At 31.8% G+C, this 249,526-nt stretch overlaps 4 protein-coding genes across 20 annotated transcripts in view; 1 reads left to right on the top strand and 3 right to left on the bottom strand.

The window, feature by feature from the left end:
- Positions 1-2,558, bottom strand: part of LOC127723317 (calmodulin-like) — a 5,852-nt gene extending 3,294 nt beyond the window's left edge. Inside the window, exons 1-2 of the mRNA XM_052229884.1 lie at positions 2,071-2,558; positions 1,200-1,343 (exon numbers count right to left, since the gene is read on the bottom strand). Coding sequence (XP_052085844.1) covers positions 1,200-1,343; positions 2,071-2,311 — 385 coding nt within the window. The 5' untranslated portion in view covers positions 2,312-2,558. The remainder of the gene's footprint in view (positions 1-1,199; positions 1,344-2,070) is intronic.
- Positions 2,559-9,107: 6,549 nt separating this feature from the next.
- Positions 9,108-25,653, bottom strand: LOC127723306 (NAD(P) transhydrogenase, mitochondrial-like). Its single transcript, XM_052229859.1, has 16 exons — positions 25,556-25,653; positions 23,213-23,850; positions 22,533-22,720; positions 21,307-21,471; positions 19,332-19,536; positions 18,363-18,430; positions 17,389-17,614; positions 16,414-16,644; positions 15,958-16,137; positions 15,316-15,423; positions 14,024-14,269; positions 13,336-13,524; positions 12,477-12,628; positions 11,729-11,993; positions 10,753-10,964; positions 9,108-10,023 (listed from the first exon to the last, which is right to left on the bottom strand). Exons 2-16 carry the CDS (start codon positions 23,829-23,831, stop codon positions 9,871-9,873), a joined length of 3,207 nt encoding a protein of 1,068 aa, XP_052085819.1. The 5' UTR covers positions 23,832-23,850; positions 25,556-25,653; the 3' UTR covers positions 9,108-9,870.
- A 272-nt stretch (positions 25,654-25,925) lies between these two features.
- Positions 25,926-44,406, top strand: LOC127723310 (isocitrate dehydrogenase [NADP], mitochondrial-like). Its single transcript, XM_052229879.1, has 10 exons — positions 25,926-26,065; positions 29,873-29,967; positions 30,554-30,719; positions 33,193-33,353; positions 34,548-34,691; positions 36,967-37,103; positions 37,579-37,730; positions 41,038-41,248; positions 41,842-41,934; positions 42,689-44,406. Exons 1-10 carry the CDS (start codon positions 25,960-25,962, stop codon positions 42,765-42,767), a joined length of 1,344 nt encoding a protein of 447 aa, XP_052085839.1. The 5' UTR covers positions 25,926-25,959; the 3' UTR covers positions 42,768-44,406.
- Positions 44,407-51,125: 6,719 nt separating this feature from the next.
- Positions 51,126-181,364, bottom strand: LOC127723307 (doublecortin domain-containing protein 2-like). Of its 17 annotated transcripts, XM_052229870.1 has the most exons (17): positions 180,556-181,359; positions 128,095-128,158; positions 111,940-112,022; positions 105,102-105,236; positions 103,153-103,311; positions 102,171-102,197; positions 99,269-99,307; positions 90,686-90,757; positions 89,475-89,557; positions 87,561-87,685; positions 84,469-84,558; positions 83,277-83,309; positions 76,901-77,410; positions 72,581-73,192; positions 61,784-61,828; positions 57,489-57,507; positions 51,126-53,858 (listed from the first exon to the last, which is right to left on the bottom strand). In XM_052229870.1, exons 1-16 carry the CDS (start codon positions 180,879-180,881, stop codon positions 57,499-57,501), a joined length of 2,412 nt encoding a protein of 803 aa, XP_052085830.1. In that variant the 5' UTR covers positions 180,882-181,359; the 3' UTR covers positions 51,126-53,858; positions 57,489-57,498. The 17 variants fall into 17 exon arrangements, with proteins under 17 accessions (XP_052085830.1, XP_052085822.1, XP_052085820.1 ...); XM_052229862.1 differs by lacking the exons at positions 57,489-57,507; positions 61,784-61,828; positions 105,102-105,236 and adding exons at positions 67,421-67,663; positions 105,287-105,421 and having other exon boundaries at positions 180,556-181,360; XM_052229860.1 differs by lacking the exons at positions 57,489-57,507; positions 61,784-61,828 and adding an exon at positions 67,421-67,663.
- Positions 181,365-249,526: the final 68,162 nt, after the last annotated feature.

Below are 249,526 nucleotides of genomic sequence, written 5' to 3'. Positions count from 1 at the left end.
CTACATCGGTTTCTCTTAACCATCCCGTAACTTTAATACCTACCGTCTACATCGGTTTCTCCAAACCACTCCACTACTTAACACCTACCATCTACATCAGTTTCTCCAAGCCATCCTCTAACTTAACACCTACCATCTACATTGGTTTCTTCTACCCATCCCCTTAATTAACACCTACCGTCTGCTTCTGTTTCTCCCAGACATCCCCATACTTAACAACTACCGTTTACATCGGCATCGGTTTCTTCTAACCATCCCCTTAATTAACAACTACCGTCTGCATCGGTTTCCTCTAGACCTCCCCTAACTTAACACCTACCGTGTACATCGGTTTCTTCTAGACATCCCCTAACTCAACAACTACCGTCTGCATCCGTTTCTCCCAGTCATCCCCTTACGTAACACCTACCGTCTATATCGGTTGTTTCTTCTAGCCAACCCCTAACTTAACAACTACCGTCTGCATCGGTTTCACCCAGTAATCCCCTAATTTAACATCTACCGTCGACATCGGTTTCTCCCAGCCATCCTCTTAACTTAACACCTACCGTCTACATCGGTTTCTCGAGCCATCCCCTACTATCTTCACTGTTGGATAGAGTCCAACCGTCGACATCGGATTCTCCCAGCCATCCCCTAACTTCCTCCACTGTTAAACTGAGACCTGTCGTCTATATTGGTTTCTCCCGGTCATCCCCTTACTTCTTCCACAATTGGATTCAGACCTGCCTTCTACGTCGATTTCTCCCAGCCATCCCTTAACTTAACACATACCGTCTACATCGGTTTCCCAGCCATCCCCTTACATATTCCACTGTTGGATTGGGACCTACCGTCTACATCGGTTTCTCCTAGCCACCCCCTAACTTCCTCCACTGTTGGATTAAGACCTACCGTCTACATCGGTTTCTCCTAGCCACCCCCTAACATCTTCCACTGTTGGATTGAGACCTACCGTCTACATCGGTTTCTCCTAGCCACCCCCTATCAACTTCCACTGTTGGATTGAGACCTACCGTCTACATCGGTTTCTCCTAGCCACCCCCTAACATCTTCCACTGTTGGATTGAGACCTACCGTCTACATCGGTTTCTCCTAGCCACCCCCTAACATCTTCCACTGTTGGATTGAGACCTACCGTCTACATCGGTTTCTCCTAGCCACCCCCTAACATCGTTCACTGTTGGATTGAGACCTACCGTCTACATCGGTTTCTCCTAGCCACCCCCTAACATCTTCCACTGTTGGATTGAGACCTATCAATTGAGCACCACGTAGTATTTCCTCCTCAGTTATTCTACCGTCTTCATCCTCGTCTAAAATTTGCCATGATTTTTTAATTTCTGTAATAAAGATCAAAACAAATTATCAAAATGTCGGTCTTTCGTGGGTGTTTAATGTCCCACACAGTAACGGAATGCTCCAGGTCGGACGGTTAAAATCCAGCGCTAGGAGAAGAAGAAGAAGAAGAAGAAGAAGAAGAAGAAGAAGAAGAAGAAGAAGAAGAAGAAGAAGGCAGCTGACGCCAGGGGGTGATACCTTATGGACCATAGGCATGTAAAATATGTGTAAATGTCTCGTTCGTACCTGTTTCAAAAGCAAACAAGTTAGCATCATAGGTAACTTGAATGCAGTGGATACCAGGGTACGATGCATTAAGGATATAAGAGGTATATATAGTAGTAAGCCGAGAACCAGCTTAATTGAAGAGCATCCACAAGCAAAATGGAGTAGTCACTGTAGTGTGGTTTTGAAAAAAAAAAACATAACAAAGATACTTTTTGAATTATATATTTGGAATGGCATCTTTTTAAGACAAGTGCTTAAAATATGCCAAAATCCATCTTAAATAGCTCTGTTCCATTTTTAAACATTGGATATCTAGAATTTTATGTTACCATAGCCCAAAAAGGAATGCACGAATCTATATTGTGAATCAAATAGCCATTTCAACAGCAGCAACAAAAAACACTACTGAATAAGTGAAAATTAAAACTTAACCACAGTGAAATAAAAAAAAGACATATGTGTTTAAGATATGTATATATAAAGGAATTGTCTTCAACTTACGGTCAAGTTGTTCCTCTGTTATTTCTATGCCACCAAAATCTACTTCCGAGTCTTCTGTGTCCAGACCATTAAACACTGTCGTTTTATGTGTAGATTTTTGTTTCGATTCTTTTTTATCATTCGAAGAATTTTTCATTATTGCTTTACATTCTGTGCTCGTTGTTTTATCTCTATCTTCCGGCTTTGGTGTTGATGTTGAATCAAGCTTTTCTTGGTCAACTTTTGCCAATTTGGAAGCCATTATTATCTATCATTGGGTATGTTCTTTCAGTGACTTTATAAAAATACACATTTATAAAATACAAATCAGTGTTAGATTTTATCAAATATGGTTTGTTAGCAGTGGATTTAAGACCACAATGGTCAAAAGAGTATTTTTAAATGTTAACTTGAATGTCCTGTAAAGATCACACTGGTTTATGATACTGTGATAAAGTATGACTATGTGAGGGTCTGGAGGGGGGGTCCTACATATCTTCATTCTTTATTTTTTCAGCCCACTATTGAGGGGCCTGATTGGGGGGGGGGGGGGGGTCTCATCACGATTCACGAGTTGATTTTTTTGTCAATCACGATTCACAGAAAATAAATTTCCATGATCACGGATCACGAAAATATAAAAAAAAATAAATCTGTAGAAAAACGGATCACGATAGCGAAAATGCGCCGATCACGAAGAACGAAAATAACCCATCAGGCCCCTCATTATTCTCTATTCTTTATAATTTAACACCCCATTGTTATCCATTTCCTTATCTTTTTTTTTTTACTATTTTTCTCTTTTCTTAACATTTCTACCATTTATCCTGCACTTTTTGTCCATACTTCTCTATTCTGTAAACCCCATTCAGACCCTCATACGTTACATTGTGTGATGGTCGTGAATACACTCCCCTAGAACCGTATCAAAAACAATGATATGAATTTTTAAAATAGTCTTTTTATTGGATATCAAATTTTAAATCTCACACCTATATATCAAAGATCTTTGTTATACATTATTTATATCCCGATTTGTTACATTGGTTAATTAGCTGAGAGATCAAATACCATTCTGTAATTTTAATCGTCTTTTACAAAATTATTCACGTGAACTGTTAATTCCAGTTTTTTACTCGATTCTGTTGAAGGCAACCATTTCTTTCAGGCACTAAATGTTTGACCAACGTGACTCACTCCTGGTATTTTTAAGTGAACATATTATGAAATACCATGATCTGATATTATCATCATTCTGTAAAACGATATAAACAAAGAACAGGTGTAGCAGTGTTGATTCTCGATGAAACTGGTGTAGCAGTGCTAATTTTAAATCAAACCGGTATAGCAGTACTTATTTTCTACAAAACCTTTAAAACGGGCTCATTTTCTATAAAACTGGTATTACGGACTCATTTTCTATAAAATCGGTATATTCAAGAATTCTCTAAATATACTGCTAAAATTTACCCAAAAGAGTTCTTTAAATAAATCAAATAGTAACAGCAATAACTACATGTCCTTTCCTAGATTTAGATATTTCAGTATTACACCAGAAACTCTACACACAAATTTACGACAAAAGGAATTATTTTTCTTTCCCTATTGTTAATTTTCCTTTTTTGGACGGTGATGTTCCTTTGGAACCGTCTTACTGTGTTTATATATCCAAATTCGTTCGCTATGCTCGTGTCTGTAGTGACGTTTTGGATTTCAATGGGCGTAATCTATGTATTACTAGTAAATTATTGAGTCAGGGATTTCGTTACCACAAATTACTTAAAACCGTTACTAAATTCTTCCATAGATACAAAGATTTGGTTTGTAAGTTTGGCTGTACCTGTAGAAAACTTATTTCAAACGGAATTGCATATCCTAAATTTTACGGTGATGTTGTTAACCGAGCCCGGAAATTTAGATAGTACGATCCGGGTAAACTTATAAATCCTTTAAATAAACTTATTCTAAAAGGTTACCTATTCAACACTGTAATTAAATCTTTGAATATTGTTTTAAATTGGTATAGATATTGATTGTGTTATCGGTAATTTAAAATCATACAAAATATTACACATATGTACTTTCACGGTACTACAATCTGTCAATACCTATATTTTGGCATTGCACAAGGTCATGTTTTTCTGTTAATGACGTCTTTACACTAAATCCATTGGATGTTGGATGTGTACTGATTGATATTTTAGTCTTAGATAAATGTTTTTCTTTATTAGTTGTTATTGGTTTTGAACTAGCTGTCAGTTACTCAGTGTACTCTCAGATCTGTACTTAGTGTCATTTTTGTTGTTAGGGATGAGGGATGGATATATACCTTGCCACGTCCTGTCTGTGTTTTTGTTTGATGTTTTTCTTTGTTTCGATCTGATGAATTAAGCCTTTTTCAACTGATTTTTATAGTTTGTTCTTATGTTGTGCTGTTACACCACTGTCCAGGTCAGGGGAGGGTTGAGCGCTCACAAACATGTTTAGCCCGCCATATTCTTTATGTGCCTGTCCCAAGTCAGGAGCCTGTAGTTCAGTGGTTGTCGTTGGTTCATGTGTCATATTTGTTTTTCGTAAATTGTTTTGTTATAAATTAGGCCGTTAGTTTTCTCAATTGAATTGTTTCATATTTTGCATGACGGGGCCTTTTATAGCCGACTATACAGTATGGGTTTTTCTCATTGAAAACCGATATAGCAGTGCTGATTTACTATAAAACCAATATAGCAGTCCTAGTTTTCTATAAAGCATGTATAGCTGTTCTAATTTTCTATAAAACAGTATATAATATGTTTAACCCCGCCCCATTCTTTATGTGCCTACTCCAAGCCAGGATCCTGCAGTTCAGTGGTTGTCGTTGGTTTATGTCATTAGCTTCGAGTCACAAAATTCTGTTTTTTAACCCTTTTTGAACCATGACCTTTAAAGAAATAATAATATTGTTTTCTGTACAGCATCAAATATTTAATTTCTGAATCATTTTTCAAAATTCGCAAAAAAGCGATAAATTCAATTTTTTATTCAAAAGAACAATTAATACTAGAAAGTATATTTGAAAATTGTCCTTTCATTTCGGAAAGAATGTGTTGAATTCTTTTCAAAATGACTTTCTTTATATTATTTTCTTCATTTTTCATATCCCTAGATGTGCCTATGTCCAAATTAACACTTGCCCACTGAGTAGATATGAGTGCCAATGAGACAACTTTCCATCCAAGTCACAACGGTCTAATCTATAAAAAAAACGAGAAACACTTATGAACCACATCAACAAACGACAACCACTGAACATCAGGTTCCTGACTTAGGACAGGTGCAAACAAATGCAGCGGGTTTAAACCTTTTAATAGGTGCCAACCTTCACCCTACCTGAAACACTAGTGTAACATCACACCATAGAAAGACACACAATAAAATATCAATTGAAATGGCTTAACTCAATCAAAAGACATAATAACAAAAACAAGTGAACATACACTGAACGAATAAATTTGATCTATGACACAATGTAAATACAATCACTGAGGGCTACATATATGGGTAGCCAATTGAACTTCTCTGTATAGTTCATAGAGGAGCTCTATGAGATATTCGGTATTGTCCAATTTCCAGTCTTTAACTGCATTTTCTTCGGTAGTATTTAGTCGACCTTCGTAGGTGTGGCGCATAACTCTGCAACGTGTATCTACTTTTTTCTTCTTTCCCTTTCTCTATACATCAATGCTTGTAATCTTCATTGCCGCACATACTTTTCCTTACTTCATTGCCTCACATACTTTTCCTTGCTTCATTGCCGCACATACTTTTCCTTGCTTCATTGCCAATAGAATCGTTATGTACGATATATTGAAATGTTTGTCTTTAATGCTTTGTCTGGTGTTAATTTGCACAGTGGAACCTACAATTCCATTATCTTTTACTGTGTTGAAAATGAACTTCCACTCTACCATTTCGTTTATGTTGTTCACAACATTTCGACTGTTCATTTCTTCTTCCATTTTTAGACGTTGTTAACAGAAGTGACACAACTTCATAGTTTGTTGACAGGAACTGCCACTTCTGAAACTTGTAACGCCATGTGAACTAATTTATGCACTGACCATTTTATTATGAAAGTAAATACACTTGTTCTCTTGTCAATTTTGTATTAAGTAGTGGTCAATAATTATATAAAATGTGAACAACAACCGTAAGTAGTGGTCAATAATTATATAAAATATGTTGAACAACCGTATTTCATAGGTACTTGACGACAGGACAATATTTGTTTAGCCCTCCCCCTTTTTTTCCAAAATCTGTTATTTTTTTGTTTTCTTATCAATTTCAATTATTTATATAAGGTACGAATGTGAGTTACCTTCTCTCTATATAATATATCAGTGAGCGCTGTGGATAGTAAACTTGGAATTGATAGTAAATAGCAAATACCAGTTATTTGAAGTATATTTATGTTCGTGTCATATAGAAAAACGCGAAAATTATTGAAATTTATAAGAAAACAAAAAATAACGGATTTTGGAAAAAAAGGGGGGGGGGGGGAGGGCTAAACAAAAATTGTCCTGTCCCCATGAACCTATGCCTGGTGTCATTTTTGAATGTTGATATTCTTTTCTTTTTTATGAATGAACATGCTGACCACAATCGCAACCCACCTCCACTTAAGTTAAATGACAGGTTGCATGAATTTGGATTCAAATGAGTTGAATTATTGACTTGCAAACCAATTTTTTTTTAACCTACTTTGACGAAATTATACCAAATAAATACATGGCTGCATGGAATAGCCAATACTGCTGAAAGTGGCATTAAAATGCAATAAATTGCTTCGCCAAGCGCAGCTGGATACGACCGCAGAAGGCCAACCCTGAACAGTTGGGGCAAAAATGGACGCAATATTCGTGCTTGATACAGGTCTAAATTTGGATTGTAATTAAATATTTGACACATAAAAGGTTTCTGACACAGAATAACTGTAGTCAAAGAACTTAGAATTGGTTATATGATTTGAATTTATATTCAATTTTTTGCTTTTGTGCAATACACTTTGCTGTTGCGAATTGACCCCCCCTCCTTCCCCCCACAAAAAAAAAAAATTAACCCCCCCTTTTTTTTTTTTGCATTTGTGCAATACACTATGCTGTTGCATATTAACCTGCCACCCCTCCCCCCCTCCAACTTTATTTTTGCCAAAAAAATAATATTTGAAGAATTTTTCTTTTTAATTTCTGAAATCTAAAATGAGAAAAAATTGATCCCCCACAATTTCTTTTTACCCCCCCCCCCCTTTTTCCCCAAAAAAAATTCTTCCCCTCAAGATATGGTCATAATCTCAATTCAAATTTCCAATGGAGTTTGCAACCATAATTACCCATTTAAATTTACCATAGTGCTAACTGAATCTATTTTATAATGGAATTTAAAATATGGTGTCAAATATTTCATATGGATTTTTTTGTAAAAAAAAAAGATGCAACATTTGCAGATATTTTTACTGGTCTTCCTTTATAAATATGCATTTCTTTAAACATAATTTAGAAGCAGTGTAAGGGAGGTAATCAAAACGTTGTATTTGGATTACCTCCCTTACACTGCTTTAAATTATGTTTTGTACTAAAGTATTTGTCCATTAATCAGGACACCCTTGTTTTTCCCCCTTTTTTGCCCCTAATTCCTAAACAGTTTGAGCCATAACCCCCCAAAGCAAATCCTAACCATCCCTTTGTGGTATGGAAACTTGTGGTATAATTTCAGAGAGATCCATACACCGTTCCACAAGTTATTGTCTGGAAACTAGAAAAATGCTTATTTTTGGCCCCTAATTCCTTAACTGTTGGTACCATAACCCCCAAAATCAATCCCAACCTTCCTTTTGTGGTATTGAACCTTATGGTAAAATTTCATAGAGATCCATTCACTCTAACTAAAGTTATTGTGCAAAAACCAATGTGCCTTTGGACGACGACGCCAACGTCATACCAATATACGATTTTTTGCGGTCGTATAAAAATCAATCAGACCTGCCAAATACAAATAACAACCTCATTGAATGAGAATTTGCACCTCACAGGAGAGATGAAATGAATTTAGACTAATTTCAAAGAGAAACAAGTTTAAAAGTCATTTCGAGTTTCTAGTTTCATCACTTTGGCTGAAGATTCAAATAAATGTAATAATTTCAGTGACAAAAGATGCAAAAAAAAGTATTCAGCTTTTGATCACTTTCTTTTTGGTAACAGTTAACCAGAACATACAAGATGGCTTGTGATGAGGGTGTAGATGGGGTCTTCCATTTCTGCATTTAAAATTTTTGGCCCATTATTCTCTATTCTTTATATTTTAGCACCCCATTATCCTCTATTCTGTATTTTTGGTCCATTTTTCTCTAATCTTTAGTTTTCACCCCCTTTATTCTGCATTATTCTCTTTTCTGTAAACCCCATCCAGACCCTCTGTAATGACAGGTAAAAACATGGAACATGAGTGTTCCCTGTGTGAAACAAAATAATTGGGAAAACAGTTTTACAAGCCTGCATATACATGTATGAACCATGCGAATTGGCAAATATGGTAGTAATAATTTATGTATGTAGAAATAAATGAATACAACATGCTGGATATCTAACACACCTGGTGTAACACAAATCAAACATATTCAACGTCAGACAAAAGTTGCAAGTCTGATTCCATAATCAGTCTTGATGTAAATATTGCACTTTTTCAGTCCAAGTCTTGAAGAGGGATGATAATTATACTTTTTTAGTATCAGCATTATCTTATTCTATTGTTTTTGGTTGTGTTTTAATTAACATTCACTCAATCTTGTTCATTCCAAATCTAATAATTTTTCGAAAGGCCAATAGGACTATTCCATAAAACTTGAAGTTGGAGGGTAAGAAATTAAGTTTTATTTAGGTTTAAGGGTCATTTTTGTTTAAAACATATTATATTAGCAAAATAACTTAAAAGAAAGCAAAAAAGGTTGTGGGGGTATTTTCCCTCCCTCAACCACTCAAATGAATTAGTCAATGACAAAATTTCACAAAAAGCATAACAAAGAATAAAAATTTCACTCAGTTTATTTAGCACTATACAAACATGTCAAAAATCCATGTTCTTCATCAGCACATCTCAAATATTCATCACAAAATATTTCTTAAATCTCGAAATATTTTTTTATCAGAAACTTGTTCAAATTTCTGCTCCAAGATATTTTTCCAAATTGATACATGATTAATGATGGCACATATCTCCAAATTATACAAATTAGAATCAAACGAATATATATACCTTCGAAAAAATTTCTTGGTCAGAAATCTGAACATTTTTCAATATAAATATGTGGCACAGCCATAATTTTCTAAATTTTAGGAGCATTATTTCCTTTATAAATACAACCAATCAAATTAAAAACAAAACTCTTAACAAAGTTTCCACATAACTTATAGAAACATTTCACCAACATTATCATGATTATTCATTATAAAAAATTTCAGATCTGTTTTTCTTGCTATAGTTGCCGTCTAAGTAAAATTTGACTATTTCAAATTCTGATCTAAATGAGTTGCCAATGGGAACAAATTTTACCCCCACCCCAACCTGTTTCAAACTGGAAATACTGTGCAAAATGAATAAAAATTTGGCACATTGCTCTTCTTTCATACATATTTGTTATTCTACCAATTTTCTTTTTCTAATGCCTTATTTCTTCCATAAATCCATCTTATACAAAATAAATGCTTTAAAAATTTTGTTAAATTCACAAAATGTCAAATGGTCAAATTGTCAAAAATAATATCTAAAGTTTTCTAAGACAAACTGTCATTATTCATCGCCATAATGTGCTTTGACTTTGTGTAATAACTGATCACATGTTTTCTTAGCATCTCCTAACAACATACTGGTGTTCTGTTTAAAGAAGATTGGATTATCTACAGCTGCATAACCAACACCTAAAGTTCTCTTCATCACTATCACCTGTAATCATATTAAAAATAAAAGATCAGAGGTGCAAAAAGTTAATTTTCCAAAATTGATTGATTGTTGGTGGTGTTTAAAGCCACTATTAGCACACTTGGTTATATCCCATGGCAAGTTTTTTATTGGATGATGATGATGATGATGTGATGGATGGCTGTTTAATGTCCAGCTGCAAATTAAATGCATATTCAGGACGAGATCATGTTAATGAAATATAAATATTAGCCCTGCTTTTGTACTAGACCGACATGCTGAGTCAGATTTTTAACATACTAGTTCAGAAGGTAACAGTCCGCAGGAAGACATCTCACTCTATCCAGACACATTATTTTGATTTTTGTTTAGTGGAAAAGAGGCAAACTCTGAAGCCTTTGGATTGAACGAGATGGGGTTTCAAACCCACCCATGATGCCTTGCAATGGAGGCTAACAGACTACAAAATTGTTGATCAGCACGGTTTTTCGAACTTGTCTGAGACATTGCTGATATTAACCTATTATAAGTTTTATACAAATCTGGCAAGAATTGCACATGTGAGAGCGTTAACAAGCCCAGACGGGCAGGCACACGGCTGGTATTTCCATTTCCACGGCGACGTGTAACACTGCGGAAAAAAAGTAATCTGTGTTTTCTGTTTTCGATCTCATAAAAATGTTTTTAGAAAGAAAGTTTGTGTAATCTCTCCTTTTGAGCAATAAGTTTTTTGATAACAATTTGAACACTTACATGTTTACTGCCCCAGACCCTTAATACAGGCATGCCAGCAATGATAGAGTTGGGATCTTCTTCTGCTGCAGAGTTAACAGTGTCATTGGCTCCAATAACAAGGACTAGATCTGTATCTGGGAAGTCATCGTTAATCTCATCCATTTCTAACACAATGTCATAGGGTACACCAGCTTCAGCTAACAGTACGTTTAACTGACCAGGCATACGTCCTGAAATAAGAAAAAAAACATATTTGCTGAACATTTTATATTTAAGCTTTTGAATGTCTATGTGTTATTGTGCATTAGATTGATTGATTGATTGTTGATGAATTGATGTTTGAAATGTCCAGTGGAATATCAGGACAAGAACATGTTATTAATGTGATAGAAATATATACTAAATCGACTATTTAGTTTTTCCTTTATTGTTATGTCATAAATCAGGCCGTTGGTTTTCACGTTTGAATGGTTTCACATTTTGACATGTTGTGGCCTTTTATGTCTGACTATACAGTTTGGGTTTTGCTCATTGTTGAAGGCAGTACAGTCACCTATAGTTGTTTACTTTCACGTCATTTGGACTCTGGTGGATAGTTGTCTCATTGGCAATCATACCACATCTCCTTATTTTACATGACCTACAGAAATACTTTTAAGTGGACTAATGTTTATTAAACAAGTACCGTATAGCGGGTTATTTTCGCGGGGTGTAAATTTTCGCTTATTTTCGCGGATAGAACAAAATCGCCAAACTAAATTCCGCCAAATTAAAAGTGTACATGCAACGGTATTGATAAAAGTTTTGAATCCGCCAAAATAATAACCACCAAAATATTTCGTATACTAAATTCAGTAAAAATCGCGAAATTTTACACCAGCGAAAATAACCCGCTATACGGTATTTTATGTTATTTTGAAATCAACTACTATATTTTATACAGACATTGAAAATTGTCTATTTTTAACTGATGTATATAGACTATATATTATACCTGCAACTGGATGAATTCCAAAACGACAGTTGACACCCTTCTTTTTCAGATAATCTACCATCTCAGCTATAGGGTATTGAGCCTTGGCAACACAAAGTCCATATCCTGGTGTAATAATGACATTTTTGGCTTCTGTGATCATCTCAACTGCTTCATCAGATGTCATTTCTGTGTGTGTTCCTGTGATTTCCATTGGTTTTCCACCGGCTGTTGATTTTGTTCCATATCCTCCAAAGATGACATTGGAAAGGGAACGGTTCATGGCCTAGAAAAAACATGTTGGCAAATTAAAGTACGGGAAGACAACAATTCAATAGCAGTACATTTCTGAAGATTTGGATAAAATAAAGGAAATTCATTTAAAAGAAAGACTTTGCACATTTTCAATAGTAAACATAAGCCATATACGTATATAAAACATATCCATCTTTTTTGTTAAATTTGAAGGATCATACGACTTTAAATCATTAGCTAATGGAATTTAATAAACTGCATTTAAAAAATCATTTTTAGATTGAAAGGGACACAAAGTTCTACTTAAATTAAAATCAATGTAGAATTAAAACTATCAGATGTGGAAACAGAAATGTCAATGTAAGTAATGTTATCAACTGCAAACTTCTATAGATGTAATATATTCTCTTGTAGATTAGTGAAATAGATGATGTTCCTTCATAGTTATCATGAATATGCATAAACTTGAAAACTCAAAATCCCACTGATATCAAAACTATTTAACTATACTCACTACACACATAATGTATGACAGAATGGCTCCAGATGATCCAATCAAGGACCCAATGATGGTCATCAAGTTATTGTTCAACATAAAACCTTCAGCACACAATGCCCAGCCAGAGTAACTGTTCAGGACGGTAATAACAACAGGCATGTCAGCTCCTACAATTATAAATTACAATTTAGTCCCAAAATATCTACTTCATGACTTTATTTAGCAGGGGAGTTGGAAAGTGCAGTGCAATTCCCCCTTTTGGGTGTGGCCTTGAAATATTACATTTGAAGAATTTTTGTACTTATATATCCAAATATATACAAACAATATGTAGTAGAATTGTGAGTTGAGTGTCCTCCTTGCCGCACAATACTTTTTACTTTTTGTATATCAAAGTAAGTAATTTCAATTATCTCCCCTTTTACATGTTGGACAGGGATTAAATTTCTTAAAGCTCACCCTAAGATAGAGTTCTACAACTAACTCAAGTTTCATCAATATTTATCTATCTTTTCAGGAGTTGTGTTGCCTGAAGAACAAGGGGATTCTAAACCCATCCCCCACCAACCCATAAAAAAAATACCAAAAAAATATCACATTGTTGGTGTATGAGATATATTAAAGTATGTACACAATTTGATTTTATAGTTTCAATTTTTCAAAAAAAGGATCTGAAAGTCCTCTCTCCTTATTACTTAGTTAAATTTATAGATCTGGGGATAGACTAAAAAATATCTTATATGTTACAACCAGTTACAAAGTGCAACAAGGATCAGTTGTAACACTTACTTAGTCTATTAAAACAGGAAATGCATGGCAAAATCCTACAATAGAGACTAAATCAGATTTTCCAAAGACAACATTTCTATATTACCTCCAATAGCAGCTGTGAGTGTAACGCCCATTACACTGGACAGAGCTGCTGTGGTTCCAAGACAGGTCATCTGGACAGTAGGATTATCACTGACCATGAAGGTTCCCATAGCTCCGACATTGGTAGCCATCATACCGGCATTGAGGAGATTCCTAGCAGGAAGCATCAAAGGTTCAGAACTCAACACACCTGTAAATAGACAGTGTGACACATTATTGTACAACACTTGATACTGATCAGCTGCAACTCAAACATCTACAATACAAAACATTTCAATTTTGATTTTATCTATGAACTGCTCCAGTTGACCTGGGTTCATTTGGGGGAAAATGTGTCATAGGGCATTGTGACGTAAAGATATTTGATTTGGGCCGTCAAATTTTTCTGGGAAAAAGCACTAATTGGATGATCATGTAAACAGCACATGAAGATATGGTCATTTCAACCTAACCACCATGCTGATAGTTATAAGGGTTAAGTGCATGGACAAATGAGAAATAGAATTGCCATTTACGATGAAAAAAAAAAAGTTTGCATGTTGCTTTTTCATCAATTTGCACAAAACAGAGAATAACGAATGAACTTCAAGCATGAAAACCTGTGAAATAAAAATTGTAAACATGTTGCACCAAAATAACCCTTTACCATGCTCCACTATACTTGCACTATATTTTAATATTTAAATTACCCTGAAGTTTTCCGAAAGCAACAAGTGATCCTGTGAAAGTAACGCCACCAATGAAAGTTCCAAAGTACAAGAAGGTCTTGATAACATTAGCTGCTGGGTCAGTAGCAAAATGAGGCTGCTCCAACATATAATTGGCAAAGCAAGTAAGAACAGCTGCAGCTCCTACTAAACTATGGAACAAAGCTACCATCTGTGGCAAGTCAGTCACCTCAACCTTCTTTCCACCAATGACACCAATTGCCCCTCCTGTAAAATAAAACAATACAAAATAATACAAAATATCTTTCTTACAAGTTCAGGGAAAAGTGAGTGAAAATATTGACTTCAGAAAAATTGTTGGACATATAATTCCTCACTGCCAACATTTCATCAAATTCAATATTTTAACTTTTCGTACAGGTCTGATAGCTGGTAAACATGGTTTTCTATTTCCAGCCAAATGAAGTGAAGAAGTCCAAGTTATTGTCCTTGTAAATTAACCAAATAAAAAAGGAAATGAAGAAAGAATTTGAAGCCATTGTAGTGTATGAACCATACATGTATGTAAATTTTTTTTCTATGAAAATGGATGATTTTTAAGTAATGATAGGGTTCGAAAGACATAATTTGAGTTTGACAACAAAAGGGAAGTAACTCTTGTTCAAATTGTGTCAATCAAAACTTGTATGTTGTGGATTTTTTTAAATTTTATTTTTAGATTATCAACTTACAAGCAACATCTCCTCAAAAATCACAAAGTGCAGGGCCACCAAATGTATTTGAAATTATTCTGTTCAGTAAGACTGAAGAAATGTTTGATGAAAATTTTACGTCCAGGGAGTATAGCGACAGACAAAATTAACAAGGTGATTGCAATTAAGCCCACTCAAAAGAGTTGGTGTTTAATAATTTCAAGTTGAGTGACACAGGTCATATCATTTTGGAATTTTCTAATAAACAGTTTATGTCACTGAAAATGTGTGGTTCTGTGTCATAAACTTATTTTAATACTACTGTATTTCATAAACTGATTTTTATTTTTTTGCCTGCTCGATGTAAAACCTGTGAAATATCAAATAAAATCTAAATTTTATAAAAAACAAAAGGGAGCTCACGTCAATAGATATAAACAATTCACCAAAGTTTTATGCAAATTGGTTAAAGCATTTATGAGTTAATGTCCGACATGTTGACGACGGACAGACAACGGTATACCATAATACGTCCCGTAAACGGGCGTATAAAAATACATTAGTATTAGAATGCTTAGAAATGCCACAGTTTTGCACCAACATTTACTGATGACTATTTACCTGCTCCCATCAAGGCTGCCATCTGTACAAAGTTTTCTAGGGAAGGTTGCAAAATACCAAGTGTAGCAGTAATTCCTCCTGACACACCAATCATACCAAGAGCATTTCCTGTAAAAATAATAACAAACACTAACCAGTGTAAAATTTCTATCTCAACTAAAATATACTTCTGAAGAATATGCCATTTTTTATAATAAACAATGACTACTTATTCTTCAATATATTTTGAAACAGTTATTAAACGTTTAAATACAGTTATGTCTTTCCTTCTTGTAATGTTGTAATGTCTTACCTTTTTGTAAATGTTGTAATATTTCACCTTTTTGTAATGTCATAATGTTTCACCTTCTTGTAAATGTTGTAATATCTCGCCTTTTTGTAATGTCGTAATGTATCACCTTCTTTTAATGTCGTAATATCTCGCCTTTTTGTAATGTTGTAGTATCTCGCCTATTTGTAGTGTTGTGATGTCTCTCCTTCTTGTAATGTTGCAAGTAGAATGCAAATTCAAATCAACACTTTTAACATGTGAACTATGCAAAAGTTACAAAATCAATTGACCAAGACTGAAGAGAGAGGTAAAATAAATCTCCAGTAAAAAAAAAGTATGCCTTAATTCAATGGATATTGCAAAATACATACCAACTCTAGCTGATTTCTGTGAGGACAGTCCAGTCAATGCTCCAACACAGCAAATACCAGAGGCTAGGTATGTCATGTGATGAATCTCTGGGAATGAATTCTGCATTGCTCCATAGCCATAGGCACCAAGGAACAAGACTCCTGGGATACCATACATTTTGTTGTATTCTGGTGGATCAGCTACAAGCACACAAATGTCATACTTACATACATAATCATTCAAAAAGTTTCATGAAATAACACCATAACAATTTTTTTTTCAGGATTCAAGACAATTACTTGTATCTTATCTGTTATGTTCTATTTTCTGCAATGTGGCCATACTGGTTGGCGATTGGATCCATTTATTTAAACTAAATACTCTATGAATGTCGTAGGCTTTGTACTTTCAGAGAACTCAAATCAAATATGTTCTAACAGTCTTGATAGTAGCTAAAGCAGTGGCTGAGTACTTACTTGGTCTTTTGAACATATCCAACATTCTTTGTGTGACTACAAAACCACCTCCGATGTTGATAGATGAAATGAAGGCAGCTGCCGCTGACAGAGCCTGAATGGTGTTTGATGGGAAATAACCACCACCCATCAGTAACAAACCTCCGACAGCAGTGGTCCCAGAGATAGCATTGGTGACAGACATCAGTGGGGAATGTAGGGCTGGTGTCACTCCCCATACAGTGTGGTATCCTGCAATAAATTACAATGACATTTCATACAGATGTTTAACTCAAAATGTGCTAATTTCAAAAGCATCTTTTTTTGTCTACCAAATCGCTTATATTGCTCTGACTTTTGACAGCCTTCTATGTTATTAAACCTATAATTTTCTGTTAACCATAATATAAAGGAGAAATCTAATATTCTAATAAGTTTTCTCTATTTCAATTAAAAGATATTTCAGCATTATTAAACAATGCTTTTATATAGTGTAAATTCAGAAATTATTGCGTGCATTTATTATTGGGATTTTGTTACTTTAGACTAAAATGCGTTTTTTTTTTTTGCGATATTGAGAAAAATCCTGTTTAATTCATATAAAAAATGTCAAAATGCGAGTTTAAATAATTGCGATTATTACCCTGTCGCATTTTTCGCAATAATAAAAACATCGCAATAATTTCTGAATTTACAGTACTGTAAATTCGATTAACTTTGTGTGCATTTAATAATGCAATTGTTGATTATGCACAAAAATGCAGGATTAATTTTTGCTATTTCAGAAAATGCTGCAAACAAATAGTGAAGTAAATGCAATCAAATTAAACCTATCCCATTTATAATTGAGCAACAATTAAAACATTGGAAAATTTTTAATTTATAGTAATTTTTGTGTTTGGTATTTTTTCACAAAGGAATGTTTGGATCATTTAAGTACATTGTGTTAAAATCGTGATTTGAAATTTGATCATGCTTATAAAATCTAACTCTTACCCACAATACATGACAGACCAAATGTCGTAACCATGGTAGCAAAAGCAGGACTAGGTGAGATACAGCCAAGACCTACCATACCAGTAAGACCTACAGAGTACTGGATACTTTCATTCAGCTGGATCTTGAATTTGTTTGGTGGAATAACTTCCTTCACTACAACTTTTGGTGGTGGAGGTGCCACAGCATCTAATTTTGGTGGAGGTGCAGGTGGCACCACTGATCCCTATCAAAAAAATAAAATGTTGATAAAATTCTGGCCTTTTTAAAAATGTGAAGGGCATTTTATTCGAGGGTAACCTATACCCACCAACTAAAATTGGATCCCGTATATGATAATTAATAGATAGTAACTTAAATTTGTTCATTCATATTGCATTTCTATTCAATTTCTGGATATCTTACTATCAATGTAAAATGTTGATAAAATTTTAGCCTTTTTTAAAATGTGTAGGGCATTTTATTTTGACTTTTTCTGACAGATTTAATTCAATTGCCAATCTTTTTTTTAAGATATTGATTTTTCGATGGTGTATTCATATTTTCTTTTTTGAACATTGTATTTCAAATTACCTCATAAGAAGTAATTCTTACGACTTTCAAATATCAAATTTAATAGGCTCTTTTTAGTTTTGTTTTATTCAAAGATTGGTTTTATATGCTTGTTCTTTTTCATGTCGTTAATTTGAACTTTTATATAAAATGACTTTCAGCAAATCAACATAACTCTCATAGTGCTTTTTATTTCATTACTCTCTGATTCTGTTATAAAATGCACTGAAAAACATGAAAAAGACATGTTTTAAATCAATGATTCCAGTGAACTTATTCAATGGTGATTTTACAAGGTAAACTGATAAAGCTCAATCTGACACAAATTACATTATTTGAAGTGTACAGTTATGTATGTACATATATAAACAGATCAACTAAAATTGCTATGTGCTTCCATCAAATAATGTAAACATACTTACATTTTGTGTAACAATTGACCCTCGTACTACTTCATCTTCAAGATTTATATTAAAGTGTTCTTTCTCTCCTAGAAAACGACATAAATTTAAAATATATTATCAGTTATCTACCTTTCTTTAAGTTCTGACTTTTAAAATAAAGTTACTATTTCTCTTTTGATTTAAATCCTTCGCTAAATTAACTAGAACAAGCATTGTCTGAGTCAATGATTAAAACGTTATTTACAAGTATATTACAAATACCGCTACATTGACAACAACACTTAAGTAAACTGCATTTACTTAAGTGTTGTTGTCAATGTAGCGGTATTTGATTTTTTTATTTGACAACCCTGCATACCATCTGGTATCCACTTAAGGGAACTCTACCAGCACAAAACATAGGAGGCGTTGGTTCAGCAGCTCTTTATTTAAGTATATTACAAGTAATACCAAAATTTTGGGATTTATGATCTTTTTAATGACATATTCCAGAAAAAATATATGGGGGAGGGGAAGGCACTTGAACTATTTTCGTATGGGTGGAGGCAGGTCACGAAAAATCAAATTGTGTGGTTATGTATGCAAAGTCAAATGCAATTATTTGGCTGAAAGTGACTTCCATATGATCTTTGCCCATGTTTCAACATTACATGTATGTAAGCAATTTCTATATGCAAACATTTATGCAGTTTAAATGCAGAAGAGCTCTCATTGTACAAGTAGTGAAAGTAAAATGGCTTTGAGCTTGTGCTCATGACTATCTTGTGATATATAAAAAAAAAAAAGTACATGTATTTCTTTAGTATATGCTTTCAATGAAACTCAGAAAAAGTACATGTATACAGATGCTGCATCTTTTTAAAAGGGACAGGGACCATACCATACAAAAATGAAGAGGATTACATTCTAGAAAGTAAGTTACTTCTAAACAAAGTACTCCATTTGAAAGAAATCTTTAATATTTGTTATACCATATGGATAACATACCTATTGACAGTAAGAACTTTGTAATATTGTTGGCGTATAATGTACTGGACTGTGTTGGTAATCGGCTAGGTAAGTCGGTGTATCCTACATGTGTTACATCATTGTATCTGTATAATTCTCCTGGTTTAATGGTCTCTACGTTGCCACCAGCCTCCGCTGCCAAATCTACTATAACAGATCCAGGCTTCATTGCATCAACCATAGCCTAGAAAATATTTGATTTCCTATCCTATATCAAATCATTACATACACAGCTTACACACTTGCAAAAGATTTTATTTAAGTTGTTTTGTGGTTGTTCTATTAAAAAATTATGAAATCTGCAATCTTTTTTCAGGATATTAAAATATACTCAGACCTGTACTTATGTTCTTCAGTGTTTTTGTACTTTGTATCAATCTGATGAGTTGAGCCTTTTTCAATGGTTGTTGTTGGAGTTTTCTCGTTTGAATTGTTTAACATCATGTTATGTCAGTGCCTTATATCATTTTATTGGCATGACCTTTTAATAATAGCATTGCTTTTTGAATACAGTTTGGACAAATACTGTAAATTCAGAAATTATTGTGAGGTTTTTATTAATGCGAATAATGCAACAGAGTGAGTATCCCAATAACAATAACTCGCATTCTGATATCTGATACATATATCTGTATGCAGATTTCCTGAAATAGCAATAATTAATCTCCCATTTTTGTCCATTTAAAAAAAATCGCAATAATAAATGCATGCAATAATTTCTGAATTTACAGTAAGCAACAGAACTTTGTGAGTTTTCATCCATTCCAGCATTATGTTCAGCACATTGACAGTAGATATCTAGTTGAAAATTATTTGGGTATACTTAAATAAACTGCTTCGCTGAGCGCAGCTAGATACGCCCGCAGAGGTCCAACCCTGAACAGTTGGGGCAAAAATGGACACAATATTCAAGCTTGATTCAGGTCTGAATTTGGATTGTAATTAAATATTTGACATATTATAGGTGTCTGAATAAATGTATTCAAAGAACTTGAAATTGGTTATATGAATTGAATTTATGTTCAATTAAAGATTTCTTGCTGTTGTGCAATACTTAGTAAATCTGTTGTCAGACAATAAACAAATAAAGTATAATTAATTCTCAATGTCATATTAGAAATTTATGAAAATAAAAAGGGAGCTTACATCAATAGATATAAACAATTCACCACAGTTTCATGAGAATTGGTGACAGCATTTTTGAGTTATTGTCAGAAAACTGGAAAATCACCCCTTTTTAATGAATAAAACCCCATAACTCAGAAATGTAAAATGTAAAATTTATAAAATTCTAAAGGGAGCTTACATCAATACATACAAACAATTCACCAAAGTTTCATAAGAATTGCTGAAAGCATTTGTGAGTTTTTGTCTGATAACTGGAAAGTCCCCCCTTTTTTTATGAATAAAACCCCGTAACTCGGAAACGTAAAATCTAAAATTTATAAAAATCAAAAGGGAGCTCATGTCAATAGATATAAACAATTCACCACAATTTCTTGCAAGTTGGTGAAAGCATTCTTGACTTATTGTCCGAAAACTGGAAAATCCCCCTTTTTTTAATGAATAAAACCCCATAACTCGGAAACGTAAAATCTAAATTTTATAAAAAACGAAAGGGAGCTCACGTCAATAGATATAAACAATTCACCAAAGTTTTATGCAAATTGGTTTAAGCAATTTTGAGTTAATGTCCGACATGTTGACGACGGACGGACAGAGGTATACCATAATACGTCCCGTAAACGGGCGTATAAAAACTATGAAATTAAAGGGTGATTGATTGCAGACTTTGTGTATTGTGTATTGTTTTCTCCTTCATCCAATCTTCAATTATGTCAGAGCGACCTACTTATGTTTGTGTGTACCTTATACATTTTTTAAAATGTCATGTAACATTGTCACTCTTTTGTTTGATATAGGATAAATGTTGCTTATTTACTTTGTTACCTACCTGTGTTATGAGAATAGGTGCCTTTTTACCAGGCACTAATGCTGTTGTGATGACTATGTCTACTTCTTTACACTGTTTGGCATACAGAGCCATTTGAGCATCTCTGAACTCCTGTGACATCTGACTTATATCCTTTGCATAACCTCCTTCTCCTGCACCAGATTCCTGAAACAATTTCAAATGTACTGATAAAGTTCTGTGTTCTCTCAAGGACCATTAAAAATGTGGTGTTATCTGAAATGATTTCTTTATAGATTGTATTACGTTTGTGATTCTATCATTTCTAGAGACAAAATATAAGGATGCTATCTGAAATGATTTTCCAATAGATTGTATTATTGACCTGATGCTATAATTTCCAGAGCCAAAATTTCAAAAAATCCATGTTTATTAGGATACTATTTGAAAATTGTAAGGAGAATATTACCAATATAATTAATTGTGATTTTGTGACAACTGAACCAATGTTATAAGCATCCTTTCATCACTTTCTACATATTTTAAATATTAGATTATCTATGTAACAAACAACTGAAACAGGATCATACTTGTACAGTCTTCACAATGAACTGCTAAATCTACAGGCCCGGAGCTCAATTTTTTGAAAATTTTTAGTTAGATTCTGTTGGCTTGTAGATATGATTTTTACAGGCCCGAGAGCACTATTACAAGCCTGGGCTGCCTGGGCTGCTACTCAGCGTGAAGACTGCTTGTATCTTGATGTATAGTAAAACTTCCTAGATGGTCGTGAATAAAATCTTAAAACCAATAATATTTTTTTGGATTCTTTGAAACATTCATTACACATTGTGTAAAGAATTTGCCTTGAAAAAAATAACTGAAAATCATTTTTTTGTAGAAAATATCCAATTTTATATTAGCAAAGTACCATACATGTAACTCTGGATGAGTTATTAAATTAGAAAATGTCAATATCAAAAGGAAGCTTTTTTCTATCAATCCCATTAAATTTTATGAAAATTGGTTTTAAAAAGCAAATCTAATTATCATACATGTATAAAGTTGACATGCAGCCAGTTAGGTCAACAGACAGCAGATTAACATAATTCGTCCATAAAATGGGCTTGTATAGAAAAATATAAAAAGTATCTGACCAAACAACCTAAACCTTTTTTAGGGTCATAATTCTGAAAACCATATTTTTTTATCCCTTATAATCTTGATCAGAAAGGTTTTAACTTACAAATTTTTCTACTTTTGCCTACCTGTATTCCAACTTCAAGGAATTCACCACCGAGAGATTCAACTTGTTCTTTGACTGCTGGTCGTACATCATAAGCTCGTACAATTGCTCCCATGTTCCTGGCTGTGCCAACTGCAGATAACCCAGCTACACCACCACCAATGATGAAAACTTTTGCAGGTGGAACTTTTCCAGCAGCAGTTATTTGTCCTGGAAACAGGAAGCAAATTTACTAAATAGCTTCAAACACCAGGCAGAAAATATACCAGTTTTTCCGCTAACTCTACCCATATTCTTTCGACTTTTATGGAATTTTTTTAGCAAGCATTTTCAAATTCAAGACTGTTTCCCCTGTTACTGTTAGAAGTAAATGATTTAAAAACTAATTAAGATTTACCAATCTTCTGACCCTAACTATTTAAGACCTTATTAGTAGCCTATATATAACATGGTAACAAACATTGGTATGCATTTTCTTTGAACTGATCAGATTAAATCCATGGTCTTTGATAAAAGCTTTTTAGAAGTGGAATGCTCAAAAAATAGAAACTGCAAATAAAACTCAAGTTATCTCCGTTACCAATATAGTTGACAGAGTTTGGGTGTTTTGTATGTTTTTTTTTTTTTTACTTTGTAGGTTTTTACAGCACTTCTTTAAATATTCATTTACCGATCTTAAAACCAGACCTATATATTCCATACCTGTAAAAAATCTTCCAAAGTTATTTGCAGCTTCCACCACAGACTTGTAACCTGCGATATTAGCCATTGAACTAAGGGCATCAAACACTTGGGCTCGACTGATTCTGGGGATCATATCCATAGCAAAAGAATTCAGTTTGTGTTGTGCTAACTGCTCTACTAACTCTGGATTTTGCTTTGGATACAAAAAGCTGATCAAAGTGGCATTATCTTTAAACAGAGGCAACTCTGATACTTCTGGAGCCCTTACTTTCAGTACAATATCTGCCTGGAAAACATCATTTTTGGGCATAATTTTGGCACCTGCCTTTTCAAGTTCAGCATTGGTAAATTTGGCCTCAACACCAGCATCCTTCTCGATGTTCACAGTAAAACCCTTCTTTACAAGGTTGACAACTGCTGTTGGAGAAATAGCAACTCTCTTCTCATTGGGAAAAATTTCTTTTGGAACGCCAACAGTCAGATTTTTATATGGTATGCCAGGGACAGCATCTTTCTCAACTTTGTTACAATAGTTCCTTGGCGCATGTTTAAAACCACGACTACAAGAGATAGATAGTTTTTCTACACTATTTCCTAGATTGACTAGCAGTGAGGCTGTCTTCACTCTGAACAACATGGTTGCAAATTTAGGTCACCTAAAAAATATTTAAAACATTATTATTTTTGATAAAAATGATTTTCAAGAATTCTCAATCAGATTACCAAGGATAGATTTTCACTATCATGACTACTGTGACTCCACAGATCTGGGGGAAAAAAAATTAAAGCCTTTTCAGCTCAAATAATCAGTATTAAAATCATTTGGAAAACCAAATTAGGGAAAATTAAGATTTATATCAGTGGATTCAGTCCCCTTTGTATTTCCCCAATGTGCAAAAGGTATTTAACCATTCATGTCAAATGGAATACATCGTACATTTTCAATTATTCTTTTGTTTATTCTAGACTAATTAGGCATGATTGCATGTGATAATCGATCAGTTATGATAAACAATTATTTGCACACTTAATGATGCTTGTATTTTAAATTATTTTCAATAAAAATATGTGCAAAACAATAAGTGATATGCACTGTATAAGGTTGTTGCGGCCCCATGTCGATCCCGCCCCATAATAAAATAATGAATAATTTATATATAAATTATATTAACGTCGTCGGGAGGATTCGGTGACCTATTTGAATCAGGATGAATGGAATTTGTAAAAATTATCGATGCTTAATGACTACAGGTAAGTGAAGTATGCCTAATATTTGAGTAACATTCAGATGAATTATTTTAAATCGATACAAAAATGAGTAGGATTCATTGGTTCTGTGTGTAAAGCAGCATCAGCATATACATATAAGGTTATTTTCCATGATAACTTGGAATATCACGGTGAAAAAGTTTTTATTTAATTCACATATACAATGTAGAAGAGATAAATAGATATTTACAATCCAATGGAACATATAATTATGTAATCATCATATTGACTTATTTAAATCAAATCATTAGTCTATACATGTAATTGGTTTGTTTATTCAACAAATGTCTTATGAATGTATCCATATTCATTTAAGGTGATTCAAATATTTTATTTAAAAAAAAAAATATTCAAATAAATATCTCATCTTATGAAAATTTAATTTTCAAATATTTGTCAAAGGCCAACTTTTTTTATCTACCACCATTTATATTTACATTATAAAATTCATAAATATTTATAAATGACACTGAATTCATATACATCTATTTTATTCCTTAAAAATATTTTTATATTGGGGACGGATCGACTTTGCATATGGGGCCGTATCGACATGAAAGCATAAGCACGCCATGATAAGTGATTCACACTGTTTAAAATTGTAAAAAAAATATGTAATTATTCACTGATGCTATTATATTTGTATATGTAAATTCTATAAGCTGTACTGCTTTTGAATAAAAGACAATTGTTGGACAAAAGGAGAGGGCTTTAAAGTTACAGGATTAACTCATATGGTGTGGTAAAATGATAAATTTTCCAGTTGGTTGCAATTCTAAAACCTGCACTGCAAGAATTATACAGACTCGGGTAATCAATTTGTATATATTTTTATTTTGCAAACCTTTTCTTAAAAGAACTTAATTACTGTTAATTAACAAAGCGCCAAAGGTGCTTCAACATGAAAGGATTAAGCTGTCAATTAATCCCTATGTTTTCCACCTTGAAAGGTCACACTATTTTGTTAATTTCACAAGATGTTTGAGAACAATTTGTGTTTACGTGCAAAGAAAAGATTGATGCATGATAAAAACAAGATATTTGTACAGACGATTGATTAGTGCAGTGTTAGAAACACACGTATTAACTTACTTTAGACCAGTTAAGCCATTATTTGGTAAAACTTTCCGAACACTGTGCTGTGCAGTGCCGGTGTTCAAAGCAACGATGGCTGCCGACGAAGAGGCAAATCTTCGTTGACCAATTAAATTATTCGATTACCCACATGACTTTTCCGGAGGACTATCTTATTTTAAAGACATGTAACCTTATTTTAGTGTTGTTAAACGTATCTTCTTTAAATGTATACGAATAGATTACAAATATTAACATTGAAGTATAATAATGTTTCTAATTTATTTAAGTTTATATTTCATTGCTTTTAATCATAGTAATTCACAAGTAAATAAAATAATAAATTTTGATTCCCCCCTTCAATTTTCTGAAGATATTCCACTTTACTTCCGGTGCCGGTCTTTTCAGCAAGTGCGTGAAAAATGGCAAGTCCTGTTACAGCTTTGGGAAGAGTTTTGTGCCGCGCTGGCGGACTAGCTCACAACTTTGTTGCACCAGCTTCAATAGCTAGTACCCCAAACAGAAACTGTAAGTCTCTGCATAAGATGAGGATGTTGTCATTGTGTTTTTCTCCAAATTTACGTTGTCCTTGATTGACCGCAACTTCAAAAATTGAAAAACGATGAATCTGAGTTTGTTCTTATAATACTAATAGTTGCATATTTTCCACATTTATTTCAACATTTTTACACGCGATTGCTACATTCAAAAATATTCATCTTGCCTCTGGAACAAATAAAGATTGAATATGGAGCAATCTCCATAGTAACTAGTTGCAGAACTGTAGCTCGTATACATGTTCAGGTGTCCGTCCTTTTATGAATTTTCGGACAGCGCAAATCGGAAAACGTTCTAAGGACTATTCGAATTTAGGTTCGGCAGCTGCATAGTTACTTCCTATTTAACTTTAAATGAAACAGTTTGGGCAAGAAATGTTATAAATGCATCAACACTACTGACAACAGTGAAAAATTTATAATTTTTGAAATTACCTAAAATGTTTTAAAGTGTAGTTATTCTGATTAATAGTAGCAACTTTTCAAGAAAATAAATAAGGTACTAGAATGAAGATGGAACACTCTTTTTAAAGTTCAAAATTGTCACATTTAGGGATTAGGGAAAAATTGATCTGCAGTTCTTAATATAACAAATTTTCAGTGTAAATTCTTCGAAAATTATAATTAAAGAAGGCCAGTAATTGTAAACTTTCATGGGGTTATTCATGCCATGTCTTGAGAAAATGTCTACATTTTTATCACTGACTTCTATCTCAAATTTATCAATTTTATGTTTTTCCTTATGAAGTAATACTTTTTTTTCTTTACACATTATCATATTTATCCTTGAACATATTCCTACCACTTTGATTGGTTCTTACCATTCATATTACCTGTAAAAAAAATTAACCTTTATACAGTCATCAAATTTTAACACCTGTCATGCCTTTAAGGATAATTTCAATGATAGTTATGAAATTTTAACACCTTTAATGATTACCAATAATGAAAGTTTAATTGATTGATTGTTAAAACATGAGTAATCATGGTAATAAAGACTTCATTTCATGATTTGCATCTATCAAATCTTGATGCAAACCCTTAGGGTTCATCATAACAAATGGACAAAAATGGCTGTATTTCCACCTCAAAAACTACTCCAAGTGCAGACTAACCAGCTGTCAAGTTATAAAAGTTTTAAGGCCTGGCATCCACTAGATATATAAAAGTTAAATATATTTTGTGTTTCAGAAAGATAAAATCTTTTTTGGATTTTGATGGGCATTTTTTTTTTTCGTTCCTTCAGGAGGTGTAAAAATAAACTAAGTTTGGATAAATCTTTGAGATGCTCCCTCTCAGGTAACAACCGTTTTGTATTGTATTGATTGTCCTTGATTGGCATGGACAATAGACAGACAATAGATATCTACACAACTATAGGTGAGTTAAAGGGTGTAACTGAGTGGACAGTATCAAATATAATTTAGGTGTTTGTTTATTTTAACACCAACAGCTGTAACGAAAAAAGTGCCCATCAAAATCCAAAAAAGATTTTGTATTTCTGAAACACAAAATGCATTTAACTTTTATATATCTAGTGGATGCAAGGCATTAAATCTTTTCCAACTGCACAGGTTAGTCTGTACTCAGAGTAGTTTTTGAGGTAGAAATATAGCCATTTTTATCCATTTGTTATGTTGAACCTTAACCTTAACTTTTGTGGGCATTTCAATTATATCTGGAAAACACCATGTTTTATATTTCATTTCAATATTTTATTTAAGTCTCATCTCTCAATAATAAATAATACAACATTAAATTTAGTGTAAAAATATATAGATATAAAAGAGAGCCATTCTGTACAGAATTATAAGAGACTATAACATTAAAAACATTATAGAGAATTCGTCTATTATAAAACATATTTATAAGAACATTATTTACAGTATAAAACATTTCTACATCTATTTAGAATAAGATAACAGGCTTTGGCACAGCTACGAATCATATTATATCATGTAATATATGTTGTTAATTTTGCCATAGCATGTCTATGCTTTTGCAATAAAGATTCATTCATTCATTCATTCATGGGCACAATCAATTACATTTAAATTGGCAATAGGTCACTGACTAGTTTATATCCTGAAATTAGTACTATTTTTTTATACTAACGCGCGGTTGTATATTGGTATGACGTTGGTGTCGTCGTCGTCCATAGTTGAAGTGAATGGATCTCTATGAAATTTTACCACAAGGTTCAATTCCACAAAAGGAAGGTTGGGATTGATTTTGGGTGTTATGGTACCAACAGTTAAGGAATTAGGGGCCAAAAATAAGCATTTTTGTAACTTCCAGACAATAACTTTCCATACCACAAAGGGATGGTTAGGATTGGCTTTGGGGGTTATGGCTCAAACCGTTTAGGAATTAGGGGAAAAAACAAGGGTTTCCTGGTTAATGGACAATTGAAAAGCAGTGTAAGGGAGGTAATCCAAAAACACAATTGTACAATGTTGGATTACCTCCCTTACACTGCTTTTAAATTATCTATTTTAAGACTTTTATGATGTATTTAAATTGGTAATTATGGTTGCAAACTCCATTGGAAATTAAAAAGAAAATTTCTTCAAATATTTTTTTTTTTGCCAAAAAAAGGGGGGAGGGGTCAATATGCAACAGCATAGTGTATTTTTCAAAAGCAAAAAAAAGGGGGGGGGGGTAAATTTATTTTTTGTTGTTGGGGGGGGGGGGGGGGGGTCAATTCGCAACAGCATAGTGTATTGCACAAAAGCAAATAATTGAATATGAATTCAAATCATATAACCAATTCTAAGTTCTTTGACTACAGTTATTTGGTGTCGGAAACCTATTATGTGTCAAATATTTAATTACAATCCAAATTCAGACATGTATCTAGCGCGATTATTGTGTCCATTTTCTCCCCAACTGTTCAAGGTTGGACCTCTGCGGTCGTATCCAGCTGCGCTCAGCGAAGCATTTTATTACAAAATGTTATAAAATATTTTTTATGTAGACATAATATATATGGACTAAACAAAAAAGAAATATGTTTATTTAAATTACACAAATGAATATTTTTGTAGTGCAAAAGTTGTCTTTGTTGGCAATAAAGTCTTTCGGGTAAACAGAATAGGGTTCTTTAATCACTATTGAATGTCAAGTCCAAAACATACATCCAGATGATTTTATTGTATGAATTCTAAGTAACTGGTGTTTGATGTGTAACTAAGGAATGTATTTATAAATTTTCTTCTCAAAATTATCATGGAATCAGAACATTGCCATTTACTCTAACTAAAGATGAAAATATTAAAAATTGACAAATAATCTAATAATCTGGTCCCATTTTCCTTGGTGTGACTGTTTAACCATAAACAATGTAATACTTATTTTTTTCCCCTAAAAATTGAAATTGTACATGAATACACTTGAAAATGGAAATGGGGACTGTGTCAAAGAGACAACCTGACCAAAGAGCAGAAAATAGATCAAGGCTAGCAATGGATCTTCAACACATGTTGTCTAAAATGTGTACTACATGTACTGTATTAAGAAAAATGTTCATGCATCTAAAATGTCAGTGCTCTCCTCCAGTGCCTTATAGCATCAACTTCAAGGTGCTATCTGAAAGATTTTGTAAAAGACTATTTAAACCATGCATGCTTCAAATTTAAAATTTTAATCTCCCATAAAATGCTCGGGAGAACACTTGCATATTTTTGTCAGGTTTCTTGGTGACTGTTGTAATAATATTAATTATCTTGCATATGTGTAATATTATCTGAAGAATAATGGTTTGTTTTACAAACTTCAGATGCTACTGGTAAAAGAATCAAGGTTGATAACCCAGTTGTTGAGCTGGACGGAGATGAGATGACCAGGATTATCTGGGAGAAAATCAAGGAAACTGTAAGTATGACATTTCATAACTACAGTCTGCACCGTTGTCCACTAGTCTGATGCCCCAGAATAGTAAAATTTTATTCGCACTAGTAAGTTTTTGCAAATCTTTGTTTAGACACATAAGAAAAATGGTGGAATCTTGGTTTTCGGACTAGTAGTTGGAAAAGATTTTGGTGCAGACTGTAACTAGGCAAAGTTACAGCAGGATATGTTTTGCAACTTTACTGGCATAGCCTATTGATCCAAAACCAATTATACATGAATGTTAATAAATGTCAAACTGGCTTCAGACCTTGTATATTTTTCAGAGAATATTCCTTTATACATGTAAATGTGTTATCCTTAGCGGTGGCCAATCAGTCAAAAAAAAAATGTGGCATGAAATGATTTGTGGTATATGAACAATACAATAAACATTTGTGATATATTTTCAATACAACGGTATATTTAAAAAGCCTTATTCCTCATGGATGTGTGAAGTGCAGAAATTTGACGCTTTACTTTTTGTATTAAAAAAAAAACACTATAAGAGCCAATATTTAACATCGCATCACAATTACTTGTCTGATGTTTCATTTACTCGTATTTTCAGTTGATTCTGCCCTACCTTGATGTTGACCTAAAGTACTATGATTTGGGCTTGCCATACCGTGACCAGACAGATGACCAGGTCACCATTGATTCAGCATTGGCCATTAAGAAGTACAACGTAGGAGTCAAATGTGCCACCATTACTCCTGATGAAGAGCGAGTGGAAGGTATATGTTATACCAATCTGGATTGATGTACCAGGGGTTAAAATTTTTTGTTACAGCTCACTAGCCTAGGACTTATTGGAAGCAGGATTTACTAGTCCTTTTGATAGAACTGCTAGCCCAGCAAATCAAACCTGATAGCCCAAACTTCCAACAAATGTTTGAGTCCGCTCAATATTTTCTTCTGATTCAAATTTCAATCCTGAAATCTCTGATAGTTACAAAGGCAATCATTGTTAAAATTTTGGCATCATCACAATGCCTGAATAATTGACATTAAAACGATACTCTCTAGGGGTGCTCCGAGTAACGGAGGAATCTACCAGTACATACATACTAAACTTCAGAAGACTTTTGATATGATTTTGATGTTCTAACGTAAACTGTTAAATTGACAGTCCACATACGAAATGTTAAAAATTAGTGAACTAAAATCTGCCTGAAACTCTTTATTAATGCAATATCACACTGTCAGAACTGTGATTTCTTTTTTCAAAAAAACATTTTTCCTATTACCAGATGTTGACTTGTCAATGGTAAAACACGGACCAAAGATGGACACAAAACTCCATGTACGCTGTCAAAGTTGTCTATTCAGTTTATGTAGTTCTTTCCACATAATTTCTTCTTGAAAATACTTGAAATGAACGATTAGATAAAGGTATCTATGATAATGTTCGCATTTTTGAAGAATTCAGATGCAAAATTAAATCTTGCACCTGTGCACATGCCCACACGTGTATCAGTTTCAACATCATGATTCTGACAAATTTTCATTTAACTTTTTTTTTTTTAATTTTTAATTGATCATTAATTTAGAATTTTATGTTAATATGTATTTCTGAAAGGCTAATTCATTCTTACTAAGTAACAGTTCACATTTATCAATGCATCATACCCCCAGTACTGTTAATTTAAAGTCTCGGCTTGAGCATTGTACAATACGCTAAGTACTGAGAAATCGATAATGATAGTACAGGAATTGCAATCAATACATGATACCGATCAGTTCAAATTCTTGGAATCCCAGATGACATAATTGAATTTGATTGGCTAACATAGAATAGAGATGATGGGATTTTCCACTTTGTGTTTTGGAAACGCAAAGAATTTTTTGTTACTAGTCCGTCTGGCATATTTGGTTACAAGTTTTGATTGCCCTATGTGTAAATGCTCTAGTCCTGGTTGTCGGGCTAGTGGATTTCTTAACCCCTGTGTACTTAATAACTGTATAATTAACATCATAAAAAATATAGTCTTGTAAGAAAGGGGTTGAAATAAGGCCCAGATCCCAAGAACCTGTCACTTTTTACCCTCTTTGGTTCTCGATTCCTATTCTTTTGCTTAAAAAGGGTTAAAATTTTTATCACTGTTAGGCCACCCTTATAAAATTCATTTTTTGATTTTACCTACCCATGTCTTGTAAAGTTGAGTAGGTAGGTAGGGATTTTATTTATTTTTGGCCAACAAAATAAGTTACCCAGTTAAGACAAGAAAATGACATTAGAGAAGAAAAAATCTTTAAAAAAAGATAAATTTGAACCTATTTGTGTCATATATTTTTTCGGGTAGTCTACTTTTAGGTGGGTAGTAAGCAACTTCAAACAATCTAAATTTTATTTTTGGACTTACTCTTATGGTTGATAAAATTTAGTAAAAAATAAAAAAAAAAGAAAAATATGATTCTGGTTACTCTGGGAACTGACCCCAACTTACTTTTTTATGCTCAACCTAGGGGCATTATGTGTTTCGGTCTGTGGGTCCGTCCGTCTGTCCAGCTTCAGTTAAAGTTTTTGGTCAAGGTAGTTTTGAATGAAGTTGAAGTCCAATCAACTTGAAACTTAGTACACATGTTCCCTATGATATGATCTTTCTAATTTTAATGCCAAATTAGAGTTTTGACCCCAATTTCACGTTCCACTGAAAATAGAAAATGTTAGTGCGAGTGGGGCATCCATGTTCTTTGGACACATTCTTGTTCAGTGTATTTCTAATGATGACAAAAGAATTTTGTTTTCTGTTTCTGACCTACCAACAATGAATCTGTTTCTGACTGTTACAATTTCTAGCATTAAATATTTAAACTTCTGATAAGAATTGTGATAATGAAATATTGTTGTCAATACTTTATTGTGCATCATTTATCTATAGTTTATCCATATTTACACCAAGATGTCGTTAAATGAAATTGGATACCTTGCATTTATAATGCTTTTCAATAATTATGATCAATTCACTGAATGACACCCCCACCTAAATTACTGAAAACTATCATTCTTCATGGACAATAATATCTCGGTGTAAATTAGATACACCCATTTGAACTAACGCCCTCAAGGTGTATCTAATACGAAACTGACTGAATGTTGGTCTTGTATCTTATATTTTCCAGACAACAGAAAATAAAAAATAACAGTATTGGTAATTATATAGAAACACCATAATATTTTGTATTTGATTTGATTTCTTGTTGTAGAATTCAAACTGAAAAAGATGTGGCTCAGTCCTAATGGAACAATAAGAAATATTTTGAATGGCACAGTGTTCCGTGAACCAATTCTCTGTGAGAAAGTTCCACGTCTGGTACCAGGATGGACTAGGCCTATCGTTATTGGCCGTCATGCCTTTGGAGATCAGGTATCTTAATCAACTGGTATTAAGTTTTAGCATGAAAGCTTTTAACAGGGCAAAATAAAAGAAATTGTTTATACAGTACAAGTTAAAGTTTATTGCCAAAACTGAAGATTTTTCATTGTATTTAATGAACAAGTAGTGTCTTAGAAAACAGCGAAGATTGCAAAACTTGCTATTTTAATCAAGGATTAAAAATATTTAGGTCAAGTTCATATACCTTTTCGTGTTCTTAGACTTTATGAGGACAGTTTGAAAGACTATTCAAAACATTTTTACTTGCATGAACTATAGAAAATAAAACATGTTTGTGAGTAATAATATAATGTTTTCCCCTGCTTCATACATGTCATGTGCTTGTATATGTCAGACAGGTGATTAATGATTATAATTGAAAAAGGTGTCAGAAACTAGCCTAGAAATTCAGTCAGACTAACAATAGTTATTTTTACAGAAATCACAACCTATTTTATAATATAATATTTATTGATTTAACATTTCAAATACAAAAGTGTTGGTCTCATGCTTATAGGCTAAAATTGATTTCGAACGTTGCCATAAAACTAAAAACGTGAAGGAAGAAAAATGTTCAAACAATCCAAAAAAAGTTTGAGATGTTATGTCCGGCATTATATTATTTAATTTTTTTTCCAGTACAGAGCCCTAGACTTTGTTGCCCCAGGTAATGGCAAGTTTGAGCTAGTAAGATGTTATGTCCGGCATTATATTTGAATTTTTTTTCCAGTACAGAGCCCTAGACTTTGTTGCCCCAGGTAATGGCAAGTTTGAGCTTGTAAGATGTTATGTCCGGCATTATATTTGAATTTTTTTTCCAGTACAGAGCCCTAGACTTTGTTGCCCCAGGTAATGGCAAGTTTGAGCTAGTAAGATGTTATGTCCGGCATTATATTTGAATTTTTTTTCCAGTACAGAGCCCTAGACTTTGTTGCCCCAGGTAATGGCAAGTTTGAGCTTGTAAGATGTTATGTCCGGCATTATATTTGAATTTTTTTTCCAGTACAGAGCCCTAGACTTTGTTGCCCCAGGTAATGGCAAGTTTGAGCTAGTAAGATGTTATGTCCGGCATTATATTTGAATTTTTTTTCCAGTACAGAGCCCTAGACTTTGTTGCCCCAGGTAATGGCAAGTTTGAGCTTGTAAGATGTTATGTCCGGCATTATATTTGAATTTTTTTTCCAGTACAGAGCCCTAGACTTTGTTGCCCCAGGTAATGGCAAGTTTGAGCTTGTGTTTACACCTGAAGGAGGCAAAGAACAAAGAATGGATGTGTTTAATTTCACAAATGGCGGAGGTCCACTGATGGGAATGTACAATACAGATGAGGTAAACAAATTTAAACAATGAGAATAGAATAAAACTATAAAAAGACAACAGCATCCTGGATTACTGCAAGGAAATGCTTTATTCTTGTCTACATGTTTCGCCACTTACGGTGGCATCTTCAGGACAATTTAATGATAGGAAACAAGTGCTGTAGTACATAAAATGCGGTTCATATAGGGTTACAAAAAGGTTAAGACATATATCACAATTATTGGTTTGAGCTGCAAATGTTTGCACCTGTCCTAAGTCAGGAATCTGATTACAGTAGTTGTCGTCTGTTTATGTAGTTCATACGTGTTTCTCGTTTCTCGTTTTTATATAGATTAGACCGTTGGTTTTTCCATTTGAATGGTTTTACACTAGTAATTTTTTGGGGCCCTTTATAGCTTGCTGTTCGGTGTGAGCCAATGCTCTGTGTTGAAGGCCGTACCTTAACCTATAATGGTTTACTTTTATAAATTGTAACTTGGATGGAGAGTTGTCTCATTGGCACTCATACCACATCTTCCTATATCTATTGACAATGTTAAAATGAAAGTGAAAGTAAAAGTTAATAATGTATTGTCAGTATCTTTTCCCAAAACCTATAGTACAAGGTGATTGTGATTGAAAATAATTATTTTTTGGGAAGGGACCAGACATGTTTTAAAGTACCTATGGTACACACAAGATGATTGTGATAGAAATAAAAAAAAAAGGGTTTATTTCTCATAATCATCAGATAATGTTCAAATCTTGTGTCGGATGCAATTATGGATTTAAAAGTGGATTATTTAAAGGCTTAAACCTGCTGTGTGTTTCCACATATAAGAATTAGGGTGGGACCAGATACCCCTCTTTTAGCCTTTAAAAAATATCATGAAGTTTGTGCTACTGTTTCTTTTACAAAAAATAAGATAATATTCAGTTTGTTACATAATGGTTATTTTCCCAAACAACTTAATTTTGATGTATAAGATTAGAGACCTGGTAACAGCTGGTTAAACTTTAACATGTATTTTAGCTACAATTGTTATTTACTAGGACATGATGAATTTTATATCATTTCAAGACGGGAATGAGTAGTGATTATAAAAACATTCTGATCCTGGAACTTTCCTTGTTTAATTTGAAATAAGCATATAATTATAATGTCAACCAGGAATTTTAGAGTTTATTGTTTTTACATACTGAGGTTTTAGTGTTTTTAAAAATAGAAAAAGAGTCGACAGAAAAATTAAAATGGATGTACAATTTTAAATGTATAATATTGTGTTAACTTTATCCTGTTACAATGAACAACATATTATATCTATTTTGTTTCAAAAGTTGAGGTGTTAATGGCTTTTAAAACTGCTACTTGTTGAAAACAAAGTGACCCAATCTTCCCAATAAAGCTTTCCCAACTTAGCAATTTTCATGTTAGCATTTAACAGAATTTAGACTTTATCCTCTGACAACCTGACTAGATTTGGTAAGTTGCCAGAAAAAAATATATGAATGAATTTGAATTAACCATTCACCTTTTGTATTTTGCAATTTACAAAATGACTAAAAAAACTGGCTGAAAGACAATCTGCCAAACTGATTGTACAGTTTTTGGAGATTTTTTTTATGATTACTGTCAAACATTTGGTCAGACCAATACTGAAAGCCTGCGATAACCATCCAAAGTTTAACTGACTTGTTAGTCAGATTTCTGGTAACATCTGGTGAAACATATTAACATATATTTTAGCTTTTTAAGTAGCTTACTAGGACATGATGAATTTTATATCATTTCAAGACGGGAATGAATAGTGATTATAAAAACATTCTGATCCTGGTAACTTTCCCGAAACCAGAGAAAACTTGCTTTCAGATACAAGAAATGCCAACCAAATATAAAAATATATATATGGATGTTTAATAATAATGTATTATATTCTGTGTAAATGTAAGCTGTTACAATGAACACCATATGTTAAGTCAGTTTCCTTAAAAAAAACAGATATGAATAAGGTTGAAGGTTGGGTATACATGTACATCAATAAACATGATAAATTGACAACCCAATAATACTAGATTCTAGACATGTAGAGGTCATAATACTGTTTTCAACATGTGTCCATACAAATGTTAAGCTCTACCTTGCCATGAATCTAAAACAAGTGTTGGCTAAATTTTATCAGAGACCAATTATAAAGATTTGAAATCAAGTTTCGAAGGGTGATCTTTATGGTAAAAGGACAGATTGTTGTCGCATAGTTTTTTTCTTGTTACTTCCATTTAATTAATATAATTTTTCTGTTTACAGAGTATCCAAGGATTTGCCCATGCCTGTTTCCAGTATGCTATCATGAAGAAATGGCCTCTCTACATGAGCACAAAAAATACAATCCTCAAGAGATATGACGGCAGATTTAAAGATATTTTCCAAGAAATCTATGAAAAGTAAGTTTTAAAAGTCTTTGTACACAGACCAAGGTACTAGAAGCTCAACTATAATATATGCTGGTATGATTGCCAATGAGTCAATTGCCCACCAGAGACCAAATAACATGGATTATAACGCAGAAGAGCCTTCAACAATTAGGAAAACCCATACCATATAAAACCTATACAAGGCATGATACAAAATAAAACAATATAAACATAGGCCCAATTAATGCTAAAACAATTTTGACAGATAGGAACCAACCACAACTACTAAATTACAGACTCATGACTTGGGACAAACAAAGAATGTGGTGGGTTTTTTTTGTTTTTGTTTTTAAGTTAAGGATTTGCTCACATGTATTTTATTAAACCCATTTAAACCTTTGCTGAAAACCATCCCCAAGTTTTTCTTAATTACAAAGTAGCTCTTAATTGTTATCTAATTAGAGTTTATTTCAATTTAGCAAGTCTATTAGCATTAATCTTTCAGAGATTACAAGGGAGACTTTGACAAAAATAAAATCTGGTATGAACACCGACTTATTGATGATATGGTAGCCCAGGCCCTGAAGTCTGATGGAGGTTTTGTGTGGGCCTGTAAGAACTATGATGGGGATGTACAGTCTGATATTGTTGCACAAGGTAAGAGTAATGTCCCATGCTGGGAAAAAATGATTTTGAAATTTATAATCTTGTGAGTCGTGAAAATTGTAGAAAGTCTTTTGATTGACTTTGAGTATTAAAGAGACATTGGAAATCAAAATAAAGACTATCTGCAAGTTCCTAGTTTTGCATTTGTGTGCTGTTTAAATTGGTTTGCTTGCTTTTAGTATATAAGTCAGGAACAAGTTGTCTGTAATAAGTAGAGTTGTTTTGCTTGCTTTTTATGTCTCCGCTGTAGGGGAGGGGGCATTAAGTTTTACCCTTGTTCGAACGTACGTCCCAAAATTGGTTTCCATTCTCTAACTTTAGTTTGCCTCAACTAAATGTTATGAAACTTATACACAATGCTTATTATCACAAAACACAGATCACATTTGAATTTTGGTGGCGTCAATTTTACCATTCTAGAGTTATGCCCCTTTACAAATGGAAAAATTGCTTAATTTTTCGTGTCCTTCTCGAACTTAAGTTTGCCTTAAACAAATGTTATGAAACTTGTGTGCAATGCTTATTACCACAAAACACAGATCAAGTTTGAATTTTGGTGGCCTCATTTTTACTTTTCTAGAGTTATGCCCCTTTACAATTTCGATTTTGTTCTCTTAAGTTTGCCTCAACCAAATGATATGAAACCTATACACAATGCTTATTACCACAAAACTCAGATCAAGTACAAATTTGTGTAATATCACTTTTACTGTTCTTGAGTTATGTCCCTTTATAACGTTATATGCAAGCAGGGGCAGCATTTGTGTCCCATGGACACATCCCCATTTATTAGTCTCCTACCGACGAAGTCGAAGGAGACTTTAGGTTTGCACTCTGTCCGTCTGTCTGTCTGTCCATCCGTCAGTCCAGCAAATCGGTTTTCCACACTTTTTTTCATCGTGCTTAAAGATATTGATTTGATATTTGGTATATAGTTTGAACTTCTATCATGACCAGTTACAGATCAGTTTTGAATTTTGTTCCGGTCTGTTGATTTTGTGCGGAGTTATGGTCCTTGGACTTAGAAAATTCACGCAAGTAATCATTTTTCTGCACTTTTTTTTGTTTTGCTTAAGGATATTGATTTGATATTTGGTATATAGCTTTATCATGACTAGTTACAGATCAAATTCAAATTTTGTTCTGGCCTGGCCTGATAATTTTATACCGAGTTATGGTCCTTGGACTTAAAAAAATTCAAGAAAGTAACCAGTTTTCTGCTTTTTTTCATCATGCTTGAAGATATTGATTTGATATTTGGTATATAGTTTAAAACCATTACAAGTTGCAGATCAAGAACAAATTTAGTTCGGTTTGGATGATTTTTTTTTTGCAAAGTTATGGTCCTTGGACTTAGAAAATCCACTCAAATAATCAGTTTTCCACACTTTTTTTTTGTTATGCTTGAACATGTTGAAGATATTGATTTGATATTTGTTATATTATGAACTTATCTGATCCTTATAGATTATCGTTGATCATCTCAACGAGAATGATTTTCTCGCTTGAGCCGGTACGGCGAAAGCGAGAAAAGCAATCGAGTTGAGATGACCAATGATAATCTATTTATCGCTATTTTACCTATGAGGACGTTGTCAATTTCATTAGCAACGGCACGTGCCCCCTTAGTTTCTAGCGATAATTTTCATATCACTCGACTCCGCTGAGAAAGGAAATTATCAGTCAGTAAGATCAAAGGAAATTTCGTAAAATAGCGATAATAGATCTTACGGCTAAAATTCTGTTCAAGATTTTGTTCAGTTCAATTTAGTTTATATTGATATTTGATTAATAAATACTAAAATTCAACTGAAAAAAGCTTATACACATTATGATCTGACTTTTTCTTCCTCAATGCAGGCCGGCCTGCATTTTCATTTTCAGAGGTTGACAGGTATGGATTAAATGTCTTTCAATTGACTTCTTGGAGTAAGAGACTTTGAATATCAAACCAAAGACTATCTGGAGGTTCCTGAGTGCTGTTTAAATTGGGTTACTTGCTTTTAGTATACAAGTAAGAATCAAGGTTGTCTAAAATAAGTTTTCCTGGCTTTATCTTTAATAATAAATCTGAAAATGTTCAAGATAGGAGTGTATTAAACAGTTCATTTTATATATTATTTTTAAAGTGTAGGTATATGTGTAAAAAAAATTGTTTCAGTTTGACCAAGATGGTTTAAATAAATAGTGAATAAAAAAAAACTTTGAGGAAATGATGATATTCATAATTTCAAGACGGATCTGATACAACATGATTATGAACTTATCTGATCCTAGATCTTACTGCCCAAATTCTGTTAAAAGAATTTTGTCAGTTGAAATTAGTTTATATTGATATTTGATTAATAATAAATATTTGACAATTACAAAGTTTAAATGAAAACATAAATTTTAAATAATGTTGAACAAATACTTCACAATTGTGAATATTTGTAGGTAACTTGTATATGTTATAGAATTATAGAATATTAAAAAAAATCCTCTAAATACACAAATTCAACTGAAAAAAGCTTGTATGCATCATGACCTGACCTTTTCTTCCTCAATTCAGGTCACGACCTGCATTTTCATTGTCAGAGGTCAACAGCTATGGATTTAATGTCTTATCGATTGACTTCTTGGAGTAAGAACTGTTATCCCCCCCCCCTATTTTAGTGGAGAACATGTTACTCAGTCTTTAGTTTTCTATGTTGTGTTTTGTGTACTGTTGTCATGGCGTTGTCAGTTTATTTTTGACTTACGAGTTTGAATGTCCCTTTAGTATCTTTCGCTTCTCTTTTGATTTGAATAGTATATAGATAAAATGTATTTTTCATGTGGGAAAAAAAAATTCAGTTTGACCAAGCAGGTTGAAAGAAATAGCAAAAAAAAAAAATCGAGGAAATGATGATCGTCATAATTTCAAGACGGATATGATACAACATGATTATGAACTTATCTGATCCTAGATCTTATGGCTTAAATTCTATTAAAGATTTTTGACAGTTGTATTTAGTTTTTTTAGTTTTTTTGCTCATCCACAGTAGCTGTTGGCAATAGTTAAAAATGGTCCCTTGTGATTAGGATTACCATGCCTTTTCGTTCAGTGTAATAATTGAAGATCAATTAACTTTGGAAAATGCGTTTTGTATGCAATATTGTAACCAATCTGAGGTTCAACTTGAGTTGGAAGGAATGGACTGCCAATGGTGGGCAGGTTGAAATGGCTAAATCCACACAAGCTACAGTGTATTTTCAAAGGCAATCGAAGTTACACCATTTATTTCAACATGAAATTATTAAAAACATTTTCTTGCAGGTTACGGCTCACTTGGTTTGATGACCAGTGTACTAGTGTGTCCCGACGGCAAAACCATCGAGTCTGAGGCTGCCCACGGTACAGTAACCCGTCACTACAGGGAACACCAGAAAGGCAATCCTACCAGCACAAACCCTGTAGCTAGTATCTATGCTTGGACTAGAGGTCTGGAACATAGAGGAAAATTGGACGGAAATGCTGAACTACAAAGGTACAATTTGGTGTTTGAAAAACTAGAATAGTAATAGAACGTTTTATTTTTTGTCTATATAGAAGTTGCGTTTTGGTCGAGATAAATTATTAAAAAGTAATTTCAAACCAAATTTATTGACATTTTTTATTTTTTTACACAAATGTTCACTTGATCCAGGAAATGATGATCAACATTCATTTCAAGACGGATATGATACAACATGATTATGAACTTATCTGATCTTGGATCTGACTATTAAATACCTGGTTTAGATTTTTTCGATGTAATATCATGAATATTAAATCTAAAGCTTGGAAAGATTTTATTTATATATACTTTATATAGAATCCTAAGCCTTGAAAACTTAGGGATACAGGTCCAGATTATGATTTTTGTGCCCTCCTTACATATCTTGTAATTAGTATATATTAGTGCTCACATGGTTGGTTTATTATTTTGGGGTTTCTTTCTTTACACTGGAAATTCAAATTTTTTATTGGAATTTAACCCAAATGGTTCCTGCTTCAGCGGTCTTGCTTAAATAGATACAACAAGGCATTATGTTTTGATGTTGGATAAATGTATTGTATTATAATGTTTCATGTTTACAGATTTGCCACAACATTAGAAAAGGCATGTGTAGCTACAGTTGATTCTGGTAAAATGACAAAAGATTTGGCTGGATGTATATATGGCTTAAAGAAGTAAGTTATTGAAATACTGTTTTCCCTATTTTTTATAACCCACAAACATCATTATGTTGGGACTATCAAAGTATGATAAAAGTGAAGGTAACTGTGTGTTCTAACATATGTATAGAAATATACAATTAATGTAGCTGATTATCTTGCCAGACATTTGCACAACTGTATAGTTTCTTTTCAAGAATAACTGCATAGGTATTCATAGTAAATCCTGGATTTCTTCTTGTTTGATGATCCATATTGTTTACAAAAAATTACAACATTTTGTACAAGTATAGTCCCTAAAGTATGAAAACTAAACTATTACATATGAAATGTAGATGGCACATCATGGTTTTACAATTGTAGTTTAATTGCAGTTCATGAATTTAAAAAGAAAAAAATAGCAATAATTAGATTTAAGTACAAACCATGGAGAAAGTTTTTACAAACTCTTTTAACTTTAAATGCTATTATTCTATATATCTAAATTATCTCCCTTTGCAAAATAGTTTTTTTTTGGGGGCTGAATTTTAGTTTAATCTGTGGAGACAGGAAACCAAAATTTATGGCAAAACTGAACTGAACATTCTGATAATAGTATACACATTCTCAACTCATGTATATTTTGTGCTTACTTTACATAAATGCAGTACCAATGAGGCTTATCAAAAAAGAAATTTGAATAAGAACTGTCAGTTTATGTCATCTTTCAGTCTTGAACATTCAAACTTGACTGAACAACAAAGTAACTGATGTTTTTTCTCTCTTTCAGTGTAAAACCAGAGCATTACTTGTACACAATGGACTTCTTGGAAGCAATTTCAGAGGAACTGAATCGTCAACTGAAATAATGACACTGTTGTTTAGGAATTATTTATCAAGTTTAGGTCTGAATAAGGGGCAGCAACTCTTTGTAACTTAACCAGAGTTTTATCAATGTGATTTTTTTTTGGATTTGTGACGTTAATACACAAATTTGTCCTAATTAAGGTTTTAAATAATTTTCATAAAAAGGAAATTTGAAAATGTTAAAAGAGGGGAAGGGAAGGTGAAAACATAAAAAATTACTATAAAATTGTTTGTATTTTATTATAAATGTCTACATATTTGTTAGAAGACTCAAAGATGAAAATGGAATAAGATCTGCAAGAGTTTTTTACAATTGTTTTTCACTCAAAAATTCCATAATAAGATTTTGATCTTTGTTACCAAATTTTGTAAGTTAAGACCTGATGTTCATTAATTTATTATGGATTTTTTGTTTAAGTAGATCTTAATGCTGGCCATTTACATACCTTGTAAATTAAAAGTCTCATTTGTACAAAATACTTGAGAAGTCAGTTTGAACTTTAAAAAAATGGGAATAATATTGGACATGTACATTATTTGTGTCTTATTCATTAGTATATATTAAAACAAGTGCCAGTATTACCAAATATATTGCCCTTTTTCTATTGTATTTACTAAAATGTAGCTGTTTTGTAATGAATTTATTAAAAAAATACTAAAAAATGGATTAACAAGCAGTAAACGCATATCAATCAATTGTAAAAACCCTAGTCTTAGATTATAGAGTGCCAACAAAATTGCAATGCATTTAAGAAATTTAATTAGAGGTATGATTCTTCTTTTCACTATATACAATCTATAGTGAGAAAATCCTTTAGTTGCCATAGAAGCCAATCAAAAGTGCTACTTTTTTACATGTGATGTCATATTAGATGTTTTTCTTTTTGTTGCCATGGTAACCTGGCGAAAGTGCTATTGTTATATATTATAAAGAGCATCATGTAAGATTGTCTTTGAAGAAAATTTATATTTTTAATGGTTGAGTGTTAAAATTTGATTGCACTGGTGAGATTGTATACAGTGTATACGGTACAGTTGTAAATTATTATCTTTCAGGCAGAAAGTAAATTTCAAATATTTAGTGTCCTTGACATAATGAATATTTATATGTCCTTTGAACTTTAAAGGGAAGTGCACCTTTATGATGCTATATGATTTTTTTAATTTGCTTTCAACTTGTAATTAAGTTTAATATTTAAATACAGAAGACAATTTACAATAATGTGACTATCATAGCATATTTAATACATGTATATACTTGCTTGAGCAACTAAGTTTTACCATAGCATTTTGTCAATAGTACTATGCATTATATTATTCAGAGATTGAAAATAACTGTGATATAGGTTGTATAAGAGTTGGCCAAAATGATATTTTTGTCAAGTTTATCATTATTACAATTTACCAAGCTGCATTCCTGAGTTTGCTTACAATGGCTGTGTTTGGAATCATCTTCTGGCACATAATGAATGTTTTGTTATTAACATATAAGGCAGCTAGATATAAACAAGTAGCCTTAAGTTTTTTTTCTGTAACAAATTCACCATAGGTCATCGATGACAAGATACAGATTTGTTGATCAACTGTTGTTGTATGGCTAGATTTGTCTGAGTGAGTGTGAAATAAATCATGACCAAATTATTGCTGTTATTATATTTTTGCTGTGTAGGAGGATTAAGTCCACTACCTCAGGTGTCCAGTGTCAAAAGCAACTCTTTGTCATTATTGAATAAAATTCATCAAACACCAAGAACTGCATGACTGGTCTCTAGATACCATGCTTGCCTTGAGTGTATGAGTTTGTGTGTTGGTCCTTTGCTTTGTCAAATCAAAGACATCAAAATTGGTATTTGATGCTCTTGGCAAAGCATGCAGCATTCAGGAGTAATAGCAACGACTTGTTGCTCGGAGTCAAAATTATAGGGCCAAGAAGGGTGTTATATGCCTTTCTGAAACTTAAATTGTAAAATAGTGTTAAAAATCAGGCTAAGAATGTTTGTCTAGTACAAAGCAGGGTTCATAATCCCAAGTCAGGAACCTCTGGCCTTTGTTGGGCCTGTATGTTTTTGTCTCGCCTTGACAGAGTCAAAAAGCGAGACAAAGGTATGCTGTTACGGCATGGGAGGCGGCGGTGTGTTTGTGATTAGGTCTGATTTATGGTGAACCACTAGTGGTAGGTCAATGATATTAGGTATGCAGTTGTATTACCATTGGCACATCTCATATCCATTGAGTCAGTCATGGTCTATTGACTGAAACTTTTGCTTAGTTTACATGTATTAGTTTGTGATTAGGTCAGTTCAAGGGGAACTATTAGTGATAGGCCAATGTTAATTGGTATGCAGTTATATAAGCATTAGCACATCTCATTTCTATTGAGAATATTTGGCCCCGCCCCCTCAGTCATGGTCTATTGACTTTGAAACTTTTGCTTAGTTTACAAATGTATTAGTTTTTGATTAGATCAGTTTAAGATGAACCGCTAATGTTATGTCAATGATATTTGGTATGCAAATTTATTGGCATTTGCAAGTCTCGTTTCAGTGGAGATTATATAGCCCCACTCCTACATCATGGTTCATTGACTTTGAAACTTTTACATAATACAAGTTAATGTTTGTGTTTAGGTACGTTTAAAGGGAATGACTTATGATAAGTCAATGGTATTTGGTATGCAGTTGTATAAGCACTGGCACATCTCATTTCCATGGAGATTGTTTAGCCGTGTACCTTCAGTCGAGGTTAATTGACTTGGAATATATTTGCATAACTTGCATGTTAAAGTATTGCTATTTTGATTTCAACATTTGCATTATCAAAATTACTAAAAGGTGAGACATATCTCTTTGTTAACAGTTTATTTTAATTTTGGTTCATTTATATGTATCGGAGTACAGTTTAGTGTGACGTCCATTTTCACTGAACTAGTATACATTATTGTTTAGTGGCCAGCTGAAACCTGCATCCGGGTGTGGGATTATCTCGCTGTGAAGACCCTTTGGTGGCATTGGGCTGTTTTCTGCTCTTTGGTTGGGTTGTTGTCTCTTCGATGTATTCCCCGTTTTCATTCTCAATTTTATGTTCTCATCATGAATATGAATTTTATCTTATATTGGATGTTAAGCCATCCACCATCATCAAACATCCATGCAAGATGAATAACTGTGAACACCATTCAATCAGAACTAATCCTTTCTGCATTTTTTCAGTATTTCATGGGATAATTGAAGTTTTGTCATTTTTTCAGGCAAAAATGATTATAAGGATAAGATTTACAAATAAGTCAACATGGCGAAACTTGTCAACCACTACTATGACAGTTTTACCGTTTTTTCCAGGAAACTATAAATGATAGAAACAACTATACATAACAAAAATGATAGCTAACATCTACAAATAAGTCAACAAGACTTTAATCATTAGTTGGCTCTTTAGAAGAGTTATAGCCCTTGAACAAATTCTTGCCTTGAAAAATAATATTTACCCATTTTTGTGGGAAACTATTGGAAATATTCTTATTGCATTGTATCAAATTTATGAAAAAAGATCATGTGAGCTAAACAAGCTTCTTGGATGCTTGATTTGGCAATAATCGTAAAAAAATTTGAATAGATAAAAAGAAAAAATAGGTCATTAAATAAGTTTGCATGACCGAATTTGTCAGTCGATTCCTGAAAGGTATTCTTTCCTTGAATTACAAGTTATGTCCATTTTTTTTTACATATTTGGCCATTTTTCTTAAAAACTAAAATAAAGAGAATCCGTAGACAGCAATATAAGATCTGCAAATATGTCAATCCACTCATAGTAGGAGTTATTGTCCTTAAGTGATGACGTTTAAATCCCTCCCCCCGTTTGGTTTTTACCTCCAAATTTATGATACAGAGAAACTGAGCATCAAGATATTATCAAGGAGTTTATATGAGAACCTTCATTTGCTGTACAAAATTTATGCTCGAAGCACCATATCTAGCATTTCGATTTGTTGATTTCTGAGTCCGAGTACGATAATCGTACTCTGAAGTTTTATGACTGCAAGGCCTGAGCTGCAATGTATTTTCGAAACGCTGTCAAAACCGATGACACGATAACAATAGAAAAGTAACTCTTGTGAAAAAAAGTCAACAAAATCAAAAGTAAAGCAAATGCAGGTGACGATACTTATTAAAAGTTATCTCTAAACAACAAACGTATATTTTAAAGAAAGTATTTAATAAACTGTGTTATGAAAAATATACATGCAAATACATGATGATTTTCGTTATTTATCGAGATAATTGCATTAGAAGGTTGTGAAACTGGAATTTAAAAAAATGTTAAACTTGCTGCAAATTGAGGGGAAAAAAATGGAAAACATAATGTACATGTACATACAAAATCTAAAGCTCTTTCAAGTCACCGATTATCGAAGTGTTCCACATAGTCCTTAGCTACATGTTACCATGTTACATATAGACCTATTTTCTACATCCTATTTTTCGAGTACGCCGGTCTGCTCTTCTCACTTAAACTTTCAATATAGAAACAGTCTTTTTGTGAATACAACGATTTAAAAGTTTAAAAGTGTCTGTGCAGGTTAAAAATTTAAAGATAAATGTTTGATTTTTATTTTTTTTTAATGATATCGTCTCAATTTGTACATGTATTTGCGGTCTTCTCGATGTATTAGCATTCAATGTTAACATCGGTGCAAGGTCCGTTTGAATTTAAGTTACTTAATTTCATAAGTGTTTTGCTGCAATCGATTCTTTTCCCTTGAAATTCTCTGATCTATCTTCATATACATACGGCGTGTTCCAGAAAGGTATACAGCCAATGGATGAACAATTGAAGTTCAACTCGGTACTTCAGGAATTTATTTACATAGCAACATTTTAAACCAATTTTACAAAAAGTTCCTATAGCCTGATGTACTCGTCGTTTTCTATTTGAGGAGGGAAATGATAACATTATGTTGAAATTTTGTTCTAATTTCAATTTATTTTTATTGTTACTATTTACAAGGACGTTTTTGCTAATTTACGACTAGATTTTCCTACTGGGACTTAGCACGCGCGAGGCAGAATAATGTTTCCGGGTAAGGTGACATGTTTTCGAACTGGTACTGTAAATATCGGACTTTGTGTGTCGGTTGGGTACAAAGAAGGGTTCATATTCACATCACGATAATATGCTCTCTTCCTGATATGCATGTTATATTTCCCACAAGACATTATACACAAATCATCATCATCATTGTCATCATCATCGTCATCATCTTCGTCGTTCAAATATCAATCACCATATCAAATAATCAATCAACGGACTCTTCTCTGATGTAACTTCATAAAGACGCAAAGCAATGGACTGAGTCGCCGTCGATAAAAAAAATGACGCTTTTTGGATACGCAATTACGAAATTTTTAGTTGGTGAAATATTTAAAATACGTAAGCAACCCATTTACAAGTAAAATACGGGAAAAAAAACAGGAATTTTATTTTTACAAAATTTACTTCTGTGTCCAAGTTTGGTAGCAATCCAGGATAGAGATATACAGAATTTGGCGGGAATACACATGTTTGTGAGCGCTCAACTTTCTCCTGGTGAAATAGCACAACATAGAAAAACTATAAAAAATCAGTTGGGAAAAGGCTTGACTCATTAAATCAGCTTATGCACTTAAAACCTAACAAAGAGATAAAAAAAACACAAAAGGTACCGATCTCAGAGTAGTCCTATACAGTAACATGCTATCTACGCAATGTAGTAGTAGTAAAACTGAATTTTAAACAGCTATCAAATTTTATTCAACTCTCGGTTTTTATCACACAAAAAAGGAGAAGATTAAAGTCCGACAATCTACAAATTGAAAACTAAAGAATGAGCAATACAAACCCCACAAAAATAGTTCTAAACTAAGGTACTCTGGAAGGGAAGCTAGTTCCTTCTCCACTACTCACTATTATAATTAACGTACCTTTAAAGTGAGCAAGCGCAAATACCAACGCCCCCATATAAATTAGGCTTTTAGACATTATTATTGTCTTACACAAGTGTATTTTTAGTAACTATGACCTTGATTCTTAGACAGAATGACTTCAAAATCAATAGGGATTTTTCTCTTAATGTTCATATTACATTTGACCATATGTAGTATTTGATTTAGCATTCGGAAACCAGTTTTGCATTAAATGTGATATTTTCAGTACCATTGACCACCGGTAACATAGTAACTATGACCTTGACCTAAATAAATAATAGAGATCTTCTACTCATTATAATTCACAATATACCCAGGTGAGGTTGCATCGATTTCCCAATAAAAGTATTTGGTTTAGCATCCTGAAAACACTTTTTTGCACAAATTTCGGTCTTACCTTGACCTTTGACATGGTGGCCTCAAAATCAAAACAGTCATATTCCACTCATTTATGTGACCGTATATCAAAGTAAATGTGCAATCTCATATGTATTATTTGATTTTAAGCATACGAAAATCCACTTTTCTGCACAAATTATGGTCACTTTGTAACTATGACATAGACCTTAAAAGTATTGACCTAAAATTGAAAGATATTATATATGTTACTATATATTCAGTTGCAATCCCATATTTTATTTAGAATCCGGGAACCTCTTTTCCCACAAATTTCAGTCTATTCTTAGTAACTATGAACTTGACCTTTGACCTCATAACCAGAAGGGATCTTCCTCTCATTATATGTCACCATATATCCAAGTAAGATTGAAAAAATTCTATAGAAATTATTCGAGTAAGCATCCAGAAACGAAAATGACTGACAGACTGTCTGAAAGACAGTTAAAAACTATATACCTACCTGCTAAAATGTATCCTGAGGTACATGATACATGAAGCAGTATGTGTTTGTAAGTTGTCCTCAAGAAGAAAATAAATATGAAAGAACTATTAGTGAGCAAGCTCACATACCCCCTTTCTTCAATATAAACATGAAAAGTGCTTATAATAACCTAAGGGCTGTTTTTTGTTTGTTAACTCTAAGGTATGATTCTTTACTGTTATGATTTAAGATAATAATATTGTCTAACCTAAATGTATTTTTAGACCAAGGGACTTCAATCTAAACATGGATTTTCCTTTCATTAAATGTTACTGTATATCCAAGTGCGGTTGCAATGACATGTGGAATACTTGAATAAGCATCCTGAAACACTTTTTCTGAACCAATTTTTCGTCTATTTTTGCAACTTTAACCTTGACCTAAGCCATAGTGATCCAAGAAAGGTTGCAATCACATATGTAGTATATGATATAGCATCTGGAAACCAATTTTCTGCACAAGCTTCAGTCTATAAATACATGTGGTAACTTTGACCTTTGACCTTTTACCTGATGAACTCAAAATTAATGTGTTTTTTTCTTTCAATATTTATGTGAGGTATTTGAGTTAGCATCTAGAAAAGAAAATGACTGACAGACAGTTCGACTAAATATACCCCTGCTACTTTGTAGAGTGGGGTTTACTATATAAAAGTAACATTTTTGCAACATCATTTTTATATTCAACAATTTTCCTTAAAAAAAATGTCACACAGACATGTTCACCTTACAATTATTCCATACACCAAATAAAGTTGACCTATTGCTTATGGTAATTAAAAAAAAGACCAAACCACAAAAACTTAACATTGGCCAATGAACCATGAAAATGAGGTCAATGTCAGATGATACCTGCCAGACAGAAATTTACCCCTTACAATTATTCCATACACAAAACATAGTTTACCTATTGCTTATAGTACTTGAAAAACAGACCAAAACACACAAAAAATAACATTGACCAATGAACCATGAAAATAAGGTCAAGGTCAGACAAAACCTGCCAGACTGACAAGCACCCCTTACAATCATTCCATACACTACATATAGTTGATCTCTGCTTATAGTATCTGAGAAACGGACATAATCATGTAACTTTAACCTTGATCACTGATCCATGAACGTCAGGTGAACCCTGTCTGACTGTCATGTAGACCTTGCAAGGAACCCATATACCAAATATAGTTATCCTATAACTCATAATAAGTGAGAAATTCGCATGACAAAAACTATAATTTTTTTTCAAGCAGTCACTGAACCATGAAAATGAGGTAAAAAACAATGGACATATGACAGACGGAAACTTGGTAACATAAGGTATCTGTATACAAGGTATGAAGCATCCAGGTCTTCTTCCTTCTGAAATATAAACCTTTATACAAATAGTTTACACTGCCATTGATAGTAATCCCTATGTATCCCATACTGCCACTTTCATCGCAGGCGAGACAAAAAGAGGAAAATACTATAATGTTGTTGAGTTTGATCCAATATACTAAATCTAGAATAAGAAACACAAAATTTCTTGCATACCAATTTATTCGTTTCCAGAATTTCTGAACAGACAATACTACAAAAGAATACTGAACAAAAAGAAATGTTTGTAAAAATATCTGGGATAAGAGTTTATTAACATTTTGCAGATAAAAGTAACTAAACATACATTTTTATTTAAAATTACAAATAAAGATATATAAAAAAAACAACAAAGAATAAAAGGCAGATATAAACCTTTTCTACAAGGAAAAAAATGTGAATATTAAAATTTTGGATACTGAGGCCAACTAGTATAGAAGTTAATTAAGATTTTTGGCTGAAAAAAATAATGCTGTACTAATCAGTACATGGATTAGAGAAAATATTGTATAATTTCTACATTTAATCTAAACTTGAGATTGAGATTTTAAAACTTGTCTTCTAATCATAATGAGAAATGCGAAAGGCAAGAGTTTAAACTGTATCACTGATCAAGATGTTTTCCGAATAAATTTTTCAAATATTTTTTTTTTCAATGACAAAATGAGGTCAATCGTTGGGAGGAAATTAATTCAAATAACCTGATTAAGGTCGTCTGCTGCTTGATGGTGATAATCTAGAAGCTTTAAAATTCCTTAAGCAACATCAACATTAAAAGCTGTTTAGATATAAATATCCACATCTATATCTCCTTTTATTCATATACATATAACACATTTACAAAATTTGAATTCAAAAATATATTTTTCCCATAATTTAATATCACTGTTAAAAAGTTGGGGTTTCTGGAATGTATCCTCCTTAATTCTAACAAAAACAATGTACGGAAATAAAACAATATAAACAAACAAATCTAATCACAGATTTTCACAGATTGTCCTGGTTTTCTTAAGGCTTTGATGATTTATAAAAGCCTATATGCTTCTTTCTGAGACCTTTATGTACGCCAACCCCCTTTTATCATTTTTTTTTAATTTGTACAAAAATATCACAAATATGGAAAGATATAAACTTTGTGTTTAGAAAGGGGCTGTTTATTTGAAAAGTTTGAACAAATTCAATGAATACTGAATTAATACTTCATACGCTGACACTTTACCATAAATATTTTTATTTTGTAACATTTACGAATCCAAAACTCCCCATTTTGTATTAAACTTGTACAATACCATAAACATTAATCATATCATACCATCTAGTAGTAACGCCATTTAGTCTATTTCATAAAAAAATCCACTCGAAAATAACCTGATATAGACATAGGGCATGGCATCACTTTTTATTCAATTTGAGCAAAAATGATTTTCCTATAAAATGTTAAGCAATGTTACTTCATTCTAAGCAAAAGCTAATCTTAGGAATTAATTTCCATGCTTCAAAGCAAGCTATTAATAGATTAAATATATCTCTTTACTGGTTACGATGGTTACTGCATTAATTATCATAATCATGCTCCCTAAACAGAAAAAAATCTTCAGTATATAAAAAAATTTGGTAAAATATCACATTTAAAGCATAAATTGATATTAGGTAAGGTTTTGTACATCAATAATATGTTTACGTATTTAAATTGCACAGAATAAAGTTAAGTCATTTGAAACAAAATAAAAATTACTAAAAAAAAAGGACGGATTACTTCTAAATATGTTCTATATCACATTTAATAAAAATCACTTGTATACTATCCCCTAACATTATTATTTTTTCTACTTTTAATTTCTATAGGTTATACCTAGTACTTATTAATAAGAAACAGGACGGACATTCTGTATACTCTTATAGGTAAAGTGGGTATGAGAAAAATAAAAATAAAACAGAAAAAAACTATATATCTATATACATATCACAGATAACAGGGGAAATGTGTATTCAATATATTTTTTATATATATGTAAATATAATATTTATAATATGAAAACATTTATATATAAACAATGGCCGATTCACATCAAGGAAATTAATCTCATTGAAATTTTGTTTCTATGACAACTGTGTGTGGGTTACACCACAATGCGGTTACATGTATATATTAAAATTTAAACTTCTAAAATGTTGGCTTTAAACAACCAATGTTGTATCTCCAAAAACATGAATTTCAAAATAAAATCCACAAGAATGTTTACTTGATTCAGATCATTTCAATCCAGATTAATTTACCTCTAATGTGAAGAAGTCAAAAAGGGGAATGTATTAAATAACAGAAAAATATAACAATGATTGTTTAGTGCTCTGTGTCCTAACTACAATAAAAACACTAATGGCCATGGAATACCTAATGATTAAGGCGATTTTAAATAAAACAGAATCTTTAAGGCAGCTTATATACATTTATGCATTTTTTACACAATGCTGTTTTATAGTCATACAATTTGAAATTCCTCACCAAAAAAAACGGATATCACAGTAGACTACTTCAATTTTTAAATATTCGACAAAAAGTCAACCTTTTTGGTAATTAGTCAAAACTTAAATGTAAATCTTTTTTTCATAATGGGATCAAAACTTTAATTTATTTCAAATTTGCAATTTTTTTAGTTTAAATTTTTCCAATTAAAGATATGTGTGTCTGGCCTATTTTTATCTAACTGAGCACATACATGACAGAGTTCCGACAAAGTAACAAAATTTATTGTCCATGTACATATAAATTATATGATATGATAGCTATATACAAAATAATAGTCTGGGATTAGTACCTCCTTCTTCAACACACAGTGATGAGTGAAATGTGGAGTCCTGTTCCAAAGCCCAATTGCGCTGTCCTTCTCAATTCGCTTCCTAGAGAAAAACAGAAAATAAAAATGCGTCAACACACACCAACACAGCAAACACAAGCAGTAGCCATAGTAACAGGTCAGTGCTTCACTTCAAACATACCCTTTACCCTGACTGTTAACATATCAACTGTTACCATGGCGATAGCTATTTATAAATAAGTTAGACATTTGTACAGCAGCATATAATTTAACATTAGCAGCCATGTATTCTTTGCATACACATTATGGTTAATTTCAAAACATTTTTTTATAAGTTGTGTTAAGTGTTAGCGTTATTATCAGGTCCAGAATCTGGGCCAGCTGTGGGCTTATTATCAGTTGGCTGTTGGTTAGGGTCAGCAGAGGGCTTGTTATCCCCAGCAGGGGGTTTGTTATCCCCAGCAGGGGGTTTGTTATCTCCAGCAGGGGGTTTGTTGTCACCAGCAGAGGGTTTGTTATCACCAGCAGGGGGCTTGTTATCACCAGCAGGGGGCTTGCTATCCCCAGGAGGTGGCTTTTTATCTCCAGCTGGGGGTTTATTATCCCCTGTCGCTGGATTACTGTCACCAACAGGAGGCTTTTTACTATCCCCAGCAGGAGGTTTACTGTCTGGACCAGAAGGCTTGGCATCTGGACCCGCTAATGGTTTAGCATTAGGGTCTGCTGGTTTGGTGTCTGGTCCAGAAGTTTTCACATCGTCCCCTGTATTAACATCAGTCTTTTTATTTGGATCAGATCCTTTAGTGTCTTTTACATTTGGTGTATTTTTGGCATCAGTGCCTGGGGTGGGTTTGGTGTCAGGTTTAGAATCTGTTGACCCTGGCTTTGCTCCATTAGGTGCAGGACGTGCATTGTGCATAGGTGGGGGAACAGTTCCAGAATTGTTCTGTCCACTGGCGTCTGATTCCTGTGATTATAAAAAGGTGTAAAATTACTGTATTTAAATAAATATAATGAAAGAATAGCACTTCACTGAACTAAGTAATATAGGGAAGATAACTTATAAATTATCTACCTTTGGTTCTTAGATATTTATTCTCTAAAATTTAAAAAAAAAAACAGAATTTCCCAACTATCAGCTGATACAAACACAATGTTATCCAGAGTAAATGTAAATGTTCATGTGTTTGAATGGGCTGATAATTGGATAAATTAGTTTTTTGAAATTTCAAGAGAAAACTAATGATAAAGAACCAAGGGGAGTTGATTTATGGATTATCTCCCCTATGTTACTTGGTTATAAATGAATGTCTTTTTTGAATGTGTGAATACATCTAAACAAATGACTGCTGATGGAATTATTCTGCTGTGTACGGAAAAGAAAATTGCTTTTCATTAAACTTTTAAAATTATTTGAATTAAATATTTTTTTCTCCAGAATTTCTAATACTGATATACATTGTATCTATAGAAACTTAAAACCTTAGTATTTTCCTCCATATATCACATTTTATCATTTTAAACCTTTTAATTATTTTTTTTATCTCTCTGATAATCTGATTGAGATTTTATTACTTCATCAAATACTGAAAACCGAATTTCTGAAATAGAAAAAATGCATGAGAAACAAGACAACATCCACATTTTGACTAAACACATGTGAACATAAAAACTTCCATTAAAAACTGCCATTCTTGACTCTTGTTTTATTTTAATTCAGCACAGAATGCATTCTAGCTAGTTCACATATATTTAATAATCAAAATGCAGATAAATGTGCAACATGCAATGTAAACAAGTAAACAAAAACATGAATACAACAATCATTCCAATGTGTGACCAGTAACAGTTATTGTTGACTAACAAACACCTTTTGAAAGGGAAACAGGTATACAATTCCCATTCTAATAGATGGACATTAAGACATACTTATCCAAATTTTCTTAAAAATGATATTACCCTTTCTTTTTTATGTTCTAGGCTACAGTAGTATTTATATCTACGGTAAATGAAAATAACACATTATTAATTTTTTGAATTGGAAGCACTTTCCTGGATGTCCCTTCCCTTCAGAGACTGGCTTAAACTTAAACATTTGAAAGCGAGGGATGTAAAAATATGTAGAAACATTAGGAGTATATGGCTGACAGGGATCTTAAAAGAATGACCATATTCATCTACAGTCAATTTTGCCTAAGGATTTGGAACCTTAAGTTCCGTAATAATTTTTTCGTGGGGAATTTAAGAAATGAATCTGATAAATCATTACAGAACCAGCGCAATGATTATGGAGCTGATGATTAAAATGCACCATACAGAAAGAGGAAATATTTTTTTCAATGAAACTGCTCTTATTTCTTATTCTTAAATTGTTGATACTTAGTTTCTATGTGTCAAACAAGAATGCCAGTATATACATGCAAACATATTTGTTTTGTCACTTGTGTGACAAATTTTTGGCAATGTTAACAAAAAATCCCATCTAAAAATATCCTTAATCAGATGCAGATCCAGGATTTTGAAAAAGGGGGGTTTGGGGGGCCCCAAACTAAGCAATGTTTGGAGTGGAACATGGAAAAAGTCTGCTATAACCATAAATGTAGCTCCATAAGGGGGGCTATGTTTTTTAAGGTGCATTCCCTATAAATAATTTATAAAATGCTATGGTCAATATGGGAACCAAAGTGTGACTTATTGTAAATGCAAATGTCCAAAACCTCTACACAGCCTGGTATAACCTGTTTCCCATTTGTGCACATTGTTAGTATAAAAACCACATCCTACCAATATTTTCTATCAAATCATTTTATTTTGGTTTCTGGGGAAGGGAAATAACTCTGTCATCAATTTGAATTTTAAGTCAGGAAAATTATATATTTCTAAAAATATTTCAAACTTATTAAATATCATGACAAAAAAAATTGCATATATATAAAAAAATAAAATTTTAGACATATTAGCTGAAATGAAAATATATAATGAAACAGATTATGTGTTTTTAAAGTATTTTACCTATCTAGATTTTTATTAATGAAATAAATATAAAACTTTAATTTCTTTCAATAAAACTTCAATTTCTTTCAACAACAATTTTTACAGAACATTATATGCAAAGAGAGAAAGATTTCTTCATAATATTAAACAGTATGATCAAATAAAGGCAAATATATAATACATAATATATACATATAAACATATATATATAATTTGGCACAATATATAACAAATATTACTATTTTTTTCTATAATATGCATAATAATTCTAACAAATCCAACAATATATAAAATATTTGATTAAAAATACGCCAAGCAAAAATAAATTTCTCTGCCTATAATATCGGCAATACACTGAGTTTAAAATTCACCATATATTTATACAAGAAAATCTACCAATATTACCAAACAAAATATCATAGTTCACTATACAAGTAACGGATTTGCAAGCAATATTGATTGGTTTTCCACAGTGAATTTCACCCCAGTGTAAAACAAGCCTTCTATGCATCGAGCAAATTAGAGTTATCTCCCTCTAATTTTAAACTAATCTCTAATGTAGCCATTCTAAATAATTCTCTTTGTTCAACTATTAGCTATTGAAATGTTAAGAGTGATACATAAGAAAATGGCACTCTAAGTGATCCCTTTCACGTCTAGAAAAAGCCTGGCCTTGTGCAAAAACTACCATCTGTATAAATATATATACAAATATTACCTTATACAGATCACGAATTCTGTAAAATTGAATTAAAACCGCATTTTTTAATATGGAACAATAGAATATGATAAAATTAACATTTTAAACTTTTAACTTTACACGAGTGCCAGAAAAGAAAGATATTTCATTTTTAATTTCAACTTAATAAAATTTGTAGACAACTTTGCAACTTGAGAGCAATTCAAATTTTCATAAATAAAACTACGATGCAAATTATTTATAGATCTGATAAAATTCAACAAATATCAATAGATAAATATTTCTATAATTTCCGTTCATTTTCAAGTAAGGGTAAATAATCAAAATGAGATCAACGAAGCATGTACTTACCCTAATAATAAATAAAAATAAATAAATAGGCCAAAGAAAACAAAATATGTATTTCCTGTTGCCTTAATTCTACCCCCTCCTCCCCCCTTTTTTTTATGGCAACCTAAAACACTTTTAGCAAATGTCAGACATGTATTAATTTTTGTGAACATCATTTCCTACATATGACTTTATAAAAATAATCATTGAAAAATTTGACCCAACTTTTTATTCTCCTGCAACAGGAAACACACATATTTATATCTATTGGCCATAATATTGTACAAAATGGCTAATTTACATAACGAATAAGGATACTTTTAAATCATATATAAGTATCCCTTTAGTAATTCTCAACTACATTATAATAACAAATTCTCACTAAATAGTACAGTTTACAATGATATAACCATGCTATTTTCCTATTAATTCAATAATAATATAAAAAATCACAATAAATATACATATATTTACATGCATACATAAGAAAAACAATCATGATGAAGTTTTAATATGTATAAACGGACATCAAAAAAGATCTGTAAGCTTTTAGCAATCTCTTGAACAAAAAAATACAAAAAGTAATAAATTTCTTGACTCAACGATATATTTTTTTTTGTAGCAGTGAGGACTGAAATACATCATTTAATGCACATAAAATGTTTCTTCCAGGAAATTGTACTTACATTACATTTTAATATACCATTGGAATTGCATCATCTACTTACAGTTGTGTTTTGAGACACATGTTCCCTTTTGGGGGTTTGAAAAAGTATCTATTGTTCATAATTATTTGACAAGTTTTTTCAAGTTGATTTCTCATACATGTAGTTTGTCAATTAAAAAGGAACAATAGAATATTTAAGCCTGATGCTGAGATCATCTGCTCAAAGGTACAACCTAGTCCAGATGAACTTAGATCAGATGAGGTTTTAATGGTTTATTTTGATGCAGTGTAATAGTAGTAAGGGAATAATGAAACATAAAATGAAAATGCATAAATGTATGAACAACAAGAAATGATTGTAACAGGATGCTGTTACGAAGTCTCCCAAACGAAGCTCCCATAATTCGAAATTCCCAGTGTCGCCTGACATTGGACAAAATCCAGTGAAAATTGGTTTGGTCCAGTAAAGTATATGCATTAGTGATGCCTGGGGACTAACCCTGTATATCATTCAAATCATCTTGACATGACAAACCAGAATATATATGGTTTAGGGGTGGGGATCTCGATCATTTACAAGATACTAGAACATTGGGGGTGGGGGGAACCCCTGGGGACTGACCCTATACATCATTCAAATGTTCGAGACACGACGAACAGGAATATATATGGTTAAGGGGTGGGGATCCTGACCATTTACAAGATATTAGAACATTGGGGGTGGGGGGAACCCCTGGGGACTGACCGTATACGTCATTCAAATGTTCCAGACATGATGAACAGGAATATATATGGTTTAGGGGTTGGGATCTCGACCATTTACAAGATATATGAACTTTCTCAAATGGCAGGGGGTCGGGATGACCCCTGGGGACTAACCCTGTATATCATTCAAACCATCTTGGTATGACAAACCAGAATATATATGGTTTAGGGGTGGGGATCTTGACCACTTACAAGATATTAGAACTTTCTTAAATAGCAGGGGATGGGGGTGACCCCTGGGGACTAGCCCTCTATATCATTAAAACCATCTTCGCATGACAAACCAGAATATATATGGTTTAGGGGTGGGGATCTTGACCACTTACAAGATATTAGAACTTTCTTAAATGGCAGGGGGTGGGGATGACCCCTGGGGACTAACCCTGTATTTCATTTGATGTGCTTTATCATGACAAACCAGAATATATATGGTTTAGGGGTGGGGATCTGGACCATTTACAAGATATTAGAACTTTCTCAAATGGCAGGGGGTCGGGATGACCCCTGGGGACTAACCTTGTATATCATTCAAACCATCATAGCATGACAAACCAGAATATATATGGTTAAGGGGTGGGGATCTTGACCACTTACAAGATATTAGAACTTTCCTTAAATGGCAGGGGGTGGGGGTGACCCCTGGGGACTAACCCTGTATTTCATTTGATGTGCTTTATCATGACAAACCAGAATATATATGGTTTAGGGGTGGGGATCTGGACCATTTACAAGATATTAGAACTTTCTCAAATGGCAGGGGGTCGGGATGACCCCTGGGGACTAACCCTGTATATCATTCAAACCATCTAAGCATGACAAACCAGAATATATATGGTTTAGGGGTGGGGATCTCGACCATTTACAAGATATTAGAACTTTCTCAAATAGCAGGGGGTCAGGATGACCCCTGGGGACTAACCCTGTATATCATTCAAACCATCATAGCATGACAAACCAGAATATATATGGTTTAGGGGTGGGGATCTTGACCACTTACAAGATATTAGAACTTTCTCAAATGGCAGGGGGTGGGGGTGACCCCTGGGGACTAACCCTGTATTTCATTTGATGTGCTTTATCATGACAAACCAGAATATATATGGTTTAGGGGTGGGGATCTGGACCATTTACAAGATATTAGAACTTTCTCAAATGGCAGGGGGTCGGGATGACCCCTGGGGACTAACCCTGTATATCATTCAAACCATCTTAGTATGATAAACCAGAATATATATGGTTTAGGGGTGGGGATCTCGACCATTTACAAGATATTAGAACTTTCTCAAATGGCAGGGGGTCGGGATGACCCCTGGGGACTAACCCTGTATATCATTCAAACCATCTTGGTATGACAAACCAGAATATATATGGTTTAGGGGTGGGGATCTTGACCACTTACAAGATATTAGAACTTTCTTAAATAGCAGGGGATGGGGGTGACCCCTGGGGACTAGCCCTCTATATCATTAAAACCATCTTCGCATGACAAACCAGAATATATATGGTTTAGGGGTAGCGATCTTGACCACTTACAAGATATTAGAACTTTCTCAAATGGCAGGGGGTGGGGGTGACCCCTGGGGACTAACCCTGTATTTCATTTGATGTGCTTTATCATGACAAACCAGAATATATATGGTTTAGGGGTGGGGATCTCAACCATTTAAAAGATATTAGAACTTTCTTAAATGGCAGGGGGTGGGGGTGACCCCTGGGGACTAACCCCGTATTTCATTTAATGTGCTTTATCATTTAGAACATTTTCAATTAAAAAGATTGTGTCTATCACAAACGGTTTTCAATTTATAATCATTTGAAAATTTAAAAAAATAAAATCCCATAGGGTTCTATAGTAAAACCCTCCTTTCTTTTTGCCCCTCAAAGTACCCCTTTAAAAACCCCAATGCACAAACAAAACCCTGATTGCACCACTAGACATGTTAGTCTAGCATATTGTGAAACCCTAAGTTAATCTGACAAGCGGTTTTGGAGAACGGGTGCGGACAAGTTCAAATTTAAAAGTGGCGGAAGAGGAAGAGGAAGAAGAATAATAATAATAATAAGAACTGAGCAAAAACAATAAGTCTTCCCAAACTTCGTTTGGGAGACTTAATAAATTCGATTGGAAAATTAAAATATTTACATTGAGCTGAATTTTTGTGAATCAATACTGTATGACAATTGTTTGGTGATTATACATCTAAATACTGAATGGTATATAACTGCAGGCTACTTTGTATTCATCAATTCTGAAAACAATAAGTTCATGCATTTTAGTAGATTTCAAATATTAAGGATGATGACTTTTTGACCCCAATTGAAGACCAAATCATTTCTAAAATTGGAGAAAAAAGAACCATCAGTGGTTATCAATAATCTTCATCATTTAACCTGGCCAAATATGTTCTTATTACTATCAGTATTCAGAATTGATGCATCTGAGAGCCTATGTCTAACTTTGACACAACATAAAAAATCTGTATATTTAGATGCTAACATAGAGTGTACACGTTTACATAGACGTGTGTTATTGACATGCTCTTTTACTTACTATATGAGCAACCCCGTTAGGTTTTCCGTTTGCTATCACTGATGACTAAAAAGCATAATAAAAATGAATTATAACCATTTTCCAGTATAATTTTATATATATATTAATATAAATACTGCCATTATCTCAAAGGTGACTGCAGTCTATCACAATGAGGTAATCTTAAGGATAAGCAGAGACATGTTACTACATGTACTAGAACTTTTTGCTCCGACGGGGGGTCCTACTAAAAAGAAAAAAAATCATTGCCCGATAGCCTTTAAAGTGTTGTTCAAATGTTTTAAACAATTCTTTGATAACTTTAAATAAAAGTTTTACCCAGACCCTTATGTTGGCCTAAAAGATAGTACATTTAGTCATTGTTGTGATAATGGCAATCATTTCTGCAAGCTTTTGTAAACGTTTTTGCTCCAATGTACAATTCAAAAATCTTTAAAGCTAAATACATGCAATTCAAAACTATGGCACAATCCATGCAATGATTCTATTTACATTGTATAAGGTAAAGGATGTTCTCCTATAAAGGCATGAGGTACATGCTATGATTCTATGCTGCCGCAGTGGTTCAGTGGTGGAGACTCAAGAATTTAAAATTTCTGTTCATATATCTCAAGTTTTATAGTGCCAAAAAGATCTAATAAGTACAATCAATGACAAAGTCATACATCTCATTTAGAATTTCTTTGCATATATCTCAAGTTTTATAGTGCCAGAAAGATAAAACATATACAATGACAAAGTCATGAATCTCAACCACTGAATGCGGCCATTTTGCAACGCAATAAAATGAACAAGTTCGTCTAACTAATATACACAAATAATATACACATTCATGTTCCTATGGCACATATATATAAACAATATTTCAAGATATTACAAAATTGATATTCTTGGGTATGATTAAAACACATCTATGTTTTTTAATATAGCAAACATACATTGTGAATATTGTGAGGTAAATTGGTAATAAATAATTAGTGTGCCACAGAATTGTATTGTGAAACTGGTTCAATTATACTTTACATAAAAATTTTTGTATGACCTTGAAAAATGTAATGGTATATTTACATTAAAATGGATTATGGAACGTGATAAAAAGTAGTAATTTGTCATGAAAAGTTGAAGTGTAAAACTACGAGATTACTACACCTATACAATTTTTTCTTAAAGAAATAGCTTTGGTTAGAAACCGTTTGTCAACAACTGTTTTCTTAAAAAAAAAGTCATTAGGTAAATATAATGCTGACTTATCTCCCCTTACAAGTAAAATTTCTTACTTTCTTTTGTTTGCCAAGGCTAAGAAAAGTTTATCATTTTTTGTATTCAAAAGTTTTTTTTTACTTTTAATGTTTTTTTTTCCTTTGCAAATTCTAAACAAAACATTAAATATGTTCAAAGTTTTATATTTCTCCATCTTTCTAAAAGAAGAAAATGTTAAGGAATGATGCATTTAAATGACATAATAAAATCATTGAACCAGTTTTCACTTCTGAACAGAAATATGTACAACATGTGTCTAAAATGATTAGCAATATTAGCAGTGATAGCGTGATCTTGCTGGAAACCCTGAGATACAACGAACTTCCTCTTCATAAAGTCCAATACCCATTACAGTGTTAGTCTATGAACAAGCTTTAAAGATTTAACTTTTTCATTTTAGATATTTATTTCTTCTGTGTCACTATCTTGTACTTTTTACAAAAAAAAAAATTTTCAATGAAAAAAGCATATCGATAATGGCTGAATGAAATAATTCAAACTAACTTTAGTTGTGCTTACAAGAGTACAGGAGTTACTTTTTAGAAAATTATTATTTACTCTGTGGAGACACAAATTAAATGAAATTTAAGTTTAATTAATGTTCAGATAAATTAAAATATTAATTGGACCTAATTTGTTTTGTCTTTTTAAAGTTCCTCTGTGATAAGTTCTCTAATACACAATTCAATTTTAAATTGTGAATTACTTCCCTTTGCTACCAACTTTGATTTGTCAAGAAAAACAAACTTCGTACCCGGTAATTGGACATTTTCTTCTGCACTCCACAAACTGACTTTCTAAAGATGACTATTGAAGTATATACCAATACTGTTGTTTGAAAATGGAATTTTTGGTCGAAATGACTACATGAAAGAATTACAGATATTTCATTGAGACAAATAAGGGGTTTAGATGTATTTGGATTATCCTTGTACCTCAACTGCAATGGAATATCTATTTCATTACTCTCAAGATCTGACACAATATTAATGTCTTATCAAAAATAAATATTTCTAATAATTTTAACTCATTTCATGTTTAAATAATAAACCAAAATAGAGTGATAAATTTATTCCCAAACTAAGTAAATTTCATATTTGTTTAGGTAATACAAGCTGCATATATCAACTCAATCAATATTTGACTGGACCAATAACGGAAAAAAGATATAACAGAAATCTTCAAATTTTTTTAATTTGTTTTATTTTATTCAACTGAAAATAAATTACAACTGTTTTTTTTTCCCCAAAATTATTTTGATTTAATCGAAAACTAATTTTCAATTAATTGACTTAAATTGCTTGTTCATATCAGAAGTTGAAGTGAAACCACCATGCACAAAACCTTTCCATTATTTCCAATAATGAAATGTTCCAACCACCACTAGTGAAAAATATATAGAGTAAGCAAGACTTTCATTTCATAATAACAAAGATGCAGATTATGATATGTATAGAATGCATTCAAAGAATCCAACAGCCACAAGATATAAATGATTATTATAAATAGGCAAACGCAATATGACAATTTAATGCCAATATTATATGTAATGAGAGAAGAACTGGATATATACAAGATCTTATGAATGTGCCAGCAGGACATTTAGCTACTAAACACGCCAATGGTTACGCTTCTAAACTGTACAATATCAAAAGCAATGGGTTGAGTTCTAACTCAAAGACAAATTTTTACTTTGATTTAAGGGTTCTGGATAGTTTCCATGGAATGATTTTTTGAAAAGAAAGAAATGTTTAATCTTTCCCCCATAAATACTTTTTAGAGTGAAACAAAATTTTACATTTCCGGAGGGCTTTGTACATTTCGATTCTGGGTGAGGTATCCCTTAAAACCAGCTTGTAAAAAGGGTAGAGCAGTTTCATCAAAAATAGTTTTGTCACCTGTATCCATTTTCGAAAGTTTTTTGAGACGACGAGAGTGTGACATGTTACGTAAGATGAATCCTTTGAATGCTGCTTGTAAAATGAGCACAGCCTCGTCTTTTAGTAAAGCACTAGACTGAATTTCATTGACTAGTTTACGAGAAAATGTTTCTATTGATAATTCACTTTCATTAGAATTGTGCGTGATTCTTGATGGATTTCGGAATTTATCTACACTTGGCAGGTCATGAAGTGTGTCCCTCGGGCTGGTGGGGAACTCGATGTCTGGATTTACAGTGTCGCTTGGAGATGGATCTTCAAATCTGCTACGGTGTGTGATAATATCATTAGGATTCTCATAGTCTTCTGAAGTGTGAACGTCAAATTTACCAGAACTTCCAATTTCAGAGACAGGAACTTGGTTATTTTCCAGAATTGGAGACGGCTCCTCATATCTTCTATTCTGACTTGCTCCATCATTTATAACTTTGTCATCTTGAGTAAATGGTGATGGTTCTTCGTACCTGTGCATATTTACATTATTGTTCATAGGAGAAGGTTCTTCATACCTGTGCGTATTTGTATTATCATTCACCGGAGAAATCTCATCATACCTCTTTTTACTTAAAACTGGGCTAAAAGTGCTTTGAATGGGAGAGGGTTCCTCAAATCTTCTCCTTTCTGAAACTACAGGGTTAACCACTTCCTCATTATGTGACTGAACTGGGGATGGTTCTTCGTACCGATTTCTACCTGTACTTTTTCTGTATGTGGAATGAGGAGTCTGATGTTGTGTCGATTCACGACTGCGATAAAGATACTGTACTGGTTTGTCGTCTTGCTTCACTGTGGAACGATGTGTGTCACTTGTGCTTACTTTTGACCTACTTCTCATGACATATTGCACCGGTATGTTGTCCTTACTAACATCAACTGCTTCCTGTCCTGCTCCATCATCACTGTACTGGCGATGGTAAGAGGACTCGACAGGTGTATTATCTTCCACAAAATTTATCATTTCTCCATTAAAATCGTAAGGCATTATGGGACTTTGTACTTCCTGTTTTGGGTGTTCAAAGGAACCACTAACCCTTATTTCATCAGGATTTTTTAACATGGGAACAGGTGAGGGATGTTTTGGAGAGCTAGTGACTGGGCTTTGCTCTCTGTCATACTGGCACATTCTAGATATTAACCTTCGAGTGAGAAAACCTTTAAAGCAAGCTTGCAACTGTGATAATGCTTTTAACTGTGTTCTTTCATGAAAAAGTTGCTGAGATGGTTTTGAGGATTTTCTACGTCTAGATAATAAACTACGAAAACTTTCTTGTAAGTGTGAAAAGGAATCTACATGTGCAGTGGTGGATCGTGCCATAGATCTAAACTCATAATCATCGTTAGGGGGAATAAATGGTTCATTTTTAATATCAAAAGTATGTTCACGGTTTATATTTGACAATGATGCTTGCAGTCTGCCAGTTCGAGGCCTGGCAGAACTTATACTACCAGTTGTTTGTACATCAAACCTAACTGCATTTCCCTCTACAAACAGAGGAGAATTGTCATCATTTTTGCTTCTGTGTGAATAAGAGGAATATAGCCTTGGTTTTATGTGTGCATTTTTACGAGTCAGATACCCACGGAAATGAGCCTGAATTTCGGTAGCAGCATTTATCCTACGATTTTCATTAACATGATTTCTTTTCATCATATCATATTTGTGTCTTTCAGAATATCCACGGAACTTTGACTGAATTTTAACAGCAGCTTTTTGCATTTCCTCTGCTTTCATCTGCTGGATTCTATTTTGAGCATCTCTACGAAGCAAGTAACCATGGAAACTAGCTTGAAGTTGCTCCACAGCCAAATTTCTCGTTTTCAATTTAATATCTTTTCTTACTTTGTGACCTCTGAAATTTGACTGAATCACAGCAGCAGCAGAACTTCTGCTTTCTCTTATCAGGCTATCATATTGTTGTCTTGCTCTGTAACCACGGTAACCAGACTGAATTCTTGTAACAGCCTGTTTCTGTTGTAAATACCCTTTTCTATCAAAATAGCCTTTAACACTAGCTTGGATTTTTGAAGCTGAGCTGTTTCTGCGACTCATGTTTGCAGAAATGCTTCTTCTTGTCAAATAGCTTGAGAAATTTATTTGAAGCTCAGAAGCTGCTTTATGGTACCTAGCAAGGGCAGCAACCCTTCTTCGCCTTATATGCCACCTTTCAACATATGCTTTAAAGGCTGCCTGCACATCAGTTGCTGCATCATCTCTTTTCAGTATTTGATGAAGTTTAGGAAAAGCTACTTTTCTTAATAGAAATCCATGGAAACTAGCCTGCACCTTATCAACAGAATCAGAGTAACCTTGCCTATTTGCAGGAGTATCTACTTTTCGCATTTCCATTAGTAAACGTTTATTAATGTCTTTACGCGCTAAAAAAGCACGGAAATTTGCTTGAAGGAATGTCAGAGAATCCTCTTTCTTTTCATTTACCTTTATACGCTTATATTCTTTGCGGTCCCTGTAACCACGATATCGGGATTGTATTGTGGTGGCTGCTTTGTCTCGTTCATGAATGAGTCCCAAAATGTCCATTACTTCCTCTTGAGCAACAGATCTAAGTGTAAGTAACTGTCTAGTGTTTTCACGTTTCTCTATTCGTCTACGAACTAAGAAACCCCGTGCTGCAGCCTGTATGGCAGTGATAGCTTCTGTTTTTCCGTCCAAACGTTTTGTCTGAAATTCATTGAAGTATTTGTTATTTCTATCCCTATCCCTAACCTTATGAATTCTACCACCACCATTTTGAATTGAGTTAAGTTTGGAAACATACCATATAGTTTCTTTTTGCTTAGACTTTGCAGAAGGCAGACAAGATAATATCCCATAATTTACAAGACCTTCCCTACTTAAATATCCTCGAACAGTTGCTTGTAAATGACTGTGTATGTAATACTCAATTGAATCTACACCATGAGCTAAATTTTTATTTGGCTGATTTTTCAAATGAATATTGGGATTTTCTAATTTTTCCCTTTTTACATTTGCCCTATGAGCTTTATATGCAGCTTGTATGACAATTGCAGCTTCATCTGCATTTATACTTGGTTTAACTTCACTCAGACTTACTTCCTTTTTATTTTGTTGATTTAGAACTGTATCAACTGTATCTCTATAAGTAATAACATCGTGTTCAATTTTAAGATGCTCCAAATCTATATTTGTAGATAATTCAGTTTCCTTTTCAAGGTCATTTAGTCTACTCTTACACTCTAGTACTCTTTTTGGAGGGGGGTTTTCTTCTTTAATTACTGTTAACCTATCAGTACTCCTAGTAAAAGACTTAGCCATTTTATAAACAGGTTTGCTGGACATGTGATTGGACCTATCATTACTTTTAGGACTTTTTAACTTTGATTTGGTTTCAGAACTGAAGGTCACACTTGCTGAATCAGATATTTGGGATTTAGCAGACAACTGTTTGGGATCTGGATTATCATGTAGACTACCAACCTCAACATTGTCCTCAAAAGGATATGGCACAATTTTTAAATCTGACAAACCCTCAGCCTCTTTAGATTCGACACTACGACCAGTCACAAAACCAGATTCTAATGAACTTGATACACTCTCTGAATTTTCACAACATTCCCCCTTTTTTTCCTCTAAATCAATTGAAATCTTATATGTATCATTCTGTTGTGTCAAAATACCTTCAAGTGCTGAAATTAAGTAACGAGCACTGTCTGGATTGATCTCTCTGAACTGTTTTTTGTATTGTACACGAGTCTGATGTGCTGTGTATGCAGCCTGAAGTGTTGTTATTGCTGCATTTAACCTTTTTTCAGTAATTTGTGGTTTATTTTTTGACTTTGTAAAATTACCCTTGACTGCAGAATGATGCTCGACTTTAGAGACTTTACATGCTTTTGCTATAAATTTTTCATCCTTACTTATTTGTTCTCTACATAACTTTCCTCTAAATGCAGCCTGGAGGACTGTAACAGAAATTTCAAGCTTCATTTTTGTGAACTTGACCCTTGACCTGAACCCTCTGAATTGGGACTGAATTACAATTGCAGCCTTCTGCTTGGTTTTACATTCAACCTTTGACTGAATTAAGATGGCAGCAGTTTCACTTTTATAATTCACCCTTGACCTATGACCTCTATACTGTGACTGAATAACAATAGCAGCAGCTTCTCTTTTTATATGTTGATATTTGATCCTTGACGTATAACCTTTGAAATGGGACTGAATTACCACAGCAGCAGAATCCCTGACCTCAATTTCATGTTCAACCTGCTGTTCATAACAACTGTATGAAGAATTGATAATCAAATCAACAACATCAATAGCCTCTTCATTTAAATCATGTTTCATATCTTCTAAGTTGGACCTATATTTTCTAAATGCTGTTTGAATGACTTTAGCTGCCTTTTGCTCACCCATTTTTGCCTTGAGATTTAAACGTGAAATTTTACCTCTTACACTTGCAGAAATAACAGTAACAGCTTCAGTCTTTTTCACATGTTTCTTAAATACTAACCAAGCTTTCAAAGATTTTTTAATCAAAAGTTTTGCTTTTTCTTTCTTTTCTCTTTGTTTTCTGTATTGATTTCTTGCTATAAAACCCTTATATTTTGATTGGATCACAGTTGCTGCTTTCTCTTTCCTTTCTTTTTCTTTTTTAAGAAGCAACTGTTTGAATGCTTTCTGAATTATCCTTGAAGCCCCATCCATCTTTTCCCTATGTTTAACATACACCTTCCTGGCATGATAGCCCCTGAAGTGTTTCTGAATAATAACTGCTTCTTTGGTTTTGTGTAATGTCTGATCTTCTGTTTTTAGTTGCTTGCTGTCAATATCTTCTTTTGCTATATTATCACTTTCTTGTTTAAAAAGATGTTTTGATTTTAAGCTTTTCCTAATAATTGCTAACGTATCATCTGATTTTTCATTTTGTTTAAGCCAATCAAATCCCTTCTTTCTACTTAAGTAGGCATGGCAAGACGCTTGTAAAATAGTACCAGCTACAAACTTTTGTTCAGTTTTGTCCTGTTTATGCTTATTGTATGCAATTTGAATTTTTGTTGCTGCTGCACTTTCAATTGAACTAAGTTTTTGTTCTGTTTTGTTCCGCTTATGCTTTTTGTATGCAATTTGAATTTTTGTTGCTGCTGTATTTTCAATTGAACTAAGTTTTTGTTCTGTTTTGTTCCGTTTATGCTTTTTGTATGCATTCTGAATTTTTGTTGCTGCTGCATTTTGAATTAAACTAAGTTTTTGTTCTGTTTGGTTATGCTTATGCTTTTTGTATGCAATTTGAATTTTTGTTGCTGCTGTATTTTCAATTAAACTTGGTTTTTGTTTTTCTGTATCATTTGGGATTGTTTTAGTGCCTACAAAGTCTTCATTAATTTTGTTTATCACAGAATTCGAATCTTCATCTTCTATTTCTTTCCCTATAACTGTCAGATCTCTTTTACACTCCCCATTTATTATTTCAATTCTAGAAACAGAACCAAAAGTAACCTGTTTTTTCACATGGAGCTTTTTGTCCTGAATTTTGACCTTATCCATTTTTCTTACCCTATAACCTCTGAACACAGCTTGAATTTTGACTGCAGCATCATTCTGACAAATGGCCTCAACCTCTGTGTCATCGTCAAAAGTATGAAATTCAAGATGCTTACGAAGAATCATACCCCTAACTGCAGCTTGGAGAAGAGTCACCTCTTCAGAATTATTCTGAAATTTCATTTTCTGAACAGCATAAGACCTAGACAAATGACCTTTTACCCCTGCCTGAAGATATGTAGTGGCCGAGTGCTTTATTTTAATCAATTCTAACTCAATGCTTTCATCTTCAATTTCTCTCAATAAACTAGTATCTTTCTTTTTCCAATCAATTTCAACACTTTCATCAAAAGTACCAGTTCTGCTTGTTTTCAAGATAGATTCAGTATCTAGAGTATCAGAGTCTCCAAAACTACCTAAGTGGCCCAAGTTTGATAATTTTCCACATCGACTATCAACCTCCGTCCTACCACTATTATCACATTCAAAATTCACAGTCAGGCTTTCCCCATCCCCTGGGGACCGTGTATGTAAGTCAGTATCAATAAAGTCCCCATCAATTGGATCACTAGCCTGGCTGTCAGTGGCCGATCGTAGGCCTTCCATGTTTGAATTGTCAGATTTTCTAACTTCAAAATATGGAAAACTTTTATGACGTTTAGACCTAGCAACGAAAATGGGAAACATCTTTTCCATATCTGATTCCAACATTTCAGGAAAAGTATGATGCTTGATCATAGATCCAAGGAATGCTGGAATTGCCTCTGCACTTTTACAACGACTTGAGTCTAAGTTATCATTTTCTATACTCTCAATTGTACCAAGCTTGTCACATTTAAAACTATCCTCAGTAAAAGACTGAGACTTGGGTAAAATAACTATTGGCAATTTTGAATGATTCAAAGCTTCTAAATTCTGTATTCTTAAGTCGCTCATTTTACCAAAAGTTTTCGATCGTCTAAGAGCAACTTTTATATCATCTATACTTGCTGGCATTACAGGTTCTAAACTGAATGAAGACCTTTTAATGTGCATCTTTTTTTCATCAACAAATGTGACAGCTTTACATGACAGCAGTTTGGGTAGTTTTAAGTCTCGATTGTTTCCCTTAAGTGATATCAAAATTTGACTATTTTGCTTGGGTAAACTCAAATGTTCACTCTCTTCCTTAGACCTTGTTAAATTTTTGCTAATTTCTTTAAACAATGTTAAGGTTTGACTATTTTCCTTGGACAATGTTATATTTTGACTCTTTTCCTTTGACATTGTTAAATTTTTGCTATTTTCTTTTGACAATGTTGAAGTTTGACTATTTTCCTTGGAAAATGTTAAATTCTGACTTTTTCCTACAGACAATGTTGAATGTTGACTAATTTCTTTGGAAGTTTTCAAATTTTGACTATTTTGCTTGGGCAATGTTACATTTTGACTATTTTCCTCTGGTAATGTTAAATTTTGACTATTTTCCCTGGGCAATGTTAAACATGGACTCTTTTCCTCTGGCAATGTTAAATTTACCATTGAATTCTTACCATCAAGTTTAACTTCATCACATTGGGAATCCACTGATCTTTCAGATAATTGTTTACTACATTCTATAGTATTGCTACCTTGACTTCTTTCTCTTTTTAGTGTCTTGTCAAAACTCTTATTTTGAGAGTCATTTTGATTTTCCATGAGGTTTATATCATCACTAATTTTGGTCTCCTCTTTGTTTACAGTTTCCCTATCAGACTGTGACCCCTTTAGACTTAAGGAATCTACACTGGTCCCGATCCCTTCACTCTCCCTTAAATCAACATGAGTTCCCCCTCTACTACGTTTGCTTTTCTGAGATATGTTAGATACAGTTTTGGACATACTAGAATCTAAAGGAACTATGTGATCATTATCATTATGACTTGAAAGATTGCTTTTTGATAAATTGAAAGGAGATTTTGTACTTTCTCTTTTTGATAAACTTGAGGGAGATTTTGTACTTTCATTTTGTTCATTAATATCCCTGTTTTCAGCAAGATCACCTACATTAAATAAACTGTTAGACAACTGTTTATCATGATTATCACAAAATACCTTTTTCTTTTTCACTTCTTTTCTTGCTTGATGTCCTCTGAACCCAGCTTGTATTTTCGTTGCAGCTTTTTCTTCTTCCTCATTTTGAGCTTTTTCTTTCTTTTTTTGATCCACTTCCTTCCTTGCTTGATTTCCACGGAATCCTGCTTGTATTTTAGTCGCTGCTTTCTCCTCTTCATTTTTCGTTTCTTCCCTTTGCTGTTTCTTTTGATTTATTTCTTGTCGAGCTTTGTGTCCGCGAAATCCTGCTTGAATTTTCGTAGCGGCAGCTTCTTCTTCTGTATTCTTCTCTGTTCTTTTTACCTTTTTATCTGCAATTTCTTTTCGAGCTTTGTGACCTCGATAGCTCGATTGAATTTTAATTGCAGCTGCGTCCTCTTTAGAATTTTTCACATCACGTACCTGTTTTTTCTGGTTGATTTCCTTGCGAGCTTGATGGCCCCGGAAACCTGCCTGAATCTTTGTTGCGGCTTGATTTTCTTCCTTGGCTTGTTTGGCTCTCTGCTCATCTTCTTTCTTCTTTTTTTCATCTGTTTCCTTCTTCGTCTTTAAGTCGTTCACCTCTTTTCTGGCCTGGTGACCTCTGTAATTGGCCTGTATTTTTGTTGCAGCCTTTGGAAAAAGAATTTTAATGATAAACAGCAATGCCAAATATAGTCTTAATCCTATATATCAAAACTAAATGATAACAAAATAGCTTTAAAAGACCACTAGCCATAAGCAGTGCATGCCAAAGTGATGTTTAAATGTGTTTCGCAATTTTATTCAAACATGCAATCCCACATCCAAAAGCACATCTACTAAATATTGTATATCAAGAATTTTCCATGAGCTTTTTTTGTATTATCACTTGAACAGCATATTCTAACTTTAATATTTTTAGGCCAAGGAAAATTTATAAGAACTTTGGATAATTTGAAATAAAAGCAGAGCTGGTCACCTGCTTGTTTTATGCCAAATAGGGAAACAGATGCCCAAGTAAATGACCTGATATACACTATTTGTCTTCAGTGAATAACCAGTTTTAACAAGTTTCATTGAATAATTTGTATAGAATTACATATTATCCATTGGTTTGTGTGTTGTTTGCTTTTAATTGAAACAGTGCTTTTATACATTTAGCTTCTTTGTGAATTCTGTTAAATTACTTCCAAACTAAATAATTTCAGTGGTTATTTTGATTTGATATCAGTATATGATATCCGAGTGTTTCTGTATTTTTTAGTTGGGGTGTGCGTTGCTCAATCTTTAGTTTTTCAATGTGGATTATACTGTTTGTCCTTTCAAGTTCTTTTCTTTTGGTCATGGAATTGTATGCCTTTTTTTACTAGGAATTTTTAATATCGTATTCTAACTTTAATTTTATAATTATAAATCATGGTGATAAGGATAATTGAGATGTTTTCTTGTTAATGATAAGTCTACTTACCCTTGTTGTAAATGTATAATAACTGAATGACAATTCACCTTTTCAGAATCTAAAGGATTATGGGTAATTTCATTTTTCGTATCACAAAATGAAAATAAAGTCATGTCATTGGTTGAATTTCCATTGTTTGAGATTTTTTTGACCAATCACAATGTTTTGGTGTACACTTTTGAATATATTACCCAGAATGAATTAGATTCTGAAATGGTGAATTCCAGCAGAAGTCAGCATTTGTGAAGATGTCATAAAAAGATGATGAAAGCAGAAACTGGACAAATAGTCATGGCATGCTTACAGGAACAAAGATAATAATAGAAAGCAGCCATATTTGAGGAAGAAAGACAAAAAAAAAAAATTTATTTGCTAAATTTAGAAATGAGGTGATAGCTTAGGATGCTACAAATAAATGAACAACATGTGAAAAGCTTAGCAAAAATTCAAAACTGAAATTGACCAAGAACATACGAAACTGATCAAGAACATACAATTTCCCAAATGAACAAAATAATGTGTAATCCAAGAGTAATGAAATACAGAGAAAGATCATTTATGGAAGCAGATGATTGATTGATTGATTGATTGACTGTTGGTGTTTAACACCACTTTCAGCACTCTTTTGACTATATAGTGGCAGTCAGATTTTATCAGTGGAGGAGTGCCTAGAGAGAACCACCAACCTACCGCAGGGAAACTGGCAATTCTAGTCAATAAAGATCAAAGTCTAGCTGTAGATAACTCCTTAGACCACTCAGCCACAGGGGCCCTATGGAAGCTGTGACAAAGGACAGAATCCTAAATTCATGTTATTTCATGCTATCCTCAAAAGAAGCTGTTCGAAAGATGTATTCTGTACAATGTTCATTGATATTGTTTATCCTTTTGTTATTTTCTTTTTTTGCCATGGTATTGTTGGTTTTCTACGACTCATGATTTTTGGTTATGTGGTCTATTATTTTTTCATATAATTCTTATGCTTCCTGACATATTTTTTATGTATCACATATTTGGCTACTCAAACTTGTGGTCTACAAATGACCTAATGAAGTTTATTCCAGAAACACACATTAAGTGTAATGAAATGGATGTCAGGTTTAACTTTAGAAGATGTGTTGTGTCACTAGATTGGGTGAAGTATTTTTAGAAGAGTCACTGAATGGGGTGAAGTATTTTTAGAAGAGTCACTGAATTGGGTGAAGTATATTTATAAGAGTCACTGAATTGGGTGAAGTATTCTTTAGAAGAGTCACTGAAACAGGTGAAGTATATTTAAAAGAGTCACTGAATTGGGTGAAGTATTTTTAGAAGAGTCACTGAATTGGGTGAAGTATTTTTAGAAGAGTCACTGAATTGGGTGAAGTATATTTAGAAGAGTCACTGAATTGGGTGATCAAAGTATTTTTAGAAGAGTCACTGAATTAGGTAAAGTATATTTTGAAGAGTCACTGAATTGGGTGAAGTATTTTTAGAAGAGTGACTGAATTGGGTGAAGTATTTTTAGAAGAGTCACTGAATTAAGTGCAGTATTTTTAGAAGAGTGACTGAATTGGGTGAAGTATTTTTAGAAGAGTCATTGAAGAAAGAATCCAATCAGCATGACCTATGCATAGTTGTGTCAACTTCTACAAAAGAAGCTAAGAAAGACAGAAGAGAACATGAAGAGAACATGAAATGATTTATTAGATGAAATGCATTAATATAAGAATGAAAGTGAAAGGTAAAAAACAAAAACAATGAAGAAATGATAAAACAAGAAAATTACATGTGTAAATTTTTTTTTCCTACTTGAAAGGACTCTGGGTAATATAAAACATAACTTATACACCAAATAGTGAATTATAGAGTTATTGGCTGAATTTCAATAGTTTTGGATTTGAAACTCATTAATGATTACAAATAGACACAGAGTGAACCCATTGATATTTTAGAAAAAAAAGGCATAAATTATTTACACTTCCAAAAAGAACAACTTTTTCATCCAGTCCCCCTTAAAAAAGACCAAAAGGGTTGGTGGAGGTATGAAGGATGAATAAGAATATTCTTATTACATTTACTTGGCCTAACCCAATTTTACAATTAATCAAGTTATTTTAACATATTTTCTTTTTCAATGCCATACATATTTTAAAGCCATTGAGGGTTTTTATCCATTAATCATAATAGAAATAAAATATTTTGATAGAATTGGAAGATAGATATGGAACATAACATCAATGAAAAGAAATACACACAAAGATAATGACATATTGTTAACTTGACCTCTGACATTTTCCATTTTCCTTTTTAATCATAAAAAATTACTACATTTCAAAGCCTTAATTTCCAATTCTTGTTTTTTTTTTTCTTTCAGTCAGAAACTAAAACTAACTTCTTTCAACGTTACAAAAACAAATTTCACGTCAGTTTTTTTCAGTACCTTATAACTATATATATACTTTAATTTTTTGTTTTTACCTTTTTCAAATAAAAATATGTCTTAAGTTGTACAACACCTATCTTTCTTTTCTACAAACTCACAATAAACTTAAAGAGTGCTCATTGATATTTTTCCATGAGAAAAGATACACCAATAAATTAAAAGTTCAAACAATCTAATTGGCTAAAGGTCAAGTTAAACAATACAGAACAATGACAATGTATTGATGAAGTAAGAACAAAGTACACAAAGTTGGATGTTAGCAACAAACTTTTTTCAAAATTTGACTACACAAGGTTGGATGTTAGCAACAAAGTTTTAAAATTTAGAAAATTAACACAAAGTAAGATGTTAGCAACAAAATATTTCAAATTTTGACAATTACACAAAGTTTGGTGTTAGCAACAAAATTTTTCAAATTTCGACAATTACACAAAGTTGGATGTTAGCAACAAAGTTTGTCCTTAGTAATGTCTACCTGGTGTTCCTCATGAGGTGTTGGATCCTTCTTGTCCTTCGTTGGTGACGGTGATCTGGCTGGGGAGGCAGCCTTGTTGTTTACTGGTGACTTGGCTGGAGTAATAGACCTTTTGTCTGCTGGCGACTTAGACGGAGGGGCAGCTTTGTTATCTTTTGGTGTTGAAGAACGCACAGAATCATGATTTTTATAATTTTTATTATCCTTAGGGGGTTCCTGTTTTTTTACATCATTATCCTTAAGGGGTTCCTGTTTTTTTACATCATTCTTTGTGGTATTAGGTGGGGGTGCTTTACTGTTTGACTTGTAGGTGCTTTGTTTGGTATTTTGCACAGTTTTGTTTTGAGAATTGTTGACGACTGGTTTACTCTGATCCCCTTTTGCCTGTGACCTATCACCGTTTTGAATCGTCCTGCTGTGCGAATGATCTGCCTGCGACCTGTCACCATTTTGCATCGTCTTGCTGTGCGAGTGATCTGCCTGCTTTGTGGGTGGCTTGTTGTTTATATCCTATCAGTGTATCATAGCAACAGTTAGAACACACACAACAAACATGTGAGCAAATCAAAATATATGTGAGACACAAAATCATGTGCAATGCTTTCTTTCACTTCAACACCAAGCATGTATTTAGTTAGTATGGTCGATAGGGAGAATGAAGGGTAAGCAAGGAAACTACTATTTGCAACATTCAAACGGTTTTCTTGGGAGTAAATAATACAAGGCTACAATTTTTGTAAATTCAGAAATTTTTGTGTGTATTTATAATTGAGATTTCAGTAAATGCTGCATACAAATAATTCTATCAAAATTTAAATTCCCAATACCTTTTCCATCACAATTTTTGGAATAATATAAACATTGCAAAAATTCCTGAATTTACAGTACATTTAATGTTTAAAGCTATTTCTCTTTGCTTTTTCCATCTATTGCTTTCACTATTTAGAGTTGGTCTTCCCCATTTCAGCACTGATTGTAAAAATTATGTTTTTCATGTTTTCATTAAAAATTTGGAAATAAATTATGCTTTGTTTGAAGATTTTTTCATATTCATAATAGGTAAACACCTTACACATTTTACACTAAAAAAAATACTTTCAACTGTCACAATTGAATGCCTGAAACAAGGGAAAATCAACTGTAAGAATTGGTAAACATTCTATCAAAATGTAAGCAAGAGGGAATAAGCAATTTTAAATTATCTGGATTTTTTTCTACTTGTGCAAACTGGAAAAGGAATTCTTAGCACAAATACTGTCAGAAATCACATGCTAGGAAGTTCTGTGGATACATAATTATTGATGGGATACTCATTGTAATGCATTTTCATGGATTTCATAGGGACAGGTTTCACTGTGTTATATCATGGTTCCTGAACTTTTTTTTGTTGTTGTTATTCTGTGTTAGGTGTTGTAAATGGGACACAGTAACTTCAAACCATGTGATTCCACACACTAATATGAGCTAATGTCTAATTTTACTCATTTTAAATATCTAAATTTAAACCATTTGAATGCTGCATGTAAGTAATGAAAAGAATGATATAATAACATTAGAAACAAATATGTCAGATTAACAAAGACATAGTTTCACATTACAACACTCAATTTTGCCTTTCGGTTTTCATTTATATTTTTTTTTTTCTTCATTTTTTGATGATTTCAGTTATTATAGGTAATAAGCAAAGCTAAAGATATTTTTTTTTCTTTCGAAATATAGCAGGAAAACTAGCCTGAAAGAAGTGTTCGTCCAAAAAAAATTACCATGAAATTACTGCAATTGCTTTTCTAAGATCCATTTTATATTTCAAATTCATTATAAATCTCTATGTGTGAAACATCTGAAAATGTTTATCTACAAGTAATACAGCAAAAGGCAAAATAGTTTTAAATTTATAAAAAATCTAGCAAAGATCATTAACATGTATAAAATACACAAAAACATGCTTCAAAAAAAAGCCTGAATGAAAAGCATAAAAATGAGACATATCATTGAGTTGCTTCCCTTTAACATGTCTTACAAAGGAAGGTAAGTATCTTTAAGCAGCCATGAAAATATAATTTCAAAATACTGAAGTTAAAATCATTTAAGCATAGAAAATGGGACACCATAGATTTCAATATTTAGAGTTGTGATTATCACAATGGTTCCCCCAAAATCAGATTAAGTGTGAAAGTATTTTTGATTGATGAAGAAATACAGAAAATGTAACTATCTATCTGAAATGTGCATATTGACCTATAAGAATTGGGCTGTTTCACTTGAGCAATTATTTTCAACAAAAACTATGTACAATAAAAATGTTGTTTTTGCTTTTAACAAAAATGGCTTTTGATAAAATCTAAATTGAAATTACAATTTGTAACGGATCAGCTAAACATTATTTTTCTAACCTTTTCATGAAAAAGGAAGCTTGTGCAATGATATGTGTCATAATAATTAAGCACAGTCAAATCTCCTTTATGACAAACTGGCTTCAGTTTCCATAAAAAATGATTCTTCTAAGTTCTTTGTTCAAGCTGATATACTCCTCAACAAGTGAAATTTTGACACTGACGTACAAGTAGGAGGTTTAGTTAGCTATAAAACCAATTTTACTTATGAAAAATACCCTGTACCAAGTCAGGAATATGACAGTTGTTTTCCATTCATTTTTGTAAATTGATGTAGTCCAGCGTTTGGTTTTGTCAGGTTTACGGTATATTCCTTAATACTTTTTTTGATGTGAACTCTTACACAGTGATGTCGTAAAGGAGATTTAATTATAGGCAACCTCTTCATTCAATCTTGGCAATTTTTAAAAACACAATATGCCTAGCAGCAGTATAGAAATAAACAAGAGTTATCCCCCTTCTTATATGCTGACTTAACAAAATCATCAAAAAGTACCATACTGTGGATTCATAATCATTCGTTGGATACCAATTTTCTTGGATTTCGTGGGTACAGGCGAACCATGAATTTGATTGTTCAATGTATTGCAAATGTTCTATAGGCTTGTATGCAGACTTTGGCAAAACAACGAAATCAAATATCCACGAAAATGCAGGTTTTTCTCAATCCACGAAAATAAATTTATCCACAGTATACCATGTTCACCCTCAAAATTCAGAATTATTTCATTAAAATTTTTAAGTGAACTCTTTTTATGCAGTAATTCAGGCATAACGTTGACATTCAAGTCATTTCAATTTTGATATATAAATAAAGAGCAAAATTCAGAGAATAAATGAATCAATTAATCAATTAACTAGTTAATCAATCATTCATTTAATGAATAAATAAATAAATAAATTATTTATCAAAACAGAACCTTAAAAAAAATATTTTTTCACCAAAAAAAAAAGTCTTGGATGCAAAGATACAAAGCTCAAGTAAATAAACACACAAGAAAAAACACAAAAGCACACACAAAGATATATGGGTAAAAGTGATCAGTATTAGAATGCAGTTAGTAGCAAGCTTTACATAACAGTTCAGGAAAATAATGCAAATCAGACTAAAAACAGCAAGTTTTATTTGAAGTCAATAATTGTTACCGGTAATTATTTTGCATGAATGCAGTTGATTGATAAGAAATATTAATCTTTTTCAAAAACTTGTCCGTCCCCAAACACACAACAATTAAGAACATGTACTACATATATATGGAAGTTACAAAGGCACATGAGAAGAGAGCAGCATAAAGTTAAAACTCACAAAGAAAAACAATGCTTCTATACATGTATGAAATTATATTTTTCTGGAGCCACAAAGTGTAACTTCTATCATTGATATGCTTGGTGCTTACTTATAATTACCAAAAAAGTACTTTTTCCTACTTTGTAAGGTCCATAATATGTCTTTAAGTTAGATTAATCAGGGTATGATTCCCATTTTTCAAATTATTTTGGTAAAAACTATATTTGTATTGTTGATAAAAAAAACCCAAAAAACCTTATCATTGCTGTGTTGCTCTACTAGGATGACATATGGAATTCCGTTGAATTAGTAATTTCAAAAGAACACTTGAAATGCATAAAAAAAAAAGACGTCGATAATTCATTCTGCATGATGTCACACAGTGGAGTAAAAGAGGTGGTGACTCAGGGTAACAACGTGCACGGTGCCGGACAAAACACTTCAAAATGGCCGACTTTATAAACACATGCTACGGTTCCTTCTTCTCGCCTCAAATTTCTGTTGATAACAACGCAGTATTCTTTAGTGTGAAGCATTTATTGAAGATTTTATCATGCATGCTTGTACAATAGCTTTATATACACCTCTTTAAACAAGGATGACAGACTTATGAGCCACTCCAAATCACAATGAAGGAACCAAAAAATATTAGTCAATTAGTTATCTCCCAAAGGTTAATTTGGTTATCGTAGAAAGTTAGCCAATATTCTTTTTCATTTACATCAATTTTTTTATCAAATTCTGAAATCTTCATCCATTCTGTCTCAGCACTGTGTGCATCAAGCTACACGAATTTTGAACTTCAGTTTTTTTTTAATCGTAATCATTTAAAAAAAATACAAATGAAGAAGTATTTGAAAGATGAAACTCTTTAGTTATTATTTCTATATATAGCTTGCGATTGCATCAACCAAAAAGCTTTTAAAAAACTTTACTTCTGATTATATATTTTTTGGTTTTGAAGTAAATTTTAAAATCCTTAAATCTCCCATTTTTAGCAAATCTGCCATCTTTGTTTCAAGATAACAATCTGAATAATGCTACCATGCAAAATATTCAATATAAGCATAAAACCCACATAGTAGAAATATAATCACATTCAGCTCAATGTACTTAGTCAAATATTCAAATATTTGATAAACAAGAATATCAATAAACAATTTCAACTATTTAAGCATTAAAAATACTATAAAATAGAAACAAATTTAATATATAATACATGCATGAAATAAATAAATAAAACGTTTTGCCTAAAAAATCAAGACATCCCAAAATGAAACATTAGCTGAATGCACCAAGTATTTACAATATTTAAAAAAGAAGAAATATACAGTTAGTAACGATATAAAGTGTATACAATATCAAAATAAATTTACTGATTTTCTCAGGAAAAACATACAGTAAAAAGTGAGAAAATGTTATCAAAAATAATTCACAGTCTTCAATATTTGCATAATTTTCCTGACTAAAGGGTAAAGGGTAAGAGAACTAACTAAAGGTTGGAGGTATTAGTGGAATCTTCAGTGCTTGGTGTTGAAGACTGAATCTTTATAATGATTGTCTCCCTTTCCCCCATTTCCTGTGTACAAATTTTATAATTCAAAACTCAAGACATAGGTGCAAATACAATGGTGCAAGTTATTATTTTACTACTCTAATAAATAAAATTGAAAGTTAAAAAGGAACTAATCACTTGCCAAAATCTTTTTAGAATTATATTTACCCCTAAATTCAAAACATTTAAAGGCAGTTTTATATCCCATTATTTTTCAATAGGATTAAAAACCTGTTTTTAAGAGTTCCTATATTTTGAATATTGTATTATCATACGTTCTTAAATATTTCTAAATTATGGAAGTAAAACTTTGATACTTAAAGGACTACTTTTCAGAGTTTTAAGTTAAAGCAATAACATTCTCAAATAAAGACAAATATATTGATTTTTTTTAAAGTTGTGACAATATCTGATAATGTCATCAAAAATATCTGCTGATGTCATCACAATATCTGATGATGTCCATCAATATCTGATGATGTCATCACACTATCTGATGAGGTCATCACAATTTGTACAATCCATTTTATTTTAGATACTTAGCAAACAAAGATCGTCTAGTTATTAACAGCACAAAGGTATGATGGCATCTAGCATCATTCAGGCAAAACTTACAAACCAGCATTATCCCCTTAATAGATGGCCACAAGAAACTTGATCTTTCAAATATTTACAGTCAAATTTGTAAGTTATAATTAAGGTTGTGTGCCCTTAACCCAAGATCCTTAATTACATTAAACTTTTGCCCTTTTCCCTTACTAAATACTATCTTGTTGAGCATTCATTCCACTCTTCTCTTGTTAAAAGTTCTTTATAAAGTTTTCTTTTCCTCTTTCATTATCTTTTAAAGCTTATATACAACTGTTGTGTTCAAAACTTGTATTTACAAATTTAAGAATTTTTTAAATTTTGTATGACTAGGTTATTATGGCCAAGCCTAACTCTCTTTATGCAGTAATGATTTTGGCAAGTCAAATCCAAACATGTCATTATTTTCCACTAAGCCTAACTCTCTTTATGCGGTAATGATTTTGGCAAGTCAAATCCAAACAGGTCATTATTTTCCACTAAGCCTAACTCTCTTTATGCAGTAATGATTTTGGCAAGTCAAATCCAAACATGTCATTATTTTCCACTTACCTTTCCTTGTCTCTCTTTCTTTATCCTTTCATCCTGTAATATTAAAACAGACAAAAAATGAAAAATCATTATTTTGCATAAATTTCTTTTCTACAATTATTTTTTCAACACTGTTGCTTTTTAATTAAAAAGAAAAGATTCAAAAAATTGAAAGTTAAACAACTTTCTTAACAACATTTCATCAAACAGACTAAAATCATACTAAGAGGAAGGATGCAGTTAAAAATTTACATTATAAAATGAATTTCTGTGAAGAGTTTTAATATAGTACTCGTATAAATGAGATTAGAGCTTTCGTGAATTATAGCCCATTTTTAATAACTGAATGAAACTATGATATTGATAATCAATGAATAAAAAATATAAATTAGATATGACAGATATATTTTATATTATATTGTGTTAGTGGTGTAAAATGCTGGTTAAAATGACAATGGATACTGCCAAGCATTAGTATGTGTAACATATGATAAAGGGAAATAACTCATTTTGTTTAAATGATAAAGGGAAAAAACTCATTTTGGATAAATGATAAAGGGAAATAACTCATTTAGCATTAATGATAATTTCCCTTGATATCAAATATTCTTGTATTCATAAATTGCATGGTGCATTGTTAAATTGTTAAAGTATGGGTAAAAGTATGAATTCATGAAATAAAAAGAGAGAAAAAATAGAAAAAAAATCTCTCATGTATGTGCATTCTTTCAAGTGTACTTTAACCTTTAATATTTTCTGCTTGCATTACAACTCAGCCGTCAATCAATTTTGCAGAGCCAAATGTTTAGCTCATTGTTTCAAAATCTTTTTCTAGCAGGTTTCATTAAAGCTATAGATAGGCAGTTAGCAGACTGATACTTTTCTACATCTAGAAGCAAAATCCATACTAGCAGAACTACCGTGGTAAATATATTGCTCTCTAAATTAACACAAGTAATATCAAACTGCTTTTTATTCCCTATCAACTTCGTGATATTTTCTTTTTCTCCAAAATGAGCCATTCAATTTTACCCTCTAAGGATCAAGCTAAAGATATTCCAGATATATATAAAAACTCCTATATTTCTATTCAAAGTAAAACTTTCAATTTTCAATTTTTATACATTTTAAATCTGAACTGACTAGCATATATAACATTCATTTAGATATAGGTCAAGGGTCATCTACATGGCATCCCATCATGCAATCTAACCTGTTGCTCTGAAGACTCAGATGGCTGACGACTTAGTTCCACGCCACTTGGAACTTTAGCTTCAGTTTCATCGATTAAGTTCTCCTCTTCCTGACAAAGTTTTAGATAAGAAGAAAAGTGTGAATGATAATAATGTGTGCATAAAATAAAAATGCTTGAAGTTTGGAAATTTTTTATTGCTTAAAATGTTTTTTTCCCATTTATTTCGTACTAAATTTGAAACTTAAAAAGGTTCTTGTTTTCAAATCTATCTTCTGCAGGTTAAAGGAAATGTTTTTTATTTAGTTGCACATATCAATCATAAATATAACATTCATTTTTTTCTTCAAAATTTTAAAATTGTTCAATCAAATTGACTTTAAAAACAACACTCAATTAGACTTATTCATGACTCCAAACTTCAAACAGACTATCTGATAATGATAAGTGACTTATGAAATGTTTGTTATTTTTTAAATAAATCTCCCTTTAACAAATTTGAAAGGTAAGACAACTTTAATTTGACCAAATTATCTCCCCTATATCATTTGATTCAGGACGATAAGTACTAATTGGTTGCATGAATTTTTTTCAGATTCAGATGTTAACCCTTCGAAAAAAAATCTTCTCCCTCAACTTAGTTATGATTACTGTGTTTTACTGTGCCAAGCAGTTTTGCAAGATTTCTAGATGTTTCAGCATGTTTGAGTAAAATAAAAATATAACAAAATATTACAGACTACAGTGCATGATATATTTTTTGTGTTGATTAATCAATGAAGGATGAGAAATGGTAAAAATGTTATCTTTTACCTCTGTCAAACTATGCAAATTTGATAATAACGTGAAATTACAATTTTCATTTTATTATTTTAAATGTTCGTTGTTAGATTTATGTTATTTCCCTGAACAATTTACACCAAAGTCGTAAAATATTTTGAATTTCTATAATAAAGAAAAAAAATTGCATAATTTACTGGTCAAATATGACAAAGAACCAAAACATATATTTTCCCTCTTAAGAATACCACATTAAAAACTACAGTTCCATTTTTAGAGCTGTTCAAAAATAAAATTCACATGATTTAATAAATTGTATAGTCTGACAAAAGTAAAAGGATACAAAATTCAAAAGAAATACATTTGACGTATCATCATAATGTGAGCTGACACACAGGAAAATTTCATTTAGAACAGTTACGGTGCAAGAAAGTTATAATTTTCAAAAACACTGTGCTTGCCATTCCTCATGACAACAACCAAGAGATCTTTCAATCAACTTCCTTTTTCAAAAAATTTCCCATTTCTAATTTTCCTGCATGTGTATTATACTACTAATAAATTAGTAAATTCTGCTATAACAGTTAAAAGATAAACTGAAATTATTGAAATTATCATAAAGTAAGCAAAATAGTATTGTATAAATGGTTTTAAAAGGGTGGCAAATTGCAGAAAGCTATCAACCATTGGAAGAAATTTACTATTTTCTAGCTAATTCACACTTCTAGTCAAGTTCTGTTTTTATAAGCATTCTGTTCAGAAACACTTCATCTTCCAAATGACAGTTACCTTCTGATTCAACAAGCAGAATTATAAATTCATCTTTTTGCGATATTTCATAATAAGTTCAACAATCACTCTGATTTGCTAGATCTTCCAAATTTAAAAGGGTCAGTGTGTACAACGAGAGAGAATTAGACTTTAATTAGTGATGATTAGAAGGTAAAATCTCATCTTCATCTTTAAGGTGTAGATATTTCTAAAATAAGATCTGATTCAAAATTCAATACCTAAGTATTACAATGTTTGATTGGACAATTATTCTTATCACAAATCAAGGGCGGATCCAGCCATTTTTTAAAAGGGGGGTTCCCAACCCAGGTTAAAGGGGGTGTTCCAACTATATGTCCCCATTAAAATGCATTGATCGTCCAAAAAAAAGGGGGGGTTCCAACCCCCTAAAACCGCCATTGCAAATATAATTAAAGTTTTGATTGGACAACCATCCAATAGGATATAAGAGCACATGAATAGTCTTCTATAAAAAAAACAAAAATTAGAATGTTTCATTATCACTGAACTAGTATATATATTTGTTTAGGGGCCAGCTGAAGAACGCCTCCGGGTGCGGGAATTTCTCGCTGCATTGAAGACCCATTGGTGACCTTCTGCTGTTGTCTGTTCTATGGTCGGGTTGTTGTCTCTTTGACACATTCCCCATTTCCATTCTCAATTTTATTGATTTAAGAACTACATAATGGGATGACTATCAGTAAAAAAAAAAAGATTATCTGTAGTTTAAAAATGAATCCCAGAAAAATTTAAGGGCATGAGACCTATGTCCAGACACATGTAACAGATGTAAAAAATATGTCATGAAGAAATGGTTGATATCAGAGAAATCTTATGCCCACATATATCCCATCCCTCATGTGACTACAGCAGTTTGTAATTTAATTACTGCACTTCCTAGAAAATAAAAGTGAAGAAATTTCTATTGACAGAAACCTTAAAAATATGAAATAAAATTTAAAAATTATACAAACTGTTTACTAATCCATTATGATTCTATCTATTAATTTGCATTACCATAGTCATTAGACAGAATAAATACTATTGAACAGATAGTTATCTTTAATCAAGTATGTCTAAGCATGTCAGATACATCATACTTGGTACAATGCTGTACACCATTTAAATTTTTCGGCTACTGTTTATCTTGTGAAATGTTCATGATTCATTTGAGATATTGTTAGGATGATGGAAACTACAATCAATTGGTACTTGACAGACCCATAGTGCATTAATGTCTAGTGGACATATCACAACCTCTAAATAAAAATCCATGAACAAAAAATATTTTCCTTATTAACAATGCTGTTTAGTTAAAATATCCTCACAAAGAATGCTCTGACCAATCAGAAAATCTAACCCAATTGGTGTTCCCATAATGCAACATTATCTAAATAAGATCTGACAAAACAGAATGAGCTGTTGAATAATTAATTTTAGAGAAAAGTTTTTCTTTTTCCACAAAATGGTTGTAATTTTCATGCCAAACTGACATTTTTCATGTCAGATGATGCCACCCGAATTAAGTCAGGTTGATTTACTTTAACTTCCTCTGCTCGAACTTGGTCAATTGGAAGATCTACTTTCGTGTCGCCATTATCACGCACCTCTTTTGCGCCCCTTGTGTCTCTGCTTTGACCTTTGGCCTTAAATACACCACCATCATCTGCAATAAAACAGGTGCAAATTTCACCAATAAGTGCATGACACAAGTATATCTAGTTCACCAGTTTCCATGGAAACAATTCTATTTGTGATGATTTCTAATTCAAATATTCTATTTATTTTTGTTTTCAGGATTAATAAGGTCATGTTTTAAGATTCTACATATAACTAATGAATTCATTGTTTTATTATCCACAATACCCTCCCCCCCCTAAAAAAAAATAAATTTTAAGATTTTAAAAATATTTCTTTCAATTGGTTTACTCTATTTTCCCTCAGATAAGAAACATATCGACTGTATCCACAACAGTACACTTTTTGATGTAATTTGTATCTTCAAAATAATTTGTATGACGGTTTTGTTGAAAATCTATGCAATAAAATATATAAGATTCTCAATTCTATGGTTCATACCTTACAAAATAGGACAAAAAAAGTTTAAGTTATCAAAATTTTTGTATGCACTTTTTTGCACAATTTCTACATAAGCCCACGCAAGTAATAGGGTACAGATTTGAAGATGCATTATATCAGGCATTTCAAGCGGCAAAACACTATTCATAAATTTGCCAGTCATTGAAATAATGACAATATATATGGTACATAACATTATACTTCTGTATTTAAATCATTCTTGTTGAGATCAATTCACCAATAAAACCTTATCATAGGATTATTGGGTTGTTTACAATTGAATTTAAAATAAATTCAATTTGAAATCAATAGAATTTATTTCTCAATGCCATCGAGACAGTTCACCATCACTTAATAACCAGGTGTCAATTTCGTGCACACTGACATGTCAAACTACAAACATTACATGAAATTGTGCAACAAGAGATTATCTCCCCTGGACCAATGAGTTTTTTTTTAAATTATCTCCAATGTACTTACCTTTTCTATGTTATGAAATAATATTATAAATTTTTATTTTTTAAATACAAACTTTGAAAGAAATTGTATAAAAAAATATACATTGAAGAAATAGTAACCCAACCACAAATATTTTAAAGAATGCTAAAAGTAAAGTACTTTGCAATAAAATATTTAGGGCTATTCCATTAAAATGTATGTGACAGGGTAGGAAGGGACTTTCAAAATATCCCTACAACCAAGAACCATTTTTTAGATAATTTTGCATAATGGTAATAGACGCATATTGAAAAAAGACCCATGACCCACATTCAATAATTAAACTTCCCTTCCTACCCTCCCACATACATTTTAATGGAATAGCCCTCAGATAAATCTACCAAAAAGTCATCTTAATTGGTTGTTGGTATAAATTTTTTTTTTTTTTTTCCTTTTGATGTTTGGATGGTTGGGATAATATCTCATGTTTATAAAGTACTATCTTCCATCATGTATTGCACAATATATGTATGAAACAAACATGTTGAAGGCCTTATGATAACCTATAGTTGTTAACTTCTATATCCTTTGGTCTCTGGTGGAGAGTTGTCTCATTGGCAATTATACCACATCTTCTTTTGATAAAGCCAACCTTTATCACCATGCTTGTTTTGTTTTTTTGTGTGTGTGTTTTTTTTTATTTGTATGGGACTAAATATATAGCCTACAGTCCACTTGTTCTTGTGTTTGTGTGTTTGTGTGTTTTATTATGAGTACAGTTATGTAGCCTACATTTATCTAATCTGCTTGTTTTGGAGTTTGTTTCCTGTGTTTTGGTATTGGAACAGTTATGTTATAAAATTGAGAATGGAAATGGGGAATGTGTCAAAGAGACAACAACCCGACCATAGAGCAGACAACAGCCGAAGGCCACCTACCTTTATCGTAATCTGCCTGTTTTGGAGTTCGTTTCGTGTGTTTTGCTGCTTTCACTGGAACACCATTCACCTGATTTCTTTTTCTACAAAAAATTAAAATCACTAAATCATCTTGATACAAAGTAGATAAAACTAAATTTCTTTTCTAAGTTACAGAATTGGGTTTTAGTTCTGTTTGAAATACGATTTATATTTTGTCTTCAATTGTTTTTGCAATATTATAGTTTCAGTATCCACCCACATCATTTTGTTCAACCAGTATTCTATTGTAACAGTCCAAAACAATGAAAAGGCTGTCTCTACTGAACAAGCATAAAAAATGGTTTGTTAAACAAATTAACACTAAAATGTGTTGCTTTTTTCTTCTCTGATAGAATCAATATCTAATAAATGTTTTTTTTTTAATTTCCTAATGTCTGACTTGGTCAAAGATATAATGGATCTCAAACATAAACAAGAGAACAATAACCCAACAAAAAAAACATTTGTTGTGGATTCATAAATAATAGTTGGGATTTTCTCTGATTTCTTGGGTAGGAGGAAACAAAAATTCAAGTACTCAACAAGTTTTAATTACTTTGATGGGAAAAAATGATGAAACCTGGAAATTCTGTACCCTTGATAGAGAAAATATATCTGCAGTCAAGAAAATTGATACCAATGAAAATAAATGAATCCTTTGTAATATTTAAAGTATCTGCTTAATTTTGTATTTACATTGTGTCATAGATCAAATTTATTCGTTTAGTGTATGTTCACTTGTTTTTGTTAATATGTCTTTTTGATTGAGTTAAGCCATTTCAATTGATATTTTATAGTGTGTCTTTCTATGTTGTGATGTTACACTATTGTTTCAGGTAGGGTGAAGGTTGGCGCCTATTAAAACGTTTAAACCTGCTGCATTTGTTTGCACCTGTCCTAAGTCAGGAACCTGATGTTCAGTGGTTGTCGTTTGTTGATGTGGTTCATGAGTGTTTCTCGTTTTTTATATAGATTAGACCGTTGGTTTTCCTGTTTGAATGATTTTACACTAGTCATTTTTGGGGCCCTTTATAGCTTGCTGTTCTGTGTGAGCCAAGGCTCTGTGTTGAAGGCCGTACTTTGACCTATAATGGTTTACCTTGACAAATTGTGACTTGGATGGAGAGTTATCTCATTGGCACTCATACCAAATCTTCTTATATCTATGAAGAGAATGTGAGCATACTGACCTAGTTTCTGGATATGAACTAACAGAATGGTCTGGTGAGTGTTTCTTTTGACTGTTTATTGGTGGCAGCGTTCTGGAATTACAAAAATAACAAGATAATTTATATCGATCAAATTATTTAGTTCTTCTAACATGCTGTGGGATAATTCAGCTGTGAACTGAAGTGATCTCTCGGAATTCTACCAATGTCTTGCTTTTCAAAATAAAAATAGCAGCTGTTGTTTCTTTGTTGTAACAGAGAGATGGATGGTAAGGACTGAGGTTGAGGTTTGTTGTAAAAGGGAGATTGATGGCAAGGACTGAGGTTGAGGTTTGTTGTAAAAGGGAGATGGATGGTAAGGACTGAGGTTGAGGTTTGTTGTAAAAGGGAGATGGATGGTAAGGACTGAGGTTTCTTTGTTGTAAAAGGGAGATGGATGGTAAGGACTGAGGTTGAGGTTTGTTGTAAAAGGGAGATGGATGGTAAGGACTGAGGTTGAGGTTTGTTTTAAAAGGGAGATGGATGGTAAGGACTGAGGTTGTGGTTTGTTGTAACAGGGAGATGGATGGTAAGGACTGAGGTTGAGGGTTTTATATCTTATGTAAGAAATCCTTATGAAGTGTTATACCTAAACCTTTATAACTTAACCTTGGTCCCTTCAAGTACAAATTCCTCTATGGCTTGAAAAAAAAACATGTTTCTTTGTCATTTTTTTTAAGCACGTATTGTTAAATTCAGACTGTTTCTCCAGTTTAAACAAGCTAAAAATGGTTTAAAAAATTATTTGCCTATCTTGCAATCCTAATATTTTTTAGCATGTTAGCTGAAATTTGGGTATTATCTTATTTTTTTTTGCTTTAATAATAAGGTTCCATTATAAGAAAAAAGTTCATTACTACTAATATACTCCTTTTTTTCAAATATCAAATTGCTATTTCAGGTTATTTCATTTAAGACAGCAAATAACTTTGGGAAGTAATCAATAAATCACATTATTATACCTTACATATATTTCAAACAATTCTATTGGGTAAAACGTTATCACGTGACATGGAATAATTCAGTTAATTTTCATTCATTTGCAAGGAAGAACGAATAACCCTAAAAATTTACACCAGCATTGAATAACCCTATTATTCACCGGCGAATAACCTTTTTAGTTTGTTGATTTGTACTCATGAAAATGACATCACAGACGTAAATAAACAAAATGGCAACGTTCAAGTTACAGGAAGCCCATTGATCGAGAGAAGAGGAAATAAGGCTTTTGACATGCAGCTTGTGCTGATGATATCTCTAAAAACGGTCCTTTTCAGGGCCATCAATATTTTACAAAAAGAATCTACCTTTGTTGTACATACGAGAATTCTAAGACACAAATTACATGTATTTTTGAACGTCAACTTGTGTTTGTTACTGACTCAAGTAAGGGTAAGTGCTTTTACAATGATTCAAAATGCCCTTCCACTGTTAGTTCGGTATAATAAAACAATTGTGGCCCCTTAGAAGCGATGAATATCCAAAATTGTCAACCCTTAAAAATTATTTCACTTCGGGCTGCGCCCTCAGTGAAATAACCTTCTCGTGTTGACAATTTTGGATATTCACCTTTTCAACGGGCCATAATTGTATTCATTAACTGGTGAAACCTTCTTAAAATTACTGTCATTCATTGCCAGACAATATTGACATTACTATCATAATGACTATGAACCTATGGATAATCATACATCCCTATAAATATAGTTTTAGAAAATCGTAACAAGGAAAATTATGATGAAACTTGACAATGAAAGTTATAATTACCAGAGGGCTAGGCTATAAAATTGGGTGCCACATATGTGATTACGATAAACAGGGCTATGCCATAAAATTGAGTGGACCGTATAAAGGTAATGTTTACATACGTTACAATGGTATCTAACTTCAGACAAACTGACACCTTATACCATATTCTTACAAACTCATACCAAGGTTTTTACAATGAGAACCACTCGTCTCAATGTAATTTACGATCATTTACCATTCATGTTTCTGAATTAATCAATTTTTAACTTAAGTGATTCTACAACAATGCATATGACCAATTTACGGGTCCCATGCATTGATATACTACATACAAAGATTTAAAGTTACATCTTTTGTTAGGAACATGATATACCATATACGAAGATTTAAAGTTACATTCTTTGTAAGGAACATTACAAAAATAATATGTTAGATACTTTGACATTTCAATTCTTTAAATAATTTATAATGATCACTCGTGACAATTGAGACCAAATATTGATACAAAGATTTTCTCTTTCTTATTGTACTTATATTATTGTCAGGTTAATAGAACTGTCTTTTGAAATAAATTGAAAAAAAAACGAAATGTATACATGTTGATTTTTGAGGTACACTGAGGAGAAAATAGTCGTTGACGATTTAATAACAAATATACTCATCATAGATACCAGGACAAAAATTTTGTAGGCAGACGTGTGTTTCCTCAACAAAAGACTCATCAGTGACATTACACCATCACCAATTCATTTTTTGTTTATGTACTATAACAATTGAATCAAAAGTCTGAAGCAATGCTTTCAGCATTGGGGTACCATCGACAATTCTTTTTTTGTTTATGTACTAAAACAATTGAATCAAAAGTCTGAAGCAATGCTTTCAGCATTGGGGTACCATTGACAATTCTTTTTTTGTTTATGTACTAAAACAATTGAATCAAAAGTCTGAAGCAATGATTTCAGCATTGAGGTATTGAAAAGCTGACAGGATAGGGTAAGATCTAAGATTGAAGTGGTGATCACTATGTTCTTTGCAACATGTATTTTCTAACCAGTATAACCTTTAACTTACAAATAGAAAAATAAGAAAATGTGGTATGATTGCCAATGAGACAACTCTCCACTATAGGCCAAATGATGTTGTAGTTAGCAACAAAAGGTCACTGTACGGCCTTCAACAATGAGAAAAACTCATACCGCACAACCAGCTATAAAAGGCCCCAAAATGACAAATGTAAAATAATTCAAACGAGAAAACTAATGGCCTGATTTATGTACAAGACAATAAACGAAAAACAAATATGATATACAGCAACAAATGACATCCACTGAATCACAGGCTACTGACTTTGGACAGGCACATACAGAATGTGGTGGGGTTGAACATGTTTGTGGGCGCCCAAACCTCCCTCTAACCTGGGACAGTGGTGGAACAAGTTCAGTTGCAAATTTTCTTGTAACTATGCATGCAAAATAAATTTTTTAAAGTGAAAGATAATATTTTACTCACAAATAATTATCCTTACAGTGCCTCAACATATATATTTATAACCCATTGTTTTTATACCATTAATTATTTTTAAATGTCTTTTGTTTTATGGTGACAATAAACCACTGGGATGGAAGAAATAAACAAATGAAATTCTTTTGAAAAAGAAAAAAAGCTAAAGATTTTATTTCTCTTTTGATAGAAAAGTTGTGTCAAATAGTGTCATCAAATAGTAAAATAAGAACAATTGTTTTCCATTTGAATTATTTCCAAAGACGAAACTGAAAACAAAATACTTCACAATTACATTAAAGAATTAAAAGTGACATTTTAATTTCAGTTTTTGTAATTCTTTGAAAAAAAGCTTAGACTTTATTTCTTTTTACCAGAAGCTGTGTAATAAAGTAAAATAAAAACAATTGTTTTCCATTTAGATTTATTCCAAAGACAAAACTAAGAAAAGTATTTAGCAATTACGTAAAAGGATTAAAAGTGACATTTTCAATTGCAGTTTTTACGATTTGTATCAACTGGTCCTTAGCACAAGTGGTACATTTGTTATTTCAAATCAATACATTTTCCTGTAAATATGTTTTTAAAGTTGAGATTTGTGAAAAAATAACATCCTTTTTAGGACTGCGACAGTCCAATTAACCATGTACAGACTGAATTCCTTGGTAATTTGCGACATTATTTATTTTGTAGTTTAATGGCTTGTAATAAAACAATGGCCTGTGATCAAAAAGTTAATTCATTTCATCAAGGTGTGGGAAAATCTTGAAAGCAGGGAAATTTTAAAAAATCTAGTAATTATATAATTAAATAACAATAAAGTTAGGTCCTTTCATATATTGAAATTGAACTTCAAGGAAAAACCCCCTATTGTACAGATGGAACTACATTTTACAATCTGACAACTTTAAAGTATTAATCATTGAAACAACATCTCAATTGTTAAAAGAACTTGTCAATTATGATTTTCATATTCCTCTTTTTAGATTTTAGATTTAGTCAGGTTCAAATGATTTAATTTAAAAAAAACATTATCTTGAAATTCAACATTTCCTCTCATTGCAGACAAAACACAAAAAGATTTTTATCTTCTTATAATTATCTTTACCAAGTATTTTACATAAACAATTGTGTCAATAGAAATTTCTATTTGTTATTTTTTCTTATAGTTACAGTTTCCAACTTCTTTGAGCTGCCAATGTAACTTAATTTCTATTTATTGCAAAGCCTATAATTTGGGTGTGACGGGAACGGCTCACTTATTAAAAAGTCTGAAAAGGGGAGATAATTATGACTTCATATTCCCAGCACCGTCCTTAGTAACAAGTCGGTTACTTAAACAAGGGAAGTAATTAAATTGAATTGACAATATTATATTTGAGTGTCATAAACCATTTTATATGGTCCTTTAAATGCAACACAAGTATTGAAATCAAAAGTTATCATATTCCTTAAACAGCACGGTTAGCGACGCTATAAAAAATCTAACGATTCATAACATCACAGCTTTTTTCAATCAATAGATGAACAAATTCTTTTAAGTCATTTACAATCAAATCTTTAATTTCATAATTAATTTCATTTCTCACTCAATCGATAATGAAAGCATGCAAGCAGAAACCATAGAAATGCAATGACGAAAGACCGAAACATTATTCCTTGGAATGTACGGGTTTTTATGCATCCTCAATTTGTTAACAAAGAGAAAATCATCATAGCAACCATCATTCCCATTATTTCCTTCATAAAAAGTTATAAGGATCAATGTCAAAGTTATAAACCATAGAAAACAAAAATGTATTTGCTTAAGAATTAAAACGGCCTTGTTAGGAGAAAACATACGAAAAGTTTATTTATCACTCTTTAATTTTGCTGTCAAACTTTACAAAAGTAGGTGTAATATTTTTCACTTTCAATGGAGTTATGTTTGTACAGTAAAATGACTATATAGTAGTCCTAAAAACTGTTTTTAGTCTTTTATGTAAATAAATTAATAATTAACATTTATCTTTTCAAGGTAATTTAAACCTGTTGTATTTTTACTACAAAAAGCACAGAAATCATAATTCTAAAAAGCAAATTCATATTTCATTTAACGACATGTCAATTGAATGAAAAGTATTTGGTATGCTAGTTAACTTGCAAAGGACCCTTTAACAAAATAAACTTTATATAAGAGTTGATCTTGTCTAGTATTTTACTGTAATTTAAATTCAATGAGATAAAACTTGCATCTAACAAGTTGAAAAGATCAAAACTCAATTTTGTGAAAGTCTATCAGATAAAAATACATATGAACTTTGGTAACTATTAGTAAAAGCTTTCTCATATTACTGCACAGTACTGATTACTGTATACAGGTATAGCTTTTAATGATACATATCAGAGTTTCCATTAAAGTTGACACCCAAACTGGCCTTGCTGTAAGATTTGAGTTTTTGAGTTCATTTTTTAGGACTTCCAGCTTCTGACAAGATGTACAACAGGAATAAAATTATTCTTTTGAATTTTTGGTTGTGTTCTTGTATTTTATTGGGGGACAGGGCCCTTGGTGACAGAGTGGTCTAAGTAGTTCTTCAACAGTGATCATTAGCCTGTCAACTCTTTAAGTTGTGAGTTCCAACCATGCTGGACTCAGATGTTAATTGACAACGGTTGGTTGTTCTCTCTGGGTACTCCAGCTGCCTCCACCAATAAAAACTTTGGCTGCCACAATATAGCCAAGGTAACTGAAAGTGGATAGAAACATCAACAAAATGTTTTTTATGAGATTTTTGTCTGTGCACATCTATCCAATATCTTTTTTTTCTTAATATATTGGTATAGATTAGTTGAGAGTTTGGTTTATCTTAGAAAATAATGTCCGTCTCATTGAGACTACCCAACTGCCTCCCTTCATGCATTAAAACTTAATTTCAAACTTTTTCTTGGTTTTAAGTTTCTAAATGAAAAGTTGAACAAGTTATAGACCTGGGTATATTATGATAATTATGCATATTATAATGCTAAAAAAAATATTAACATGTTATTTACAAGAAAAACTCAAAAGTCATGCAAAAGTAACTTTAGTCTCCTTATTTTCCATTAAATCACAAACGAGATTATTACACTAGTAGTGATACATGCTTCAATGTGCGGATTATTTAATTGTACATGTATATTCCTTTTTAGTCATGCATAAATTACCTCCCTTTAAAAGATTAGCCCAATAATTTATAACAGAACAACTATAGAGGCCAAAAATGTCAGAAACTTTACATATTGCAACATTTCGATTTATAAATGTAAACTCTACCACACATGCATATAAATTTAAAACAGATCTCTTATAAGAGTTATTTAGTCCACCAAAGGAAGGTCAATTATAGTTACAAAAAGTTTTTGAAATTAACCAAGACATGAATACCCGTATGTGAAATGATATGGAATGATAAATTAACCAATACATGAATACCGGTATGTGAAATGATATGGAATGATAAATTAACCAATACATGAATACCCGTATGTGAAATGATATGGAATGATAAATTAACCAATACATGAATACCCGTATGTGAAATGATATGGAATGATAAATTTACCAATACACGAATACCCGTATGTGAAATGATATGGAATGATAAATTTACCAATACAGGAATACCCGTATGTGAAATGATATGGAATGATAAATTAACCAATACAGGAATACCCGTATGTGAAATGATATGGAATGATAAATTAACCAATACAGGAATACCCGTATGTGAAGTGATATGGAATGATAAATTAACCAATACAGGAATACCCGTATGTGAAATGATATGGAATGATAAATTAACCAATACAGGAATACCCGTATGTGAAATGATATGGAATGATAAATTAACCAATACAGGAATACCCGTATGTGAAATGATATGGAATGATAAATTAACCAATACAGGAATACCCGTATGTGAAATGATATGGAATGATAAATTAACCAATACAGGAATACCCGTATGTGAAATGATATGGAATGATAAATTAACCAATACAGGAATACCCGTATGTGAAATGATATGGAATGATAAATTAACCAATACAGGAATACCCGTATGTGAAATGATATGGAATGATAAATTAACCAATACATGAATACCGGTATGTGAAATGATATGGAATGATAAATTAACCAATACATGAATACCCGTATGTGAAATGATATGGAATGATACATGTACCAATTATGTGTAATGTGAATTAGAACCAAATAATGAATTTTCCAAACCCTGGATTAACAAACATTAAGAAAATCATAAAAACCTTTTTTCTGCATGCCTAATTATGCAAAAGCCACGCACAAAGAGAGACCAAAATTTGGTTTATACCAAAAATAGTCCCTGAATTTATAAAGACATTATTCTTAGTTTTTGGGGAGGTAAGCAATATCCTTATGTGAGAAAATAGATACCATAATGATGAATGTGTGTCATTCAAGCATGATAGCCATGTGCAAAATTCTAGTAAAAATAAGTCAATGCTAGTCAAAATTCATGTTACAGACATGCCAAAATCTAGTAAAAGTTAGTCAATGCTAGTCAAAATTCCCATTACAGAATTTTTTTTCCCATTTGATGCTTGAAGTTTGTCAAAACCTACTATATGTTTGATGGGGTTGTGAAGAACCCATTGCCTAAAACCATAAGTCCAGCAACGCCTGATGTCCACTAATATTTTTTTTTTGAAACTTTGCCAAATAATTTAATTAAACTATAGCCTACCCATAAAGATAAAGTTGAAAAAGTGCATAAACCAATCCATTATAAAATGTAAAAAATATAAAACATGACTAGTTTATTAACTTTAGCTTTAGCTTTAATGATTGTGAAGTTTTGCTTAAGTGAATTGTGAACTATAGCTTTAATGAATTGTGAACTTTAGCTTTGATGATTTGTGAACTTTAGCTTTAATAAATTTTGAACTTAAAAGCTTCAAATAATTATAGAACAGAAAAGAAGATGGGTTTTGAATTTGCAAGGTTCTAGGAAGGGATGTGACGTATCATACCTGCCTGCTGCTCTACACGACAAAATAATGCCAGTTTGAATCTTATGCTAGTTGCCATGGTTATAAACCAACACAAACAACAAAATGTGCACCATTAAAAATTTGAAATTATCTGCAACAGCCACAACAGTTATAAAATATGCACTTTTGTTGAAATCCTTTCATATGAAATTATAACATACAAAGTTTACAGAAAGTGTTTTGTTTTAGCAGACATTTTTTATCATAATGGAAATGTTACCATGGCAACTGTTGCAAATAAGAAAGACATGCATGAATTACCTAGGTCTTCTGTAGTCCCCTGGTCCGCCAAAAGTAGATCTGTATCACAGAAGAAATAGACGATAGAATGTGAATGAAAACTACTGATGTATGTACAGTATACCATTTTATTGTCTTAAAAATGACTCAGAATTTTCAGAGAATTATATTCTTTAGACAAAACTAAGAATTGCCTACTTTTTCATTGAAGATCATTAATCTATCGATCTGTGGCTTTGAAAAAAAATATTACAATTTAATTTTAATATTGTAATCACTTTATATTATAAAAAGTAAGATTTTTTTTAAAACAACCACAGCTTTTAATATTCATATCAATGGATTTACTTCTGTTTAATGTGTATATCCAGAAGACAATTCTGTAGCTGCCAATAAATAAACTCCCGTTTTCATCCTAAGGGGAGATAATTATTAAGGTAAATGTAAGAACAGCCAACAATATGGTATACAAAAATTAGGCAATAGCTTTATTACAAAAAAATCTTAGACAAATAGACTATTCTGTTCTGTTCTGGAATTTATATTACAAGAAATTCGATAAAATATTTCAAAATAAGAATTGACACATTATACACATGAAGGAAATATTTGTGACATTTCAATTATCCCAACATTTGCAATACACAAGAATAAAATGATCAGAAAAAAATCCTGTGATTGCTATTTCAATAGGAAATTAAAAAAAAATTAATTATAAAATTGCTAAATATTTCATTAGGAAATTTAAAAAATCAATCAGATCTTTGTTAAATATCAAAAATAAAGCATTAAAATTTCAAGGTTTATCTTAGTTAATCAATCTACAATTTTCTATTTGCAGAATGTATTTTTTTCTGACTTTCATGGTATATGATATATCAAAGACTAATTAATTAATAAATTGCAGAACAGAATCTTTATCAATTGTAATTGCACTATGTTATCAAGTTACAAATGTTATATATTTGTTACTGCATGTATAAAATTTCAAAACATTTGACCATTTTTATATCATTTGAAGAAAATGATTATTTGTAACAAGATAGCAACACAGTACTAACGATGCATCTAAAGTCAATAATACCAGCTTCTTATTTTAGATAAAAACATCTTTTAAAAGTACAAATCCCCATCATTTAAAAGTACACTGAATGCATGTCCTTGATAATGAGTTTGCAAAATTCTGTTGCAATCTTTTGTGAAGTATGTCATATAAAATGTCTGAAGATCTAGCCTGCAGTAATGCAATTACAACAGAATGAAAAAAAAAACCTGGTAACCATGAATTCAGATGCATGTATAGTTAAAATAAAAGTTCTAGTAATTTTAGCTATTAAAAGTCAATTTTACTAACAGAATTAGCTTTCCTAATTTTAAAACTACAAAACAAGTGTAACTATTGCCAACAAAACATTTGAATCTCATTAGAACAAACACAGACACATACAAATTTGGACAGTTTGGCATTTTAACTCAATAACACAAACCTTGGATAAATCAAAATACAGTCTGTATCCATAAGTGGTGGAAAATAGGGGCTTTTTTATAATTTAAAAAAAAAGGCTGGCTCAAAGAAGTTTGCCTGTATTAATTTTAATAATGATTTATCAAAGTAAAATGTTAGTTCTTAAACAGTAGTCGAATTTATCAAAGTAAAATGTTTAGTTCTTAAACAGTAGTCGATTGCAGCCAAATACCACCATTAAGTTAAAATTTAAGATGACATTGGTTTGTCTGTCTGTGTTTGACAAAAATAAGACAATGCTTTATATTTTAAAAGTATGCTACTAATGAAAAACATAAGAATACAAACATATATACACAGTAAAATTATTACAGTGCAACACAAATTTCGAACTACAATTTGGTATTTCAAAATGATACATGTATAATAATGTCATTTGAGGAAAATTGCAAGAAAAGAGTAATTTTGAATCAGGCGTGTTTGGCAATATTGCAAGAAAAGAAAATTGGCCCAGTTTGGCAATCAGCAGACTAGTTGAACTGTATGAAGGTTTGACTGTATACATGTACAAATGTATATGAATATGACAGCTTATTTTCTTTCATTTTTGTTTTTTTTGGCGGAAGCCGGATTTTCGTTTGCTGTGATTTAGGTTGATCAGGTTCTGTATTTTCAGAAATTTTACCAATGCTATACATGTATTATTGAAGAGAATGCAAACAGACATCATGCAATAAATTAAAACTCATATTTCAAGTTTATAAACCATTTTCTGGTATACAGCATTTTACCATTTCTTCATCTGACATTACAATTAGATTGATAAATGAATATTATATTTCTGAATTTTCAGCAATTGAGAAGAAGATGATTTCTAATCTCTTACTAACATGCAATGATGAAATTTAAGGTTAATTCACAACTTTTAACTAAATTAGTAATACAGAGCTAATGTTTAAAACCATGCAAATGACTGTACAGTTTAAAACTGACTATATAGTTTTAAAAATGTAAGCAAACAGGAAAATTTATAATTTTTTGTCGTGCTATATGCTATATAAAAATAAGATGTGGTATGATTGCCAATGAGACAACTCTCCACAAGAGACCAAGTGACACAGAAATTAACAACTATAGGTCACTACGTATGATTCAAACTCTATGACTATTTTAATGGTATATTACATAGCAGAATTAGTTAGCTATGCTTATTATAACAACAACAACTCTGAAAATGCCATTCCAAATAAAAAAGATAATTTGGCTTAAAAAAGCAGATTGGAGCTGCACTATGACAGTATCACTGAAATCAAGTAAGTTGTTTAGCTGTTTAAGATAAGTTCGGACTGACACACAGTCATAACAATATTCCCCTGCTTCAGTTTTCCAGGCTACAACAGAAAATAACTAATTCTAATTTTCAAAAAAAAGAGAGAGAGAAGATTAAATGTATCTTACCTTTCTTTCCATAAGTATTTTGTTTGTCTGAAAAAAAAGATATGATTTAATCTTTAATATCATATAATAATTGTATACTTTTACTTTTTAGTCAACACTGTATTTCCTTAAACTGTTAATTTTCATCACAATATATAGGCCAATTCTATTTATCCTGCAATCAGCCAACTATTGTACAAATAACAGGTACACAAATAAATATTTGCTTTATTTGTACTTGTACAAATAAAGTCGCCTGTTACCCCTCTTCCATGTTGAGCAAGCGGTAATGTGGATATTTCTTTTTGCGTACCAGTTCATCTTGGGGTCCTCTTCGCGGTCCGCATTTAAACTATGTCGTTCTCTTTGAAAAATTAGAGACAATGATTAGATTTTAACAACTAAACTAAACTAAACTAAATTTCAGGATAAAAACAATATATGTACTTTGTCGGAAAATATAAAATTTATTTGTACTCGCTGCGAAACAGGAGAAAAGCTCGGCGAGCCTCGCTTTTCGTCCTGTTTCTAAAGCTCATACAAATAAATTGTATACTTTCCGACAATGTACATATATTGTATATTTATATTGCTAGACAAAATATACAAAAATTGAAAGTTTGACTCAGGTAACTTCAACTTTAAAGGAATAAAATTAATTTTTACACCATCAAATCACAAATAGATAGAGGCTTATCTTCACAGTGCTGTTATTCCTATTTTTAATGCAATACTTGTAAAATTTTAAACAAATCGAATACATGATTTGTACCAGGAACCGTTTGAAAGGTTGAAATGTTGATGAAGTCAAACTGCCCGATTGTAAATGTAGATTCAAGCTATATTACCAATAAGGTTGGTTTCAAAACATTTAATCTCAGCAGCTCCCCCCTAATCCCCCCCCCCTCACACACACACACACGAAAAAAATATTCTGTAAATTATTTACCAGTTGCAAGAAAATTGATAACTATAATAATGGTTCTTTAAAAACTTGACTTACTGTTTGTCTCTAGGTGATAATGGAACAATAATATTTTTACGCCCATGAGGTTCGTATCTACCCGGCTTGAATGTGTGATAAGAATTTTTGGCTACATAGAGTCCTCCAGTTTCTAATTGGTTTACATCTGTTACAACATGGCCCTCTAAATCACAAATCCTAAAAAGAAATAAGATAAAAATGAACCATGTCCTGATCTTATTTTCTCATTCCATGTATGGTAAACCACGAAATCTTGATCAGAACCCGAATGAGGCATATGTTTTAAAAAAGTTCGCATCATAATGAAACATGTGCAGGGTTTTCAATTAGGATTTTTGTAAGAAATGTTATTGCTATATTGTTCATTATTGAAGTCTCCATTAAAAAATAGAACAAGGAAATGACATCAAATTAAGATATAATTTTTAAACTTTTGCTATAAAATGATATCTTGGCTGAGTTGACACAGCATTTTACAACTTGTTGCATCTTTAGCCTCCTCAGTTTTGATAACGATGAATCCAAGACTCATGAATTTGCCTTAGTGAGACCACTGATGTGAAGTTGATGTGACCAAAATTAAATGATTAATTTCCTTACAACAAAACTTTAACCTGATATGGGACAGTAGGACTGATCTCCCCACTTCTTGCTTGGTTGTCATTTGGTTGCCCTCTCATTGACATATACCTTGCATCTCTAAGAACTCAAGTGTTTCAGAATGGTAAGCTAAGTAGTTCGTGTTCCACAAGAGGCACCCATAGTGCTCCTCAACATTTGGTTACAATACGAGAAAAAGTGAAAGTTAAGCCAAAAATATAAAGGTATTTGGAACCAGTAGGTAAACAAAACATAACATTTATGAATATTCAGTATCTCCCCCAAAGAGGCGTGGCTAGTGAATCAGCTTTATTCATAAAGTGCAACCTGAAAAATCAATGATACAAATTGCTTGCTATAAAATCTGATGTGCATTATATGATATATAATAGTGAATATTTTATGCAACTTTGTGGATGTAGCAAAGAAAGTATGATCCCTACATGGGCTGATTACATACATGTATATTTTACCCTTAAATTCTTTTCAGAGCTAACATCTAGCACTCTCTGATATAACAACTCCCATCTAAGTCAGCACTGAAATGACCCTTTGACATTAATTCTTTGAGTCCCCTGTTTCCTCCTTAAACAAACTAATATTTCAGACACAAGATTCTATAAATCAGAAACTATAAAAGTAAGAAACAAACAATGTAAGAAATACATCGAATAAAAAATAACTCAATAACTTAATTTGGGTAATTCCATAACCTAAAGACCTTAATTTGGGTAATTCCATAACAGAAACTAACATTTAAAAATTACAAAAAATGTTCACAAATCAAAAATAATTGTAGATTTGTGCTTACTTTTGTTTTGCCTAAGATAAACAGATAGAAATGGGAAGAAAAAAACAAGATCTACATCATTTTAATTTCAAAAAACCAAAATGAATGAATTTCTATTCGACATTCTAACATGCCTGTCAAATTTTCACTTAGCTGATAATAATATCGAGGAGAAATTTGACCCAAAATACCTTTAATTTTGAAAGATCTCAGGAGGAAAGCTCTAAAACTGTAAAGAGTCACACCTCATAATTTAACCAGACAGAAATACAGTAACTGACCACAGTACAAGTTTTTACAACATGTTTTCTGTTCAACAATATCAAATTATCCTGTGAACCTTCCAGATATTGATCAAAGCATGTGTACAAAAGAAAAAGCTCAGCAGAAAATTGAAAGTCACATCTAGATATATAAACTGTTTTCTCACAAAAAATTTGATACTTTTTTTTTAGAAAAAAAAGCATAAATACAAATTTTGAAAACAGAATCAATTTTGGTACTGAAAACAGTTTATAAAGCCCACAAACCTATGGTAATATTACAACACGGAAAGCTCCAACTTTTCTGTACTTACTGGTCTACCCGATACTGATGTTTCTCTCTAATGGCTTCATGAACAACCTTTATTGCCTCAGTCATATTTTCCAACTGTCTATAAGACAAACCAACAGTTGTTGGCTTATCAATATCCTGCCCATTTACAAAAACTCTGAAATTAACAAGTTTATGAATGATAATGTCTGCCCCATTGATACTCACTCGTCACACCGGTAGTTTAAACTATCTGCAACTTTTTCTGCTATGGCTTTAGCTGTCTCGTGAAACGAATGCTGCTGGTGTGGCAAAAGGCAAACCTTAATTGCACTTTCTGTAAAGCGCCCATTTACTACGATACTGAAAGAAAAGAAATTAATCACATTTGTTAGTGGGTGAACTCAAGGACAATTAGAGAGAATGTTTCACAAAGGTTTTAAAAATTCAGACCCAACCAAAGGAATATTATCCTGTTTGTGGGACTAGACACAGGCCAAAATCCAGATATTTTATAGAAAGGAGAGTTCTGGTGGGTTTCACATGGTAAAAGAAATTTTTGTAGATTTATATGACATTGTGATGTTTAAAACATTTCATAATAAAGTAATAGGTAAAACTTTATGGACAGGACCCCTCCCTTTCAACCTGAGTAACATATTCTTTACATTTCTTTTTTAAATTATATTAAGTTAAAACAATTATGTCTATTATCAAACAGTTAATGAAGATCTAATATCAACTGTCAAAATTACACTAAAAAATTAAAGAAACTTAAGTTAAAAGTGTATTGTCTTTTAGTTTCCCCCCTTTTTTTTAGGGAATTTTGTTGTTGTTGGGAAAAATGAAAATAAATCAAAGCGATAGAAGCTATCTGTATTCCATAACAAAATTTTATAACTTTTGTTTGTATAATATCTTCATCTTTATCTCCATAAATATATCGTTATTTGTAAAGCCAATTGCTAGATAAACTGACTATTTTTTTAGTTTCAAAAATTTTTTTACCAAAATTTCTAAATAGTTTCACTCTATATTTCTGTAATAAAACATGCAAATAACATGCAATAATGTTTAATAACATGCAATGAATGGCATATGTAACTATCCAAAGTAATGTTTTCATGCAACATGCAAAATGCCAAATAAAATAGATCTGAATGTTCTAGGTTTGAATGTTATGCAGAACTATGCATCATACCATATATTCTTATTTTTATATGATTAGTTAATTAAAATATTAATCTATAAGCTTTTAATTTCTACAGATCTTAAATTTCTACAGAAAGTCATTTCCGAGAGAACAAACTTTGCTCTAAAATCATAAATTGACATAGTTATTCCCCTTTATGGAAAGTAGTACTGGTTACCTGCAATGAGCAATGGTAAAAAGCAGATATCCCTGTTTATTTTCATTTAATAGGCGAATTATACAAATTTCTTAACTAATTAACTTCTCTTTAATACAGTATACTTTTAAATGAATTTGATTATAAACTTGAAAATATTTGTATATTCTTTTCATTTATATAATTCTTGGCATTGCTCTTTATTGCAGGGAACCAGCATTACTTGCCATGAAGGGGAATAACACCTATCAAGCTATACATCAAAAGTCAAATTCCAGATTTCTGAAACCACTTTCTGTAAATTAATTCCTACTATTACAATTTATTCTATTTCCTATAGCAATGATAAACACATGATATTTAGCTGAATTAATGAATGAGTCCTTGCACACCCAAGCTTTTGTAAAGTTTGTTATATATGTTATTTTTTCTGACCAAAAAATGTTAATAGTGAAAATTTTTATTTTTCTTGTTATCTCATGATCATTTTAATCAATTGAGTTTTTACCCAAAATTTATTTATTATTAAATCTTTTACACTCCCATCTTAGTTCCTTTTATCTCATATCTTTTTTGGTGATTCTTAGGAAGTAAAAAAAAGACAATAAGATTCCTAATTGAACATCCCTTATACATCTTCTATTTTGTCTAAAATAAATAAGTGCCATTACATGTTAAAATCATATGATTTGCAAACTAATTGCTTTAAAAATGTGAACTGATGAAAAAAGTTTTTTTTTTAATTTGGGGCTGTTTTCAACAGATAATGTATAAATAAATTGAAAATCTGAAAACACATTGCTTGTTTCTTTATCAAACTTATGGATAGAAAGTAATGTCTATGAATTTTTCATAAGGAATGTATGGGAAAAACCGAATGTTTGAAAAATATACTAAATAAAACATTAATCTTCTATTCTGAGCATTTTACTGTTCTGGGCCATTTCCCCATTTGAAAGGTGGCTTCTTGTTATAAACCTGATAAAAAGGGGGTTTCAATCTTATTATAAAAATTTCAGTTATAAAGAAATTTCCTTGTATTTGCATGACAGACAGCAAAGGTTTTGAGAACCCTCGGGCCTCCCCCATGAAAACAGGAAACACCATTAAAAGTGAGATTCAGATTGGAGTTTGACAATTAATCAGAACATTACCCCCCTCCCTCAGAGAAAAATTCCTTGCTACAGGCCTGATGCCACTGCATCAATTTTTGCCACTGGGCATTTTGTCACACCAACAATCCATTTAAGTCTGTCCCCTTTCCTCCATCTATATAAAGTTAGATAATATAACTTCTTGGACAGTCCAGTAGGATTTCAGGAACAGGAGTTTGTGGTTTTTGTGGATACTTGCCTCAGAAATGAAAACTTTAAGGATCTTAACTGACTAACAGCAACAATATTTGACACTAAAAAGTCAAACTTATGAACAAACTCATTACATGTAAAGATAGTTTTAAATGAAGAAGATATTAGTAAACATATATTCCTGGCCTTGAAACAATATGGTAGTAAAATTATTATTTAAATTCTAATTAAATTTTTTGCTTTTTATATTAAAATCCTTTGGCTTTTTAATAATGAAAGATCTAAAATGATTTAAATAAATAACTTATTAATAATACTATAACCATATGTTTTGCTGGGCATTGAACATCTATTATTAAATATTTCAAAGAACATTTCACACTGAATATTTGTTCTACATAACCCAAACGTGACTCTTTCTTTAAATCTGTGCCAATTTTATATAAAAATATTTAATAGAGGTCAATCTTTAATTATATTTCCAACTCTAGTAAATAGTTAAATGATTGAGCTTCTTTTAATGATTTGCACTTTATTATAAATCCTTAAATTAGGTAATGCTTCGAAATTCTCTACCATTATAAATATGGCTTTAGATCTATTTAAGTGTATGGGTAGGTCAAAAGGGGAAATGGCTTTGGAATACCACTTTTAATTTCCAAACGTTGCATACAATTCTAAATGAATAAGTCCTTTACTCATTCTTTGGCAGACTTTGGAAAACAATCTCAACCCATGAACTTTATCTTAACTCATATTTTGGAAGATTTTTTATAACAACCACCACCCATTCAGTTTATCTTGACTTGTACTTTGGCAGTTCTTCCATAACCACCACCATTCATGAAATTGTTCTTTGCCCATTCTTTGACAGATTTTGACCACCCATTTACTTTTCACAACCAATCATACAAAATTTTTTCATAAACTCATGCATCATAAATCAGGGGTGAAACTAACAACATTCTAATGACTTAAAGACCTAGACTAAGTGAGTGAGGTCAAAGGGGAATCTACATAGTGTAAAGGTCAAACAGACATTTACATAGGGTAAGTAATATATTTGGTAGTTCATGTTTAAAAAAAATCAATGGAAGAATGAGGACTCAAAAAGATGAATAAAAATCCCATTTTCTTAATTTTTGATTACTTTGATAAACACAAATGATTCCGGACTTTATATTAAAAGCTTAAAACATGCATGTACTTTATTCATGTTCATGTTCATGGTATTCAATTAGCAGACTTTTTTCCCAAATTTATTTTATGATTTAACCAATATGTGTGAAATATTCTTTTTGAACAAATGTTATAATGGTCCAATGCAGCCTCTGAAAATCTGTAATGATTCTAGCTAGCTTCTAAAATGAAAACAAATCTAAATAAATGATAAGTTAGATAAAATAAAGCATATATGTATGATAGACTAGGCACATAACCTTATAAATATATATATAAAGCTGAAAAATGATGTTAAGCATTACAAAAACAACTAAAAATAGCTTTAAAACATAAAATTTGCTACAAATTAATTATATTTTAGAACATAAAATTTGCTTGAATATGAATTATATAAATTTAAAAGCTCAATCAATATGCATCACAGTTTATTAAACTTCCTAGAAACACAAATCTGCTATGAAATGGAGACACTTAAAATGAAATGAAAGGAAAATTTTATAACAACTAACGAGCCAGATTGCATGGAATTGCAATAGCAAATATATGGGGAATATGTCCATGGGACACATATAATGCCCCCCGCTTGCATATAATGTTATAAAGGGACATAACTGAAGAACGGTAAAAGAGACGCTACCCAAACTTGTACATGTACTTGATCTGAGTTTTTGGTAATAAGCATTGTGTATAAGTTTCATAACATTTGGTTGAGGCAAATTTAAGTAAGAGAACCGAAACGAAAAATTCAGCATTTTTTTCATTTGTAAAGGAGCATAACTCTAGAACGGTAGAAGTGATGCCATCAAAATTTAAACTTGATCTGCATTTTGTGGTAATAAGCATTGTGTATAAGTTTCATAACATTTGGTTGAGGCAAACTAAAGTTAGAGAACGGAAACCAATTCTTGGACGTACATACGTACGTACAGACGAACAAGGGTAAAACTTAATGCCCCCTCCGCTACGACGGGGGCATACAAAAATATGCAGTGAAAAATTTGAGATGACAAAATTGCCTATTTTGTAAGGTTACCAAGGTAACAGAATAATGATATATCATCATATATTATTAACATGATTAAGATTGGTTGCATTTTGCATTATTCAGTCTTATACTAATGATATAACTTAACCACATGTATTGAATCATGGATTTAAGGCATTTCTAAAACCCAAAAAATGAACTCTTTTCAGTCCTTATGTCATGATTAACAATTGAACTGTTTATGTCTTTACATAAGATTATACACAAATAATTTATATTATTGGTTCACACTAACTATAAGGAGACTAATTCTAAAAGAGAAAAGTCGTTAGTGAGATAAATCTCTAGGGTGACTAAAATATGAAAAACATTACTTTCATAAACACTGATAAATCATTTTGTAGAGGGACAATTTCATTGAACTTTTGAGAGAGCAAACATTCCCATGGCAAAATACTAATAAAGAACAGCGAACTTTAAATATATAGATGACAGGTCTTCAGAAGATGGAATTCAAAATTTAATGAAAAACAAATGTGAAAACTTGAAATTTCCAAATACGTGTATATCTATCAATGAATAGTTCGAAAACACTTCAAAATTCTTTTAAAAAACATAGATAAGATCACTAGAAATTTAAGTTTAATATGTTTTATGTCAACTACCCTCTTAGCTTGTAAAAGTGTATTAAAATATAAAATGTTTTAGGAATTGAAAAAATTTTGAACTTTTTGTTCTGTTTTTGAAAAGGATATTTTAGTTAGTAACTGAAATTTTTCTAATTATTGAAAACTTTAAAATCGACTACCATGGTTTATTTTCAAAAATAGAAATTTAATCATCTAAGAGACTAAGATAAACCAAATTGTTACAATACTAACATATCTTTGAGTCATATAAGTGTTCAGTTTAGACAAATATCATTGCATTAACACATTTAATGACTTCAAAGTGGCACTAAATACAAATATTTTGATCTATCTTAAAGTTTAATAAACTTTTGCCTTATCATATTTTAAAATTCTAAACATCCACTTTTGATCCTTAATCTCTCCGTCATATAATTTTAAGAACCTGTCATAATTGTTTTGGACCTTGAGTCGCTCTGATTTTTGAAATGCCAAACTGATTCATTAAATAATATATTTTAATGATATAAAAATGTCATATTCTTTTGAACAAATATGATTGTATTGTTTACAAACTCAGTTGTCAAGACGACAACGTAAATTACATGTTGTAATGCAATCATTATACCATCAGAAACAAGAGGCATAATCTAAAAATCCATATAAGTATGTATGCTTAAAGATTTCTTGAGAATCTTATGTGGGACTTAAGGAATTTGTTTTTGATAAAATTTGAACCCTACTGTGTAAATCATTAGAAAAGAATATTTGGTTAGGACAATAAACTTAGTCCTGAACAGGAAAGGTTTGTAACCTGCAAATAACCGAAATTAAAGATCAGGAATAGAATTTTGTTTTAAATTCAGAAATACTTCTTCTAAGTTTCTTAAAGTTACTTAATAACTCATTGAAAAAAAAAAAAAAAAAAAAATTCTTTATTGAATTTTATAGGCAAAGTATTAAACAAATAATTTAAATACTAATGAACCAATAGGTTGACACCTCCCCCCCCCCCCCCCCCACCCCCAAAAAAAAAAAAAAACAACAAAAAAATAAAAACAAAAAAGACCGATCTTGCCAGTGTTGGCTTAAGATTATTCAATTGTTGTGTTTAGATGTATTAAAAACAAAAAATGACATGACACAATTTCTAACTGTATAATTATTAATGGACTACATGTACTAATTATTCAATGAAGTACAAACATTACTCTGAAGAAGTTCTGTAGCTGACATTAAACATTCATGGATTAATTAATTAAGAAAATGTTTAATTAAAGAACATGCAAGTACTTTTAAAATAATAATAACATTGTAACCAAAAACAATAACTCCTAGCCAACTATGCATGCTTTGAAATAGAACTGAAAACTAACCATCTACCGTTCATCATACAGTCAATGATTTATCCCAATTTAAATATACATACTCAATTGCTTTACCCTGAGTTGGAATTTGGGATATTTTGCCGGTAACATTCTCTAAATGTTTATTGTGGTGTGCTGGTATAAGCTGAAAAAGAAAAAAAAATTAAGCAATACAAAGAAAAATATTGTGTGCTTTCTCATTTCAGGTCTTTCATATATTGCTATGCAGTATGGGTTTTTCTCATTGTTGAAAGATGTATGGTGACCTATAGTTGCTAACTTCTACATCATCTGATCTCTGGTGAAGAGTTTTCTCAATGGCAATCATACCACATCTTCTAATTTTATATTTTACATGATCTTATGTCAAAAGGAATAATATAAATTATGTAAGTTTGTCCCAACACCTGATATATACAGGTGACTTTTTAATTCACAGTAAATTGTTTCATTTTCGGTCAGTACCAGTTGCAAAACTCACAAAAGTGTATCGAGAAAAAATTCTACCATAAGATCAGAACAATTTAGCCTAACTTATAATAAAAGCAGCTAGGGGGCACCACAAACTCATCTTGACTTTTTCCTTTGAGGAGGAGGTGCAAATCTTTAACGATAAGATGTTTTTGGCAAAGAGTTACATTCTTGACAACAGTTTCTGTTTCTCTAGAGACAGTAAGTTTGGTTCATGAATATTTTACTAATTATATAAAAATAATACAAAATATTGAATACAAATTGGGTCTACTTCTGCCTGGTTAAATCTGTGCCTATGAGCTTGTAATATATATGTTCCTGTTAACATGCTGCTTTTTGTAATTGCTTTTCTGATGTCTGAGACAGATAAAGAAACTGTAAAAACTACAAGCGCTTTCAAATGGGAAAGTTGAATGCATATTGTTATTTCAAAAACATTATTATAATTGCCCCCTTTTCACAACAAGTAATCATACTTGTAAATGTTTTATAACATCAGATTGTTGTAAAATTTTCATCAAAGAAACCTTACATTTCTAAAAAAACAGTTAAACATGTACGGTTTTACAATTTAATACAAAGTTAAAATGGACTTTAATGAGGTGTATTACATTAACGACAAATTTGTAATAGTTAATCTGATTATATTATTCTTTGAACGTGTGCCAATGTAGGAGGTATTCTGTGACAACATAGATGGATTAATATAAACATGTTATACAGTTTTGACAAACCAGTTATTGCTAGTATGGAATAAATAGTTTAAATTTTCTACATTGTGTAATCTTTTCTTCCAAACAAATTTAATAAAAATCTTACATACATGTACTAGTATATCGGTTTAGCCCAAAACATGAGCACATCTATGCATAAAAGAACTGCGTTTTGTGTTAATAAGCATTGTGTATAAGTTTCATAACATTTGGTTGAGGTAAAACTTAAGTTAGAGAACGGAAACTAAAAATTTAGCAATTTTTCCATTTATAAAGGGGCATAACTCTAGAACGGTTAAAGTGACGCCACCAAAATTCAAACTTGATCTGTGTTTTGTGGTAATAAGCATTGTGTATAAGTTTCATAACATTTGGTTGAGGCAAACTCAAGATAAAAAACGGAAACCAATTTTGGGATGTACCGACGGACGGACAAGGGTAAAACTTAATGCCCCTCCGCTATGGGGGGGGGGGGGGGGGCATAAAAAGTCTGTGGATACCAGTTTATCCATTTGTAGCATGTTATTTAGTTTTCCAAAAACCTTTTAAAATACATGATAGTACGAGTCCTTTGTCATTTGGTGAAGATTGACCTCTACATTTCTTTTTTGTTTTATTTTGTTACTGGGTTGCTGTCTAACTGACTATATATATATAGATCCTATACTTGTATTTCTATTTTTATAAATGTTCTTATCATTTTATACTCAAAGCTGTACATGTTCTTGGTGTATATTTTTCATGTTAGCCAGGAATCATGGCTCACATGAAAAATAAAGAAATACCCAGTATATTTTTTTATTATTTAAAAAAATTATTTTCAAGCTAGTTAGTTGGTTGCAGTAACCTACTTTTTTGTACTATCTACTAGATATACTGAATGCTATACTGTGAAGCATAAAATAATCACCTTCTTCATTTATTCTTGCACAAAAGACGTTTACATCAGATTTTTCAGATTTTTCAATATTGTATATTCAAGGTTGTATATACACATGTTATCCAGTACGTTTTTATCGTTTTTTATCGTTATAAGGAAATAGATTTTCACACAATGCAAATTGACCTATTCAATATACCTGTATGATTATACATAGATGTCAACATTGCAGTCAAAGATTTAAGTGTATTAAGAAGATTGATCATCAAGTCGGAATTATAAAATGATCAATTCCTATATAAATGTCATAACAAATTCTAATCTGAACATACACGCTGTTCTGATAATGGAAACATATACAGGATCAATGTAAAAAAGTTCTCTTCAAGGATTAAAATTCCAATTCAAAAAAAATATATAGATTTCCACTCACACTGAATATGTCTTGTCTGTCTTATAGCCAAGTATTGCATGAATAGTATGATATCTGGGTTTCAGTTAAAATACCTAACAAACTATTCAGTAACTCGACTTCCAAGAAACAACTTAAGTTGACATTAGAATTTTATGAGTTACATAATTGTAGTCAGAGAAAAACAAAGAATACTATGACCACAAAGATAAAAGAAAAACAAGGAAAAAGAATTAAGTGTATTAAGAAGATTGATCGACAAGTCTGAGTAATAAAATGATCAATTTCTATGTCATAACAATTCTAATCTGAACATACACACTCTTTTGATAGTAGAGACATATACAGGATCAATGTAAAAAAGTTTTCTTCAAGGGTTTAAATTCCAATTAAAAAAAAATATATAGATTTCCACTCACACTGAATATGTTTTGTCTGTCTTATAGCCAAGTATTGCATGAATAGTATGATATCTGGGTTACAGTTAAAATACCTAACAAACTATTCAGTAGCTCGACTTCCAAGAAACAACTTAAGTTGAAATCAGAACTTTACAAGTTTTAACTTTTTAAGTTATGAGTTACATAATTGTAGTCAGAGAAAAACAAAGATACCATGACCATAAAGATAAAAGAAAAACAAGGAAAAAGTCATTCAATTGTTGTTACAAAGATAACTCAAGGCTGAGCAAAGCAGCGAAGCATTACCAAAGTTATGGCAACATATGAAAGAAAGAGATATGGGATATAATTCACCTATGAGACTGAACAAAAACATTTAGAGGTTAACACAAAATTCATATAACAGACAATTAAGTTTCTATACAATATGCCCAGCTCTAAACAACCAGAACCTGACCTCAGTGTAGTACAGTTAAATTTCTTAGATCACAACCCTAAACGACTAGAACCTGACCTCAGTGTTGTACAGTTAAATTTCTTAGATCACAACCCTAAACAACTAGAACCTGACCTCAGTGTTGTACAATTTCTTAGATCACAACCCTAAACGACTAGAACCTGACCTCAGTGTTGTAGAGTTTCTTAGATCACAACCCTAAACAACTAGCTAGAACCTGACCTCAAGTGTTGTACAATTTCTTAGATCACAACCCTAAACAACTAGCTAGAACCTGACCTCAAGTGTTGTACAATTTCTTAGATCACAACCCTAAACGACTAGAACCTGACCTCAGTGTTGTACAGTTTCTTAGATCACATTCCTAAACGACTAGAACCTGACCTCTGTACAGTTAGGTTTCTTAGATCACAATCCTAAACAACTAGAACCTGACCTCAGTGTTGTACAGTTTCTTAGATCACAACCCTAAACGACTAGAACCTGACTTCAGTGTTGTACAGTTTCTTAGATCACAACCCTAAACGACTAGAACCTGACCTCAGTGTTGTACAGTTTCTTAGATCACAACCTTGAACGACTAGAACCTGACCTGAGTGCTGTACAGTTAAATTTCTTAGATCACAACCCTAAACGACTAGAACCTGACCTCAGTGTTGTACAGTTAAATTTCTTAGATCACAACCCTAAACAACTAGAACCTGACCTCAGTGTTGTACAGTTTCTTAGATCACAACCTTGAACGACTAGAACCTGACCTGAGTGCTGTACAGTTAAGTTTCTTAGATCACAACCCTAAACGACTAGAACCTGACCTCAGTGTTGTACAGTTAAATTTCTTAGATCACAACCCTAAACAACTAGAACCTGACCTCAGTGTTGTACAGTTAAATTTCTAAAATCACAACCCTAAACGACTAGAACCTGACCTCAGTGTTGTACAGTTTCTTAGATCACAACCCTAAACGACTAGAACCTGACCTCAGTGTTGTACAGTTTCTTAGATCACAACCCTTCCTCTTTTGATCGTCATCTATGAATGTTTATGATCTTTATCAAATAAAACCAAATCACTGCTGTCTCCTGTCAACACTCATTAAAAAAACAATGCAGTGTTTTTTTTTCCTTTAAAGTTGAGATGTTACATTTTTATATCACTTTTCATCAATGAAAACTCTTAATAACCAGAATCGAATAAAATTCCAAGAATTTTATAACTGTGTAAAAAACTCTTACGCCTTTATAACTTAACAAAATCATAAAACTCTTCTGCACCCAGGACAAATATAATAAAATGTTTAATGAAGTTTTGGAAAACAAACAGGAAGCTTAGCCAACCATTAACCGAGAAACAATACGGTATCATGAGGTTTTAACCGTGTCTTTGAAAAAAAATCAATAAAAACCCAGGTAACTTTACACAACCTATTAACATCGTCTGCAGGATCCAATTAATCTTGGAAGAAAATTGGCTTCAATTAACAGTCGGCTTTCGCTTAACACGTTCTGCGGTAATTTGACGTACATGACAAATATTCTATAATTCACTGATGCCCATTGATAGCAATAAACAATTAGAGTTACATATAATCAATACACATTAATCTGGACACTAATTAAATGTAATCCTAATATGTCTGGATACTAATTAAATAAAGATGTGAACATTGATTAGATATATTACTGAAGAGAAAATGGACGAAACTCATGAGAGATTTTTTTATTCTGTCCACTCAGAATTCATTTGCTCATTCATAAAAGACAATGCATCCACAGGCATTAAGTATGTTATTTTTTTACCTATATACCTTTATCAATGCCAGTAAATGTATCTGTTAAATTGTCTTACATCCACAGGCATTATTGAGTCTGTGATTTTTTTTTACCTATATACCATTATCAATGCCAGTAAATGAATCTGTTTAAATTGCCTTACAAATGTTTTTTTAATGGCCGATTTTAGGATTTTAAACTTTGGTGTCGAGCATTCCTGATATATATTTTTGAAGAACCTTGTGTGCAAAATATCATACATTAAATTATTCTTATGCCCCACTTATGAAAGTAATAAATTATGTTTTTTGGTCTGTGCATCATATGGAATTGACAAACAGACAAAAATTGACCATTGCTGCAATGTTCCATTCGTCCGTTTGTCAATCCAATATTAAGTTAAAGCTTTCGTCTTCCTATATAAATCCTTTTAATGGCTACCATATCCAACCAGAATAATTTTTTTATCTTTGAGACCCAGGGTGGTCTTTCTTTTATATTTAGGACCAAAAGATAAACAACAATATTACCGATTCCACTTCTAATCTTAAAAAACATTTTAGCAACAGACATGACACAACATTAATTTAAAAATATGTATTATGTCCAACGGTATCTATAAACTTGTATTAGCAATTCTTTAATAAATACTTCAAATCAACATGATCAAAAGTAACAGCTAAGTCAACATTCTTTACTTTTGAAAATTAAAATCTTTAAAATCTTTGCGTGTAAATTTCATACTTATAAGGTCCTTAATGTATGTCCAGGGTCAGATTTAATTGAAAAATGCAATTATTTGACATGTCAATTAGAAATAGTCCATGCCTTTTGAAAACGATTTACTTTAACAACATTCGACTTGAATTACTTAAAGTCTTGTAAGGTGAAGTTGTATTTCTCGTCAAACAATTTAATTTAATAAACAACTAGACTTTCACAAATTTTAAAACTTTATTGAATACTATAAAGGTGTTAAATGATCAGAGACCCAGTTTTTATTATCTTAAATTATTTGCAAGTGACAGTTGCCAGATTTAAATGAAGTTATAAACATCAACTTTTATGTGAAATTTTTCTTAATTTCTTTTTAAATCTCATATATATTATAGAATAAATTTTTGGTTAAAACTAAAATTTGTAACATTTACAAATTGCATAACCTTTAAAGCTATATATAATTATAGTTAAACCTGCCAGAGGAACAACATCAAAATTACTAAAAAGAGGTGTGTCATTTGTGCTTCCTTTAGTTTATTAATACTTAAACATTTTTCCTTTGATCTCAATCAATATTTTCTCAGCATCCCTCTTACTTACACCATATTCTAAAGATCCAAAGTTCTACTAAATAAACCAAGGTTCATGAAGCCTATCATTTTCATATCCTTACTGATAGCAATTAACTGTTGGTTGCATTGCAATGCAGGTACATTTAGGGCAATAAGTGCAAAAAATTTAAGAAACACCTATAATTTCATTTCATGTATGATCATTAGAATCCCTAATTTTGATTGGCAGATAATAATCGAGAGGCATTCCAAATTATATTTTATTTCCCAATCGAACTGAAATATTGATGACTGCACTTGCTTCCCATGACAATGTGACAACAATGCACAGAAAAACAAACATTAAGCTTGATGTACATTTGTAACTCATGGTTGTAGCGTAATATGTAAGTTTAAGAATTGAATGCTCTAATAAAAATAGTTTTACAGAATTGAAAAAGAGTGATCAGTGTTCTACTCAGAAATTTCTTATAACATCCTGGTAAACAGGAAATAATGATATACCATCTTGTTTCTAGAAACTATAGCATCACATTCATAACATGGTAAGATGGTATGATACTAAACCCCTAACGGGAGGGATTGTGCTTGATTCTCATACAATGAAGACATAATCTTTCAATCAGTTTGATTGAGGTCTTGAGCTGGCATGTCAGTAACTGCTAGTAGTCCTTTGTTAATTTATGTATCATTGTCATTTTGCTTAGTTTCTTTCGTTATCTATTCTGACATCGGACTCAGACATCTTTTAAACTGAATTTTACTGTGTGTATTGCTGTGTGTTTGTTTATTCTACCTTGGCTAGAGGTATAGGGGGTCAGGGTTGAGATCTCACAAAACATGTTTAACCCCGAGTTTAGTGTGACGTCCATTTTCATTGAACTAGTACACATTTTTGTTTAGAAGCCAGCTGAAGCCTACCTCCTGGAGCGGGATTTTCTCGCTGTGTTGAAGACCCATTGGTGGCCATGGGCTATTTTCTGCTCTTTGGTCGGGTTGTTGTCTCTTTGACACATTCCCCATTTCCATTCTCAATTTTACTATTTATATGAAAATAATTTCAGATAGTATCACATTCTAGCAATATAGCATCACATTACCATGATGCTAAAAGGCCCTGGGGAGAAATCTGGTGATCATGTGCAAATTTTGAATACTAAGCGCTCCCACATACATGTATACATGTATATACATGTACATACATTTATGTCCTTGTCAGATATTGAAAATTGGAAGTATAAAAAGTTGAAGAGGTACTGTATTTTTGTGAAAATTGCAACAGATTTGCATTGAATTTTGTTCATTTATTAACAATTGTAATAATAAATGCACACATAAATTTCGAAATTAACACCAAACTCATTGTATTAATTAATTCAAGACTTGCTTTAAACCTAGAAAAGAAAACATCTAGATTTTTTTATGTTAAAAGTCCTGATGTAAAAATGGGTTAAATTTTTCCAAATCAAATAGGAAAATAAAAATATCTTGCTTATAGTTGGAAGACTGTATAATGCTGAAAGCTTGATGTCTTCAGTGTGATATATATGGTTGCTGTGTGTCATAGATGTAAATATTTTTACAACACCTTTGCTTTTATTTAAATCTAGATTCTGACCCTTTGAGGATCAAGATGTAACATTCTTAAATTTTCTCTGGAAACATCTAGATTTTTTTTCCAGATCAAAAGGGTTAATTAAGTTATGATATCCCTCTTTTAATTTTTTTGCCATTTGTTTGTCTTTTATGGTTGTTAAGACTCCAAAGCCCCTCAAGTTTGTTTGCTTTAAACATGGAATGTCAAATTTACCCCGCTTTTCCCAATGTAAATATACCTAACACTTCAGTATGGCACACCAAGCTAGAATTGTAAGATAATTTATTATCTATCCTGATATATACAGTAATAACTTAATTCGTAAGTAAAGCACTTCAATTACAATAAAGAAAATTGCAAGTACATGTCGACAACTGTGTACACTGTACGATTGGACTTCAACAACCTGAGACAGCGGGGGTTACAATAGCGACAAAAATAATTGAGGTCGTGCCCTTGTTCATTTTGCTAAGGAGTTTTCAACGGTAAAGCGATACCTATGATTATCCAACTGGCAACATACTGAAAACTGAACTCTCGTATGAGAACATACAGTGAAATTTCACTACTAATTTTAAACTGCTAAAATTGAACCAATCAAAATATGTTATCAAAAGTGGACTGGTGTAAGCAGGCTTCACTGTATGTTAAGTGAAAGTTTGACCAACTTTTGTCAATATGTGTTGAGCCAAGGTTTCAAGTTGTAATAAAAGTTAGATTTAAAAGCTTAGTCTCAAGACTTTCATGAATCCAAGAGGATTTTCATGTTAAGGTGTGATAAGTGAATCAAATAAATAGAATTTATAAAATTTCTGTGTTCTCAAGCTAGGATCTAGTCAAAATCTTATTACGGGGTAAAACAACCAAGTGTAAATTTTTAAAACTCTGATACTGTACATGTATTCAAAACTTTTTTTAAACAGCCTGAAGAATAAAAAATGTTAAGTAGCCCACCACAAAATTAAGGAACAGAGAGGTATATGTTCTGTACCATGCTTACTTCCACTATGGATCAACTAACCATCTTATTATAATTCATTCATCACCTAAATCTAACGTGATTGTAGTGATTACATATACTTCAAAAGAAAGAAATATTGGATATACAAAAAAGTCAAAGTACAAATTACACTGTGGCCAAAAGAAAAAAGACAGGCAATATTCCACACAAAACTATAAAGAAAACATCAAAAAATTAAATGACTATTCAAATACCATTGCATGATTTAGAAAAGTTTCCATTTCCACTTATGGCCAAAAATTGAACATAAAATGAATTGTACTTTGAAGGATCACTATTCACAATAATGTGCAATCTATAGAGTTATGAGTATTCATTTTGGAATCTCTATGGCATTGTTTGAGATTAATATTCAGACCAAGAATTTTTACTTAAGCAAATCTCATTGTTTTGCTGTTTGTCAAACAAGCGATTGTCAAACATGTCTATTATATAAAATGGAAATTCTAGATGCCAAAACCTACTGACAAAATAAATGGCAGACGAGTATTACCTCCGGTGGCTAATACAGAATTACACATTGCAAATATAATTCATGTTACTATATAATTTACACTGTTATACACTCTAAGGTTGTCAAGGTCTACGTAGAAACACTGCCACCCGGTGTGGGTCACCTTAATAGCACACGCTTTGTAGATATATAAATTTGTTTTTATTAAAAATGTGATCAAAATGATAAATTACTCTTGTATTACTTTTAAAATGTCAACTGTATGCAAGGAAAATTGTCTTAACTGTCACCTTTAGGCTCTTATTACATTTAAAGTTCGGTTATTTGAAAGGGATATCCAACCATGAACGTGATGAAATGGGTTTGAACAGTATATAAATATAAAAAAAGATTAGTTTTTATTGTGATGGAATGTCTTCTTCGCTAATGGGTACATTTTTGTGTTTCAATTATGAAAGGAAATGGAATGACATATTTCTGTATAAAGGATATGCACTTACACTTAAGCTTATCTTTACAATATACCAAGCTCTAATACGTCCCAAGTCTATAAAAATCGTGATTAAATTTAATAGAAATGATCAAAGATCTACAATCAGCACCTAGTACTACTCCAACTAATAAATACAAAATTCGATTTTTCTAAAAGATTGGATATGAGTAGGCATTCATATTTTCCCGCAAAAACAATCTTCCATGCAGAGTTACCGGTCCTTGCCGGGATTGTCGCAAAATGTTCTTGAGATATTCTTCCGCATGCTTTACCATATCAATGATTTTTTACTTATATATATATATATCTAATGACAAAACATTTTCATATTATTAATTTATGTTCTAAACAAAAATATTGTTATAAGTATTCTTTGAAGAGATGTATTTATAACAAACGATAACGAATGTTATTTTGCACTCGTTAATATCTAAGTATTTATCATGTTTATAGATCGATTACAAACCCAAAACGAAAGTTACGTAATGGAAATCTAGGCGATAGCAATACATCGGAATGCCCTCACGATCATCGCGATGTAAAAACACTAAGATACCACTGACAAGGTTCCTAAATTGGGACAGGGATTTTCTTTACATTTGTCTTGTACATGTGTAACCTCTAATTCACTTTCCAATTAATCTGTCCAACAATAGTTACATATACTATCCCTTTTTCAACAGGCAGTCTATATTTCCAGCCTTTGAATCCACTGACACTTCACAGGATTTTTTGTTAAATGATGTTAAATTTGTTCACTGTCTGACAAGTATGAAATATTTGCCACAGGACATTTAGCAAACATGGTATGCTTAAATTTATATTTTTCCTGATTTTAGGGGGGCTGCTTAATGGGCACTATCCAACCTGAACCCACCCCTGGTTTAAGTCTTAGTTTATATAAACTTAATATGAAACGAACGTTTTCATATAAATCTGTGATTTTTTTTGGCTTGTATAGAGCATAAGCTAAATGTACTCAAGGTACTATTTTTTGGGGTACATTTGAATATATATGCAGCAATTAGTTGAACAGCATACGCCTGAATAACTTTTGAAGCAAATATGTGGAATGCTTTTTTTTTTTTCATTCTCTCATTTCAAAAATGATAAGTTTTTGCTTAATCATGTTAGTTATATGAGACCAAAGTCTGACTTTCTATTATTAATTATCTTTATCTTTACATCATCCTGATCATAATTTTTAGTTTAATAACTACAAAAAAAACTTAACTGACTTTTAATAAAAATATGAATTTAAAAATTACAATTATCTTTTTTTTTAATCTTGCACTGAAGTACAACCCAATTTTTGACATTGTATCCAAAAGGTTTTGAACCCACGTTGCTATTAAAATGTCTAAGTAACGTCAAATATTATATTTTCTTTAGAAAAAAAAGTATACATTTCAATCACTGGACAAAAGTTTATAATGACAAAATAATTACTTATCATTTTATCAAATATATACTTTAAAGTTCTTGTAGTTATAATAAAAATTGATCTGCACAATGCGGTCGTAATACACACCATTGAAATATTGAGAACATGACAACGAGATTTCATTTAAACTTTAACACTTGAACAGCCAGGTGAAAGAAAACATATATTAATATTACATTAGAACCCCTCCGAATAAACTTGAATTTCTATCAATTTCTAATTGAAACGGACACAATATCAATACTTATTGTACGTCAATGTCAACTGGTTTTAGAAGTTATATATGATTAAAACTACATGATATATCTCAGTTTTTAATAACTGTATAAATATAATTTTCATACTTTGTTTAGTAATGAACTATAAATACATCTTTGCCATCAACGAAAATTTTCTGGAATAGTGGTTGATGTGTTGCCCAGGGTAATTTAAGACAATGAGACAGCAATCCAATGCAAAAATTAATTACAATATTGACCAGTGTCGAAACCACATTGCAAAATAAAAAGTAGGCTGTATTATTGCACATTTAAGTGCCTACATGTGTCAAGTTCTACATGAATCTGTCCTTATTTAAGACAAAATTAAGAGAAAAGTACATTAAAATAACCTAACGACAAGAACTGATGAGTTACATGTATCTTGATCACTGAGGGCAGGCAGTGAACATGTGGCAAGGTTAAATCAGTTTTCTGAACACTCAATTTCCTTCCCCCTTTTTCATCTGGATAAGAGGAATAACAAAGTCAAGGCATTTAGAAAACCTACTGAAAAAAAATCAAAGAAGAACCACATAACTCTTAAATATTGGTTTCAAAAAGCATTAACAAAAATACTGAACTTCAAGGTAAATTCAAAAAGGGGCAAGTCCATTAAACCTGACAAAATCAAAGGTTAGACTATATATCAACCAATGGAATACAACTTTACAAATAACTGACACCAAAAATAACATTTCTTGATATAAATCCATATTACAGAATGTTTACAGTTACTGAGTGATGAGACAGATTCTTTTACTGCTAAACATTCATTTTTAGAATGTAATTGAATAGGTTGAATATTTTTCATGCATATATATATATATGGTTTAAGAACATCCGTTGTTCGACCTGCTAGTCAAATGCGTTTTGTTAAAATATACTTTTTCACTTTTTTGGTCTTTTGGAAAATGTTGTTTGTGCTGTATTTAGACCCCTCTACCAAGAAATTTGTTTTGCATGCACACGTATAAAAATTGCGGTTTTTATCCAACGCAATCATAGGTTTGAACGTTGTTTTCAATTTAGACTTGTATATATATATATATATATATATATATATATATATTATACTGGGTGCATCCTCAGACATTTTTCATTCAGTATTAAACAGGGAAGTAGAATAAACTGTACAGTCATAAGTGTTTACTTACACTAAAATTGAAAATTATTTTAAATACAATTTTAGATTTTTTACAACCTTAGAAATCTATTCAACCTTGAACAATAAATATCTTACAAACTAATATAATCCAAAACTCAATTACATAATTTTATAGAGTGTTAAGAGTAAATTCCGCCTTGCATTCTTAATATTACAATCCACAATATTCAAACATTTAAAAATATTAAATAAGCTTAGACCATCATTACGGATGAGTAATCTTTAATACTGTATAATGAATAAAAAATATAATCAAACGATTTTTTATTATACAACTGGGTTACCTATCCAAGCGAATCAGAAATGATAGAAAAGCTGGTCTAGCGACAAGGCATTGGAATCTATTGATAATGGTATTAAAAGGCTTGTTGACAAGGTTCCTATCGATAAGATCATTCTGAACTTCCGCTGGCTTTAATCAACTATTGATGTCTAAATATCTTGCTTCTAGAAAATTCCAACTGTTAAAATTTATGGTACATAGAGTTATAAATTAAATCTTCTTAATTATATGTTGTCAAAACTGGCTGGAAATAATAGTTTGAAACACTTTTCTTTTTGTTACATAAGAAATAACCTTTAAATTACAATTATTGGTGATAAGTATATAATGACGCTCAGATAAAATGTATTAACAAAAATACCAAACTCCAAGGTAAATTCAAAAAGTCAAAAGCTTGACTACTAGTATATTTAACAACAGAATGAATGGAAAAAAAACTTTAATATTCCTTATGTGGTACAGGCATTCTTCGAAGAAAATGGTCGGTTAAACAAAAATTTCTTTTAACCTTCAACATTTCTGGATGGACATTTTGTACATTAAAAAAAAAAAAATAATAGCATCTAGCAAAACATGCACTGAACTATATATATAACCATAAATGTGTCAATTTTTTGTTTATTTTGATGTGATAAACAATTAACTATCTAATATAGATCAGTGGTTTCTCTTGAGGAAGACAAATAGATTGGTTCATACTTCTCAATAAAAATGTTATTGGTTTATTTTTTCTAAAGTTAACATAACTGATTCTTAATTATCTTTTATAAATAGATACAATCAATTTATGACCCAATTTCAAAGTAAAAATCAATCTACACACCGATGCTTGAATGAATTTGTCAGTCTTCCGAGAGTCAGGGTTACTAATATGTTCTATCTATAACACTATGGTGCAGTTGTTGAACACAGAAGCAAACATTTTTGTTGAGTCTAAAACAAATATGTCATAGTTGTCCTTAACAACATGATTAACAGGACCCCACAAGTAGTTTGGTGTAGAAACTAACATTTTTGTAATTCTTGTAATTATATCTTATAAAAACAGTAAAATCCAAAATCAATTTCTAAACTAAATAGTCAACACAGACACATAAATTATATCGACTTCAAGGATAAACAATTATTTGATGATAACTTCACCATGTGACAATCTTTTCCAAGAACTGTGGATTTGTAATTTGTGGGTTTTTTTGTCGGTTATGTCAGTAGACCAGGGGAGCCACCAATTACAGCATAAACATTAGAAGAAAGGGTATGATTACCAATGAGACAATCAACCATTACAGACCAAAGAACTGGAGCAAAATAAAAAATTTCTATAGGTTTGTCAAAACCACAAAATCATTATCCAAGATAATCATGATAATACAATTTTCTCTTTGACGCCATTATCAAATGAAGACATTGATCATGATGAATAAAAGATGATATAACCTTAATGTCAATAAGACAGCAATCAAACAAGAAATTTTCATTTATATGACACATTCTATGTTGCAAAATTTTGCAGTATAGCTCGATATCAGCAGGATTTTATTTTGTTTCCTTTTACAGTTGAGAGTAGCCACATGGTGGGGCAGAACCATTGAAATTTTCCAACTTGTTAATCACGACATCAAATCTAGAGTAGAATTTGTTTTGTTCTCATTTTATTTGACCAGTTACAAGAGAAATCCATTAAAAAAATTAAATGCTGATTCTAAAAGAGATAAAATCTTGAGTTGACATAGTAGTCTGTGATTGAGGACACACAGAAAAAGAAATATCTACACAAACTGCAGTGTACTTCCCCTTACCTAGGTCTTTCCCCATTTCTGTATGAGATAAAAGCTTGCATGGGAATAGATCAAGAAGATAGGTAGGACTTAGGTTGCTTACTGTAGGCCTGTGAAAAGGCAAAACTCAACACAAGTTTACTGCTCCTTTCCCTGAACTGATCCCTATTTAGTCAATATATATCCAGCAATTATGATGTCAGATGATTCGGATTTGATCAATACTTCAAGCTTTGAACAATAGTTAATTGCATGAAAATTGATATTTTTCAAAGATAATCCTGATGATAACATACAACTATTATGAAATGCAACAATATATGAACATCGTAAGTTATAAATAAAAAGTGTCAAAGAGAGGCATCGATATATTGGCATAATCCTTCAGATGACAATACATAGAGACTAACAGAGCATTCCAATTCGATGCCTTATCATAAATTTATAATTTTATAAATGTCAAGTGGTCTCCCAAGGGCTTAAACTTACATCAGAGTTCCCTGCAATTAAACATTTTCATCCTAGTTAAAGTAGGTATATATGATCAAAAGAATTGAGGGGCTCATTAGAAATGCAAAAATCAGAGTACTGTAAAGTGTATAGAGTGTAATTTTGCAATTTGTAGAACCAAACCTGTTCGTACATTTTTCTTTTTTTCAGACGGGTATTCAGGATTTGATTCTTATACCAGTTTCTGATATTCTGAGGGAATATTTTTTATCACAATTTCATCTAAGTTATACAATTAGCAAAAATAAATCCCTCATGAAGTTCTTTTTATATTAGTTTTGAAGGACTCTGTATGATACGTGTACATTCATCCTGTATAATTCAATTTTAGGGTTTTTGGGGTTTTTTTTCTCAAGTGCATGTTAGCATATGTGGATTGATGACCAATTATGAAATTTAAATTACACTATTTCAATATATAATTTGTCCAGATGACCAACTGCAGCACATTGTGGGAATATCCAGACATGGGTTCAATTACTTTTGAATGTAATTAATTACATTCAATAACAATTACAAAATTTTCAATTAAATTACACATTACATTTGGCTTTTTTAACCAATGTAATTAATTACTTTTCAATTACTTGGCAAATGTAATTAATTACTTCAATTACTTTTGAAAGGAAAATTTAGATAAAATATTGAAAACATGCATTTATTCTATGATATGTACATAAGTATCATTCCGAATATCCTCTTAAAATGTCTGAGACAAAATGTTTTCTCCTGTGAAGAAAACCCATTATAACCTGTAAATAGTACATGTATGTAAATGGAATATACATGTACAATTACGGGTTAACTTACCCGTTCATCTCTATTACTATGGCGATTTCTCCGTCGTGGACTTGGTGCTTCAATTTGTGTATAACTGAAAAAGACAAAAATAAAATACATAAAAAACTATCCAATTAGCAGTATCGGATTAAAGCTTAAAATTCAGTTATAACCATGAACCATGAATAATGAATCAACCAGTTTAATTTACAGCCTATAGATAAAAATAACATTCGCTTTTTGTTTTGATTTTTTCAACAACCAATTTATCGGCTGCAGTGGTGTAAACTGTGTGACCTTTTGCAGATATTAAACTAAAAATTCTATACTGGTTCTGTTTGCCAGTCAATGCTTATAAAGTGATACCAATTTAATAAAAATGAAAGCATCAGAAAATCAATGACTTTTTTCAATAAGTAATTAAATAACCTGTAACATATTTGCATTTTGTAACTTTATTTTAAGATAGATATAGTTGTATACATTATGGCAGTGTGTTTGTATACATTGATCATTCCAGTTGGTTTTATACAGGGCTCATTGAAATTGTATCAACAAGTATTCTATTTTAGAGAGCTTTATTAGTGACCTCAATAAAACCAAAGAATTCCAATACTACAGAGTTATAAGTGTGAATAAAAACAGATGAGGGATATATCTCAATGAGACATCAACCTAATGACATAAATAACCAAAAGACATCTAAATATAAAAATAAGGAGATGTGGTATGATTGCCAATGAGACAAATATCCACCGAAGTTCAAATGAAGTGGATGTAAGCAGTTATAGGCAACTGTATGGCCTTCAATAATGAGAAAAACCCATACCATATGGTCGGCTATAAAAGCCCCTAAAGCTTATTCTGTACTGAATTTAATGTACATTTTACTATGTCATTTAAGTTCTTTTTGTCATCAAGTAATAGACTCTTGCAACAACTCTCTGAGGGGTCTGTTGATGGCCTGTTGCAAGGCAAAATTTCTGTCCCTATCCAATACACCATAATTTTCAGTAGCAGTCCAAATTTCCTGACCTTTATTCCAGATGATTCCTACTGCAGGACCTACATGTTTTATTTATTCTCAATGTGTTCTCGTCCTGAACATGCATGAAATATTTGCCACTGGACATTAAGCAAAAAACAACCAATCAAGTGTAGAGATTATCATACAAAGAAGGGTAATTTCTTGCACCATTTGCCCATTTTTATTTCACATATTTTCAGGTTTAAATTGAAGTCTGTAATGGAAATAGACAGAAATACATCCTTAAAACAGGAAAAAGTAAAGTATTTTACATTCATCAGGAAATCACTTTATTTTACGTTCTTCTGTGCATGTACCCCCTTCTTCATGTCCTCTTAAATAATTATTATAAACGATTGATTGATTGTCGGTTGCTTAAAGTCCAGTGTTTATTATGATTGAAGATGCGGGGGTGACCATGTATGTACATTTACGGGAGAACATGTTTAAAATATTTTCTTAATTAAAACTATGGTCTCTTGGACTTCCTTTATTTAATTCTTTCTTTATGGGAAGTATAGGATTCTTTAATCATGTTCATTAAATCAAGTGCTTAAAGCTTAATTATTTATACTTCACAAAAGAAATTCAGATTAAATAACTTAATACTATTAGGTTAGGTGGGATTGGCAAAAATAATGATTTGTTTTTCACAACAAAACAAGTCTGATAGATAAATAACAACCTTGTAAATACATTTCCATTATGTTAAATGTATCGTGCGCACATGTATAAGCTTCAGACCTGGGGTAATTAAACAATGGAATTCATTACTTTTTTGCCAGGTGGCATGTAATTATGAATTACTTTTCAATTACTGTGAAAGTTCTTTTATTAAACCAGGTTTAACCCACCATTTTCTTCAAGGAAATGTCTGTATCAAGTCAGGATTATGACAGTTGTTAATCCCATCAATTTTTGAAAGGTTTTTTAATTTACCTTGGAGTTATGTTTATAATTTTTTATTTTGCAGATTCCACTTTCCGTGGTTTGTTGGAAAATCAAGATTGGTTGGTTGGTGGGTTTTTAAATCGTGGTTTCATGATTAGCATATGATAAATCAATAGGAAATTAACATTTTGTTGGGTACATGTATATAAATTCATTGTTTTAATGTACATGTACAACAAAATCTATAAAAAATTGGTACTCCACACACAAGTATTCAACAGTTCATTTCATCACAAATGTTCATTGATGTTTTTTTGCTATGGAATTAAAAAAAATTGTTTCTCTGATACACTCGCATAAATTTATGTAATTTGTATTTCTTTTCATCCATTTAGTATTCACATTTGAAAAAAACTTTGAGTTTTTCTTTTTACAATGTAAATTTTCATATTATGTTGAAGGAAATTATTTGCCTAAAATAGCATTTTTTTCAGGACTGATTGGTAATAACAACCTTACAAATTCAATTTTAACTGGGAATTAAGTACATGTAGCAATTTTCCAGAAATTTTGTGGTCTATTATAGTGTTTATATAATATTGACCTTTTACTGAACTTTTAACTTGGCACATACAATGCATATACAAATATACGTGTATTTTATACATTCTAACGGTGATAAATACATGTAGATTAACACTGATCAAACAGCTATTCAAAATTGGTGAATATATATAGATTATAAGGTGAAAAACTTTTCATAATGATTAAATTAAAAATTCTATTCTTTTGGTAGATTACTAGATAGTTTTCTCAATGCAATTGTCAATCATGCCACATCTCCTTCTTTTAATTACATCCATGGGTTTGTTTAGACTTGCTACAATTCCCTTTCTTTTATTTCTTTCTTACTAATTTATATGTTTACTGAAAACTACCAGTATACTGATTGCCCTTGGAGAAAAGCCTTCAGTATAATGGAAATCTCTAAATAGTTATAGCAGTAAAATTGTTAAAGGGGCAAAATTGAAAAAAAAAAGAAGAAGATTACGAAGGGACATTTAGCAAGTCTAGGGTTTGTTGTATTAGGTACAATTTACAAATGTGTATACCACCTCCCAGATTATATATAACTAAAATTATGGAAAACATTTTGATCAGTCCAAATCTACCTAGGACTGCATTTATCAACATTTTAATGTGTAAACTATCTGATGGCTTTAATCATATATATAAGTTGTCATTTAGCCAGCTAAAAGTATTTTTATAAAATAAGGAGATGTGGTATGATTGCCAATATGACGACTATATCCACCAGTGACCAAATGATGTAGATATTAGCAACTATAGGTCACTGTACAGCCTTCAACAATAAGCAAAACCCATATCATATGCCGGCTATAAAAGGCCCCTGACATAACAAAATGTAAAACAATTCAAATGAAAAAACCAATGGTTTAACTTATTTACAAAACAACAAACAAATATGATATTAATAGATACATTTGTATATGTCAATGAATGTCTGTATTTTTACTATTATAATGTACAAAAATGTAGCTGGGGGGATATATTTACTTCATGGAAGCCCTCACGTCCAAAGGTACATTGTACCTCAAAAAGACCAATTATTCTGACAATTAACAATAACCAAAGTGGTATTGTTGAGAAGGCTGCAGGACCGGCTACGACTCGAATTACCTTTGTATCCCAAGTATGATGCCACATCGGCAACGTTGCCTTAAATTTGATTAGTAACTAGTAAAAAGTCAAATTGAATAGCTGTTGTTTATTATGTTAAGAGTCAGATATCTAAAAATCATCCCCACATTAATGGTATCGTGACTAATGGAGTTACCGAAGCTCAAATCGATTAGAACGGGCAAATTGTAGTGCCGTTACCAGACTTTTACAAATATTTGTAGGAGCAAAGGAAAGTTCTGAATTTCGACAGAGAAGAGCTGTTAGCCATGTATGAAAACTTACAACAAAAGAAGAAGTTACTCGACACACTGAAGGAACAAATTGTGAATGCATCGGAAACAGAGGTTATAGAGACATTTTTTATTCTGAAATACATTATTTCCCTGAATACATCATCATGTATTGTGGATACATGTAAGAACATTGATTTTGTTTGACAAAAGGGAGATGTTTATTTGTGAAATGGCATCAATACATGTACACCAAATGTACATGTATCTACAAGGACAAGTATTGATAAATGTATTGAAACCAAAATAAGTAAACAAAGCAAGAATGAATATATTCTTGACAAGTTGTCAATATTGAACAGTCATTAAATTTTCATAAAATGTTTATCTTATTAATTTATTTCCGTACAAACTGACATTATGCTTATATTATGTCCCGAATCCATTTAATATGTATGAACTGTTTCAAAGGATGTCATCACTGTACAATTGAAATTGGAATTTTTAAGATAAATTATGAAGCCATTGTGTTTTAGTGTACACAGCTAAAGAGTACATGTATGTGTTGGTAGATTACCAATGTTATTGATCTTGATTGATCAATGGTGAACTTTTAATACCCTTATTCAAACTTTCATGTGATTTCCTTATCTTTATATATACAAGTACATGTATGGATAACATGTATAATGAAAGGTTTAAACTTAAACTGTTTCATTTCAGAATTGCAAAATTATTTCTCCATAGGAATTGAAAGTTTGAAGAATGTCCTTTGAATAATATATATACTACAAATTTAATTCCCATAACATAATTTCATCTCAGTACAATATATCTCATTTAAAAGGTAGCAAATTTATGAAAGGACTTCATTTGATGGTACTGGACTGGTATCATGTCAACAGGGATCCTAATCCAATTGGAAAGATGTACACTGTATTATATGTACACTGTATTATATGTACACTGTTTTATATGTACACTGTATTATTTGTACACTGTATTATATGTACACTGTATTATATGTACACTGTATTATATGTACACTGTATTATATGTACACTGTATTATATGTACACTGTATTATATGTACACTGTATTATATGTACACTGTATTATATGTACACTGTATTATATGTACACTGTATTATATGTACAGGAGACAAGAACCCCATAAACAGATAACAAATGTGGAAGGAAACAAATTTATTAGTGATTAACAATCTTACTTTGAATTGACCAGTGGTTACATGTGTACATTAATTATTATTGGATGCAAATTTACAAAAAATGTACAAAGACCTGTTTTGCTCATTTAAACCACATCAATTGCTATGTCTGAAGTTTAGAATTTGGACATTGATAAAGTTGAACAATAAGTGTGTTGCACTTTTAAATTTCTATCATAATAAAAAAGGTATTTGAAAATTAGAAATATGACTAACATTAATGACAAAAATAGTGTAAAAAAGTATTTTAAATATTTCTTAAATGATATGATACTCCACATCATCCATGTCATCTGCATACAGTGTACATGGTGTATGTACAAGGCTCAGAAAAAAGGATAAAACCTATTAGATTCATTCATGCAAGCCTGACATTCAAATTTCCAGCTGGAACATTTCTAGATATTGACACCAATTTCACCTGCTTGGATTCTGCTCCGACTGACCTCATTTTTGATCCAGTGACTTAGTGACATCAGACCAGTTAATTTTGGTCTTTGACATCAAACATTTTCTGTTGCCATGCTTTGCTATTACAGGAAAAATATTTTACTTTATTCAATGACAAAAAAATTTGAAATTTGTGTACTCAAAAAAAGAACCTTTAGTGATGGACAAGTTTTAAATCAATGTATTCCAAAAAAGAATAGTATAAAATCTTTAAATCAATATTAATGTAATTCCAAAAAAGAAAAGTATAAAATGAAATGGCAAGCCCTAAATGGCCCTTATCAAAATTATTAATGTCAATTCATCATGGATGACCAGATACAATTTACCTGTATCTGCAGTTAAAAAAAAAAGATGGTTTTGGGGAACACATTATGTTAGAAAATCCTAGTCCTGAATATTGAAGAATAGGGATAAGATTTGGAGGGGGGTTGGGGTATCACCATCATTAAATGCAATACTGAGAACATTGTATACCCAGGTAATGCCATATACTGAACAAAAAACAATATCAGCATATAGGTATACATGTATCATGTAAATACACAAACCAAATATAAATATGATGTAACAAAATCTTAACCTTCATAGGCATTGGTAACCTACATGTAAATGTACATTGTACAAGACCAAACGAAATTGTTATCCCTCCCAAGTCTTCTTTCATTTAAACTTTTAACATACATGTATTGAAGGTATTTAATGTTTGTGATTGCCTGAAGATACTCTAGTTTTATAAATATATCCTGTACATGTATCTAATTTACCAGTACTTCATTAAGACATTAACATTATTATGATAATGATGTTTGATTCCTATTGAAATTACTTAACGTCAGTCAAACAACAGGGCATGAAGAATTTTTTGACAGGCCACTTACCCAAGGGAAAGTGATAAAAAAATTCACTTCTCGTGTGCAAATCCACTATCCCCGGTTGAGACCCGTGAAGCGTGTTGAATTTGCTAGGGGGTTTGGGGGCATGTCCCCCCTCCCAAGAAAATTTTGAAATTTAAGATGCAAAATCCTGCAATCTGAGCATACTTTTAAGGGTTTAACATGTCAACTGATTATGATAATTTTGAGAGACTTTTTAAAATTTATATACCATAAGCAAAAGACAATCCATATTATGTGTATGGAATTATAATTAAACAGGCGTATTCTGTTTTTCTTTTAGTGCTTGAAATGTCAAAGTCTTTATGCAAACTCATTTTCTGAGCGTCCGCAATATTTACAAACTGGTTCCCATGCTTCAAACCAGATATCGTAAATTTAAACCAGTCCGCTAACGATCTAACTAAATACCAAAAGGCACACGTGTAAAAATCACATGAAAATGTGATGAAATCATGGAAATTCGACACTCAGATGATCTTACAGAAGTATTTTGACATTTAAACAAGTAATAGGGAAAAATTATTTTATTTTTTTACCGGAAAACAACTTTCCCGACGGGATATTAGCAACTGCAATGTCTCTTTCCCGTGTAATAATTTACTTTCCCTGGGAAACGGGAAATGGTAATCTTTATGCCCTGGACAAAATACATACTTTTGTAAACCACCACTTTCATTATAATTTTTACATACATATTTGTGATCAGATTAACTATATAATTTCCTGCACAGATATTATTCATTTTATACATTAAAAATATATGTAACTACATTGAGCATGATTAGTAATTGACATGATTATTTAGTGAATATTAATAAAATGATACATGTAATTAATACGATTTGAAGAAAACATGTATTCTTTTTAGATTTCTCTTACATCATGTACATGTATGTTACATTGGTTACATTTTTGTAACCCTCTTGACAAATTTGACACAGACTCTAATTTAATTCATGCATCTTTAAAAAGTTTATGGTGTTCTTTGGAAAAATGGGTTTATTTCAGAAAAGTTTACTATATTTGTCATACATGTACATTTTGTACATGTAACCCTCTACAACTTCAAGCCATAAAAAAACATTAAACATGTATGTACATTTTTTGTACAATATAGTATTAAATGATTAAAATTAAAAGATTTAGATTATAACATGTAAGAGTTAATCTTCAGGTAATAATGATACACAATTAACTTTAATTTCAATTCAAAATTCCTTTTAAATTTAAATGTACAGCAAAACGAAGTTTATTCGTTAGCACAATATTGTTGTGTCTTTATGACATTTGATAATTATAAAAATATTTTCATAAAATATCAAAAATAAAGTATTTATTGTTACCAGTAAAAGACAGAACACATCTCATTGCTATGGTAGAAAATAAATGTTTATATAATATCACTAATATCAAACAACTAAAGTATTTCGTAAGTTTTGCAATCAAGTTTTTGTTTGGCTAAAAACAAAAGAATAAATGAAATATCAACTTTAAACTTAGACATGTCTGATGGAAAACAGGATGCTCAATCATAGTAAAAAGAAATTGTTGTGCCTAGTTTCAATGACAGTAATTGCTATGTTCTACATGTATTTTAAGCCCTTTTTATTTTATAGTCAATGGATACATGAATGTGTGCACATGCTTTGCAATTATAGAAAATAAATCATTTATTGCACCCATTGATACATTTTGTATTTTCATTTTTTTAAATGCAATTGACATTTCTAAGTGTTGTTTCAAATTATTTATTTACATATTTCATTTTCTTACTGATTTTTCCCAAGACTTTGAATCCTAACTGCCAATAGTAAATGAAGTACAATGTATCCTCCACAAAAAAATTTATACAGTAAAGTAGGATTTTTTTTTGAAGGTTTTATCATGTTTATTGTTTTTATTAAGATAAATAAAAAACTGTCTCCTCATGTAAATTTTAACTGTAAGGAGTAACTAGAATAATAAGAATTAGGGACAAGACAGAGGCTTCATAAAAACCAGGAGGGGTTTGGCCATATAAATAACAAAAGGTTATCTACAAGAAAAAATAGCTAGAGTAACTGCTGTCAGAAAAGGGGTTCCAAATTGAAGAATATGAAGTCAACAAAAAAAACCCTGCATATCTGACCAAATATATACTATATATTACATACAAAAATTGTACATTTAGTTTGCTTTGTAAATAATAATTGAACCTTACACTACGGATTTATCAAAGGTTTCTGCTCCTGCGGCAACGTAAAGTTTACCGTCCTCAATATCTGCCAAATCTCGAATACGATGTCCATGTACAGGTGTAACTAATTTCCTTACCGCACCATTTCTTAATTTCAAATCATTAGTTAATCCGTTTAAAAAAGCATCGAAAGATCGAATTCTCCGACTATCTAAAGTCACAGTTTTTCCAAAGAAATGAGGATCTCCATTTCTAAAAATTTTGCATTTCTTTGCCACTTGTAAAGCCCTTGTCTCAATGGGTGGAAGGGGTGACAGATGTGACATTATTATATCCTTTTCGTTACTATTCACTAATTTAAATAAACTCTCTATCAATCGTTTCTTGCTTAAGATTGCTTTCTTCTTCTCATGTTGTGATGTTAACCGCCAAACACCGGAAGTAGGGTTTATGGGATAGATTGTTTATAGCCAACGGCCTTTGACCCCACAGCCTTAGCAACCACGTGGCTATTGTAAACACTTATCTTTTCTCGCACTACTTAAATGTAATTAGTTTAAATTGAGATCGATTTTAAATAGATTCTTGATTTGTACGGAATTTATGAAACAAATAACAAGAGTATTACAGTGGTAATGACATGTAAATTAATGTAATATTATGTTTTTCAGACGAAAATATCCAGGCCTTTCAATTTTAACGTTATAAAATGTGGTTGAATTATCATAATTTTTTGGGGTGTTATGTGGTAGAAATAAAAATGAGATAAGATCACCTGAAATAACAATGTTAGATAACTTAAACCGTATTGAGATCAGTAAATGCTACATTGAAATTGAGAGAATAGGACTCTATAATATTTATTTTTTTCCAAGGATTTGTTTACTCTTGTACTATAAAAATCCTTGTTTTTTTTCTAACTTTAACGCTACTTTTCTATTACATAATATTTGATAAAAATATATGTGTTGGTGATTCTTGAAAAGGAGGTTTCAGTCAGGTATTTTTTGTGTCTGTCTAAACACTGTATATACTTTCTTAAACTGGAATCCGCATGTATTTACGCTACGCTCAATCAAACTGTAGTCATGTCAGCCGAGAACCAACTTAATACTTTCTAGAATCGATTTTTCTTTTTGATTGTTTCACATTTTGCAGTAGCCAGTACTTCGGTCCTGGCATGAAAATACGAATATTGTTGGATTGAAATTTGCTGTTTTAAAATTTTGAAAAGTCATTTAAGCTATGATTAAGGAATACATCTCCCTCATGCAAAGCTCTGATTCCTTGTCCATATATATTTGTCTATACTTAAGGCCCTTTTTTATTTGATCAGCTCTTCAGCGTTCATATAATTTTGGGTTTTCAAATACTTTGGCCTCGATCATCACTGCAGAGACATTTATTGTCGAAATTCGCATCTTGTGCAGTAAAATTGGTACAGATAATGTTATTGACACACCGGGGTCACTTACAAGGGGTTCAGTCATATAACATACGTATTCTAATTTTCTATTTATCATTGAACATTTTCGTGCTGATATTTTCATTTTCTGATTTTCTTAAATGCGAAGGTCGGAGGGCAGCTAATTCATAGTAAAAACAGCAAAAAGTAAAAAAAAAAAAAAAAAAAAAAAAAAAATTAAAAAAATAGGGTTGGCAAAATAAGCGGAAAGAAAATAAGGAAACTGAAGTAAGTGTCCTATGTTATAGAACTAGGTGTTGGTATTACTCATTATTGAAGGTCTTACGGTGGCCTATGGTTGTTTGCACCCACGTCCTTTGGTTTCTGGTGGAAAGTTGTCTATTATTATAAAGTTTATATACATTATACCGGCTTTTCATACACATAAGCAATCTTCTAATTACTCCTAGTATTAAGGTGAAAGGATGAAAGCTACTCATGAAAAATTTTGTTACAATATTTAGAGAAATTATATATTTTTATTTAAATATATTTAAATAATTAAAAAGAAAAAGGAAATAAAGGGGTAAACGTCAATGTTACATCAACCCAACGACACAAAAAATCCAGAAAACATCTACAGTACGTCTTGATTTAGTTGTCGAGTTCATCACGAGAGAGTATCAACATCAAAAAGGTGTTAAGTGAAATTTTTGAATTATGCTTATAAACACACGTTAATACTCTGATGCCCATATTTTCCCAATCAAAATTCAGATGAGGTATTAATGAAAGGGATGCAACTCTATGTGTTAATTACTACATTCTTTTAAAATCAATAATACAAATTATAGACTTGTATTTTTTCCTCCACTGAACCGTATTCTATACCTTTTCACGCGAACCGTTATCCTAGATAAATTCACGTCAGGAACTACAAATGGAGAAATCTCCTTAAAAGGGCTTGAATAAAACAATAGCCAAACCTTTGATTTCTGGAGTAGGAACATTAGTCTTTATACAAATTAGAAAGTTTTTTAAATGAGAAATAAGACTTGACAATTCACTTGGCTTAAAATATCCCAGGGAGAACTATCAGACCTGGTGTTAGCCCAGTGGTAGTTAATTAATAAAGAAAGGGAACAGTAACAGAGGACAATGTACCAGAAACAGACAGTTTAGAGGGAAACAGTAATATTTTTATTTCAAGTTTAGATTCTTTGGAAGTGTATATAATGCAGGGGCGGATCCAGCCATATGTCCCCATTTGAAAGGATTGATCGTCGAAAAAAGGGGGTTCCAACCCCCTCCCCCTTTGGATCCGCCACTATAACGCAAAGACTTTAACCTAAGCAATGATTATAATAAAAAAAAATATCCTTCAGTCTTCTCTGGTTCACGGTTTGTTTGATTGCTTGGTTGATTGACTGTTCTTGTTTTTTTAACGTGAAGTAAAAAGTTGACCATGTATGTTCAGGACGGTAACAACTTAAACTATACACCAAATAATTAGGTACTGTAAAGTTGGTCAACCGTGGTTAAAGTCAGTTCCCACTTATTTTTACAGTTTGCTGCTACGCAACTGTCTCAAGCTATGGTTAGGGTTTATCGCTCACAAACATGTTTTACCCTGCCATATTATTTATATGCATGTCCTAAGTCAGTCGCATGTAATTCAGTGGTTGTCTGTCATATTTGTTTTTCGTGTATTGTTTTTTCCTAAATCAGATTGTTGGTTTTCCCGTTTGAACTCTTAGCATTTTGTCAAATCGGGGCTTTTTATAGCAGACTAAACGGTATGAGTTTTGCTCATTGTTGAAGGCCGTACATTGACCTTTAGTTGATGATATTCACGTCATTTGGACTCTAGAATATGCCTAATTGGCAATTATACCACATCGCCTTATTTTTATATGGAGAGGGATTTTTTCTTCCATTTTAGAGAGATAGGGAGAAATGTTTGATCTAGCTATATAAAAGGTGATCAATATACAGACCCATCAATGAGTTGTGTTTGACTTAAAAAAAATAATGGGATTTAAAGTTAAAGAGATTATTCACAGAGTACTTTATTGTCAAAAGCACCTAAAAGAACTTATACTAAGTTGACTGTGGTTATGTTCAATTAGCTACAATTCGACAATAAAAGAAACTACATTAAAACGACAGATTTGAAGATATCAGTTGGAAATTCTACTATAATTTGAACGAATTGATCTAATTATTATTGGGTGACGAAGGTTAACTCAAAAATGTGTCGCAATGTTTCAAATAGAAAAGTGTTTTTCAATAGGTTTATTTAAATGTTTGCAACTTTTCAAAGATAAAACCAAACTTAACTGATTTAAGACGGGTATAAATTCTCTGACGAAGAATAACAATCGCTTTAAGCAATAAATTAAATAAACAAAGCAGAAAATTAAACAAAAACAGGACCACATTGCTCTTTTTTTTTCTCTTTTTCAGCGTACACTCGGTTATATTATTATTGGCCTATAAAATGGCGTAATCACAATAGAAACCATACTTTGATAGGACATTTTTAATAGCGACGTAGAAGCACACTCAAAGGGAAAGAGGGCAATAATTAAAAATCTTCTTATTTTCATATCATAATAATAAAGAAGAAAAAATTACAACCGAAAATACAGGACTATACATATTCAACAATGCATGTGGATGACGGGAACAACTTTAACGTATAGTACTTCAAAGTAGCACGATTGAGATGAAATCATGGGCTCAGGGTTGTAGAACTGAGTCACAGTGTGTCCATATATACATTTTCCAACAAAGTCTTTTTAACATCGAAGGAGCTAGGATGAAAAGTTGGGTGTTATAAGTAGCTGTGATGTTCTACTTCTAAAAAATGTAAACAGGGGACTCCGAGTACTGCGTAAAGTTTTATGACCGAGATTTACAAATAAGGTTCTATAGATGGGGAGTTTCAATTTCTGAATTCTTAATTTTTGAATGCCATTTTCTCTTTTCTTATTTCTTAACCATTATTCTCTATTGTTTGTTGTTAAGCACACGTTATTCCCTCTTCTGTATATTCTAACACCCCATTATTCCGTATTTTTTGGCCAAGTTTTCTCTATTCTGTAAACCCCATACACCCCAACATATGTCTTACTTTTAACACATATAAGTCCTGTTAATACATAGTTGTATAAGCTATGCTCCATAAAATCAAATTTATGAGCTAAACAAATATTGATAAAGATTGAATACTAGTAATGGCCACAGTGAGAAACAACGGTTACGACAAATAAATGAGCAGACTCTTGACCGTACTTTGACCGTTATCCTTATGTCTGCAGTCGAGCTGCTATCTCCTTGGTGTATGCCAAACGTCTTTTTATTCACAGTCTTCACATTCTGTCATTGTCAATTATAAGAAACCAGCTTAAGCAAATGAAATATTTCAAGATCGATTTCAAAATTTACATATATATAACAGAACCTTTTTAAACCTAAACGAAAATCTGATTGATCAAGTAGATTGAATACTAATCCATTTTAATGATGTTTGAATTTGTCAGATTTAAATCATTGTTTGTATAATAGTATAAATATACCGAAAACTGACGTTAGTCTATCATGGCGTATCCTTAACAAAACTTCGATCTTCAATTAGATATCAAGCAATGAATAAACGAAGAGCTTAAACATCATACTATTGATGTTTTTACAAATAGTTACAGACACAAAACCACTTTTATAAAAGCAACTATAAATTCTTTATATAGGACCCGGTGGAAAGTTTCTGATGAACTCTTTTAAATGGATAAGTATAAATGGATTAGAATATAAATATACATGGAGATGTCGATCGTTCCTCCTTTAACATAATCCACGACGAATTGTTTACGAAGCATTCCAAACGTAAGTCTGCCATGGCATATCATCAACAAAACTTCGATCTTCAATTAGATATCAAACAATGAGTAAACGAAGAGCTTAAACATCATTTTGTTGATGGTTTTTGCAAATAGTTACAGACACACAAAACCGCTTTTATAAAAGCAACTATAAGTTCTTTATATGGGATTATTCGAGTCCGATAGAAAGTTTTTTAATGAACTCGTTTAAATGAATAAGTATAAATGGATTACAATACAAATATATTTGGAGATGTCGACCATTCCTCCTTAACATAATCCAAGACGAATTGTTTACGCGAAGCATTGCAAAAACCATGACAACTATTTTACAAGACTAATGGAACAATTAATGTTTTCTTATATGCCTATTCAAAATAACTGACAAAGTATAATCCTTTTGATTTAACTCTAAGCAAACAAAAGAAGCACCGCTGATGTTGAATCAAGGCCACATTAAATATCAAGCATTGGATACGCTATAATAAAGAGTAGGTTGAGTATGCAAGTTTATGAAGACGACATTATAAAAAGGATCTTTGAATGAAAAACACATAATTGTTTTCCTAAATGAATTAAACAAAGAAGACGTGGAGAAAAAATTTCAGTAGTTTCCACAAGACCTCGAAGGAATATTATTAAACTTTGATTCATCAGTTGCTTTGATAAAAAAAAACGCTCCCTTTAAGCCACCTTAATTGCCCGGGTCCTTCTATACCTTGATAAGAAACGCCCCTTTAAGCCAACTTAATTGCCCGGTTCCTTCTACTATGATTATAGCCCATACATGAGGGTATGGATGAGGTCTTTCATCTTTGTATTCTTTATTATTTTAAGACTATTTTTCTCTATTCTTTATTTTTTGGCCCTTTTCTTCTGTATTTTTGCACATTATTTTCCATTCTGTAACTCAACCAGACACTCATAGATGTGCTTTCAACAACATAACTATTAAGTGAAATGTTAATAATAATATTAATATTGTGGCTATATTTTAGATTAAAAAAAAACGGATTTCAACAGTTACTATCACTGAAAGGAATTTGGGTTATTCAGTTTGATGATGTAAAATTGCGAGTAAATACAGAATAATTCCGTGAGATGGATAGATGAAAAGAGTTGAAAGAAGGAATACATAGTGGATAATTTAAAAAAAATGATGCAAGAAGAAGTTATAAATGAAAGCTTGAAATTAGAAGAACGAACCTTTTGTTATATCCTCTTATTTTTATACTTTATAAGTAGGTAAAAGAGAGACAGACGATACAAAGGGATAGTCAAACCCATAAGTCGAAAATGAACTGACAATGACACGCCAAAAAAGGAAAACCGAACAAAAACAAACAATGGTATATACAAAGCACAACATATAGAAAACCAAATACTGACCAACATGAACCCTTCCAAAAATCAGGGGTGATACCAGGTGATCCGGAAAGTAGTGTGCAAACGAAGATCTCGATTTACGTCATACCTTTTTTTATTAAGCACATAACAGAAGTCACAACGTGAACATGTAGTTTATCCCATGCAATTAACTTCCCTGGGGGTTTCACCAATGCACGAAATACATTTGTACACCTATTTCAATAGCATTCAAGGACTATTCATTTAATCCTTTCTACACTCAGACCGCAAAACATTATCAACATTCATTGGAATCCACGTTAAACATCGACAAAAGAAGTACTACTACATTATCATACATTTGTTTAGCAAACAATCGCGAGAATAAGAGGTTTTCAATTGCATATAAACAGTTTTATTGATATTAAATAAAGCCGTTTTCCTGTAGCGCTCGTTTTCATATGATATTGCACCGATTTCCCTCTACAGGGTTTAGAGAAAAGTTCACACCATATTCATGACCATGGCAAAAATATCACCAACTGTCGATTCTTGCTAAATATCAATAAAAAGGACAAACATTGTTTTTCAGGAAAAAAACCGAACGGAAATATTTTTTAATTGGGCATCTTAAACACGAAAGATTTTGGTGTCAGATAATTACTCCTCTGTTATGAACAAATACACCACTTGCCTAGCATCGGAGACGGCGTTATATTTATCTATCCTTGTAGAGCATTTGAGGAGCTTCAATTTCTATGATTTTGAACTCCATTATTTGGTTGCTGTCTTATAGATATCTACTCCTAATATTATGTTTCATTCTAATGGATTCCAGTTCAACAAAGGCTATTTGATCAATAAAAATACGTATAACTAGAAGCATAAATTTGTTGGAACGTTGGCTTCAGTCCGTTACCACAGAGAAATGAAAAAGACATAGTTAAGTCTTTGACGTATCTGCTCCAGCTGCGACTTTTTTAATCTTTATTTAAAAAAAAAACATGAAGAAAAACAAAGAAAAACACAACGATTCTCCGTTGCCACTGGCCAATTTAAGGTGCCTTTTTTAAAAACCTATAACCGATGCTATTCACATCTGTAGTTTGCTATTTTCAGCTTGTTAACACTTCATTTTATATTGTAATTGATATATTTCTAATGAAAGGTCAGCATTTAATGCTAGACTTCATATTCAATGATATGAAAACTGTGAATTCAAACAGAGGTCTCATCTAGCTTATACAAATATCGAAATGAAAGCGGAAATTTCTATTAAGAAGGTCAAACCAACATCCGAGTTAATGTATATATTGTATATATCATAAAGGTAAACGAAAAAGTAAAATAACAAAAATACCGAACTCCAAGGATAATAAAAAACGGAAAGTCCCTTAGTTATCAAATGCTCAAATGCATCAAACGAATGGAAAACGACTGTCATATTCTGTACTTGGTACAGGCATTTTCTTATGTAGAAAATGGTGGATCAAACCTTGTATTATAGCTAGCTAAACTTCTTGACAGTCACATAGAATTATCGCTTGTTGGTACAAATATTATTTTTGTACGTATAAGACACATATTGGATCGCAACTTTTGCACATATGAAAGGTAATCTGCAACATTTATAAAAACTGATATGTAATTACTTAAGTTACATAACAATTACCGATTTCCTTTAATTCTGAGCACCACTAATGAGTCATATGTAGACAAAATGCGCCTCTGTCGTATCAAATTGTAAACCTGGTACGCTCTTTAACGTTTTTCCCTTTCTCGTAATTTAGGCATTTAAGATTAATCTAATACCAAGATTTAAATCATTTTTAACAAAATAATAATTAGTTAAATCTTTAGAATAGGTATATATTGTCTCCAAAACTATTTGTATCTCAAAGTATTTAGAAATATGATACCAATCGGGTATTACAAATTTACAAAAGTCTTAAGTTGTGAACACGTCAATATGTATTTGTAATTCAATAGGAAGTTAAAATTCCAAAAAACAATACCTAGCCATAGTGTATTGGGATATATATGTATTGAATAATAGTCATATCGTTTTATCGTGAAAATTATATGTAAGTTAACTGTTAGTTCGTCATAATCCACTGCAAGAGAACAAAAACGAAATTTGACAAATCAAATTTACTTTTATGTCGAATGTGACCAATAGCGACAAAAAATATACATTTGAACAACTGAAATATTTTTTTTGATCTTAATGTAAACAAATCTGGTATTTATGCTTCAAATTTCAACCATGGCTCACATTCGATAAAGACTTATGCGCCTTGTCACAAAAATGCACTGCTTATCTTTTAGCAAGTTCACAGAATGCACACGTTTACAAAATTGAAATATATAATGAACATGACCAGAGACATATAATACAATTTTATTATATGTCTCTGACATGACTAAATATTTACTCTCATACATTTCAATTTTAAATTTGATAATGCGATGTCTATAACGCAATAGTTGCTAAATCACACACACACACACCGAAATAAACCAGTGCGAAAACCAACAATTTTTACAATAGCCTTGGGTAGAAATGCCACTAGAAATAATCATCTAGATGACACTGAAAGTAGCAAATCTTTCATATTTTGTATTCTGCAGATGGTATTAGTGGGAAAGCAGTTGTATCGATTACAAGCGATATTATTTTTATGAGTAAGATAAGGTAAAGTATATATATACAGTTTAATAGTGTGAATCACGACTACTTTTTAGCTAAATTATAAAAATACTGATTTTTAAACGAAAATTTTTATGCTTACTTTAATCTTTTAAATCTTTCCTTTCCGGCACATACATATACTTTTTCTGATTCTAATTGTGAATAATCCGTAATTCGATGTCCACCACTTGGTGTATACACTCTCCGTATAGCAGTTTCAGTCGGCACATATCTTTTCAAATCGTTTAAAAAAGCGTCAAAATTAGGAACTTGTCGAGGATTTAGCACATATCTTTTTCCAAAAAAATGCGGATCACCATTTCGATACACCTGAAATATTTTCCCAGCAGTTAAATCCCTAGTTTCGATGGATGGGAGACTGGATCCTCTTGTTGACATCATTTTGGCACCCTTATATTTACCAGCCCGAGGTGACAACTTTCTTTACCGGCTTCACTCCCCTTTCTATTAGCAGTACAAAGCGAAAGCAATGCATTATGGGAATTTAAAAAGACTTGTGTTTGTGTGACGAAGAACCTTAGCAACGATCCATTATTGGTTTACTTTTTCAATCTAAATGCAAAGAAAAAATTATGAAACGGAATTAAATAGCCACCAGACCTGCCTTTTATTAACGCATATAATGCTTTAAAATTAGTTTTTGCTTCATCTTTGTTGCCTTAATTGTTTATGTTTGTAGAGATTCAAGGGATTTTATTTTTTGTCAGTTTATTGATATAAATATAGAGGATCTTCCTTCAGGGAAAATATTTGCTGTCGATAATTAATTTTCATACTTTTAAGTATGAGTTGGAGATAGAACACACATCAGGTGAAACTATAAAAAAAAATCTTGATTTACGCCAATATAATTTGAGAACAACAATTTGGGATTTAAATTTGATTTTTAATAAAATATCCCCATCGTATACCCCAGTTAGACGCTCTCCCAAGTGCTCAATGTAAATAGTATCGTTTGATCTTCAATGTATATAGATATCTAATGATTATAAACAAATTTTATCAACCGTACTTATATATTTCCTATATGACAATGAACTCGTATATTGCCAAATGGTTTGTAAGCTTTTTGTTGTTCAAAACTGTTTTTTCTGAAAGTTTGCTAATATTTATAAGCTTAAACATTCATGCACATTTGACATAAAAATGAGTATACATTATACCGAATACATCTTCGTTAAATTTGATACACATTTTACTTGACAGGATTGAAATATATATGTAATTATCAATAGGGGTAATGGATAAAACATATATGTATAATCTAATTTGCGTCTTCCTTTCAATACAGTCAACTTTAGTATGCAGTACTTCATTGATACTTCCATATTCATAAATGAACTATTTACAAAACTTTGAATTATTCGAAACAATAAAGATTTTCTACCCCAGGAATAGATTACAGTTGCTGTATTTGGCAACACATTTTGGAATTTTGGATCTTCAATGCTCTTCAACTTCGTACTTTTTTTTTATTCGAAAATATTAAGCTTGGTATTTTTGATGAGTTTCTTTATGTATAACGGAAAGTTCAACCGTTAAGAGATTATAGTATTCTAGAGACCAGATTTTCTGTGTTTCATCACATTTAGTAAGAAAAGTGTCACAAATGACTGTTAAATAAAAATAATAAAATAGTTTTCATATTAATGTTTATTTACTACTCAATATTTTAAAGCCTGATTAAAAATGCAATTTATACGCATGTATAGAAAAATATTTGTTATTTGCCAGAATCCAGTTTTTAAATCACGTATTCAAAATTTTTCACCCTTAGTATCATCTTGTCCTGATAAATAAGTATTTGCAGTTAATTATGTTATTATAAGAACTATGTGTTGTTGCTCATAAATAGCAAATTTAGAAAAACAACTTTTAAAAATGTATCAATCTTGAAGTGTATGAATTTGGATTCCTTCTATTATCCTCATTCTAATAAAAAATATTGTTAGTATATTATTGGCAAATGGATCCCTAATATATATTGTGCATACATACAACATTTTCTACTTATTTACTGTAGAATACCTTGATATGAAACGCCCAACGCCGACTCCCTACCGAAAGCCGATGATGTTTGAATACCTGAATACTTGAGTGGCTATATCACCAAAAGGGAGCCTAAAATAGAGTCAAATGTACCCAAGTTCAACTTTGTCTGATGGGTTTGAACCTTGTTTTCTGAATTGCCATATGATACGTTATATCCGCAACTCCTGTTAAAAAAGTGATATAATTTCCGTCAGATAATCAAAAGTCATTATGATCTTTTTTGAAAACATATTTTACTTTGTGACGACTAAATATGGACTTGTCCAGTCGAATGTTAACTTTTTGGAGGATTAATTTCTGGGGCTCTTCATTCTGTTATATACCTTTGGTCTAGAGCGTGTACGATATAGATTGTTCCAAAATCAGGTGCTTTACGTAAATCATTCTACATTTTTCTGGTGTATATTACACTACATTACACAATTCCACCATTGCTGCTCTTTCTGCAACATATGAGTTTTCTCCTTCAGTTTAGCAGTTTAAAAGAAATAGAGGCAACATTATATTTTTTTTTAAATTCCGTCATTTTAATTGGCTGATGGAAATCCAATATATTCTTAGGCCTGAACTGTCGACTAAAAAAATATTTTCAAACATGTAGTATATGTTGTAAGTCAATGCTATGACGAAGGGGAGACAATCATTAAGAAAAAAAAAAAGAACAACATCATTTTGTTTATCATAGTAAGTAAAGCTTTGTCCTTATCTATATACAAAAAATGATTCTGATATATATTAGTCAACACAACGTTAAAGCATGCAAACTGATTCTCCAAATCTTAATATTTCATAAACTACAAGCAGACATTCAACATAACGAATGGTTTTAATAGTTTGTTGGATTTACATCGACTGCTTTTGAGGACTGAAAAAAAAAACAAAAATCCTTAAACAGTTGAGATGTTTATAGGAGTTTCCGGAAATAAAAAGATTTTAATCTTTGTAAACACTTAGCATTATATTTCCTTCTGCAGATGCAACAGATAAATACATTTCCAAAAATAATATAGAATTAAAATCTGGTATGATGCCAACGGGACAACTATCCACCAGAGACCAAATGACGTAGATGTAAGCAACTATAGGTCACCGTTCAAAACACATTTTCAGAAAAGGATAAATATCTGAATGCTTTGAAAGTATCGATGATGACAATTGTATCATTCCGGAGCTATTATGATAATTTGGAGTGCAGGATACAAACTACTTTTAAGTAGTCATTGAATTGAATAGAGTTATCTCTCTTTCGTTACAACATAAGTCATAAGAAAAATTCAATGATTCATATAATTATATTCAGCATATCAATTAAATGTCTACCCACAACGTATAATCATAAATTCATATTACATGGGTATTAATTTGTCCGCACACCTGCTTCCATTCACTATTATAAATAGAAAAAGTAGACACTGATAAGTTGATAAAAAAGAAATAATCAAGGTTTACCAGTAATTGAAAGTAAAGTTTCCATAGTAACGATATAATACAAAAAAACAAATTATGTCTGGTAACCATTTACGAAGGAAATAGGCATGCTACGTCTGTCGTAATATGTTATTACTAAGCTAAAAATCTGGACATCGACATGCTTATTTAAAGGTTGAATAAGAAAATAATGAAGTAGCTATAATTATATTGATGTTATTCAAAGTTCACCAAATCCATTTTAAATATTACTTGGTTCTTTATTTCATTGCCTAGGTTGATGCACAACCATTCCCCCCAAAAGGAATTAGAAACCAAAATAAAATCTTAAATGAACTGTTTCATGATGAGAGAGGCGAATGATACTAAATGGACATTCAAACTTATAAGTCGAAAATAAACTGATAACGCCATGGCTAAAGAAGAAAAAGACAATCAGACAAACAATACAAAAAACAACATAGAAAACCAAAGACTGAGCAACACAAACCCCACCATATTTGAGACATGGTCTTAGTGCCGATGACTTACATTAATTCTAGAGAATCTAACAAAGATTGTAGAAGAAAAACAATATTTCCATCGTAAGAAGAAAATAAAATTACCAATCTCTAACAGAAATCAAACTTATTAAAAACAAAGATTTTGACAATAGACATCATAGGTTTTGCAATGTTTATTTCATGGAATTCGTATATCGACCCCCCTGTGATAAAAAATACATATGGATAGGCGACAATTCATGTATTGTTTGTTTTGTCGTTTGTGATTTTGCCTTGGCTTTGTTATCGTACCTTCGACTGATAAGTCTTTAATGTCCCCTTGATATAATCTGCATTGTATTTCAAAGTCCAAAAAACTACACACTTGTTTGCTTCCGTTGACACCCATGAGCAATTCACTTTACATTTCATAACTAGATTTACGAAGTCCACAAAAAAAGCAAACTTCCGTTAAAATATTTAGCTTAAATTGTTCTTATTTACCTAGCTATACTCACTTAGGTGATCAACTATGTTCACATAGGTTTATTATTATCAGTAATGCTGTATAATTTTACTGTTCAAACAGTTTTATAATACACTTCCAAATATGCAGCAGTAAAATGTAAGATAAATTGATCATTAAAACCAAGGTTAACCTTAAGTATATAAGTCAATATGAATGTTACCATTGAATCTAAAATGATGACAAATTATTTATGTTTTGAACATTGCCACCTTTATGGAAATTTGAATACAGATTCATTTTTATTGATCACTAAATAAATTCTGAACTTTTCCCATACACTTTTATTTGAACCACATTATTTACTCAACAAAAAACCAATAAGATCAAATCATTTTTCTACTCATCTATACAATACAAATATTCACCTAAAAACCTAAAAAGCGTTTATTGCGGTACTCTATCTAAGCTATTGCATAAATGACTTCACAGACCTGACATCTTATAAGAATAGTCAATGCTTTTTTGGTCTCACTATTCAAGAATTTAGATAGTATTTGAGACATGGTTTTAGTGTCGAAAGTCCAAGTCTTATTTTGTTTGTCACAACATCAAGTTTCCATCAAGCTCGCCATCCAAATTTTATATTATAAAACGCATTGTATATAATATAAAAGAGGGGCGAAAGTTTCCAAAGGGACATTCAAACTCATAAGTCAAAAATAAACTGATAACGCCATAGCTAAAAAAGAAAAAGACAAACAGACAAACAAAAGAACACAAAACACAACATAGAAAACTAAAGACTGAGCAACACGAACCCTACCAAAAACTGGGGGTGATCTCAGGTGCTCCGGAAGGGTAAGCAGATGCTGCTCCACATGTATAAAGTTCTTACATGTTATTTGATGTTGCTAATCATTGTATGATATTTATTGACATCATATTTTGGTACGCCAGTTGCATACTTCAGACTCAACAGTGGCACTCAATCCAAACCAATTGGAAGCTAGGCCAAATCAAATGACAGTATCATAAATAAATCTCGTTAAAAGTGGAGTGCTGACTACTTGGCTGGTGATACCATCGGGGACGAAACGTTCACCAGCGATAACATCGTCTCAGTGGTTGTGAAAACAGATTAAAGAAACCAAACTTATAATTTGGTACGACAGACGTGCGTCTCGTCTTCCCAAAACTTATCATAGCATTTTTAACATATATTGTTTATATTAATTGATTTTGTCTAAGTAAGTTTAAACATTATGACATTTGTCAAAGTTGGATTATTCCTTGTTAACTGAATAAAAATTTAGGGCAATGAAAATGCACAAAACACAGTATAAAAAATACACAATGCAAATGATAAAAAATGTCCCTATATAACCTCTATGGTCCTTTGCCTGAGTGTCAAGTGTCAAGTATCCCAGTACTTTTTACTGATATAAATTTTGAGAGTTAAGGCGATTATCCTTTTCATTAATTGTTCTTTATACATGTATCTTAGTGACGCTTTCTGTTGTTTCATTTACTAATTCAACCGTCTGTTTAAAAAAATAACGCATGATATGTTTTACGCCATGTCAACTTTGTCGGTTTTACAAGTTTTCCATCCTGTCAACTTTGCTTTTTGGATTTACAAGTTTTCCATCCTGCCAACCTTGCCTGTCGGATCTACAAGTTTTCCACCTTGTCAACTTTGCTTGTCGGATCTACAAGTTTTCCACCTTGTCAACTTTGCATGTCGGATTTACAAGCTTAGAGCTGGTATTCATACATACATTGGTTGATGAAGTGGAAAATTTATAACTCAAATGTATAATTTGAATTATGCCAATAATGAAGGCACAGCCAGGATACTGGTCGGGTTGAACAGCAGGACCGAAATATTAGTAGTAAAGAACATTTGGCGTGATTTCCAAAAGTATTTTTGAATTACCTTCATGAATTACACCCGAGACAAATAATGGAAAGGCAAACATATAAAACGTTGGAGAAACCAAAAACCAAAAGGCATGAAAAAACCCTAAAAAAACCCCAAAAAAACAAAAGGCCTAAAAAAAAACTAAACAAACAAAAGGCCTAAAAACCAAAAACCTAAAGGCTTAAAATAACAAAAACCAAGAGGCCTAAGAAAAACAAAAACCAAAAGACCTAAATAAACAAAAATCAGAAGGCCTAAAAATGTCATCAACGATACCAGGGTTATAATTTGTTACCCAAGGCGCGCAATTTGTCTACATTAAACTCATCATTGGCGCTCGAATCAGAAGTTGAATGACCAAAATGAAACCCGAAGTAGACGAGCCATGCAAACCAGATATTCCGAAAGGTGTGCCAAATACAACCAAGGCCATCTATGCCTTTAGTAAAAAAACGTAAGTATTTTGAATTATTCAAAATTTTATGAAAAGACAATTTATGAAAAAATGCTACAATGAAGATATTTCATGTCAACACAAAAGGCTGACTATTAGGCATTGAGCTGGTGATATCATTGGGATTGAAACGTCCAATAGAAGTGACATCGACCCAGTGGTTGTAAAAACTTATCAAAGATACATAAACAGAATAGAAAGATAAAAAAAAAAAGCCAAACGTCACATTTGCCTACAGGACTTACACATATATGAGTTGGAAATTCCAGAACAAAATGTACCATTTGTGTAAACAAAACAGTCTACAAAAAACTACACTAAAGATATAATTACACAACCGACCAAGCTGTATAATATGCACAACACATGTTTCATCAAGTACAACGGAGAAAGCCAAATCTATAAACGTTGCGAGCCAGAAAGCCAAACGGGCCTGAACAGAATATCCTTTCCGCTTTGAATTTTCCTAGGAGTTCGGTATATTTGTTATCTTACTTTTTAAAAGGTACAATTTATAAATACAAAACTAGTTTGCATGTGTTTTGTTTTAATTTAATGTTTTTGGTCATTTTATGAAATTGCTATGGATGGGAGATAGTCTCTAATACATTATTCACATATTTTCTACACTCAAGAAGGTTGTCATATTTTAATGATGTTTGACTGTTGTTTAAAAAAGTTGATTTGGAAACTAAGATACTTTTTCATTTGAATTTGTCATGGCTGCCGCCAATGACTATTGCAAACAATAAACTGTATTTTACAAAAAAATTGTACATGTACATACAATTTAAATGACATTATGACCCCATACTTATTAACCAAACATTGAGAGTGACTTTTGATGTTTGAGAATCATGACAAGATCTATCGTCTCTTTATGACATCTTGAAATGATAAACCAAATAATGTTTCAACTTTCTTAGCTTTTTCAAAACCTTGACAAACAAAGTAATTAAACGTAATTCAGACTGGATGCTTTTTAAAGGAAGAAAGCATGTACCTGTGCCAAGTCAGGCTACCAGGAGAATGTGTAGTTTGCTGTTGTTTGTCGTTTTTTGTGCGTCTTTAATTCGGAGAAGTCGGGTTGCATGGGTCGGTGTTGTCAGTTATCCAAGACTTTTTTTTAATTTTTGTTACCCTTTGTATGCATTTAACTTTCACAGAAATGATCAATGATTTTCCGTTTACCATCACATCTTTAACCATCCATTGCTTCACAAAACAGATCAAATCCATTTTATTGCTACTACAATAAACATTTATATTGCATTTAATTAAGATGTTTTAGACAAACATATCTTTTATTTTGTATTTTAAATAGTCATACCATCACTGTAATTAACAAAATGATAATTCAATGTACCATTCACAAATATTATTGGGTAACCAATAAAACGTTTTGATTTATACAAAACTGATACAATAAATCCATAACAAAATTATGTAATATTAAAAACAAACAAATAAATGACATGGAAATATTTGACTCAAAGTATTGGTTCTACTTTCATAACAGTACTCTTTACGTTTTGCACGTATCAGTCATAAAATGAAAACAACAAGTTATAAATTTCATGCGTCCGAAGAGCTTTTCTGGATTTACTCTCTTCAGGAACGATCAAAGCCGAATATTTGAAAGCCAAGGATGTACAAGTACCGAAACAGTTGAAGAGCTATATGACCAAAAAGGAATTAAATCTCATTGCATATTACTGAAGGGGAATAACTCTTAAAAACCTTTCCTTGATATTGTTTTGACAGAGAAATAACTGTACAACTAAATGGATTACAAGTTATGTAATGTGAACAAATTAGAAAAAAAATACTAGATTTAGCTAAGTCTTCTTTTCTTCCGTTTAGCCTCATAACATTTGTGTTAAAGATAATAAGATAAAAACAAAAACTTCTGACACAATCCCATCATCAGATGTAATTATTTTTCTTCCAACGTCAAAGACTTCAATTCATTACATGGAAACATGTCAAGTACGTCAAACTAAAGTCATGGCCTGAATCAAATTCTTCTCATATTAAGTTAATGAGGGAGAATTTGACCTTCAGAAGGGAAGTACATGTTTGAAGTTGCTAAATGTTGATAAAATTAAAATCGGAGGTAACGGGGATCACGATGGATACTTAAATGGAAGAATGGAGGTCTAGATGTGGTTTACAGAATATCGAATATTACTAGTACAAGAAGGTGGTCAAAATATAAAGAAAAGAGAACAGGTGTGCTATAATATAAAGAATAGCGGATAATAGGTTAACCTCTATGAATAGTGAAAAATAGACTAAAGAAATAGAGAATACAGAAGTAAATACCCCAAACAATATCCAGACCCTCATAACGTATGATATGATCTTTACCTCGAATGCGTTTTAAATGTTTTTAATTAAATTGACGACGTTTTGTATTGCACGTGATACAATTGTAGAATTTGTTTCTCTAATTTGGTTCTCGCAGCGATATAGCCTTTTTGCCCTGATACAGCGTAAAGCAATCATTAATCAATCAATTTAATGGGATTTATACGATATGTAGGCAAACTGTGACGTCATTTCTGAGTGAATTCGTCAGGCGTGGTTCCTTAATTCATGCCGTCACAATATAACAACACTATTGAAAGTGTGACTTCATCTATACGTTTTACAAAGGACAAACGTAGTTTAATAAAGGCAACAGTACTGTAGTATACCGCTGTTAAATAGTCATAATTCGATTAAGCGAAAGCAAATCCGGTAACAAACTAAAATTCATCAACTATAAGAGGAAAACAATGGAACAACAGAAACACCGAACTACAACAAAAGCAAACGCCAACATACATAGAAACGGACTATCAGATAAAATCTGCCATATTTCTGACTTGGTACAGGACATTTTAAGAAAAAATGGTGGGTTGAACCTGGTTTTATGGCTAGGCAAACCTCCCGCTTATATGGCAATGTTTAAAATACCGCTAAAATGACAACACTACGTGACAGGAATACAGTACACACAAACGCAAGAACACCCAGCACAGAGAAATACATATATAAATAATATAATAGTACATTACAACATGTAAACCGCAGAATAACAACGGACACCTCCCATGTATTTACGACAGCACACCAGGACACAGGACGACTGCACTTAGATGGTTTTGGCTATTTTAAAGTCCTTTTTGGTCATATAGCTCTTCAACCGTTTCGGCTCTTAAACATCCTTGGTTTACATTTTTGTACAAGTATTTTCTTTAAGCGTTCTTGATGAATGTAAATTCAGAAAGGCACTTCAGACGCATGAAATTTAAAAAGTGTTGTTTCCATATTTTTATTATTATCTGATAACATATAATTAGTCGGGAAAAAATAGGCTAAGAGGCAAATAGATTATGATTAGAAGAAGAAAATTCTTGACAACCAATGATAAAGATGGTTATCATTGAAGAAAAAAACCATTATAATGAATAGGACGTTTTGAATTATAAAGGTAATAAAAGGGTACAAATGAAGACTCGTTAGCCAAAGAGTTCCCATATAAAAATAAAGCTAAGTAGTATGGACAAATTGACAGAAAAAAAGTTACAGGAATAAGAAATCACGGAGTCAAGATTATATCCTCTATACAAGTTAATGAAAACTATCAATAAATTTTGACCAAGCAATTAAATTTACGGATATGCAAGCCTGTTTCTGTCTTGGTTCTAAAACAAACGTCTCCTTGACAACTTCCTAAGGTGGATATTTTACAAACTACGCTTAAGTTTTTAAAACTAAAAGGATGCACATTTTCAAAGTTGACACTATTCATTTGCACACGAACAGAAGGCAAATAATGTGTGTAAATCTCCTATAAGCAGACAAATTGTTGATGAGACGTAAAAACTGGTATTTTTGCATTTTCATATTTGGTGAATGTATAAACGAAATGGTTGTCGTTTAAATAAAGTCAATATGTTCACGGTGCAAATTTGAAAAAAAGTGGTTAAAGTTCTGCTTTCTGTAAAGAAAAGAATGAAGGTTGAGATGAATATCCGTAGAAGATGACAAATACAATACACATTAAGAATGGTATCCTTTATTATAGACATCATAACGACTACAGACGACAAATAAAACTTCACCAATAATAAAACTCCCCAAATAATAAAACTCGCACAATAATAAAAAGTCCCCAATAATAAAACCCAAATAACAGAAGACAAACACAAAACTTAGGGGAAACATAATGATAATTCCAGAAGTAGATTGAATCTGACATCTTTTGATAAAAGACTAGGAATGTAAGATATGCAAAATTAAAGAATTGTACTGTGAAAAGAGAATAGTACTCAAATTCGTATAAAGAAGACTGATACATGATGCATAGGTTAAGATTGAAAAAGATGCAAGTAGAGATAATAATTTTCAGGTGACAAAATAAGTTGACAGACACCTCTCCAAGAACAACTTCGGTTTCGATTCGGGAATGTTCCATGCAGGCAAGTGAGCTAATTTTGGCTTAAAATTTGAAGTACATCTGGAGCAAGATTTTTGACAATTTTTAGAAAACACTTATAAGCGTCTACTTCAGTCGATTCAGTTAGTTTTTTTGTAAAATATTTGAATTGATTTGGTCATTAAAGACGCTAAAATTCAAGCTTAGATATGAAAAATCTATCAAATATGCCATAAAACGTCACTTTTCAGATGGTTTTTGTCTAAAATGAAAGTGGTCGCATTCGTGTTCAGTCTCAGCCTTTATATATGTTATGTTATATCAACAAGTTCAACATTTATTTAAATATCAAGACTGAACACAAGTGCGGCCACTTCTATTTTAGACAAAAAACGTATAAAAATTAGCACAAATGTTAAAATTGTGAAGATTTCAGTAATTTTGCATGAATTAATGATGCTAGTACCAGATGCATGTGCATTGCATTGTCATAAATAGCCAATATTTATGTAGAAAAAGTATTCTATTTTCCAATAAATAGCTAAAAGTTTACAATTTAACAAATTTGTAAAAATGCTATATTTTGGGGCCAAAAGGGGGTCTTACCGGGCCTATCCAATTTGGACGTATATATATGCCTACATGGCAAAGGAAAGTTAGATAATATCATCTTTAACTAGAAGGAGGCAATTCTAATTCAAAACATCAGTGAGCATATCAATGGGCACGATCCCCGTTATGGACCAACAGTTTGTTTTTTCGTACACTGTTCTGTTTTTTTTTTTAAGGTGATAGATATGTTAAACATTATTTTACTTGAGAATGGAACTGTTTTACTTTCAAAGTCGTACATGTATTCTAGTGATATTTATTAAGTACAGATTTTCTGAACACTCTCACCGTATTTATTTTCATTTACACGTGCTTTTCGAAGTTGCTGTTTTTTTACCCCTCCATTCCTCCCATTTTGTAAATCCTGGATCTGCCACGGAAAATATCTTGAAGGTAACAAACAATCTTTAAATGATTTAGTACAGAACTTTTAATGTGCCTACTTATTGGATATTCTGGAGCCTCCTTCACAATTCGTTCAAGATTGATTCACCTTCAGCCACAATGAATTCGTTTGTTGTAGAATCATCATAATTAACTAGGAGAAAAATCCGGGTTTTTTTTCCTTTTGTTGCTATGGAAGCCAATTACTTTTTTTGAACGAATCTATAAGCAAGTTTCTCTCTGTGGAAAATTTATCTTGCACATTGGTGTAATTTTCCTAAAGGGACAGGTGTGAGGGATTATAGTTTGTAAAATAATTACTAAATGTAATATGAGGTTCTGGATGGTGTTTACAGAATAGATAATAATAGGCCATAGGTAGATAACAATGGACCAATAAATAAAAATAGAGAAAAATGGTCCAAAAAATTTAAGAATTAAGTATGAATAGGGTTTTAAAATATGAATAATTAGAGAATAATTAGCGAAAAAAAGAATAAAGAAAATTGCCTTATAAATTAAGGATACAGAAATGAATACCTCATCCAAACCCTCTAATATGGAATCCAATATGTAATTAAAGGGAAATCACACTATTTATACTACTAATAATAATTCATTGAAATTTTGCATGTAGACAGATCATACGTATCACGATATTTTAGGCGAAAAAAAAATTGGGGTCACCGATGTTGTTTTCGAGATATGACGTCATCAAAACTTACAGAATCGCGTTATAACGAAATATAGAAATAGCGCTCTAAATTTCTAAAAAAAAGACAAACTTATTGAAAAACGATGTTTAACCGGAATAACAAAAACAGTCAAATGTAACTTGTACCTTATGAGCATTTATTTGTCTCGGTTTCCTTATTTTTGAAGGCCTTTGAACAGTTCCCGCCATTTTTAATTGCTATTTATAATAGATTTTTCTTGAAATAAAAAAAATCTACTAATGTTTTTCCCTTCAAACTTCTGCATAAGTTGCAGCTTCAGGGAAGATTTTAAAAGCATAAATAAAAAAGGGGGGTCACCGATGTTTTAAGTCCGCTAAAACGGATATAATCTTATTATTGAATTTTGGCGGGAACTATAATAACCTTTTCTGTTTTACGTTATAGAACGACGTTGCTGGCATAACAGCATTTCTTGCAACGCTTGGGTTGAATTAAACCTTTTCATTACAAAATATTATATAATTTTTTAACATTTTTTAAGGTATTTTGATTATTCATTGATATTTTTATCAATCGTTTAACATAGATACAATAACAGTTTATTATAAAGTAATTGTCAAAGTTGAAGTCATCTCATTTTTTTAATTGCATTTGTTGTATGGGGAAAACGAATGTTTGCCTCATGCCGTATTATAGAAATAATTTTCGGCTTCCAGATAAAGAATCTTCTACCTCGGAAGACTGAGGGTATCCGTGCTGAAAAGATCACTTTCCTTTTAGACTGCAGGCAGAATAATTTCGTTACCATAATTTCACTAGCTTGTCCATACGCACCGGGAAGATAAAATCTGAAATGCCGTGTTAAAAATGCCACAAATTCAGCACGTTAAAAGAAACCTATTTTCGGTAGGAATTTAAAATTGGCTAACATTTCCGTAATAACACAACGCTTCATAATTTCTTCGAACTGTGGAAACCAAATTTTTTTCTGGGTTCTATCATCCCGCATCCATTTTTTATACATCGTTTCATGTTCATTGTACCAGAGACATTGTATTATATGTCTCTGATTGTACATAATATGTTCAATGTTCATTGCCTGTGTATTAAAACTTTATGTATTACGTATATTTTATTACCATTCGATTAATCGCTCAACTTTGGTATGTTATGAGAAATACAATGCATCTGATAATTTAGAGTTAATTGACAATAAAATACACATCGCCATATTGATATCGGGAACATATAATGTTCCCAGTTGATATGTAATAAAAACATTCTTAAGGGTTCCGCGGAACCCAGTGTCTAGCCTACTTTTGCTATTGTCTATGTTTTCAGTGTGATAGGGGAATGCACATAATTGATACAGTTAATGAAATGGTTTATGAATATAATAAATGTTTTAAAAACTTCAACTGCAGACTCTATGTAACGTTAACTGGAAGAAAAACTAAGTCCATTTATAAGTAATATACGGAAAAACAGGAAATAAATTTTTACAAAATTTCCTTCTAAATACTAGCTTTTGATCATAAACAAGCTTCTGTCCAAGTTTGGTACAAATCCAGGGTAGTTTAAGAAAGTTATTAAAAATTTTAAAACTTTAACCACAGAGTGAATGTAATGTTAACTGGCAGAAAAACTAAGTCCATTTATAAGTAAAATACGGATAATTAGGATTTTTTTTTTTATAAAATTTACTTCTGGATACTATCTTATGATCATAAACAAGCTTCTGTCCAAGTTTGGTAGAAATCCAGGATAGTTTAAGAAAGTTATTAAAATTTCAAAAACTTTAACCACAGAGTGAATATTTGTGGACGCCGCCGACGACGACGACGACGCCGACGACGGAATGTAGGATCGCTATGTCTCGCTTTTGCGACAAAAGTCGCAGGCTCGACAAAAATCTTTAAATTTGTAATAAACGGATCTAGTTTTTTTCTTGTTCTGCTATACATCTATCCGTGTTTCTGTGGACATGTTGATATATTTTATCTAACTCTAGTTTTTTGTCGAGCCTTCGACTTTAGTCGAAAAAGCGAGACATAGCGATCCTACATTCCGTCGTCAGCGTCGTCGTCGTCGTCGTCGCCGGCGGCAGCTGGCGGCGTCCACAAATATTCACTCTGTGGTTAAAGTTTTTGAAGTTTTAATAACTTTCTTAAACTATCCTGGATTTCTACCAAACTTGGACAGAAGCTTGTTTATGATCATAAGATAGTATCCAGAAGTAAATTTTGTAAAAATAAAATTCCTGTTTTTCCATATTTGACTTATAAATGGACTTAGTTTTTCTGCCAGGAAACAATACAGTCACTCTGTGGTTAGAGTTTTTAAATTTTTAATAACTTTCTTAAACTATCCTGGATTCGTACCAAACTTGGTCAGAAGCTTGTTTATGATCAAAAGATAGTATCCAGAAGTAAATTTTGTAAAAAACAAAATCTATTTTTTCCGTATTTTACTTATAAATTGACTTAGTTTTTCTGCCAGGAAACAATACATTCACTCTGTGGTTAAAGTTTTTAAGATTTTAATAACTTTCTTAAACTATCCTGGATATTTACCAAACTTGGACAGAAGCTTGTTTATGATCAAAAGCTTGTATCTCGAAGGAAATTTTGTCAAAATTTTGTACCTGTTTATCCGTATTTTACTTATAAATGGACTTAGTTTTTCTTCCATGTAACATTACATACAGTATGCAGTTAAAGTTTTTAAAACATTTATTAGATCCATAAACTATCCTAGATTTATACCAAACTTGGACAGAAGCTTCTTACAATCAAAAGATAGTATCGAGAGGAATATTTTTACTGATTTTTTTCCTCATTTTTGTTGAGCCTGCGATTAACAGCAAAAGTAGGCGAGACACTGGGTTCCGTGGAACCTTTACGAATTTTTTTATCAGATGAAAAATGAGAGTGTGGATAACCTTTGAGGTAGGATAAGAGTTCGAGTTCCAGCTAAATTTTGAGTTAAAGTTCCAGTTTTATTTTTAGTTCGAATGTTAATTCGAGTAAGAGTTCTAGTTAAAGCTTGAGTTCCACTTAGAGAGTTATACTGTAAGATAGAATAAATTCTGGTAAGAGTAAAAATTTTGAGATCCGATGAAATTAAAAGAAAGATTGCAGTTTCTATTTTCTGTTGGTGCACCTCTCTTTCTTGAATTGTATATTCTTTTATCACATTTATGTTTCAGTATGGTATAGCCTATACACTTTTTTTTTCCAAAACTGATTAATTGATTGTGTGTGCCACTTTCAGCACTCTGCTATATCATGTTGGTCATTTTTTTTTAAAGAACCAAGGTATCAAGAGTAAATCAGCTACCTTTGTATTAAACAAATGGTTGTCCTTTACAGTCATCTGACAATCTCCCTATATCACTGTTTGTTGACATGCAAGTGATCACATTGAGTGATCTGATCACGAACCTACATCTAAACTACTATTTTTGGTTTTGTTTTTGTTTTTTTCTTGATTTTTGCAAAACTTTCAGTGGCAAATATTACATGAATATCAGCACAAATTTTGTTTCTATATGAGATGAATACTCTTTCACAAGACGGACCTTAATGTGATGGTTACAGTTTAGCACTCTGAAATACATATTTCTCTACATAAATACATGTGTGTGTGTTAAATATTTCTCTTGTAGGAGACTTGTAAAGCCAAATATACAGTGTGGATTTTTTGTTGTTGTAGGCAGTACGGTCATCAATAGGACAAAAATAACTAGGCATAGTGTTTGATATTCCCAGATTGCTCTGACGTCTAGCGGCCTTATTTTTTAATTTGCTGGTCGTACAGTTCGCTATAATTGACAGTTTGAAGAAATACTACAAAATATGATTTTTTTTTGTGCCCAAATTATGTAAGCCTGTACAAAGAATTAAAGGAAGATTGAGTATAATGTACTATATAATACGGTGCTAAATTTTCTTTGATTTCGACAGCCAGCAACCGATGTAAAATTGTGTATGCTTCTTTTACAGTGATGTTTAACTGCATGGCGTTATTCTTAAATAAGGTTTGATATTTCAACAAATATGATTACTCTACGAATCACTCGTGTTCATGTGTTTGTGCCACCCCCTCCCCCCCCCAAAAAAAAAAGAAAAGAAAAAGAGAGACAGAGAGAGAGAGGCGTTTGACACCAAAGGAACATCGAAACTCATTGTTCTTATTTACATCCCTCTGTTGGAAAGAAAACTACAAATTCCGGAAATTGTACGCTAACATGCTGTTACTCTTGGTATATTGTTATTTTATTCCAGTATATTCCCACATACCGCATCGCGACGATACGATGCCAACAGTTGGGTTACACTAATGACAGGACAATTGCCCGTATTGACCGGATGATATATAAAAAGTCAGAACTTTTTTGTTATTTGATAGATTATTTTAATATTTGAAGACCTTAGAAATACTAGACTATATTTTATGAAAATCTAATAAAAAAAGGTTGACCGGACGGATTTCACACTCACTGATGTACGCTTTACATATATTGAACTGATCGACAAAAAGTGTTACTAGTAATATCTCTTTTGTTTTACAATATTTTTTCATACAACTAAGAAATCTGCGAGATTAAAAGTTATCTTATATGAAAATTTAAACTTTATAGTAAAACAAAATGTTTTTTCTAAAAAAACAAAGTTGACCGGACGGATTTCACATTTGCCGATGTACGCTTTGATTAAACTGAAATGATCGACAAAAAGAGTTATAAATATCTCTTTTGTTTTTAAATTTTTTTTTCTTCGTGAAACTAAGAAATCTGCGAGATCAATAAATATGTTAATATATGAAAATATAAACTTTACAGTAAATGAAAATAATAATAATAATATCTTTATTTGGAGAGAGTAACTCATTTGAACCCAATCGTAAGGTAATTCATATCAAGACCATATCAAGACCACTTTCGGCTATTTTTTTGCCATACATTTTGTTCGTTTCGAGTAGAATTTTCATCAAAACGTCATTTGCTTTTTCTGCTTTAGTGAACGTCCCTTTGAGCGGGCCGCCATTTTAGAAATTAGCAACCTTTACGACGGACTCGAAAACGGCGACGTCATAATACGGTCACGACACTATAGCGGCACCGAGAGCGATGCGTATAAACAATAGTGTGATTTCCCTTTAAGCCAGGAAGAAATACCTTGACAAGTAATTTATTTCATGTTCAAATAATAATCGAAACGCAAACTGTAAGAAATTTATAAAGTGGATATTGTGCGAAATTGTATGATGCACAAATTCTGACAATATAATAAATCCATACTTGGAATGTATACTAAAGAAATTTATCCTGTTGAACTTACTTTAAATAAAGCTAATACTAACAATGACCACTGTCCTTTCCTCGATCTTGATATCTTTATCATTAACGGGAAGCTTAATACAGAAATTTATGATAAAAGAGATGATTTTCCATTTCCTATTGTTAATTATCCATTTTTAGATGGTGACGTTCCCTTGTCACCATCTTATGGTGTTTACATATCTCAACTTGTACGATTCGCTCGTGTTTGTAACAACGTATTAGATTTCAGCGAGAGAAATTTATATATTACTAAAAAATTATTACACCAGGGTTTTCGATATCACAAACTAGTCAAAACATTTACTAAATTTTATCGTCGGTATAAGGACATCATTCGTAAATATAACTCAACATGCAGACATCTTATACGTTCGGGTATTTCACATCCAATCTTTTATGGTAATATTCTTTACAAAGCACAAAAATGTCAGTATTCACCTCAAAAGCTGACAAAACCTTTAAACAGACTTATTAAGAAGGGATATAGTTACGATACTGTTGTCAGGTCATTAAAGATTGCATATTTTGGCTTTAATATTGATTCACTTATAGGGTCTTTGCATCGGAATTAAACATATTTATTCTAAAACCAGTTGTTGGCATGACACGGGTTATGTTCTTCTCATATATTTTATGACGGTATAATACTTAACCCCTAACAGGAGGGATTGTGCCTGATATTCATATGATGAAGACATAATCTTGCAACCAGTTTAATGGAGGTCTGGAGCTGGCATGTCAGTAACTGCTAGTAGTCTGTTGTTATTTATGTATTATTGTCATTTTGTTTATTTTCTTTTGTTTCCTATTCTGACATCGGACTCGGACTTCTCTTAAACTGAGTTTTACTGTACGTTTGTTTTTTTTCTACATTGGCTAGAGGTATAGAGGGAGGGTTGAGATCTCAAAAAACATGTTTAACCCCGCCGCATTTTTGCGCCTGTCCCAAGTCAGGAGCCTCTGGCCTTTGTTAGTCTTGTATCATTTTTAATTTTAGTTTCTTGTGTATAATTTGGAGTTTAGTATGACGTCCATTATCACTGAACTAGTATACATATTTGTTTAGAGGCCAGCTGAAGGACGCCTCCGGGTGCGGGAGTTTCTCGCTGCATTGAAAACCCATTGGTGGCCTTCGGCTGTTGTCTGCTCTATGGTCGGGTTGTAGTCTCTTTGACACATTCCCCATTTCCATTCTCAATTTTATTAATAGATAAGGCTTAAACAAGCTTATCTACATTTTTTATTGAAGTTTCTGTGTAAAGAGTATTCCCAAAAGAGGGGGGGGGGGACAAAACTAAATTACTTTAGAATACATGTAATGTACTTATATAGAAATAATATAAAACATTTGGTGGTGATTTGTAACTTTTGTAAATTGATCTACGACTCACTTGTTGATTCAATAAATTTGGCTAATTTTCAAATAAAAGGAAAGTTTTCTGTCAAACAAACAAGTTACTCACAGCAATAATCTGTGAATAATCTGACGTTTCAATAAGAAAAATCATCGGTGCGCTCGAATAGTTTGATTTACTGATATAGATTTGCTGGTCTGTATACAAAACATTGACATATTTAGAAGTATTTGACAATAAGATTTAGAGAAAAAAGATAAAGGGTGATCTTTCCACTTGAACGAAGGAATATAGAGTATAAATAGTTTACCCTTAAGCAGTGCACATGAAGCAATACACTTTATTTTTGTTATATTCTTATAAATAAATACACAACAGCAGTTTGTTTAAAAGTTTAAATTAAAAGTTTGAAGAAATATTGTATAAGGCTCAAATAAACTATGTTTATTTGTTGTCAATAGACAATAGGAATAAATGGAAATTACATTTTATGAATTTTATGCGTCAAAGGCTTTTTGTTTATTCCTCTTCACCAGGAACGCTCAAAGCCAAATATTTGAAATCCAAGGATGATTAAAGATGTTCACTCCTCTTGTTTTTGAATTTTTGCCAGATTTTCGGAATCCTCTTGTTTTATCCATGTTTGGCCATTAAATAATTTAGTCAAATAATCCCTTCTTTTCTTTTCATAATTTTATTACATATAGTTTAAAAAGCCATATTTGAAAATCTTATAAAATCTTTATTATTTTTTCATTGTTTTTGAAAGAAAAAAGGTGTCAATGTTAAATATATGAAAAATCTAGAGAGAATCATTTCCCGCCAAATTTTCGAAGGCTTATATCTCGAAAACATGGACACGGACCCTTCATTTTTTTCTGCTTTTTTTAGTTCTTTATTCATATACTATCAAATAATATCAGTCTTTTAAAAAGCCTGTTATTTTGAAACAGAGTAGAGAACATCCTTAAGTATCGAAACACGTGAAGAACTTTATGACCAAAAGAGACATACAAATAATAGATAAATCCATCTAAGATCTACTCTGACATACAAATAATAGATAAATCCATCTAAGATCTACTCTGACATACAAATAATAGATAAATCCATCTAAGATCTACTCTGACATACAAATAATAGATAAATCCATCTAAGATCTACTCTGACATACAAATAATAGATAAATCCATCTAAGATCTACTTTGCCTGCGGGATTTGGAACTATCTTGATATAACGTTACAATTTATTAATTTTGTATCTTCATGAAACACCAATTGTGTGTGTAACCTGTTTATTTATTTGATGCCTTAAATTTAGTTTTTTCCACAAATGTATAAATTTTCAAATAGAAGATGTAATTACGTTACACAATCTCTCTTCTAATTCTTTAATAAATCTCAAAAGGTTTTGTCTCATACTTTTTAAAGATATTTTGTTTAATATCTCCACCTCCTATAAATATATATATTATATATGTTACAGGCATTTTCTAAATTGAGGCATTTTGTAAAATGACTGAATTTTCAGGCAATTTATAAAATGCCTAACCTTGACAGGCATTATATAAAATGACTAAAAATACATAGTCATTTTGTAAAATGACTGAAATTTTGAAACAAAATTCAGCAAATTGCCTGTTCACTTTCAGGCAATTTGTAGAAATAGGATATCATTGAGATGAATATTACAAAAAGTGGACAAAACACAACATCTTGCAAAGAAAATAACTAATTGTTCAGTAGAATTAATTTATTCTTCAAAAAGGTTTGTATATCATATGATATGTTCTTTTTAGTGAAACTACGTTAAGTATGTACTCACTCTGTATTTCAGATACTAGTAGTAAATTTATGATTATTTTGTCAAATTGGCAGAAGGACAAATTGTTTTTTTTTCAATAGAACAAAATTTACAGACGAATTTCTAGAAAATCTAGATTCAAAACAGTGAAGTGAAACATATGAAGCAGAGAAAAAGAAGTTTGTTTTTAATGGACTGATTGCTGTTTGTTTACTTTCAGTAGCAAATATTTCCTGCATTTTTAAGACGAGAACAATATGGTTATAATTCATCTGGGTTATTTCTGCAGTGGACTGACCTGGACAACGGACAGGAATTTCTACTGGTGCTTGCAATTGAAATGAAGGTATTTTGGATAGGGACAGAAAATTACACATGCAGAACGGTCATAGAATTCTTAACGTGCAGAGAGTGTTGCACTTAACTAACATGCGGCAATATATTTAATGTCCCTATTCAGAAATAATGAGAATTTATACATCCACATCCAAACAAATTTCCCTCTATACCATGGGTTTTGCCATACAAGGCCGTTTTTGGTTGTGATGCAAAGATATGAGTATTTTCATCTTCACTGCCTCAAGTAAATTCCTGAGTCTTGGCAATCTGATGAATTGAGACAGTAGTTAACTGTGGTTAAAATCTCGAAAATTGACCAAGAAGAGACAGATAACGGTGCATTGACAGGGTAGGCGTATAGCTGCATCACCCGTCAAAACATTTTAAGAAATAACAAATAATTGCCGAGTTCTTTGCTAGTATGAATTTAGAATAATCCAGTAAAATTTATTTTTGATTATTAAAACTCTTAATATGCAAGCTTTAACATTCAGTAATTATCATAAATCTAACCGTTCTGTTGTTCAAAGCTTTCAATTGTTTTTTTTTAACATTTCATTCTATAAACTAATTTTAGGAATTTTGTAAAACGCCTTTCAATTTTTCAAGGCATTTTATAAAATGCCTAGAACAATTAGTCATTATGTAAAATGCCTGAATCTTGCAGGCATTTTAAAAAATGCCTAAAGTTTTAAGGCATTTTAAAAAGTGCCCACATTTAGAAAATGCCTGTAACATATATATATGTATCAGTTTCCCACCAATCAGCCCATACCTGAAATTCTAATTTAACGAATTCGGTACATAGTCTTACACAAACGAAGAACAAAACTTTTTCTTCTGACCTTTTAAGTCGTTTTTGTTTAAAGACTCAGAAGGCGTACATTTATTAGTCCAATTTAACAAGACTTATTTTATAATTACTACTGTGTTCAATACTGAACGACTTGCGTAGTTTGTATGTTTATCAAAGCAATCTAAAGTAATCTAGGGCAATCTAGTTTATTTATCAACTTTGTTTTACTTATTGATTTAATTGCTTAGGTCAAAAGTTTTTTTTATTAACTCCATGTCATCTATGTATTCAATTTAATTTAAATGTTTCACCATTGTAATATAAATGATAAAATCAGACATTGTGAACCTTTTGTTCAGTTGCAATTAAAGGGATTATAATTTTTTGAAAAAAAACCATGATGTTTACTACAATTAAACTTCTATTTTGGTACGATGAAATTTCAATTTGAAGGTCATTTATTTTTTTATATACATTTATATTTATCTTTTGTTGTATACTATGGGGATAATCACTATAGTTGAGGAATATTCTCCAGGGCAATACCACTTAGTACCCGAGTAACCCCGATATGATATAGTACCAGATATTTCAGTGATAATTTCAAATAACATTGATACCTTAATGTGTCCAATTCCTGCGCAGGCGGAAACCTAGTTGAAATTCAACAAAAGAGATGGAACTTTTGTTACAGAAGGTTAAAAAAGCCAAGTTGGTAAATTTGAACTATTAACGTCTGTTTCTATGGGCTTTGAAAGTTCATTGAAAGCGCCTAATTTAGGATTTTATGCATCTTATGTATGTGTTTTTACCTAAATTATGGTATGGAGCTTCGAGATATTTGTAAACTTTTACATTATAGAATTTTTTTTACAAAATCGTTGATTGTGGTAGGTGCAAATACATGTGGATCTTTTTTGTACATAAGCATAAATTTCCGCCGAAAAAAAATCCACAGAAAGATAAGTAATTGATATTTTTAAAGATTTAATTTGTATCTCTGCCCCCGGCGACAGTTTTGGCAAAAAATCCCCAAAATGGGCAATAATTTCATCGAAAAGAGAAATATTTAGGCGTGTTTGAGTTGACTATTCTGTCTGAAAAACGTAAAAAAGAAAAATATTTGATACATCATCTCGCTTCAGATTCTATTATTTTTATATAATTTGACTCTAGGTTGATATAATAACATAAAAAATTTACAGTACCAAAAAATGAAATATATGGGTCATGTGAAATAACTTTCTAATGTGTCATAACAACAGAATAGGTGTGTTCGAAAAACAAATTTTTACTAAAAGTACTTGACGACAGACTTTCAAAGTGGATCTTAAAAATGCATAACTTTAAAAAAAACTTAATTTTTTTTGTGTGTTATCTAGGGTAATTAGTCTTCAACCTCTGAAAATTTTTAGTCTGCCCTTCCACGAAATATTTAATTAGAATTTTTTTTAATATTTTTGAACTTTCGAAAATTCCCCCTGACAACCGATCAGACAATAGTTTTAAGTTGACCAAATGCGTAATAGTACATTGAATGATGCTAAATAGCTAGTAGATACATTTGTCTTTTAGAAAACAACTGGCATATAAGGATCGTAATGATCCTATGTGGATACATTTATCGGTTTTCAAGAGCTAAATTGACAGCGCGTCATCACTACAATGGCTTCCATTTTTAAGATTATAAAAATTAGTTGGCGTAATGGGGAGATAATTTTGACGAAGTAGAATCCTGACTGTGCGATAGCAACTTAGTGTTCATTTCAACCATCTTGTTTATCTATCGTTTTACAAGGAACCTCTCTATCGTCACCAAATTTCAAGGGGATAGTTTGGAATGCAATACTGGTCAAGATGCTTTATTCTAACTCATCGGAAATGCTCCTCTTTTAAGCTCTATCTATAAAGGAAGGCCAGTAAAAATGTAGGCAAATATTATATTTTTATTTTAGATAGAAATCTACATGAAATATTTGATAGTATATTATAAATTTGTATCTATCTCGATTTAATGATATTCATAAAAAAATCCAAACAAAAAAAAAAAAAAAAACAAAACAAAAAAAACATTCACGGTGATTTTTGATGATAAACATATTTGTCCTTTACATGAAATAAAAAGGATTTTTCAAACATTGGTTATCAACAAGGGATATAAAAACATTAAACGATCTTTATAAGTAACTTTCAGGTGTATAATGGCTGCATTGGTGGTTATTTCACAATTTCTCATTGTCACTTTAAAATAGATCATGGCTTATCAGACTCAATAATGATACTATAATAGAAAAACAAAGGAAACGGGGTATCCATGTATATGAATATAAAGGGGCGGATATCGAACATGAGATTAGAGTAGGGTGTCCCTAATAATTTTCCTCATCTCGAGCGGATCAACGCCGAACATATTTTTAAGTTTTTGTGCCCACTGCGCTGAATTTGTTTGTTTGTTTTTTATTTTACTTTAATCAGTGTTTGTTTTGGATCGATTATGTTTTATAGGTTTCAAAAATTAGTAAGAACATACAATTGGACTTTCAAAATCATAGATGGAAGTAGGATAAACAGCACATAGACAAAAAGACAAAAAGACAGACAGACGGTCGGACGAACGGAAAATCGGAAAGAGTGATTCCTATATTAATATATATAAGAATGAAAAAATAAGACAATACCACAAAACCTTTAATAAAAAAACATTTCACAAAAGCCCACACCATATAACGAATTTGGATCAGTTTGTCCGAGAGGGTCACCAATTACATCCACTGGTGGCAGCGCTACGTACTTGTTGCAAATCATTCATCTCATATGCTTGTATATATACAAGTAATATATAATATGTTAAAAATATTGAACCCTGCACTTAGCTAATTACAGCTTTTTCTACTTATATAAAACTCCAAGATGGCTGTCACTGTGGAACAGTTTGATACAGGGCTATATGAGAGAAACATAGAAATAGATAAAAAAAAATCTGGTGGGACACAACCAATACATAAACTCAGTGAAAAAAAACACTGTCAAAAATACTAACACTCATACAACAATTACTTTCCACACTGATCTGTGTCCACACTTGTATTTATATATGAAAATAAAAACATGCCGATTCTCACTCTCTTTATTCCATGGATATTTAAAATCTGTGTAATATACATAGTGCATTATACATGTCAATAAAGAAATTCTTATTCACCAAGGTTTTATCAGGAAAAAAATGTCATAAATAATCCAAACTAATCGACCTGAAAGCTTTTTCATGTTTACATAAGATCTGAAATTTACACTTCATAAACACATCTGAAATCTAAACTCTTTTTCGATATTTTATTAACGAGTGCAATATGCTGGGAATATTCAGAGCATTTAACGGTGCTATAAAAAGCACGAAAATTAATCTACATCAGCATTTTTTTAAATTGAGAATTCCCACAACTCAGAGCTAGACATATTATCATTTCCGTTATCACGAAAATGGCGTAGACACAATTCCGTTGTCATTCCCTCGTTTGCAATAAAACCGAACACTCAAAGAAAAACAATATATAATATAGAAACTTTTCAATCATTTAGATCCAATGGGTTGACTAAGATATACAGCTAAGGTCATTCCTTGGACTTCCCCTTCCAGCTGTTAAACTATTACTAAAGTAATGCATCCGTTTAACTGCGGGTTATTTATAAATACGCAGCAAGGTCCGGTCTAAATGGTAGTGTTAATTCGGATACTTCGTGTAGAGAGATGTCACACTATCTGTGCATTCAAGAACACTTGCAATAACTTTTTGAGAGGATCGTATGTGATATGTTGCAAAATCAATGCAATGCAAAGATTTATTATAATCCTTCCCATTTATGGATATGAGAAATATATCAAGTTTGATATCTAAATTCAGTTCTGCAACAGTTTGTATTTTCAAGCTTCATGACGTAGTTTTGTCTATAGTTCTCCATGTCAAAAGTTGACACCACAAAGCCTTGTTATGACAAAGATGAAACGCATTTGTACGCCTGAATATTGCAAAATGGGTACAAATATTTACGATACACAAAATAGTATAGCAACAAATGCATACGAGATCAAATTACTGAGCACTCAGCTCAAACAAAGATTAACTTTTATCTTATTCAATAAAATTATGTAAGAGTCTCCTTGATTTTTCGCTTTGATGTTATGTGGTGTAAGAAGCATCGAGACAAACGTTCCATTGTTTTTCAATAGGATTTTCAGACATTATTAATTGTTATAAGCAGCATGAACCATTCTTATTCAAGACAGCATAGTTACACGTAGTCATTCAGTATACTTTGTTTCTCAACACACCCTTTTAATTGCTATCGGAGAGGCAAATACAATAGGTAACATAGATCAATATCGGCTATTCTTTATTGCAAAATCAGTTGTATTGCAATGATAATCGATTGGAACGGAGACAAAAATCTGCTGTACACGATAGCAAAAACAATCGTTTTTTTTTATAGCAATTGGGAACACAAGTCATATGGTATCTGCCGTACAGAATGTCGGTTATAAGGTGTGCAAATAAAAGCCGTTGCAAAAATTACCGGTTGTTGTAGCTTTGATTGAAGAAAACAAAATGATGTCATCAATTTAGAAAAAAAAGTAATTATAAAAGAGAGGTGGAAGATACCATAGGGATATTCAAACTCATAAGTCGAAAACAAACTGACAACGTCAGGGCAAAAAATGAAAAACGACCAAAAGACAAACAAATGTTAACAAAACACAACATAGAAAACTAAAGACTGAGCAGCACGAACCTCACCAAAAACCGGGGGTGGTCTCAGGTAACAGTCTAAATAAAACTGTCAATTTGATTACTTGAACATGTTGAAAGAAGATTTGTTAGCACATACATTGCTTATACTGAAACAGTTAAAATATACACCAACAATGTTCTAATTTACGAAAAATATCAGAGGAAGTCTTCTAAAAATATATTTATTGTTTCAATTATTATAAAGACGATTTTTGTGGATCTTGCCTAGACTGACTTCATTAACAATTGACTTTCTGTTCTCAAATATTCTAAATTGCAAAGAATAGAAGCATCACTTAAATTGACTTCCGAAATAAACTAAAACTGTTCTAAGTCAGGCTATTTGGATTATCTTTTATGAGTTGTTCGTTGTTGCTTGTCTTTGTGTGTTTAAGGAAGTCGGGAGTTGGTACTTGGTGTGATCTGTTGTTATCACTGTTATCCGTCTAATTTCAGCCTGTAATTCAGTCGTTGGTTTGCTGTCATATTTGTTTATCGTTATTTTTTTTTCTACGTTAATGAATCCATTGATTTTCCCGTTTGAATTGTTTTACATGTTGTCATGTCGGACCTTTGATAGCTGTCTATACAGTATGTGATTTGCTCATCTATAGTTGCTTATTTCTACGTCATTTCAAATCTGATTGATAATTGTCTCATTGGCAATAATACCACATCTTGTTATTTTTGTATTATATGTATATTTATTTCTAATAAAATAAGCGTTTTTCGTTTAGTCAAGTAATAACGGGTACCTGTTCTATAACTACAGTGTGATTGAACTTCACATACTTAATTTACTAATGCGCTTCTTGTTGGGCTATGACGTTTCATGTCCCTTCCTTTTATGAATTCGTTTATAAACATGAGCAATCTGCAATCTTTCTATATATTTGTTACTGAAATCATCACAGATATATATCGGATTGGATCGAACATATGATGGAAAAGTTCTTCTCGATCGGGTAAAAAAGGGAAAAAAGGGGGGGTGGGGGTGTATTCTTAACCAGCCATGCGTCGGAAAGGCCGTATGAAGGTCACACATTTTTCCATTGCAATGTTATCGTTTGGTCAAGAGCGTTGCTTTTCCAGTACAGGTTTTTATTTTATGTTCTTAAATGTACGTTTTTTTAAATCTACTGATAGATATTTAAAAGGGAGATGGTGGAGATCTATAAAAATTAGTTTAAAGACGCCACATTTTTAAATGCCTGTATCAAGTCAGGACCCTAGTCAGCAGTTACCGTATGTCATATCTTAAAGTTTTCGTTATTTTGAAAAGTAGATGTAGGTGGCAGATTTTGCGTCTTTTCTAGTAAATTTATTTACAACTATTATATAAACGGGACGAATTAGAGCTTGTCATATTGTATAAAAAGATGTCTATTGTTAAAAAATCAATCTTTATATTGCCCTTTATATGTCGTATGATTATTTTTATCGTTGAGTTGTTGTCTCATTGACTTATACCCCAGATCACATTTATTGAATTCATACGTTAAATACGGACTATATCCTGTATTATTATAGAATAAAGCAGGGTGAATTCAACATATTGTTCTAAACATGAAGAGATCCATGATAAGACGGCATTGATATCATACCTGCAGATTAAGAACTTTAGACTTCCTTTAAATTATATGAAAACTATAAACTAATGTAACCCCAAACCCAAACCATGTTCATGTTCCTGTCCAAAGCCAGCAACCTGGACGGTTTTTGTGTTTTGGTATATCCTAATGATTATGTCAGGGAATTCAGGGATTACAGATCTTTGATAGTCTGTGACAACTCTCTATGTAGAGAAGGATCTGCTTACCCTTCCAGAGCACCTGAGATCACCCCCGGTTTTTGGTAAGGTTCGTGTTTCTCAGTCATTAGTTTTCTATGTTGTGTTTTGTGTACTGTTGTTTGTCTGTTTGTCTTTTTCTTTTTTAGCGATGGCGTTGTCAGTTTATTTTCGACTTATGAGTTTGAATGTCCCTTAGGTATCCTTCGCCTCTCTTTTTCCAGACTTGGGACTTGATGATTATACATTATAAGCAAAAAGGCGTACAAATATATGCTCGACTTCTAGATAACTTTGTTTTCTGTGATGTTGGGTTGCTGACTACTTGGAATATATACACCCTACATTTACTTTTAGATATATGAAACATTTGCCGCTGGAAGTTAAGCAGACATGGATTAATCCCTTCATTAACTGTATAGAATATTGATGTGTCGAGTGACAACACTTAATGAAATGTATTCCGTAAGTCATCCGTCATTGAAATATGTATTAATATTTATCAAACTTTTATAAGGTAACTGAACTGATATGAGGGACTAGATGGGGAGGGTTTTGTATTCTATATATTAGGTCATTATTTTCTATTCTGTGTGTATGTTGCCCTTTAGTCTCTATTCTTTATATTTTAGCACTTAATTGTTCTCTATTCTTTATCTTTTTGACCTATTTTTTCTCTTTCTTTTTTTTTCGGTCCATTTGTCTGTACTCTTGGCCCATTATTCTCTTTTCTGTAAACCCCATCTAGACCCTCTGATATGTTTTCAAAAATTAATATGAAAGTTCATATGAAGATAAATGAGGCAAAGAAATGTTTTCTACATGAGTAAATATTTTATTGAACGACGAATAATAAAGTAGAACATAACATCATGTAAAAAGATAAGGGGGTCTGGATGAGTAGTATCATTTTTTTATTCTTTAATTGTTTAGGACAATTTTCACTAAATTCTACTAGTTTTTATTTCACTTATTATCTATTAGTACTCTTTATTTAGGTAACCCATTATTCTGTATTCCTTATTTTGTATGCCAATTTTTCTGCACTCTTTATTTTTTGCCCATCATTCTTTTTCTGTCTACCCCATACACATTTCATAAACACAATATTGTTATTAGAAGCTGGGATCTGAACGAAACCATTCTTACTATTGATATTTGTGTTTAAACACGTTCGGAACACTGCACAAAGCAAAAACATTAAAATTCCCTTAATGATAAGATTAAACTGATAGGAAAATGATTAGAAATAAATTCGCAATGAACCATTTATTTCACATTTTCACCTAGAAGACAGTTACTTTAAACTGAATGAGTTTGATAACAGTGAACAAGTATGTTAGATCGCAGAAACTTCATGACTTAACAAGGGACAATATTTGGATTTGATAAGTAGCTTAGTCAGCTTTACTATTTGACTTTCGGATGATAATATGCTGCATGCCGCGGATTTTCCCATGTCCTTTCGTCACGACTCTTCACCTAGTGTTATCTTTTATATATGATAAATGCGATGACTTGAAGAATCATACTTTAGATAAAGAACAGTAGAAATAAAGAGGTTTTTATGGTGAGGTAAAGAGAGTTGATACCTTTACGATTACAGGTTATCACTATCTCAATCCGAGGTTTTCAATGATAAAACATGAAAATCCGCAGATAACGCTGTAGAATAAAGAAAAACAATTGAGGCAATTTTCAATTATATCAGCAAATTCCTGTCCATTTGGACTGATAGTGTCAAGAAATTTGCATTCGTATCAGTCTAAGACGTCTATCAAATTGACAACACACTGTCAGCGATGACAAACGTTTTCACTTGGACATATAAAACGGGGATTAAAGTTCGAATATCAAAAGGACAGTACATACATTCTCAAAATTTGGGAGGGGTGATGAAACTTTAAAATAAAGTTGAGTTCTCTAAACTTAAACAATGTTAAAGCTGTATGTACGAAAATTGTTATCTTACATTCTTCAAAGAAATTGTGTAGGGATTGATAAATAACTTCATATTAAACCAGACACATCTGCATGAAACTTCACGTCAAACACGTCTTTTGTCAATTTGTATCATTAGAGGTTGTGATTTTAACTAAAACGTGGATACATCATCATATCGAGCAAACAGGCTATCAGAGATACTGTAACCAAAATATCGAAGACAATACAATAAGTTGGGCGTACAAATTATTTTAACCTTATAGAGACTTCTTTTTTGATATATTTTGTGAACGTATTCTTTATAAAGAGGGTGACATTAAACACAAAGCAAACAAATGGTTGTTGAAGATGCAATTTAGAAGAGACGTCTTTGGGGGGAATGGAGAGGTTAGACCTCTATGAAAACATATTTTTTGACAAAAAGATTATTGCAAGCGATCGCGATGTACCAGCGTTTGCATTTAAACCTTTTCCTTTTACGTTACTTAGCTGAAAAGGAGTAGTATAAGCACATGTTCCGTATCATTCAATAAATTATTTATTGCATTTTACATGATAAAAAAACATTAACTTATGTTTCAAACGTTTTCTAGCTTTTTAATGAAAAATCGATATAAAATAGTAAAATAAAACAAAAAATACCTGTTTATGAAATTGCAAAGCAAACACGACCAAATCTCTTTAACTATGCAGTTTTCAGTAATAAAATTGCAAAAATGAGTACATAAACTTAAGAAAGATAACATTTGCATTGTAGAGTGTGTACATTTTGGATTATAATTTAAAGATTGGACAAAGATCAAACAGAATGTAGATATTTGAGATTAACAATTCTAATGATACTTTCTATATAAACGTGTTATTCATATTGTAAACAATGTACCCCTTTTATGCAAAGAACAAAGTGTTCAGTAAACATCGACTTTTTGAAAAAAAAAAAAAAATGAAAATGTAGAAAAAAACGACATGCTTTTGTCTACAACATGCATATCAAACTGTCAACTTATAAAAAAGCAAACACTTGAAAGTTGAAACAAGGGGAAATTGGTTAGAAATGAAAGGTTATGCTAAATTCCTTGTTACCATGTCACCAGAAAGGTCATTTTAAAAATTTACTTGGTGACAACATACGCTGTATATATTACTTCTGTTGTAGCTACAACCCCGGCCTCTTTTTCACAATTGTGACGTCACCGAACGCAACTTGTTACCGATTTTTTAACTTGCCATTAGCAACACTACGGGTGCCATTGCTGGAGCAGAAACTGCTTAATCCGAGTCCACCTCTTGGTTTTTGATGGGTTTTGTGTTACTTAATTTTTAGTTTTCTGTGTAGTATTTGGTGGACTTTTTTTTATGTCTTCTCGTTTCTTTACCTTAGTCATGGTGCTGTTTATTTTTGAATGACATATTGGTTTCCATCTTTTTCAAACTTTATGCATGTATTTTGGGCTTATCAACGATTATATGATAAAATTACACTGCATGCCATTCTGCTTATACATGAAACACAAGACCGAAAATGTTCGCTAGTTCTGAGAGTTTTTGTAAAAACTGAAAAGGATGGATATTTCAAATTTAATTTAAAAAAATATACCAACCATAGAGCTGCTAACACAGATTTGTTAAATTTTGTTCTATATTTTCTCAAATATATTTGTTTTACAATCTACATGGTTTCATGGTTTCATGAACAATTTTTAAAAATATTTTCTTCAACAAAAAAAATCTGTAGTACTTTTGACGTTTTGATATTTTGGATATTTCTAAAAATAATGAAAACATATATATATATATATATATATATTTGGAGTCCTTAATATTGAAAATTTACATGGTGTCATAAACTTTTTGATATTTGTTTTGTAAGTGAAACAATTACTAGGGCAAAAAAGAAAACACAAATGCGTGTTTATCCCGTTTAAATGGTTTTACACTAGTAATGTTTGGGGCCCTTTATAGCTTGCTGTTCGGTGTGAGCCAAGGCTCCGTGTTGAAGACCGTACTTTGACCTATAATGGTTTACTTTTATAAATTTTGACTTGGATGGAGAGTTGTCTCATTGGCACTCATACCACATCTTCTTATATATATTATGGTTTCTTCCTCAATAAAACAAAGTTTTATATCTATTGTGTACTTATGGAGTATATATGGAAATACCTGCAATATTGCAATGATTCACTGACGACCTAGGTAGGTACTTTAATGCATAATCAATATGCTCGATAGAGAAGCATTTCACACATTATTTTTGTTTGTTGTTGCTTATGTTAAGTAGTTAAGTAGCAAAACCCCTTAGTGAAATTTACGGAAAAACTTTTGGAAATTCTATCAGTTTGGTCAATTATAACCCCTTGTGTACCCCCCGATCCCGCTCAGATGAGAATACATCGATGAATTCACAAACCCATTGGTCATTAATAAACCCATATATAACCCCATCTTTAAATGAGAATATATCCTTATATTAACAAATCCCATTGGTCAATAGTCAACCCTTATGTGACCCTCTCTTTAAATGAGAATATATCAATATATTAACAACTACATTGATTTATATAAGTATAATATTACAGTTTTCATTGTTACTGATTTGTCTTGTGTTTTAAATTTGACTTCAAAATATCAATAATATAAAGTCAATGGATGTCATAAAGGAATATATATTTGTACAATTCTAAAGAATGTAGAATGATAAAGGTCTGATAGCATATTTGGTATTGTATCGTTCATATAATATCTTATTGATAACCATTTGAAAGATAGGTCTACACAAGGTCATCAATTAAAGTGAAATATATATATATATTGTCAAATATTTTTATAAAATGAAAGTTATCACCGTGTAAGATTATTACTATTATTTGGTTCCTTTTAAAGGGTTCATTGCAGCAGAAAAAATACACAAGTGGAACACAGTTTACTGTAGCGTAGACTGTTGCGGTGTATTACAACTGGACTTCTGCCATGTAATTATGATTTGAAAAACTGATATACTTGGTACCATAGCATCAAAATGTAGTGCAAAAGTTGTGCCTTTGGTTACATAATTTTACTGAAGGTTACATAATTATGTCCCCAACAAGCATGTTGGCTCTATATGTTTGATAATATGTCCGGTGTTTTAAGAAGCCTATGATAAATAAGAAAGAAAAAAAATAAGATGAAACGTCAGTTTTGCATTGATTGTACATCTGATTTTCATTTAAGAACTTTCATTGGCAAAATTTAAAACCTGTTAATCTCACTCTGTGATTTTCTTATATTATCCCTAACTTTTATCAAGAAGGACAATATAGGCATTAATTCCTTAAACACAAAATCTTTGGCGGAAGTCCAATTACTATATTAATGTTAAATGGGTGTTTTATGAACCCAAAAGGGGTGAGGAAATTAGTAACAATTTGAATTGTTATCACTTGTCAATTTGAGTTAAAAAAAAAAATTATAAATAAGAACAAAATACATACGGTCTATCTAATCTCTTATATCGTTCTCTGCCACAGGCCACATATCTCCCGTCAGGTTGCATGTCTTCGAATCCTCGAATACGATGTCTTCCTTCAGGGGTATAAATGTTTCGTACAGCACCATATCTTGGGTTTAAGACTTTTGTAGCGTAGTCCAGAAATGCATTATATGTCCGATCACGTTTAGGATTGACTAGAAGTTTCTTTGGTAGAAAATGTTCGTCCCCATTTACATATACATATGTATAGAGACCTCTAGTCGATCCTTGCTGATAATGAGGCTCCACTCCCCCCTCATCCTCGGATTCATAGTTGCCATTCCTCATTATTAGTCTTTAAATGCAGTGAATCTGACCAAATTGAAATCACAAAACCAGGACAATATCCTGAAAAAATCCTCTGGAGTATCCTTTCCCTTTAAATTCTCAATACGTTTAAATTAAGAATCCGGAATTGTAATCAAATCTCTCTCCGTTGTTATGTCAGATTCACTTTCATTATCACTGATAAGCGTTCGGTTGAAGTCGACGACGTCAAGCTACGCATGTTGTTTATAATACTGTACTACGCACGTCTGTCCAAACAGACCCCGTATCTAAGGTATACTTCGGCGGATGTTAAATAAATTACTTATCGTCTAAAATCGATACAAGGAACTGCCTATTTAAAAGATAAAACATCAATCAAATCAGGGGTCATCCAAAAATATTGAAAAGGTCACGAGAGCATATCATCAACCAATATCCGTCGATAGCTAGAGTTGATATGCTACAAAGACTACCTTACCTTTGTATTGACAATACACTGTTGTCGATTGAAAATACTATCTATTGAATTTTCATAAACGCCGCGAAATGATTTTCAATAGGGCGGTTATGATATGAGAACAATGCATACTTTATTTCTTTTAAATTGATTTTGAATGTACAACAAATGCACGTCTGAATGCATTCAAAAAAGGTGTATTCAAAATAATATTAAATTTTGATCATAAACGAATATACAATATATACATTGACTGAAACTAGCTGGCTGATAAAATTCAAAAGTTTTACTGATATCAAAAGATTAAATTAAAATACAGTGTTACTGGATAAAGAAATCTGACTTATAAATGCATGTGTTGAATAAGTCGATCAATTGTTAATAAGAAGTTGCTTAAGAATTATGTCTTCAAAAATCTGTTTAAACAATGGATATGTGTATTGTACTTCTTTTTTAATTAATAATAACATTTTTCAATTAGATTTTCATTGATAGTAAAGACGAAAGTGGAACCATTTCAGGATATGTTTAACTTGACTAAAGTATTGTTAAGAACTTTGGACTTGTTTCATATGACTTGAAGATATTGTACAGTTTGGTCATTTCATTGGGAAAGGTACAAGTCTTTTCGGAGGATACCATCTTTCCTGTTTTTGGTCTAAATCTAATATAAACTTTAATGTTCAGTTAATTCGGTTTTGACTAGACACTTAAAAAGTAACATAGCATCTTCGTTTAAAGAAAACAACCCAACACACAGCTAAATAAAAATACGTATTATACATTCTTTTTCATTAGTACCAACAGTTTTCAATCAGATATTCATTGTTAATAAAGACGAAAGTGAAACTATTTTACGATATGTTTAGTTTCGCTTAGGTATTGTTAAAACTTTGGACTGGTTTTATACAAGGATAATATTGTATATTTTGTTCATTGCATTGGGACATTAACATGCTTTGTTTGATGATCAGGTCTGAGGACACCATATTTCCAGTGTATATCTAATTCTGATTAGATAAATATAAACTTTTAAGTTTTGACTAGAAACTGGGAGAGTAACCTTGCTATTTCATCCAAAAAAAAAAAGAAAAAAGAAAAAAAAAGATAGTGTATGGAAGTTTTGACTGCCAACACACTGCAAGATGAAAATACATATGCGCCCATGTATATGCACAGCCGACATTTCTTAAAACTCCCTTAAACGGAAGTTTTATTATCTTTCACGGAATAGTAAGCACGCCTTTTTTAGCAAAAAGGTCGGCAAAATAAAACCTAATCGCTGTTTGTCGTTCTTTTTCATACTCCCAAGTATTGTTCTCACATTCGTCGTCTTATATAATATTTCGTGTACACACATGCGAGGGTATTGTACATATTGTCATCTTCAGTGTGAACATTCTCTGTATCTAGATGTTACGACTTTTAAATTTTTGATTGGTTTTATTTCTACTGTTAGAACGTTTTTTGTTGGTTTGACAGGCGTAGTGCTACTGCATGATTCGATTGAAAGGTAGTTTTAAAACAACTAGTGTCGTTTGATAATTTTATTCTGAAGTGTAAAGTAAAGTGTAAATGTAAGAACTTTACGTGCTATATAACAGGAACATATTAATTTACAACTATCGATGGATTTATAGTCTGCTGAACATCATCCACCCAGAGGGTTCTAGTATTCGATTGACCACAGAGAGATTTCTATGAAATATCCAGGTTCTCGTTTTCTTTTTAACTGAAAAAATGAAATTTTGTTCGTTCTTACTCTTACAAAATGAAATAAGACTGTTTGCTGATTCGTTCAAATCTGTCTCAAAGGTTCTGACATTTTTGTTGATCCTTGAGGTCGTGCAGTCTGAAAGCCTTGTAAACGGATTTCATATGTCGTTGCTTCAATTTATGATACCTCTTTATAATATTCACGCTTTTAAGAATGCTTAAAATGACCTTGTATTGAATGATATAACAAGGACTTCCGCTTAAAAACCTAAACATTCAGAGTGAAAATAAATCATTCTTGCTTTCTAATGGAAATATAATGGTTAAAACTTTATCAGCAACACTATATATATGTACATTGCACTAACATAACTCAATCCTTTCTTAGATTTTCAAAACCATATCTATCGCATTGAAAACAGTTTTAAAAATATTTTTAAGAAATATGATCTTATAGCAGTATCTATATATTCATGGAATACAAAAACAAAAATATTAGAGGATCTGGATGGGGTTTTCAGAATAGAAAATATTATGGGGGTCAAAAATATAGAATATTGTTTGGTCAAAAACCACACTGATCATTAAAACTCAATACATAAAAGTAAGCATTTTAACACAGTTGATGTTTTCATAAGCAACACATTTTTTTTAAGTTGGTAGTTTGACAAAAAAAGATCCAGCAATATCAGTTTATTTTAATTAGAAGCTGTACTAACAAGAATCTAGGAATCACATGAAATGATGATGCAAAAATCCTTAACTTGACTTGAAATAAGAATTGCATGATTGGCATGAAACTCTCATTCTGTTAATTTAACTGGCCTTGACTGGATACCAGCTAGGAGTCGGAGGGCTGGTAATGCATAAAGAGCATGTAATACTTATACATGTCGATGTATCTGCATGACTTCACTTCATTTTAAGATCATGGGATATTTTTTATTTCCACCGTGTGGTTGTCCATGTGAATCTGCTATTTGAAGTAACATTATTATGCTTTCTTCTTATCATAGTTTTGTAATGATAGCAAAAGATCGACATTTATTTAATAAGTTTTAATTTTTAATACACGATACACCTTTCGTCGCTAAAATATTTTAATTTATTAATGTCATCTTTAGGTTTTATGATTGTTATTTTGTGAGGCACAAGTACCAAACGTTAGTTGAAACCAATAGAACAAGTATCTCATTATCTGTTATTTAACCAACATAATTTCTTTATACTTTCTGTAAGAAAATAGGTCTGTTATTTTTGTACTTTTATTGCGGGTCTTTGAACCTGACAACATCTACCACTTGATTACAGTCATATGTTGCCGCGATATGTACCCAGTATGAGTAAGGATGTTGTTTATCAAACAGGTATTTAATCAATTAACCATAAATTATATGTATTTTAAGATGCATGTAAGATAATGGCCTCGACCGAAATTCATATATTTCGTTAGCGTATAATCCACTTTTTTTCTTTTATCGGGTAGAGTATACAACTATTCCATCTACGTAGTTATTCATTGTGCAAATACCATTTAATTAATTTCAGAAGGCCATCAGGGGCAGCATAAAGTGTTCATCTTCCAAAGATATAAATATTGTTTTAACCAGAATGCCGTCCATGTTGGTCCGTCACTGATAGTTGCTTTATTACCGGATGTGTACGTGTCCTCATCAACCCACATGACGGTGACTGATGATTGTGTTTTTGTCTTTGTTTTCCAATTGGTGGTGTCGTTCTTTCTTTCTTCAACTTCTGTTTTATTGATTGTCCCTTGGTACCATCGATTCTTTAGCAGTTACACTCACTTTGTAACATGTGATGAGTTTTTACAACCACTGGGTCGATATCACTGCTGGTAGACGTTTCTTTCCCGAAGGTATCACCAGCCTAATATTCAGTACTTTTGTGTTGAAATGAAATATAAATTTTTCTGTAAATTTACTGTATATAAAATGTTGAATTATTTGAACACTTAAGGTTTTTTCTACCCACAGGTAGAGATTGCCTTAGACTTATTACGAATCATTGGTGTTTAATGCTCTTAAACTTCTTATATGATTTGCCCTTCCAAAAAAAGTAAAAATTTAATAAAAAAAAGTACCGAACTCAAAGGAAAATTCAAAACGGAAAGTCCCTTATCCAATGCAAAAACACATCAAACGAATGGAAAATAACTGTCATATTCCTGACTTGGTACAGGCATTTCTTTATGTAGATAATGGTGGACAACTGTTTTGATTCAAGTGTCACTGATGAGTCTATTGTAGACAGAACACGGGTCCGACGTACAAAATTATAAGCATGGTATCGTTGATGATTATACACACCCTTCATTTTTTGTTATCTCAACTGGCAATTTCGTTTAGTACTTTTACGAAAGACCCAACTAATGACTTTTGAAAATGAAAATAACACTTTATAATTTAATTTTGGATGTAACGCGTCTGCTGATTGGCTGACGTTGTTTTGTTTATCAGCTCATAGACATAATTTAGTCATGTGACCGTGACGTCATCAATGTTTTTTCATTGTTTACTCCGGTTTAAAATGGAATTTAGAATTAAATTATAAGAAATAACTGTAATATTTTATCTGTCTATTTGAAAATAACATAAAAAATGTGATGCACACTTTAAAATAACCCGCTACGCGGGTTATTCAGTGTGCATCACATTTTTGATGTTATTTCTTCATAGACAGAAAAAATATTACAGCTATTCCTTAAATAAATTTGAACCGAAGTACTTTTCTGAACTACCATTCAGCAAAACTCTTAAACCCACAAATTCAAAGCCAAGAATGTATAAATACCCTTGAAAGAGACTTAAACAGAATGGCCGAATCTGTCTAAAGTTAATTTTGCCTGAATGAGTTGGAACCTTAAAATTGAGAATGGAAATGGGGAATATGTCAAAGAGAGGACAACCCGACCAAAGAACAGAAAACAGCTGAAGGCCACCAATGGGTCTTCAACACAGCGAGAAAATCCCGCACCTGGAGGCGGGCTTCAGCTGGCCCCTAAATAAAAATGTGTACTAGTTCAGTGAAAATGGACGTCATACTAACCTTCAAAACATATAAATGATCTAAAATAAGAAAAAACATACAAGACTAACAAAGACCAGAGGCTCCTGACTTGATACAGGCGCAAAAATGCGGCGGGGTTAAACATGTTTTGTGAGATCTCAACCCTCCCCATATACCTCTTGCCAATGTAGAATAAACAAACACACAGCAATACGCACAGTAAAACTCAGTTTAAAAGAAGTCCGAGTCTGATGTCAGAAAAGGTAACAAAAGAAACTAAGCAAAATAACAATGAAACATAAATTAACAAAGGACTACAGGCAGTTATTGACATGCCAGCTCCAGACTTAAATTAAACTGATTGAAAGATTATTGTCGTCATCATATGAAAATCAACCACAATCCTTCCTGTTAGGGGTTAAGTATAATACCATCATAAAATATATGAGAAGAACATAACCGGTATCATGCAAATAACTGGTCTTAGAACAAATGTGTTTATTTCCGATGCAAAGACCCTATGAATGAATCAATATTAATACCAAAATATGCCATCTTCAATGACCTGACAACAATATCGTATCTATATCCCTTCTGAATAAGTTTGTTTAAAGGTTTGGTTAGCTTTTGAGGTGAATGCCGACATTTTTGTGCTTTGTAAAGAATATTACCATAACAGATTGGATGTGAAATACCTAAACGTATAAGATGGCTGCATGTTGATTTATATTTACGAATAATGTCCTTGTACCGATGATAAAATTTAGTAAATGTTTTGACTAGTTTGTGATATCGAAAACCCTGGTGTAATAATTAGTTTCTAAGTAATTTCTAAATTTATCACCGGAGAATTTAAGAAAGGTATATTACAAATCATGTCAGTACCGAAGCACTATCTACTGAATATATTTGAAATGGTTTGTAGGGTTATGACATTATTTCCATAAAGCCAACCTTATTAAGAAAACGTTTTTCCGAAGAGGAGCAATAGGAGACAGGATATTGTTAGGTCCGGCACTTAAAATTTTAAACTCTTCTTTTCGTATATTAATTGTTGTTCGCACCCCTATTGAGATTCACCGAATTTTTATTATATATATCTTCACACATATCTTTTTTTAGATAATCCGTATAAATAAGTTTATCAATCTGGGGACGAAAAGGAGATCAGAAATCTATCCATATATTAAGGCAGACAACATAAGTGTTATTGCAGAAATAAAGCAAGAATAACTATAGACCATAAAACATTTCAACAATGGGTTAAAGTATTGTTGACGGACAATAAAATTCCTATATGATTATAATGTATGACTTATGTTAAATTTATTATAAGATGGTTTTAGATGACAATGGTACATTTTGAAATGTTATGCAGATAGATAAGTAATGCGACTTTAGTTTACCAATGTTCAGATCTCATAAATCGATAAAGAAGCCAAATCAAAGTAACAAATACAAGCTGTTGATAGCGCACGACTCGAAAAAGTAGTTTTCGACAGGGTATACGTCTCTTGCTATCGTAACATGCTTTACGTTATTTGAAAAGTAAAAATATATCAATTAGACAATTACAAAATAATTCGAAGATAAGCAAACAATATATGGCAAAAAAAATATTGTCGTACAGAAAAGTGAAAGCTCCACAAAATCAGACAATAACAAAATAAACAGGAGAAAACGCTGACAATTTGTGTTACAACATCACCATAGAATAGGACGAAAAGAGAAATAAAAAAAAATGGTCTACAAAATGAGACTATATAACAAAACAAACAGAAAAAAGCGCAGACATCACCAAAGTCTAAGATGAAGTACGAAAAGAGATATAAAATTCCGATAAGCTGGAAAGGGTAAACTGAGGTGCTCTGAAAAGAAAGCAGTTAAAGCTTATCTAGTGGCACTCATGATATTTAGTAAACAATCGGATTACAAGGTATAGGAGATAAAACTAAACCTCACTACAGAGTAGAGCAATTGTAACTTATAAATCCAGAGGATCGAGAATATCGTAAAAAGTAAAATAACAAAAATACCGAACTCCGAGGAAAATTCAAAACGGAAAGTCCCTATCAAATGGCAAAATCAAAATCTCAAACACATCAAACGGATGGAAAACAACTGTCATATTCCTGTAACACAGTAACTCAAAGGCAACGTTTACTAACAAGGGTTGATTACCCACTTGTGACATGTTTTTGCAGTCTTAGATCTTTAGATAGCAGAATAGTCGTCTGTAAAAAGTAAAATCACAAAAATACTGAACTCCGAGGAAAATTCAATCGGAAAGTCCCTAATCACATGGCAAAATCTAATGACAAAACACATTAAACGAATGGACAACAACTGTCATATTCCTGACTTGGTACAGGCATTTTCAAATGTAGAAAATGGTGGATTGAACCTGGTTTTATAGCGCTAAACCTCTCACTTGTACGACAGTCTCATCAAATTCCGATTTACCGATTGTGTTCTATTCCCGATTGTGACATTTTGACTTCGTATACATTCGTACCACGGGCGATGCATGCATAGCAAGAGACACTTTCCCTGTCGACGCATCCGGTCTTGCTCCTTTTGGAGTTCATGTGATTTCCTAAGTTTTTGTTTGTCACCTTGATTTATCTTATTCTATTGATGAAATTTGAACATCGGTTAACTTCTGTTTCCTTAATTTAAGACAAACATGCGAGAAAGGGAGATTGGTGAAGACCAATTATTAACACGTGGAACAACAATTCACGCTTGAAGCTGTTCAAATACAGAGCAAACCAAACTCCTTCATGAATATGAGGAATATTAAGCATATACTAATCAGCATTCAAAACCATTCCATATGCCATCGTTATAAACGTATTTGCCAATGTCATCGATGGCTTTATTTGGATTCATTTAACATTTTACTGATAGGAAAGGGGAGGTTTTAAAATCTTAGTCCAGTTTAATAAGTTAACATTAACGGTACCAATTGTAATTACAGCTGCGCATTAAGACAATTAATGCCTGTTCAGTGATGATCGAAGTCAATATTTAAAAATTTAAAACATAATTCACGTGGCGAAGAGCTGATAAAAGGAAAAAGGACTAAAAGTAAAACCAAATTGAGACAAGGAATCAGAGCTTTGCGTGAGCGAGATACCATAATTGAAAAAAAAATTACAACAGTAATTTTCAATAACAAATATCCGTATTCTGATAATGCCAGCATCGAAGCACTGGCTAATTGTCTAATGATACCCTCAAGGATTATCAGTCCACCAGTAAAGGTATCGTCCCGTTGGTAGTAATAACTTAAACGGCACCAATTTCATTGCACCAGATGTTCATTTCGACTATTATATCTCTTCAATGATGTTTAAGGCCAAAAATCGAAAACATGCACGTACCAATATAATATTTTTCAAGGATGTACATGTCATCTATTATTCTTTGTCAGATCTGCTTTCGATGAAGGGTAGATTAATGTTTTGTAGAGGCAAATATACCTTTAAAATAATTTGAACAGCAAATTTGGCTAACAATTGGAACACTCTCAGACTTTTCAACATAGTAAAAAATGCACAATGTTTAGTTTGATTACATTAGCCTATTAATTTAGGATTAAAGATATGGTTAATAAATGATTATTTAAAATTTTATAATCCTGTGATGAAATTGCTTTATAATAACTGTTTCACTACATATATGAACGAAAGGAACGAAACATAACATTTTAATTAAGTATTGCGTTATGTCATTATGTAATGTACTTAACATGGAATATAAATAAAATATAATCAGATTAAAATAATTGAATATTATATAATAATCTCTAGCCAGTTGTCATTTTTATGACAGCATGCCTTTCTTTCCGTCAACAAAACAAAAAAACAGTTTGGGAATATGCACGTTGTAAAAAAAACCTTTCTATTTTAGCGCGCTTATGCACGTCGAAAACATTTCTCATTATTTCCCGCCGTCTTTCCCGTTGTCGTCTGTTGAAAATAGCATGGATGGATACCCATATATATATTCTCTGTTTTTCTATTATGCAACAAAAGCAGCAATTGATTTATCCCATATTTAGTTCAGTATATAAATATGATATTGGTCTTCTACAAAAGATAATTTACAGAATTGTTCAATCGAGAAAAGTTTATTTTCCCTCTGGATCTCGGGATAATAACTTTGGATATTAACTTTTGATGAAGGCCATAATCTTTATAGAAGAACAAAAACCTTCATTTCATTATATCATGACATCAAACGTATTGCTATAGATTCATACCGTTTAGATGTCCCCGATCCTATTCTTCATTCTTTGTTCTTTTTATACACCCATTTTGTTATTCCTATTAATATATGGATGGTATAAACAGACATGAATTGTCTTTTAAACGATATGATAGTAAGTCATGTTTGATGGAATCATGCAATATTCACAGTTTGATACAAGCGAAAACGAAATGTCAGAAGGGTATTTAGTGTATTGTTGGTGTTTTCAATATATTGGGACAAAATTGTAATAAGGAATATAGAAATAACTAAAGCCAATAAAAAATCTTTATTTGCTGTAAACAGTGTTGCTTTCTATTGTCTTCTACTTTTTGTTTACACTGGACTACTAATTTATTCAATTCGTCTAATGATATAGTGTTATTAAATGGCTGTTTTCATATTAATCCTGTATTATGTTCAAGTATAGTCGTATTGGGTCGAGGTTAGATGTATTGGCTCGAGACGTAGCCGAGGACCGATACAGCTGATCGAGACCCAATACGACTGTACGAAAAGATAATACAGGATTAATATGAAAACACCAATTTTATGACACCTGTATTAACCAATGACTAAGAATAACCACCAAAAGCTGACTGACGATAAACACGACTGCAGAAAGACTCATTCAGTATCAATATCATTATGAACCATTTGGATTTATTATCATTTTAATGCAAGGATGTAAAATAACCCTAAAATATAATAATGTACCCTTTTATTCACCGATAAAAAAACCTTTGAGCCTCTCGATTTTAAACGAGTTATCTCCCATCAAAATGACGTCACCGACATATGTAAACAAAATGGTAACGTTCAGGAGTGCGTTCAATACGTAGCGGTTACGTAGGGCTTCGTAGCTTTTGACTACTGAACGTATAGCTAGCCTAGCCGCTACATAGATAAAGATAGCATAAACAATGCATGCTAAATAGAGAATTCATTATGACGTCAAAGAATCTAAAATGTATCTAAATAAATAAAAACATAGATAATAAAGATATGTTTATTTATTATACTTCATGTCAAAATGCCAGATTGTAATTGGTTAATACGAGGGAGACAATTTACTCTATCCCAAGGAAAATACTCCATTAACCTTCACGGAGACGCTTGCTCAAGTGTGCGCTTTAATAAATACGGATGATTGTTATGTACAAGACGACATAGTTTATTACTTTGAATTTGAAATTTAATAGACAATAATAACAGAACATTCAGTATAATAAATTAAATAACACATATTCGAGAGGGTAGTAGAGCAGACTGTTACTCCTCGAAAAGACATTGTCAACCTTGGCTTTGCCTCAGTTGACAATGTTTTCTCGGGGTAACAATCTGCTATATCACCCTCTCAGCTATGTGTTATTTATATATTGTTATTGCAAGCATATGTGTGTACAAAAATTGCACACTGTTTTAGCAGAAATAGAAGTATTTCCATTCGACAGATTAATTTTACAAACGACGTATTTTTATAAGCGAGCTAACTACGTAGCCATGTCGTTTAAACATAGAAAGATATATCTAGGGCATAGCTGCTATGGTAGCTGTTATGATATTGAACGCAACCACGGTAAGAACTGGTCCGTGGACTGAATTGACGAAGAAACAAGTATTTGATATCCATCTGGTGCTGGTGCCGAGGATAGCTTTCACAAACGGCCCTTTTCAGGGCCACCAATTCTTTACAGAAAGAGTCTTCATTTGTTGTACATATGAGGCATTTTAAGTCACAAAAATAATTCTCTGAAGTATAAGTGTGTCTACCAATTATTTGTCACTACCGTAAGAAATGTACAAGAGCTTCTTTAACATGTATATTCAATAGTTCGAAGGGCACTTTGGTATAATTAAACAAATGTGGCCCTCTCGAAGCTGCGCATATTCAAGATTGGCGACCCTACAAATTTCTCTCACTTCGGACTTAAATCTTTTATTGTTGATATTTTTAGATATTCACATACCGTCCATAATTGTATATATGACATATGAAAAATAGCAACAACGCTAACATCTAACATGTTGAAATCTAATATTTCGCATAATACACACATCGATTTTCTGACACCTTTTTGAACCAAAAACCGTCATTTAAAATCTTGTATTAAGACCAGTAAAAATTATGTATTAACCGCCTTTTCTGTAATAGACTCGTTTTAATTTATAATGTATTTCAGTAAGTCATTGGTTAATAATCCATGAATAACAAAGTTTTATACTAACTACAACGTCCGTCTTATGTCGGTCCAGATCGCCTTACAATCTCAATATTTGTTTCTGTCAACTTTAGCTTTCAAAATTTTCCTTATCAAACCCTTGCTATAGAGGGACGTCCTTTTGACTGTGCGGATGTATAAATATATACAGCCACGTTCGGTTGAAAGGGAACGTTAATTTAAGAGTATTGTCACGCTATCTGCATTGTCAAGAAGCCTTGCAAAACACTTTTGAATGTTCCGTGGGTGGCCTTTTTGAAAATTTCTGCCACTATCTAACATATCTTTTTTTCAGTGGTAATCGATATTTTCGCTCTTAATCTCAGTCTACCCACTTTGTGTCTGTTATCTTTTGTGAATATGCGTGAAATATTTGGTATTGGCCAAAAAAAAAAAAAAAACACAACAATAATCAATCTTTCAAAACTTTTGCTTATCATGAGCCTACTTGGTAAAGGGCTAATTGAAAAGTACGCGTATCGTGCTATCTTCTATTTTTTGAACGTACAGTTTCATGTTAAATAACTATTAGCTCGAGATGCATATTTCATTCAGACAGTTTTGATATCTCCATTCCATTACTTTCTTTTGATATATATGATTATATTTATCATGCGATTAGTTACTCAGAAAATTCTGCTCTTAACTAATTGATTATATTAAATGATCGTATATTGTATTGAAGATAAACTAAAGCAGTACAGTTTTGGGAAATAAAAATAAATTTGAAAATATGAGAGAGAGAGAGAAAGGTGTAGACATAAATTTTCATACGCATATAGTATATATCAATATGAATAAACAAGTCTAAATTGAAAACAACGTTCAAACCTATGATTGCGTTGGATAAAAACCGCAATTTTTATACGTGTGCATGCAAAACAAATTTCTTGGTTGAGGGGTCTAAATACACAACAAACAACATTTTACAAAAGACCAAAAAAGTAAAAAAGTATATTTTAACAAAACGCATTTAACTAGCAGGTCGAACAACTGATGTTCTTAAACCCTGCTGACTGCCATTGGCGATTGCCAAATAAACGGATCACAAGATGTAACAAAAAAGATCTTAATATTAATTTATTACCAAACAGAAAACAATAAACTGGCGAAAAAGATGGTATGCCGCAAACATGAGGTGCAAAAATTTGTACACCATATCCGGATTTCGTCAATTAATGTCTCTTCAGTGATGGTAGGAATCGAAACGGTATTTGGAAGGCCATATAATTTACCTCAATTTAGGATAGACCCTTGAATTTTGAAAGAGTCGAACTAGGATGAACGGATCATATAAACCCGAAGCCAAATATAATATAAGCCCAAACGAAAAAATATAAACAAGTCTAAATTGAAAACAACGTTCAAACCTATGATTGCGTTGGATAAAAACCGCAATTTTCATACGTGTACATGCAAAACAAATTTCTTGGTAGAGGGGTCTAATTACAGCACAAACACATTTTCCAAAAGACCAAAAAAGTGAAAAATTTTATTTTAACAAAACGCATTTGACTAGCAGGTCGAACAACTGATGTTCTTAAACCCTGCTGACTGCCATTGGCGATTGCCAATTTATTACCAAACAGAAAACAATAAACTTGCGGAAAAGATGGTATGCCGCAAACATGAGGTGCACAAATTATGAATAAATATATAGGTGGGGACTTCATCAATGACTGGAATCAGGAGGGGAAGGGGGGGGGGGGGGGGGGGGGGCAATGTCCGCCCTTTTGATCGAACTAAACTATTCACAACCTTTAAAATGTTACTATTAGAACAGAAACTGTTTATCACGCAGGGTAGTTCTTTTGGTTAATATAGTGTCCTGTATTATTTCACCAAAGATACCAGTCTTATATATATCACCGGGATTATCGTAGGTTTGTTTTGCAGATTCGGCTTTTAATTCAATAAACTTTGATAACAAGAAAATCGTTTATCATACCTATTTGTCTTCATAGATTCTTTTTATTAAACAACACTTATAAAATGGTAATATCCTAATATTTGACAGATATGGCGTTGACATAACAGCTACGATTTAAATGACAGTAAATATGTAGAGGGATCCCACACAGTCTTAACATTTTTAACCTATTAAAATTCTTATATCTGTACACAAAAACTACAATCCGATTATTTCTTTTCTTATGACACACAGTATTAATGTTTTATTGACAAACCTATTCACACAATAAAATAAATGATCTGCATATCTTAATGCACACAATAAAAAGAATATGTCGAGTCCTTGACTAGGTTTTATATAAAATACAGACCGTATGCGGTGATAAAGAAGCAGCCGAGTTAGAAAGGTCGAAAGTATAAAAGTAAACATCCTATGAGGAGGACGAAAAGGGGATGCTCATTTCCCAAATCCCACCTTTTTTGTAATTTTTTCCCCTTCTTTTTCCCAAATCCCACTTTTTTATCCGCCATATCTCCAATCCCCACTTTTTTACCCACATCCCGCATTCCCAAAAATGTGTCAACCCCCTCATCTTATCTAAAGAGTAACAATAAGAATTGGACCAAAGAAATTAATCAGGATCTAATTGTGTACAGCAGTAATGATCTATCTACATGACTAGAGCTCTACAATAGGGTATAGTTCATTCAAAAAATCTTTTATTAAATCTATATTTGTCCTTATCAGTAAGCTTTTTTTTTGAATTTATTAGTCGTGTTTAATTTAACTTAAACATATATCTTCAAATCAATTCTCATCTCAATAGATGTAAATATTGTTCAGTGTTGATAGCTCGTTAAAATAATATTTTAAATATCTGTATTTCAATTTGGGTAAAGATGCAATAAATCAAAACGAATAAATAGAATCTAGTCAGTTTCAATTGTATATTACATTCAATAACATGAATACCTGCCTTGTCAAATATCAATACTTCCTTAACTCTTAGCAAAGGTGTGATATATAGAGAGGTTTACAACAAGATGTAAATATTATTACGTTTTTTTTATAAAGAAAATATTGCACCTATCCAACTTAAGAGTTATTGACTTTAATCAACGCTTGTATGTTACTAAGTTACCTTCAAGTCTAGTTTGTAACTATTTTCAAGGATTACAGACATGTTCGTTATAAACAACATGTATATTTCATTTTAAGGAAACAGAATTAATCCATTTTGAAACATGCACTTATTTACTGTCAAACAACCGTTTGAGGGTCTGTCATTGTAAAAGAAAGAAACCAATAGTAACGTACGAAACTGATGGTTATGACAGAGAATTTAATAAGGAAATACTAATCCTCCGCCTTAACATGCAGTAAATTAGGTGCTCAAGAATGGTTAAACATATCTTATTTAATGTTTCGTTTTAAATATGCATGTTTCCATCAAACGTCTTGTTACTGGTTATTTTCAATTAATTCTTCATATTCATGTCATTTTTTTAAATCTGGTGTCGATGGCCGATTTTTGATTGTCTCAGTACAATTTATTTATTCATAAATCTAATAGACTCTGACGTTTTAAATCTATTAGTAATATCCTGTTTAGACACTTTTTTGAAGCTAAAATCAAGAATGATTTTTGTCCTCCGTTTTTATCGTCGGTTTCCGTTATTGACGTCATCCCACATGTTCTTATATTCGTATGAAATATTTACAGCTGGACGTTATTAAATATATCAAAAACACAAACTATAAAATAATAAACAATGGAATACCCTAAAAATAAATGCTTGCAGTTATAATACAGAAAGCAATCCCAAAGTACTTAACTTGCCTATAAAACAAACATTATGCCACTCAACACTCTAATGGCTTTGTTGCTGTACTCATACATAGATTGAAGACCCATTGGTGGCATTGGGCTGGTTTCTGCTTTTTGATCGGGTTGTTGTCTCTTTGACGCATTCCCCGTTTCCATTCTCAATTTTATGGTTGACTGTGCTTCATCTGTTACTCATAGAATATTGCATACAGCAATGACATACACAACATACGCACTACAAGAATACACGATCTTGTGCAATACTTTACAGAATTCAAATGCCGAAAAAAAACAAAGCAAATTCTTAAGGTAGATCATAAGTATATACTTTTTGAGATAGAATTTTCTTATACTTTGCCAAAAGGAAGATTTTACTATACTTTTTTCAAAAATATAATAAAAAGTATGGGTCACCGTGCTATATTCCAAGCTATGGGTCGTTGAAAATTGCCTAAATTTGGTTAGATTGTTCATGAAAAAAACATTTGTGTGCATAAAAAAAATTCTATGAGATAGAATTTTGAAATAAATTGTAAGAAGATAGGTTTTATAATATGTTTTAAGAAAATAAAAAGAAAAAATGGTGTCACCGAACTTGTTTTCTTGCTACAAGTAAAAGTTAAAAATTTCCCTATCAGTCCAGTATATATTTTTTACTAAAAGGGTTATCTCCCCTTACATGGCTTATTTGAAAAAAAAGATTCTAAAAACACAAAATTTGATATTTGTTTAAATATTTTGAATAATACAATAAATCTCCAAGTTTTCTTTACATAAATAAACAATCTAACCATTAAATTGCAAATCCGTCTCCAAATTTGCAGATTTGGAAAAATAACTAGACCAATTTTGTACTGAGATTGTACAATCCAAGATGGCGGTATACCATAAATCTACCTTAAAAGGTCTTGGATGACTTTTTTACCTAAAAGGTAACACGTATGAAAGTCCATGTTTGTGTTCTTCGAGTTCCCAAGCAAGTAACGCGTTGGGAATTCTATCTTTGCGCTTTGCATTGTACATTGATAGTAAATGAATAAATTTTCGTGTGGTTATAATTTAATTAAAATAGGAAATAGGAAATAAGAAAAAAAATTTAAAAAAATAAAACGATGATGAGACAAAAAAAAAAAAGAAAGATTTCCAAAATTGTATGGAGTAACCGAGTCATTGTGATTGATTGTTGTTAACTTAGTTTAAACAATATTTATTCAGATAAATCAACATTGAACCATATTATACAAATGAAATGAATATTAAGGATTCAGAAACAAGCAATTTGCTTTTACAAATCTGTCTCCTTTTACAAAAATAATACACTTATTGAACAATACATAAATATAATTACCGGCATGCTCTGTAATAAATATATGAATATGAAAAGGTGGAAAATACTAAGAGAAGAAGAAATGAAAAAAAAAAGAAAGAAAAAAAAAAAAAAACATGAATTTTTGTAATGTATATTGTGTGAAATGCTCGGGTTCCTATTGAATGATGAAGCATTAACATCAAGGGTTAAAACGTTTACTTTTAATAATATATTTATGCACCAAACTAAATAAAAGACTATTTTGCTCATCTGAGAGTACCGTTGATCCAAAAAGCAAAGTTTTTGTGTAAACTTGGACAGGAAGAACTGGAACAGAATCTAATAGTTTATGTCTTAAATCAGTGTATATTGGACAAGATAACAGGAAGTGATAATTTGTTTCTACATCACCACAACGACAATTTGGAAAGTCTACTAAATTACGAAGGAATAGGTGAGAATTCAATGAACTTGAATCCATTCTTAAGCGAACATGAAGAATTTGACCAAAACGATATCCTATATAATAATACGTTTGGGCCTTACTATTTTGGGTACGAATTTGTTTTTTGAATAATGATAGAGATTCACATTTTCTTATGTTTAAGTTAAGAGTGTTCCATAGTTTTGTTGTTGCTGGGATGAAATATTCAGAATATAAACGGGTCCGTGTGTTGACTTGTGTAATATTATTTCTTTGTCTTGTGTTGTGATCATGTCTACTTCCTACTGAATCGGGCAATAAATCTCTTAAATACTCTGGAGTTTTATTATTCAAAATTTTGTGATAATGAATTAGTCTATGATTGCGCCGTCTTTCAGATAATTTTTCCCATAGAGTTTCAACATATAAATTGTTAATACTGGTAAGTTTAGTACCCCCCGTGACGATCCGCGCTGCGTCAAGCTGAATATTTTCAAGTTTAGCGATCAAATTCTGATTTTGAGAGTCCCAAACGACATCGGCATATTCAAGAATTGGGCGAACAAATGATATGTAAACTTTTTCAAGTGTAAACCTATCGAGAACATTTTTCATTTTTCGCATTATATTCATTCTTTTGTAAGATTTAGAAATTATATATTCAATATGGTCGTTCCAGGATCCGTTGTTAGAAAAAAAGACACCTAGATGTTTGGGTTTACTTACTGTTTGTAGCTCTTGGGTATTCATATTTAATGGAGGATGAAAGGGTCTATTTATTTTTTTGGAAATTATCATACTTTCAGTCTTTTGGGCATTAACATTTACATGCCATTTCTTTGACCAATTATAAATCTTATCTAGATCGTTATTTAAAATTGTAGCTGTTTCTGTTGGATTGTCAACCATAATATATAATGAAGTGTCATCTGCGAATAGCTTAATTTGAGCTTGAATGTCTTCTACAATATCGTTAATAAATATCAAAAAAAGGAGAGGGCCCAGAATGGACCCTTGTGGGACGCCTGCATTTACAGGTAACCATTCAGAACTTGAACCGTTAATAACCACCCGCTGGACTCTATTTGTAAGATAATTTTCAAACCACTTTAATAAAGAACCCGATATGCCCGTTTGTTGAAGTTTGAATAGCAGTCCCTTATGCCAGACTCGATCAAAAGCTTTACTTACATCACAGAATACTACCCTTATTTCTTTACCGCTATCTAAAGCCTTCCCAAAATCATTTGAGATATTAATTAATTGATTAACCGCTGAATCCCCCCGTGTAAAGCCTGGCTGATTTTTTGTTAAAATATTATTACGCTTGAAATGATTGTAAACATGTTTATATACACATCGTTCCATACACTTTGAAATAACACTCAACAAAGAAATAGGTTGTTAACTTAACGTCCAGTGGTAAATATATAATCTATATTCAAGACGAGAAAAATTAACAGTTGATACTATAAGAAAGTTCCGCAAGGTAAGTCGACCAGGATGAAGGGTGGGAAAGTTGGAATGCCACTAAAACATTAAGGTAGGTTGGATAGGGGCTGAATGTTTGCCTTGCAACATGCCACTTATACGGACCCTACACGAGTCATCAGACCTAACGTCCCTATTCCGACCGGACGAGACTGCGTATCTATACATCCCGCACAACCAAACAGACACCAATATTTAGCAAGGGTTTTACTGGCGAACGAGAGAAGTTTTAGGATGACCACATTTCTATCCCCTGTTAACCCCTTTGGTAGAGTTCCTGTGACTTATTTTAACTGTGCCAAAGTTATTTTTTATTTCTGTTAATTAAAGAGTATCGGGATAAATGAAAATGAGATATACATTCTTTAAACATTTGGCAGCTCGTATGTGAATTACCGCATGTATGCCATATATCGGTGTAAATTGTAGCCAATGTGGGGATGAGGGAAGGGGGCGCAATGAAAATTTCTGTAAATATAAAGCATACCATACATTGTTAAAATAGGCTGTCATGAATTATTTCGTTTAGTACGAAAATATGAGAGAGAGAGAGAGAGAGAGAGAGAGAGAGAGAGCACGAAATGCATGTAATTACAAAAAGTTGTGTTGCATCGGACAACGTCATAACTATGGGATCCTGGTCAATGTCCTTTATACCAATGACAGCTTCTAAAACATTTATCGGCAATTGTCATAGCAAATGGCAAAGACCTTTAATACAGCTTCATAGTAGTGCTGTTATTATCACTGTTATAAATAAATGCATATTTACTACCCAAAAAGTCATGTACAAAATATTAAGTAGGCTAAAATGATTTAATGAGCAAATTTTCAAAAAAGGGAATTATATCTGAAAAAAATAATGAAAACAACTAGATTAACCCCGACCCGCGTTAACATGGTTGTCGTAAGTCAGGAACATCATCAGCGTACTTTCTTTAGATTGGTATTTTCGGCTTCGCCGCTAAGCACACAACTTTTGAAGTAAGACCAAAGGCTAGTCGGCTCATGTCCACGTAGATCAACATACTCTCCAGTAGACTGTAATCCTGTAAGCTATCAGGTCAAAATCCGACTCAGTGCGTCTGTCTTGTAACCTTCACATTACATTGATTTGCTAACGTCCTAAATATATGTGTAACATTTGCAGTCCCTTCTTCTTATTTTCATAAATGTAGAAAGCCAATATGATTTTTTTATCAGCTCACAACAACCTTTGTTTGAAAGTTCGAACCCCGCACGTACCAGGTGCTTTCGACTTCAATCATAACTGACTAGGATTGTCAGTTTCCCTGTGGAAGGTCGGGGTTATATTCGGGCACTGTGGTTCCCTTCAGCATTGAAAACTGACTGCCACGATGAAGTGGCATTAAACACCAATAATCAATGAATCATTATTTATAACAATATAGAAACGAGGCACTGGATCCCTCACAAAATGATGGTTGCGGTTTATCAAAGACACTGAAAGTGTTGCAAGAGGAGGGTTTCCACTTTTAGGTCATTTTTTAACATGTATTCTGCAATCAATATAATCTTGAGTGCGTGATTTATGTAAAAAATGAAAAATGAAGAAAAACGGGAAAAAAATAGATGTGGGATATACGTTATTCATACCGCAACAAAACGACACAAAAGTCAACCAAATTCAACATTATCTTTTAAAGTTGTGACTGCTTTCGATACGAATTATATTCTAAAGTTAATAACTAAATGCATACGTAATTCATAGCTTTTGACTGCTACAGTAGTAAGACATGATCAAAGACATTTCTTGTGAATGATCGACACGAAATTATTGTTATATCCATTAAAACATATTTGCTGTTTAAAAGTATCCATAAAAAATAAGGAGATGTGGTATAACTGCCAATGAGACAACTATCCACCAGAGTTCAAATGACTTGGTTTAATAGTTCGTTAATATGGTTTAATCAGGAATATTTCAAAAATAGAAATATGGAAACAATACATATTTATACGATTATTGTCTTGTTACTAATGAGTTATTAGCACACCATTTACCTTATTTTAAAGCCTTTTATGACGATTGAAACAAGGTACTGAACTTACAAGCCTAACATTGTCAGTTTTGCAAATGTTTCATGACGATTGATACAAGGCATTGAACTAACAAGCCCTATAGTCTGGCTCAAGCTTTGCTGTCCACCAGAAAATCGCGATTACTTTTTTTATTTGTGCAAACATTTGTTCCAAACAGCGATTTTCTGAAAGAAAATAAAATTACAACACGATTCACGTACCTCGGGTCATTCCGAAACTGTCTAGATGCGTGTACGTTATCAGTTTTACAAATGAAAATACATTGACGTCTGTATACCAATTCAAGAACTATTATCACGCACATATTAAGGATGTTAGTATTTTAAGGTATCGTTTGTATTTATTGTTCGTTTTAGATTAATTGTGTTCTCCCATAGGATAAATTTGTCTGGCTCATGAACTGTGAGAATGCAAAGATTATTAAAAAGTAAAATAACAAAAATACCGAACTCCAAGGAGAATTCAAAACGGAAAGTCCCTTATCAAATGGCAAAATCAACAGCTCAAACACACCAAACGAATGGAAAACAACTGTTATATTCCCTGACTTGGTACCGGCATTTTCGTTTGTAGAAAATGGTGGATTAAACCTGGTTTTAAAGCTAGGAAAACCTCTCACTTGTATGACAGTCATATAGCATTCCATTATTGACAAAAATGTGTGAGCAAAACAAACAGACATAATAGGTATAAATGTCAAAAATTGGGGTACAGCAGTCAGCATTGTGTAATAATCTTAATCACTAAAAACAAATAACTATTTAAACAAAGAAAAACAAAATAGCATCTAGACACTCTATAGACAAAGTACATAAGCAAAAATGAAAGACCAGAATACAAAAATGACCATAGCACAATAACACAATGGCGTGATGTATAAATACCTAGCCACGCCAGAAGTATATACCAAACATGGTCTAAACAGTAAAGGTTAAAATATACAAAGCCAAATAAAAAGAACACCATAACATTAGATTTAGATGATAAACAACATCAGTACCTAGAATCTACACTTCAAGACCATCATGTATTATTTGTGAAGTTGATACGGAATATTTATCAACAAGGTCTTGGTATCTTCCGATGAACCTTTTTTTTTAGAAAAAGGACGAGACGATCTTTGACATACCCTTGGTTCATCAACTTTATGCTCAAACACTGGTGACGTTTTATAAAGTCTGAGTAGCAGCTGCAAGCTCTTGAATACCGAATGAGTTTGCAAATGTATATCGTTAAATTTTAAATTTAGTAACTTTACTATTTAAAAAGGACAATTCTTAAAGGTTAAATGGTTGATTGATGAATAATTGTGATACTTATTATAAATAGAAGTGGTAGTTGGGTTTGGTCAAGCTTGTTGGTATTTTGGAACTGTGCCGATGTATTCCCAATAAAACGAGAATGTTGACGTTGTTTAAAAGACCGTTTCAAGCTTACAATAAAATTGAGAATGGAAATTGAGAATGTGTCAAAGAGACAACCCAGCGATAGAAAAAATAGAAATATGCTTTTTTTCAAATTGGTGAAGGCCGTACGGATGTCTATAATTGCTTACATCCACTTCATTTGAACTTTGGTGGATAGTTGTCTCATTGACAATCATGCCACATCTCCCTTTTTTATTTGTGACTAGTTTAAAAGGCACTTGGGAGTGTCTGTAAATTAATACACTAAAGCTGCTACATGTCATATTTGCCGGACAACTACTCTCTCTTAAAACAATGTAAAAGACAAGCTGCAATTAAAATCTTAATATTCTTTGCATCCCATATATATGTAGCAGGCAATTCTGTTTTAGATTTGAGACAACAAACTCCATTCTGCCACACATTAACCCTAGCAGTAATAACCTTTCTCATACACATGTTTCTAGGTCTCATTTCATAAAAAATCTTACGAGAAAAAATACTCATAAGTCATGAACATTTCAGTATAACTTACGATCATTTTTTGTGGTAAGATTTTTTTGTTGTGAAAAGAGTCCCAGACATTTATATATTTGTAACTTAGAAAACTGGTATGAAAACAAAGTATCGGCTCTGCAAATTGACTGAAAACATTTAATCCATATATATAGTTTCTATTCTTTTAATAACAACGCTAGGAATTAAGGTCAGGGTGTATAGCTTAATTATGAATCGTTTAGAATCTGGCTAAAAGGGGGAAAAAAAGACTTACAGACAATTTGATCGCATTTTCATTTTCACTATATGTTCCTTTTCTAAAAGTGAGACTGTGATCATATGTAAACTTGTCTGACTTTTATAGCCCCGGAGCCTGGCCTTTATCAATTATCCGAGTTAAATATTTCTTTATCTTAAATTATTTATTCAATGCAAATCTACTTTGATGCATATCTAAGAAGAACTTTATTCAATACAGATCCGATCTTTTAATGAAATTAATTTAATGTCAAATATGTAAGAAAAGTCATATATTTTACATAGTTTTATATTTACACCTATGCGTAGGAACTATTTTGTTTTAAAAATGTACTACTTTTCCAGTATGTTCTTTTTTGACCGGGCCCAATATAGTGGTGTTACGTCTTACAAAGTCTATCCAAATCATTTTTGCAAAGAATTCCGCTCAAGCCGGTGCTATGGACCGTCTTAAACTTGCGGTGAGGTGAGAGTTTTTTGCTCTGTGTTTAAGGCCTTACTGTGACGTTGAGACGAAGAACAGCAATAAAGCACTGTTCCTTTGCTTTTTGTGTGTTTTTTGCTGTGCATGTACTGATTTTGAGTCATGGATGGATACCCCATATCCTTTGTTTTTTTGTCATGTACAGTTTAGCGTTTTCATGACGTGGACGTTGAATTATGGTTATCGGGACATGTCATTTAACATCTTAGATTGTTTCGTTTTTTCTACCTAAAAACAAAAATATATATCATATCTTTTTAGAGGAAATTAAATGTATTTTCTATTCATATCAGTTAAAAGATGTTAAAAATTGGAGATCGAGGAAAATTTCGTTTAATAAACAGTCTCCAAATTATTCTATATGACATTTTTTCCATCGGGACATTTATTTTATTGGACACAGGGAAAACGTACGATGTTTTTAAAGTAAGAAAGCAGTTATATAGTGATGACTTCAGATAGCTTCTTTAGATCTCTTTAGAACATGTATAAATTTTCTGATATTATCGAAAGCCACTTACATCAGTTATATCTTATATAAGTGAAAGCAGAAAGTTTTTATAGAAACTGAGCAGCTTAATGGGACATTTTTTCTCTTCCTTATCTCAATGCTTCTGACAATATTCTTTCATTTACAGTTAAAAACGTCTTTGACGCCAATTTTCGTTAATGGTATACAATACTACTGTAAAGTTTTATCACATAAACAAAATTGTAACAGTGGGACAACCTTGAAGACCTCATTTTGTGTGTCGCTTCTCTTCCTTCCACAATGAATTAATCACCATGCCTCTGCGTTCTATAGGTAACATACATAGTCGCATTTGTCACCCTCGCTTATGATTATTCCGTTTGGGTTATTTTGGGAGGAAAACGAAAATAAAGGCGTCCGGATATTGTTTCCGTCATCGGACGCACTTTTAAGTCATAGACAACACTTCCGTTTAGGACTGTTTAAAATACCACATAATTTCCATAGGTACTTGGGAACAGGACAATTATTTTTTGCGTTTCTATATACTATGAACATACATATAATATGAATAAAGTGTATTTGCTATTTACTATCAATTTCAAGTTTACTATCCACGGCGGTCACTAATATATTATATAGAGAGTCTCTATATAATATATCAGTGACCGCCGTAAACTTGGAATTGATAGTAAATAGAAAATACACTTTATCTATAGTATATCATGTATGATCATAGTATACAGAAAAACTCGAAAATAATTGAAATTAATAGAAAACAAAAAATAACGGAATAAGGAAAGAAGGGGGAGGGCTAAAAAAATTGTCCTTTCAAATAAATAGCAAATACACTTTATTTATAGTATATGTATGTTCATAGTATACAGAAAAACGCGAAAATAATTGAAATTAATAGAAAACAAAAAATAACGGATTTTGGAAAAAAACGGGGAGGGCAAAAAAATATTGTCCTGTCCCCAAGTACCTATGACTTTTGATACCTTTCCTGAAATTCTCCAGTTAAACAATCTTTTACAAAAATTCATCCTACAACAGTTTACATACTTTCAACCACGCTATAAATGCCCGCGATTTCGCGGGTGTGTTCTAGTTATTATATTATATTTTATTTCATTCTATGTAACTAATGGCCTCGGTGGCCGAGTGGTCTTAGTTGTCCTCAACTACTGTATCACTAGCCTGTCAACACCGAGGTTGTGAGTTCGAACCTCGCACGTGGCAGGTGCGCCCGACTCCAATCTTAATTGAAAAGGATTGACAGTTTTCATGCCGAAGATCAGTGGTTCTCTCCGGGAACTTTGGCTTCCACCACCAATAAAACTGGAAGACATGAAATAGCAAATAGTGCTGAAAATGGCACTAAACACCAATCAATTAATCAATCAATCTATGTATCTGTCGACTGCATAATCTTTCCCATTGTGGGTAAAAATCACATGGAATTACCGTTATTATCACTTGTGTTTGCCGTCTAAAACTACGTCGTGCATTTATATGCTTTAATCAGCAACATATAGAAATATTGAGCCAGTATAAGAAGTCTGATACTAAATACTAAGTAGCAATTAGCACTTTGTTTAAAAGACGAAAGGAAACGAAACATTGAACTAACAAGCCTAGTTTTGTAAATGCTTTAATCAGCAATATTTCAAAAATAGAAATATTGAAGCAATATACGAAGTATATGATGCTAAGTAGCAATTAGCACTTTGTTTAAAGCATTTTCTGACGAAAAGAAACGAGGCATTGAACTAACAAGACTAAAATCATCAGTTTTGTATTAATGAAAATACATTGACGTATGCATTATGAATCAAGAATTATTGTCACGCACATATTTTAATGTTGGTATTTTGAGATATCATTTGGAATTGTGTAATTTAGATTAAATGTTCTCTCCTACGTGTATCTGTTGACTACATTACCCTCCACTTTTTGGTTACTTCTTATAAGTCACTTTCATTGCATGTTTTTAAAAGTAATTGAACGAGGGGCAGTATTTAAATTTTATCACACGGATCAATAAACTTTTATTGAGCCGTTGGGCATCGGTGGACAAGTGGTCTAAGTAGTTCAGCTACTGTATCACTAGCCCACCAAAACTGAGGTCGTGAGTTCGAACCCCGCACGTGGCAGGTGCGTTCGACTCCAATCTTCGCTAAGTAGGATTACCAGGGTCTACTTCGATTTGATTAACTCGGGTTACTCGGTAAACCTTTTTACGTAACTGCGCAAACGCACTAGACAGTTAAATCGAACATTAACTTACAAAGTCGAGTAAACTCTCCAAACCCTTCAAATTGGAGAATTGCATGGAAGAAATATTAGACGACAATAACATTATATTGAATATAATTGAAAAGAATTAGAGAAATGTTTTAAACGATTATATGATCTCAAACATTGTTAGTGTTATCTTATTTAACTATAAGAGTAATGATATGATTTGTTTGTGTTGATAAATAATAAAATAACCTCAGTCTTTACAAAGAAAGCGGCAGAATACAAATTCACGATATTGCCAGCGCCGGCAAAATGGACATTGCTATAGAATATGCCTTTTTGCTGTATTTAATTAAGGTATTTTAATCGGAGCTGGCAAGAAAGATTATTTTTCTATTTTTGCCGGCGCTGATATTTTGTAATGGTACTGCCGAAAAATATTAAAATTCCTTCTTCAAAATAACAAATCCACGATAATGCCGGTGCAAGCAAAATAGCCATTACTATATAAATATGTTATTTTGCCGGCAAAATAACATATTTTCTAGATTGCAGTCGCCGGCAAAATAGCCACTGCTTTATAAAATCGTACCAAATCGATGAAAACATTTTTATTTTGTATTGAATCAATAACTGAGCTGCTTTTTTATATTTTGTTTTTATGGTTTTATAAGTTGTTATTTTTGCCATTTGTTACCCATTGTAAGATGCAAGTAGCTTAAATTTGAAGACAATTTTTTTCACTTGTTCTTCCATCTTGTTTTTTTACTCTACTCGACTAAACCTGCCCACGATGTAGGTAGAACTCGACTCGGGTCAAAAGGTTAAATTGATGACGTTTTAGAGAAACTCTACCCGTTCGATTTAAACTCTGCTTACACGAGTAACCCGAGTTAATCAAATCGAAGTCAACCCAGTTTTCCTGCTGAAGGTCAGTGGTTTTCGCGGGGAACTCCGGCTTCCTCCGTCCATTAAAAACTAGCCACCACGATATAACCAATGGTACTGAATGTGGCGTTAAAAACCAACAATCATCAATCGTAATAAAAGTGACGAAAAACCCCAAAATATAAAACAAAGATATCAATCCCAACTGAAATGTGTTTTCCATATATCCCAAGATCTGTCTACGTTAATGTTAGCCTATCTCTATTGTCAAGTTGTTAACGTAGTTGCTGCAATCTACTTCTGCCTACTAATTAAGTCTGTCGTCATTACGGACAGGGGTTAGACTTATCATTTCACAAACTGCAGTTGTAAACTCAATTTACCGGTATGTGATGGAGGTTGTCATTTACTGGACAGAGTACACGAGTAACCCGAGTTAATCAAATCGAAGTCAACCCAGTTTTCCTGCTGAAGGGCAGTGGTTTTCGCGGCGAACTCCGGCTTCCTCCGTCCATTAAAATCTAGCCACCACGATATAACCAATGGTACTGAATGTGGCGTTAAAAACCAACAATCATCAATCGTAATAAAAGTGACGAAAAACCCCAAAATATAAAACAAAGATATCAATCCCAACTGAAATGTGTTTTCCATATATCCCAAGATCTGTCTACGTTAATGTAAGCCTATCTCTATTGTCAAGTTGTTAACGTAGTTGCTGCACATCTACTTCTGCCTACTAATTAAGTCTGTCGTCATTACGGACAGGGGTTAGACTTATCATTTCACAAACTGCAGTTGTAAACTCAATTTACCGGTATGTGATGGAGGTTGTCATTTACTGGACAGAGATTGTCTGCTTTTTGAGAAGGTTGCCAATTTCTCTACAGAAGTTAATGTGAGCTTAACCGCCCATTCTGAGGTACTCCATTAAACTGACCGCTATGATCGATTGAACAGCGGTATAGAAAACGTACGGAAACTCTTTCAACGATGAAATGCAACAAAGTAACTTAAACCCTGAAAGTGTTGCAAGAACAGCACTTCTCGTTGTTTCAATTGTATGACCATGAAAACTATTCTTTTGATTGTGTACAATTCTATACAAACGATGATTTCATACATAAAAAGTAAAACGCACCCCAATACCTAAGACATTTACAGTATAAATTGCAAAATTCCATTTTGTAAATAATCTTTCATTATCATTAAATTACAACTGTTGTGAAATATTTACAAGGGGAATTCAAGAGGGCCTGGATGGAGGGTCCTTCATTTCTGTATTCCTTAATTTTTTAGGCCATTTTTCTCTATTCTTTATACTTTTTGTCCATTATTCTCCATTCTTTATATTTTAGCACCTCATTATTCTCTATTCTTTTTTTTTGTCAATTTTCTCTATTCTTTATATTTTTTGCCCATTATGCTCTAATCTGTACACACCCATCCACACCCTCATACAGATACCTCTTCATTACATAGTCTAAACACAAATACTGAACATCATTCTGTTTACCGAGGGATAATTGTTGTTAGCTATATACATAGCAACATTTAATTACATTGTGTGATTGTTGACATTACTGAAAATATTTTGACAAAGATTAATTAGATGATAGATTAAAGACCTGTATCATAATAGTCTATTACTCGTCTCAGTAAATAGAAAAAAATCAGGTGTGATGGTTTCCATGGAGATTATTATGCTAGAAAGATAGGGGTTTGTTGTTTGAAAGGTTGGTTACAGGAATCGAATCACAGATTCGTTTCAAAACCTGAAATGTATGACTGTGTGGATTCGAAGAACTGTATTTGAAAAAGAAAACTTGAAATGAAAAGAAATGATCTCAAGAGTTGTGTAACAAATCATAGCTAATCGAATGAAATCTTTAAAGAAAAGGTTTGGGGTCCGCACAATGATGAGGGTAATGATGGTGACACATTTTTTTTTAGCTGTCAATAATTGTAAATTTGAGCCATTGAAATGAGCAAATTTAAAGAATTTCTGAAGTTTGCTTCAGCTAATAACAATAAACTGAAATCTAAAATAAAATAAAATAATAATGAAAATAAATGAATTTGCTTATATTCGCGAAACTCTGCGAATGCTACGTTGCGTTGATGATGTTTATATAGAAAACTATCTCTTAAATTGTAAATTGTAAATGTATCTATCATCAATAAGCGCATATCAAGATTTGACTTGACTACCCCATATACATTTAGTATTCCTTTTGGTTCATTGTTGTTTTCCAAACGTCCAGTCACAAATATTTTAAACATATTAAGGACGATACTAATTAATTGCAGATTCAGTTTCTTGTAATTGTGTCTGAATCATTGCATAACAAACAATAAACTTTAAAAGTTAGATTAACTCTTCCATGTCTTATACTGAACTTAAAGAAATCATCTATATACATATATATAGATGGTCTCATTTTTCACTATAATGTGGATTTTGATTAAAGAAAGATAACTGTATTCAAATTCGAAACATTCAATACGACTGATATAGTTATACTGAATTTTGACAAAAGAGAGATAAATCAAATCCTAAATTCAAGTTTTCATTCGGCTCATATGTAATACTATGAAGCTCAATATGTTTTAAGGATGTTCGCTTCTCTTGTTTTTGAATTTTTGCCAGATATTCGGAAACCTCTGGTTTTATCCATGTAATGCCAATAAAACTTTTGCCCACTAACCTGCGACTCTTTTCACAAAAAATCTTACGATTAAAATTGATCGTAAGTTATACTGAAATGTGTATGACTTACGAGTATTTTTACTCTTAAGATTTTTTGTACTTTTCTTTTCATAATTTTATTTCATATATTTTGAAAAGCCATTGTTATTTTTTCATAGTTTTTGAAAGAAAAAAGGTGCCAATGTTAAATGTATGAAAAATCTAGAGAGAACTGTTTCCCGCCAGATTTTCAATGGCTTATATCTCGAAAACAAGCACACGGACCCTTCATTTTTTTCTGCTGTTTTAGTTTCTTTAATTATATACTATCAACTTATAGTTACATTCTTTTAAAAAACTTGTTATTTTGAAACAGAGTAGCGAACATCCTTAACAGTAGCAAGTAGTACTTTCTCGGGCCGTTTTTTTTCTTTTTTGAATGTTGTTATCCCGGCGCTTTTTATAACTGATATGAGTTTTGCTCATTGTAGAAGAACGTACGGCGACCTGTAGTTGTTTACATTCTTCTTATTTTGGTTTTGGTTGAATAGTTGTCTCAATGGTAATCATGTAACATCTTCTCAGTTTTAACTCTTATAGAGATTGATCAATGATTGATTGATTGCTTAGTGTTTAACGCCATTTTCAGCGCAATTGTGCTATTTCGTGACGGTCATTTTTTATTATCAGGTTTTTATTGGCGGAGGAAGCCAGAGTGGCCGGAGAGAACCATCGACCTTCGTATCGTTAGGAAAACTGACAATCCTAGTCAATTAAGATAGGAGTCGACGTGCGGGATTCGAAATTACAACGTCAGTGTTGACAGGCTAGTGAAACAGTAGTTTGACTTAATGTATTTAGACAACTCTGCACCGAGGCCCATCGTATAGAAAGGTAACGAGATTTTATTTTTGGACTGAAATTACTGACAAAATATATTTTGTTTATTTTGGATAAAGCTTTCGATAATTAAACCAACTGTTAAAAAATTGAGTCTCTTAAAAGTTTTTTTGGGAGAGATGAGGGTGTTAATGAATGTATAAATTAATGAGGAATATTCCTACACCAAACATACAAAAATATAGGGATATATTCATAATAATGCACAAATTTCCCTGGTTAATTGTGAAATTACCGTTAAATTGGTTGGAATAAATAAAATAAAAACTTTATAAGTTTTATTTGTCCGAAGCGCTTTTCTTGATTTGGAACGCACAAAGCCAATTATTTGAAGAAAATACAGAAATACGTTAAGAGCTATATGACCAAATGGGACATTAAAATAATGGCCAAATCCATATTAGGTCAAATTTGCCTGAGGAAATTTGAAACATTTCTAGATTTATAAAAGGACAATTTAAGAAAGGCATGTTTGTAAATAATGTCAGTATCGACCAAGAGACAAACAACAGTATACAAAAAACAACATACAAAACTAAAGATTGAGCAGCAGGAACCCAACCAAAACACCGGGTGTGATCTTATGTGGTCCGGAAGGGTAAGCAGATGCTGTCCCACATATGGCACCCGTCGTGTTGCTCATAAAAGGACAAAACCGGTGATAAGTCTAATTCGGTTGGTCACATTCGAGAAAAAGAGGAAGGGGTTGTGGTAACGACAATTGGAAAATGTCCGTCGTCATCTCTAAAACAGATATTTTATAACGGTCAACCGACTCGTGATTGCGTAAATTTGCGAAGGAATGATTTTATCTTCACTACTTGAAACTCTTGATTTAAGAGATTCCTTGTAAGCTGTTTTCAATGCATTCGTTATTTGCATTGTTTGATTGTGGTTAGTGTTTTTAATCATAAGCAGGACGAAAATCAATGAAACAGTTACGCACATACAGGGCATGTTGGGTGAAGTCAGCAATTGTTGGAGCAGCAGGCCTCCTATCGAACCTTCAAAGAGTTGAAGGAGACCATGAACATGCTGTCAAACTGAGACCTCCCTCTTCGTTCGTATGTGGCTGAATATTTTAAAACATACCACAGCTTAAAGAATATGCATCTGAATAATGGTATACGCTGGGTTGGAGACGTCAGATAGTCAACTTTAAAGTATCCCTATTTCTATAACACTGCAACAGTTAGGTAACCATCAGTGAATGATGCTTCTTATACATTTATGTCACAGTTGCTTTTATTTCAAGTTTTATAATTTTGTGGAGATTAATTCGGTATATTCGTCCTCAAGCGAAAAGTAATTAGATCAATCCATCCAATAAGCTCTCTAGTGTTTTATTTTATAGTCTGATATATCAATAACTCAATTTATTACCCCAATTACATCAGAACTAAGTCATCTCTGAATCGGAATTCGTACAGATTATGACAAGTTTAACGTTAGTGTTTTGAATATTTTTATATAAAAACAAAACATCTAAAATTGTAAAATATTTATCATATCATAAAATGTTATTCCATGTGACAAATAAAATGTCTTAACTATAATTAACCATAATAATATACATACATAGGCAGTCCGACTATTTATTATCCCACAATGACCAGAACATTTTTCACATTTATCACGAAACGATAAAGTTCTGATGCTTTGAATATTAAAATTGAAATAATCCTTTATCACATGTCATGTAATAAAATTTGATCACCGTCTTACTAATTTCATGTAACTCTTGGATATTATGGATTAAGATAAAAGTCAACCGCGTAATCACGGGTATGTGAATCATATTAAATTATACACAAATTTGATATATAACAACAAACAACAACAACTCAATTACAGGCACCTGACTCTTGTTTGTAGCATAATGTCTGAAGTTTCTGTGCTATTGTAAGTACATAATTCAGTTTTAATAAGCATTACTGTTGTCCAAATCTTACCAGATGCCCTCAATGCTCATTAAATTCATTTGCATATTTCTATTTTAATGATTAATTCAAATTTTTTTATACTCTTCTGAATGATACTTGTCTTACTAGTTTATTTGTTTATCAAATTATGAATAATTGCAAGGTAGTAAATCTGCCCTTGCATGAACACCTTGATTAGCAAATATAATTATCTCAAGTCCTTCGCTAAAAATTTTCAGGCATATTTTCTTGAATACAACCTTTTTTCAGACGAAATCTTAATCGCTGTCATTGAATGCACTTTGACTGAACACTTATTTTTCTAAAACATTTAGTTTGAATTAAATTAACAACGAACTGGAAAAGCGGAATAATCAGATCGTCACCTCAATACGATACAAATATAAACCAAAAGATGTTGGACATAATGATCAACCACAATATTGTACATATAGATTATAACATGGCATTTTTCATATCAGACCCTTTATCAGCCCTAGGTCATGACAGGCTCGCGGGATGATTTTGACCATGGGCTGATAAGGGGTCTGATATGAAAAATGAAATGTTATGTTCTTTTTATCATATACTTCAGCAGAAGCCATACAGACATGAAAACGTTTTTAAAAACTTTATAAAATTCATTTATTGTATTATTTGTTTTGCGTTTTTCAATATATATTTACCTGTTTCCTAATATTCCTTCTGTTATTCTACTTCGCCATGTTTTTTTACTTAAATGTACCATTGAGATTTATTTTCCGAAATTTACAGAATGACGTCGAAATGCTTTGCGATTACGTTAAAGAAAGGCATGCAATAATAACCGGAAGCAGTTGATATAAACCGGAAACAGTTGATATACCGTATGGCGGGTTATTTTCGCGGGTATAAAATTTCGCGATTAAGGGGCAACAAAGTATGCGAAAAAATTTTGGCGGTTTTTATTTTGGCGGATTCTTTAACCCCATTTAAATATTTTGGCGGATACTGAAATGGTTGCAGTTAAAAAGTTGTAAAATTTGACAAACAAGTGTCTATTGTTATGGTTAAATGATTGTTTTACCTGCATGACGTCTTATTTTTTGATTATATTTGTCACAGGTGTACAAACTGCTTGTAAATGTTACGGTTGATTAGTTACGAAATTGACCGGACCTTTGATGTACTCATTAGATGATAAATATATAGATGTCCATTTAGGCGAGTGAAAATTTTCAAAAAGACGCTTAGTTAACGACTTTAATGCATCCACCTAACATACGGCTATATATTATATATATATCATTCGAAAGCTTATTACCTGTACTTTCATTTTTGCCCGGTCGTCAATAATTCGTACGGTGCAATTTTCGTTAAATCAAGGTCAAAGGTCTAAATTGAGCATTGCAAATGTTTGCTATAATTACACAAAATGCCATTTTCATGTACTTGTATTGCATTTTATTCCCTAAAATTGATCTAAACCTTATAAAACAAATTACCATGATTTCAAATCAAGTGCAAACTTAAATGTTGATTGCGCTATATTAACAAAAAACTGCATTTCTTGAAAAAACTTCCAAAAATGATAAAACTGCAATAAAATCTAAATGTTTTCTGAAATTTGAATATTTGTATGTCAAAAATAGAATAGATTTATTGTTTATGGACCGAGGGAATTTTTTCATCATTTTTAACTGCAATTAATATGATGTAGGTCCAGATGCAGCCTTCAAAGAAGCTTTTGTAGTTGCCCCAAAAAACACCATCTGCAAATGGGGATCATTTAGCTTTTTTTTGTTAGATAATATTGCTAATATCGGCAGATAATGATCAACCATATTAAAAAAAAAAGTTAGGGAAGAATTTAAAGAAACAAAAGAAGTATATTTGGTAAAAATTAGTTTCCCGATGTGGAAAGACATGTTACGAAGATTATGCTCGTCCAATGTTCGAAAGAAAGCTGTCTGTACCATGCGCTTTTCAATGTCAAATCCGGCGAATTCCTTTTAATGTTGACCCATTATAATATACTTTGTTAGTTGTTTTATTAAATATGACTGAAAATTAATAATTCAGATTAATTAAGATTGAATAACCTTCATGAACAACTGTAATCACCATACTGGTTTATGTATTGTTTACACAATTCGGTATAGTGTTTTAAGAAGATTTGTTTGTCTGTCTTACCTTTTCGCCATGGTCATGCTGTCATCTGTTTTTTTTTTCGACCATGGTTTGAGACTATTATCCCTTTTTTTATCCCTTCTTTCAATCAAAGAAAAGAAAACCATAAATTTGAAAGCTGAGCGAAAAAATACAACAGAACTTAAAACTCAGATATTGATGCAAAAAATAAGTTTGTAAAACAACATAAATTACCGAACTCCAAGTGAAATTTCAAAACAGAAAATCTCTTATCACATATCAAAACCAAAAGCTGAAACACATCAAACGATTGGAAAACAGTTGTGATAGACCTCGTAGTTCTCTCTCCATCTCTATCTATCTTTATATGATATAGCGGAAATGTAGGAATCATCTTGTCCTTACGTCCTTTTTTCTTTTGTTCTTTCCATTCACATAATCATATGTTAGTCTCAAAATTGTAATGAGCAATATTCCTTCGACATTGCTTGGCAGACTATGGAAGTTCAAAGTGCACATATGGAGGTTATACGTGAAGGGATTTGTTTCATAATAGACGTATTCAAATAGCGCTAAAACAGTAATCGCTTTAAATTTACCAGAACATACCTGCTTTCAAGCTATCTCATTAAGTTAACCCTAATCTTATTAAAATGTAGTTCTCTGATTTCGTTATTCTCATGCGATATATGAGCAGGCGAGTCGTGATTGATCTTAATTTTAGTCAGATTGTTTTAACCTATGTTTTAACACTTAAACATAACATTTTGTACGGTTTTTTTCATGTCAACTTATATCACTTATTATTGTTGTGAGATCTTCGCACCATTAGAAACTTAAACCAAAAAATATGAAAATAAAGTGAGAAAATCGCAAAAAGTCGCTGTCAGATCAATAACAGAGGGCTCAGTGCACAATAAATATCCATTTATAATTCAAGATCAGATGACATAAAACCAATTGAAAAACTGGATAAATTCAACCACATTTTTTTTCTTTCTCACAATTGTATAGATATTTTAGAATTAAATAACTTTATTTTAACCATATGTATTCTTAATATACATGTACTATCTTTAATATGCCAATTATCAACCAATGCTTAATAGATGATCTACTAAGATAGAAGATCGTGCTCTTTTTTTGAAATGCCTAAAATTAAAATACTATGTTGCAAATCTACATTGAAATTTTAATGCAAAATCATGACCAATTAAAGTTGAAATAAAAGTGGTTCAAATGCATTTATATTTTTGTTTCTATTAAAAAACTTTACTTGTAACATTTAGCTGAAGTAAACATCAGTATTAACACTACTGTGTTTGGTTAGAGGTTGCCTACTTTTACAAAAGGTGATCAATGCTGATTGATATATTTGTGTTGTGACACCTACACAGTAACTTCGTTCTTGATACTAAAAGCTATAACTAATGTATTGTTGATGGGGATTGCGGGTTTTCCTTCCGAAGGCCGACGGTTCCTTGCGCATTCCATGGGCCTTAACCATTTAAAACTGATCGCCGCAAAATACTTTAGAATGCAAAAGTGCTAAACCGAAAATTGCGTCAAACACCAACAATCAATCAATCATCTTTATATTAAAAGGTATTTATATGTAAACAATTCCGGGAGTAAATTTGATTAATGGGAATGTATGTATTGTTATTGCGAATTGCTAGATTTCCCCAATTCAAAAATTAATGTAAGTAAATATAATTGCGAGGGTCTCTATTTATTTACATGATATTACGTAATCGGATAAGATTAAATATATTGGCCAGGCATGAAGAACATTTCAGTGGCTAGCTTATAATAGTTTTCACTTCCTCATTCAATGCAAGATGCAGTATAAGCAACCAAGAAAACATACAAATATTGAAATATTGAATTATCAAACTTTTCCCTAATTTCACGAATTTTCTGTGTATTCTATCCTTTAACATTTTTGCACTTTTAAAATTTGTGTTTTTCAACATCATATCGACTACATACAAATTGTTTTAACAAAGAACAGCTAAAAAAGCTATTTTCTTGCAGATGGCGGTATTTTGGGCAACTGCATGGTTGTTATAATTGGCTGTTTAATTAACAAGAAGCGTAATTGCAGTAATTTAATGAATTCAAAAACATCCTTAGTTATTTGGTTTTATGGTGAATAACAGTTGAATCACAGACATACAATTTCATTTTCATGCATTTTTGTCATTTTCAATGGAATTTCTAGAAAACAGCGCTATTTATTAAAAATCCGACTTTAATATTTCAAAGTGCTTTTGATAAGTTACTATTAACATCTGTTCTAACAGATTTCCATATGTCCATACAAAATATCATTATTCAGAAAACAGAATATGCAAAAAATGCTGACTTCTTGTAAATAGTTATCAAAGGTACCAGGATTATAATTTAATACGCAAGACGCGCGTTTCGTCTACATAAGACTCATCAGTGACGCTCAGATCAGAATAGTTATAAAGCCAAACAAGTACAAAGTTGAAGAGCATTGAGGACCCAAAATTCCAAAAAGTTGTGCCAAATACGGCTAAGGTAATCTATTCCTGGGATAAAAAATACTTAGTTTTTCGAAATATTCAAAGTTTTGTAACAGGAAATTTATAAAAATGACCATATAATTGATATTCATGTTAACACCGAAGTGCTGACTACTGGGCTGGTGATACCCTCGGGGACGAAACGTCCACCAGCAGTGGCATCGACCCAGTGGTGTAAATAGTTATCAAAGGTACCAGGATTATAATTTAATACGCCAGACGCGCGTTTCGTCTACACAAGACTCATCAGTGACTCTCAGATCAAAATAGTTATAAAGCCAAACAAGTACAAAGTTGAAGAGCATTGAGGACCCAAAATTCCAAAAAGTTGTGCCAAATACGGCTAAGGTAATCTATTCCTGGGATAAGAAATCCTTAGTTTTTCGGAATATTCAAAGTTTTGTAACAGGAAATTTATAAAAATTACCATATAATTGATATTCATGTCAACACCGAAGTGCTGACTACTGGGCTTGTGATACTCTCGGGGACGAAACGTCCACCAGCAGTGGCATCGACCCAGTGGTGTAAATAGTTATCAAAGGTACCAGGATTATAATTTAATACGCCAGACGCGCGTTTCGTCTACATTAGACTCATCAGTGACGCTCAGATCAAAATAGTTATAAAGCCAAACAAGTACAAAGTTGAAGAACATTGAGGACCCAAAATTCCAAAAAGTTGTGCCAAATACGGCTAAGGTAATCTATTCCTGGGATAAGAAATCCTTAGTTTTTCGAAATATTCAAAGTTTCGAACAGGAAATTGTAAAATTAGAAGTTGTTCTTCCTTTACCTTTTGTTGTGATTTGACAGAAACTGCACCATACGAATTTTTGACGACCGGGCAAAAAAGGTAGTGCAGATGATGTGCTTTCTAATGGTATATGATTTAGCCGTATGTTAGGGGGGGGGGGGGGGGGGTGCATTAAAAATAAAATTTTATGGTTAATGTCACTCGTCTAATTCTCCATTTTCTTTGTAGTATTATGTCAAATAAAATATTAAACGACAATGTAGTAAATGTACCGAAATTCGGACCGTGTATGTTTAGAAATATCAGCGTTGTATTCTTGTTACATTTTCATTAACTCCGAAACAGTGGCGACGTCGCTTCTCTAAATAAAGAAAAAGTAGGTGCCGAGTAGTATGAGACGGAATTACTACTGTTTCGGACTATGACAGTGTTGCAGAAATTCTCTATTTGAGTATAATCTCTCATTAAAGTGAGTTTCAACGAATGATAAAGAGAAAACATATCTATAATGTCATGATATGTCATGATTATTGTTTGCTTCGTCCACATTTTTTAATCAGTCACGAAATAATACAGAATTTATCATTTTACAAATCTCCAGAGAGAGGAAAAATCCATCAATGTATCAAATGTATTGCCTACTGTAATTTTTTTCTTTCTGGTTGACATACTGATACATGTGATACCCACATGCTATCAGAATTTTGACCTTTTGTGAAATTTATGTCAAACATGAAAAATGTAAGTATTGAAATTGTGTTTAAGAAATGACAAAATATTACTTTTTGGAAGATTTGATTGTTTTCGGTCTTATTTTAAAAATTCTCTTTGCGATGTTCATGTCTTTCCATTCAGAAAAATAAATAAAGAAATAAGGAAGAAAAAAAAAAGAATTTCTTTGTGTTTAACCTGATAGTCAGTTCTTTCAGAATTTTGTTATTTTAATGCTAAATTAATTGGGTGATATAAACTAGAATCTGCAGTGCAGAAATGGCAGTTATATTGTCACTATGATGTCATAAACATGCTGAAATTCATGCAAATATGTTTTGTATCAAATCCATAAAACTTTTAAAACCTAAAAAAATTATAATGAAACACTTAATTATATCTGACAGACTTCTGTCTTTGTTTTTCAGATTTATAATACTTTTTGATTTTCGAGCTAATATGACCAAAACGAGCTTTGTTGAAAAATTGATTTTTTTTCGAATATCATGAAGAAAACTTAAACGCCGAACGAATTTCATAATGAAAAACTACAGTTGAGCGGATTCTATAACAAAAAACTAAACTGTCTAACGAATTTAATAATGGAAAACCAAACCGTGTGAGGAATTTTTTAATGAAAAACTAAAGCATCTAACGAATTTCATAATGAACAACTACACCGTCTAACGAAATTCACAATGAAAACTAAACCATCTAACGACTATCGCAATGAAAAACCGAACCATGTGAGGAATTTAATAATGGAAAACTAAACCATCAACGAATTTCATGATGAAACAAGACCGTCTAACGACTTTCACAATGAAAAACTAGCAAATCATACAAATTTCATAATGAAAAACGTAACCTAGCGAATTTCAAATGAATGACTAAACCGTCTGACGACTTTTATACTAAAAAATGTGACCATCTGATGTATTTCAAATGAAAACGTAACCGTTATTATTATTGATAAAAGACTGTTGGATGACTGACATGATTTCGCACACACTATTGAAGGATTAACACTGTGTCTAAATGTCATTTGTCGTTTAAAATATTAAGCTGATTCCGTTTTGATACGGTGTTTGTAAGATTTTATTGACAAATACTTTAAATCCTTTTAGAGAGATCGACAAGTCGTACATTTTTACTATTTTGGTGACAAAGTTTATTGTCTTTTATAATTTGACAGCAAACGAAACTGGTATGACTTATCTTAAAAGATTCGTACGTTTTTTTCATGAAAATCCTATATTCAGAATGCTTTTATTGCATATTACCATCTACTGCACTGAACAAGATTAAAGTTTTTAGTTTAATGACACGATTTGTTATCTCTACAGTACATAGTAAACACTCTTGCATAATATGAAAATAAGATTATTGGGTATGATTGCCGATGAGACACTTGCATTAACTCCTTTATTGAGATTTAATCTTACATAATGAACAATAATAAACAACGGCATATAGTTATGTTTTACTTATACTTGTGTTTTTTGTAGTTTGTTTTCTATCACAAGGCATAAATGGCCAAAGCCTGACGCAGCCCGACATTTTAGATGTTTTTGGGTTAAATTGTTCTTCAACTTCTTGAAGATTTAGCATTCCAGCTGTTTTAAATATGACAGTTGTTTTCCATTCGTTTGATGTGTTTAAAATTTAGATTTTGCCATTTGGTAAGGGACTTTCCGTTTTGAATTTTCCTTGGAGTTTGGAATTTTTCTTATTTTACTTTTTGATTAAAACGCCACTGTTAAATCTTGTGTAGACTCCTGGCATACTTTAAGCACTTTAAGTTTTAACCTGGTATCTTTGATTAGTTTTTATACCTTTTTTGACCGTTATGACTTTTTTCCTGATCGGATTTTCAATGCATGTTCACCAAATTGAATGTTAAGATTGCATTGATTACAAAAACAGTAGAGGGTAAAATTTATATGAATTTATGATGTGTTCCGTTTTGATTTTCAAGTGGTCAGAAACCTCATAATTGATTGTCTTTTGATATATTTAGTTTAAGTTTAAGTTTCTAGAATTCGTAAATAACTGCATTTGTTCTCATTTGTTAGAAATGTAATTTGTTCAGCCATGAATATCTTGTTTGTCCAAAGTTGTGTGTTATTTCTTGCTCCCGATGCCTGGTAGGTTTTTTTTATAATAAAAGGTTAAAAACAAACGCAAAAAGAAGTCAGGAATATCTTTTCAAAATCAAGAAATTGGGATTTTTCATGGGACATTTGAATTTTCGCTACATTAATGTCCTTAACTTTTATAAATGTACATTTTTGATCCAGCTATGCAGGATCTGTTTGATCTCTCCGGATTTTAAGATAGTGCAGAATGTTGAGTTGAAGACATCATGAAGCTAATGATGTGTTTTATGACATCGAAAACGTCTATACACTATTTTAATCATCTACTTCTACATGTTCCATCTTTTGACATGTTATATTCCCTGGAATTTAGACATGTAATATACGAGAGACCAAAACAGCTACAAAATGTTAAATATGCACCAGCATATAGTACCTTTGTAATTCAAAAATTTATAATAAATTACTATTGATGAATAAATGTGAAAATATAGTATAACAAATTTAAGCAGTCGGAAAGAATTACAAAAGAATTTGTTATGATCTTTCTCTTGTGTAAGCAATTGAATAAAATGTGTTGCAATATGTGTATTGATATCAAAGTTGATATCCACACACTTTTTGCAAATGCTCGTATTCCGATTATTTCCTAAGGCCAGTAAGAGTACTAATACAATATCAGTATAATTGAAAACAGTCATGATTTATAAACAATTACACCCAAAAAGTGTGAAATCACCGGCACGTTAGTGCCAAACTTAATTGAACACAGTTTATATCTCTTATATGAAATAATTAGATATACACTTTATTGCACAGCTCAATACATAACCTAATACACAATTTTTGTCCTCAATAGTATGAATGTAATTACGTTTTATCGACATTACATAAAATTATTCTGTAAATAAAATTATGTGTCAAAGTTAAATGATAAAGGAATGAAACAACAAATAGCTATAAAAATGCATGCAGGGTCTCTTTAACTTGTTTCTTAATCATATGATATTATCTAAGAAGTCAGGTAAGAAAACTCATCATAGATACCAGGTTGAAAAACAAAAAAGAAAACAATTTTTTAAGTTACATTTTCATTCACTCCGAAACAGTGGCGACGTCGCTTCTCTAAATGAAGAAAAAGTAGGTGGGGAGTAGTATGAGACCGAATTACTACTGTTTCGGACTATGACAGTGTTGCAGAAATTCTCTATTTGAGTATAATCTCTCATTAAAGTGAGTTTCAACGAATGATAAAGAGAAAACATATCTATAATGTCATAATATGTCATGATTATTGTTTGCTTCGTCCACATTTTTAAATCAGTCACGAAATAATCTATAGAATTTATCATTTTACAAATCTCCAGAGAGAGGAAAAATCCATCAATGTATCAAATGTATTGCCTACTGTAATTTTGTTTTCTTTCTGGTTGACATACTGATACATGTGATACCCACATGCTATCAGAATTTTGACCTTTTGTGAAATTTATGTCAAACATGAAAAATGTAAGTATTGAAATTGTGTTTAAGAAATGACAAAATATTACTTTTTGGAAGATTTGATTGTTTTCGGTCTTATTTTAAATATTCTCTTTGCGATGTTCATGTCTTTCCATTCAGAAAAATAAATGAAGAAATAAAGAAAAAAAAAGAATTCATTTGTGTTTAACCTGATAGTCAGTTCTTTCAGAATTTTGTTATTTTAATGCTAAATTAATTGGGTGATATAAACTAGAATCTGCAGTGCAGAAATGGCAGTTATATTGTCACTATGATGTCATAAACATGCTGAAATTCATGCAAATATGTTTTGTATCAAATCCATAAAACTTTTAAAACCTAAAACAACAATAATGAAACACTTAATTATATGTTATGATTTGTTATCTCTACAGTACATAGTAAACACTCTTGCATAATATGAAAATAAGATTATTTGGTATGATTGCCGATGAGACACTTGCATTAACTCCTTTATTGAGATTTAATCTTACATAATGAACAATAATAAACAACGACATATAGTTAAGTTTTACTTATACTTGTGTTTTTTGTCGTTTGTTTTCTATCACAAGGCATAAATGGCCAAAGCAAGACGCAGCCCGACATTTTAGATGTTTTTGGTTTAAATTGTTCTTCAACTTCTTGATGATTTAGCATTCCAGATGTTTTAAATATGACAGTTGTTTTCCATTCGTTTGATGTGTTTGAGCTTTAGATTTTGCCATTTGATAAGGGACTTTCCGTTTTGAATTTTCCTTGGAGTTTGGAATTTTTTTTATTTTACTTTTTGATTAAAACGCCACTGTTAAATCTTGTGTAGTCTCCTGGCATACTTTAAGCACTTTAAGTTTTAACTGGTATCTTTGATTAGTTTTTATACCTTTTTTGACCGTTATGACTTTTTTCCTGATCGGATTTTCAATGCATGTTCACCAAATTGAATGTTAAGATTGCACTGATTACAAAAACAGTAGAGGGTCAAAATTATATGAATTTATGATGTGTTCCTTTTTGATTTTCAAGTGGTCAGAAACCTCATAATTGATTGTCTTCGGATATATTTACAAGAAGCTTCTAGAATTCGTAAATAACTGCATTTTTTCTCATTTGTTAGAAATGTAATTTGTTCAGCCATGAATATCTTGTTTGTCCAAAGTTGTGTGTTATTTCTTGCTCCCGATGCCTGGTAGGTTTTGTTTTATAATAAAAGGTTAAAAACAAACACAAAAAAAGTCAGGAAAATCTTTTGAAAATGAAGAAATTAGGATTTTATTGGGGACATTTGAATTTGCGCCACATTAATGTCCTTAACTATTATAAATGTACAGTTTTGATCCAGCTATGCAGTATCCGTTTGATCTCTTCGGATTTTAAGATAATGCAGAATGTTGAGTTGAAGACATCATGAAGCTAATGATGTGTTTTATGACATCGAAAATGTCTATACACTATTTCAATAATCTACTTCTACATGTTCCATCTTTTGACATATTATATTCCCTGGAATTTAGACATGTAATATACGAGAGACCAAAAAAGCTACAAAATGTTAAATATGCACAAGCATATAGTACCTTTGTAAATCAAACATTTATAATAAATTACTATTTATGAATAAATGCGAAAAGATAGTATAACAAATTAAAGCAGTCGAAAAGAATTACAAAAGAATTTGTTATGATCTTTTTCTTGTGTAAGCAATTGAATAAAATGTGGTGCAATATGTGTATTGATATCAAAGTTGATAACCACACTTTTTGCGAATGCTCTTATTCCAATTATTTTCTAAGGCCAGTAAGAGTACTAATACAATATCAGTATAATTGAAAACAGTCATGATTTATAAACAATTACACCCAAAAAGTGTGAAATCACCGGCACTTTAGTGCCAAACTTAATTGAACACAGTTAATATCTCTTATATGAAATAATTAGATATACACTTTATTGCACAGCTCAATACATAACCTAATTCACAATTTTTGTCCTCAATAGTATGAATGTAATTACGTTTTATCAACATTACATAAAATCATTCTGTAAATAAAGTTATGTGTCAAAGTTAAATGATAAAGGAATGAAACAACAAATAGCTATAAAAATGCATGCAGGGTCTCTCTAACTTGTTTCTTAATCATATGATATTATCTAAGAAGTCAGGTAAGAAAACTCATCATAGATACCAGGTTATATATACCATTATATTGCTATGTATACAGTATAAGGTATTTATACACGTATATTAGAATGCAGGAAATGTCTTTTTTTTCTAAATAAAGAATGAACACCAAATTTAATAAAAAATAGTGATTTCATGTTTTGTTGTTTTTGGAAAAGTGCATTTCCAATGCCCATTTCTGGAACTTCAATAAAAAAATATACTTCACCTTTGTTTGAACATGTCTGTTTCCATTCATGCCAAAATTATTGAATTGAAAAATGTTTATAAAAAAATGTTATGATAAACACGTTTCAAAACACTGAAGGTAAAGCAAATACTGATCATTCAAAGTTTCCCCACTTTTTTTGCTTAAATTCTTACATTCAAAGTCATAAGTCGAAATTAAGCTGACAACGCCATGGCTAAAAAAGAAAAAGACAAACAGATAAACAACATTACACAAAACAACATAAAAAACCAAAGACTGATCAACACGAACCCCACCAAAAACTCGGGGGATCTCAGGTGGGTAACCCGATCCTGCTCCACATGTGGCACCCGTCGTGTTGCTCATGTAAGTACAAACCCGATGATGTGTCTAATTCGGTAGATCACATTCGGACGAAAGGTAATAAAAAACGTATCAACTTCTTTTTATATATGAATAAAATCTTTTTTTTTCTACTTTCTGCTGACCTATGCTTTTACAAACGTTCAAAAACTCATTAAAAACTTTTAGGCAAAACTTAAGTTGAAAATGTTACTAATGTATGATTGTATATTATAAAAACGGGACTAACAAAATTTATATTTCGACAATACCGCAGCAAAAGTTATCGAAAAGTTAAACAAGAAGCTACAAAACATTATGTAAATTCGATGAAAGTCAATTGAAATCTGCTTACCCTTCCGGAGCACCTGAGATCACCCCCAGTTTTTGGTGGGACTTGTGTTGCTCAGTCTTTGATTTTCTATGTTGTGTTTTTATGTACTATTGTTTGTCTATTTGTCTCTTTTTTTTAACCATGGGGTTGTCTGTTTATTTTCGACTTATGAGTTTAAATGTCCCTTTGGTATCTTTCGCCTCTCTATTGCATTCCTTAAGAATACTTGTTTAACCCCGCAACGTAACATTTAGCCTGTTACAAGTGCTTAGTATTTCTATGGCCTTTTACAAATTATATGTTGATGATAGATCTGTGATGATATAAACAGTACCAATTTTAATGTACCAGATGCGCATGTAGACAATTAATGTCTTGTTAGTGACGCACGGACCGAAATATTTGAAAATTCAAAACCTAATAAAAATTTTGAAAAGCTGATCAAACCAAAAAAGATCTAAAGTATAGTAAAATCTGGAAAGGAATTGAAGCTTTGTATGATCGATATAACTATTTAAAAAAAAAAGCAAAAACCTAATAAAAATGTGACTTTCTCTATCAACATTATTAACGACTTATATAATCGGACTATTTAGAGCGTTGCATATGATGCAGACAATGCATTATGTGTGCGTGCTTACATGTCTTTATTGGTTGCTTATGTTGATTGGTTGATATTTTACAATCACTCTTACTACACATAAAATATCAATCATATTTACTTAAAGAGAGGCTAAATATACCAAAGGGACACTCAAACTCTCAAGTCGAAAACAAACTGACAACGTCATGGAAAAAAAAGACCAAAAGACAAACAACAGTATACAAAACACTACACAAAAAACCAAAGACTGAGCAAAACGAGCCCCACCAAAAACCGGGGGTGATCTCAGGTGATCCGGAAGGAGTAGTTCCTGCTCCACATGTGGCACCCGTCGTGATGGTCATTTAAGTACAAACCTGGCGATAAGTCTAGTTCGGTAGATTACATTCGGGGAAAAGTAAACTAAATATGAATTCGCATGGCGAGTTATGCATGCACGACACGCTCCTCAGTTTCTGTTTGTCACCTTGATTTGTTTCTTCTTTGTCCATTTACGAGATTTAAACATCGGTTAACTGCTATTGCTTAGATAAATCGTCCCCGATTGTATCACCAGCTCATTAGTCAGAACTTTTGTGTTGAAATGAAATAGCATTAATATGATCTTTTTTTTTTAATTTACAGTTTATAGTTTGTAAAATGTTGAATTATGGAAACGCTCATGTTTTCTTACACAGGGATATAGTAGAATTTGGCAGAACTTTGCCAAATTTAGTTTTAAATGCTGATCAGTGGTGTTCGAAATAACAGTTAGAATGCCAAATCACATTCAAAGTTGAAGAGCTTTGTGTAGAGTCAAAAATGTTAAGCATGGTATATTAAGTGAGTGTTTTCGTCCTGAATCACCCTCCACATATTTAATTGCTTCCACACTGCATTTTCATAGTATAACCTTTCTAATTTTATTGTAGAAATCATTTACTAGCTTCCCTGCAGGATTTGTTGTCGAATTTTCATGAATCGTGGAATCTATACATTTAATTGCTTTGATGCTGAATTTGCCAGGTAATCGTAAAATCAAGATATTTGTTGTTGCTTAATTCGGTCAGGTAGAGGAGATATTAGATAGGGCCTTCTTATTCTTCTGTTTTGAGCGCCACTGATCACGCTTATGTAAAATCAACGCGCGTCTGGCGTAATCACCTACCAGCCTGGTATCTTTTATGAGTATTAATGCTAAATTCGGTGGATTGTAAACTTTATTAGCTTTATTGTTAAATTTTAATGGATCGTTGATACTTCACATGTACTTAAAAGTTAAAACAACACGTTATTAATGTCGAAGCGCTTTTCTGAATTTACCTTCATCAGGAAAGCTCAAAGCTGAATATTTGAAAGCCAAGTATGTATAAGAACCGAACCAGTTGAAGAGCTATATAACCAAACGAATTTAAAAAATAGCCAAGTCCTTTTAAGGTCAACTTTGCCTGTGTGAGTTGAAACTTGAGTTTCTTCATAATTTCAAAATTTATAAAAGGACAAATATTTCAACTTTGCCACTGAATCAGCTTCATGTTATCGTAAAATCAAAATATTTTCAAATTTTTGGGGTTAATGTTTGTTAGTAAGCCATAGATGGGGATATTATAGTTTTCATTTTAATGGGCATGCACACGAGTGTGCCCATATCTGATATTTATAAAAAGAGACATTGACATTTCCCTTCAAATTAGTGTATATGAAACGTTTCGTATTACGGTTGATTTTTATGTAACGGATTTAAAGATAAAGAAATAATATTGCCTTTTTATTCTTTTGAGAAATAATTACATCGTTTCATTTTCTTTTACTAAAAGCTGTTCCTATAGCATGGCAGCATAATGAAGATCAACTTTAGCTGCAACTGCATATGAAAGTAAATTATACATAAGGGAGATTGATGATAAGGTATAATTATTTAAACAATGAAAATATGTCACAAATACACCCCTTGGGTATGTCTGTAACCCAATATTAAAATGTTTAATCTTAGTTTTTGCAAGTTACTGATTTTCTATCTTAATCATTATTGTGTTATTTTAGATGACATATCTTTGAAAAGTGCACCTATTTGAGCATCATGATGACATATTACACAGTTTTGAATTGTCTGATGTCTCGTAGCATATTTCAAGATTTACGTCAATCATATTGTGTATTAGGGATACAAAAAAAAAAAAAAAAAAATACAACACCATGATCAACTCTTGAATACTTTTTGTACTATTCTGATAGCTTTGTTTTCAAAGAAATCATCAATAAAAAGCATGGATGAAAGGAGTTGTTGGTATATCTGAATGAGACAGTAACCCATCCTCTAGAAACGTAGATAAGTGTGAATGAATTGAATATTAAAATTTTATTCCTTTTTGCACTCAGTATATAAAACTTACTATATGACGATGCAGTTAATGTGACCATGTGGATACATTGACCGTCGATGTTGAAGGATTAAAATCTTGAGTATAATTTCTAAACAAAAATACTTTCCAAAAACTAATAAAAAAACAAAATATATAATTAGTTGTGACATATATTTCTCACATTCTCAAATAAACAATATAAGTCAAGAGATTATTTTTACTGATTGTTTTTCTACTAAGCCCAAGAGAGAGAAAAATCCCACGAAAGGATTAAAATTAAATGCATACTGTAAAATGATTTTTATTGTTTTATATATTAATACCTGCATTTTATCTTAAATCCTTATTTTGGTTATGCGTTTCCATTTATACAATCAGAAAAATACTGAAGTTTTGTGTTTAATCGACGGAAATGTTAAGATAAAATCTGTTAGTTAATTTTTTTAGTCAAATATATTTTTCCTTGGAATTATAACGGTTTCCTCAGAGAGAAGTCCTTTTTTAGAAATATGAATTGCGGAAACATACATGGTGTTTTAATTATTCTTTAGGCGAATTTTTTTTCCTGGTTTTGCGTTCGTGTGCTGGTAAGTACTTTAAGGTGTGATGTAAAATACAAACACAAAAATATTCCAGAAAAAGCTTGTTTCATATTTATTGGAACTTTAGAGATGTAATCAAATACATTTTCTTACTCATTAGTTGATTCAAATTGAAAACAGTATATACTGATGTGTAATTTGATGTACAAAAATAAATTGATGTGAAAAATCAGCATGTGCATATATAGTTTATTGTGCATATGTTTCAGGGTGGTTTAAAATTTCAATCTCAATCTTTATTTTCCTGTGAAGTGTTTTTTTCAACTGTTCTTTGTCTTTTTCTTATGCTGTGATGTTTTTGTCTTTCATTTTAAAGTTTTATTGACGGTGGTTCTCCACAAGAATTTTTAATTTTCTGAAGGGATATAAAAATGATTTTCGATAAATCCTATCTGAATAAATTTTACACTTTATGTTTATTTTTTTAATAAATCGATTTATGTTGACCTAGCCGTCCTACCTCAGGACTTTTGTAAGTAATCGTCTCTGTTTATACTTTTTGTTTAAACATTTGTTTGTTGATGACAGATATTTGTTAGTCTATGTTTGAACTATTCTGAATTTATATATGCTTGACCTATACAATGGGAAATCTAGTGACAAAATATTACCTTCCCTGTAAACACAGAAATCTTGATCTTTCTAATGTTTATCTCGTTTTAGCAAGAACGCTATTAATTGAAAAATCACGAGAAAACATTCTGATAAATAGTAACATTTAAAACAATCAAATTGAAATAAAAACAAAAAATTCATATAATGTTAGCATTTCCCTCCTAAAATAGCAAACGTCGAGTACAGCAGGATATATGAGCTTTGTGTAAAATTGGTTTGAAATGTTGTTATGAGAATAAATTCCCGGAGTACCAACTTCAATTTATTTACTTAGCAAATTCAAACGCACCGTATCCCGATGTCAACATTAAATATGAATAGATCGAGAAGACCACAAATACATGTACAGAAATCGAGACGACCTTTTCTGAAAATTGTATAAAAAAATAGTGAAAATCTCTCAACGGATAATCTACTTTATAAAAAATATTTATCTTTAATTTATTGACCTGCGCATACATGACTTTTAAATTGTTATATTCACGAAAAGACAATATTTCTATATTGAAAGTTCACGTGACAAGAGCAGACCGGTGTTCTCGAAAACAAACTCGAGATGTGAAAAATTGATATATTTTTTGAAATGCAATATGTTATGGACTATATGGGACACTCCGGAAATGTTTGACCTGTAAGAGGTTTAGATTTTGTATGTACATGATTTTTCCAATTTGTTTTATCAATATGCAGCAAGGATTAACTTTTTTTTAATTCCAGTTTCACAAGCTTCTAATGTAATTATATCTGTAAATGATGAACATAAAACATCGTGTCTTTGCATGTGTATGTTTAATAACACAGTTTAATAAATAATTTCTTTAAAATGTACGATTGTTGTTTAGAAATAACTTTTGATGAGTATTTTCTCGACTTTTTCATAAGAAGAGTGAAATTTCTATTGTTCTTTGGTCATTAGTTTAGCCACTGTATAGTACAAACAGTTATAATTGTTTTTGTTGAAACAGTTTGTAAACCCTTTTCATTGTTATATTTTTCAGGGGTTATTGTGTTGTTTTGTTGTTCTCTCATTGACGTATAACCAAGATCTTTTATCTTTATGATAAAATATAAATCTTAAGAGAACTCTTTAAATTTTGATACGGAATAACAAGTATGTTTTTAACCCCTCATCCGATAATGATTTTTGCTATAAATCAAAATTCCGTATATAAAGCAGGGCACATCAAATAAATTCGTATTTCTGTCAAGGTTTTTAATACAAATGCAATATTGTTGGAGGTTTGTTAATAAGAATACCAGAAATAACATTATATTTCTAAAGGAAAACTCTTTGATAACCTTGCATTGTGCAAGTACTCACAAAATATGTTTATGGGTCCCACTTGCATTCATTGTTTTCTGTGCAAAAAAATATCATATTAAAATTAATACCGGTAAAAAAAATCAAAAAATAATTTAGATACATTTGTTCGTGTACACTGCTACTTTTGCATAGGTACTATTTCTGTACTAAAAATCTGTAGTATTGGAAATTTACTTTTGATATTTAGTACTATTTCATTACTTTAAAAATATTGTAATATTTAGGTACCTGTATTTTACAGTACTTGATTTGTACTACAAATTTTTGGTACAAAAATAATGCGAACTGTGATCACAATATTCCAATTTTGAAAATCATAACTGAAAGAGATTTGAAATAGACAAACTTTCAAAATGCTGAAAATGTAACGGTGTAACCAAAAATTTGTAGTACTTAAATTTCAAGTACAAATCAAGGACTGTAAAATACAGGTACCTAAATATTACAATAATTTTAAAGTAACAAAATAGTACTGAATATTAAAAGTAGATTTCCAGTACTACAGATTTTGGGTACAGAAATAGTACCTATGCAAAAGTAGCTGTGTACACTCGTTTGAAAACTTTCACACGATAGTTTGATAGGTATGTCAATGACTTATGTACCATTTCGTTTTTTAATTTATAAATACAATGCTTATCTCTAGCGAACATTTTAAAATATAGTATTGGATATTATAGCGATTTGTACACCTACATTGGATCTCTGTTTTTTTTTTTTATCTTGGCCATATAATATAATTACTTTATATTCGGACACATGTAGGGCGGGAGAATATATTGCATTTGAATCATTATGGTTACACCACAAAAACCTTTTTTTAATGTTGAATCAACAGTTAGCGGCTGTTCCATGATTTTAGGCTAAAGGTACAATGTTTGATTCATTGATATTTTGGCTGAAGATTGGTTAAAATTAAACAGCAATTCTTCAATACATAATAATCACAATAATGTCGATTACATATTAATGCCATATGTAAATCCCCTGTTTTGTACGGAACTTACGCACTGAGATGATTTTTTTTCACGTAGGACACATTATTTTGACTCACAGCCTTAGATTCAACTTCTAAATGTTAGCAAACAACAGATTTTAATATTTAGTTTTTCTCGACAAAGAAGGCAAGCGACCTAACATTAGACCACTAAGCTCGTACAGTTTGGAGAGACGGGATAGAAGATACAGGTATCAAAATACAGAAATATCTTTGCCGAGTTTTACGTAACGTTACGAGACACGAAAATTATCGAGAGTCAGAAATCTGATAAGTGAATGTCTTCGGATAAACATAGAACAGATTTCTAGATGTTGCAAAAAAAATTACTGTAGAGGTGTTGTATTTTAATATAAAAAAAATATTTGTGCAACACGAATCCTCAATAAGGCTGCTTCGTTGAGGCACTTTTGGAGAAACCGATATCTAAATAGATTGATTGATTATTGGTTGCCTAACGTCCAGTGTTACCTAAAGAGACGTATCGTGCGCATACGTTACTATGATATCATACAAAATACCTTAAAGCTGACACTGCAAATTTACTTTTATTTAAAAAAAAGGTTAATTAAATGGCGTTTTCAAGATTTTAATGAAATATAAAGGCTGTTCCAATCAAGTGTCAGGAATCTCCTTAAAAGATATTCAATGTAATTGTCGATAAATTCTATCTCCTGATTGCAGTTCATTCATTTTACCGCTGACTGTATCGAATAGGTTTAAATGTCTACTTTTATGATAATTTCTGAAGCACATGCAAACAGACAAGTACACATAAAGTAAAGAATTTTGATTAATCTCTTTAATAAGATATGATTTGGTGATAGTAGATACTGAGATTGTCAGTCTAGTAGCTGCTAGCTGGATAGTAGATACTGAGATTGTCAGTCTAGTAGCTGCTAGCTGGGTAGTAGATACGGAGATTGTCAGCATAGTAGCTGCTAGCTGGATAGTAGATACAGAGATAATCAGTCTAGAATAGCTGCTAGCTGGATAATAGATACGGAGATTGTCAGACTAGTAGCTGCTAGCTGGATAGTAGATACTGACATTGTCAGTCTAGTAGCTGCTAGCTGGATAGTAGATACTGAGATTGTTAGTCTAGTAGCTGCTAGCTGGATAGTAGATACGGATATTGTCAGTTCAGTAGTCGCTAGCTGGATAGTAGATACGGAGATTGTCAGTCTAGTAGCTGCTAGCTCGATAGTAGATACGGAGATTGTCAGTCTAGTAGCTGCTAGCTGGATAGTATATACTGAGATTGTCAGTCCAATAGATCTTTGTCGGATAGTACTTACGGAGATTGTCGGTCCATCAGCACATAGTTGGATATTACTTACGCGGATTGTCAGTCTTTTATCATAAAGTCGGGTAGTACCTACGGATTTTCTCAGTCCATCATCATTTAGTCGGATATTACCAACGAAGATTGTCTGTCCATCAGTTGTTAATATTGTTTTACTTTTAATCGTGTTTGGCATTTGTATTACTATATTGAATAGCAAATGAGACAACTATCAATTAAGATCCAAACACAAAGATGCGAACTATAACATGTCACCGCACTGTCCGGAACAATAAACAATTACCCGAACTGCCATAATGAGTTAGAACCCGTACTGCAACAATCAGTACTTACCCATACTGCAAAAATGAGCAAATTATCCGTACTGCAACAATGAGCAATTACACGTACTGCAACAATGAGTAATTACCCGTACTGCAACAATAAGCAAATACCCGTACTGCAACAATGTATAATTATCTGTACTGCAACAATGAAAATTACCCCTACTGCAACAATGAACCATTGCCCGTACTGCAACAATGAGTAATTACCCGTACTGCAACAATAAGCAAATACCCGTACTGCAACAATGTATAATTATCTGTACTGCAACAATGAACAATTACCCGTACTGCAACAATGAACAATTACCCGTACTGCAACAATGTATAATTATCTGTACTGGAACAATGAACAATTACCCGTACTGCAACAATGAGTAATTACTCGTACTGCAACAATGATCAATTACCCGTACTGGAACAATGTATAATTATATGTACTGCAACAATGAACAATTACCCGTACTGCAACAATGAACAATACCCGTACTGCAACAATGAGCAATTACCCGTACTGCAACAATTTATAATAATCTGCACTGCAACAATGAACAATTACCCGTACTGCAACAATGAGTAATTACCCGTACTGCAACAATGAACAATTACCCTAACTGCCATAATGAGTAAGAACCCGTATTGCAACAATCAGTACTTACCCATACTGCAAAAATGAGCAAATTATCCGTACTGCAACAATGAGCAATTACCCGTAATGCAACAATGTATAATTATCTGTACTACAACAATGAACAATTACCTGTACCATCTCGGGATGAGCAATGTGAAACAATCCAAAAGACGAAACCAATGGCCTAATCTGTACTATAACAACAAGCGTTATGGCAGTCAGCAACCAACGACAACCACTTGATTATAAGCTCCTGAATAAGACATACAAAATGTGACTGGTTAAAAATGTAAGTGCCCAAGGGAAACGGTTATTCCATAACGGTCAACTAACTCGTGATGCCGTCCGTAAAATTTACGAAGGGATGATTTCAACTTCACCATTTGGAACTCTTGGTTTAATAGATTCCTTGTTAGCAGCAATCCTCTATCAAGGAAATCATGATAGGAAATACAAGCCCGGGAATATCGTATCAATTGGGAGATATAGCTGTAAAAGTTTCTTATCTACATCCGATTTCACCTGGATAGATGCACGCTTGATGAATCTAGTTTGTCTAGCGAAATATTGCGTTTATTTTTTATCGCGTTGTACATATTTTAAACATTCTAATATTTACATACTCAATAGTGTGTTAAAATTACATTGTTAGGCAATTTATAATTTCATTTGTGTAATTGAATTAATTTTTGTACTGATTAATCCACACTCAAATAGATTCGTATGTTATGTGTTGCTATTTATAGGCACTTATATATATATATGTATATATATAATTCGTCTAAACAACAGCCCAACAATGTTAGATCTGTCGGGCATAGTGCAAGGCGATTTGGTGCTACGATATCTCAGTAGCATGAGTTCGAATCCCGACCAGAGAAGAACAAAAAAATTGCTTCCGCAAATTTACAGATCTAACATTGTTGGGCTGTTGTTTAGACGAATTATATATATATATATATACAGAATGTATTTTCAGCCTTGTATCACCATCACCGTTGGTGATCCGATAGATGCAATCTGTTGTAGAGTCGTCACTAGTTCAGACGTACTTATATATACATATTTATATATATATATAGATTGATAGATAAGTACGTCTAACAAATGACAACTCTACGACAGATCCACCCATTGGATCACCAGTTAAGGTGATACACGGCTGAAAACACATATTATATTTATAATTACTATAATAAATATCAGCACAACAATGTTAAATCTGCAAATTTGCGGAAGCAAATTTTTGTTCTTCCCTTCCCGGGATTCGAACTCATGCTTCCGCAAATTTGCTGATTTAATATTATTGTGCTGATATTTAGAGTAATTATATAGATTGATAGACATATGTGTAGTCTGTCTCGGCGAAATTAAGAAGATGGCATAGAGTATAAACAATCATATTTGTCTTATTTTGTTCCATTGACGTAAACTCAAGATTATTTTTACCCCTAATTACCGTTCAAAATTCCATATGGTCATGAATTAGTTATTATATCTGTCGAGGTTTTTTGCTACAAATTCAACATAATAGGAGGTTGTTCAATTATGTAACCAGAAATTACATTATAGTTCTTAAGGAAAACTTTTGAATAAGTTTCTTCGTTATTTACTCATAGAATGTGCTTATTAATTCCAGTTTCATTGTTTTCTGTGCCAAACAATGTAAATGAAAATCGCAACAGTACAAGAAAAAACCTCAGAATTTTGTTTTTTCTCTAAATAATTAATTTTATGGTGGCTATATGTAAATTATCATTTAAGAGGTAAGATGTAGATTTACTGATGCAATTGTGGTAGGGAGCGTTTGTTTAAGTGGTAGATCTCACATGCCTTATCCGGACGATGACATGCCAATGGTATATGTATAGATACTCTGATTATATACTATAGCGAAACAGGGGCATCGGTAGCCGAGTGGTCTAAGGTAGTTTATCTACTGCATCAATAGCCCGAAAACACGGAGGTTGTGAGTTCGACCACAGCACGTTGTAGGTGCGTTCGACTCCAATCTAAATGTACTAATATTATGAGTTATCCAGCCGAGCGTCGGTGGTTCTCTTCGGACAATCCGGCTTTCTACACAAATGACAACTGAATTAGTACTGAAAGTGACATTAAAAACCAGCAATCAACCCATCTAAAACAAACTCTGAGTCGTCCTTATCATAAATTGTGCTGCCAATTTACTTACCGTTTCAAGCAAAAACCGTTTAAAGGTTAGTAATATCAACGAAAGAATTAAATAAAAAAGGTGTTCTCTTTACAGATAGTAGAGCTTTCCAGTCATTCTCGTTTATTTAAGACATTTGTTGATGTGTAATTCTCCTCTTCATATTTTACACCTTCCATCTTGTAAAATATTATTACGAAACGATAAAAATGTCTTTTGGTAACTCATAAACTTACGAATAATACACATCTCCCTTTTTCATAAAAAAAGCAACAACAATCGTTGATAGCTTCATACAGTAAACTTCTTATCTAAAATAAAAGGATCTATAATCATTATTTTGTTATAAGACAAGACCTTTTAACTGTCTTCAAAAACAATAGAAGGTATAATCTAAATTGTTAACTATGTCATATTCATAGTACATGGATCATTTCCATCTTGTCCGATCATAAAAATACGTCTTGTCAGCCCCGTTACGGCAAAATCATTAAAGGTATCCTACTTTCATAATCTTACCGATTACATTTGCAGAACCCAAGATAAGAATGCAAATTTGTGAAATTAAACATTTTGATTTTAAAGTTTATTTTTCAATTTACCTAAAATATTCAAAGATTGTAATTTCCAAACTTTGAGCCTCAATACTTTATAATACTGAATAATCGATTTGTTCTTAAACAAACCAAGAACAAAGGAAAAGTAAAAAAAAAACAAATCTTAAAAAAATCATCAATTTTTTAATCTGATCACTTTTTTTTGCATTTTCAAGCTAGTGATAAAATATTCATGCAACAAAGTCTAAACAATACCTACATTTTTATTGCTGAAGTCAGTAGGGTAGGTAGTGATAGCATGGTTTTCATTTGAATGTACAAGCACTTTTTTTGTATCATTATTGGTAATCATGCCAGAAAACACTGTCAACACCATGAACTTCGTTATCATTTATTCGTCTTTGATATACTTAGCTTTAGTTTTACAGAAGTTGTTGGCAGCATTTTGGTATTCCCTTAATAGATAAATTCAAAATGTGTGAGTCTGTCTCTGTGGAAATTTAGATGATGACATATAATATAAACAGTCATACTTGTTTTTTTTTTCTATTTAACTATGCTTTTAAGATTTTTTTCTCTTATTTACGTATAACAAATATAAATTTATCTATATAACACATTATAGATATCAAATGTGCGTTTTATAGTTAATTCAGATTAGATAATGATTCTAATACTCCTAATCGGATTATCATTTAAAATTATGTACATAAGGAAGGGCATATGACTCAAATATTAATATCTCTGTTCGGGTTTTTCCTACAAATTCAACAGAGTAGGAGGTTGGTTAATTAAGTAACTTGTTCAGCAGTGGCATAATAGTTATGAAAGAAAACTCCAAATGTTTTTGAATAATTTTTATTGTAATCTACACATAAAATAAGCTTATTGATCACAGTTGAATAGTGTTCTGTGCCAAACAATGTTAAATGAAATCACTACAGTACAAAACCATAGCAATTTACCTTTTGTTCTGAACAATTAACACTTGAAAGTGGCTTCATGTAGCCTAGAATTTAAGTGTTGAGGTAAATATTGATTAATGGTATGGCGTGTAGTTATAGTTGTACATCTCACATACATAATCCGAACGATGACATGACAATGTCATATCTATATACCCCGATTGTATACTATACCGAAACGGGACCATTGCAGACCGAGTGGTCTTAGTGGTTCACCCACTCTATTAATAGTCTGACAAAACTGAGGTTGTAAGTTCGAACCCCGCACTTGGTAGGTGTGTTCGACTTCATTCTTAAATGACTAGGATTGTCCGTTTTTCTACCGAAGATCGGTGGTTCTCTCTGGGCAAACCACCTTTCTCTGTTTATAAAGAATGACCACAACAATATAGCCAATTTTGCTGAAAGTGACGTTTAACACCAACAATCAATCAATCGAAAATGAAACGCAGAGTCACCATTGATATAAATTGTACTGCTTATTAACTTATCGTTTAAAGTAACAACCAAGTTTAAACATTATCATCATGACAAACGAACTTTAAACTTTTATCAACGTGTTTTATAAATGCTTTATTTCTTCAAAAGTACATCAACATTAGATGTCATTTGGGTTTTTGTTTTAGTGGAATGATGTTTCATTAATGTTTACCCCACATCTTCGTTTTCATTTTCCTGTTCACAAGATAAAGCACTGTGTTTCCTTTTTTATTAGTAATATCAAATGAAAGAATTGAATCAGAATAGTGTTCTCCTTATCGATGTTATAATGTTCCGGTTATTCTCGTTTATTCTAGACATATTTTTATGTGTAATTCTTCTCTTCATATTTTACTTCTTCCATCTTAATTACGAAACGATAGAAATGTGTTTTGTTTTTTTCTGTGTCTTTTGGTTGCACATAAATTTACGTATACCGCACATCTCCTTTTATTCACAAAAAGCAACACCAATCATTAATAGGTTCACATAGTAAACGTCTTCCAAAATAAACGGAGCTATTATCATTATTTTGTTATAAAGTCAATACCTTTAAACTGTCTTTAAAAACAATGGAAGGTTTTATCTGCTTTGTTAACTATGTCATATCCATAGCATATAGATAATTTGCATCTTGTCCGATTATAGCCCAGTTACGAAGAAACAAAAATCATCATAGAAATCATACTTTCATGAACTTTCCGGTGATATATATGACCCGTCATGACATTTCCAGGCTTATGGGGGTATAACGTCAATGTAAAGAAAAAAAGTTATTTTCTATACTGGGTTAGTATGCGGGGGCGTTTTAGTATAAATATAAAATATAACTTGAGGTGTTTTGACAAAAAATCCGAACTAATCATTGTCTGCAATACGAAGTCGGGTCATTCTGCATATTTTTCTGTTTTTTTTTCAATCTGTCCCAAAAACTTGTAAATTCTAGTAAAGCAAAGTTTTGTAGCGTGTTCTCTTTATATTTATACAGTGCATCAGTTTTGTTTTTTTTTAACATTTATTAAATACCAATAAAGCTATAACTTATAGTTGTTAATGTTTATGTAATTTCGTGACTTGTGGAGAGTTGTCTCATTGGCAATCATACCACATCTTTTCATTTTTATAATACTAAATTATTCCCAAATGTGTCTCTATCCTGTTTGTATCTTCTATTATGATCAACGATTTAATATCAAATATTCATATGACATGTGTCGCTAGCGCTTATAATTTACGTAAATCAGTTAATTGCAATAAACTGAATCTTATAATTTAACAAAATGTTTTTCGGAATGCGTTCTCTACTTTGATGAAGTTTCAGCATTAAAAAAACCACGCATACTATAAATTGTGGAAGAATGTTGTTCAAAATGTATTAAATTGATCTTACATTTGTTCAATTTTAGATTACATTAGAGAATTGTTAAAAAGTATTACACATATCCTCGTGAAAACTATTGCAAAAGTTTCCTAAGCAATTTTATAAAAACCTGGTGAAATGAGATGTGCAAATACTTCTTTAGTAAGTCTTCAATCGATCAACCATTTATCTGTAAGAACAGTATGGAAAGGAACTGTATTTTGCTTTTAGTTTTATGCAATCATTTTTAGCAATAACAAAGAAGAAGACATGCCTTACTCCACGGTCCAATTTTATTACTACTTTTAAGCAATTTGAGTGCCTTTCATGCTTTGATTAGTGATCATTCTTTTATTTGCAAAATCACTGTAGATGTTAGATACTACCGGCAAAAATCGCATGCATATTTGGGACAAAATCACGTTAAATTGATGTAAATATGAACACCATTTTGAAGCTATAGAAAGATACGCCAAGTCTTATTTTTTATTTGGTTGTAAGGTTTCAAACCAGAGCAATAACCTTGTGTGTTTCTATCGCAATTAATTAGCTTTATTCAAAGCCGTCCAGCATATGTTCCTTCTTCTAACTTTTAGAATAAGGAGTCAATTATTTTAGCAAACTTCAATAGCCGAAATTATTTTTTAAATTCATGTTTGTAACAGTGTTTATTGAGTTCAGGTTTTTTTTCTAAAGTAATAATGAATAAAAGAGAGATGTATTTGGGTTGTTCCCTGCACTATATGAAATTCCTTGGTCAGAAACCTGATAAGTGGTTGTCTTCAGATATATAAAGAAAAGACTTTTAGAACTTGCAAAATATAACTGTAACTGTATTGCATTCTGATGTAAAGAAATGAAAATATTTAATTTGTGCAACCACGAATCTTCATTCAGGCTTCTTTAATGCTGCCCTTTTGGTTAAACCGATATCCATAATGACGTGTCGTGCGTATACTGTCCTATAATATCACCGAAATACCTTAACACAGACACTGCAAATTATCTTTAACTTTTAAAAAGTAATTTGAATTGCGTTTTTAAGGTTTTATTTCTAAAGGTCGTCTCCTAAAAGTGTAATGAAGCGCCAGAAAAGATATACAATTAAATTGTCGATAATTCTATCTTTTCAGAGCGTTGAAAATATCTTACCACTGACTACATCGAATAAGCTTAAAAGTCTAAATTTGTGACACTTTCCGATATCCCTGGAGTACATTTAAACAGATAAGTACGCATACAGTAAACAACTTTGCAGAATTTACTCTAATAATATTTTATCTTATTTATTTATTTAACAAGTTCATACAGTTGTTAATAATTTTACTTGTACTCGTGTATTTTCTTTTGTATATCTATATTTCAAAGAATGAGATATGGTGGGATTGCGTATGAGACTACTATACTTAAAGACCACAAGACTAAGATTTGAACAATAACATGTCATCGCACGGCCTTCCACAACGAGAAAAATACTTACCGTATAATACGCTGTTGAAAGTCAAGGGATGAATAATGTGAAACTGTTCAAAAGATAAAACCAACGACCTCAACTATACTGCAATAACACACGTTATAGCAGAAAGCAACCAATGTATTATAGGCTCCTTGATTAGGATTACGATATACCGTAAGTGTCCAACCCCCCTTTTTTCCTTGTTGACAAAACACAGTAAAAAAAAATCAAATAAGTTGCAAAGTAACTACATAAAAAAAATGTGCTTGTTAATCCAAGTTAAGTAATGTTCTGTGCCAAATAACATTAAATTAAAATTTTAAATAGTTTTTTTTTTATCTGTACACCTTCCACTTGACAGTGGCTAAATGTCACTTAGAAATTTATGGGTTAAGGTATAGGGTAATACATTTATGGAAGGTCGCTTTAGTTTGTTAGTTTACTCTCACACAAAAAACCTGACGATGACATGACAATGTATATACCATGGTTGTCTACACAACCGTAGCGCTAACTCTTGATGATTATGAATCATAATTAAAAGCGCTGAATATATTATTTTTGAAAAATAACAAACCAGTTTAAAAGATAATCATTTTAATCAAGGAATTGTAAATTTTAATCAACATTTGTTTTTAAAATACATTAACTTCTAGATGACATTTGGTTTATTTTTCCAAAGGAATGGTGTCTTATTATGTAATATCAAACATCTCTATTTATTTTTCTATTCACAAGCTTAGGCAGTATGTTTCTTTTTTATTGGTAATATAAATTAAATAATTTCATTTAAGGATGTTTTTTGTACAGGCGGTAGACAGCTCTAGTTAATTTTGTTTATTTTATACATTTGTTTCCGTGCAAATCTCCTCTTTATATTTTAGTTTTTGCACATTATATAATATTATTACAAAATTTGGTTTTGTTTTCTTTCCATTGATTGGTCATAAACTAACGTATATCGCACAACCCTTTCATTCACAATATTGCAACAATGAAAAATCGTTGATTCTCAAAGTCAATGTCTCATCCAGTATACTCATCATTCTGTTATATGTCAAGACATTTTAACTCTCATAAAAAACAATGGGAAGCATAATTTACTATGTAAACTATGTCATATTCATTTTTCATTGCTAATTTTCATCTTGTCCAATTGTAAAAATTTGTCTTATCAGACTCTTTACGAAGGAACTAAAATCATCACATAAATCCTGCTTTAACTATCTTTCCGATGACACATGCAGAAAAGAAGGTTGAAGTGAAAATTTCTGAAAATGAACATTTACATTTTGAATTTAAGTTTTGAATTTAACCTAATATATTCAAAGATTGTAATTTAAAAAAAAATTCGCCTCAATACTTGAGAAATCCTTAATAATCTTATATTTCTAAAACATACCAAGAATACAGAAATTTTAAAAGATCATAACAGAAACGAAAAAAGCTTGCATTATTATAGAATTTACTAACTTTTCTTGTGCATTTACAAACTCTGTTCTGAATATTGATGCACCCGTGAATTCAATACAGTAGCTTCGTTTCATTGCTGAAGTCAGTCAATTTTCAATTGAATGTACATACATTTTGTTGTACCATAATCGGTATTAATGCAATAAAACATTCACATGTCTGTCATACGTCATGAACTTTGATAGTAATCGTCTTAGTTTATCCCAGTTTTTTTTTAAGAAGTGAATGGCAGAAATTTGGTAGCACATTAAGGATTAACCCAGGTCAGGTTTATGAATTTTTGTCAGATGTTCGGACTTCTTGGGTTTTTTTCCTACGATACAGGGTTAAATATTTATCCCCATATCACCCACTTTACTTTTCATAAAAGACTTCAATAGGTCATAAATAGGTAATAACCAAAGTTTAAGCAGATTCTAGATTTTTTTCTTACGATTTGAGACCCAAATAATGCAAATGATAAATATAAGGTAAAAGTCCGAGTCAGCCTTTTCCCACCATTTTAAAAAAAAACTAATATCGCAAAAAGAAGTTTCATAACCTATCAATATTTTTAGCTTATTTTGTTCTTTTTCTAATACTCTTCTGACTTATAGTATCAATTTAAAGCTCTAGATTTTTTTTTAATTTCACCTTAATAGATATATTCAAAAGTTGGGTAGTCTGTCTCGGGGGAAATTTATAGGATGATATATTGACGTATGAACAGTCATACTTGTTTTTTTCTATTTTTTTTTGTTTTTAAGATTTTTTCTCTTATTGTCGTAAAACCAAGATTTTTTTTTATATATACAGCAATATATAATATCAAGTGTGCGTTGTATAGTTAATTCAGATTAAGTAGTGAGTTGAAACCCCTAATCTGATTATCATTGAAAATTCCATACATTAACAAGAAGGGCATATGCCTTTGATAATATCTGTGTCAGGGATTTTACTACAAATACAACATAGTGTGAGGATGGTTAATTAAGAATCCAGAAATGGCGTTATAGTTCTAAAGGAAAGCTTTAATCGTAATTTACTCATAAAATATGCTTAACTGAATTGTTTCACATTTTCTTGTCTTGGCCTTTAACGGTGTGTGTTTTTCTCATTGTTGAAGGCTGTACGATTGCCTTTACTTGCTTACATCCATTTCCTTTAACTTTGGTGGATAGTTGTCTCATTAGCAATCATAGTACATCTCCTTATTCTTATATCATTAAGTTGCACTGTGTTCTGTGCCATACAATGTTAAATGAAAATGACAGTAACAAACCGTAGCAATCTAGTTTTAGTTCTGAATAATTAATACTGTGGATTAATTATTTTTCATGGTATACCAATTTTCGTGTATTTTGTGGGTATTGGCGATCTACGAATAAAAATGTTCAACGAAGTACAAATTTTCTTAAGTCTTGTATAGAGATCTTAGCCAAACCACGATATCAAATATCCACGAAAATACGATGTGTCTTTATTCCACGAAAATTGGTACCCACGAAAATAAATGAATCTACCGTACTTGATAGCAGCTATGTGTCACCTAGCATTTTAGGGATTAAGGTATAGATTGATTGATGCATTTGTGGTAGAACGCTTTAGTTTTGAGTTTAATCTCACATTAATAATCTGGAATATGACATGAAAATGTCAAATGTATGTACTTTGATCATATACTATACCAAACCTGGAGTATCGGTGACCGAAAGGTCTAAGTAGTTCATAGACTGTGTCGATAGCCTGACAACACCGAGGTTGTGAGTTCGAACCCCCGCACGTTGTAGGCTTTTGACGCCAATCCAAATTTACTAATATTATGAGTTTTCCTTCCGAGGGTCGTTGGTTCCCTTCGGGCAATCCGGCTTCCTATACAAAAAAAAATGGAAAAGAAATATGGAATAGTGCTGAAAGTGGCATTAAACACCAGCAATAATTTGATATAAATAAAACATCTGAGATGTCTTTATTATAAATTGTACTTCTAATTTACTTATCGTTTAAAACAACAACCAAGTTCAAAGATTAGTAATATTAATGAATGAATTAAATTAAGAAAGTGTTTTCTTTACAGATAAAAGAATAATTCCAGTTGTTCTCATTTATTCTATACATTTGTATATGTGTAATTCGTTTCTTCATATAATACTCCTTCCATTTTGTAAAATATTATTACGTAACGATAAAAACGTCTTTTATTTTTTTCTGAGTCTTTTGGTTTCTCATAAAGAAATTTGTACTATGTGTACCACATTTCTCCTTTTATTCATAAAAAGCAACAACAATCGTTGATATCTTCACACGGTAAACTTGTCATCCATTATTAACAGACATATTATCATTATTTTGTTATAACTCAAGACCTTTTAACTGTCCTTAAAACCAGTGGAAGGTATAATTCTGTATGGGAACATACAAGATAATTTATATACTGAATTAGATCTCGGATGCTTTTAAGTCTGGAATATTAAACACAATTTGAAGTGTTTAGATAAAACATTATGATAAAAAAAATTCGGCAATACAAATTGAGTCATTCTGCATATTTTTTTTAAAAATTTGTCTCAAAAATTTGTAAATTTTAGTAAAGCTCGATTTTCGTCCGTATTCTCTTCATATTAATAATGTGTATCATTTTTGTCTTATTAACATTTTTTGAAAGGCAATAATACCATAATACTAATTAATTTTTCCAAAAATATGTCTCTATCCAGTTGTATCTTCTATTATCATCAACGATGTGATATTAAATATTAATGTGACATGTGTCGTTACGTTAATTAGCAGACAAATACTATATTACATAGTAAACCAGTAAGAGTGCAAAAAGTAAAATAACAAAAATACAGAACTCCAAGGAAAATTCAAAACGGAAAGTCCTTTATTAAATGACATACTTATGATCTTATTTTATCCAAATACACTAATTATTTATATTTATTTCGCAAAAAAGCATTTTCATGATAAGGTTTTAATTTGCATTATTTTCACAAACTTGAACCAGTATTTACTTTTTAGTATGACAACTGCATGTGCTCATTTATGATGAACACAGGTAGTAAGGTTAATATATATTTATATCCCAGAGGCAAATATCGCATGCATATTTGGGACAAGATCACGTTAACTTGATATAAATATGAATCCTATTTTGCAGCTATAGAAAGATACCCCAAGTCTTTTTTTTTTGGTCATAAGGTTTCAAACCAGAGCAATACCTTTGAGTTTTCCTATCGCCATTAATTAGTTTTATTCAAAGCCGTTCAGCATGTATTCCTACTTCTAACTTTTAGAATAAGGAGTATAATATTTTAGCAAACTTTAATAGCCGAAATTGTTTCTTCAAATTCATGTTTGTAACAGTTTTTATTAAATTGAGTTTTTTTTTCAGAAATAATAATGAATGAAAGAGAGATGTATATGGGTTGTTTCCTGCACCATATGAAATTCCTTGGTCAGAAACCTGATAAGTGGTTGTCTTCAGATATACCAGGAAAAGACTTCTAGAACTTGCAAACTATTACTGTAACTGTATTGCACTTTGATGTAAAGAAATGAAAATATTTAATTTGTGCAACCACGAATCCTCATTCAGGCTTCTTTTTTGCTGCCCTTTTGGTTAAACCGATATCTATAATGACGTGTTGTGCGTAAACTGTATTATAATATCATACAAAATACCTAAAGCAGACACAGCAAATTATCTTTAACTTTTAAAAAGTAATTTGAATTGCGTTTTTAAGGTTTTAATGAAATCTAAAGGTCGTCTCCTACATGTGTAATGAAGCGCCATAAAAGATATACAATTTAATTGTCGATGATTCTATCTTTTGAGTTCGTTGAAAATATCTTATATTACCACTGACTGCGTCGAATAAGCTTAAAAGTCTAAATTTGTGACACTTTCCGTTATCCCTGGAGTACATTTAAACATATAAGTACATATACAGTAAACAACTTTGCAGAATTTACTTTAATAATATTTTATCTTATTTAGTTATTTAACAAGTTCAAACAGTTGTTAATAATTTTACTTGTACTCGTGTATTTTATTTTGTATATCTTTTTTTCAAAGACAGAGATACAGTAGGATTACGTATGATACTACTATACATAAAGACTAAATGACCAAGATTTAAACAATATCATGTCACCGCACGGCCTTCCACAACGAGAAAAATACTTACCGTATAATACGCTGTTGAAAGTCAAGGGATGAATAATGTGAAACAGTTCAAAGAGAAAACCAACGACCTCAACTATACTGCAATAACACACGTTATAGCAGAAAGCAACCAATGTATTATAGGCTCCTTGATTAGGATTACAATATACCGTAAGTGTCCAACCCCCACTGTTTTTACCTTGTTGACAAAACACAGTAAAAAAATCAAATAAGTTGCAAAGTAACTTGACTCGTTAGGTTACAGATATAGTTTAATGTCCTTAATTACTTGTTTTATTTTCTGATTTTATTTTGTTTTTTAAGATTGTTTTATTGACGAATAACCAAGAATTCATTCAACAAAATATAAATATGAAGGATTTGTGTTTTAGGTAATTCAGATTTAATTGTGAGTTTAATACTCTTAATCTGATTATCATTCAAAATTCCGTACATAAAGAGGGCATATGACATAACATAAAAAAATGTGCTTGTTAATCCAAGTTACGTAATGTTCTGTGCCAAATAACATTAAATCAAAATTTTAAATAGTATTTTTTTTATCTGTACACTTACCACAGTGGCTACATGTCACTTAGAAATTTATGGGTTAAGGTATAGGGTAATACATTTATGGTAGGTCGCTTTAGTTTGTTAGTTTACTCTCACACAAAAAACCTGACGATGCCAAACTCTTGATTATCATGAATCGTAATTCAAAGCGCTGTATATATTATTTTTGAAAAATAACAAACCAGTTTAACGATAATCATTTTAATCAAGGAATTGTAAATTTTAATCAACATTTGTTTTTAAAATACATTAACTTCTAGATGACATTTGGTTTATTTTTCCAAAGGAATGGTGTCTTATTGTGTAAAATCAAACATCTCTATTTATTTTTCTATTCACAAGCTTAGGCAGTATGTTTCTTTTTTATTGGTAATATAAATTAAATAATTTCATTTAAGGATGTTTTTGTACAGGCGGTAGACAGCTCTAGTTAATTTTGTTTATTTTATACATTTGTTTCCGTGCAAATCTCCTCTTTATATTTTAGTTTTTGCACATTATATAATATTATTACGAAATTTGGTTTTGTTTTCTTTCCATTGAGTAGTCATAAATTAACTCATACCGCGCAACCCTTTCATTCACAATATTGTAACAATGAAAAATCGTTGATTCTCAAAGTCAATGTCTCATCCAGTATACTCATCATTCTGTTATATGTCAAGACATTTTAACTCTCATCAAAAACAATGAACGGCATAATCTACTATGTAAACTATGTCATATTCATTCTACATTGATAATTTTTATCTTGTCCAATTGTAAAAATTTGTCTTATCAGACTCGTTACGAAGGAACTAACATCATCACATAAATTCTGCTTTAATTATCTTTCCGATGACACATGCAGAAAAGAAGATTGAAGTGAAACTTTCTGAAATTGAACATTTAGATTTTGAATTTAAGTTTTGAATTTAACCTAATATATTCAAAGATTGCAATTTAAAAAAAAATGCGTCTCAATACTTGAGAAATTCTTAATAATCTAATATTTCTGAAACATACTAATAATACAGATGCACCCGTGAATTCAATACAGTAGCTTCGTTTCATTGCTGAAGTCAGTCAATTTTCAATTGAATGTACATACATTTTGTTGTACCATAATCGGTATTAATGCAATAAAACATTCACATGTCTGTCATACGTCATGAACTTTGATAGTAATCGTCTTAGTTTATCCCAGTTTTTTTTTAAGAAGTGAATGGCAGAAATTTGGTAGCACATTAAGGATTAACCCAGGTCAGGTTTATGAATTTTTGTCAGATGTTCGGACTTCTTGGGTTTTTTTCCTACGATACAGGGTTAAATATTTTCCCCCATATCACCCACTTTACTTTTCATAAAAGACTTCAATAGGTCATAAATAGGTAATAACCAAAGTTTAAGCAGATTCTAGATTTTTTTCTTACGATTTGAGACCCAAATAATGCAAATGATAAATATAAGGTAAAAGTCCGAGTCAGCC

Source organism: Mytilus californianus, unplaced genomic scaffold (assembly GCF_021869535.1).
Source record: "Mytilus californianus isolate M0D057914Y unplaced genomic scaffold, xbMytCali1.0.p SCAF_13, whole genome shotgun sequence".
NCBI classification, from domain to species: Eukaryota; Metazoa; Mollusca; class Bivalvia; order Mytilida; family Mytilidae; genus Mytilus; species Mytilus californianus.
The sequence above is the reverse complement of the archived record's forward strand: the minus strand, read 5'-3'. Positions and strand labels throughout refer to the sequence as shown.

Excerpts from the sequence above, each read along its gene's own strand:
- LOC127723306 (XM_052229859.1), bottom strand. The coding sequence starts at position 23,831 with ATGTTGTTCAGAGTGAAGACAGCCTCACTGCTAGTCAATCTAGGAAAT. Across the intron at positions 22,721-23,212 it reads CTTTGGAAGATTTTTTACAG|GACAAATAACTGCTGCTGGA; the intron begins GTATGGAATATA and ends TCCTGTTTCCAG. Across the intron at positions 12,629-13,335 it reads ACTCACAGCTGCTATTGGAG|GAGCTGACATGCCTGTTGTT; the intron begins GTAATATAGAAA and ends TTATAATTGTAG.
- LOC127723310 (XM_052229879.1), top strand. The coding sequence starts at position 25,960 with ATGGCAAGTCCTGTTACAGCTTTGGGAAGAGTTTTGTGCCGCGCTGGC. Across the intron at positions 29,968-30,553 it reads GGGAGAAAATCAAGGAAACT|TTGATTCTGCCCTACCTTGA; the intron begins GTAAGTATGACA and ends TCGTATTTTCAG. Across the intron at positions 41,935-42,688 it reads TGTATATATGGCTTAAAGAA|TGTAAAACCAGAGCATTACT; the intron begins GTAAGTTATTGA and ends TCTCTCTTTCAG.
- LOC127723307 (XM_052229862.1), bottom strand. The coding sequence starts at position 180,881 with ATGAGGAATGGCAACTATGAATCCGAGGATGAGGGGGGAGTGGAGCCT. Across the intron at positions 102,198-103,152 it reads TTATCACCTAGAGACAAACA|ACAAACAAAATACTTATGGA; the intron begins GTAAGTCAAGTT and ends CTTTTTTTTCAG. Across the intron at positions 67,664-72,580 it reads AAGAAGTGAAAAAGAAAAAG|ACAAAACGTTTGGACGGAAA; the intron begins GTATTTTGTGAT and ends AATGAATTTCAG.